The 225,581-nt window shown below is 36.9% G+C and overlaps 2 protein-coding genes, 1 long non-coding RNA gene and 1 pseudogene across 11 annotated transcripts; 3 read left to right on the top strand and 1 right to left on the bottom strand.

The window, feature by feature from the left end:
- The first annotated feature begins 15,245 nt into the window (after positions 1 to 15,245).
- On the top strand, positions 15,246 to 126,110 carry Prkacb (protein kinase cAMP-activated catalytic subunit beta). 4 transcript variants are annotated; one of them, XM_090334530.1, is made up of 10 exons: positions 15,246 to 15,585; positions 90,292 to 90,353; positions 92,991 to 93,119; positions 97,186 to 97,284; positions 99,315 to 99,397; positions 101,695 to 101,821; positions 102,096 to 102,191; positions 105,197 to 105,319; positions 118,036 to 118,200; positions 123,152 to 126,110. In XM_090334530.1, the coding sequence occupies exons 1-10, from the start codon at positions 15,540 to 15,542 to the stop codon at positions 123,275 to 123,277; spliced, it is 1,056 nt and encodes a 351-aa protein (XP_090190656.1). In that variant the 5' UTR covers positions 15,246 to 15,539; the 3' UTR covers positions 123,278 to 126,110. The 4 variants fall into 4 exon arrangements, with proteins under 4 accessions (XP_090190656.1, XP_090190654.1, XP_090190657.1 ...); XM_090334528.1 differs by lacking the exon at positions 15,246 to 15,585 and adding an exon at positions 53,744 to 53,983; XM_090334531.1 differs by lacking the exon at positions 15,246 to 15,585 and adding an exon at positions 71,460 to 71,578.
- On the top strand, positions 63,831 to 64,301 carry LOC150061587 (large ribosomal subunit protein uL23 pseudogene; annotated as a pseudogene).
- A 53,909-nt stretch (positions 126,111 to 180,019) lies between the features above and the next one.
- On the top strand, positions 180,020 to 219,076 carry Samd13 (sterile alpha motif domain containing 13). 6 transcript variants are annotated; one of them, XM_090334526.1, is made up of 6 exons: positions 182,995 to 183,165; positions 184,570 to 184,654; positions 185,339 to 185,504; positions 192,627 to 192,684; positions 202,294 to 202,405; positions 218,879 to 219,076. In XM_090334526.1, exons 5-6 carry the CDS (start codon positions 202,298 to 202,300, stop codon positions 219,020 to 219,022), a joined length of 252 nt encoding a protein of 83 aa, XP_090190652.1. In that variant the 5' UTR covers positions 182,995 to 183,165; positions 184,570 to 184,654; positions 185,339 to 185,504; positions 192,627 to 192,684; positions 202,294 to 202,297; the 3' UTR covers positions 219,023 to 219,076. The 6 variants fall into 6 exon arrangements, with proteins under 6 accessions (XP_090190649.1, XP_090190652.1, XP_090190651.1 ...); XM_090334525.1 differs by lacking the exon at positions 185,339 to 185,504; XM_090334524.1 differs by lacking the exons at positions 185,339 to 185,504; positions 192,627 to 192,684 and adding an exon at positions 185,568 to 185,665.
- On the bottom strand, positions 207,664 to 209,999 carry LOC150061585 (uncharacterized). The gene is made up of 3 exons (XR_016535836.1): positions 209,941 to 209,999; positions 208,363 to 208,443; positions 207,664 to 207,975 (listed from the first exon to the last, which is right to left on the bottom strand). It is a non-coding gene; the product is annotated as an uncharacterized LOC150061585 (long non-coding RNA).
- Positions 219,077 to 225,581: the final 6,505 nt, after the last annotated feature.

Below are 225,581 nucleotides of genomic sequence, written 5' to 3'. Positions count from 1 at the left end.
ACATCAGGGATATATCAACTCTCAGCCATATGAATAATTAAGTTTCCAGGAACCCTGACAGCCGCTCTCAACTACACGATTCCCCATTAGTATATGGATGACATTGTACTGTATGGATTGAGCAACAATGACAAAGCAAGTACTCTACCATTATAAGTAAGATAGTAATAAGTAAGATAGTAATATTTCAACAAACTTCTGTCTCAATGAAACTTCTAGTAGTCCAATGGTGAAAATTTTTTAGCTATCCCTTCTAAAATAATGGATTATGTTAATGTGTTTAGGCCCTACTGAAACAAAAATAGAAGCACAATGGGCTTCTGTAGACTTTAGAGACAATATATTCCTCATTTCCTAGTTGATCTAAAAATATTCAAGTTTTGAGTAGAACCAGAGCAGGAAATGTCTCTGCAATAAGTCTAGACTACTGTACAAGCTTTCCTGATTTCTGGTCACATGGTTCAGCAAACTCAATGGGTAAATGGCAGTGTAGGCTCTTAAGATTATGGAGAAAAAGCCTGCCACCCTGCATAGGTAACTACTCTCACTGAAGAAGCAGCTATTGGCCTGTTGCTTGGTCTTGGTGCAAACAGTTTTAACCATGAAAAATATGCTACCTTGTAGCCTATATTCCTTACCATGAACTGACTATGACCTTAGTCTTACAGCTATGGAGTTGCATTTGCAGTAGCACTTTATTATCACCCGGAAGTGATATACATGTGATGGGAACTGAGAAGACTCTTCCTCAAGCATAAGTAGTTCATATGAAGTAGCACTGTCATAATTTACATGGATTAATGTTCTCCTCTTCCTGCCAGCTTGTGTCTATGACTTAGAAGGAGTTCCCTGTGATGAGCTGAGAGCAGAGAAGGATTGGACCTAGTTTTGACATGATTCTGCATGATAGACAGGCATCACTGAAAAGTGGGCAGCTATAACACAACAGCTCCTGTCTGGATCATCCTTGAAGAGCAGTAGAAAGTCTTCCCAAATTGGCTGAACTTCAAGCAAGTTTTTGTTTTTGTTTTTTTTCCCCACTCTGCTTGGAAGAAGAAATCTCCAGATATGTGATTCTATATGGATCCATAGGCTTTAACCAATGACTTCATTGTATTATCCATGAATTTGAAAGAATGTGATTGAGAAATTGCTGACAAGGGATTTGGGTAAGAAACATGCATCAGCTTTCTGGATTCTGATTTATTAAATGATTGCTCAGCATAATGTCAGCAGAGGAGGATTTTAGTCGTAGATAAGATGAGCAGGGAACCATTCCTTTCATTGTCCAGTGGATAAAAGCCAGAAAGTGGTCATGGTGGCAGCAATGGGCTTAGGCATGTGAAGTTTTGGTCATCAAATCAGAACTTGCTATAGCTAGTTCTAAATGGTCTATCTGCCGGTCATTAACGAATTGAATTCCTCAAACGGCACCATTCCCAAGAGTGATTGGCCATTCACCAGTTGCAACATGTTAATTTCACTGGACCCCTGCACTTGAATACAGACTTGCTACAGTGTATGCAATACTTCTAAGAAACTATCCACAGAATTTAAGAATGATTTATTCCCTATTACAACATTTGATTCCAATCACTTCACTACCGAAGAATTGTAGCAGTGGGCACAGGATCATAGTAGTAACTTGCAAGGTTATTACCCCTTCCAGATCTGACAACAAGAGTGTCTAGAAGACTGTGCATCTATCCCTATCCCTATGGCCTCTGATTCCAATACCACTTTCAGATACCAAAACCTTTAGATGTTCAAATCTCTCACATAAAATGGAATGGTATTTGCATATAACATATACCTATCATCTCCTATAATTTAAATCATCTCTAGAATGCTTTTAATAAACAAGAAAATATAAATTCTATCTAAAGTTATTTTATTTATGAAATAATGAAACATCAAATATCCATACATATTCAATACCAAAGCAAAATCTATGCCAACACTTTCAGTCTGTAGTTGTTTTAATCCATGGATCTGAAACCCATAACTGTGGAGGAAGAAATGACTATATAATATTATTGTGTGCTCTGTATCAGTGTGCCACATGTGCTGCTATTGCTCCCATTGTGAGGATTCAAGGTCCAGGAGTCAAGGTATGAACGTGGCACTACTCATTGTTACCCTTAGTAATACACTTAGGAAAATGCCTAACTTTCTGCAAACTTATGCTCTGCTGGTGTAAGTAAAATATAAGTACATGTTAAAATGCAATGACTCCAGTGAACTGGAAGGTTAAGGCTTGCTGGAGGGTAGGACTGCCACCTGGCTGCTTTAGGCTCCTCAAGCCTCAAAGTCGACATGCAAAATAAAGGATTGACCTAATATGGAGAAGTGAGATTTAAAAGGCAATGGGATGGAAGTGGAGCTGTGGTTCAAGTAGCAGAGCAATAACCTTGAGCTGAAGAGCTCAGGGAAAGCTCCTAAGCCCAGAGTTCAAGCCCCATGACCCACCAAAAAACAAAAAAAGAAGAAAAAGAAAGTAAAAAGGCAACTGGATGTGACAAATTACACTCACATATAGTGAGACCAATAGAGAATAATCGAATAATCTTAGGACAAACCCACCAAGTTGTCCTCTTCATTAATATATATATATATATATACATACATACATACATACATACATACATACTGAAATGAACTCCAAAGAACTTTGTCTTAATTTTTCTTTTCGTTTTCTTATATACAGTATATACAAGTGCACATCTGAAAGAAGGTGGAGGGAGGGCACCGAATCAGTGAAAAACAGGTGAAAAAGTGCAGCAAGGAAACTGGCTTCACTGGACATTGATGCAAGTGAGCCATGTAAATCATGAGTGGAGAGGGGATGGAGCAAATGGGAGAGAGCAAGGGAACAGATAATTCTACAAAAAAAGGAGGAAATGTACTTCTTACCTGACATATGTAAAGGTAAGCTCACTATATATTACCTCTAAAACAATTATCTTTTTTAAAAAAAGGAATTGAGTGATTAATTCTGAGTGATTAAGTTGAAATACTTCTCCATAGTGGAAGTAAGGAAGGATATCTGTAGAATATAGAAGATTCCCTTAGGGTATCTCTTAGTATAGGTTCTGTGATTAATGTCAAAATTACTATAATTCATTCCAGATCCTAACAGTCCAAATCTTTGGAAATGACGATTTAGATAATTTTTTCCAGATAAAGAACCATGACCAACTGAGGGGCATGCTAAAGCAAAGATATTAAAGAGTAGGTACTGAAGAAGGAAAGAAAATAGGTATATAAACATCAACTACAACCATAGCAAGTTTTGTCGTATATGTAAGTCTAATTGTCACCAGTATCTTTTCTTTATTTTCATTATTATGTATTTGTCTGTGTGTATCTTTAGTATCGGCGTGTGCATCTTTGTCTTCTTCTTTATCTTATTCATGTTTTTCATTAGTGTTTTTATAATAGTGATGTACAGAGAGGTTACAGTTGCATAAGTCAGGTAGTGAGTACATTTCTTTCTGGAAAATGCACCCCTTCCCTCTCTCTCTCCCAGATTTTCCCTCTTGTTCCTACTCACATTTTATTCATTTTTCAAGTAACACAATGAAATAATATCTTAGTTTTATTAATTTTACATCGTAGGACTCAAGGGATGTCAAAGAAAAAACTAGTCATCACTCACCAGGCGTATATCATCTTCTATGGAAAGGATTAGGCTTTGTTTTTGTTGTTGTTTTCTTTTAATATGTATGGAGAAGAGTTTTATTATGTTAGGTGGAATCCTGGCTTTGTTGTCCTCTTTATTTAGAAATTGCGGGTTAAAGAGATGTACTCAGGCGCCAAATTGCTACATTGTAAATTCAAATATTAATTTTACAGTCAGATCTACTTGGTCCTCAGCTGTTTGTTTAAATATTATTCTGGGAATTAATATAAGAGTATTTGGGGGAAGATTGTTTTTTCTTTTTTGTCAATCATGGGGCTTGAATTTAGGGCCAGAGTGCTGTTCTGGAGCTCCTTTCATCAAGGCTAGTACTTTACCACTTTGAGCCACAACTCTACTTCTAGTTTTCTTGATATTAATTGGAGATAGGAATTTCACTGACTTTCCTGTCCAGGCTGGACAGGAGATCCTCAGATCTCACCCTTCTGAGTAGCTAAGATTACAGGTGTGAGCCACTGGCACCTGATCCTGTATTTTTTTTTTTTTGCCAGTCCTGGGCTTGAGCTCAGGGCCTGAGCACTGTCCTTGGACTTTCTCAAGGGTTAGAACTCTACCACTTGAGCCTCAGCACCATTTCTGGCTTTTTTCTACGTATGTGGTACTGAGGAATTGAACCTGGATCTTTATGCATGCTAGGCAAGCATTCTACCACTAGGCCAAACTCCCGGTCCCTGATCCCGTATTTTTTAATAAGTACATTTGGTGCAGAAGATTACCTTCTCCAATATATGTGAATATCATCTAATCAACAGCTAAAGCAATAGGAGAAAGTGGGAAATTTTGCTCTTTCTATCTGACTGCTTCAGGGGGAGTATCAGACACCATCTGCCTTCACATACACTACTATCCCTCCTGGGCTTTGGACCTTGAGACATAGACAGCTTGTGAACAGCAGATCATGTGAACACTCAGCCATGATCACATGAGCCCATTTCTTTCTTTGTGTATATGTATATACATGTAGGAATAATTTAATCCATAAGTATTGGTATTTAAAAGAAACCCAGTGCTAGGAGGCAGTGGTTCACATCTGTAATCCTAGCTTCTCAGGAGGCTGAGATCTGAGGACTGTGGTTCAATGACAACTGGGGCAGGAATGTCCATGACACTCTTATCTCCAGTTAACCACCAGAAAATTGGAAATGACTGTGTGGCTCAAAGTGATAGAGAGATAGCCTTGAGTATAAAAGAAGTTCAGGGACAGGACCTAAGGCTCCATGACTGACAAAAAAATACACACACACACACACACACACACACACACACACACACACACGCCAAACTGGAGAGAGACAATGAGAGAAAAGGAGATAGATCTCTATGTTTTGTTTCTCTGAACAACATTTTGAATTGATTCTAACCCATTCACAATGTACAGAATCATTTTCATGTTTAAATCCCTGTTGGACTCTTCATTTCCCTCAGGAACTTACTTTTCATTTTTTTTACTTCGATATCAATATAGAGGGAATAAAATCCTGAATCTACCAAATTCCCTTTCAACTGCATATCTACCAAATTCCACGTTAAATTTTCTATACCTCATTATCTCACCTTTAATATCAAGATAATAAAGTAAATTCATAGACTGATAGGATAATATGATAATACTTAGACTAAGTATTAGCATACTATATGCTATCACTAATGTCAGGTGCTAAGAAATACACAAACAAAAACTCAGAGACTACCATAAAAGTGAAAATTTTGGGTTGGACATTTTAAGCTATTTCTTTTTGTTTCTTTTTTTTTAACATTTTTAGTGTTGGGGTAATGTATAGAGGGGTTACAATAACATTCATCAGGTAGTAGGTGCATTACTTCTCACACACTGATACCCCTTCTCATGTTTTGTCCCCACTTCCCTATCCCACCCCTCCCAATCATCTTGTTTCCCCCTTCCCTTCCCCATTTCAAATAAATAAATATATATACAAAGTCAGATACAATAACAATATGAGATTAACCAATGGGTACCAAAAGAGAAGAGAAAAAACATAGTACATAGTACATTAAGAACAACAACCACACAAGATAAAGCTCTTGCTTCCATATCGTAGAGTTCCCTTCACTTAGTCTCATCCTATATGACCTTATGTTCCTAGATTTTGAGCTATTGTAATCCTCTGCATCCAAAGTAAAGGACAAGTTGTCGTATCATGTGTTCTACTGGCTTCTGGTTCTTTTGATGATCTCTGGTTCACCTCTGCTTTTCCAGTTATTGAGCAGCTATTTCTTTCAAAGCTTATTGGGAACCTTGTTTGGTGTCCGTGAGTGAGTGGGGCAGAATGATTACCGCAGTCATCATTCCACTTGTTCGGGCTTTCTGATTGAGATTTAGTTGACCTCTCTATCTGGTCCCTTGTTTTGATGTCCTTGCCCATAGCTTTAAATACAGACTTGCCTTGCTTCCTCTTATGGGGAATTTTTATACACAGATGCACCGACTTTACAATTATTAAATATTTTCTGTGCTTCTCTGAGGAGATAACTTTATATTCAATCCTGCTAAACATTTATTTTTTATACTATCTATGCTCTAGCCCTGCAATCTCTGTTTAATGATAGCCAATACCTTTTAGAAATCAGAACAAAGCAGTTTTCCTCTCAAGGCTCAGACCTGGCAAATCAAAACCTCTTTGAGTTCAGACCTTAATGCCTGCTGAGCGCTTTAAAATTTCCACTTAACATTTGCATAAAACTATTTTTCATAGACTTTAAATGCCTGGGTCATAATAGGCTAGTGAGTGGAGTATTTGGGAGCAAATAAAATGATTTCAAAATAAAATATTTCAAATAATAAATATCTAGAAATTATAACTGATCAATCCAGTAACTAAGCTATACCATGCACCTGCTTTAAATACAGAGAAACACTGAATAACTTACAAAAATATTATCTTAATTTATTCAGGAGCTCAAAAGAAAAGAAAATTCAAGGCACAGAAATCCAAAGATAGGATGGTGAACAATCTTTTAATATTTTAAGACAGAATGTAGAACTCTAAAGCAAAGAGCTAAAATTTTAATGTTTGCATAAGTAGACAAATTCTTGTAATAGATACCATGTGTATATAAATGTGGAGTTTAGTTACATGTGGCTGAAGAGAGCAACACATTACCTTCTCCATGGCTAAAAGAACAGAAACAACGAAAGCATCAAATACTGCTTTCTACCTAAGGCCTTGTGTGTTGTTAGTTTTTTTCCTTGGTGTGCAAAGGCCTAAAGAAAACAATTTAAACGGATAAATAGAAATAAATAGAAAAATCTCAATTGTCCTGTCTAAATAAGAGAAAGGTCTAAATTCTAGGAGGAAGTAAGGAAGAGGGACAGAAGAATTAGCAAGATACCAGAATGTCGAAAGACTTAATTCTCTAGGCAATGGTATTTATTTGGTTTATAATTGGAGAGAATTCAGTCCATGGTCGGCTGGCTCCATGCCTTTTAGGTCTGTGGCAAGATATAAAATCACAGGAGAAAAGTAAGAACAAAGTTAACCTCATGTGGGCAAGAATGAGTCATAGAGGTTGGGACAAGATATAGCCCCTCAAAGACATGACTGTAGTAACATGCTTCTCTAACTAAAACCCATCTCTGAAAGCTTTCATCATCTCCCAATAATGACATCAAATCACAAGTCTATCATCGAATTGATGTAATGATCCAATTACTTCTTTTTTAAAATTTAATTTTATTGTAAAGGTGTTTTCAGAGAGATTACAGTTATGTAAGCAAAGTAATGAGTACATTTCTTGTTGAATATTGTTACCCCCAGTTTTTCTTCCATTTCTCTCCCCGCAAGTCCCCCATTGTAAAGTTCATTTCCAATGTAGTGTTTGGTGAGTATTGCTGTTATATTTGTTCATCCTTTGTCCTTGTCTCATCATTTTGTTACACCGATTCCTTTCCCCAAATCAGATAAATGTATATATGAAACTCAGGACACCAAAATCAAATAAAATGACAATAGGGGATAAACAAAAAGGAAAAGAAAAAAGAAATAAGAAATAACTTTACAGAGTGCTTTAACAACAAGAACAACAACAAAATTTTGTTTCCATATCTTGTAGTTCATTACAATTAGCATCATTTTATACATGGTCATATGAACATAGCTATTGAGCTACTGTGATCCTCTGCTAGGACTATCCTAGACATATATTAATTTTACAAATGATGAAAACCATGAAGCCTATATTTCTATGGTCTGGCTTACTTAAATGATTTTTTCCAGGTCTTTCCACTTCTCTACGAATGGGGCAATGTCATTTTCTGATAGAACTAGGTCTATGTTAAGTGCAACATCAGAAACATCTCATCCATGTGACAGGAATCCCATGCACATTTACTATTTTCATTAAGTCTTATGACATTCTGGTCATATTTTGCTAATTCTTCTGCCCCTCTTCCTTACTTCCACCTTACTTTCTCTTATTTAGACAGGATAGTAAGTTTGCTTAATTATTGATTTTAAAACTCCTCTATTTTGCACCTCTGTTTATTCAAAGACAAACATTTTTATAATAACATATGATACATACTAAGTTATTTGGAAATGCATATTGAGGTATAGTTAGTTATCAAATGTAAAGTAAAAAATAAGAACAAATGGAATTATTTAAATTTCCAACAATGCCTCTGGCACATTTCATAAATTTTACTTAAGCAATCACTTCTACTTCCAGTTAAGACAAGCTAAGAAATTATATTTAACTTGTTGTCATTAACTAGACATTAAAGAGGCATTTATTTAGCAAAACAATTTAGGAATAAGTTGGAAGTTCATTTGTAGCTTTTTTTTTTGTTTTTCCAAATAATCATGAATTTTAGTGGTAAAAACTTCCAACATGGTATGTAAAGTTCATTGAATACTGGCTTGGGACCTGTGCCTTGGGTAATTTATAGATTCATTTAATTTAACTTCCTATTTACTCCATCTTTAAAATGGAATGAGCTAGGTGCATCTGTTCATTTGTTTATTTGTGCTACCGTAATAGGTTAATGTAAATGGAGTGGCTTTTATCACAGTTTGGAAGTTCTGAAATCTGATCCTAGTCTCATTGGAATAAAATCAAAGTGCCACCAAGGCCATATTTATTTCCGGAGGTGATAGAGAAGTCTTCTTCCTTTCCAGTTTGGGGATGCTGACCACATTTTATGATTTTTGATCTCTTCTTTCCATCTTCAAAATCAACAGCAGAGACCAATCCTAATATTACACTTTCTGACTTCTTCTGCCTCTTTAAAAAAAAACCTTGTAATTATATTGAGCCTTAGCGGATAATCTCCTATTTTATTATCAGCTAATAAAAATCATGTATTTTCTTTGTCATAGAAGGTAAGATATCCATCAAATCTAAAAAATAAGACATGGATCATTTTGGAAAAGGCATTCTTCCTGGTACATCAAGTACCAAAATACCACTTGCAGTTTTTATAACTAAAAATGTCTGTGAATTTATTATTATGTCTACCCAGGAGTTGGAGGAGGAAAGAAATATTTTAAGATAACACTATGAACAAAAATACTTGTCTTTATTAAATGAATACTCTGTAGTGGAACTTTTTATTGTTCCACATTCCTTAGATAATGGGAAACTCTTGCTATCCCTCCAAGAGTCTCATGGGATAGCTAAATAGTTGCCTTGACTGAATAAGGGACAGAACTGAAGTCAATATAGGCCAGTGGGATTTTTCTCCTTACAAAATGAATTATGGATTGAGGAATAAGATAAAGGTTCAGTTAGGTTTGTTTTGTTTCATTCCACAGGTTGTATCAAACTGTTTCATCACTTTGAAACTCCCTAGTTTTTCAGTTTCTTTTCCCTGCCCTACAAGTTCTGGTGAACTTCTGTTTCTCTTAGAGTCCATTTTTTGCATGTGTTCATTTACTTAAAATTCTTTCTTTACTTCTATGACTGCATTTTCTGGCTCTCTAAATACGTTTGGTCACTAGAACACCAGCCTCCTTTTCTGATTCCTCTGTCTCTAATTTGTATCTATTCTAAGCTGTCTTTGTCTATTTTCCTTTTATTTTATTGAGAATCATAGATTTGACTCTTTTATCTTTATACTGAAGACAGTCAAACTCCTGAATTGATGGGACATTTATATTTGCCTGCTGTTCATAATCTCTAGTGCTTATGTCTCATTGTCAACTCAAATTTAGTATGGCACAAGTCACATATTGAGTGAAAGATTTCCAGCTTCTTCATTCTGATGTCACTTGAAATAATTTCTTTACTTCATTCTTATTTGTACTGCATTGCATTTTTATACTTCAGCAAAAAAATTAAAACATGCTTTATATATTTATTTGTCTATATTACTTCACGACTTCTTGAGTTAAGAAAACATTTTTATTTATATTTGTCCCTCCCATCATGTTTGGCATTCAGTAGCAATCCACTGAATTTATTGTAATCAAATCTGTTAAATAGTAGTTGTTAAAACATAAATCAAAGAGAACAGCATGTTATTGAGGTGTAGGAGGAAGAGTTATAGTTCTTAACTATTATTTAACAAAAAATGTTAGTCTATTTAGTAAATATTCCATTTAAACCATAAAACATTACACTCTGGGAAATTAAAGTCAAGAAAAATTAAATAATTTATGTGGAGATCATAAATATTGGCAAAAAATTTTTCTGTATACAAAGATCCAAACCTTTCTACCTTACTACACAGCATTCTGATTTGTCTATTGACAACATGAACATGACTCTAATCTATTGAATTGCCAGACTATTATCTTTTACCTTTTATTAGACATAGGATTCAACTACAAAAATTGAGATTTCATGAAGGTTCCTGTATCAAGTTTGATGATTTGTAAGGCAGCAAATGATTTGAAATTTGGATACTATTTTTGTTCTCCCAATGCATGTAAAAATGCATACCACAACAGTGAAATAACAGATTTTATAATTATGATTTTTAAAAGATAGTAAAATCAGACTATCCAAAATATAAACTTTTTTTCTGTGTATTATTTATTAAGGGAAGTGAGTTGTTGGTTATATCCCTTCCCCCCACCATCATGCTTTCTCTTAACACTTAGCATTTGTATCGACAAAAACCATGTACAGGGCTGGGAGTTTGGCCTAGTGGTAGCGTGCTTGCCTAGCATGCATGAAGACCCGGGTTCAATACCTCAGTACCACATACATAGAAAAAAGCCGGTAATGATGCTGAGGTTCAAGTGGTAGAGCTCTAGCCTTGAGAAAGTCCAAGGACAGTGCCCAGGCCCTGAGCTCAAGCCCAGGACTGGCAAAAAAAAAAAAAGGAAAGAAAAAAAAAAGCCATGTTACAATTCTACTGTGGCACTAATTTTTAAGAAGAGCCATTGTATCCCTGGTAAATGGTTTACTAAGAAGATATCAGGCCTCTTATTACATACCTAGAACTGAAAATCATGTTAAAGAAAGTGAAAATTATGTGTAGAATCACTCTCTTCTCAATAAATCTGGTCTTTACAAAGGCTCATATTTGGGAGGGGACCACTAACTCCTGTCTGTCTACTTGGGAGGCAAAGATAGGAAGATGGAAATCCAAAGCTGGCTCCAAAGGAAACAATTAAGTTCCTATCTGAGAATTAACTAAAGTACAAAGAGATGGCTCAAAGGGTAGAGTTCAGTATTATCACAAAAAAAAAAAAATAAAGGAGGGACAGGAGGGAAACATAAAAAAAAAAAAAAAACACCACACCCCCATGAGGGTTGTATGAGCATTCTCAAATTCTAGAAGGCCACTTTCCAGGACAGAATATATTAAAATTTGATATATGTATGACTATTTTTCACTTGATGAACTTTTTATGTATGTAGGACACAATATCATATGTACAAAGATAATGTGTCACATGCAATAAGGATATGAGTCTGGTGCTGGTAGCTCAGGCTAACTAATCTCTAACTACTCAGGTGGCTGAGATTTGTGTGCAGCCAGCTCCAGTGTTTAGCCAGTCCAGGCACACAAATCCAAGAGACTTTTACCACCAGTTAACCAACAAAATGTGGGGAGTGGAGATGTCTCTCAAATGAACTGGAGATGTTTCCTGAGTGAAAAAGCTATGCAAAAGCAGGAGCTCTGAGTTAAAGCCCCAGTATCAGCACAACCACAACACAAGGTATTTTAAATTGATGCTTGCTAACACAAAACTTCACATCAGCTAATCTGAGTCCCTGATATTTTCATTTTGTTTTAGTTTATTGGAAATCCAGAAAACAATATACTGAATATCCTCAATAAATAAACTAATCATGCATTTATCTTTGCAAATCAACAGGATTTTGGAGTAATGTAACATACTATAATATCCAACACTCTGAGTAAAAATCTACACTTTGGACCACATATGCATAGGTTCTACGGGCATAGAGATATCTTCTATTTCCCCTCAGTTCTTATATGAGCTTTCTCACTGGATGTAGATACTATATTAATACAAGATGAAATGAACTACAAGTATAAAGGGCCTTCATGAACAAAGGAATTGCGAATGACAGAAGCATAGTACTTTATTACTTCTTAGACAAATAACAACGTATTTGTGAAGTAATGACTGGACAAATGATATTTGGATTAGGGCAGTAACTCTTCTAATGTCACTAAGAGATGTATGTGGGGAAACATAGAAGCTAGCAGTAAACAAGGAGTTAGTTTAATTCAGACACTAATTGTGGCCACAAATTCCAGTGTTGTGTGGTCAAGGCTGTTTTTGTTGTTATTGTTGCTGCTGTTATTGTTCGTTTTCCCCTCCATTGGCATATGGACATCTTTCCTAAATAATATAGCTTGGTGTATGTAGTGATACATGGGAAAAATGCTCTCTTCAAAAGTTACAGTGTTCCTATTTACCATAGCAAAGATATGGAACCAACCCAGATGCCCCTCAGTTGATGAATGGATCTACAAGATGTGGTATTTATACACAATGGAATTCTATGTTGCTGTCAGAAAGAATGACATCACCCCATTTGTAAGGAAATGCAAAGATATGGAAAAAAATCATATTAAGTGAAGTAAGCCAGACTCAAAGGAACATAGGTTCAATGGTTTCCCTCATTTGTCATAACCAGTAGAAACCTTGGGCTCTCCTAGCAGAGATTTACAATAGAGCAAAATCTAGATCCATAAGGCCATATACTATGACACTAAATGAAAGGACCTCCAGGACATAGAAACAAAAGACATATAATGAGTGATTGTTGTTCTTAATGTACTATATTATCTCTCATCTATTTTGCTGTCCCTTGGTTATATCATATTGATACAGCATTTTACCTTGATATCTGATACATTGTATATATGTGTATTTGGTTATTTGAAATAGGATAGGGAAGGGGGGAAAACAAGATGAGGGGTGGAGGTGGGGTTGGGAAATGGAGACCAAAACATGAGAAAGGGTATCAATGTTTCTGAGACAATGCACCTTCTATCTGGTGACCATAATGTAACCCTTCTATTAATTACAATAAAAAATATATGGAAAAAAGCACACCACATTCAGCTGGACATTGGTGGCTCACACCAGGTTGCCACCTATAATCCCAGCTCATTAGGAGGCTGAGATATAAGAATCTTAGTTCAAAGCCAGCCAGAGTCTATGTCCAATTACCCACCAGAAAATCAGAAGTGGGACGGTGTCTCAAAGTAATAGAGAGCTAGCCTTGAGTAGAGAAGCCCAGGGACAGTGTCCAGGCCTTGAGTTAATCCCAAGGACAAAAAAAAATCTGAACAAACAAAAAAGAATACTATATTCAGACAATGCTGTTCTAGATAGACATCAATCTCAAAAAATGCTAACTTCTTTTACAAAAAAATCTCAGAGAGTTGTATTGTATGCACATTTATTTATTTATTTGAATCAGGGAAGGGAAGGGGAAAAACAAGATGATGAGACAAAGAACAAAGGATGAACCAGTGTAACAGACTGGTTCACAAGACAAATATGTTGGAAATGAACTTTACAACTTGGGAGGGGCTGGGGAGGGGGAAGTTGGAAAAAAAAAGATGAGAAGGTATAACAATGTTCAAGAAGTAATGTACTCACTACTTTATACATGTAACTGTAACCCCTCTATACATCACCCTGATAATAAAGTTTAAGTTAAAAAAAAAGTTACAGTGCTCAAATAATTTCAGCTTGAAATGGGATACCAATATGGCATATTTTGAGATGGGAGCTTTTGTTTGTTTTTTTACCCCTGTACTAGTACTGAGCCTTGAGCCTCAGGTCTTGGTTGCTGTCACTAGCCTTTTTGCTCAAAACCAGCACTCTACCACATGAGCCATGACTCCACTTATGGTTTTTTGCTGGTTAATTGGAGGTAAGAGGCTCATAGACTTTCCTGCCTGAGTTGGGTTCAAACCATAGTTCTCAGATCTGTCTCCTGAGCAGCTAGGATTGCAGCTTTGAGCCACCACGCTGAGCTGAGAAGGCAAGTTTCAAGCTCCATTTCAAATCCTACTTCCACTACATCGTAGCTATGTACTCCCAACATCTGTGTCTGTTTGCTACCAAGTAAAAAGTAATACTACGTAATGGTAATACTGTGTAATGAATAAGATTCTTATGAGAACCAAATGGGTTACTATTTTGGTAGCATTTGTAATACAATATACATGCTATACTTAGTAAGTATAACGTACAATAAAAAGCAGCAGTATTTGCTGAATAACTGTCACCATTTTTGTAGTATTTTTAAAATTCTGAAAAAAAAATCTCCCAGTACTTGTATCTGCTGCGCTTAATGCTTTAAGAGTATAAAATAAACTTTTGAGTCTCAGTCCCTTCAAAAGTTAATCTAATTCTGAATCTTTCTCACAAGTGCTTACAGAGCGAAGGGACTCTTACAGCAGCAGCTCAAGGGACTAGGGAACAAAAGATACCAGACAGGCTACAGAAATTTCCTAACAAAACTCATTGCAAGTCCATGCGCTCAAATGCAGAGTGATACAAATGCAAGCATGGGAACCTATTTATTGTGAAATCTACACAGAAAGTGACTAAATGTGATGATGCCAAAACACTATTCCTATTCTCCTTGCTCTCACCCCTGGGAACCTCACAGGAGTACCTGTGGGAGCGATTCAGAGATCAGGGTGAGTGAAGACTTGCGAGTCGAGTTTGATGGCATCAGAGAACGCCCAGCCGGGATCCCCTCCTGCCTGGACACCAGGCATTTCCAGGGGCCCAGGCCCAAGGCTGGGCCTGAGGTCCACGGACCCGAGGACGTAGGCGGAAGGCGGCAGGGGGTCACCACGCCAGCAGCCACCAGCCCACTCCAGCACACGGGAACGCGGGGATCCTGCGTTCTTCTAAGCTAACGGTTTCCATGGCGCCGGCCTTGCCGGTGCAGGAGGGGCCTCGCAGCAGCGCCAGGCGGGCATGCACCGGAGGGGGACTGCCCAGACGCCTCCGCCCGGCCGGCACAGCCAGGACCCACCGCGCGCGTGCGCGCGCCGGCCTGCGGGGTCTCGCGCGACGTCACTTCCGGCGCGAGCGCGCGCCCGCCACCCTCCGCGGGCTAAGGCCGAGCTCGCGGAGTGCGGCTGCCGGGGACGCGCAGGGAGGACGGGCCGGGAGAAGGGGGAGTGTCCGCTCCTTGCCGCCGCCGCCGCCGCCGCCGCCAGAACCCGCTACCGGGGACTTCGCGGACCCCGATCCCCACACCCCGCCGATCTTCCCGCCCGGACCGCTGGCACCGGCGTGGGGGCGCACTCGCTGCCCTGACGGGAGCCCAAGCGGGAGTTGCCGCGGACTGTGGTGCGGCGGGGACAGCCCAGCCCCCCCTCCCCTTCCCCTCCCTGACCCCTCGGAGCAGCGCCCCAGCCATGGGCAACGCGGCGACCGCCAAGAAAGGCAGCGAGGTGGAGAGCGGTGAGTGCAAGGCTTGGGCCGGGGCCGCGGCCGGGGCTGGGCCCCCTCTTGGCGCGTGGGGCGCTGCGGGCCTGATCCCCAGCCTGGGTCGCCGGGAGGCCGCGGGCATGGTCCAGGCCTAGCCGCGGCCATCGGGAGCAGCTCCAGGCCCCCCCCCCCCCACCCCCGGGGACCAGCTGCCTCCCTCCTCCTCTTCCTTCTCCTCCTCCGCCCCCCGCCCCGGCCCCCGGCCCGGGCCTCCGGGTCAGGGCCGCGTGCCCAGGGCGGGCGGGATGGAGAGAGGCGCGGGGGGGCCGGGGGGGGGGGGGAGGCGCCGCGGTCCCTGAGATTCCCTTTCTCACTGGAGCTTGGAGGACCGCACACAATCTGGAACACATCCCCAAATATGGTCCGGGCAAAGAAGTCTCCGGTGTTTTTTCGCACCCCTGGTTCCCCACCAGCACCCCGATCCTGTGTTAGGAAGCTACAGGTAGTGCTTGTGGACCAGATCTGGTTGGCTCCTTTTCCCTGGGTCTCTCGAGCCCAACCCTGACTTAGCACTAGGTGAGGGGCAGCTAGTGTGGCGCTCCGCAGGTAAGGTGGATCCTGAGGGTCAGAGCTCCTTCACCTCTTCCGATTAGGAGTGGGAAACATAAACCCCAATGGCAACTTGATGCACCAGAGAGAAAAGTGAGGCCGGCTTGCCTTTCCTCTGGACTTCCAGCAATCTGCTACAATGTCTGTAGAAACTTGAAGATCTCTGGGAGTCTACGTACTTTCTGGAACACGGTTGAATCCTGAGAGGGAACACTTTGAGCCAAATAGCACAACAATAACAACATAAAGTCATTTAAAATGGACTGTTCTTTATATAGGAACATACACATGCAGACGTAGCAGAATGGGTTGTGTAAAGAAAATGGCTTTTTTTGTGTGTAAAGTTCTTATGATTCATAAGAGTAACATTGTTTACTATTTGTTCTCCCCAGTAGTAAAGACAGTCCAGTACTTGGCCTTGATCGTTTCAAAACTCCCCTTTCAGACTTCTGTTTGTAATAGAAGACTTAGACTAACTTTATACGTTATCTTGAGGAAAAGAGCCTTTTTTTCCTTTTATGAATGAATAGGTAGAATTGTCTTAAAAGGATTTTACTCATTTTATGCCCTATAAATAGTGAGATAAAATTATATGATTTCTGTTTCAACAATAACGTTTTGGTGTTAAATTTCAGGAGTTCCGGGAAAGCATGATGAACTGACATGCAAACTTTTTAATGAACATACAGTTCTATGTGCTATGTTGAGTTTAAAAAGAACTTACATTCTCTTTTTTAAATTGCCCATATGTAATAAGACACTGTACAGAAATAGAAGGAATACAGAAAGTATGAAAAATTATTTGTATCTTACCAATTGTTAGTTTCCTTGATTAAGTTCTATTAAAGACTTACTGCTAATTGTGTTACAAAGTGTTTGATAATTGAATCATATCAGTGGTTTTCATCAAGTGTTCCTGTATAATGTTTGTATTTTAATGATAGCATGACTTGGTTTATATATTTCTGTCTAGTTTTTCGCTAGACACTGTTATTCTTCAACTCATAGAAAAGAGTGGAAACTTTAAATGCCTGCATAAACATAGTTAAATAATTTCTAGGAAAATTCTTTCCAGATTTTTAAATGTGACAGTTTATTTCCTAAAGATGTTATCCAGCTTTTTATGTAAGTTAACTGATGAAAACTGAAAGGTCATTATAATAACCAGAATGTTGTAAAGTGACAAAGAGTTGAGCAGTTACTATTTCACAGGGGACATCATTTGAAATAGCATGTGTTGATTAGCACCTGTAGTTTCATTTGGAGCAATGTTATCAGTCTTGTGTCTATGTTCCGTTGTAGTGAACAAAGAATGGCTTTATGTTTGAAAGCTTAATAAAAGAGTCACTCTTATTAGAACATCAAGACGTGTGTATTTTTTAAAAAAAAACAATTAGCTCCTGAATTTTGTTTCTTATTTTAGTTTGAATGTATTTCCTTAAACTACAGTAGATATGTGGAATAAACTTTTAGAAATAACAAGTGATCTTAGAGATCAGCCTGTTCAGTCATTCCATTCCAAAACCTCCAAATAAGCCAGAGTTGAGATCATATCATTAATTATAACAGAGTAAGGAATGGATCTGATGACCTGGCTCTATTTGCATCGCTAATTACTAAGATATGTACTTTCAAAATATTAAAGTTTCAAAATATTAAAGTTAATATTGTGGTATTAACTGGGGACCATGTAAGTAAAAATGCTTTGAAGAAAGAAGTTAAGAGTAAAGGTTAAATGGAGTTTGATTATCAGATGCTTATATTGTACTCAGTTAAAATCTGACTATCTGCTCTTGCTCATGCCTGGTTATTGCTCTCTACCATTTGAGCTATGCTTCCAACTCTGCTTTTTGCTGGTTATTTTGGAGATTGTTTTGCCTACCTGACTTTGACTTAGGATCTTCTGGATCTCAGTTTCCTGAATAACTAGGATTATAGGCATGAGCCACAGTACCTGGCTAAACCTATCCCTTTAGTCATAGAATAAATACTTTCTCAGATAAGACCTTAAAGCCAGGGAGACTCCATTCTCATCTCCACAGTTTGTAGAGGCAGTATTAATTTGGATACTTCGTTTTTCTCTGTTGAACTAAGAAGTTATATGGCTATGTTTCAAAACTTAATGAAATAATAATCATCTGTATTGCATACCTACTGTATGTGTTTCTTTTCAAAATTCTGAAAATAAGTTTTTTCGAAATTTGAATGTAGTCATTCTATGAGTTTCTTTTCAAAATTGCTTCTGAAAATGAATGCCTTTCAAAATTTGAATATTTATTTAAAGGTCTACTAACATAGTGTCTAAACTTCAAAAAAATTAAAGTGAGGATACAATTTTCTGGGACATTTTAAACTTTTCTCATCTAAAATTGCCTTACTTTGAGTAAGTGCCTAACTTTTCTTCACTCAGAATCATCAACACTAAAGCACATGCCACATCTCTTAACCTGGCATATTCTTTCGTTTCCTTTTAGAAATATAGCTACAGGTTACCTTTGTCTCGTTTGTAATTTTTTTTTTTTTGCCAGCCCTGGGGCTTGAACTCAGCACTATCCTTGGACACTTTTGCTCAAGGCTAGTGCTCTGACACTTGAGGCACAGTGCCATTTCCAGCTTTTTCTGTGTATGTGGTACTGAGGAATCGAACCCAGAGCTTCATGCATGCTAGGCGAGCTCTCTACCACTAGACTTCGCTCCTGCCCTCATTTGTAATTTTATCTGTTTTGGAGAGGATAAGGGGAGCACAGAAAGAGTAGGACAAAAGGTGAACAAATGGAGCAGTGATACACACTAGACCCTATGTTGAAAATGAACCATACAGCGTGTGCGTAGGGATGAGAGGGAAAAACAGGGAGAGAGTGAGGGAGGGGTGACAATTCAAAAGGAAATGTACTCATTATCTGACTTAGGTAACTAGAGCCACTCTGTATATCACATAACTATAACTATAACTATATATGTATTACAGCAAAACAATGAGAAAAATATAGCTATAGGGTTCTTACAGAAATTTGTATTACACACTTATGGTAAAGATATTGAGGACTATGGTTAGAGGTGCTGCAGGAATTTGGATATGGAATCTTCCATGACTGTAAGAATAAAATTAACCTGTGGTCTAATGGTTATATAGTGGTTTTTGAATGTGAAGACCAGAGGAAACTGATCAGAGAAAGTCATTTATACATTAAATTCAGTAAGAAGATGCAAGTTCCTAAACAACTATCATTTAAATATATATGCATGTGTGTGTGTGTGTGTGTGTGTGCGGTCCTGGGGCTTGAACTCAATGTCAGAGCACTGTCCTTGAGCTTTCTAAAGACTTGTTAGAGCTCTATCACTTGAGCCGCAGCACCACTTCCAGCTTTTTCTATGTATGTGGTACCGAGAAATCAAACCTTGGGTCTTCATGCATGCTAGGCATGCACTCTACCACTAGACCAAACTCCTGGCCCTAAATTTTAAGTAATTGTACAAAGGGGTTACTATTCAACAAGTTCATAAGTACAGTGCATTTTGATCTATATTACTCCTTTCATCATTCTCTCCATCCCTCCCAACCCAACCCCTGCCCTCAGTTTTCTCAGTTTCATAAGTATTAAATATTAAGACTACATCTTCTCCCACTTTTCCTTCTTCATTTGTTTACCCCCCCTCTCATTTTACCTCCTCCCATCCTTTTAGGTAACAGTTTCCTTAGTTTTTCTAAGGAATTATAGTATTTGAATTCTCCCCTGCAAATACCATACTTTGGTTAATACATTTGTATATACTTATAGAAACTTGTGTATGTGTTTGTTTATACATTTATAAATTAGTTTCTACATATTAGAGAAAACATCCTTCCTTCGTCTCTCTGAGCCTGACTTCACTTAACATAATATTTTATTTATTTATTGTTATTTTTTTTGTGCTAGTCCTGGGGCTTGAACTCAGGGCCTGAGCACTGTCATTGGGCTTTTTCCTCAAAACTAGCACTCTGCCACTTGAGCCACAGCCGAGGAATCATACCCAGGTCTTTGTGGATACTAGGCAAGCGCTCTATGAGTAGGCCAAACTCCCAGCTCCAACGTAATATTTTAAAGTCTATTCATTTCTTTGAAAATGATGTAATAGCATTCTTCCTCCAATTGATGAGTAAGATTCTATTGGGTACATATACCACACTTTCTGGATACCTTTGTCCACTGGGGGACATCTAGGCTGTTTCCATACCATAGCTTTGTTGAGTACTGCCGCAAACAGCATGGCTGTGCAAGGGGCTTTACTTGTAATCTTTTTAATACCCAAGAGTGGTTTTGCTGAATTATTCGGTAGTTCCTTCTTAGTTTTTTTTTTTTTAACCACTGCTTTCCACAGTGGTTTAAGAAATTTACATAACTACCAGGAGTATATTAGGGTTCCTTTCCCCTACATCTTGCCATCATCAGTTGTTTATTTTCTTGATGGAGCCATTCTAACTAAGGTGAGGTGGAATCTCAGTGTTCTTTTGATTTGCATTTCTTTTTTTATGGTCAGAGGTGTTGAGTATTTCTTCATGTCTCTTGGCCATTTTTTACTTTTTTTTTCCCCTGAGAAGTCTTTACTTAGTTCATTTGTTCATTTGTCAGTTGGATTATTGATTCTTTGTTAGTTTCTGAACAATTGACTTTTTTTCTTCCTTGAGGATTATTACATGCCAAGTTTTCTCAAATGTTTTGCATGTATGCATTTACATAATCTTTTTCACTCTAGGAAGCAGTTCACTTATTACTCATTTTATGATGAGGAATTAGAGACTCAAACAACTTAAATGGTTTTTTAAAGTTGCTCAGTGAGTAAATCCAGGACCAGTATTTGAATTTAGGCAGATTCCAAAGCCTAGGATCCTAACAGTATGTTAGGTCTTTGTATCCAGTGTAAAAGAGATAGAGAATAACATAGACCTTGTTTCATTTCATTATTATTTTGGTGACACTTTTTCAATAATAATTATTTGGATGTATCTAATAAGAAAGAATAGTTTTCCCTGTACCATTCTTCAAGTGAATTGTTTCATTGTAAAATGAGGTTCAAACATTAAATTATCTTAGAAACCTTCACATTCAACATGGTACAATTTCAACTTAACCATATTAAATTAATTTACATACTTAAAATCTTCACTGTTATTTGTTTTTGATCTTTTCGAAATGTTTAGCATTCCTTCCTGTTAAATAGCTAGCCTTCAAATTATTAATCGAACTTGTACTACTATTTTATAAGTATTTAGAACTTCCCATTTTATTTTACCCTGGTTGAACATAGTGCTATCCATTCCAGCTTTCTGTGATGCTGAAAATGTTCCTTACTCTCTGTTGTGCATAGTTAGCCACATGCAGCACTTGATGACTTGGAATGTGACCATGCCCCTGAAGAACTGAATTTTTAACTTCCATTGTTGTTGGACAACCATAAGTTTAGAAAATAGCTGTCTTTGCATGTAATAAAAATGAGAGCTTTCCTGTATTTTTGTAATTTGTGGATCCTCACAAGTGTTTATAGACCCCCACAAAATTCTGAATTTACATTTTCTTATAATTCCTCAACATTTCTTTTTGATAACTAGACATAAACTTAGTGAACAAATTATTTTATTTTAATAATGTGTTTATACTCTATAATGTTAATGACAAAGGTAAATTTCTTTTGGGTTTGTGATAAAATTATAATTTTATAGTTTTTTATTGTTGGGATAATTTTGTAGAGGGGTTACAGTTACATTCGTCAGGTAGTGGGTGTATTACTTCTCACACATTCTCATGTTTTTGTGCCCATTTCCTTCCCCCACCCCTTCCCAATCAGCTTGTTTTCCCCCCTACCCTTTCCTATTTCAAATAAACAAAAAAAGTATATATATATCAGATAACAAAGTCAGGTACAGTTTTAATACTGAATGTCTGTGTTTAAACGTTCATTCAACTTTTCTATAAATTGAATGTTGCTGAGTAATGAATTCAGTGATCTCATCATATATATATATATATATATATATATATATAAAATTTTAAAAGCTTTCTTCCCCCTAGTAGTATGGGAATTTGAACTTGGGTTTTTTTTTTTAAACTTGTCAAGCACTTTGCCACTTGAACCATGCCTCCAAGTCCTACTTGTTTTGGTTATTTTTAAAATAGGATTTTGAGGTTATGCCCTATGCAACCTGGACTGCACCACATCAGCTTTTTATTGGTTGAGAAACGATGAGAGGGGAGCGTCTCAAACTTTTTTTTGCTTGGTCTGCCCTCAAAATAGTCTTGATTTCTGCCTCATGAATAACTTGATTACAGGTGTGAGCTTTAGTGTGTGGCTTGCCAGACTTGCTTTTAAAGGATAATCTGGTGCAGAGATTGGCAACAGTACTTGGGAATCATTTTCCTTGAGTTAAAAAAAAATTGAAACTGATGGATATGCTTTAATGCTATATACATACTACCTTACTTAAATTAAGTCCCATGATTTAATGATTCTTTGTGTGCAGTGTTACCTATTGTAGAAGATCATTTCATATTCAGAAGTCATCAGTCCTGTTCTGATCAGGCCCTCCACTTAGTATGTAGGCAGATTGTTATGCGTTGCTGGAAGCAGGATAATTAAGAGACATGAAAGCCAGCTTAAAAAAGTAAGCCATGGCTTACTAGTTAATCCAGGATAGCTGCTAAGATACTATTAGCCAGAAGGGTTAACCATAACCAATTTTGATATTTTGTTTAATTGATGAAATGAAACAGTATATCTTACAAGACTATTATCTATAGCACTACATTATTTTGAATACGTAGTCTTTCTTTTAAAAGTTATTCTTTTAGGAAGTTTTTTTAAATTTGATCTTGCTAATATGGAAGTTCATTATTATTATTATTATTGTTATTCTAAGTAATACTTTACCTTGATATCGAGGTAAAGATAAGTTGGTTTTCGTTGTATTTTTAGTGTATGGTATGGCATATAATGAGTTAATATTTGCATGTCGCTCATAGAGAAATAAAGGGTTTAGATAAGTTAAAACACAGTTATCAGAATCTTGCATGAAATAGAATGTTGGATGTTTTCTGTGATATTTTGTTTTCACTTTTCAGTTATAAAGTAGATTTAATAATTCTCCATAGATAACTTTATAAATTAAATCTTCATTTTTTTAAAAGACAAATGTGTTAACTAAATTGATGCAGTTGCCTAATTGAAATTAGTCTGTCTTAGAAAACACGGTGTAGAGGCCACATCTTCTATTTGATTTGCTGTAACAAGGTGTAAATTCAGATTTTATGGCCATGGTTTAATGTTATATTCACTATTACCTGCAATTCAGGTGTTGACGCTGGTGACTTCTGAAACTTTCATTTTCTTATAAGGCAACTGTTGAAGCCTTTAAATCTGTGACAAACTTAATTCTTCCATGTGGAGTTTATACTCAAAAAGTTGAAGAAAAATCTTGAAATGTAAGCAGTTTATGGGCCTACTTTATGCCAGGAGTATTCAGTTTCTGTACTACATGCTTCATAAGTAGATTACTGTAGAGCATGTGGAGGCTGTTGTAAGCCACAGATTGTAGATAACATGTCAATACAGCTTCAGTTATAAAGGCCGGCCATGTTGATAATTTAGCTCCTTTAATACCAGTTTTGTTTACTAGTTGAGTATGAGTGATAAAATGAGATAAAAGGTTAATTTTTGCAAAAAATGTTGTTTCACTTTAGGCTCTCATTCCTTTCCCTCTGTGTGGATGGGTGGGTGAGTGGGAGCTGCAAACACATGTTACTGGGAATTTAACTCAGGGTCTCACACTTGCACTTGAGCCATGCCCAGTACTTTTTACTGTAGTTTGTTTTTCGGATAATGTCTCTTCCTTTTTGTCAACTTTGGACTGTGATTCTTCTGCCTCTGCCTACCAAATGGTTAGGATTATAGGTGTGTTCTGCCATGCTTATGGGCTGTTTTTGTGGGCTATTTTTGAGATAGAATGTCACTTTTTGTCTTGGTTGCCTTGAACTGAAATCCTCCTATCTCTGCTTTCTGAGTAGCTGTAGTTACAGTCTTTCTGTTCTATGGACTGTAGTTGTGAGATCACTAAGCAACTCATCAGTACTTATGCATGTCTACTTTAAACCAGCACTGTGCTAGAGCACAGCTGCAAATTAAAATATGGCTTAATTTCTGTTCTTAAACTGAGAGACAGATGCTTAACTGCTATTTATGATAAAGCATATTATGATACATATGTATTATGTGACTCAGATCCACCCTAGAGTGAAAATGTAACATAGGAGTTTATATAAGAATAAACCTGAGATGGAAACTCCATTCCAGAAATGTTCACATCTGAAATTGTAGTTGTGCTGCATTGTTTTCCCAGCTGTATCATCCACTACATATTATGAACTGTAATGATTTGATGTGGTGTGTAAAGAATTTACTACAGTGCCCAGCTCAAGTCGTGGTGGACGCTAGTATCATGTATACGTTAGTGGATACAGAAATTGTGCCCTATTTATTTATTTTGTTCAGGTTCTAGGCTTGAAGTCAAGATCTGAGCATTGCCCCCGAGCTTTTTCTTTGCTCAAATCTGGTGCTCCAGCACTTGAATCACATCTCCACATCTTAACTATTTTTATTTTTTGTTTTGGTGTTAATTGGGGATAAGAGTATGATGGATTTTCTGGTTAGAAATGGCTTTGAACTGTGATCCATAGATGTCAGCCTCTAGAGTAGTTGTAGGTTTGAGCCACTGGTACCAGGGTAAACCCTATTTCAAAAGTATTAATCACATTCTGCTTACCTTGCTGGAAGAACTTTTTCTGAGATGCATTAACTTTGTGGAGAAAATAGCTGTTTTACCTGATTAGAAAATACTTATTTCCTTCTCTTTTTAGAACATAATTGTTCGATTTAACATATCAGAATTACAGCACTTAATAATTGGGAGGAAGAGACTGCGCTTAGGAAAGTAGGAAGACATTAGATTAGGAAAACCTATTATGCTGCTTACCTTTTGAGAAACCTGTCATTTGAGATTCCTGTCATTCAACTGAGTGACAGTGTTCTGCCTTATTCTTGTAGCTGACATTTGCCAATCTTCTGCTCCTTCTCATTCATCAGAAAATGTAATATTTGGCTCTCGGTGTTTTTCAATATTCAGGCTTCAAATTGTATATTGATCTTCCCTCTATGAGCTTTGCTCCTCAGTTCTGTGACCATATTCCTCCATTTACCTTCTCAGTACTTCATTTCAGATATCTAGTTCACTAAGAACCTTAGTTATCTGCTCAAGAATCACCAGGGTATGTGTTATTCTCACAGTGTCTTCTCTTTTTGCATTACTTTTTAAATGTTTCCATCATAATTATTCATCACAACTTCTTATCCAGACATCCATTACCCCCCCGACACACACACACACACACTCACACGCACACACGCATGCGTGCATGCATTATGATGGAAACTTTTAAAAAGTAATGCAAAAAGAGAAGACATTGTGAGGAGAATAACACATCCCTATCTTATCCAGACATCCATTACCCCCCAGACACACACGCTATGGTTTGAATTCAGGGCATTAAGCTCTTGCTTAGCTCTACCACTTGAGCCACAACTCCACTTGCAGCTTTTTAAAAAAAATATTTTTTATTGTGATTAATAGAAGGGTTACATTATATTCACCAGATAGAGGTGCATAACTTCACAAACATTGATAGCCTTTCTCATGACATGGTCCCCATTTCCCTCCAACCCTCCCCCCGCTTATTTTGATTTCCCCCTTCCTTATCCAATTTCAAATAGCCAATGAAGCACATATAAAATATATCAGATAACAAGGTGAAATATTGTAACAATATGAGATAAACAAGGGATGGCAGAAGAGATGAGAGATAACATAGTACATTAAGGACAACAATCACCATTATATGGCTTTTGTTTCCTTATCCTGGAGGTCCTTACATTTAGTGTCGTACTATTTGGCCTTATGTCTCCAGATTTTGTTCTATTGTGAATCTCTGCTAGGAGAGCCCAAGGTTTCTACTGATTATGACAAATGAGGGAGACTACTGAAAAAAATCATATTAAGTGAAGTAAGCCAGACTCAAAGGAACATAGGCCCAATAGTCTCCCTCATTTGTCAGTTGCAGCTTTTTACTGGTCAATTAGAAATAAGCAGTTAACCAGACTGGCTAACCATTTGTTCAAGACTTTACTGGGGCTAGTTTTGAACTGGAATCCTCAGATCTCTTCCTCCTAAGTAGCTAGGATCTCAGGCTTGAGCCATTGGTTCCTAGTTTTATTTCTTTCTCAACTAGTTAAGATTTTGGGGTTCCCCAAGTCCTTTGCATGTACTTATTTTATCATATATTGTATCATGCATCAGTTCGGTTCAATTCTGATAAATTCAGCTAGCCACATTCTCATTACTTTCAGTCAAGAGCTAATCAGTCAGTGCTGGAGAAAGCCTCACAGAAGTGCACTGTAAACTCATTATCATGTCAAATTGGCTGTCAACATGATTTGACAATTGGACCATACTCCTCTGATTGGCTCAGTCTTATGTTCTTTGTTCTTCCCTCTAACTTCTCTACTCTGTCATTCTAAATGATAAGGCCTCATACATCAAAAGGGAAATAAAAGCTATCCCTGTGGGAATCCCTTTAACTTCTATCAATCATTACACCTACTGTATTTTAACTTTCTCTTCTTTGTTTCCTGTAATAGAGAAGCTTCTACACCCACCCCTACATTTACTAGCTTACAACATTTATTTTGTTTATGAAAGTGCAATTTAGACAGAGCTCAGCAGAGAGCTTATTTCTGGTCTATTTGGCATCTGCTGTAGCTCAAAGGCTGGGAACTAGAATCACCTAAAGATTTGCTAATTTACCTGTCTCTTGTTGATACAAGTTGTAGATTGTAAGTTGTAATACTTGTGCATACTTCTGCATATGGCTTGGGCAACTTGGTTGGATGAATTCCAAGGAAGTAAGTGACATTGGGGAAGCTATCACCTTTTCTGACTGACCTTCTAGAGTCAATTACATCTTCTGCATCTTATTTATTAAAGCTGTGTTAACTAGAGTCCATATTCACTAGAAGATAAAAGAGATCGTTGGTCAAGTTTTTTAAATTACCACATCGCATGAAAAGCCATCCCTCCATTATTGCTTTGTTTCCTAGCCCTTCTTTCTTTCTTAGGAGTCCTCCTCCCTCTTCTCTCTTCTCCCCTACTGTCTCTTCTCACATCCTTTCCTTTTTCTCTTTTTGTTTCTCTTTTTATCCCTCTCTCCCTCTTTCCCTCCCTTTCTTCTTTCAATTTGATTTTAGGGCCTTGCTTTTTCTAAGCAAATTTTCCTTCCTCTGAGCCACACTTTCAGGCCTGATTTTTTGCCACCTGACTTTTGAAATAGGGTCTCGCTTTCTTGCCTAGACATATAACCCAGGTGTATACCTGGGTTTGATACACCTATGATAGGATTTCTGTAGCTAAGATAAGAGATAAACACCACTGTCCAGCTCTTTATTTGAAAAGGTGTCTTCAGAACTTTATTATTTTTTTTTGCCCAAGCTGGCTTTGAAATGCATTTCCAACAATCTGAGCCTCCTAAATAAAAATGATAAGTAGGAACAAACTGTGCATATTCTTTTTATCTCCCATTTTATTTTAAAACTATATACCTTTTCACCCTTAATTTTCAGTTTGCTATTTGACATACATACTCATTTTATCTTTCATGAACAAATGTGTACTGACTTTTATTTTATTTTTTTGCAGTATATGTGGCCTACTCAATTGACTGATCAGGAAGGATGTGTCTGGGTAAAAGCTAACACCACAGAAGAGAGGAGGAAATAAATCTTTTGTTTGTTTTCATCTCCATGCTCTAATGTACCTTCTAATAATCAAGCATGTAACAAATACTCATACCAACAAATTATTTTGCTGATATCTCCAAATGTTCCTTGCTTCCATTCATTACTAAATTTTAAAAGATACAATATTATCTGTTCCTTTGTGCCTGCTTTATTTCACTCAAATATTGTGACAACTGTGTTTTTTCGTTAGCAGTAGTTCATTAATTTTCATAGATATGTCATTATTTAAATACAGCAAAATGTTACGTGCATGTATGTATTTCTGCATGTGTATGGAAGTGTATGGGAAAGAAAAGAGGAAGAGAAGGAAGAGAGGGAAGGAAAGAGACAGAGGGTGGAAGAAAGGGAGTGGTATATTTAAGTTGAAATCAAATTGATTACTAGATTTCTGGATTATATAGTATATGGCTTTGAGAAATGCTGCCTAGTAGATTTTCAGAGCAGGTGAATCTGTTCCAAACAGAAGTGCATCAGGGTTTTCATTGCCCTATAATCCTTCCCAAATTAGGTGTTTTTCGTATTTCTAATCGTACCTTTTCTGGCAAAAAAAATACTGATTTAAATTTGTATATCATAGATGATTGAGAGTGATGAGGTTTTCATACCTGTATTGACCATTGAATGTCTCTTTTTTTCTCTTAAAAATTGTGATTGAATCAGCATTCATAGTTTTTGGTGTGTGTGTGTGTGTGTGTGTGTGTGTGCGCGCGCGTGTGTGTGTACACTCTTGCCTGTACTGAGACTTTAATTCTGGGCCTCTTATTTGTTTCTTGACTTTTTCCCTGAAGGTTGGCATTGTACCACTTGAGCCATACCTGACCTATGATGTGAATGTATTTGGAATGATGTTCAATCCTTTAAAATGTGTTGAGACTTGTTCTGTGGCTCCCCATGTAGTTGTAAAGTTACAACGTGATCCCACATTCCATTGATTATGTGTATTCTGCTTTTGTGCCTGCAGTGTTCTCTCCCTCTCCCTGTCCCCAACATATTTTATATGTTATGGCAACTTTGGTTGTTTTGGGGATTAGTGTTATTTATTATTATTCCTTTTCCTATTTACTTTTTACCATTTTCATAGTTATAGCAAGTATTTAAAGTTTCTTACTATAATTTTGTGTTTTTTTCCTTTCAATCTTTAATTTTTTTTTTCTTTGTGGGTCATGTGGCTTGATACTCTGGGCCTGGCCGCTGTCCCTGAGCTCTTCAGCGCAAGGCTACTGCCCTACTCCTGGGCCTGGGCGTTGTCCCTGAGCTCTTCAGCCCTAGGCTTACCCGCCTTACCCTTTAGCCAGACCCCACTTCCCATTTTCTTGGGGTTAATTGAAGATAAGTCTCAGGTCCATTTGTGCCCAGGCTAGCTTTGAATCTTGATCCTCAGACCTCAGCCTCTGGAGCCACCGCACCTGGCTCAAGTTTGTTTTTTCAGTGTGTTGTTTTTTTCTTTGAGGGCTGGTACTTAGCTTAAATTCAGGCCTTATACTACAAGGCAGATTCTCTTACCACTCAGCTATCTCCACTCTTTTTGTATACTGTCTGTTTTTGAGATCAGACCTCAAATTCTGCCTGAGTAGACACGAGCCTCTATTTACTTACATTACACTTCCTGTTACAGCTCAGGTAATAGACAGGATACTACCACATCAACCTCTTAGAGTTTCATTTACTTTTATGCTTGCTGACCTTGAACCACAATTCTGTCAGTCTCTACCTCCCAACTAGTTTTATAGGTTTCAGCCACTGTCATTTGCATTGTTTTTAGATGCATATATATGATTATTTTCTTTTATTATTATTCATTATCCCTTATTCTTATAAAACAAATCAGATATTAATATAGTTAGATTTGCATTTACTTTGTTAGCATCTGGATGCCATAGTTTTGAATATTTACTTACATTCGGTTTTGTCTGCTTTTATTATTTGTAGTGTTTGATTTACTTATTCTATCTTGTTTGTAATTAATCAGATAATCAGTTTTTAGTATTGCACACCTTCTCTTCATTTGCTTGATAGTTACACATACACACACATAAACACACACACATACACACAGTGTTTTTATAGTTCCAGACCTTTTAGTGCTTTTCCTTGACTTAGTGTATGATAAAATTTAATTTTAGAGATTGCTAGATATGTCCAATCTCATTGGCCAAGTCCTTTCAGATTGTGTGTGTGTATATGTTTCATGTCTTTTAACTTTGCCTGTGTTTAAGACATCATCTTGTATTATTATGATTGTTCTTTGCCTAGAATTGAATCCAGAGCCTTTTCTGTGTTGAGCAAGTACTATGCCACTGATCTATATTTCTTTTAATGAAGATAACTTTCAGAATAATTATGTCTGTTTTGTAAAATGAGGAGTTATATATTCATTATCATCACTTTTTTGTTTGTTGGGAGAAAAGATCTCATGCTGTAGTCTAGGTTAGCCTTGAAGTCACTGTCTTCATGTCTCAGCTTTCCAAGTGTTAGAATTACAGGCATGTTCCCCTATGTTCAGCTTTTATCATGATTTTTCAGTGATATGTATTGTGGATAGAATTCTGTGTGAAAGTTATTTTCTTTAAACATGCTGAGGATGTTTTATCATATTTTATTTGCCATTCTACTGAGAAACCAGTTGTTACTCTCAATTTTGGTTCCTCCTCCTCCTCCTCTTCTCATGAATTAGTTGTACAAGGAATTTCATGTTAACCTATATATGAGTAGTCCTATATATAATGAATCTTGAGTGTCATCACCTTCCTCTTTCATCTCCTCCTCCTCTTCCCTCTTCCCAGGTAAGATGTCTTCTCCCTTTCATTGCTTTTTATGATTTCCTCTTTTTTTTTTTTAGCACTTTTACAATAAAATGCCTGCATGATTTTATTCCCTCTGATTACTATTTGCAGCTTTTCAGATTTGCAGCTTGATGCCTTTCATTTTTGTTCCAGATAGTTTTTCAGCCAATATGTCTTTTTCCCATTTCATTGTAATGGAATACCATTATATGTATATATCAAATTTCTTGATATAATTTCAGTTATTTTAATTTTAATCTCCAGATTTTCTAGTAATTTTGAAGATTTTTTAGTTTATGTTTGATACTTTAAAATTTTGAGGTATTGGAAGTTGAACCCAGGGCCTTATGCATTGTAGACAAGCACTCTACCACTAAGCATTTATATACTTCCATTCTGTACTTGAGCTTCAGGCCGGAAATATCTTTACTTTTTTTTTTTCTATTTTGGTAATAGTAGGGGTTTAATTGAGTACTTATGCTTGTTAGGCAGACTTTCTACCACTTGAGACAACCCCCATCCCCCAGACTTTTTGCTTTTAGTTGTTTCAGATAAGAGTTTTGCATTTGGACCCATTCAAGAACTTCAGTCTTCCTACCTCTGCCTTTGATGTAGTTAGAATTGTAGGCATAGATGTAGCTTGTTGCTTTGTGATAAAAAAAACTCACTAACTTTTTACCCCAGTTGGCTTCAATCCTCTTTTCTTTGCTTCCCAAGTAACTAGTATTACAATAGTACCACGCTTGGCTCAGCATTTTCTTGTGTCAAAAACAATGTCTTAACAATAAATGAATATTGTCAGTGGGATTTATGTGCTTGATTCAAAGTGAGGAGATTAAATGGCAATAGTGAAATGGAGAATATAGTGATTTAGTGATGGCTGTTCATTTGGTGACATTGTCATGAGTATTGGAAGATAATTATGAACTCATGGTATACAAAGTCTAAGAGGATTGCTTCTCAACTGTGTCTGTCTTGCCCCCGCTGGTAACTACCTTAACCAGATTTTCACTCTCCTCATCTATTTGATCATGTCACTCATCTAATACACTTATTTTCTTCTTAGGTGTTAGTTTTTGTTTTACCATTCACAACTATTCTAGTAGGCCCTAATTTTTATATTTTCACAGAAAAGTCAGCTAAAAATCTTATTAGTGTATTTTATTGAGTTCCCAGAAAACTATTGGAAAATACTCTTGTACAGTTAAACAGTTATACTCATGAATCAAGATACCTAATACTTACTGATAGTACAGAGAAATACTTTGACATGGAAGAACTCTGAAAGATAATGTTCATAATTCCCTAAGAATAAAGATTAGTAGGAAGTATTGTCAATCATGAAGTAGAATTAGTAAATATTTTCCAAGCTATAAAAAAGACAAAAATAAGACAGGAATGAAAAATACAGTAAAAACAAGTAGATAAATTACTGAAAATTGAGTTTAGTTGCTTGATATATGAAAATACAATTCATTGTAGTGTTACTAGAATGTGAGTTAAAATAAGGTGTTTTTATTTTTGCTGGATTAACAAACATTGGTCAAAGTGCACACTGTCCTGACAGGCATACACACTGTGTAGAAATTGAGGTATTGCACCTGAGAAAATATATCATTTGAAACTGGAAATGGGTATAAAATGGGACCAAAGAACCTCCTTGATAGGCATCTTTTGTCTTTATTTTTTGATAATAGAAAGTTTGTGTAATAATATAAAGAAATTGAAAATCTCACACATTGCTGGTGGAAATATGAAATGATTTAACATCTTTGGAAACTTCAGCTTCTCAAAATGTGAAACACCAAATTACCATGTCCATCAAGCACTTCTAAGAACATATGCAAGAGGCCTGGAGTTTGGCTTAGTGGTAGAGTGCTTGCCTAGCATGCATGAAGACTGGGGTTCAATTCCTCAGTACCACATATATAGAAAAAGCCAGAAGTGGTGCTGTGGCTCAATTGGTAGAACTCTATCCTTGAGAAAGCCCAGGGACAGTGCTCAGGCCCTGAGTTTCAAGCACCAGGACTGCCCTCCCACCAAAAAAGAGAACATATTCAAGAAAAATAAAATCATATATCCACAGAATTTATACATTAAGACCCATAGAAGCATATCCACGACACAGCTAGATAAACAGTGTAATTTATTAGTTAAATGGAATACAATGTCACAATAAAAAGAAATGTTATTAAGGTATGCTACAGTTTGGATTGACCTCAAAATTTTGCTAAATGGAATAAATGAGACACACAGTCCATAGATGAAAAAGAAAGACAAATCTGGAGGGACAAATAGATTGGGGGTTTCCAAGGGAGATGGAATAGAGAGTGACTACAGATAAGCTTGAGATTTCTTTGAGGGGTGATGAAGAAAAAAGTATTCTGAAATTAAATAGTGGTAACCTTTGCAGAACTCTGCAAGTTTAATTTTAAAATTACCTGTTTTCTTTTGGTCAGCCTGCTGTTCCTTGTCCATTCTTTTGTGGATCTGAAAAATAGTTACATTGAGAAAAGTCGGGCTCAGAGGCAAAGGACACTTGTTTTCTGTCATGTGTGAAAGTTAGACTCAAATTATAAACATATATAAAAACACACATACGGAATCATATATATATATAATCAAATTGACTAAAGTGTTATGTACAGGGTTGGGATGAATATCAGGAAGCTGAAGTTCATTTTGACTGAAGAATGTGATATCTAAGAGGAAGGGAGACATGAATACAAAAAGCACTACTGAATATAGTCATAAAGTTCTAAGTATATGTGAAAACTGGAACTGGGAAACTTGAGGGGATGGGCGAATGAGATAGATGAGATAATGGAAGGGGTCATACTGATCAGAATTCATTGTACATGTGAATTGACATGTTAAATAAGAGCCCCTCTGTACAGCTCTTGTAATAAATACAATAATTTAAAGTCATTGACATACTGCTAGGGCTGGCTTCGAATCTCAGTCCTCAGTTCTCAGCCTCCCAAATAGCGATTTGAGCCACTGATCCCCAGCTCATGAACTCAATATTTATTATTATGTCTTGACGTAATGTAGGAACTCAAACATGAGTGTCTAATGAACCATAATATGCATGCTGAAAAAAATCACTGACATACACATAATATGGGTGGATTTTATGCTGTGTAACTTATAGCTTAATAAAACTGTTGAAAATGACTTAATTGCTAAGAGCTCTATAGATATTACTGTAGCCTGTAATGGTAGACTGATACTTGTGTGAAGGAAAAGAAAGAAATCACAGTTTGAGGTCAGTAATGACATTAGAACAAATGAAGTTTCTACTTCATTTTAACTTCATATTAACACACACAGAGAATAAGAGGAACATGTGTACATTTTCAAATTACTTGTAATAATGGAAATGGGAAATAGGGTAGAAATCCATCAACAGAGAAATGGATGAGATATTCTGAATTTTAAAAACAACTCATGAAAGGCTATGTACTCATTTGTGTATGCATATGCATATACACACACACACACACACACACACAATAGTACATTAAAAAAAATTGCTAGTCCCAGGGCTTGAGCTCATGGCCTAAAAACTGTCCTTGGACTTTCTTAAGGCTAGAGCTCTAACCACTTGAGCCATAGCACCATTTCTGGCCTTTTCTATGTATGTGGTACCCAGAAATCGGATCTCACTCTTCATGCTTGCTAGGCAGGCACTAGGCAGGCACTCTACCAGTAGGCCAAACTCCTGGCCCCCAACAGCATATTTTTCTGTGTAATTGTGTATAAGCAACTGTAAAAAAAAACAAAATTGAAGGCTATAGGCAAAATTAGAATAATGATTACTTTTTGGGAGCAGAGAAGAAGAATGCAGGTAAGAGAGAGAGTAGCCAAGAGTGCCTTTAGTATTATTTGCAATAGTAGAATTCACAATTATTATTTTTCAAAAATTGTGTTATTTTTGGAAGTATAAGCATAAAAATGGAGTTGATGCAAATATTCTGAGGTATTAGTGATATTGCTGGTTAAGAAAAGAAAACTCATAATTCAAGAAACAAGTGCAAGGCTACCACCACTCTTTGATTACCTAATATAGAGGTGTAAAGTGAGAGAACACAAAGGAAAAAAAATGGCAGTGACACCTCTGAGTCCAAAGCAGAACTGAGGACAGCAGCAAGAATAGAACAGCAGCTGCCATGGAGGTCATTGACCTTTGGAGGATAATGCCAGTGACCAAGGCAGGAAAATCTAAGACTGTCCTCAGGCAAGCTCAGGGATCACTATGGTTTTTTGTTTTGTTTTTTTTTGTATTTATTCTTTTAGGGATCACTATGTTTTATTGGCATAGTATATGTTATTAGCAAACTTTCTAGAATATAATGATTTGAAAATTTTACTGCCATTTGTGACACTTTGCAGTGTTCCTGTTTCTTACTCATAATTAGTTACTAAATTTTCTTATAAATCTCTTATTACCTATCAGTTCATAAAAATAAGTTCAGATATTATAGGAAGTGGTTGATATATGTAAAGCATAGAATAATCTAGAATTTCTTTCTGGTATGTGAATTTAGTGAGTTTGTTTCTGTTCTAAGAGACAGAGGCCCAATTCAAGCTGATTAAAACAGAAAGGAGTCTGGGTATGGGAGGTAGTTCATGCTTATAATCCTGGCAATGGAGAGCTGAATCTTGAATACAAGGCCCGCCTGGACTCTCTCCAGAACCTGTCTCAAGACAATAATGAAGATAGTAACAGCAACATACATGCACACCCAAACATTAAAACAAATGGAAATACTTACCTGAAGTAATCTGAAAGCTCAGGGAGTGAGAATGGACTTAAGCATTGCAATATCCTGGACCTCAGATGGAGCCATTAGATTGATGTCTCTTTCTCCTTCTCTTTCTATGGCTCTGCCTCACTCCTTTCTTAGTCACTGTTGAAAAGCTAGAGCAGCACATCATTGAAATACTGCTTCCGGGAAACATTTTGTTCAGGATAAGCCTTTCGCCAGAAACTACATTCAAATATTATACAAGTGCATTGAATAAAAGAGGGACAAAGGTTACATGTTTCCTCTCAATTGTGGAAGCTAGAATTAGTTAATAAACACATATAAGTAAATATTTTGGGAGGCATGCAAATATATACAAATGTTTTAACAGAAATACAGTAGATTCAGGAGAGACAACAAAGAATGTAATTCCTTAGAAAGGCTAAATCAAAAATAAACAGGAAATGGATACTTATGAAGGTCAAGGTCAAGATCAGGGGAATAAAAAGGGGTTGTAGAACAAAAGGAGGAGTGCAGTAAAAATAATTAAAAATGAGAGAAGGGGTAGCTGAGAGGGATGGATGAGAATGTTGAAAGGGATGATATTAACCAATATGCATTATATTCATAAACTGCTTATTTGAATGGCAACTTTTTTGTACAGCTACTTAAAAATAATAAAATAGAACTTAGAACTTGATTTACAACTAAAACAAATAGAACAAAATATATTTGTAGCTTTCCATCCTTTTCTACTATTTACAGGGGAATGGAAAGATACTAAGTGAACTGGTGTGTACTCTACAACATGATTCCTTTAGTCACCACTCACCTGTTCACCTGTTCACACCATCCTACTCTTGGTTCCAATTAGTAATTACAATGTGCTCCACTTAAGTTAGGGTTACTATCTACTGTAGTTGAAACACCTTTAAGCAAGAGGAGAGTCCCATCAGTCTTTCTATCTCTGGGAGATATTCACTTATCATTTAGTCATAAGATCACTTGGATTATTTATAAAGTTTTTAAAAAAGAGAGAAACCATATATGTATATCTACCTGTACATACATACACATGTATGTATGTATGCCATATTTTTCATATAAAAACCCAATAATGAGCTTTAAGAATTTCTTAACCATTTTTTTCTTTTCTTTTCTGAAGTTACTGGGATTGAACTCAGGAATTTATGGTTGAACTATACTTTTACTCCTTTTTGCTTTTGTTATGGTCTCATGTGTTTTGCCCAGGCAGATCTCGACCCTCCTATAAAAGTTGGAGTACAGAATTTTGCCAGCATACTCCATTAGGTTATGGTAAGGATTTGACTAACTTTTGAACTGGAATGACCCCAAACTACAACCCTCCAAATCTCAGCCTCCAACAAGTATTTGGGATAATGACATGAGTCGCTGTACCTGGCCTGTTTTTTTCATCTTTGTATGTATAAGAGCCATGTGAAAAATAGTTCTTAAGTAAATCTAAAACATGTCCTCTTAATAAATGAAAATAAAAATTGTAGCATATTGGAGTATACTTGCCGGACCTTTTTGCTTCTTGCTGTATGTGTCGGGGGGTGTGGGTGTGGGTGTGGGTGTGTTTGAAGAGTTAGTATTATATGCTAGAACCTGGCAGGTTTCTTTCATACATGACGTAAGAAATTCAGGGATTTGTGGCAGCTGCCCGTGGCTTACCCTGTAATTCTATCAACTCAGGAAGCTAAGATCCAAGGATCTCAGTTTGAAGCCAGACCAGACAGAAAAGTCCTCCTGAGACTCTTATCTCCAAAACCCGAAAATAGAGCTGTGGCTGAAAGTGGTGGAGGGCTAGTCTTGAATAAAAGAACTCAGTCAGGGACAGTGCCCAAACCCTGAATTCAAGCTCCACGACCAAAATAAATAAATTAATTAATTAAAATCTAGGAATTTCAAGTTTTCTTGTCAGTATCTAATCTGAAGTAATGGGCACTGGTGGCTCACACCTATAATCCTAGCTACTTAGGAGGCTGAGATCCGAGGATTGTGGTTCAAAGTCAGCCTGGTTACGCAAGTCCAGTCTCTTAGACTCTTATCTCCAATTAACTGCTGGAAAACCGAAAGTGGTGCTGTGGCTCAAGTGGGAAAGTGCTAACCTTGAGCTGACGAGCTCAGGGACAGAACCCAGCTCCATAGTTCAAGCCTGAAGACCGACAACTAACTAAATAAATAATTTTTGAATTACCCTGATAATAAGATACAATAAAAATTTTTTGAGTTACCAATTATTTGTTGGTTATTTGTCTTTATTGTTTTACTGGCTATTCTAAGGTTTATGTATATTTGTCATGGTTTTTTTTTTTTTTTTTTTTTTTGCCTGTCCTTGGGCTTGAACTCAAGGCCTGGGCACTGTCCTTGGACAATTTTACAATTTTGCCCAAGGGTAGTGCTCTGCCACTTGAGCCATAATGCCACTTCCAGCTTTTTTTAGTATGTGGTACTGACAAATCAAATCTAGGGCTTTGCGCATGCCACTAAGCTATGCTGCCAGCCACTCATTGTTAGATTTTTACATCCTTAGCTAAAATGTTCATATTATCTTCATTAATTAGATTTGTGTAATAGTCAAAGAATCTACTACAGTTTGAAGTTTTTTGCCCCCTTTTTTTTCTTTTTTGGCCAATCTTAGGCATGAGCTCGGGATCTGAGCACTGTCCTTGGGCTTTCTCAAGGCTAGAGGTCTACTACTTGTGTCACAGTGCCACTTATATATAACCTTTTCTATGTATGTGGTACTGAGGAGTCAAACCCAGGCCTTCGTGCATGCTAGGCAAGCACTTTACCACTAGGCCAAACTCCCGACCCCCTTTTTTTGCCCATTTAAATGCTTTGTTTTGTTCTATACATTTTTTTAAATTTAGTTTTCTTCATTAAATATTTTGAATATTTTTAGTTTATTTTTTCTATTATCTTTAATAATCTGAAATTTCCATCATTTTTACCTAGAGTTTTACTCTGTAAGTCATCTTCCTCATCTATATTCAACTCAGAAGTCAGTAATTTTATTATATTTTCTTGAAAAATTCAGAACTTATTCTCAATTACAGTAAAAATAATTTTATCCCATCTGAGAATCCTTCTAACAAAAATCTCCAAAACACCACTAGCCACTCCATTAGTACCTGATGGAATGAAAGGAGGAGAATTTGGAAGGAAAAGTGTTTCATCCAAAGTGATTATTATATCCTGAACCACAGTGTGGTAGAAGATCACCCTGTACAGCCAGTGGGGTCTAAAATAGAAACTTTTTGCAATAATGTATAGAGGGGTTACAGTTGCATTCATCAGGTGGTAGGTGCATTACTTATCACAAATTAATACCCCCTCTCATGTTTTTGTCTTCATTTCCCCTCTATCCCCTCCCAATCATAGTTTCTCCCCCTTCCTTTTCCTATTTCAAATATACATATATACAATATACCAGGTGACAAAGTCAGATACAGTAACAATATGAGATTAACCATAAGGGCAAAAAAAGAGAAGAGAAATAACAGTACATTAAGAACAGCAATCACACGATATAAATTCTTGTTTCCATAACCTACAGTTCCTTTCATTTAGTCTCATCTATATGACCTTAGATACCTAGGTTTTGAGCTGTTGTAATCTTCTGCTAGGAGAGTCCTAGATATGTACTAATTACAAATGAGGGAAACTATTGAGCCTATGTTCCTTTGGGTCTGGCTTACTTCACTTAATGTGATTTTTCTGTCTTTCCATTTCTTTATAAATGTGACAGTGTCATTCTTTCTGTGGGCAGGATAGAATTCCATTCTGTATAAATACCACATCTTTGTGATCCAATCATCTACTGAGGGGCACCTGGGTTGGTTCCATATTTTAGCTATAGTAAATAATGCTGCAATGAACATCATTGTGCTAGTGGCTTTAGTATGTCCTTGTTTCTGGACATTTGGATAAATGCTAAGGAGTGGAATTGCTGGGTAGTAGGGGGGCTCTATGTTTAGTCTTTTTGAGGAATCACCATACTGCCTTCCGTAGTAGTTGAACGAGTTTATACTCCCACCAACATTGTTGTAGTGATCCCTCCTGGCCACACCCCCTCCAGCATCTGTTATTAGATTTCTTGATCATGGCCATTCTAACTGGAGTGAAGTGGAATCTCAAAATTGTTTTGATTTGCATTTCTTTTATGGCCAGAGGTGTTGAGCATTTTTTAATGTGTGTATAGGCCATTTTTATTTCCTCTTCAGGAAAGTGTCTCTTTTTCAACTGTAGATATATTTTAGATATGAGGCCTTTGTCTGTTGTGTGGTTAGTGAAGATCTCCTCCCACTCTGTGGTCTATTTAACTTGCTAGCTATATCCTTTGCCATACAGAAGCTCTGCAGTTTAATGCAGTCCCATTTGTCCAAACTTTGTTTCATTCATTGTGTTTCTGGTTCTTTATTAAGAATGTTTCAACCTGTGCATGGAGACTTCCTATTCTATTCCTTCTTGTAAAGTTGTCAGGGTAGCTGCTTTTATCTCAGTCTTTGATCCATTTGGAATTAATTCTGGTGCAGGGTGGCATAGAAGGATCCAATTTTAGAATTTCTGCAGGCGCTTAATCAGTTCTGTCAGCACCCCTAATTGAAGAGGCTGTCTTTCTTTCATCCTATGTTTTTGGCCCTGTTATCAAAGAATAGGTGGCCATATGTCTACAGGTTGATTTCTGGGTCTTTAGTTCTATTCCATTGGTCCTCAGGCCTGTTCTTGTGTGCAGTAACAAGCTGTTTTGGTTACTGTAGCTCTGTAATAAAGTCTAAAGTTTGGTATTTATATTCCTCCAGCACTGTTCATTCTGCTAAGGATTGTTTTTGCTATACAAGGTCTTTTATTATTCCATATGAATTTTTGAATTGCTTCCTCTATTTCCTTAAAGAATGTCACTGGGATATTGCTTGGTATTGCATTGAATTTGTAGATAGCCCTTGGCAGGATTGCCCTTTTCACGAAGTTAATTCTTCCAATCCAGGGTCATGGGAGGTTTTTCCACTTCCGCAGTTCTGCTTTAATTTTCTTTTTCAGGTTTTTAAAGTTTTCATTGAACGGATCCTTTACATTCTTAGTTAATTCCTAAGTACTTTATTTTCTTCGAGGCTATTGCAAAAGGCATTGCTTTCCCAATTTCTGCCTTACTCTTCTTGTTTTTGGCATACAGGAAAGCAGCTGATTTTTGAGGGTTAATTTTATACCCCACTACTTTGCCAGAGTTTTGAATCAGCTCAAGCAACTTGGGAGTGGAGTCTATAGGGTTCTTTAAATACCAAATCAAAGCATAAACTTCTTTAGCTTTCCTTAAATCTGTGGACCAGGGATTCCAGTTCCCTTTACAAGAGATATGTTTCTCCTTGGGCAACTCACACCCTCGTCTCTGCAGTTTATGGAACAGAAGTGTTTTTCCCCGGTTGTTCCAAGTGGACTCCTCTCCTGAAACAACCCTCCACTCCGCCCCTGGGCAGAGGTAGCTTTATCCTCCATTTAGTGCTTCTATATTTGATGAGACCCCCAAACAGCTCCTGAGCTCCTGTGGACTATAGAGGACAGATAAATTTCAAATTTGAATGCTCCCTGGAAGTTCTTTAGTATGAGGCAGGGTGAAACACCTACTCTCCGAAATAGTGTTTGAAACCTCACAGCTCCATCACCAAGTCCCTCCAGGACTCACCTTGTGCCTCTGCTGTCATTTGGCTACTGTTGACAGACCTGGTTTTACAATTGTTCACTTGGTTTCAGCAAGTAACCTAGTTCTTACTGGAGGGCAATTCAAACCTATTTGTGTTCAGTTTGAGATGGCTGGTAATCCAATGGAAAAATGAAAAGAACTATTTTGATACAAAGTGACGTATTGTCTATTTAATTGCTTTCATTCTTTTGTTTTCTCCTTGATATTTCAGGATTTATATGTTGCAGGTCCCATGGTAGCTACCAGGAGTGTAGAGATAAATGGATTTGTTGTAAATAGTCAAATAAAATTCAACAAATATGTAGTCTGATGTATCAGACCATAGTGCCTAAGCCCTATTCACTATTAAAAATTCAGTATAAAAGTAAGGTTCCTTGATAGTTATATGAAATGTAATAGTAACTATTACTAACCTTACCAAAGTAAGTATATTATATAAGGCAACATTTGCAATTAGTTCTCCATTAAATTGTTAAAATTCAAGAACGATATTGGATCAATGGGAAGGATTTTGGAGGACTTCATTTTTTTCATGTTGTCGTGTATATAAATTTATAAGAAAGGGAGAATTTAATGGTTTTGTTTGTATGCCTAAAATACAGTTCTTTTGTATTTTAGTGCTATATATATATACTAAAATATATATTCTAATATATGTGTTTTTAGTACATTGACATATTTATGAGTGATTTTCATGTTTCTGGATTTGCATGTGAAGACTGGCTCTATTCTGCCACCTTCTGGCTAACCTCATATCGTGTACTGCTATGAATCAAGTGTTCTAAATGCCATGATCGGTACCAGATCACTTATTTGAGGGACCCAGGAGATGTCAATAAGGTCAGGTTAACATTTGTTTCTTAGTTTTGAAATATGTTAAGAATTTTTGTTAAACACGATATCACATTGTGGTATGTGAGGTTGTTTCCCTTCTAGTATGTAGTTATAACTTCCTTTTACTTTGCCATTATGGTAAAATTCCTGCATGTATCATTTGGCATTAAAACTACATCAGGTTTGTTAGCTATAATATACATCATGGTCAAAGTAAAAATTGCTTTGGAAGTGATTAAGATGAAAGTTACTGAAATTGTTCCAAAATTCTTATAGAAAAACTAAGGTTTGGTTACACTTAGTAAAACTTATGCATATTGATAAAACTTTGCTATTTCTAAATTAAATCTTTTTAAAATTGTATTTTTATGTTTAAGTAGTTGTAAAAAGGAGTCACCACTCAACAAAGTAATTTATTAGTTTAATTCATCTTGATGGATATTATCCCTTCATTATTCTCTTCTTCTCAGAAGTTTTGCTACTTTAAATCCTTGTTTTTGTGACACTAAAGAGTACATCTATATTTAAAGTAAGTTTTTTTAAGAATTTGAGTAAACCTTCAAAACTTGAACATAGAGGCAGAGTATTGCCATTTAATAACTTCTCAACAGCGTTATCTTCTTTGTTTGCCTTGAAGATGAAGTAAAATACCTAATCTAAAGGTAAATTTTAAATACATTTGTTTACATAACATACAAAATGTCAGATGTAATAAGCATTACCACCAACCAAAGCTAATATCTTAAGTGGATTCCAAAATAGTGAATATAATATGTTATTTTTTCTTTTGGTTATGCATCGAATAGTAATTAAAACAGAGTAATCAAAAATAATGAAAAGTGTTGCTCCTTAAAGTAGTATAGAAGTAGATATGGTATAGTGAGTCATAATAAAGATTTTTCTGTCTGTGTTTGATCAATGATTCGAGATCCTTCAAACTTGCACAAAAGATGATGTGAATTTAGTGTGTACAAGCAATCAATTTAGAAAAATCAAAAACATTGAATACTACATGATCACTATTGCATTAGATTCTAGAAGTTGAAAATGATACTCTCAATGTGGCTATTAGATCCAAACAGTATAAGAGCAAAGACTCAATATTTGCATACCCAATGGTATGGACATGGTATTGGAAATATAAACACTACTACATAGACATAAAAATCTATGACTCTATAGACATGTTTTATTACATAGATTAATATGTATCTATGACATACAAACCCTCAGCCTAATTTTAATTATGTTCTAAAATCTAAGTGTCAGTGATTGTATATAAAGATTCCCTTCTTGAATACTTGTTTGTTAAACACGTCATTTGAAATATGATGTAAAAATCAATATTAATAAATTCTTTAATTAAAAGAAGAAAAAGAAAACAATACTCTCAGAATTAGAAGTGTAAAGTATAAACATAATTATTGTGTAATGTAGTCACTGTAACAGTGTGGGTGTTAATGTATTTATTAGGATTTGGAATAGAGAAAATAACTTGGAATAAGTGTGAATTTGCCAGAAAAAAAGTTATCTTCTATAAATGGAACTGTGTGTGTGTCTGTGTACTCTCCAGTACTGGGGCTTGAACTCAAGGTACGGGCATTGTCTATGAGATTTTTTTTACTTAAAGCTAGTATGCTACTTGACATTTTTTTATTAGTGATTATTTTTTTATTAGTGATTAACTAAAAATAGCTTGGGCTTGTTTTGAACCATGATCCTTAGATCTCAGCCCCAATTGGCTCAGATTATTGGTGTTCAGCTTAAACACAACTTTTTTTCATATATTTTTATTATAATTAATAGAAGAGTTGACCAGATAGGAGGTACATTACTTCACAAACATTGATACCCTTTCTCATGTCTTGGTCTCCATTTCCCTCCCCCCATCCCCACCCCTCATCTTGTTAAACACAACTTTTTGCTTGATTTTTGATTACTGGTTTGTCTGTCTTCACTTTTCCACAGTCAGTATTGGAACTACCACAACCTTTTTTATCTAGAGTATTTTTTATCATCCATCACCCTGAGAGTAATGTTTATAAGTTGATGTTTTTGAGGGGAGAAGACCATGTTGTATCTTCTATGAGATTTGTAATGCGAGTGTAATGTGTTTTACGAGCAGGCATTTATAATGTTGCTTTATGAGTCTATAGATATATTTACCTCTGTGTTCTAGTCACACTAACTTCAGTGCCATCAAATCTAGCTTCCCCTTGTACTATGTGGGTTCTGTAGGCAAGAGGAGTGACTGTGATGCCCTGTTCAGTTAGTCTGTAGTAGTAAGGATTGAGAGGAGAAATAGCATCTTCATTCCTGTTTCAGGTAGAGAACCCCTTCATGGTGATTTAGATGGGCCACCTGGCCATATATTTTTCTAGCAAGTTTGTAGATCAACAGAGAGGTTCTCATTAACATGAAGGGCTTTAGAAAGATTAGAGGAAGATAGTCTTGTGTTCACTATGAATAGTTGGATATCTTCATCTTTCTTGTATTTTTAAGACTCTCCACCCCTCTTACATTACTACATTTAAGTCTTTGTTTGTTTTCTATTGTTGCCATAAGAGATTACCATAAGCTTAAGTGACTTAAAACAACATTCATTTTATCGTCTCATAGTTTTATAGGTCATCATTCTGGCAGGCACCAATTAGAAGTTTCTAGAAATGAATTTTCTTCCAAGAATATTCATATTGTCAAAGCACAACTCATATTTTCTTTTGGCCCGTAGGACAGGTTTTTATTTGAGGGTTTCCCTGAGCTGCTGAAGGTCTTTCTCTTGTGCTTGTTTAAGGATTCAACATCTCTGAGCCTGTAAATCTGCTTTGAATTATGTTAGCTTTGGAATCTGATGACATCTTGTCATATCTTTCCATCTGCTTCTGGCCATAGATAGTTTTCCACTTCTAAGAACTAATATAGTTATACAGGAGTCACCTAAGTTACCAGAATCTATTTTAAGGTCACTAATTAGTAACCTTTTTTATATCTGCAAAGTCCATTTCAGCCTATTCATAGGCTCCAGAGAACAGATGAACCTAGTGGGCAGAGGGCACCATTCTGCTTACCAGGTTTCTGGGAAGATGGTATGTGAAAAGGCATAGAGTTAAAAAAGGATATGATGGCTCAAGGAATGGCAGTTGTTAGTACTCCTGTTCTACTATAGAAATGGGTGAAATATCACAGATTATAGAAAGCGCATGATTATTGAAGGTTATAGAAGTTACTTGAGTTTGTTTTTGTTTAAAGTGATAAAACATTTAGCAAGATTACAAAGTTTTTAGACTGTTATGCTTTGATATGTACAATTATGTGTTATTTTAGGCATTAAGGATAGTGCATGGATGAAAAAGTATTAAAGGTGATTATAAAACTTTTTGGTGGCAAACATAGCAGTTTTCCAAGAATGAAACAGCCAGTATCATAGTAATATTGGCACTACCTTTGATATAAGTAACTATTGAAGTTTATATAATGTTCTGTGACAAAAGTACTATCCTTTGACTGGCTTTATTAAGAGATCTACTTGTTAATTTCACACTGAAATCACACTTTGTGTTAAACTGCTTTTTTTGAAACACTGATTTTTACATCATATTTGAAATGTCATGATTAACAAACAAGTAAGGGAATCTCTAGATGCAATCACTGGCATATAGATTTTAGAACATAATTAAAATTAAGCCCAAGAAATGTAACGCATGTTTCCATGCTCATGCAAGTGCATGTGTGTGCACGCACACACACACACACACACACACATACACACACACACACACGCAGTCACATCATAGTCAAGTTATTGGAAACCAAGATAATTCAAATATAATTCAAAGCAAGACTGGCGAGCAGTCTTACTTAAAAGGAAACGCTAAAAGTATTTCCATGCAGAAAAGGTAACAGATTTGGAATGTCTTTAAGGAAAGAAATTATGAATATCTGCATAGATGTAACATACTATTTGTTCTTGGTTCACTAAGATATTTGTTATGGTTTAAATAAAAAGTAATAATATTATCTGGTGGGTTCCCAGTGTATTTAAATATACACATTAATAATTAGAATATCAGGCCGGAGATTTGCCTAGCATGCACAAAGACCTGGGTTCAATTCCTCGGTACCACATACATAGAAAAAAGCTGGTAGTGATGCTGAGGCTCAAGTGGTAGAGCTCTAGCCTTGAGAAAGCCCAAGGACAGTGCACGGGCTCTGAGCTCAAGCCCAGGACTGGCAAAACAAAACAAACAAGCAAAAAAAAAAAAGTAGAATATCAGGAGGGGAAAAGCTTTAAGAGAACTAAATATTTAGCAGGATTTCACATTTCTTTGGAGTGGTAAAATTTTAATTCTAAGTAGACTTAAATGATATAGATATGTACATTATATATAATTTACTATACATAACATGCTATATATTATAATGGAGAGACAGAACACAAATCTTTAGAAAATAAAACAAATGGGAAAAAAATCAACTGTGCAATATACAGACATTCAAGTAACCCCAAAGAAGGAAGACATTCCAAACAGGAGAGAAGAGACCTAGAACTCAGCATTGTCATATAAAGAAACTAGAAGTTTTCTTACAAGAAGAAAAACTAAACAGAATCAGTGATTTTTCTTAGAATTATCGAAGAACTGAGATTTCCATCATCAGGATTGCAGAAAAACATACACGCACACTAGTTAAATGAAAGCTGCAATGGCTGACAACTATCACACATAGTTCAGAACAAAAACAGTTAGCAAGGATTAAGAAACATGATAATGATGAAAGATAGAATTAAGTCTAAATGTGTGTGTACCTAACATGGAGCTTCAAAATTAAATAAGCAAAACGATATATCAGAAGAAAAATATTCCCAAAAATAATATCCCAAGAATAATCCCCAAACTGAAGAATTATAATCTCTTAGTAATCTATAGAATAAAATAAGTAGAAACCCCAGAAAAAAATAAAATTAAAGACCTTCAGTCAAATTCTGCTTACAATTATACTTATATTTAAAAATAGAAAACAGTTTTTACATGTACAACTTAAAAATTGGAACAGGAAATTCCTTATGCCGAGTTACAAGACAAATTATAACAATTTAAAAAGAATTAAAAATCCTGCAAAATGTTTTCTGGCTATTATAGATTTGGTGTGGAACTCAATAAATGAAGTACACCGAGGAATTTATGCTCTAATAGCTCTAATAGCTTGGGGAAGCAGTTTGTAGTGTCCTTTATGTACAGCATTATGCATCTGCAGAAAGGGATAGTTTTTTCTTTTTCCTACCTTATTTAGAACAGCTTTGTTTTCCTCTTATTGCTCTTGCTAGGAGTTGCATTACTGTATCAAAGAGGAGTAGAGAGAGTAGACATCCTGTGTCATTCCTGATTCTAAAGGAAATTATTTTAGTTTTTCACCATTAGGTATAGTGTTGGTTGTCAGTTTGTCATGCACAGCCTTTGTTATATATGAGGGATGTTCCATGTATTCCTAGCTTCTTGGGAGCTTTTATCCTGAAGGGATATTGGATCTTGTCAAAGCCTTTCCTGCACCTATTGAGATGATCATGCGGCTTTTGTCCTTACTTCCATTTATGTGTTGTATTGCATTTATTGATTTACATAGGTTGAACCAGCTTTGTGTCCTGGGATAAATCCTTTTTGATAATAGCATATTATTTCTTTGATTAGTTGTTTAATTTAGTTGCCTATTATTTTGTTTAGAAGTTTTACATCTATGTTCATGAAAGAGATAGGTTTATACTTCTTTTCTTGATTGAGTCCTATCTAGTATTGGGATTATCATAATGTGCTTGGGCCCTGAGTTCAAGCCCCAGGACTGAAATAAAATTTGGATATGAATCTAACAAATATGTGCAAGTTCTCCTTGCTAAAAGTTATGTAACATTGATGAAATAAACCCAAGTAGAATGAAATGATAATTGTATATGTGCCACAAACTGATTTGGTCCTGAATTCACTTTCTACTGTATAAATTGTGTGTATATGTATATACAATGAAAGAAACCATAGTTTCCCAAACCATTTAGAATAATGGGGATAAGGGCAAGTTTTATAGTTTACCAATTAGATCTAAACTTAACCAGAAAGAACCGATATGTAGATAAATCAATGGAATACAGTACAAAATAGAACCATGCTTATATGATCACTTTATTATCCTGGCATTTGAACTAACGATCATTTTCAATGTAAGCACTCTACCACTACGTAAGTACTCTAACCACTGAGCCATGTATACAAACACTTTTGCTTTGGGTTATTTTAATTATTTTTTTTTATCAGCTTTGGGGTTTGAACTCTGGGCCTGGGAGCTGTCCCTAGTTGCTACCATTTTAAGCCACAGTGCCACTTCTGGTCTTCTGGTGGTTAATTGGAGATAAGTCTCATGGTGCCCGAGTTGTCTTTGAACCACAGTCCTCAGATCTTAGTCTCCTGAGTAGCAAGGCTTACAGATGTGATTGGCGCAACCTGCTTAATTTGTTATTCAGATAGTGTCTCCTGCTTTTTGGCCAGCTCTGTCTCCAATTTCAATCCTTGTACTTCTGCCTCCCATGCAGCAGGAAATTGTAGGCATGTACTACCTTACCCAGGTTTTGTTCTATTTTGTTTTATTGAGTAGATCTTGATAGCACTTTAGCCTAGACTGGCCTAGACTGGTGATACTCTCACCTCCATGAACTGACGTTCATTTTTGACAAATGCAAAACTGTGTGTGTGTGTGTGTGTGTGTGTGTGTGTGTGTGTGTGTGTGTGTGTGTGTAGATAAAATTATTATTAATCTATATAAAGGAATAATTTTTCAACAATAAATATATGTGGAGCATTGAAGTTTACAACATGGATGAATCTTGATTTACTATGCTATGGCAAATGTTGCACAATGAATGAAGCACTTTTTAACATTCTAGAAAAGGCAAAGCTATTGCCCTAAAACTTTTATTTGAGTACCCAGTTCATAGTGATGCTGTTTGTCTTCCATATGGAGATACTGTTTCGTTTATATATAAATAGATTATATGTTTTTTATCTGACCTTCAAACTAACAAAATACAAAGGGCTGAGTTCCCATGTGATTATAAGTGTAGAAATGAATGCTAAAAATTCTGTAGATGACTACAGAAGAGGAGATGTTCTCATGGCATATCCTCACACCTTCACATGGGCCTGGCAACTCTGAAAAATACTAGGCTTGAGAAAATATTTGTTCCTTGTAGAGAAAATCATGCTCATACATACATGCAGTCCTGATGGAGAATTAGAAGACTTACTCTGGGCAAGTTACAAAATGTTTTGTGAGTTTCCTCTCTAGCTTAAAATAGGATTCATACTGCTGCTACTTCATTTGTAGGGATTTCATAAACCTTACAATAATATTTGACATATTGGTAAAGTGCTGGAAAAATATACCACTACTATTTATTCTTAAATATAAGAAGTCAATATTTTGTGGTATCATGGCAAATAAAGCAAGTTTCACTCTGGAAGTTGCTATCATTTTTTAAAGCAATTCAGTTTTACTTAAAGCTGTAGTTGTTTCTTTCTAGCAGTAGATGCCAGTAGAGTTCTTTTTTAATAAAAACCGAATTGCCTGCGAATTTCCATAGCAACAGTGTGCTGGTCAAATTACCATATATAGAAACATTGCTTTAAGAAGTAAGCATTGTGTACCTTCTACAAGGACTTTGTAGTGTGGAAACCTTTTTACTGCAACAAAAAGATGGCAAATGACTACTCACCTCGTAATTTTTTTCTGTATTAACTTGGTTTTAGCGTTATGCATAGTTTTAAACAAATAAGTACTAGTGTTCCTGTTTGAGATCTAGAATTACTTTTGAATGTAAATAATTCTGGCTAGACATCGGTTAAAAATCAGTCTGGTGGGCTGGGAGTTTGGCCTAGTGGTAGAGTGCTCACCTAGCTTGCACAAAGACCTGGGTTTGATTCCTTGGTACCACATACATAGAAAAAAGCCAGAAGTGGTGCTGTGGCTCAAGTGGTAGAGCTCTAGCCTTGAGAAAACCAAGGACAGTACTCATGTCCTGAGCCCAAGGACTGGCAAAAAAAAAAAATCAGTCTGACCAGGCTTAGTGAGTGACTCATGCCTATAATCTGTATATTCAACAGTCTGAGATCAGAGGACTGTAGTTCAAAGCCAGGGCAGAAAAGTCTGTGAGACTTTTAACCACCAAGGTGCTGAAAGTAGAGTTCCAGTGGTAGCGTGCTAGCCTTGAACAAGCAAAGCTTAGGCCCTGAGTTCAAACCTCAGGACTGACACAAACATACACACGTACACACACACACACACACATAAAACATGCATATCAATGTTAGGATAGTTTGTGTCACTGGCAAGCAGATACTCTGAATATAATACTTAAGGGAAAGCTAGTCATAGATGAGTGATTAAAGGTGGTGACTAGATGCAGAAAAAACAGGTTAATTTTACTGAGAGAAAAAGGAACTCAAAGGATGAATAGAATTCAGCAACAATATAGAAAACATTCCAAAGATGCTTTCATTTTTTTCTATATAGGCAATTTTATGACTGTTGGATTTTATATAATTATGGTCCTATCATAAATAATATTAGGGAATGGGAGTTTGGCCTGGTGGTAGAATTCTTGCCTAACATGCACAAAGATCCAGGTTTGATTCTTCGTTACCACATACATAGAAAAAAAAACTCAGAAATGGTGCTATGGCTCAAGTGGTAGAGTGTTAGCCTTGAGAAAACCCAAGGACAGTGCTCAGGCCCTGAGCCTAAGCCCAGGACTGGCAATAAATAAATAAATAAATATATTTTCCAGTATTTTCATTCCACATATACATTGAAATTGTTAAAAAATGAATGAATACTTTATTCATATATTCACTGAGTTTATAATGGTGTGTACCATTTGTAAATTTAAGTAGCTCCTAGTTCCTGACATACAAATTCAGACAGCAGGATTTTCTTTCCAGACACCAAGCTTTAACACAAAATCGTAAGACCAGTGATAAGAAAAAATAGGTTTTTTTTCCATAGGAGCTATGTGGAGCCTACACTGAGGAGCCAGCATTTGGACAGGTGCTGGTTTGCTCACCTTCATTTTAGCTATTCTGGAAGTTGCAAGCAGAAGGATCAAGGTTCAAGGCCAGCAGCCTAACCTGTTGCTTTAGGATTAGTTTGTGTCTTTGGCAAGCATATAAAGTGAGTGTAAAGAGAAGTCTAATGATGTGAATCAAGTGGTAGAGCACCAGCAATGCAAGTGGGAAGTGTGAAACCCAGAGTTCAAAACCTTGTAACAATAACAAATAAGAAGTGAAATTTAGAGTAAACCTTAAGTATGATAGACTGTGTGTCAGGTGAACAAGTCAAAAAAAATCTGATTTTTTTTTTTTACCAGTCCTGGACCTTGAATTCAGAGCCTGAGCACTGTCCTTGGATTTTCTCAGGCTAGCGCGCTCTACCACTTGAGGCATAGTACCACTTCGGCTTTTTTCTTTTTCTTTTTTTTTTTTTACACTAAACAATATTCGTTTTTATTGTTGGGGATAACATATAGAGAGTTTACAGTTACATTCACAAGGTATTAGGTACATTTTTTTTTTTGTGGGTCATAGGACTTTTTTGTGGGACTTGAACTCTGGGCCAGGGCCTTGTCCCTGAGCTTTTCAGCTCAAGGCTACTGCCCTACTCCTTGAGCCACAGTGCTTCTTCCTGTTTTCTGGTGATTGATTGGAGATAAGAATCTCACGGGCTTTTTAGTACCTGAACTGGCTCTGAAACTCAATCCTCAGATCTCAGCCTTCTGAGTAATTAGGATTACAGGCTTGAGCCACTAAACCAGCTTTTTTCTATGTATGTGGTACCACTAGGCCAAACTCCCAGCCCTGAAATTCAGAAATTTTAAACACTTCTTACCATATTGAGTCAGTCTATACTCTGTGATTTTATAAATCTCTACAGATACTGTATTTGTGTGAAACACTGTCAGATATCAATTAGTATGCATCTAACATTTATACAGAAAGCTGTACATTTAACAAGCTTAGTCTTATATTGTAGCTTGCTTGTTTAGATGAATTTGCCTACAATATGTACAATATTCAAAACTTAATAGCAAAATTCCCTAGTCAGAGTTACCACAGTGGACTATGTCTGTGTCTTTGTGTCTGTGTACATCCTAATTTTATTATATCATTTCTCCTATTTGTTTTATGTATCATTACTGTTTCTGCTTTATTATTGTAACAGTTAAAGCAATTTGTCAAAAAATTGGCCAGAGGCCTGGTGTCGGTGGCTCATGTCTGTAATCGTAGCTACACAGGAGGCGGAGGTTGGAGAATCATGGTTCAAAGCCAGCCTGGGTAGGAAAGTCTGTGAGACTCAATCTCCAATTAATCACCAAAAAACCGGAAGTGGTGCTGTGGCTCAAGTGGTAGAATGCTGGCCTTTAACTGAAATGCTCAGGAACAGCTCCCAGGCCCAGAGTTCAAACCACAAGGCAGACAAAAAAGAAAACAGAAATCTAGATGAACACACACACACACACACACACACACACACACACGCACGCACACATACACACATATATACATTTTTAAGATTTTTAAAAGGCCTTTTCCTTTGGGCTCTCCATTTCCTTTCCTCTTCCCTCCATTCTCCTTCTTCCACTCTGCTACACTCCCTTACTCTCCCCTCTTCTGTTTTTCTGTCAAAGAGAAAAAAGAATTTCTTATTCATTAATTGGCATCAAAAGGCAAATACCATCTTTGTCAAATGCTATAGGTAACATTCTTTCCTGCAAATTGATCATGGCAAACCTTATTTAATTTGAGTTGGATATTTTCCTAGGTGAGATCAGCCAGTCATTGGATCAGGTAAACAGTAATGTTTTGTGTTAAGGTTTAAAATTAGCATGTCTCGTGCTAACTTTCAATCTCATGTTTTATACCCCTTCACATTTTGGAATTTTTAAAATACATTTGTGGTAGGTAGCTGTCAATGCATGAGTGTGGTACAGCACTGACAGGCTGAATTTCTGTCATCTCTGTTACATTTCACTTACCTCAGCTAGTAAGCAACATTCAGTTCTCTTTTGAAATGATCAGTTCATATTTTTCTTAGTTTCAGCATATGTTATCAGTTTGTTTTGTGACAATTTTCTTAAATACATTCCATACCAATTTTTGAGGGAGAGTGAAATACTTACGATAAAATCTGTATCTTAGTCATTTCCTGGAAAAAACCCACTTGTCTTTTTAAACTGTTTTGTCTGGAGGGTGTGTTGTCCTTTAGTCGTTTACATAGGGTTGTAATACATGTTTAACTAGTTTCCCTTCTAAGCAACTTTAACCATGTGTATAATTAGTGCCCTTATGAGGTTTTGTGCTAATATAAGAAACATTCAAACATAGAGTCCTTTAGGTAGATAGTGCGAGTTTTAAAAATTCCTCTTTCTAGTTGAGGTGAAAAAAGTTTTGTTTAAGAGAAGTTCGGTGATATGCTGTTTTATATTAACAGGAAACAGAACAGCAGTAGTGGTTTTGAATGCCATGCAAACAGGAAGTTTGGCACATGCAGAGCTCTTTAGCGTCTCTGTAAGAAGTTGTTAAGCTCCTTCTGGAAATATTTTCAGTTTCTCTCAACAAAGTGTAAATGTACATGAATGGCAACTTACAGAGAACTACCCTGTAACCAGTATACAGGTACCTCTTCTGCTCTTCAGAAGCTGGAAGGCTTTGCTAGCCGATTATTTCATAGACACTCTAAAGGTACTACCCATGACCAGAAAACAGCTCTGGAAAATGACAGTCTGCATTTCTCTGAACATACTACCTTATGGGACAGATCAAGTAAGTTCTTTTTCAAAAAATGATATATTAAACTAGGAGCCACAGTCTCAGTTGGAGTTTTAGAATCAAGTTTAAAGAATTCTGCCTTGTCTCTTTGTGATTAGTCCAAAGATATTTTGCGACATGAAATTGAAAGAATTTCACAAAAACTTGAATATCAGTTATGCTGAACCATGTATTCATTGTTTTGTTTCATGTATGACTACTTAGGTTGACTGTCAATGAGAACAGTTTTTGTGATATTCTTACATCATTTCTAGCATATTTCAATATTTCTGTTTTTTATTTTTTGCTTTTATAAAAATTAAAAAGAATTGATTTTTTTTTGTTTTTTACAATTTCTTCTGTTTACAACCTCTTAATGTTGAAAAGACAAGAAGACCTGGAGTTTGCTTTAAATTTCTCCTATGTTTGCCATCATATATTTTTAAATGCATACATGAATGCTATTTCAATTGTTATATGCAAGATTTTCTAAACTGAAAGCAGATTATTCTACTAAACTCATACTTTTATTAACATGGGTATGTAAATTTTTGTAATTATATTTTGTGATATTTATGAGTGTGACTATAAGTGGGAATGCTGTTAATGTTTTCATTGAGTTTATTTCAGACATATTAAATGCTGGAGGCTTACTGCTTCCTAAAACAGTGATATAAAGCCATTTTTGGTGACATAATTTTAAAAGAGAAATTTCACATATAAAAAATACTAGTTCTTCAATCTCACCTTGAACCCTCCCAAAAGTATTTTTGCCACTTTCATTAAAAGAACAGTAGAGTTACCTTTGGCACTCTTGCCCTGCTGGATCAAATAGCATTAGGGTTTGTCGTTTTGTTTATGTATTCAAGGGAGTTATGAAGGAAAACTCACTAAAAATAGTTTACAGATGTTTTCTTATATCTTAAATAGCATCTGGATAATTGTGTTAGTTTATTTGAATTATTGTTCTATTATGTTAGAATTTTTAAAGTCTTTCCAAGCTACTTTAATGAGTCAGTAATAAAGACTTATTTGTGTGAAAAAAATCCTCAAAATATTATTTATAATTATTACTGCATAGTAAGCTGACACCTGACGTATATCATGTTATTAAATTAATGAACTGGAAAAAGTTAAAATAATGTACAAGATGGAGATTTACATAGTAACAGAAGCTTTTCACTTAGTCTGCTTCCCCTCTTCTGTTAAATTATAGTCGCCAGTATCATTTTGGGAAAACTTTCTATTACACTTCAGCGATTTAAAAAAAAAATTATACTAGGAATGTGGACAGAAGGAATGTGGCTTAGTGGTAGAATGCTTACGTAGCAGACATGAGGCCCTGGGTTCAATTTCTCAGGACCACATCAACAACAAAAATTTGAAATTAATTTGTTTTATCTATGTTTCACAGTGAGACTTTAGTGAATGTTAATAAATACCTTGAACAAATTCCAAAAGACTCTAATAATTAAAAGTTATATTTGAACTAGACCTTTTTAAAAAAATGTTAATGTATGGGACCTAAGTTTTTTGAAATACATTTTAAAGTCAAGCAAAGGATATAGTATCATGAGCCATGATTCTTTTTAGAACAGCAGACTGATAAAGTTTTCTTTTTGTGAAGTTAAAAACGTAGGCAAATAGAGTCCTTCTGTATGACTAATACTCATATAAGAAATACTTAAAAGAACAGCTGGAGTTGGTTACTCATCAGCCTAGTCGCTCCATATGGAAAATGCTCATAGTGATGACCAAAAGCAGGTGAGGAAGCTGTTGGTGAGCATGCACTTTGTTTACTGTGGTGGAATACGTCCAAACAGAAGTCAAGTGAGACAGCAAACCTGGGGATCCTGCACTTTAGGAATTCCAGGAATTTTTGTGTCAAAAGTACAAATCTTTATTCATTTAGCAGTGAGTCAGGGAGGGAGTTTTGACTGTATGAAGCTTTCATACAAAACATTGTTCAAAGTTTATTTAAAGAAATTTCTTGTCTGACTTGTTTAACAAGAAAAAGGAATGCAGTATCTGCCAGTGATAAAATTATGTGAATATACTCATTCCAAAGTGCTATATTGAGAAGCAACTAAGTGCAGAAACCACATGTAATTTTTGTAAAAGTTGGGGTCCTGAGCTACTGAGTAAAGATGAATTATCAATTTATACATGTACAAAACTTAATAAACTGTTTCTTTCCCAGTTATATGAAATATAGGAAAATATATAGTGATTCCCAATTGTTTCATCTGTTACTATTAAGCCACGATTTTTTTCATATATTTTTTATTGTAATTAATAGAAGGGTTACATTATATTCACCAGATAGATAGAGGGTGCATTACTTCACATACATTGATATATTTTCTCATGTCTTAGTCCCACCCCCACTACCCCTGTCCCTCATCTTGTTTTCCACCCTTCCCTATCTGATTTCAAATAACCAAATACTTAAGTCACAATTTCTATTTGATAGCAGAAGTATATAAATGTTAATTCTAGAGTTTTGAAAAATAACTAAATTAATAGCATCAAATAATTTACCTTGTAGTCCTGTGAACTGACAGGCTATTTTTCTGGTAGATGAATTTTAGATTTAAGATTTAAATATTGTATTGAGCAAATGAATTTGAACAAGGATTTTTCTCAGATAGCTTTTTGGTAGCAAGTGATTATAATTATAATACACTTTTTCCAGTTTCACTTTTTGAAGTAAACCTTTCAAATAATTTAATTCCTTTGTTTATCCACTTTGTATCATTCTAGTTCTCAAATTATAAACTTTCCACATTACTTTTCTACTTTTTCATTTGTAATTTTTATTAGTTCCCCCCCCCTCCCGCCCCAAGTTATGAGGATTGAACTCAGAGCCTGGGCACTGTCCCTGAGCAATTTTGCTCAAGGCTACTTCTCTATCACTTTGGGCAATATTTCTGGGGGTTTTGTTGGTGGTTATTTGGAGATAAGAGTCTCACAGACTTAACGGCACAGGCTGGGTTTTTGAACCATGATCCTCAGTTCTCAGCCTCCTGAGTAGCAAGGATTACAGATCTGAACCACCAATGCCCACCTGTATTAGCTTATTGATAGCAAACAATTTTTGCCCTATTGGTTAACCTTTTAAGTATTTACTAACTCATAGTCAGTATGCAAGGTTCTGAGGAAGAAAATAAGATGTAGTTTGCATCCTTACAGACAAGAGTCAGAGAGAGCAGCCAGGTACAATGGCTTGTGCCTATAATTCAATGCTAAGGAGTTAAAACCAAGCCTTGACAAAAGTTAGTAAGATCCTCATATCAGTCAATAATTGGGTGTGATGATACTTGCCTGTGCAAGTATCCTATGCTGGAAGCTTTAGGTAGGAGGATTACAGACTGAAGCTAGCCTTGGGCAAAACTATAAGACCCTGCCTAAAAAAATAGCTAAAGCATAAAGACTGGCTCAAATTGTCAAACCCCAACATTGCCAGTAACTAACTAATTAACTAAATAAATAAAATATTAGATCAGAATCTAATAGTCAGGAGTCAGGGCATTTTTGTTTTGTTTTTAGTGGTGCTAGGGATCAAACAAGGGCATTGGACAAGCATTCTACCTCTGATCTATATCTCTAGCCACTTGAATGTAATTTTTTTTAAAGTAGAAAGTAATGCAATGCAACCTTATTTAAAAGCACCTAAAGAATTTTACCTAGCATAATAGAGAACAAGATAACTTATTTTACTACTGGGAAATGCATACAGCTATCATATGTGTTTTGTTTGTGCTGAGTGCTTTGTTAGAAACAAAGTTTTTGAGGCTACTGTGAATATGGCAAGGAATAGAGAATAGCCCTTTGTGTCACTTGTGGCACAAAGGGAGTCTGTCTGATACTCTGTCTGAATTTCCTTTTACTGCTGCTACCAATGGCAAGATTGGCTCATAACCTAAGACTCTTCCTAGATTTCAGTACTATCATCTCCTAAATATCAATTTTGCCATCTTCTGTTTATTTTTTTCCTATTTTTACAGTTCTGGGATTTGAACTCAGGACTTCACTCTTATTAGGCTGTCACACTTGTACTAGGCTGGGTCTCCAGCCTTTTTTGTGCTTTTTTTTTTTTTCTTTTTTTTGCCAGTCCTGGGGCTTGAACTCAGGGTCCTGTTATGGGGTCAGGGAAGGGGATTCCATGACTCACCAGAGTCCACCACACAGAGACAGTCTCATAAAAAAAAAAGGTGAATTTATTGGGGAAGTAGATGGTGAACTGACCAGCCAGGGACACAGTGCAGACTCGGGAGCTGACACTGTGATCCTGAGCAGTTTTCACACTGGGTTTTAAAGGGCAAAAACCATGTGGTCGAACCTGGCCGCACATAAATGGCTAATAGGATAGTTACATACACAGAGGAACCATAAAGTCAGCTCCCACCACACACAGGTAGCCAATAGGGTTACAGCCTAGTGTTTAAATTAACCCTCATGGCGGGGGCGGGGATAAGGTTGCCCCTCCCTAGAAGGGCAAAGGTGGCTGGGCTGCTTTAACATTCTTGGCCTTCCACAGTGGGGCGGGGAACTCAGCACATTCAAGATGATGCCAGTCTTTGCTCCCCTTAACAGTCTAAGCACTGTCCTTCAGCTTTCTCAAGGCTAGGGCTCTACCACTGGAACCACAGCACCACTTCTGGCTTTTTTTTTCTTTTTTTTTGTGGGTCATGAGGCTTGAATTTGGCCTGGGCACTGTCCCTGAGCTCTTCAGCTCAAGGCTACCATACTACCCTTGAGCCAAGCCCCACTTCCCATTTTCTAGGTCCTTTTGTTCCTGGGCTGGCTTTGCCCCTTAATCCACAGATCTCAGCCTCCTAAGTAGCTAGGATTACAAGCATGAGCACTTCTGGCTTTTTCTATGTGTGTGGTACCAAGGAATTGAACCCTGGTCTTCGTGCATGCTAGGCAAGCACTCTACTACTAGGCCAAATCCCAGCCCAATGCTGGTTATTTTTTATTTAGAGCATTATATGTTAGGACTGCCATCTACCCATTTTAGCCTTCTAGTCATTTCTGGGATGACAGGTTTGTGTTGTCATACCAGGCTTCTTCCACTATGACTTAGTCTTAGGGACTCTTCCATAAAGACTGGCCTGGAACTACAGTCCTCACAGTCTCGGCCTCACACATAGTTCAGGCTGCCTGGCATAGCTATCAGCTCTGAAGACATCTCAAGAATTGTTCTGTTCAGGAACCTCAATTCTCCAATTCTCAGCCTCTCAAGTATCTAGGATCTGTAGGCCTGAACTATTGGTACTTGGGTTATCTTTTACTCTTAATAAGACTTGTTTTATAGTATTAAAATTAGTTTACTATCCTTGTGTTGCACATGTCATCTATGATTTTGAACTCTATGAAGTATAGAACATGTCTGTTAAATTTGCTATTGCTAGCATAATTTTTTATAAATGTTGAGTTATTTGTTGTATTGTCATCTAGCACAAGCTTCCTCTAACTTTTTCCTATTGTGAAAGGTCTAAGAGCATTAGCTTAAAATAGCAAAATTTTGACCTGACCGTGGTGAACACTGTATTGCAAATTTTACCTAGGTATTTTTAGTGTTATCCATGTATTTTTATCATGATTTTTAAATAAGAATTGGATTATCCAACAAGCTTTATAGTGAAGCTGAAGTGTTTGGCATATTAAATGATTTGAAACTGGAAAATATTTCTATGGGCTATGTAACAATATGAAATACAACAATAGACTGCCTACTTTCATTTTGGTGGAAAAGGTGTGTGTGTCTGTCTGTTTGTCTGTGTGTCTGTATGCACACACGCGCATTAAGCCCAGCATCATTAGCATTACCCAAGAACTTGTTACAAAAGTATATCAAAAGTCATCAAAGAGTATCAAATATCATCTAGACCTCGGAGTCAGGATATTCATTTCAACAAGATTTCTCAGCTGATTCATATATACACTGAGTTTTGAGAATCACTTATTCTATAATAACATTTTAGTCTGAGTGCATATATTAGAATAAGGAAATTTGGAAACTATACAGAGCAACAGAGAAAAGAATTGAAAGTTGTGTAAGATCCTCTCAAGTGGTTGCCACTGTTAACTTATTTTTCTGTTTTTTTAAATTTATACTATTATATTAAAAATCTCATAAACACCCTTGTAGCAGTCTTTGTACATATTCAAGATTGTCATATTTTGGGAACAAAGTTAAAGAATCCATTCAGAGGACACTTAGATTAATTACAGATACTGATCTTTATGAATAATGCTCAACAAACCTGAGAGTTCAGGAATCTCTCCCATATACTGATTGAATTTCCTTTTACTATATAACTAGAAATACATGCAAAAGTGTTGCATCGTATGAAAAATTAGAGGATCCCCTTACTGTTCTCTATAACAGATGTATTAATTTCTTACCACAATCTCAAGTTGCCTTTACTCTGGCATAGTGACACATAGATAATGCTAACACTCAGGGACCAGCTGTGACTTCACAGACAATCTGGGTTGTGTAATAAGTTCAAAGCCAGCCTAGGATAGAGCTCCCCTTTTCCACATCCTCTCTAAAAGTTTATAGTTTATGCTTTTTTTATACAATAGCTAGACTATCGGGAAAAAAAGAACTGTTGATATGATATTGTGATTTTGATCGAAACTTAAGTGATCATTGGGTATAGTGAGCATTTTGTTATACATACCTGAAAATTCATTGCCCAGACATTTTTCTTGTGTTTTTCTTTCTACTAGATTTACACTTTCAGTCCATATGATTAAAGATTTAACCTAATTTGAATTCATTTTATAATGATGTAAAATATGGCCTAATTACTTTGAGTGTAAATATCCAATTTCCCCACACAATTTATTAATTATAGGTGCTTGAATTTATGTTTGGACTCTATTACAGTATTCCATTAGTTTGTATTTTTATTCCAATGCCGTGTTTGGATTACTACAGGTTTTTTAACATATTTTAAAATCCGTTAGTGTGCTGGTTCCAGCTTTGTTCTATGTGTTTAAGTTTGCTTGAGCTACTTGGGGGTATTTTGTGGTTCAAAACAATTTTTAGGATTGTTTTTTCTCTTTGTCTGAAAAATAACAAATTGTTAAGTATTATATAGAAGCAAATTTGATAACTTGGAGAAATTTATAAATTCCAAGAGAAACTATTGTAGGATAAAAAGGGAAAACACTGGAAGATGAAAGAAGAGGTAATTATTTTCTGAATATGACTAGTTGCCCAGAAAATAAAAATAAGAATTGATATCAATTGGGAAGTTTTTACACAGCTAAAGAAACTGATTCTGATTTACCAGAATTGAGGGACAGCACATAGAATGGGAGAAAATCTACACCAGTTGTTTAATTCATCAAAGATTAATGCCCAAAATAAAGTAGGAGCTCAAAATTAAACAACACAAGAACAGTCAGTAAAATGACAAACTCTCAGATATCTAATAGAAATATGAAGAAATGTTTACCATAAGGGAAATAACAAATCAACACTAAGGTTTCATCTCATTCCAGTCACAGTGTCAGTCATCAAACAAAACAAATACATTCTGGTGGGAATGCCAGCTGGAGGAAAGAGTAAAGAACTATCATACATTTTTAATAGGAAAATAAATGAGTACAACTGCTATGGAACTCACCATTGAATATCCTTCCCCAAATTAAAAATAGACCCCACCAGACTTGTTTTGGGTACACGTTTGAAGGGATGTAAATCAATATACGAGAGAGATATTGCATACCCATATTTATTGTCAATACTGTCAACTATGGAATCAGTGGAGATACTAAACAATCAATGGGTGGATGAAGAAAGTATATTACATGTACATCTTGGAGTATTACTCAACCTTGAGGAAAATGAACTTAGGTTATTTGCAAGAATATGAGTGGAACCGCTGGAGATCATCCTGTAGAGCAAGAAAAGCACATTCTACAAAGACAAATAGCATAGATTTTTTATTTTTTATACATGTGTGAGCCTAGACTTGAAAGATAGATATTATAACTATGGGACTTTTTGAGGGAAGGAATAGGGGAAGGAGAAGGAAAGAATGATGGGGGTGAGCAAATAATATTAAAATGTATTGTGTCTATGTATAAAGACCACATATAGTATCTCACCAAAAGTTATGAAACAATAGGAAGTGGGAGGATAAGGAGCAAGCAATAGAAGGGGTTATCCTGACTGAATTATATATGCATATATAACTTAATGCAATTAATATATACTTGAAAAGAAAATCAGAGCCATGCGCAGTGGCTCACGCCTATAATCCTAGCTACTCAGGAGAATGAGATCTGAGGATTACTGTTCACAGCCAGCCTGGGCACTAAAGTCTGTGAGACTCTTATTTCCAATTAATCACTGAAAAACTGGAAGTGGTGTTGTGGCTCAAGGGGTTGGGTGGTAGCCTTGAGCTGAAGAGCTCAGGGACAACACCCAGGCCCAGGGGTAGGCAGTAGACTTGAGCTGAAGAGCTCAGGGATAGCGCCCAGGCCCAGAATTCAAAACCCAAAACCGACCAAAAAAAAAAAGTCTAAACCGGATCTGTTGGTGGTACCCATAGGAGGTGAAGGCCACTGGATAGTGAGTGGGGATTGATTCAGTCGAAGTGCTTTGTGTACATGTTTGAAAATAGAACAATTTAATGTTTTGAAATTGTTTTAAGAAGAGGGAGGGGGGTTAAAAGAGTGGTGAAGTGGATGAGTTTTGATTACATTGTACATGTTTGGAAATATCACAGTAAAATTCTCTGTGCAATTAATATATATCTCAACAAAAAACCATTTTCATGAAAAGATCATACACCATGATCAAGTCTGATTTATCTGTGGGATCCAAGGAAGCTCAATATGAAAATCAAGTGAGATATTATATTGCAGCAAAACTAAGGATAGAAATCCTGTGATTCTCAGTGGATAGAAGTGGGCATTTGACAAAATTCAACATCCTTTCATGATAGAAACTATGAAAGTACTTTGAAAATAAGATAATAAATTGAATCTGAAAGAAAGTCATGTTTTCTGACAGGCTAAATATTCCTTGCAAGTCCTGAAATAATGTTTGCTTTTGGAAAGCTCTGCTGACTAGTTATTATCATTTAACAAATATGGCACATTTGTTATAAATAGGGTCTCATCTTTTAAATATTCAAAGCTGACATACCTGTTTGCTCTAACTAGCTGAATAAAAGTAAAATTAAAGTCTACTCTGATGATCTAATCTTTAATTTTCTCAAAACATCAGAAAAACTGTTTTCAGACCATGTTCCCACAGAAGAAAAATATAGCAATACAAATACAAAAGAAAACCATCTTCTATAAACAGTATTGTACTGTCTAATGGTCTCCAGCCTTCACTTGGATTTGGCTTATAATCAACACATTCAAGCCTAAATCAGCAACCCAGATCTCCCTTTCCTTTGATAAGAGCCTCTTCACAGATTCATGACTAAAATTCACCAAAGAGGTTCTGGTAATTCTGAACTTCTGGAAATATGGATCTAGATTTTGATTCTTCCCTTTCTGAATTCTTGTTTTAGTTTCTAGGCAAATCTACTTATCTTCTTCCCCTTACTTAGCTCTGTTTACCAGTTTTGAGAAGGAATAGTCATTACTAAGCCCCAAAAGGTTTTATGAGAACATTTCCCTAAGGTAATGATGCATACTAGCATTACATTTACATAATTAAGTTACCCACTGAAGTGATTCTTTCCTCAGCAAAGACCTGCATCAAGCATATTGTCTCTACCTTTGTGGATAAGAGCTTGGCTTTAAAAAATGGAGTCAGTTAGATGCCATAGCATTCACTCACTATACGTATAAAATCCAGTGATACCTTTACACCAAGATGGTGCCGAAAGCAAAGAAGGGAGCTCCTGCCCCTCCTAAAGCCGAAGTCAAGGAAAAGGCTTTGAATGCCAAGAAGGCAGTGCTGAAAGACATCCACAGCCACAAAAAGAAGATATGCACTTCATCCACTTTCCAGCGGCCCAAGACCCTACGGCTCCAGAGATAGCTCAAATATCCTCGGAAGAGTGCTCCAAGGAGAAACAAGCTTGACCCCTATGCAATTATCAAGTTCCTCCTGATCACTGAGTCAGCCATGAGGAAGACAGAAGGCAACAACACACTTGTGTTCATCATGGATGCCAAGGCCAATAAGCATCAGATCAAACAGGCCGTGAAAATGCTCTAAAATGACATTGATGTGGCTAAGGTCAATGCTCTGGTCAGTCCTGGTGGACAGAAGAAGGCCTATGTTCGACTGGCTCCTGACTATGATGCTTTAGATGCTGCCAACAAAATTGGAATCATCTAAACTACATCTAGCTGGCTAATTATAAATATACATCTCTTTCCCACTTAAAAAAAGATCCAATGACAATTAGTTAAATTTCTGGATACACAACCATTCCCACAGTTCAGTTTTAAAATGTTTCCATCACTCCAGAGGATATCTTTATATCCAAGTGCAACCATTATCTACTCTTAACCCAATCTCACTAAACACTGATATACTTTCTGTCTGCATAAATTCTCTTTTCTAGATACTTTATATAACTGGGATTATACAACATGCATGTTTCTGGCTTCTGTTACTTAAAATAGTTCTTTTGTAGTTCAATTTGGATAATTTCCATGTGTACTTTAATAAAACATTCTTTTGGTGTTAGATGCTGTATTATATGAATGCCGAAGTTTCTTGGTGGTGTTATTCATGTTGTTTATTCTTGCTAATTTTTATCTTGTTTTCTCATGAATTATTAAAAGTATTGAAATCTCCACCTGTAATTATGTTTCAGTAGGTGCTTAACCACATTTATCACAGTAGTTTTTGTTTTTTTTTTTTGATTTTGCCAGTCCTGGGCTTGGGCTCTGGGCCTGAGCACTGTCTCTGGATTTTCTCAAGGTTAGGGCTCTACCACTTGAGCCACAGCACCACTTCTGGCTTTTTTCTATGTATGTGGTACCGAGGAATTGAACCCAGGTCTTCGTGCATGCTAGGCAAGCACTCTACCACTAGGCCAAACTCCTGGCCCCTATCACAGTAGTTTTATTAGATTATAATGGAGTGAAATTCCTGTCATCTATCATTAAAAAAAGTTTCATAATTTCATAGTCGAATAAGCATTGTGAGGAGATTAGGTTAAGAAGCTCCAAGATGGGATTCATGTACAGAGAAGAGGGCAAAAAGATAATATATCCCTCTCTCATTTTTTACATATAGTAAAAACAATGTCTATATACAGGAACCTTGGTCTTAAAACTTTCCAGTCTTTAGAATAATGAAATAAATGCTTTTATGTGACTGAGGCCACATGATTGATAGTAATTTTTATTATAGTAGTCCAAGCTAGATAACTAATCCATATTTAAGCAGGCTCACTAATTTCTAGAAGACATGAAACATACAATCACAGAAAATGTAAGTGAGGTGTAGAGTTAGGTCTAGGGTCAGCTACTTTACTGGATATTTTAGGATCTTGAATTCTTACATTTACTAACCAATTTAAATTAATGGTTCCCACAAGTATCCAAAATTTCAGGCTCACAGATGGTGTACCCTGAACACTCACAGATATTAACTCTCTCTGCCACCATATTCAGTGACCAAATTTGTTCTCCTGTCCATCTTTCTTTGTTTAACCTCTGAATATCTGTATGAATATTTAAGGCCCTGTTTTCTCCATTCTGACCCAACATTGCACAATCTGGAATTTCATCCTGAAAATGCATTCGTATTTAAATCTAGGATCAAATATTTGTTGTGTGTGTACTTATAAATCTAGCCAGACTAGATAATATGATAGAAACCCAAAGAAACAAAGGATTGCTTCTTTTTCTTAATTATGTAAGAAGAAATCAGGTAAGTTCTCTTAAAAGTTAAATGTGGCATAGGATACTAAATAAGAGATCTAAGCTGAGAATACTGAAATGGAAAATTAACTGTATCCTGAGACAATCCTTCAAGGTAATATTCTTGCATAGCAAAATAAATTATTATCTCAACAATTTTTGAACCCATTTTTTGGATTGAGAATATGTTTAATTCTGACTCCAAGAAACTATTTCTAAAATGTTAGCCTCCTGTGATTCACATGCTTTTTACTGTAAAGTAAGTTAATTCAATGAAAACCTGTTGCAGGGATGGGCAGAGCTCAATGGTAAGAGTGCAAAGCCTTGAGTTCCATCACTAGTACCACTCTCTTATCCAAAAGACTATTGAAATCAGTAATTAAAGCAGTGTGCAGAGACAGACATAGGGATCCAAAGTCTCCCACTCTTAAAATTAAGGTTGTAAAAGAATATTACATGGTTACTCTGAATCTAAACAAAGTTTTAGACTCATGATAGGATTATCTTTGCCATAGGGAAGAAAGATGATTAGTGGTCCCCATCTTCATTAGCTCAGAGACCCAATCGTGTACCCAAATTAAATACTGTTGTCAAAATGACCTCCAAAAGAAATATTCTGCACCATACATTCTTATGTAAGCCATATACTTGTGAGTATGCATTGATTCATTGTTCCACAGCACTCACTTTTTTTTTCCTTCCTTGGGGAGGGAAGAAAAATCAGGACTTGTACTTATAGACAGGCACTGTACAATTGGAACCATAGATATTGAGTTAGGATCTTGCTTTGTCCACACCAAAATAATCAGAAGAAAACCATGTTCACAGATGAAAAAACTTGACGTTATTAAGATAGCAGTGTTGCCCAAATTGATCTACAAATTTAGTCTCAGTCAAAATACTTGTTCCTACTTCCTGTTTTTACATGTGTAAATGCAAGGGATATTTTATAGACAAAGTAGCCAAATTTAGAGGACTGCCTTAATATAAAACTATAATTTAAAAAATCATTGTGGTACTGGTGTGAAGACAAACACACAACACTGGAATACATTTCAGAAGCAGACACACTTATAGCCAATTAATTTATAAAACTGTGAGGACAAATCAAAGAGGAAAAGAATAGTATTCAATAAATAATGTTAGGAAAAGTAAATATTCATGTTCAAAAAATTGAACTGAGGACTGGGAGAGTAGCATTAATGGGAGAGTGCTCGCCTAGCATGCAGGAAGCCCTAAGTTTGATTCCTTCATACAATATACACAGGGAAAAAAAAAGCCAGAAGTGGTGCTGTGGCTCAAGTGACAGAGCGCTAACCTTGAACAAAAAGTATCCAAGGGCAGTGCCCAGGCCCTGAGTTCAAGCCCTAGGACTGACCAAAAAAAAAAAAAAACAAAAACAAAAAAAAGGAACTAAGCTACATACTGGTGGCTCACATCTGTAGTTCTAGCTATTGGGGAAGCTGAAACCTGAGAGTTCAAAGCTAGTCCAGGCAGGAAAGTCTGAGACATTTATCTTGAAAATGAAACTGTGGCTTAAATGATAAGAGCACTATAGCTTTGAGAAAAAAAAAGTGCAAGGACAACACCCAGGACCTGAATACAAGCCTCAGGATTTGGAAACACATATACATAAACATATACAAACACACAAACACACATGTGCGCGGTCACATACACACACAATTGTTATTCACATTTTTATAGTGACACTGGTATAAACTCATTATTTTTCCAGATGTATAAAAGTATGGTACATAAAAATTATATACATAATATTAGATGATCATTAACAACTATGTTCTTGCTTTATGTATTTTCTATACTATACTGGTATTCAGTGTTTTAGAATACGTTCTTTCTGAACATAAATACTATATATATGTGTATAAAATATATATGTATGTCAAGTTTTCTATAAAATAATGTGCCAGATTATACCAGCAGCACCCTTATATGTTTCCACTACATCTCGATTGCATCATTTTCTTTTGTGCTTGATTTTATCTCATTTTTTTGTTCCTTGAGGCCCTAATTATACAAAATCTACTGGTAATGTTGCCAGTTAGAGGACATTTCAAGTGACTGACTTAGAAATAAAAATAAAAGTGACTAAGGGTGACTTAAGTGAGAAATCAGTAATGGGTATTGCTTTTAGTTGGACATGACCCATGCCAGCACAGCCATGATCTTGAAGAACCAGAACAAAGAGACAGAAGTTATTAAAGGAATCTGTTTCATTGTAGACAAGAAAACTAACAGAAGTTCCCGAAAGACCTACAGAACTTTGGGAGAGACTTGAAGTGACTTGGATTGAAATCAAGCACAGAAGAATATCTCTTTTAGACCATGATAATCATACCCAAAGCCATATATATAGAGAGAGAAAGAGTGGGGGGAGGGAGGGAGGGAGAGGTATATATGTATATATATGTGTGTGTGTGTATGTGTGTGTGTGTGTGTGTGTGTGTGTGTATTTGTAATATTTGTAGTGGGAGATTGAATGAATTTACTAGGTGGTTTCAGTGAGGGAAGAATTATTCATTACACGCCATGATAGTGAGTGGCGAGTCTGAAAGTGCTGCTGTGATGACAGCTGAAGAAGTGGAAACCACATAAATAGTTTCCAGATTGAGGAGGACCACAATAGCTGGGATGACAATCAGGTACCCCCTGTCCAGGTTCTTGTACTGGGACAGAATCTTGCAAACTGTTAGAATCTCCGCCTCCCATGTAGCTAGAATGAGAGATGTGCATCAAAACGCCTCGCTATTGGTTAAGAAAGCAGTTTCATGAACTTTTTGCCCTAATTGGTCTTGACTTGCAATTCACCCAAACTCACCCTCCTGAGTAGTTAGGATTATAGGCATGAGTCATGTTGATTTTTTCTAATTGTTAAAAATATTTATTTTTCTTTATAGTTGCTTTACGACTTTTAACATGCATTTTATCAGTCTCAATTTACATGATTTACTTCAGAGAAGTACTGACTTAATTCTAATCAAATAAAACTACATTGAGCCAATTATTCCACAATTTTTCTCCAAATTGGTTTTATTTTTACATGTATTACATCATCTGTTTTATAGACCTATACCCAAATGTTCAATGCCCTGGTATTGATCCTCAGTATTGCTTTGTATGTATATGTACACATACATAATGATTATGTGTACACACATGATCTGATATTTTTGCCTATGATAGATGTCCTCAATTATAAATTCTCTAGGGGAATTTCTATTTCACCTTTGCTTTTGGAGGATACTTTGCCTTGGTGAAATTATTAGTAGAATATTTTATTTAACACTTTGAATATATCATTTCAGTGTTTTCTAGAGTCTCTTTTTTTTTGAGAGAACACATTATTAGTTATATTTTCCCCTGTATGTATTTGGTCACTTCTCTCACTGCTTTTAAGATGTTTTCCTTGTCTTTATCTTTCCACAACTTGCATGTGAGAACTCTAGGTATACATCTCATGGTATAGTTCATGAATTATGAGTTATTCTTTTCTTATAAAGTGGGAATTCTTTAAATATTCCATTGCCCTTTATCTCTCTTCTCCTAATTCTCATTATAAGTATGTTGATAACCTTTCAACTCTACAGGTTTCTATGGTTGTGCTAATTTTTTTATCTTTTTTTCTGCATTCTCCATGTTGGGTATTTAAAATTAATTTATGTTTAAGTACATTGTTTTGATCCTTGCCCTATCAGATCTACTGTTGGACTGAATGAGTTTGGTTTTTTTCTTATTGACTTTTCAAGTCTGTAGTGCGTGCATGCGTGCATGCGTGCGTGCGTGCGTGTGTATGTGTGTGTGATAGAACTTGAACTCTGGGCCTGGGCTCTGTTCCTGAGCTCTTTAGCCCATCCTACTCCTTAAGCCACAGCGTCACTTCCACTTATCTAGTGGTTAATTGGAGATAAGAGTCTCACAGACTTTAGTGCCCAGCTGGCTTCGTACCACGATCCTCATATCTCAGCTTCCTGAGTAGCTAGAATTACGGGTATGAGCTGCCACATCCAGCTGTTTTTACGTTTTGACTTTTAATAAGGTTCTCTTTTTATGTTGAGATTTGTTTTGCATTTGAAATGTCATTACTATCATTTTACTTTAATTTTTATATGTACAGTATCCTTTGGATTCTCATCATGCTTATCATACCAGTTTTGAGGTCCTTCTCTGAGAAATCCTATATCTAAACCCATCAGGGACATTTTCTATTGATCATTTTGATAAAGTACACAGATTTCTGTCACAAAGGAACTCCCTAATGTATATCTAGCAGCTCTGGATTTTATTATTTTTCTTTTTTGAGGATTGGTTTTGTCTATTTTATTTTAGTAGCTTTCTTGATTATAACACATAGAATCTAGATCCTCCATGATATATGACTACTGATATCTCAATTCTGATTTTTTTCGTTCTTCTAGATTTTAATATTTTTAATCTACCTACTTGAAGATTGCTTTTTACTGCCATGGCTTAGTTGTACAAGTAGATGCTTTTGCTATAGAGGAGCACACTGTGCAGGCATTTTTCACGACGGTACTAAATAGCTTCTCTACCTCTCCATGGAGTCCTCTGTGGCCTCCTCCATGAGGGTCTTAGCCTCCTACTCAGCCAGAGTGTGGAGAGTTTATCCAGTCCTTCTCTGTCTCAGTTCCATTTTTCCTATTGAATTTCTTGCTAAGTCACCAGTCTGCTGCCCTCCCTACCAGGGTCACAACCTTAGACTGATAGAGCTGGCACTTCTTCCACTATTGTCTTCCACTTTTTTTTTTTTTAAGAAAATAGTAATACAGAGCTTAAGTTTTTTCAGTACAAATGGAGTCAGCTATCTAGCAGTGAACTGTCTACTAGTTTTCATAACAAGCTTCACTGGGTAGGGAACTGAACTGACTATGCTGTGAAGGAAGGGGGAGTAGCCGGGGCAGGAACGTCACAAACTCCCAGTGTTCCCATGCAAAGCTCAGCAGTTTTTCATGAAATGCTTCTCAAATTGTTGTTTATGATTGCTGATTCTCAGAACACTGAGTCATTGTTTCTGACAATTTTGCCCAGCTTCCTAGTTGTTTCTTAGGAAGAATTTCTGATTTACTACTCTTGTCACCAGAAGTCCTGCCACACCAGACAACTTTTAAAGCAGAAAATTTACTTGCAGAAGTTCTACCTGAGAAAGCATAATTCTCTAGATCCTGTGTATGTGTCATCAGGATTCAGATTTCGAGTCTTAGGGATTGGGATGTGCTCCACCCTCTAGTCTGCCCACCTTTGTTATACAACCTGTCATAATCTTGTTTGATCGGGGAATTTTGCACCTCTGTAATAATTGCCAGTAACTGTGGTGCATTGTGTACTTTTCATACCACATGGATGGCATTTGATACTGCTTGTGATGCTGAATCCAGTGGAAGTTTATAAATAAGTTCATCCATTATTTTCCTTCATAGATATACTCTCTATATAGTGTTATGTTTCGTTCTTCCATCCTACAAAATGTTTAAATGGTTAACATTTGTGCTGCAGTAAATGTAGCTTTTTGGCTCATGAAAAATGAAAGCTATCAGCGATCTGGGCAATAAGATTCATCGCCAATAGTCACTAGCAACAGCACACAGCATTTTAATATCAGTGAGGTCCACAGCTAGCAGTAAGAGCTGGTGTAATTGAAAGACGTTTAGGTGCAATCATTGTGCTGTTTGTTCCTTGCCAGATTCAACATGGGATTGTGTGAGTATTTGAAGAAAACAGCATTATTTTTTATATCTTTGAAAGAGATGAAAAGGGTAGATTGGTGCTTAATTTAAAGAATATGGTTATTTTAAAACCCTGTGGCTTTAGATTAAAAGGTATTTTATTTGTTTTGGTTGATTAAAGCTTTAGAAAAGCTACTGCTTGTTACAAGTGAACCGATAATTCTGGTCTAATGTTGCCGTGGTAACAACTCATGCTGATATAATGAGAACATCTTATACATCCTGGCTCGAAATTTTCTCCCTGCCATTTTGAGTTGTTGTAGAGGTATATGAAGGAGGCGAGAATAGCTAGCTTGAAAGAAATTCAGTTGTTATATGCATCTCTAGCATGAACTGAATGTTTACTACTGATATCTCATGCTGGGCAGTTATGCTTCGTTTGTAGAAGCTTTTCTTTTAAAACAAAAGAAAGCTCTTTTCATTTTCCGTGTGCTGCATGTTCCAGTGTATGTGTTTACACCATTGCTTCGCTTCTTCTACCTCTAGAGATTAGCATAACTCCCTTTGCTGCTGGATTGTTGTTTTGAGCAATATGTTTTGGAAAGGTTGGTTTTCATCATGAGTGGTAAGTATGCTCTCTGAGACTCTTCAGCTAGATATTTTTTAAAAAATATTTATCTATAAGCAGAAAAACATGTTTAAAGAGATGCTTAGAAAAGCCACGACCAGAGTGAATTACATTTTATGTTGATGCTTTCACAATTAAGCATTAGAGTAAATTGGTTTTAAAAACCACTAAGAACTGTAAATAATTAATGTCATTACTAATAGTAGCAATGACCAGTTTTTATGGTTTGATTTATTACATTCATTAGCCACTGCTCTTAATTGTTGTAAATTAGTAAGTAGAAGACCTTAATAGTTAATTTTATTTTAATATCTAATCCTTAACAATAAGCTTAACTTTCCTTTGGTTAGTTTTGTCATCCATGGGTTATATATTTTTTTTAGTCTACTGGTCTTGGTAATATGATGTGGTCGAAATTTTGTTGATATTTTTGGTTGCTTTTAACTATGATTTATTGAGAAATAGGTATCAAATGATGAAATAAACATAAGCATTTTGGCTGTGGAAGCTTTGTTAAAAATTTTTATGAAATAGTTTCTTTGAAGAAATAATTTATTAGACTAAATATGTTTGTGATAAATATGTTGGTGTTATTGTGATTTACTTTATTAAACCAGTCAAGAAGTGTTTTTTGAAAGACTATACTACAGTAGATACTGCAGCTTATCACAAGGCAAAAGCTGTTCACTTCAAGCCAAACCTGCAGCTAAAAATAGATATCCTGTTGTTAGAGTGAGAAATGTTTGCTTAGAGCATAATTCATTAGCATTTTTTTTACTAAAAAAAGAGGCTGTTTACAAATTAACCTTTGATTCAGATATAATTTTTGGCAAAAGTGTTATATCGTTTCTCTTGTAACATAATAGTCCTATTTATACTTAAAAGATTTAGAATTGGAATTCCAAACCCGAGAGAGTTCAATTTGTGGTATATCATAATAAAATTCAAAGTCAATGAATCTTTTCTAGAGATCCCTTTATTATCACTAATAGGTATTTTTATCCAGCTATAGAGTACATAAATGTTATAGAGTGCTATTGGATATTAATGGAACATTTTCACATGTGAAATATTAAAAATGACTAGAGTTGTGTTTTCCCATTATCAAGGTATATATTTCTGATCTAGTGTTGTTGATTTTATAGTATTAGTTCAAATTAACATGTTAACATTCCTTAGGATTTCTATAGATATAAAAACTGAAGATAACTGATATCATTATCTGGTTAATTTACTTGAATATATGTTATCTCATTGAAAGTTTAGCATAATTCCTTATAATTTTTAGACAGCTAGTATGTTTTCTGGAGATCTTACAATGTGGTATGATGGTTTTAGCTGAAGAAAATGTTATTGCTCCACTATTGCTTGATTTTTCTCTCAGCAGAAAGCAATAGATGAGAGATAGTTTTTACTTTCTGTGACAGATGTTTAGCTTTTTTTTACATTTCTTTTCTAGTCCTAGAAATTCTAAAAACAATTACAGCAAATAATAAATAAATATTAACTTTGCAAAATTGTTCAGTTTCAACTACTTTTATGGTATGAGAAATTAAATGCCTTGGCCATTTAAAGGATGGAAATTACAAATGAAGTGTAGCTTTATTTGTACAAAGTAGGCAAATGCTGGGCCTTGTTATCTTAGTTGTATTTATATGCATGTATATATGCAAATAACTATACATCTAATCTTTTTTCATTTCTATTCCTAATTAAACGTTCCTTTCTCTGGGAATCTCTTTGGCCTTCTTTTCATATGTATTTTCTGCACGATCTTATCCATACCTACATCTTCAATCACTGCTTGAATACCCAATTCAACACTAAATTTTCTCTTTCCTTCCCCAAATCTATTCCTTTCTTATTGCTTCTGACTTCTGTTGATGATCTCACAGCTAATGGAGGGTGTTAAAACAGAAATTTTAGAGTCATTCTTAAATTGTTTACAACCCGCAGAAATATACTTAGTCATCCATTTCTGTCAATTTGACATAAGAAATGTCTCAAAAATCACTATTTTCTCCAATCTCATCATCGACAGTAGGAATTCTTTCAGATCATGTATTCTGTGTATCTTCTTTTTTTCAGCCTGTTTCTCCAGTTAATCAGTTTCATATTCTCCATATTTTCTTTTCACACTGAAACTGGTAAATTGCAAATATTCCCATTCTTAACTCAATATGATCACATCAAATTCCCTATTGACACTAGAATGAAAATCAAAGAACTTAGTTGATCGTATAGTCAGTGACCTGCATTTCTTGCTTTTTTTTTAATCTCCTTCATGAATTTTGATCTAGCTAAATAAAGGTGGCCTTGTAATCTTTCTGTATTTATATTGTCATACCATTTCTGAGCCCCACTATGCTGTTAATTGCTTGTACTCTCTTGTCTCTGTACTATCAAAGCAATCTTATAAACAATAACTTTATTATCTAGAATTACATATTTGCATATCTGTTTCAATCTCTAAATTTCAACTCCATTAGTCAAAGACAGTGGCTTGTTCATCTTTGCTTTTCCAGTGGTAACTTTACTATTCCAAACATGAATATCCCTAAGTGAATGAGTAAATATTATTCATTTCAAAAATAAATATTAACATTTTTGTTACATCATCAGTGAAATATATCAGTTGTGTGCTTTGGTTTAGAAAATGCAAAAAACCATGCCCACATCAAATTTATAGACTGACAGTTCTAAAAATTAAGAATCTGAATTACAGCCATCTAAACTTCTGTCTTTCTTGAATTTAAAAAGTTGGTTGTTGAAGATGTAAAAAGAATCTTAGGGGCAGGTGTTTGGCATAGTGGTAGAGTGCTTGCCTAGCATGCATGAAGACCTGGGTTTGATTCGTTAGTGCTACATACATAGACAAAACTGGAAATGGCCCTGTGGCTCACGTGGTATAGCTGTTGCCTTGAGAAAGCCCAAGGACAGTGCTCAGGCCTTGAGTTCAAGCCCAGGATTGACCAAAAAAAAAAAAATCTTTATCCTCCTGTTCTAAATTTTTGGTTTTCGACTGTTCTGTAAAGTTTTTGACCTTGTTAAGTAAGCAAACTTGGTAAAAGAATACTAAAGGAACTCTTCAAAAAGTCAGAAAAAGTCTCTTAAGTCCTTTTCATTTAGAAAAATAATAGCAAATACTCAAACTGGTTTAGGCCAACTAAAGCCCAGGTATTTTCATAATACATTTATGGAACTCAAAAGCCAAAATGTAGAAATTGAGCCTTAACAACACCAGTGATGGGATTTGGGAAGCATCCTGCTCAGATTTTCTCACTGCAATCACGTGACATGTTTATGTTCTTTTCATATCTCTGTATTATCCTTACTGTGTATGAAATAGGTTTCTCCTTCTGCAAGATGGTTTTTAATCCTCTGTAGTACGTATTTGTAGGCTGTGTACTTACCAAATTGACTGGTATAATAATACCAAAATCCTAGCTGTAGAGTGGACTGGAGGAGATGGAGAAAGGGTAGTCAACAAGTGTTGAGTTACAGTTGTATAACGGAAGTAACTGCTAGTGTTCCATTGTTCCATTGAGTGATTCTAGATGATGATACTGTGTTGCATATTTATTTAGGTGACTTTTAATGTTCTTGCTGCAAAGAAATAATGTTTTAGGACATTGATACTTATGCTGATTTGAAAGTTATGCAGTATATCCAATGATGAGGACATCATATGGGACCTCACTAATATGTACAGTTCTTTATGTATCAATTTAAAACCTCCCAAACAAGAATTCTCATTGGACTAGCTGCAATTGAGGGCAAACCTCTGAAGAAGGCATTGGATCTCAAGAATATCTCAGACTTGAACACAAGCACTGAATTAATTTCCTTTTCTAGAACATGACTGAAAATATGAGAACAGATTTGTGAAAACAGTACAGTAGTCCTAGAGTTAAGGATATTTACCCAGAAATAGAACTGACAGATTTATTTTGAGTAGCTTGCCTTTGGGAAAGAAAGAAATATTTCACCCTCACTTAGCAAGATGAGGCTCATAAGACTGTAGGGTAAATGAGTGGAGGGTCACAATACTAATTACTGTTGTTCTTAAATAGCTACATTGTGACTACTAAGAATATTTTAGGCTACTTCAGGTTGGAAAAAAGTAGGTCTCTCCCCACCCCAACAAGCTCTATTAAAACTGGCTACATTGTAGTTTCTGAAGATCTTTGAATTATTTAATAATGTGACTATGGATAAGACGAAAGACTCTTGTTGACTCTATTTGCATAGGAAATGAGAGTGTCCAAAAAAAAGCATCACCTGATTTGGGGAATATTTCTAATAATCTTAAAGTTTATCAGTAAGCTGGGCGCTGGTGGCTCTTGCTTATAATCCTAGCTACTCAGGAGGCTGAGATCTGAGCATTGTGGTTCAAAGCTAGCTGAGGCACTAAAGCCCAGGAAACTTATCGCCAGTTAGCCACCAGAAAACTGGAAGTGGTACTGTGGCTCAAGGGGTACATTGGTAGTATTGAGCCGAAGAGCTTAGGGACAGTGCCTAGGCCCAGAGTTCAATCCCCATGACCAGAAAAAAAAAAGGTTATCATTAGTCTGGGATTTTAAAAAAATCAACAGCAACGTGGAGCTTACAGGAGAAGTAATGTGGCTGGTATAGAGGCTCACACTTGTCCTTTTACCTACCCAGGAGGAAGAGATGGGGAGAAACATGATTTGAGGCTACCTGGGCAAAAAAGTTAGTAAGATTATGTTGCAACAAATAACACGAGAATGATGACATGGGCCTGTGATCTCAGCTATGCATAAAACAACGTGGAAGGTGGTTCTTAAAGGCCAGTCTGGGCAAAAAGGCAAGGTCAACCTGAAGAACAAAGCTAAAAAGAGGTTACAGTATAACTAAAATGGTAGAGTGCCTACCTGACAATGAGAGACCATAAACACCCCAATACCGCCAAAGGAGGAAAAAGAGGGAGATTTTGCAGTATTAAAAAAATTAAAACACCTTTAAAAGGAAGAGAATGAATTTATATTTAGAAAATATTTTTGTAGAAAGGTTATAAACATAAAAATTATGGGTAACAACTCAATTCTTTAGAATGTCAAGGAAAGATGAGCTGACTCAGGAGAATAGGGTGAATACAGCTGGCTGAAAGGTAGGTAGGATTACAGAAAAAGTGTAATGTCGTGACAAAGAAAGATGATAACATAATTGATGTTTGCTGAATAGAATGCGGTATGAAAGACAGTAGAAAGCAAAATAATCCACATAGGAAAGTGAAATAATGATATGAAGAACTGGCCTGAAATATTCTGCCAAAATATAGAGAAAAATGAACCAGAAAAGAATTATGAGATGGAAACTCACTGTATTTTGACAAAAATTATAAAAAAAGAACCAACACTTTAGATAAAAGTATAGGTATTGTAGGGATTATATGATTAGTATCTCCAGAGAGCAAATCTGATTAACAAAACAAAAAATCAAAAATAAAATGAAGACTTTGTTTTTTTTGGTGCTGGAGATTGAACCCACACTTTCAGACCTAGGGAAGTCTCTTAAACAAAAGCCTAAATATGTCAAAAAGAATTTCAGTGTGGTTTGACAAAATTAACAGTGCTACCAATCAATACCTGAGTCTACTGGTAAAAACAATTTGAATTTTAAGGATTGATATATGAACTGAACAAACATCTGTGTTTGACACCTACCTACGGGGGGGGTGGGGAGGTCCAAAATTAGAGACCAGGTAACTTAAGATTCTTCTAGGGGAAAAAATAGTAAAGGTAAAACCACACCATGAAATGCTGAAAAGACTATAGCAAAGATGCCTCCTAGTGAATTCTGAGTTTACAAAAAGTAAAAGAAATCCCTATGATGCAGAAAATGTAATGGCCAGTGAACATCAGAGCGGTAGGAGAGCATACATACTTGAACTGGTCTAAGATTTTTCCTTTCAAATTCCCCCCCAAAAAATAGAAGACAAGTTTCATGGATGTAAATAGTTTTTGATTTTGTAGGTTTTTAGATAAATCTCAGTCCTAGAACTGTAACCCTAATGAAAACACAGATTAGAAGATAAAATCATTGCTGAACCTGCCAAATAAAAGGAAGCTTGTATTTCTTGGCTTGGGTTCCTGGGGGCGGGGGACAGTTGTGGGTGTTTGAATGTGCGATACCTCCTGAGAATTGATAATCAACTGCTTTTCCTTAATCTGAATTAATTGTGTGGTCTGGAAACCACCAATAAAATGCATTATTTTGTCAGTTCCTGGCTGGAAACCTATACTATATGTCAAGCAAAATCCTATTCTGGAGCCAGGCACTGGTGGCTCATGCCTATAATCCTAGCTACTCAGGAGGCTGAGATCTGAGGATAGGTTCAAAGCCAGCCAGGGCAGCAAAGTCCATGAGACTATTTACCTCCATTTAACCATGAGAAAACAGGAAGTATCGTACTGTGGCTCAAGAGGTAGAGTGGTGGCCTTGAGCTGAAAAGCTCATGGACAACACCCAGGCCGAGTTCAAGTCCCATGACAAAAAAAAAAAAAATCCTATGATGGGATAAGCCTTTAGGATTCTCACACTCTAAAGTTCATAATCCAAGAATAAAATGCACACATACACACACACACACACACACACACACACACACACACACACAAAGCATGTACCCACAGTTACTACATTTGATATTCAGAGCAATATTCAGACTCTCATAAGAATATCAAATAATAGAATTTTCACATGCTGTCAAAAATGAATTCCTCTAAGTATGTAAAGCAAAATCGACCTGTTTTTAAAAAATTATAAAATATAATACTTAAAAATACAGAGGAGTAATTATTGCTGATGTAATCAGAGCAGGCACAGAAAAATATACATGCTTCCAAAATTGGTTATTACACATATTCAACAAATTGCAAAGAATTTATATACAGTTATAATTTCTTACTACAAGTCAGTTAAATTCAATCTATAATAAAAGGCTAATTAAACCAATAGCCAGGTATTTTAGGGTAGTCATATACTTTTAGCTACACAGGAAGTAGAGATTGAGAGCATTATGGTTTGAGGCTAACCTAGGTTTAGAAATTCCATCTCAACTAACAGTCTGTATGAGGTGCTTCATGTCTAATCCCAGTTAACACAAGTCACAGATAATAGGATCATACTAAAAGGCCAGCTCTAGGCAAAAATAAATAAAAATGCTAGATCTTAACTAACAAAAAGAACTACAGTAGAAAATATTGAAGCCTTGACTCAAGTAGTAACACCACTATCAATAGTAAGATTCTCAGTTCTAACTGTAGTACTACCAAAACAAAATCAAAACCATCCAGCTCAATGTAATCACTAAAGATTTTTAAAAATTCTAAATAGTTTATGGATCAAGAAGTTGAAAATTCAACTCTCTAAGCAAAACTTAGGGCATGTAGCCAAACTGGATTTAAAGACAAATTTAAATGGTTGAATTCAGAAAAAGAGATGTTTGCAATTTAAGTGTTCAAGTAAAGAAGTTGTGGATGTGTGACTTGTAAATCAAGACAATTAAAAAAAAATGAAGACACCAACGATGAGTGGAACAGAATGTAAAGATGCATAAGAGGCACAAGTTCTTGGAAAGAATTTTTAAAGAACTGATTGCAACTAAACTTATTTAATGATTCTGATCAATTAAAGTTTGACTCCAAACTTAATAAATTAATACTGTCCAGTTTCTTAGTGAAAGAACCAAACATTTCTAACTTGTATGAAATCTTCCAGAGACAGACATACTCCAGAATATATTTATTGCATCTAGTATAGTTTTACAAGGGACATAGAGGAAGCAGAACACTTTCTCTGAAATTGTTTCTCTGTACCATTACACTGTGGGCAAAACCAGCATAGTAAGACCAAAAAGGAAAAGTAGGATCAAATTGTTATTATTTATAGATGATTTGTGATTGTCTAAAAATTGATGAGAATCTTGCTATATACTTATGTGTCAACTAGGTTTTGTGTATTGGCAATAAACATACAATACAATTTTTTTCATATATTTTTATTGTAATTAATAGAAGGGTTACATGATATTTGCCAGATAGGAGGTGTATTAATTCACATACATTGATACCCTTTTTCATGTCTTGATCCCCATTTCCCTCCCCCCCACCCCCACCACTCATCTTGTTTTCCCCCTTTCCTATCCAATTTCAAATAACCAAATACAAATATATCCCATATATCAGGTAACAAAGTGGGATACTGTAACAATATGAGATAACCAAGGGACAGCAAAAGAGATGAGAGATAACATAGTACATTAAGGACAACAATCATTCATTATATGGCTTTTGTTTCTATATCCTAGAGGTCCTTTCATTTAGCGTCCTACTATATGGCCTTTTGTATCAAGGTTTTGCTCTATTGCAAATCTCTGCTAGGAGAGCCCAAGGTTTCTACTGATTATGACAAATGAGGGAAATCATTGAGCCTAAGTTCCTTTGAGTCTGGCTTACTTCACTTAATATGATTTTTTCTAAGTCTTTCCTTTTCCTAACAAATGGGGCATTGTGGTTCTTTCTGACAACAGCATGGAATTCCATTGTGTACAAATACCAAATCTTGTCCATCCATTCATCAACTGAGGGACATCTAGGTTGGTTCCAAATCTTTGCTATGGTAAATAGTGCTGCAATGAACATTGTTGTGCTAGTGGATTTAGTATATCCTTAAAGTCTTTACAACCAGAGCTCTAAGGAACCTAAGAATATTTCTAACTACTTCAAGGGTAAAATTATGAAATTTTACAGATAACTACCCAATCTTTACCAATGATGTATTTTCATAATCATTAGTAAAAATTGGAAAATATATCATTTACACATTTGTTACTATGAAATATAAAAATGTGGTAGGAATATGAATTGATAACTTTCATTGGATCTCTTGTTATTAAGTTGATAATGTATATTTTATGTCCTCTAGTGATGTAGTTATACTTCTGGACTGTCAAGCAACAAGAGTATTTGTATTCAGAACTGTCTGTAAATCCTTTGCTATATAATTTTGGTAGATACATTGTTCCTACAAGAAGTTTCAGTGAACATTTAAACAACAAAGGTGTATTTCAAAGAGCATTTCACAATCTATTGGGGCTAGTAGTTTTATGTCAAAAAATTTTAAAAATGTAACTTAAATGTTTCATTACAAAACTCCTGTTGGAATGGTCTTATTCAGATATGGGTTGGATGACCTCAAAAATCTACAGCAGAGCTGTGAGTGTGGCCTAGCAGTAGAGTGCCTGCTTAGCATGCACAAAGCCCTGGGTTCAATTTCTCAGTACCAAAACACAGAAAAAGCAAGAAATGGTACCATGTCCCTAAGTGGTAGAGTGGTTTAAGCCCCAGGTCTGGCAAAATAAATTAACTGATAAAAAATATCCACAGCATCCCCAGATAGGGAGCAACTTGGGAAAGAAAGTACATACATGGTACATTATAATGAATATACTATGTGGATTTGCAGTGTATCCATCTGCTTCCATAAATACTAGTGAATGAAGTTACTATATGTTTAGATTTTCATTATGTAGATAGGTGTTTCATAGTTTACATAAGGGTTTTTTTCACAGTTCCGTGGGTCCATCAGTTATACTGTTCACTTGTAACAAACCCAGTAATTAAACATGTAGTGAAAAAAGAAGAATAAAACAAACATTAAAGTGGGAAATGATCTTTTATACTTACTAAACTACAAAACTTTCCTGTGTCACTCACTCTTTATAAGAATACCTAGTATCTAAGAAGTCTACTCCTGTAGATATGATGTCATCCAGTAAACCGAACAAATATAATTTCAGCATTGAAGTTTCTGTGGATCTTTCATTTTACATGTCATATAATCTCTCTTTTTCTTTCTTTCTTCCTTCCTTTTTTTTTTCATTTCTGAAGCTTGAACTCAGGGGCTGGGCACTGTCTGTGGGCTTTCTCAAGGCTAGTGCTCTACTACCTGAGCCACGGCACCATTTCCAGCTTGAAATGTGTACCATTCAACAAATCAAGTTTTAAGTGCAGTGCATCTTGGTCAGTGTGAATCCTTTCATCATTTTCTCTCATCCTTCCCAAGACAATCCTTCCCCTCAATTTTCTTAATGTCATAGGCTGTGTATACATTGAGTATTATGACTGCATTCCCCCTTTTCTTCCTTTCTTCTTTCCTCTACCCCTCTTCATGGACCCTCTCCCATAGCTTACAAGTACCAGTTTCCTGACATTCATTTTATTAGACTTAAATGAGTTAACTTTTCCAGGGAATTACACCATTTGAATTATTCTTTGAAAAGAGTATACTTTGGTTAATATTATTTGTATACATTTGCCTACAACTTGGTATGTACTTACTTGTACATCGATAAATGAGTTATAGCTTCTCCATGTCTCTCTGGGCCTGACTTCATACTTTCTGATTGACCCCTTAGGTCATCTGATGGTTCTGATGGTAAACCACTTTTTTTTTTTTTTGCCAATCCTGGTCTTGAGCGCAGGGCCTGAGCACTGTCCTTGGACTTTCTGAAGGCTAGAGCTGTACCACTTGAGTCTCAGCACCATTCCTGGCTTTTTTTCTATGTATGTGGTACGAAGGAATCGAATCCAGGTCTTTGTGCATGCTAGGCAAACACTCTACCACTAGGCCAAACTCCCAGCCCCGATAAACCACTTTTTTAACAGAATAATCTTATACTGATTAAGGTGAATTTTATGATGAGATTTTGTGGCAACAAATGTATTTTATATTTACAGCTTTATAAATCAGTTTTATTTATTATGAGCAATTGTTGTACATTGTGTGTTTGAGGAGAGGGCACACAAATTCTTCAAAATAACCACAGCTACTAAAATGCACACACAAAATGATAAGTTTGTATAATTGACAATTGCTTCTTCCCTAAAACGAAATTTTACAAGAATAGCTTATTCCCTCATTGGTTACATTAGCACCATTGTGGTTCACTTCCACCACCACCCCCTCCACCCACCCCGCAACCCTCCAACCCTTCCCAAGTTGTAGAGTACAAGTCCAACATATGTCATGTGAATATCACTGTTACACTGGCTCACCCTTTGTCCTTGTTTCATCATCTTGTTTTTCCCCTTCCCTTCCCTGACTCAAATAAATGAATAAAAGTATATACAATACACTAGGTACCAAAGTAAAATACAGCATAAACAGAAGATAAGCCCTAATGGAAAGAAAAAATAAAATAAAAGAGCAAAGATACAACTTCACATTGTACCTTATAAACAATAACCACAAAGATAATCATATATTTTAATTGTGTTTGTCCTTTGAAGTTTTTGTTGTATTGGGTTCTACTCTTTTTCTTTTTGTTTTTCTAACATATATTGAATGAAAGCTACAATTGTGCTTTTATTGTAAAAGTGATGTAAATAAAGGAGGTAAAATGTATCTCATTACAAGTTGTCATTTCTATAGGAATGGATTTATAAATTTTTCATGCAAAGTATGAATGAGAACCTTGGAAGGGTTGGACCATACAGTATAACTTTACACTATATACTCTTTTGATAAGCAGTAATCTAGTTTATCACACATGGTACCCCCAAAGCACCAAATGAAGTTCCTAAATGCTATTAGTGGAAGTCTTACTCACTGTACAATTTTCATAATTATGTGTTATATATAAACATATCATGCTTTAGTTTTGTAGTCAAATTTTGAACTGTTTATAATGAATTTTATAATCCATTTTGTGTATATAAAAATACTGAAAAGGTGAGTTAAATTGTGTTTTATTACTTATGGAAATGGATACAATTGCTCTCATTTCTTCTTTCTTTATATCATACATATGGGTGAATGTTCCTGAAAACAAACCTGGGTGCACATATACGTTCTTTTGGTATGCTTACTTCTTTCTAAATGCAGTGTGACCATCTTTTTAAACGATGCAAACTGAAGAGAAAATTAATTTGGAAAATAAATTAATTTTCAGTAGATATTGGTAACTGAAATAAATACTTAGTTCTTGATATATCCTCATGTTTGTAGTTCCTAGTTTTCCCTGTCAGGGACCAATATGGAACAAAACATACTGGCAAAGTGTTTTTTTTTAAAGAGATAGTAATATTAGATATTTGTGAATAGGTACTTATTACAACAACACTGCTAAGAAATATTAGATGCCATATTCTAATTCCCAAAGCTTCCCAAACTGGCTCTTTCAAGCTATCACAATTATTTATGGCTATATATATGTGTGTGTGTGTGTGTGTGTGTGTGTGTGTGTGTGTGTGTGTATATGCATATATATATATATAAATACCTTGTATATTAGAATACAAGACAACTCACTCAAAAAATTAAGAAACTCAAAGCATTTGATCATTTGTGGTTTAATATTTGAATATGACTCCCATCTGCTGTTATTATTAACTGTTAATCTGTTGTGTCAGTGGATAGCAATATAAAAATAGCCAGAGAAAACACTTGGAAGTTAAATTCATTAGTGGTCTAAAAATAACAAAATTCAGAACAAATATATGTGGTTCTGGATCATCTATTATTTTATGATTATTCATAAGCATATTATAAACTATTATTTTTGGTAATCATGTTATATTGATAAGATATGCATTTTGTTGATTTATATCTTTACAAATAGTTTATTATGTTTGCCTTTGTAGTGCATTTATCCCAGAGATTTAATATTTGTATATATTTTATATGACAAAAACAAGTTTCAAGAACATTTTCTTCATAAATTACTTAAACACATAATTTAATGATCCTCCTTACTCTCAAAACCTGTGTATGTAAAAATAATGCACAAATTTAATAATTTAATGAATACAACTATTTAATAAATTTCCTGTAGGATCTTTGTGAAATCTGTTGATTACTTTCTTCAGTAAGCTTCACAACATGGATGAATACAGAGAATATTTCAGAGAGTTTTCTCAAAATAAAATGAGTGAATAAAATAATTCGCAGCATCCTTTTTTAGTAACTCATCAACAGGGGAGTACTGTGTTTTTCAACTCAACCAATTTTGGCAAAAATTGCCCCTCTACTCTTTGATCAGCTTTTTATTTTTAAATTTAGCTCTAGATCCATTTAGCATAAAATGGCAATAAAAGTTGAAAGATATATTTTTTTCATATATTTTATTGTAATTAATAGAAGAATTACATGATATTTGCCAGATAGATGGTGCATTAATTCCCATACATTGATACCCTTTCACATGTCTTGGTCCCCATTTCCCTCCCCCCCCCATCCCTCATCTTGTTTTCCCCCTGTTCCCTATCCAATTTCAAATAACCAAATACAAATATCTCCGATATATCAGGTAACAAAGTGAGATACTATAACAATATGAGATAACCAAGGGACAGCAAAAGAGATGAGAGATAACAGTACATTAAGGACAACAATCAGGGGCTGGGAGTTTGGCCTAGTGGTAGAGTGCTTGCCTAGCGTGCATGAAGATCCATGTTCGATTCCTCGGTACCATGTACATAGAAAAAAAGCTGGAAGTGGTGCTGAGGCTCAAGTGGTAGAGTGCTAAGCCTTGAGAAAGTCCAAGGACAGTGCTCAGGCCCTGAACCCAAGCCCAGGACTGGCAAAAAAAAAAAAAAAGAACAACAATCATTCATTATATGGCTTATGTTTCTATATCCTAGAGATCCTTTCATTTAACGTCCTACTATATGGCCTTTTGTATCAAGGTTTTGCTCTATTGCAAATCTCTGCTAGGAGAGCCCAAGGTTTCTACTGATTATGACAAATGAGGGAAACCATTGAGCCTAAGTTCCTTTGAGTCTAGCTTGCTTCACTTAATATGATTTTTTTCTAAGTCTTTCCATTTCCTAACAAATGGGCCGATGTCGTTCTTTCTGACAGCAGCATAGAATTCCATTGTGTACAAATACCACATCTTGTTGATCCACTCATCAACTGAGGGACATCTAGGTTGGTTCCATATCTTTGCTATGGTAAATAGTGCTGCAATGAACATTGTTGTGCTGGTGGATTTAGTATGTCCTTGTTTCTGGATGATTGGGTAAATGCCAAGTAGTGGAATTGCTGGGTTATAGGGGGCTCTATGTTTAGTCTTTTGAGGAACTGCCATACTGCTTTCCATAGTGGTTGAACGAGTTTGCACTCCCACCAACAGTGTAGTAGTGATGCCTCCTGGCCACATCCCCTCCAGCATCTATTGTTATTAGTTTTCCTGATCCTGGCCATTCTAACTGGAGTAAGGTGGAATCTTAGAGTTGTTTTGATTTGCATTTCTTTTATGACCAGAGATGTTGAGCATTTCTTCATGTGTCTATAGGCCATTTTTATTTCTTCTTCAGAGAAGACTCTCTTTAAGTCTTTGGCCCATCTTTTAATGGGATGGTTGTTACTTTGGAGGTTAGTTTTGGAGTGATTCAATTTTTTGAGCTGTTGATATATTTTAGATATGAGGCCTTTGTCCGTTGTTTGGTTGGTGAAGATCTTCTCCCACTCTGTAGGCTTCCTAATTAGTTTACTAGCTATGTCCTTTGCCATACAAAAGCTCTGCAGTTTAATGCAGTCCCACTTATCCAGCCTTTCTGTGATTTGTTGTGATTCTTGGTCCTTATGAAGGAAGTTTCAACCTGTGCCAAGGAGGCCTAGTGTATCTCCTATTCTTTCTTGTAAAGTTTTCAGTGTTGGCTTTTACCTCCAGGTCTTTGATCCATTTGGAGTTAATTCTAGTACAGGGTGACAAAGAAGGAGCCAACTTTAGTTTTCTGCATGTGCTTAACCAGTTCTGCCAGCACCACTTGTTGAAGAGGCTGTCTTTCTTCCATTCTATTTTTTTTTTTGGCTCCCTTGTCAAAGATTAGGTGGCCAGAGGTCTGTGGTTTAATATCTGGGTCTTCAGTTCTATTCCATTGGTCTTCAGGCCTGTTCTTGTGCCAGTACCAGGCTGTTTTGATCATGATAGCTCTGTAATAGAGTCTAAAGTTTGGTATTGAAATTTCTCCTGCGCTGTTCTTTCTGCTAAGAAGTGTTTTTGCTATACGGGGTCTTTTATTATTCCATATGAAATTTTGGATTGCCCCTTCTATTTCTTTAAAGAATGACATTGGGATATTGATGGGTATTGCATTGAATTTGTAGATAGCCCTTGGCAAGATTGTCATTTTCACGATGTTTATTCTTCCAATCCAGGAGCATGGGAGGTTTTTCCATTTCCTCAGTTCTGCTTTAATTTCCTTTTTCAGGGTTTTAAAGTTTTCATCAAAAAGGTCCTTTACATTCTTAGTTAAGGTAATTCCTAGGTACTTTATTTTCTTTGAGGCTATTGCAAAAGGAGTTGCTTTCCTGATAGTTGCCTCATTCTTCTCACTGTTGGCGTAGAGGAAGGCAGTTGATTTTTGAGGTTAATTTTATACCCTGCTACCCTTCCAAAGTTTTGAATCAGCTCAAAGAGCTTGGGAGTAGAGTCTATAGGATTCTTTAAATACAGGATCATGTCATCTGCAAAGAGGGAAGGTTTTACTTCCTTTTTCCCTATTTGGATCCCCTTTATGCTTACTTCTTGCCTTATTGCACTGGGCAGGAATTCTAATACTATGTTAAAGAGTAGTGGAGAGAGTGGGCATCCTTGTCTCATTCCTGATTTTAGAGGGAATGGCTTTAGCTTTTCGCCATTAAGTATCATACTAGCTGTGGGTTTGTCATACACAGCCTTTATTATATTGAGGAATGTTCCATGGATTCCTAGTTTCTCCAGAGCTTTTAACATAAAGGGGTGTTGGATATTGTGAAATGCCTTTTCTGCATCTATTGAGACAATCATGTGATTTTTGTCCTTGCTCCTGTTGATATGTTGAATTATATTAATTGATTTGCGTATGTTGAACCATCTTTGCCTCCCTGTGATGAAACCTGTTTGATCATAGTGTATAATTTTTTTGATGAGTTGTTGTAGACGGTTGGCCAGTATTTTGTTGAAAGAGTATATTACTGAATTTTTTAAGTCTGGAATTCCCCTTCACAGAATTATAACTTGATGTGAAAGTCCTGCATATAACAATTAACTAAAAATGTTTTTCAAAAAAATTAAAGATATATTTTAAGAACCACAAGTTGCCATAGTTATAGTTTGCCATAAATTCTTTTTTTTACATTTTATTTTTTTTATTGTGATTAATAGAAGGGTTACATTATATTCACCAGATAAAAGGTACATAACTTCACAAACATTGATACTCTTTTTCATGACATGGTCCCCATTTCCCTCCCACTCTCCCCCCCACTTATCTTGATTTCCCCCTTCCCTATCCAATTTCAAATAACCAATTAAGCACATATAAAATATATCAGATAACAAGGTGAAATATTGTAACAATATGAGATAACCAAGGGATGTCAAAAGAGATGAGAGATAACATAGTACATTAAGAACAACAGTCATTCATTATATAGTTTGCCATGAATTCTTATTTTACTTCATAGCTATCATTTCCAGGTCAAGGCTGTGTACAGATATTTTCATTCTGTGCCAGAATAAATTATTAAAATCTTATTCATCAAGCCACTCTCAGTTATAACTAGTGTATGAGCTTTGTAAAATGACTTAGCTCACCCTAAACTCTTAAGAAAATGTAAGAATTTTCTAAACCCTAGAAAGAATTAGGTCTCATTTAGATAATTAGGTATGACTAGTTGATTCATTGTTCTGGTGCATAAAGATCCTAATCTTCTCAAATTTTCTAAATTGGTACTTACAGAAAATAGTGTCTTTAGAAATGCATGTTTTAGTGTTACCTGAAAACTAATTTCTACTGTTGATATTATAGGCACTTTGAATGTGCAACAAACTTAGGGTTCCAATACCCTTTTTGTTTAGTTGTAAAGGAATTGCACTAACAATAAGGAGAGAAATATCCATGTGTATCCTAAAATGCCTTGCTTTAAACTACTACGTAATTTGGGATTTTAAAGAGTGAGCCCACACTTTCACTACAGTTCTGTCTATTCATCATTATTCCTTAAATAATTTTCTATGTGCCATTCTACTTTAGCTTGGTATTTTCCAACTGATTGCTATTTTAACAGTATGTAAATTCTAGTGGGTTTTTTTGTTTTTGTTTTCAGTCTGTGTGTCTCTGTGCCCTTGCACACACCATTTCTTTATAGAGTCAGATAGGAAAGTGTCCTTAACTTTCTTAACCAAAAAAATATTAAAGTAGTTGATTATTATGTAATCCGTTATTATTCTGATTCCTAACATTAAGAGTAAAACTACTTCTTGTTGGTGTTATTTTATCTTTTGTGATTTTTTTTCTGTACTTGTTTTTAAAACACCCAGAGTTCTTTTGAAACAAACCATTGCTAGTAAATATGTGGGAAGATAGTGTAAAGCAATAATGTTTTTAAATAGTTCATTTAATTAGCAATTTTAAAACTTAAAGCCACAGCTTTTATTAGTATGGCTATTATTACTATGCATACATTTCGTTTTTAGTTACTTTTGTGTAAGCTTGAAAGCGTTGAATATTTAGTTTTTATTCCAAGCTTAGAATAAGATTTTAAAGGTGCTTATATTTTTGGTTGATGTTTTGTTCCATTTTATTTTTAAGCCTTTGAGTACATCCATTATGCGTCTATTAGTCTGTCCTGTCTTATTCTTTCTCTTATAGAGAAAACAAATATAGTAACATATTATATACCTGAAAACAGCCCTTCATCAAAGCCAATTATTTTTGTAACTCCACAAATGAGAACATCATGTTCTCCAAATGTCTTGTGTTCCTGTGTTGAAAGCCTCTGTTAATATCACTGCTGGTTTTATATTTAAAATCACTATTTTATTGTGGATGAATTTCTGCTATATTACTTTAAAAGTTTTCAGGAGCAGTACTGTTCTTAGATTTCAAATTCACAAGTGATCCCAATATATAACATTTGACATTTTTAGCAATATGAGAAAGTACTTCTTGTTTAGAGACTCTAAATAGCTAAGTAAAGTACTTCTCGTGACAATAGTTGATATGTCTTTTATAAGGTTTATGTGTAATATAAATATTTGTATATATGATAAAAGTACTCTCATATATAAATATGAAAGTATTTGTTTTTATATCTCTTTTTAGTGAAAGAATTTCTAGCCAAAGCAAAAGAAGATTTTCTGAAAAAGTGGGAGAATCCTCCTCCGGTAAGGAATATTTACTTTTCATACAATTTAAAATTTCCATGTTAAATATAATTATAATGCTTTCCAAAGTAGTTTGCTACTACAGAAAATTTTATTTTCAAGTGATACTATAATCTTATTTAATTTTTTGATTAATAGTTGAATGTGTACCTAAATCGGAGAAGGAACTGACTTCTTATATACTACCTAAATAAAATTTTTATAATAATTGTAAGTTGCTATACTTGCTAGATACTTTATAATATATTAATTTGAAATTGTATCTTTGATTATGTACACTAAGATATTTTAAGTAAAAAACATTAGACATGTAGCCGGGCATGGTGGCTTATGCCTGTAATCCTCGCTACTCAGGAGGCTGAGATCTGAGGATCATAGTTCAAAACCAGTCTGGGTACTAGTGAGGCCCTTATCTCCAGTTAATCACTAGAAAAGGGGAAGTGGGGCTGTGGCCCCAGGGTAGCCAGTAGCCTTGTGCTGAAGAGCTCAGGGACAACTCCCAGACCCAAGGGTAGGGTCATAGCTTTGAGCTGAAGAGCTCAGGAACAGTGTCCAGGCCTAGAGCTGAAGTCCTATGATCCACAAAAAAAAAAAAGTTAGGCATGTGTAACATGAAATATTGAGAGGATGAGGCAGATGGCATACTTCTACACAAATGAAAATCATTAACATAAAGAGTTATCTATTATAAGCTGGACACGGTCACCCATGCCTATAAGCCTAGCTACTCAGGAGGCTGAGATCTGAGGATCAAGGTTCTAAGCCAACCCAGGCATAACAAAAGGACCTTATCTCGAATTAACCTCTAGAAAATGGGAAATGGGGCTTGGCTCCAGGGTAGGCTGGTAGCCTTGAGCTAAAGAGCACCCAGGGACAGCACCCAGGCCCAATGGTAGGGCAGTAGCCTTGAGCTGAAGAGCCCAGGGACAACATCCAGGCTGAGTTCAAGCCCCATGACACCCCCCCACACACACACACAAAAAAATTATTTATTGTATACTAATGAGATTATTTCTGTTACTTGGTTGGATAGTATTAAACATTTCAATTCATTTATTTAGGTAAAACTAATTCAGATATTGATCCATAAAATGAATTCTATTACAATTTTAAGGGCCTTTTTTATTGACAAACAATATCAATAAATGTGGAATGACATGATGCAACAAATGTTACATTAAAAGTAGCATTGTTTTATTTTTCCAGTGATTCAAAAAGAAACTGATATCTTTAAAAGTAAGATTTGATTTATATAAGAAATTAAATTCAATAAACAGATTTTTCAGAATTTCAAGAACCCTATTGTAGTACATCTTTTTAAAGCCAAACACTACAGACTAAGCTTTGGAAATATTTTTTTTCTGAAATCTTCATGATGTCTTTGTCGTGAAACCTATTTAGCAAATGGGTCAGCAATTACTACTTGTTGCTGTTTAGCACATAATTTGTTCCCAGTAATTTTCATTTTGTTGTTGCAGCAACAAATTCAATAGATTGATGCCTATGATTCTTTGTTTCTGTGCTGTAGTCAAAGCCAAACAAAGCTGTTTGCTTGTCTGTAACAAAACATCTATTCAAGGAGAAAAAAAAAGAGTTTGATTATTGTTCTGAGACTCTAGCTTTTGCTTCTTTGTGAGAAGAGGAACACTTTCCTTATTGTTATGTTTTTAGGTAATACTGGGTTATTAAACCACAAGAGAGAAAGCCACTGAAAGCTACTAGGCTTTCTCTCATGTTATTATTATATGGTCTGTAATCTAGTATAAGCACAGAAATGAAGTAAATGTGCTTTTTTTCAGAGGTAACTCCAATAAAACTGATCTCTCAGTTTTTCATTTTTATGGTTCTTTACAAGTGTACAGAGAGCGTTTTGGCTTTTTTGTTTTTTTGCCAGTCTTAGGGCTTGAACTCAGGGCATGGGCACTGTCGTGGAGCTTGCTCAAGGCCAGAGCCCTACTTACTACTTGAGCCACTGCACTACTTCTGGCCTTGTCTATATGTGGTGCCAAGGAATCAAACCCGGGGCTTTATGCATTTTAGGCAAGTACTCTACCACTAGGCCAAACTCACAACTCAAGCTTTGCATGACTCCTTTCATCAATATATTACTGGTCAATTTGCAAATTATTAAAAAGCAGAATTTATTATGAGTCAAGTACTAGAATTTTATATTAGAAAATGACCTGTAATATTTCAGTTGACTTTGATGCTGTATTTTGTAATATTTCTCTTTTCTGCTATCATATCCTTTTTTATTCAAGGGAAAAGATAGAATTAATAACCTGGAATCTAAATCATCATTTTCTGTTTTCTTCTAAGTGGATAGTTGTAAGTTAATTTATCCATGGTTGCTATATATTACTAAAGTGATTGTAGCCTTCTTTTGTTTTTGTCGGTTCTATTGGACACAGGGCCTGAGCACTGTCCTTTGGCTTTCTCAAGGCTAGAGCTTTACCACTTGAGCCATAGCACCACTTCCAGCTTTTTCTATGTATGTGGTACCAAGGAATTGAACCCAAGTCTTTGTGCATGTTAAGCAAGTACTCTTACCACTAGGCCAAACTCCCAGCCCGATTATAGCCTTCTTAAAGGAATTTCTAATTTAAATTTTTAATTTATGTTTCCATGCATTTGTAGAATAATGCGGGACTTGAGGATTTTGAAAGGAAAAAAACCCTTGGAACAGGTTCATTTGGAAGAGTCATGTTGGTGAAACATAAAGCCACTGAGCAGTATTATGCTATGAAGATCTTAGACAAGCAGAAGGTTAGTGCTGCTTCTCATTGTTTACATATGAGTAGTCTTAAGGTTTGCCTCGTATACTTAAATAGATGAATTAGGCCTACCATGGACACCTTTAAATAATTTTATTGTCATATTTAGTATATGGAAATTTGATATTTCAGAAGTTATTTGCAAATAACCCATATATACACACATATTTTTACTAACAAATGATTGCATTCAACATGTAAAAAACAAACATTCATACTGCATTTTGGAAAAATGTAGAAAGCAGTTAAACCTTAAATTGGTGTAAAACTTTATTTTATGACATATTTAATGTAATTGAGCTGTGCACATTTAAATTTTTAGCAAACCAGGGGCAATGTGTAAGAACTATTATACTATTTATGAAAGTTATTTATCACATATTGATATACAAACAAATTGGGAAAACTAAGTATTTTAGGCTCTAAACATTAGTCTTATTTTCCAAGTAATCATCTAACAATTAAGAGAATGAGATAGAATTGTAGTAAATTTTGTATTATCTTAGAGTTATTTTGTTCCTATATGTGACTTTTTGACTTACTGAGATGTAGGTAGGAAAGTATGGAGGAAGTACTGCTCGCTAATAGCCAGTTATCAATATGTCCAGACTGATGCTGTCCAACAGAATATGAACCATGCTTGTAGTTTTTAGTTTTCTAACACATTTTCAAAAGTAAAAATATTTGGAATTATCATAATTGTTTTAATAGCCTAGTGTTTAACTTGTAATGAGTACAAACTTGTTAGAATAATTTACATTTTTATACTGTGTTTAGAATCTAATATTTTGGGTTTTTTTTGCTTGAATTGTGTTTTATTGTTGGGGTAATGTAAAGAAGGGTTATAGTTACATTTGTCAGGCAGTGGGTATGTTATTTCTTAAACATTGATGCTTTTATACAATTATATATGAACAGTGTCTATAGTATTAGATTTCAGAAGAACCTGTACTCTAGTAGGAAAGAGAAGTGGCTAAGTCTCTAAATTGAATATTAAAGACACATTTATTTGCACATCTTTGTCTGCTGCCATCATTCATATATCTTCCAACCATGCTTCTTGACAGTTTAGTCACCCTGTCAACACACTTCCTGTTCATTCTTCAACCCACAGCACTTCAGCCACCTCTTCATGCCCTGCCGAAATGGCTCTGCCTGCTGTCACCATGCTCAGTGGACTCATTGCTCTTCTGATTTGACCTTTGAAGAGTCAGAGACTTTGATGACCACTCCCTTGACAATGTCTGCTCCCAACATTTGGAACCTCTTGTTCCTATCTGTCTGAGTTCTTTCTTTTTTACTCTTTTCCTGTTTTATTTTGTCCCCCCACCTCCATTCATCCGTTCTCTAAAGATCTCTAGGCTGTGGATGATCTCCAGACTTCACTCATTCTACATCCCTTATTCTGTATCCCTCATTCTTACCCCACATCCTCAAGTCCTTCTTCAGATCTCCACTTCTAATTTAAACATTTTTTTCTTGTTGTTGTTGTTGTTAAAAGTTCTTATTAAACCCACTTATTGGATACTTGCTTTGTCTGTATTGCTCCTAATATTTTACGTTATTTTTTAAAGGAATTTAAAATAACTGCTTTACTTTGCAGTGTTAGATGCAAAGTATGTCATCTTATTCTTTAAACTACTTATGGAAGATACAAGAAATCTTTCAATTAAACTTGACTGTCTCATCTTGGTGGGATGGCGGGCCTCAAGGGAAAATGTCAGTGCAGGAAGGAATTAAGGTCAACACAGGTCTTACTTGTGCTGTGGGTCAAGTATTGCTGTCTTTCATGTTGTACCAGTGTATATTCACAACTTTCCATGGCTTTGATCTTCCTTTAAAAGTAGTAACTTCCAAGCCGGGTGCAGTGGCTCACGCCTATAATCCTAGCTACCCAGGAGGCTGAGATCTGAGGATCAAAGTTGAAAGCCAGCCTGGGCACAAAATGACCTGAGACTGTTATCTCCAATTAACCTCTAGAAAACGGCAAGTGGGGCTTGGCTCAAGGGTAGGTTGGTAGCCTTGAGCTGAAGAACTCAGGGACAGCGCCCAGGCCAAGCTCAAGCCCCGTGACCCACCAAAAAAAAAAAAAAAGTTGTAACTTCATTATTTCAGTTCAGTATTCTTTCCATTGTCAAAGATCTATAAGAGTTTGAAATAAGAAGCTGATTTAGGTTTATGTAATTATTTTATGCCTTTCCTCCATATTAATTTTTGCTTTAAAAATATATTGCTTTTTTTTGCCACAAGCCTCACACCTATAATCCGAGCTACTCAGGAGGCTAAGATCTGAGGATCATGGTTTAAAGCCAGCCTGGACAGGAAAGTCTATGAAATTCTTGTCTCTAATTAACCACCAAAATGCCAGAAGTGGAGCTATGGCTCAAGAGGTAGGATGCTTGAGCCACAGTACCACTTTCAGCTTTTTCTGTGTATATGGTACCAAGGAATCAAACCCAGGACTTTGTGCATGCTACGCAAGCATTCTACCACTAGGCCACACTCCCAGCCGAGTATTTCTGTTTTTATTTTATTTTTTATTTATTTATTTTAATTTTTTATTGTAATTAATAAAAGGGTTACATGATATTTGCCAGATAGAAGGTGGATTAATTCACATACATTGATGCCCTTTCACATGTCTTGGTACCCATTACCCACCCCCCCACCGTCTTGGTTTTCCCCCCTTCCCTATCAAATTTCAAATAACCAAATACAAATAAATTCAATATATCAGATAACAAAGTGAGATACTGTAACCACTAACTAGTTTGATCCTCAATTGATTTCAGCTAGCCTTTTCACCTTTACTAATTCACCTACTTTACTGCCAATAAAGTTCTTTCTTTCATTTTCCTTAACCATCAAAAAAAAAAAACCTTTGATTTATTTACTTATTTATTTACTTACATACTTATTCTTTCTAGCTTTAATTGTATTATATCCCACACATACATAGTTGATATAGGACTACAATACAGAAAGCCTCACTTATGTATGTATTCATGAATTCACAAGCTGACACATTTATGCCTAAAAACTAGTACAAAATAATGTGAAAAGGAAATGTAAGTCAATAATTCCCAGACAATGTTATATAATTTATTGTAATAATTCTGTACTAACTGATATTAAAACTATTTAAAATGTGGATAGTAGGGCCAGGGGTTTGGCCTAGTGGTAGAGTGCTTGCCTAGCATGCACCAAGACCCGGGTTCAATTCCTTGGTACCACATATATAGAAAAAAGCCAGAAGTGGTGCTGAGGCTCAAGCGGTAGAGCTCTAGCCTTGAGAAAGTCCAAGGACCGTGCTCACGCCCTTAGCTCAAGCCCAGGACTGGCAAAAAAAAAAAAATGTGGATAATAGCAGCTAAACTACTTAATGTTATAGATTTCAGAAACTGAGGCTCAAAGAGTTGAAACAAAACTTCTCACTTACAAAGCTGGTTGAATAAAAAGGCCTAGAATAGATAGATTTTCTTAGTGCCAATCAATTCAGTATTGTTTACCTCTAATTTTTTGCAGTATATCAATAACTGGCTGGTATTTTTAATTATTTTCCTTATTCATGTTCAACGGGTTGACTTCAGCTTTTAAAGTAACTTTTATTTATTTTTTATTTCATTTGGCCAGTCCTGAGCCTTGAACTCAGGGCCTGGGCACTGTTTTTGGACTTTCTCAAAGGTAGAGCTCTACCACTTGAGCAACAGCACCATTTCTGGCTTTTTTTTCCCCAATGTATGTGGTACCGAGGAATCTAACCCAGGTCTTTGTGCATACTAGGCAAGTACTCTACCACTAGACTAAACTCCTGGCCATTAAAGTAACTTTTAAAGTAATACTTATTTATCTATTTCTTATCTCTATTTAGTTCTTCCTTTTTACCTTAATTCATAGTTGATATTCTTAAGACCAAGATTGAAAATCTTATAAGCTTACTTGTAATTATATTTCTTTCTCAAGCCTAAAATTTTACTTTTTCATGTTTATTATTATATGGAAATATTTCTTTCTTTTAAAATGTAAGTTTTTAAATATATCTTATCTCTTGGTGACAGGTTGTTAAACTGAAGCAAATAGAGCATACTTTGAATGAAAAAAGAATATTACAGGCAGTGAATTTTCCTTTTCTTGTCCGACTGGAGTACTCTTTTAAGGTAAATTTTAGTAATATCTAGGTAACATTTTCTACCATACTTTGACAAAATCCTTTATGATAAAAAGCTCTAGAGGAGCTAGGAATAGAAGGATTGTTCTTTAATATAAAGACTATATGTGACAAACCTACAGACAGTATCATACTGTATAATGAAATAGGAAAACTTCCTCTACCATGAGAGTGTGTGTTCTCTCCATTCCTATTCCACATAGCAGTGGAATTCCTACCCAGAGCAGTAAGGGAGGAACAAAGTATAAAAGGGATCCAAATAGAGAAGGAAGAAGTCAAATTATCTCTATTTGTAGATGTGATCTTTTATCTAAAGGACCCTAAATGTCCTACCATCATTTCACAGAACTGAGGTGTACCCTCAGCAAAGGAGCAGGACATGAAAGCAGTCCACAAAAATCAATAGCCATTCTGTGTATGAGCACATAGAGAAGGAAATCAAGGAAACAACTCCATTTGCAATAGTCTCAAATAAACAATCAAGCAAGCAAATGTCCTTGGAACAAACCTAAAAATTGGTGCCAGCTAGACACATTGGACGGAAAGGGAAGAAGGTAGATGAACAGAGGGAAGAATGGTGGGAGAATAATCTCGTAATACTAACTCATCATACTCTGTACAAATGGAACTAGCAAACTTGAGGGGATAAGTGGGGTTAGAATGAGGTTGAAGAATGATGGAAGGAGTGATTCTAGTCAGGATACATTGAATACAGATTGATATGTTGAGCTGAAACCTTATTGTACAATTATTTTAGGATAATAAAAATAATTTTAAAAGAAGTCTACAGGGCCAGGAGTTTGGCCTAGTGGTAGAGTGCTTGCCTAGCATGCACCAAGACCCAGGTTCAATTCCTCGGTACCACATTCATAGAAAAAAGCTGCAAGTGGTGCTGTGGCTCAAGTGGTAGAGCTCTAGCCTTGAGAAAACCCAAGGACAGGGCTCAGGCCCTGAGTTCAAGGCCCAGGACTGACCAAAAAAAAAAGAAAGAAAAGTTTACATTAGATAAAACTAGGGCAGCAAAGAAATATCTTTCAATTTTTTAGTAGTTAAATGCTATTATGCATTATAACACTGGAAAGTTTTAGTTCTCCCTGGAGCAGTTGTTCAAGGGGATGTATAGTTTTTCATGAGAAAATAATACAAAATCAAATACTTTAGTGATACAGAAACATGGTAATACCTTATTTAGCAATTCTTCTCTTCATGCAAATGAATACACTAAACATACCTTGTAATTCCCTTGAACCTTTCTGTAAAATTCTCATATCATTTTACATAATACTCTTTCAGTATACATACAGAGGAATCTTTGCTCCACTTTTATGTATCTGATAATGTAGGAAATATTTATTTTTCTAAATTGCAGGCTTTTCAATTCTTTGGAATGAAATCAACTTGTCATCTTTTCACTGTTGAATCATATGAAACATTTTGACTTTGTTTTACCGCTTTGTTCTTTAAATCAAATAAATATCTATGTATTTAAGATACTAAAACCATTGTTCCCAGGCACACACCTATGAGTCACACCTATAAATCCTAGCTACTTTTGAAACTGACATATGAGGTTCAAAGTTCAAAGCTAGTCTGGGCAAGAAAGTCCATCAGATTCCTGTATGATTAACTACCAGGAAAAGCTACAGTGGAACTGTGACTCAAATGGTAGAATGCTAACCTTGAACAAAAATGCTCAGAGACAGTGCCCAAACCCTGAATTAAAGCCCAAGGAGACAGAAATAAAAATGAAAACACTATTCTTCTGGACATAAAATGTAATTATTCTTACTAGCTTTTTTTCTGGCTTTGCAATTGATTTGTATGTGCCATAGCTTTGTGTATTTTCATTGTTCGGGAATTAGGTGTTCTTGGAAAAACGGGAATCACACAAGTCCTAAATGAATATTATGTAGAGAAGAGGTTGGGAAAAGTGCCACATTCTCACTGGGCCCGATGTAAGTTTGAGATACTTTGCTTAGATTTCATAAATTTGACTTGTTTTCTTTTGATTTTTCATAGGATAATTCTAATTTATACATGGTTATGGAGTATGTTCCTGGAGGGGAAATGTTTTCACATCTAAGAAGAATTGGAAGGTTCAGGTACCCAGTACTTTTCCCTACCTTGAGTTTTAGTATTGGTTTTAAACTCAAATTGTTATTAAATTCCAATGAGAAAAAAATTTAATTAACCATGATTTGGCTATTGAAGCATGAGGTAGAAACATTTATAAGAGGCTATAGAATGTATGTGTTTTAAAATTCAAATGTTTTAAAATTCAAATTCTCATATTGTTACAGTATCTCACTTTGTTATCTGATATATTGAATTTATTTGTATTTGGTTATCTGAAACTTGATAGGGAAGGGGGGAAAACCAATACGGGGAGTGGGTGGTGGGTGGGGGAAGGGTAATGGGTACCAAGACATGTGAAAGGGTATCAATGTATGTGAATTAATGCACCTTCTATCTGGCAAATATCATGTAACCCTTTTATTAATTACAATAAAAATAAAAAAAAGAAAGCACTATAAAAATCAATCTAAAATTCTGCCACTGCTAGTTGGGAGATCATTTTTAAAGTTTATAGAAAATTCAGAAGTTGGGCCGGGAGTTTGGCCTAGTGGTTAAAGTGCTTGCCTAGCATGCATGAAGACCCGGGTTCGATTCCTCGGTACCACATATAGAAAAAAGCCAGAAGTGGTGCTGAGGCTCAAGTGGTAGAGCTCTAGCCTTGAGAAAGTCCAAGGACAGTGCTCAGGTCCTGAGCTCACGCCCAGGACTGGCAAAAAAAAAAGAAAATTCAGAAGTTAACTAAAGCATTAATTAAAGTCTTTATTGAATAAATAATAGTATATACATTGTATATACTTTGTTTTGTAACAGATTTGTAAAAGGGCAAGGATGAAAAAAATATTTTGAAATAATACTCGTGTAATATTGACTTTGTACTATAAGGAAAACAAGTTGACTGAAATAATTCGTTCTAACATTGTCTTTTCTAAACTTTTACACATATGTACTCTCAATACTGTTTATTACCACTGTAGAAACTGTGAGGCAATAAGAAGCTGAAAAGTTGTTTAGCTTGGATTTAATCAGAATCAATAGAATCATTTCAAGTATCTACTTAGAAGATGTCTGAACTTCAAACCACACTGCATCAATCTTTCTGCATTCTCTTCAGTGAAGTAGAAATACCCAATACAGAAACTGAATTCAGAATATTTTACTCTTTCAACAATTAAAAGTCTGTATTCCATATTTCTTTAATCAAACATCAGTGGATAGCCAATTAGTATAGGATGGTGAGTAATCTGACTTACTGATACCCACAGAAATTAGAAAGGAACTTTCCTATGTCAATTCTTTCAAGTTTAAAGGGTTATGTTGTAATAACTGGAGATGTGTTTTCCAGTCTTGATTTACAGTTTTTCTTTTTGTAACTTGACAAAGGATATAGTTTCTTTATTTTTTTGTTTGTTTTTTATGGGTCATAAGGCTTGAACTCTAGGCCTGGTGTTGTCCCCGAGCTCTTCAGCTCAAGGCTACCATTCTACCCCTTGAGCCACAGCACCACTTCAGTTTTCTGGTGATTAATTGGAGATACTGCCCAGGCTGACTTTGAACCATGTATTCTTAAATGCAAAGGATAATTCAATTAGAAAATTGGTTCCTGCTTTTGAAATAATGCAAATTGTCTCATAAAAATGGGTCAGGTGCTATTAATCTTCAGATTCATGCAATTAAAGGGTAGCTATATAATGAAATTCCTTAAGCAAAAATCATGTGTTAGTAAAGGAGAGTCTCCTAATTGTAGCAGTGGGTCTGGTAGATATTCCAGCTGACACAGTTAAAAACAATTATTTTCTTTTTTTTAATATATATTTTTATTGTAATTAATAAAAGGATTACATGATATTTGCCAGATAGAAGGTGCATTAATTCACATACATTGATACCCTTTCACATGTCTTGGTACCCATTACCCTCCCCCCACCCACCACCTACTCCCCGTATTGGTTTTCCCCCCTTCCCTATCAAGTTTTAGATAATATTTTCATAATCAGTTAACTATGTAGATAATGCTGTATACTATGAGAACTAGTGATTTACAGCAAGATGATTTTAAGATTAGGTTTTTATTCAACATAATTAAACATAAAGACGCTGAGATATATAGAAAAAATACATGCTCAGAATGTATTAAAGTATTATTTGAGGGCAATTTAGAAATTCACTAAATATTTGGAAACTAGTAAGTTCTGTACATAACATTTAAAAACAAAACTTCTTTTCTTTCCCAGCATACCTCCACCCCATGTTACCTTTTATGTTTAGTCTACCTAGTAATTGTTGCCCATTTTACAAAAGAAGTAAATATTTTGTTTCTTTCCAGTGAACCCCATGCACGGTTCTATGCAGCTCAGATAGTGCTAACATTTGAGTACCTCCATTCATTAGACCTCATCTACAGAGATCTGAAGCCTGAAAATCTCTTAATTGACCATCAAGGTTATATCCAGGTATGACCTGATCACATTATATTACACTGTATTTGAGAAAGTACCTAGCAATACATTTACATATTTAACTCCAGCTACAAATACTGAATTCCTTCTCTAAAGGAAAATTGACCGTACAATTCTGTTTCAAAAATCACATCAAGGGTGTAGTTGTAACTAATTTTTCCCACTCTTTCATGGCTTTAACTTTAATCCTGAATTATTATTTTTCAGTTTAGGTACAGTAGTTATATTTATTGTAAAGTAATAAGTTTTCACATTGTTTTTTTAATAGGTTACAGACTTTGGGTTTGCCAAAAGAGTTAAAGGTAGAACTTGGACATTATGTGGCACTCCAGAATATTTGGCTCCAGAAATAATCCTCAGCAAGGTATACTCATAATATTTGTATATGAGAAGTAGCAATATGAGACTTTGGTTTTAGGAAAAAAAACCTTTATTTTCCTAGTAGTATGTATTTATTTGATTTATATTGTAAATTTAAACATTCATTATTACAAAATAATTATCTAGATTCTACCACTAGTCCCATAACTTCTATCAGTGTTAACTCTGGATCTTAGAGAATTAAAGTGAATAAACTTAACTCTAATTCCATGCCTTGAAAGCAAAAACAAGTTGCTATGGATCAGTTGTCAGTTCTTCGTGTTTCACATTTATCAATTAAATGAATGGAAAATAGGAAAATAATTTTAATTGTATGTTAAATATTACATGAATGGATAGTTTCAGTTTTATTGAAAGGATTCTATTTTTCTGAATGCAGAATGCAGGAGAAATTGTTAGTATATTTAAGTGCATGTTTAACTTTTCCTTTCCTTTCCTTATCATCCCTTATCATCTTAAAGGCTAAGAAACTCAAGCTAGAAAGAGAAAGTTAGGGCCAGGAGTTTGGCCTAGTGGTTAAAGTGCTTGCCTAGCATGCATGAAGACCCGGGTTCGATTCCTTGGTACCACGTATATAGAAAAAAAAGCCGGAAGTGGTGCTGAGGCTCAAGTGGTAGAGCTCTAGCCTTGAGAAAGTCCAAGGACAGTGCTCAGGCCCTGAGCTCAAACCCAGGACTGGAAAAAAAAAAAAAAAAGAGAAAGTTAGCAGAAATTGATCATAAACAGAAACAAAGAAATAAAAAGATATAAGAAACATCTGATGAGTCATAGACAAATTCCAATTTGGCAAACCTACTAAAATGAGAGACTGATAAAAATAAAACATTCCTCATAGCTTTCCTCCTATTTCCTCCTATTATTTCTCATAATTTAAATCATACAAACCTTTTAAATCTTTAATAATCTAAGTATTATTTATGTTAATACATTTTTTCTTTAAATGCATTTAACAAATAATGTCGCCACAAAATAAGCACCAAAACTTAAACAAATGTTATATATTGTATAAGTAATAATGCTCATTGTATAAAATTTTGAAAAGTCAGAAACATACAAAGACAGAAAAAGCTGTAATTGTACTACCCTAAGCAGCTCTTTCAAAGGAAAACATTTTGGTATATTTTTCTATGCATATTATCCTAGTTGAGACCCTGTTGAATGTATAGTTTTGTGTCTGGCTTTTTTTTTTCGTGTGCATATTATCAAGCATGAATCCTTTTGAGTTTTGTGGTGCTATTGCTTGTGTGCAAACATTCCATTCAATAGCTATTCTGCTATTGATTGTCTTAGATTTTGGGGGGGGGGTTGTTGCCTTACAGTTTGGGATTTGATTAATTTTTTGTTTCTTTTTATGTTAGGAATCACTGCAATAGAACATCTCTGTGCTTAACTTTTTTTTCTGTTATTTTGCATTATTACCTTATGATAGATTTCCTCTAATAAAATTACTAGCTCAAGGACCTAAGCATTTTTAAGGCTCTACAAGTTGCTCTCCAAAAAGATAGTACCATTTTACATCCTTGCCAGTAGGGTAGTGTCTGTTTTACTACCTGCCTTCCAGCACAGGTCATTCTCCTTTTTAAAAATCCTTACTAGGAGTTGGACACATGACTCTGTGGGTAGAGCACTAGCCAGTGAGTGAAGCATCAGGTACTGAATCTGAGTCCCAGTCTCTGACCTAAGAAAAAAAGAAAAATATTTACTAATTTAATAGGCAATAATTTGTCAGTTTCTGCATTGATATTATTATATATTTTAAATGCTTAGTAGTCATTTAGTATTTCTTTGTATGTGTATAAATTGTCCATGTTCTTTGTATATTGTTTATGACTTAGTATTTTTCTATACCTATGATATTTACTTGTATCTGACATATTTAGTATAAACATTAGCAAGGAATTAATAGCAGAAATGGAAGAGTTAAGCAAACCCAATGCCCAGTTCTATTAGTAAAATAAAATGGTCTTTCTATAATCCTTCTTTCTGTATCCTGCATTAATAAAAAAACAGAATTAAGAAAAACTGGAAATTTCTACTATTATATTTTGGTTAATAATCTGGAATACTAAGTCATTTGTAAAGCTAATATTCTAACAAACAGGTAGAATGTTAGGAGTAATGATGTTAATCAGAGAGTATACTCATGGACAAAACAGCAGATCTAGGAAGAACTAAGCTTATTTCTTTCCATGATCAGATCATTGCTAGTTTTTTCTTGCCCTAATTTTTTGGCTAATTGGCACAGATCATACCTGATAGCAAACTTTGTCAAAATATACTAATATGTTATTTATTAACTTGTAAATACTTTTGCATGTGAATTCTTGGTAAGTTTGATGTTAAAAAAATCACCTATATTCTTTTGATTATGTATTTGGTTTGCAAACCAGTTTGTATACATGTTCTTTAGTTCCGTTTGTTATACAGCCCTAAGTTCATTCTCTTCCATGTATATATTTTAGAGTTCAGCAGAACAGTACAGAGAAAAAGTATATTTTATATTAAACGTTTAGCCTTCTCTAGATACTGTGATGTAGATGTGATTATCCCTGAAATATTCACAGTCCAAGAATGTAGACTATTTTAAAGTTAATTATGTTATTACTATTCCGGTACCACTATTTTGTTTCAAAACTTTAGACCTTTCTCGATTTGCTGATCTTAAGATGACCTAGAATGAGCTGTCAAAGACAAATTGGTTTACATCCCTTTCTATTGTTGAGCAACAATTGCCACAGTAAAGTAGAAGAAAGGGTCAATAATATTCTTCTTGATTTTAGGAAGAAGAATTAGTAATTCTTTCCAATATGCAATATTTAGAAGTTCTCCCTCTTGTATAGTATAAATCTGAAGGATCCATTTTCTGCATTTTAAAATCCAGTTCTGCATTGCTTCCTAGAAGTTTCCAGATGGTCTTGAAATCGCAGTTCGCTTCTCTTTTCTATGGTACCTGAGGTACTAACTGACTTTGTGGTGGGTTTGTCTCAGGGCTACAATAAGGCGGTGGACTGGTGGGCATTAGGAGTACTGATCTATGAAATGGCGGCTGGCTACCCCCCATTCTTTGCAGACCAACCGATTCAGATTTATGAAAAGATTGTTTCTGGGAAGGTAAGTAATATGGTTCATCACTCATTTACTTACATATCTTTTCCTGTTGTTATTTCTGCATATGAATTTTAGGGCTCTTGGATTGAAACCAGATAGTATTATCTGACTGTTATCCTAAATTGGGGAGAGAGATTCAATGTTAAAAAAAAATAGTTGTACCAACAAGCTAGAAAAGTATAGGTGAGCTTCTTGTTTAGTACTCACATTCTTTTACAAAGCAAGGTGTCATTGTCACAAATCCAATGGTCCACTAAGTAAATAAATATTGGCGGTGTTATAGATATTTACTTGAAAAGTTTCAGAGGCTATTTCTGTGCCCTTTCTCTTTCAGTAAAAACTTCTGGTTTACATTATGTCACACATGACAAAATTGGAGTAAATATAAAATGGATGCCTTTTTACTATAAGAATTCATAGAACTGATTTTTATAGAATTGGTGGAGCTAATTGTGATTATAGTAGCTATTGACTTTTAGAAAATATAAAAATAGCCTTAATTGTTCATTTTTAGTTTTTAAGATTCTTTATTAGATTACATTGTAATATTTCCATACACACATACACTATCACATCAAACTCAACTCGTCCAACATTCTCCTTGCTAAAACAATTGGAACAGATTTCATTGCTCTTAAAATAAACTACTTCAATCATATTCATCTTTATTTACTCTCTCTATTTTCCCTTCCTGTTCCTGCTATCTGCCTACCTCAAACAGAGCCTGTTTTACTTACCTATAATTCTGGATTTTTATTTTCAAGTGTATATTAATATGTGTACTTCAGAAATACATATATTTTAGTCAAAGTACTTTTTTGTTTTCCCTTTCTCCACCCATAACCCTCATTAATCACCAGCTTTCACTGAGATGCCCGAAGTCATGTAATATATATTTTGACACTTACTCTTGACCATGAGTAGATTTACTAGGTCACAGTGTTTTGCATTTTATAAGTTTCTGCATAAACTCCCTTTCTTATTTATTTATAATTTCTAATTTTGTTTGTAGTCAGTCACTCTTAACTTCATGTGCACTTGAGATCTTTTTGGAAAGTACCATAGTTGATTTCAAGAGGTGAGGCTGATTCTTCCTACCATATAGACTTCTGTGCATTCTCAGGAGGCTTTTTAAGCATTGATATAAAGTATATAGGAAAGGACATTTTCTCTTCTTGCATAAGGTACTCCTTTTAACCTTGTCACTTTTTTATTCTTTAAACATTTTTGTTAGCATTCATTAGCTGTCCAAGGGATTCCATTGTGACATTTCCATATATGCTTATATTGTATCTTGATTATACTCACCCCTTTATCACTCTCATCCCTGCTTCTTATAACAGTTTTATCCTGTTTCACTATCTGTGAGTCTTTCTGTATTTTTTTTAGATTACATAGCCTCATTTAGAATATGACTGTGAAATAGGACATCGATATAGATATCACAATCACCTGAGATGTGATATACACTTTTTGTGTTTTATGACCTTTTGAGTCAGTAATAACCCTAATCAACTCTCCACGTTTTATCTCAGCCAGATTCAAGTTCTGCATTGAATGTAGAGTCGACCTCAGTACCCATGAATTTAAAATGTTAATTGTTAAATATTTACAAGTTGCACTGTGTGTGTGTTATATAAAAATTGGATAGGGAAGGGGGGAAAACAAGATGAGGGAAATGGGGACCAAGACATGAGAAAGGGTATCAATGTATGTGAAGTAATGCACCTTCTATCTGGTGAATATAATGTAACCCTTCTATTAATTACAATAAAAATATATGAAAAAAATTATCATTTTGCCAGTATGCCAAGTTAAATCACAGATGTACAGCTAAGAAAGAGGAAATAGATATTTACTAGTACAATGTTGTTTATGCAATGATTTAGTAGCCATGGCTCAACATAGCTCCATAGCATATGTAGTCTGTAAGGGTCATGGTCTTTTTCTTGTATTACACATCATGTTCTGATATTCAGTCAGTGTTCACAAATTGGCTCACTAATTAAAGACCTTATATGACCTCAATTATGTCAGGTTAAAAGTAAATGCCTCTTACAGATAAACTACAATAGGTATTGAAAGGTTTGAATTGATAAAGGCAACACAGAAAGACAATGCATTATTTATGTTAAGTGCTTAAGTATCCTTGTTACATTTGTAGATTTCTGGACTTCAAATTTCTCATCTTTGTCATTGTTTTTGTGAACAGAATATGGAATATTTGTAACATGCACAAAATAAGACATTGAGAAAAGTGAATAGACAAAGCAGTGATTTATTTTCTAAGCATTTCTAAAAGTGAATAGTTACATTTCAAGTGAGACTAAGAGCTAACGGTCAAATAAAGAATTATGAGAAAACTAAAAATCAGGTTTTCTAACAACGATGCTATGACTACATTTACATTTGCTTAGGAAAAAAATAAGTTAGATAGAATGAACATCTTTATCAGTATTATAAATACCCTCAGTTTGACAGTGATTTTAACGGAACAAAATTTATCTGTTTATGGAAAAGGGAAAATAAGACAAATTTTAATCAAACTGCTGAAGGTGCCTTTGATTATGGTTCAATGGTCATATGTTTCTCCAAACTGTTAATCTAGAGAATATATAAATGTTGTTATTCAGAGAGTGGGGGAAAGACTGTCCCAATCAATATTATAAAGTATAGCCAGCAAAAAGAGTATGTACCTGGAGAAGGAAGTTAAAGAAAAAAGAGATTCAGAGGAGAGCAGCTTCAGACTGTGGAGCCAAGCAGGGAGATTTTGAGATAAATAATAATTAAGACTTACAAAGAAGGAAAAAGGGAAGGACAAAGAAGATACAGGTCTCCTTTCCACTACTCAATTACTCATATTCCATGGTCTCTTTGAGTGTGTATGTTCCAAGAATTGTAACTTTCTATAATTGTCTTCATGTTGTTAAATCAGCTTTCCATATAATAAGAAGAAATTAAAGTCTAGATTCAGGAAGTACCTTAGATGCTACTTAGGAAACTGATTAAACCCATTACTGAACATAACTGGAGTAGCATGATATATAGAATCATTTTGAGAAAATTCATCCCAATTAAAAAAATACCCTAGTAGGGCCGGGAGTTTGGCCTAGTGGCAGAGTGCTTGCCTAGCATGCACGAAGACCCAGGTTCAATTCCTCGGTACCACATACATAGAAAAAAGCTGGAAGTGGTGCTGAAGCTCAAGTGATAGAGCTCTATCCTTGAGAAAGTCCAAGGACAGTGCTCAGGCCCCAAGCTCAAGCCCAGGACTGGCAAAAAAAAATTGATTCAAATTTATGGGGCCGGGAGTTTGCCCTAGCGGTTAAAGTGCTTGCCTAGCATGCATGAAGACCCGGGTTCGATTCCTCGGTACCACATATATAGAAAAAAGCCAGAAGTGGTGCTGAGGCTCAAGTGGTAGAGCTGTAGCCTTGAGAAAGTCCAAGGACAGTGCTCAGGCCCTGAGCTTAAGCCCAGGACTGGCAAATAAATAAATAAATAAATAATACCCTAGTGGTATTTATACACAATGGAATTCTATGCTGCCATCAGAAAGAACGACATCACCACATTTGCAAGGAAATGTAAAGACTTAGAAAAAAATCATACTAAGTGAAGTAAGCCAGACTCAAAGGAACATAGGCTCAATGATTTCCTTCATTTGTCATAATCAGTAGAAACCTTGGGCTCTCCTAGCAGATGTTTACAATAGAACAAAACCTAGATACAAAAGGCCATATAGTATGAAGCTAAATGAAAGGACCTCCAGGATATAGAAACAAAAGTCATATAATGTACTATTTTATCTCTCATGTCTTTTGCTCTCCCTTGGTTATCTCACATTGTTACAATATCTTACCTTGTTATCTGGTATATTGTATATATGTTTATTTGAAATAGGTTAGGGAAGGGGGAAAACAAGATGAGAGGAGGAGTGGGGAGGGAAATGGGGACAAAAACTTGAGAAGGGGGTATCAGTGTTTGCGAAGTAATGCACCTTCTATCTGTCAAATATAATGTAACCCTTCTATTAGTTACAATAAAAAAGAATATAAAAAATACCCTAAAACAACTTTAAGACAATGCAATGCAAGAAATTTTATCTGTTTATGAATGTTTTCATTAGTATCAAATTTTAATATTTTGTGCTCAATAATTTATATATATCCTAAAATCATAACAGCTTGATCTTGGGAAAATAACAATGTAGTATTCTATCATATCATGGAATGAGTACTTTGTCTTGATTTATTTAAAAATAAGACAGATTAGTTGAAATACTCTTGTTTCAATCAGTGCCAGATTTTTTTTCTCTGTGTTGGGTTCCAGCAGTTTCCAGCCCTGAAACTTTTGTTCATTAAAACAGGACTCTTGGAGAAAAAAAAAAAACAGAAGACAAAACAGGACTCTTGGGACTGGGACACTGCCATAACTGTGCTATGTGAGATATTGGCTATATTCACATTCCCAAGAAAACTGCCTGCCTTAGCACTCATATCCACCCTGAAATGTTTCCCTTTCCACATCACAAAGCTATTATCAAACCCCAAATTGAAACTAACAAGTTTTTAATTTCATTTAACTATTCATTAAAATCTGGTTTTGATCATATGTTTCTGGATCATATGTTTGAAACTTCAGTGGTTCTAATGATAGGTCCTGTATGAATGTATGCTCCAATTAGAATTATTTTTTGTGACTTTTAAAAGCAGTAATACTTAATGCCAATTGTATTTTTCATTCTGAAACCATGATATAAAAATTAATGGTACCCACTAAACATTATTAAGTCCATTCATTGACTCACTAAAATATATGCGTTTTAACATTATATTGCTAAGTATTTTCTTTGTTACAGTATTTTAACTCAAACTATATTTTTAAATGCACAGAAAGATGATCAATCAGCTTGTTAGATTCTCTCCTCCACATATTTTGTCTTTAAAAAACAGAGGAGGTGGTATTTAAATGTCAAATTATTCATGCAGTATTAAGGCTTTGATTTAAAAATGCATAGTTGACAGGAAAAATTTATACTTCTACACTCACTTTTCTCCTCCTTGCAATACATATTCTGAATTTCTGTAAATATTATATGTCTTATGCCTTGATACCATATATTCTATGACAATAATTAGCTATGGTTTCCACAGCATCTCTATCTAGGCTGTATTACCCATGGAAATATACAAGTTAATATTGTATTCAGAGATGATACTTCCCAGTAAAGTAATCAAAGAACAGCTGTTGTAGAAACCATAAGTTTCAGAATATTTGACTTACACAATTTACAAAATTCTTAGTTTCACTGTATCTAATGTAAATATTATTAACAATTTACAAGAAGACACTGCAGAAAGCATAGGTACATAAATGTTAAGTGTATACTAAATGTTCAAAGAGTTAGCTGTTTTTCTTTTTTCTTTTTTGAGGGGTGGTGGTCATGGGGTTTGAACTCTGTCCTGAGCACTGTCCCTGAGCTATTCATCTCAAGGCTACTGCCCTACCCCTGGGACTGGGTGCTGTCCCTGAGCTCTTCAGCTAAAGGCTACCACCCTACCTCTTGAGCCACAGTGCCACTTCAGGTTTTCTAATAGTTAATTGGAGATAAGAGTCTCATGGTCTTTAGTGCCCAGGCTGGCTTTGAACTGCAGTCCTCAGATCTCAGCCTTCTGAATAGTTAGGATTACAGGCATGAGCCATCGCGCCCAGCTGTTAGCTGTTTTTGTTTGCAGGGAAATCAGTATTTACATGAAGGATAAATAGATTACCAGTAAAATGGCCATTCCCTTCTAAAGGAGTCCCAAGTCCATCTTCAGGCTTGGAGCTTCATGGGCAGGACCCACAGGAAAAGCATACACCAGTAGTCACAGCTAAGATTTATTACAGCCAAGGGATGCAAACCAAATTAGCACAGGGAGAAAGCAAATAGAGAAGGCAGACTGCAAACTTTCAGTACCCCTCCCCAAGTGAGTTTCCAATGATGTTCTTGAATTCTTCTAGCAACCAATTATAAAACACTTGTGAAATGTTACATACCAGTGAAAGTCATTAGAGACACACCACACAACATTTTTATTGGCAGCTCATCCCATACACCATGTATCCAACACACACTAAAATTCCAGACTCCCAGAATGAACAGAGATTTAGCATAAATCATAGTTTGTCGTAACAACCCATGGCACAGTGAATCATACACTCTTTTTTATTATATTTTATTGTCAGAGTGATGTAATAGAAGGGTTATGGTTACATTCGTCAAGTAGTAGGTACATTACTTCTTGAAGACTGATACCCCTTCCCATGTTTTTCTCCCCCTTTCATCATGCTCTCTTTAAAGGAGGCTTCATGCAGTATAAAAAATTAAACCATTCAGTTTCCCAAGTACCTACATACTTAAAGCAGTTCTTTTTATGAACTAGGCTTTCAGTCCTCATATTTTAACATTTCTTTACATACTGTTTCCTAAAAACATATGTGTGTCTATATAGACTATGATAGTTTTTCTTACATAGTTGTTAATGCATTTTTTAGAAAATTTAAGAAGTCATTTTCATGAAAAATGTGTATTTATGTGAATGTGTACGTGCGTGTGTGTCTGTACCGCATGCACAAACACAATTCTACTACTTTAATAAAATCTAGAGCCTTTTTGAAGCACTTTGCTATGGTCACTTAAAATTTTTATTAACATATATTATAACTACTACTGTTGGTGTAGAGTAAGAGATTGAAGATATTTATGATACTGATATTTGTAAATAGTTTACTGTCCCAGCTCTTTATTTCTGTTTATGCAATACAAGCTGATGGAAGTTGCTCTGAGTTGGTAAGGCAGAGTTAGAGCTTGTTACTATGACTATAGAAAGTCTAGTGTGTGAAAAACAGTGTTGCTTTAAAATTGACTAATAGGCCGGGTGCCAATTCCTTCCACCTGTAATCCTCACTGCTCTGAGGCTGAGATCTAAGGCTCACAGTTTGAAGCCAGCCTAGACAAAAAAAAAAAGGAAAAAGAAAACCATTGGAGAGACTCATATCTCCAGTTAACCAACAAAAGCCAGAAGTGGAGTTGTGGCACGTGATCAAGCACTAGCTTTGAGCAAAAGAGCTCAGGGACAACACAGCACCCAAGCCCTGAGTTCAAGTCTCAATGCCAGCACAATTTTCTTTTTTTTTTACTAATTAACTGTATAGGTCATTTGCTATTATTACAGAGCTTTCAGAATTTATTGTCTCTAATTTAGGGAAGTAATTTCTTAAAATTTACTTCAACATGCTTAGAGCTAGAAATGAGTAGATTATTGCCAGGCACCAGTAGCACATACCAATAATCCTAACTATTCAGGCTGAGATTCTCAGGTTTAGATATGCAAATCATGGTTCAAAACCAACTCAGGCAGACAAACCCAAGAGACATTTATTTCCAGTTAACCAGCCAAAAGCCAGAAATGGAACTGTGACTCAAGTGATAGATCAAGATCTCAAGACCCATAGTTTAAGTCCCAGTAACAAAACAAAGTATAAATAAAAATAACATTGATATATTATTGCTTGTTGGCTGCGTGTAAATGCTTGATTAAACCTACTAAAATTTATCCTTATGCATAAAAGATAATGATACTAGTTACACAATCTTTTCTTCTGTCAGTAATTATAAAATAGCAGTTAAGATTTTTCTCTTCCATCAGCCAAAGATTGACTTTATAATTTCTGCAATTGAACCCAATATAAAGAAAAATTTATTTGGTCTTACTGCATTTCTAAAAGTAAATAGTCAATAAAACCAGTTAATGAGTTTAAGTCATAGATACCATACCAGCATGAATTGGTTTGATTTTTGGGGTGATGTAACTTTCTGTTATATTTATAACTAATAAAATGTCATAAAACTGAAATGTGCAAGACTTTATAATTGATTCAAAAAGAAGAAATATTCTGCTTAGTTTGCTCATTTCTGAATAAATTGCATGTTACCTAACACAGTCTGACAAAGGATTTTAGACAACAGTTGTATTCACAGTACTGTCCTTATAAAAAATCATTATAGTTATCCATTTTCTTCATTTGCCTGTCAAAGTGAAGACCTTAAGAAAAAAATTAAACTTGTTCAGTAATTTAACAGGTGGGAAATGATCCAACAAAAATGTGAAGCTTTCTATGTATTCCAGGTGGGCACTTCTGATACAGACTGAGTATTTTGGAAATTATAAATATAGAGTACAAACTTGCTATCATCCAGGTCTCTTCCTTGATTCAAAAATTCTATTTCAGATCATTAAAACAGTCTCACTGAAAGGTTGAAAAAATGAAAAATAATTTGAATTAGTGCCTGTACGAGACAATAGGCATAAAATACAAGCCAGTTTCACAGACGTTACCTAATTTGCTTCCTGCCAGACAGAACATACTAATATCATTTTAGAGTTGGCTCAGAAAGGTATACAGGCATTTCTTAGATCGCAGATCATGGTCGTAATTAAAGTTGAAACTGAAAGCCAGGAATTCTTCTAAATGATCCTGGCTACTTCAGAAGCTAAAGTAGAAGTATCTTTTAAGCCCAAGAGTTTGAGGATATCTTGAACCACATAGGCAAGGCTCTGTCTTCTGAGATAGAAAACAGAGGAGAAAGACACATGAGGGAGGGGTTGGGAGAAAAGCCATAAAAGAAATAGCTTGATAATCACTTTTGAGATGCAAAAATATTCAAATTTATTTCATTTAACCCCCTCATTTTATGTATAGGTAAACCAAGACTGTGGATTACGCCCAAAACAAAAGGTGGTTTGCTGCAAATCAAGAAATAGAATCTAGTACTGTAGTTTCTTCATTATCCTTTCACTTGGCTTCAGTTTACAGTCCTGGTTTAATTCCTAAATTACTGCCCTTTTCTTGTCAATCTCATTGGCTGATCTGCTTTTTTCTATTAGTAGTTTCATCCAGCCTCAAGTCTTTAAATGACTGCTCACAATTTTCAAATTCATTTTTTGCAATTCTTACCTGACTTGTTTTCAATTTACTACTTATTACCTCTACTAAAATGACTAATAAGTATGTTAAATACAGACTTTCTAAAACTGACATACTTATTTGCCCTCAAAAATTATTATTTGCATAATTTTGTCAACCTCAAGCGATAGCAATTCCATCCTTTAATTGGGCAAGTCAGACTACATTGAAGGTCATCTCTCCACATCTAATTCACAAAAAAAAAATTGCCTCAACTTTTAGAATGTATATAGAATTCCGCCAATTTTTATAACCACTACTGCTACCACAATCATCTGAGTCCCTAGAATGATTCTTTTAAAATGTTATCATATCCTGTTATTCCTTTTAAAGCTCCATAATTTGAGGGTTGGAATGTAGCTGAGTGGTTTAGCACATGCTTAACACACTTGTGGCCCTGGATTCAATCCCTAGCACCAAAAACAAAACCTTAGACTGAATCCCCATTTTCTGACTTTCTCAGTAGAATGAAAACACTAAGAAACCTGGAATCTTTGTATTATTTTATTTATGAATATATCTCAAGGACATCAGTGCCTGGGTCAGAGTAGGTGTTTAAACTATTTGTATTCATGTATTCATTAAATATTTGTTAAACTCAGTGTATGTGCAAAACCATGTACATGCTGGAGATTCCTTCTTCTGTGTCCCTCATCAATACTGATTTAACTAGGGCTTGTGTGGATCTTAAACATCACAGAATTTTGTCATATATCCTTTTTTGAGAGCTTATTCTATAGACATATTGAGATTTAGTCTCAATATATCATTGAGAAATTCAGAAGCATGACTTCTGAAGGTTGAAAAAAACTCTAAACAGGAAATACAATTAGGGAAAACAGACCAGGAGAAGCACTCTGGGAAATGTATGCTGTCCTACATAAACACAACTTTTTTTTTCATTTTGCCAGTCCTGGGGCTTGACCTCAGGGCCTGGGCACTGACCTTGGGCTTTTTCAAAGCTAGAGCTCTACCACTTGAGCCACAGCACCACTTCCAGCTTTTTCTGTGTATTTGGTACCAAGAAATTGAACCTGGGTCTTTGTACATGCTAGCAAGCACTGTTACCACTAGGCCAAATTCCCAATCCTAAGCACAACTTTTGTGTCATACAATCACATTTTTCATGTTAAGTGATTCCAGTTTCTGATAACATTAGCTCTCAAATTAATGGTATAATGGAATGAAACTGTCTTTTTCCTTCCTATATCTGTCCCTTTGTAGCTAACTACTTGGACATTTTTCTTTCTAGCACAGTGTCACAGACATTCATAAATATAGAGGTCAGGAAGACTGATTTATTTTACAATTCCTCAGAGTTGGTAGTCTCACTAGAGTTCAGGTTCCTTGTGTTTATATGAAGGTTTAGTCATCGTATGCTTCTGAGTTCATATTCTATAAGAGGTAAAACTGATAATAATGATAAAAAATACCTTTATTGATAGTTTTGAAGGAAAAGTTATTCATTCTTCATACCATAGAAACTGTTAGTATCTCCAAGTTCATAGGATTAGATAATTTTGTTTATATTTCCTGTTTTTTATTTCAATTTAGTGAGTCAACATGGCTGTTTAGAGACTCTTTATGACAGTTCATATTACATTTTTAAACAATCATAAAAATATTCTCACAATGACTCACTATTTCTCTTCCAATATAAGGTATGAGAAATTCTCACCATTAACATGGATCATTATGGGAATGTGTGCTCCCTCTCAGGAGAGGGTGGGATGTAACACTATGGAAAAATCACTGTTCTGAAGATTAAAAAGACATCTCTATTCACACATGTATATTCATCATTTAACTAACTTGAGGTCATCATTTTATTTGTACTTCAAAATAAAGAATTACATATTGTGTATATTATATGTAAGGAGTATATATCATAGAAGAATTATATATGTATATACCTATACATATGTATACACACACACACACACACACACACACACACACACACACACACACACAGTTCTTTGGGCTGGAACTCAGAGCACTGCCTCTGAGCTTTTTTTGCGCTAGCCTATCACTTCCACTTAAGCACAGCTCTTCTTTCCACTTTTTGATAATTTTTTGGAATAAGAATCTCATAGAATTTCCTGTCCAGGCTCGTTTTGAACTGTTATTCCCAAATCTCAGCCTCCTGAGTCATAAGGAATACAGCCATGAGCCACCAGGACCTGGCTAGGTAATTATACTTTTCATGCATTCCATTCATTATGTATTACTTGAATTCAGAAGATCACTTAGGTATTGTCCATTACTGTCTACAGTGTATATTATGGCTTTCAATTTTTCCTTGAGTGTATTACTTTAAGGAAATAAAATGGAAAAATATGGTTTTGGTTGTTTTTTGTTATCTCACTGTATAGTACAAGTTGAATTTGAACTCACAATCCTCTCAACTCAACTTCCTGAATGCTGGTATTATAGGCACAGACCACAAAATGTGAGAAAAATATTTCAAATTGAAATTTTCATTCTTTATAATAATAACAATACTTTCAGGTTTTTCACTCACATGAGCAGCAAAAATAATTACAAGTATATGTGCTAGAGTCAGTATATGCAAGTATATGTGCTAGAGTCAGTGTTTGGAATTGTAGCTATTCTACTTAGTAACTCTGTAACCTTATACAAATTATTTAATCATTGTAGTTCTCAAATGCTTCACATATACATGTACGCTGGACACAAAAATCATACTTAAGCCCCAGAAGTCTATATTTTGTTATCTTACCTTCTAGTTTATTTCAATCATCTTATACTGTTTCATAAAATCTCAATTATACTTGAAATGTCATCACTAACAAATTAAAAAATGGTTTCCTATGATGTGAAAAACAGTATGGGATTTTATAATCATTTTTAGACTTCCTTTTTTGGTAGATCACTTTTCAGAATGTGCTTACTGGTTCCTTTCATTTGTTCCTTGCTCTGTTCCTAAATTTAATTTGTACATATTTGAGGTGAAGTTTATAATGAGATCCCCAAGGATCTCTTATTTAAAATTGTTATTATAAAAGTGGCGTGATGTACAGAGGAGTTTACTGTTTCATAAGTTATTTATTTATTGCCTATCCTGGGGCTTGAACTCTGGGCCAGAGCAGTGTCCTGAGCTTTTTTTTTGCTTAAAGGGAGCATTCTCCGACTTGAGCCACAGCACCATTTCCACCTCTTCTGAGTAGTTTATTGGAGGTAAGAGTCTCATGGAGTTTCTGGCCTAGACTTACTTCGAAGCATGATTCTCAGCTCTCAGCCTCCTGAGTGGCTAGGATTACAGGCATGAGCCACCAGCACCTGGCAATGAATGTATTTGTTTTTGACCAATGTCACCCTTCCTTTGCTTTCTCCCAGTTTTTCTCACCCATCCTCACCTACAAGTCATATAGTTCAAGTTGTATACTGACCCAGAGGATCTCTCTTGCAGCTGGGTACATCTGGCACTGTTGGGAAAGCTCTTTACATATGCACGTTCAGTTTAGAGATGAGTCTGTTCTTACAGGGAGTTCATGACTAAATCAAGACCGAGATCAGCTTGAGCTTAATCATTCAAATAACCCTCATTCTTTAAGACAACTGTAGGCACTTTAATGCATAATGAAGACCAGCACTAAGTATTTTGGCCTTATTCATGATCTTTTCATCTTAGCAAAAACTATAGAGTTCTTACTATGTGCTTCACCAATGCTATGTTTTTGTAGGTCCGATTCCCATCCCACTTCAGTTCTGATCTCAAGGACCTTCTCAGGAACCTGCTCCAGGTGGATTTGACCAAGCGATTTGGGAATCTAAAGAACGGTGTGAGTGATATAAAAACTCACAAGTGGTTTGCCACAACAGATTGGATTGCTATTTACCAGAGAAAGGTAAGACATAAAAACTTTTTAAAAGTTGCAGTTGCAATTGTATGTACTAAAGATATACAACATATGGTTTAAATTATTTTTACCTTTTTTCTTTTTTAAAATATATTTGTATTGTAAAGTTGATGTATAGAAGGGTTATAGTTGCATAACATAGATCAGAAAAGGAGCATATTTTCTTTTGCATAGTGTCACCGCTTTCCTTGTTTCCTCCCAATTTTTCCCTCCAGAACATCCTTCCACCCTCCAAGTTGTACCATTCATTTCAACATAGAGCCGACTGAATATCACTCCTGAATTACATCACCCTTAGTTCCACCATTTCTGTGCTCCCCCCACCCTTCCCCAAACAAATAAACTTACATACAGGAAAAGAAGTACACAACTGAAGAATAGCGACACAAGGGGAAAACCAAAACAAAACAAAATCACAAAAAGTAAAATTTAAAAAAAGCTCTCATTTCCATTACCAGTATCCATTTGAATGGAAGTCAGATGTATTTTTCTTTTTTAAATCAAATGGGAAAAAAAATGTAAGTGTATGTTAGCCTCTAACTCTCTTTGTGTATGTACTATTATTGGGCTTTGAGCTCAGGGCCTGGGTTCTGTCCCTTAGATTTTTTTACCTCAGGATGGTGCACTCAATTTGGGCCACAGCTCTGTTTCATCAGCTTTTTGGTGGTTAATTGGAGATAAGTGTTTCATGGACTTTCCTGCCCAGACTGGCTTCAAATTGTGATCCTCAGGTTTCAGCCTCCTGAATAGCAAGAATTACAGGCCGGAGTCACTGGCCTCCAGCTAGTACATTATTCTAATGTAGCTTGTATCAGGAAGCTAAATGTATTTTACCTTTTCAACTAATTCTCTCCAGGATTTAAAATACCTTACAACCCACAACAACAACAAAACAATTAGTTTTCTCTCAGATAAAGGAGAAAGACTATGTTTTTGACTATTAATCTGAGAAGTTTCCCCTATTAAATTTTTCTTAACCATGTCTCCTGTCACTTACAGTATCAGAAGGATTTGCATTGTAAAATTGATGGACAGCTGTATAAAAAAAGAAAATACATGAATGAATACAGTCTTCTACCCAAAATTGGCACATTCTAGTTAAATCCAAATATAATATTTAATTGCTTTAATTTAATTTTACTTCTGGAGGCATTTTTCAGCCTTTATATTGACCTCCCTGTGGGCATTTATCAGGATTCCAATTGGTTTTCTTTTTAGAACCTTTGCCTACTTACTTTTTATTATTAACTTTAGCTATACAGTGAAATTGCTATTTAACAAAGCAGTTTGTGAATGCAGTATACCTTGATCAGTATCCAATTTTTTTAATCTTGTATATCCGGAATACTACTTTTTTCCTTTGCTTTCAGTAAATATGTGCACGCACTTTATTAATCCTTTCAGAATTAACTTAAATACCATCTCTATTGGAATATTTTCATGGAAGCATATTCTTCATATTCTAGATATTTTCATGTTAAAGGTATGAGAACAGGAAATGATTTTTCTTATTGTCTCTATGTAGTTGTTGTACAAAAGGAGTTTATGAACACACTACATCAGAGCAATGTTTCATTGGAACATTTTTATATTTCTATCATCTTGGCAAAGACCAATATGTTCACTAAATTAGTCTTTGTTCAGATACAACTTTCCCTTCTTCCATTTGTAAGTCAATTTGAACATAAATAATAGAAATGAGAGATTTAATGCTTTTGTGGGAAGTCAAACCTAATTATCTGAAACAATTGCATTTTATCTTTTGTAAATCATTTGCCTTGTATTTCTGCAAAAAAGCTGGTAGATGCTTGTTTCTTTGGTAAGGTAGTCTGCATGGTGCCGAGAATGCCATGATGAGCAAAAGCTGCCTCTTGCCTTCCCACATGAAACTGCTAATTTCAGAGATGGGGAAATTAATCAGATGGTCCTCTAAAATTCCTGTAAAAGGAATACAGAAGATATAACTTTGCAGCTAAGAGTTTTAGATTTTATTTGTCTGCTTTCTTGATACAAGTATTTGTACATGTTAGAAATTCAAACAACCTAAACGTAGTTCATCTCTAGCATTAGTATACCATTATAATGAAACAAGGAGAACACCCAAGCCTAAATAGTTGCAAATTTAAGAGTGACTACCTTAGCCCAGCGCAGTGGCTTACACCTGTAATCCTAGCTACTCAGGAGAATCAAGGTTCAAATTCCAGTTAACCTCTAGAAAATGGGAAGTGGGGCTTGGCTCAAGGGGATAGCGGTAGCTTTGAGCTCAGGGACAGCATCCAGGCTGAGTTAAAGCCCCATGACCAATAAAAGAAAAAAAAAAAAGAAGAATGACTTCCTTCTTTCTTATTGGCCAAGCCAGCAATGTAAAAGCTGTGGTAAGTAGTAAGCTAAGTATAGTTATCATCTCAACTTTTTAATAAATTCTGAAATAAGAAAATATTTTGCTGTGTAGAATTACCTTTATCTCACCTTTTTCTTTGTAAATGCAGAGATAAAAGTAACTTGTATGGAATGTTTTCCTATTAACCCTATTTATTTTCCATTGTTTTGGAAGATGCTCAATTTTTATTTATGAAATAGATAAATAAATTAGTATAGCTAAGTATATTTTACTTTAAAAGTATTCACCCTAATATGTTCATAATTCAATAACAATATACCATACTCCTATACATTCTCTAACAATAAAATAGCATCCTGTGACAGTCATCTTACTTAAATAAAAGCATGATTTAATGAAATTGTATTTTATGAGCTTTAGCCAAATCAGACATTTGAACTATCTTAAAATGATCTTTAAATAAAATAGCTCTTTTTTATTGTCAGGGTAATATATAGAGGGGTTACAGTTACATTCATCAGGTAGTGGGTACTTTACTTCTTTAACATTGATACCCCTTCTCATCTTTTTGCCCCCGTTTCCCTCTCTCCACCCCCTCCCAATCATTTTGTTTTCCCCTCTTCCTCTCCCTATTTCAAATAAACAAATAAACATATATACAATATACCAGGTAACAAAGTCAGATACAGTAACCACAAAAGATTAACCATTAGGGGAAAAAAAAGAGAAAAGAAATAACATGGTATATTAAGAACAACAGTCACAAAGATAACCCATTTTTTAAATTAAACTTCCAATGTTTTAGAGATTTATGATACTTTATAATGCTGTATAGCCACATAGATAAATTTACCTTCAAAGTAAACATATCAATCTTACTACTCTTATTAAAAACAATCTTATCAATTTAAATTTTTAAATTTTCAAAAGCCTATAAAAGCAAAGCAAAAGAAAAGTTAAAGTGTAAAATATAGGAAGTGTAAAAAAGGAAGAAAGGGTCCAGAATCTAATAAGTCCATGAAACAACCATTATCATATTATCTCAACTGGTCTGTTATGGATTGAAGAAGTTCTATAATCATTTAAAAAGACATTAGAGTTCATAAAAACCCATTCTATGTGTTTATATATTTTCTAACTTTAGTGACCTCAATGTAACAAAGTACTTCTGTAACTTCTCATGCTAGACATTTACACCTCCCCATGAACTAGGTGTTACCATTTTCTCCATTGTACTGATAAGGAAATCAGCTCAGATTTGACGTAGTGAGACAGCTGCCATATAACACTTGACCTAGGGTCAAACAACCCCAAGATCATATTATCTTTCAAAGTCCTCAATATTATTATTAAAATGGAGCTGCAAGCCACTGAACAACTCATTATTTCCTACATTCTCTTTATCATCTATTAAAATTTGATGCTTTGAGTATTTATGAAGGAGGAAGCCTGTCAAAAGGCAGCAAAGACAGTAAATGAACTCAGATTTTGCAGATGTGGTCCGAGTCTCAGATCAACCAAACTAAGCTTTATAAAGTCAGTTCTATCTTTAAAAGTTTAGAACAAAATAAAGAATGACAAAGGAAGAAAACTTTGTTGAAAAGGATTAAATAAATTGATTCAGGCTCCAGTTTTCCTTTCCATTTATGTTTCAAATACTTTTTTGGGGTAATGTATATGCTATATGGATCTGAAGTGGGAAGGAAAGGAGTGGGGAGGAGAGTAACAAGGTTTGAAGTGGTCAGTATAGTGATAGAAAGCGGAGGATAAAAAATTATTGTATCTAACTTTGGCACCTGGTATATTGTATATACGTTTATTTGTTTATTTGAAAAAGAGAAGGTAAGGGAAAAACGATGGGTGAGAGAGGATGGGGGGAGGAAAAGTGGTAGAAAAACATGGGAAAGGGGTAACTGTTCAAGAAGTAATATACCCACCCACCACTACCTGGTAAATGTAACTGTAACCTCTCTCTATGTCACCCCAACAGTAAAACTTTTTAAAAATGGAAAGCTATATACCTAAATGCCTAATGCAGTAGAGATCCTACCTGGATGGTGGAATAATAATAACTCAAAAGTTAATGTACTTAATAAATTACCCCAGTGTAAGTTTATGAAACATAAACATTAGTTAATTATCTTAGAGATTTCTAAAATGTTTGTTGATTTGCTTCAGTTCCTGATAAAACTATTACATTATTGGCAAATCTACTGTACATTTCTTCTTCTAGTAGTATCATATATAAGGATTTAATGGGACTTTAAAATGCCACCATAGCTGGATGTGGTAGCTCATGCCTGTAATCCTAGCTATTCAGGAAGCAGAGATCTGAGGATCTAAATTCAAAGCCAGCCTTGGCCAAGAGAATCTGCGACTCTTTTTTTTTTTTTTCCCCTGAGACTCTTATCTCCAATTAATCTCCAGAAAATGGGAAGTGGGGCTTGGCTCAAGGATAGGATGGTAGCCTTGAGTTGAAGAGCTCAGCAACAGCCCCCAGTCCAAGTTCAAGCCCCATGACCCACCAAAAAAAAAAAAATGTCACTACATAGTAACAGTGGGCATTTCTCTTCCCTCGTATTTCTGTGTCGATTATAGGTTGAAGCTCCATTCATACCAAAGTTCAGAGGCTCTGGAGATACCAGCAACTTTGATGACTATGAAGAAGAAGATATTCGTGTCTCTATTACAGAAAAATGTGCGAAAGAATTTTGTGAATTTTAGAGGAACATGATGCCATCAGAGCTCACAGTCAGCCTTTGCAACTCTGTTGAGGTATCAGGTGGAGCTGAGAGCGTCCTTGTTGAAGCAGTTACCTAGTTCCTTCATTCCAGCAACTGAGTGAGGTCTTTATGCCATCATCCGTGTGTGCACTCTGCATCCACCTGTGTCACCAGGCACCCCTCCGTGAGCATTGTCGGTGCCACCACACAGGCCAGCCCACTTTCCTACTCTTTCAGTTGTCTTTCTCCCCACTCCTCCATCATTTCTTTCTCCTCATTTCTTTCTCTGAACAGTGCTGCATTTTATTTTGTTGGTGTTTTAGATGAGCAGTGTTATGGCTCTGTGATCTTTGAAAGGAAGGATAAATGCTTTCAGTAGTTTGGAGGAATATTTGTGTTAGCCAATGGCTTGAAGAGAAGCCTAATTATTATTTTTACTGAGTAGCTCAGACTCAGTTTTGCCAAAAGTCTTTAAATAATTTTCAAAGAGAGAAGGTCTTATTACCAAGGAAATTTACTCAAATTAAGACAATAACTTGCTTAGAATTTCCTAATATGGCAAATTTAAAATTGCTCGTCCCAGCAATGTAGAATTTTCTAGGCCCAAAGGTTTGGCTTCTTCTTATCTCTTCATCCCCTTGAGTAATTGCAGGACCAGATAGTGAAGTCTCACTGGTTGGGAACAATGAATGATGCATATCCCCCTAGCCTGTCTCCCTTGCTAGCAGCATGTTTGTGGGTAGGAGAGAGGTGCAGTGAAGGTTTCTGAACCTTGGCTTTCTCTTGGGGCTTTAGCCAGTATTTTCATAGAACATGATGGATAAGAGTGATAGATTTTAAAGTTTCTCAAATAGTACTCACTGTAAATTTTTTAAAGGAAAAGAAACAAAGTAAAAGAGACTCGGTTTGGATAAATACTTTGCTAAGTCAAACAAATGACTTGTTCTTGCAATCAATATAGAGGTACTCTTATTTAAGTGAGGTTTGTTTCGTTTGTGTTGTTTTGTAACAATTATGAACAAAGGAAGTTGCTATCTGCTTGTTATTCTGGTGTATTATATTTATAAGCCTAAATTAGGAGCACTGTTGCAACTTCTGCTTTTATGCCCCTGCCTCTCAACAGTGAGGACAGGGGAGAAGGTTTATAAAACTGCCACATTTGTATTTTAATTTTGAGGTGTGATATTTTTAGGTATGTCCTAATTTCTAATCACTTTTTTCTGGGTAAACAGAATGTATGATCATGCAGATACAATTTTAGTATTTGAGTTTACTTTTTTATACATTTTTGCCAACTTGATTTAACAATGTTGCTGTCATGCGGAAATTTCAAGCACTTTTGCACATTTAGTTCAGTGTTTGTTGGGATTCCATGCTTAACTATTTTTTTTTACTATTTTTTCTTGGCTTTTAATTATACCAGCTGACTTAATCTCCATGTCTCAGTGACCTATCTTACAGCAACACACCAAAATAATTTTAAATAGCGTGCATTCATTCTTATGATCATTTTACGTACATTCAAGATGAATTGTTTTTGGTCAGATCGACCCTACTGTATATAATCATTTTATTTGCTTCCTTACTGGTGCAGGTAGGTCACAAGCACTGTCTGTTCATCTCTTCCACCCTTTCTAATACCTTGAAGGCCTTGTCTATGCTTTCCTCCAGTCTGTGTGTCTTTTGGTTGTCACATGTTTCTGCATGGTAATGTCATATAAAGGCTAATAGTGATTTCAGTTGGTCCTCCTATATTTAAAATGTGCAAGAAAAATTTGAAATACTCTGCTGTAGCAAGTTTTATGTAACAAAAACATGTCATCATGTTAATAAATTTAAAGCATTGTTTGTATAAAGAAACTTAATTCAGTTTTTCTATTTCATTTCAACCCAAGAATGTGCTCATCATTGTATTCTCTATGTATGCTACAAATTCTATGGTAGCCTTATTGTACATTACTGTAAAATTATTTCAATCATGGGGATGACAGTTTGACTATTGTAATTCAGTTTTCAGGAATTGAAAAGATTTCTATGAATTCTAAAATTATTTTTTTCTATGAAATTACTAATGCCCAGCTGTCAGATCTACCCAGTTAGATAACCCATAGGCATGCATTGGTTTTTGAGGGCTATTCAGCCTTTCTATTTTACTCTCTATTTTAAGAACATGAGCAAGATGTCATATATGTCAGAAGAATCTATTTCTGACTAATCAAGTACACTAAATTAGATTTCAGAAGTATATCACAGTCTCATTTGCAGCCACAATGTAGCTAAGAACATGATTTAAAAAAAAAAAACTTGCATAAGAAATTAGTGGCAAAAAAAACACAACAGTATTTAGCCTCAAATGAAAGGAAACAGAATAAAACTAGTTTGAGCCCAGCAAATATTTAAGATTTAACATTGTATGGGAAAGAGCCCTAGACTGACGGTTGAAACTCTGTGCAGTAGCAGAGTTGAATTAGACATTGGCAGGGTCCTTTCTAGATTCCACATGCTATGACAAGATTCTGTTTCTATTTCCTATTTGGAAGGACTGTCGTGCTTTGAAGAAAGCTCCTCAGCAAGGTAGTAAATTGGGGGGAATCATATCTCTCTGACAGTGTTCTAACAACTCCTTGATTACCATGAGAACCCTGTGTCTGTCTTGACTCCTTACTCACTTGCTGTTTCTAAATACACAGTTGATATTAAACTTAAACTGTCAACCTACCAAAAATGATACTGTGGCTTTTGGGTGTAACCATCTTCCTGATATATTCTTGTGTTGGCAGCCCATTGGCCTGAAAATACTTGTTTTAAACCTGAAAATAAATCATTTCTCTTTCCCACTGATTTATTTTTTTCTGCTTGTTGTAAGAATCAAATGATGTATGTGAAAGCACCTTGTAAACTGTAAGCTGTTAATGTAAAATTATAAAGGTGTGTGCTATTTCATTAATTACTTTGTTTAGAATGAGTTTCCTATGCACTATTATAGCTAGGAAATGCTGAAAACAACTGTGTTTTTTAATTAATCAATAACTGCAAAATTAAAGCATCTTCAAAGGATAAAGGAATGGAGTCTTGAATTCTGTTTGATGATCTTATGTCCAGATTTAAACAATGGATGTTTATAAATTTTATATACCTGGGTTGGTGCTTTGGTCAGAGAAGCAGTGTAGCAGAAGGAATATTGACCAGTCTACTCAAACTAGATCTTTACTGAGGAACTGCTAGATGCATTCACTGGCTTCTAAAAAGTGTCCTCACCCTTCTCTTGTAATGACTGTAAATAAATCTTTGTTGTTTGCCTTCAGGAGCACTTCTGAACTGCACATTACCTCTTCTCGTCAGGTCACTTAGTGTGTACTTCTGTACTTCTTTACCTCAAGAAGTAACCATTTTCACATAATTATTGTAGTAGTTTACCAATTTTGTCTGACAGTTACAGTAAACATGAATATTGGTGCGGTTTTGTACAATGGTGCTTACTATTTGTATACCAGTGCTTGCTTTATCCTAGGTTTATCGGAGCTGAATATAAATTCCAATGTTCTCATTGCCTTATAAAACTAATAACAAAAATATGAGCATGCATTTACTCCAGATTTATAATCCTTTAAAATTTATTTAACAGTGAGTTTTCCCTTGTGTACAAGTATTGGATATGAGATTAGGAACATTTTCATTATAGCCTTTCTAATTTTATTTTCCTATACTTTTTATTAGCCTTTGTGCCCACTGTTAGAGGCAAAGTTGATTTTGTAATGAATAAAATTCATATGTTGCAGGCCAGACATGGACCATGCTTGTAATCTCAACTAGATGGGAGGTGGAGATCAGGAAGATTGTTCTTCAAGGCCAGCCTGGGGCAAAAGTAAATAAAAGTGAAACCTCATCTTAACAACAGTAAACAAAGCTACGCCTGGTGTTCATACCTGTCTTCTCAGCTATAGGGGAGGTACATATAGGAGAATCACAGCCCAGGTTAGCTGGACAAAACATAAGACACTCCCTGAATAATATTAAAACTAAATGTGCCAAGAGCATGGCTCAAGTGTCAGAGGCCCTGACTTCAAACCCTAGTACAGCAAATTTTTAAATATCATATTGAAACCCTAATCCCCAGTGCTTCTGAATTTAATTATAATTGGAGGAAAGGCTTTCGGGAAGTAAGGTAAAAATGTGGTCATGTGTTGGGGCTGGGAGTTTGGCCTAGTGGTAAAGTGCTTGCCTAGCATGCACGAAGACCTGGGTTCAATTCCTCGGTACCACATACCTAAAAAAAAGCCAGAAATGGTGCTGAGGCTCAAGTGGTAGAGCTCTAGCCTTGAGAAAGTCCAGTGACAGTGCTCAGGTCCTGAGCTCAAGCCCAGGAATGGCAAAAAAAAAAAAATGTCATGTGGATGGCAAAGAATTCCAGTATGATCAGTGTTTTATTATGCTGACATCATGGGGAGATGGTCCTCAGTCAGGCAAGAAGAGAGCTATCAGAAGAAGCCAACTATGCCAAGATCCTGATCCTGGGCTGTCCAGCTGCAGAACTGTGGGGAAAAAAGAAAGAGATATACTTGTTGTGTGGTGTGTTGTGCTTTGTGTTTAAGCTATTGTTAAGCCATGTGGTTGTTGTGTTCTTAGTGAACTAATACCCATAGGACCATGCCTTCCCACAGTGAGAGGCTTACCCTGATCTGCTTTAACATGCTTTTCCTCTGGCCAAAACTGAAAAAAACAGGGCTGGGAGTTTAGCCTAGTGGTAGAGTGCTTACCTAGCATGCCCTAAAACCTGGGTTCAATTCCTTGGTACCATATACATAGAAAAAAAGCTGGAAGTGGTGTTGATGCTCAAGTGGTAGAGCTCTAGCCTAGAGGAAATCCAAGGACAGTGCTCAGGTCCTGAGCTCAAGCCCAGGACTGGCAAAAAAAAAAAACTGAAAAGAAAAAAAGAGAAAGTGGTCAAAAGAAATTTTTTTCACAAATGTATTTGCTATCTTGTTTCCATGCTTTCATGCAATATTAGTAGGAAGGAGGAAGTTGTCGCTTCTCACAATGGCAGTTGGAGAAATCATGGGTTACTCAAATTACCACTGACTCCTGCAAAAACTTGTCTTTGGCATCAAGTGTCCATTCAAATTAATACACAATCAAAACCCAAACACAGCATGGATTTCTGTGCACCTGTTGTTAGTGATGCCAGCAGTGACTTGTCCAAAAGGAATGGGAATAAAAAGTTGACAGTTGTCTTCTGGTTTTTCAGGGTTTAGTAATGCTCACAGTAAATGACTAAGGTATTTTTATTACTGCCCTAACTAATCTTCACAAGCTAAGTGGCTTAAACTAAGGACAACTCATTAATCACTATCTTACAACTCTGGAGGTCTCCCACCCAAAATGCATCTCATTGGGTTAAAAGAGATTCTAGAGAATTCATTTGTCTTCTCCATCTTTGAGAAGTCACCCACTCTTCTTCATCTGTAACCCTGTATCACCATTTTGAAAGCCAGCAACATTGGGCTAAGTTCTCATGCTTTATCAATTGTACCTCCAGTTATGTTTAAGGACCCTTGTGATTAAATTAGACCACCTTGATGAAGACTATTAAGATCAGTTGATGACCCACTGTAGCTCCATCTGACACCTTCTTTACATTTAACCTAACATACCTGCAGCTTCTGAAGAACCACCTGCACATCTTAGAAGAGGGAGGGAGATACTGTTTTATTTCCCACATTAAAGTCACGGTAGGGAGAAAACACAATACTTTGAAAGATGGAAGTAGAAACAGTCTCACAATTCAAAGAATATGGAGGTTTAAACAGATTTCCATGTCAAAAGTACATTCTTTCAGAATCTAAAGAGTAAGCAGTGTCAGACCTGAAAGCCTAGAAAGATCCTCCTTGTCACTGGTCATCTAGGTGTCTTTGTACTGACCCATTTCTCTCTTTCACCCTTTCCTGCATGAAACTCACAGAATACATATAGAATGTGCTTGATATGTGGCAGAATTGTCTATAAACAAAACCCAGACTATGGTTCTGTCCTTGCTCTATTCATCCATAATCTTAAAAACCCATTTCTTGCATTAAAAAATTTCTGTTCAAATAATGGAAGTGGTCCCTGTTTTCTTGACTAAGACCCTGGCTGATATTCTTTTTTTTTTTTTTTTGCCAGTCCTGGGCTTGAGCTCAGGGCCTGAGCACTGTCCTTGGACTTTCTCAAGGCTAGAGCTCTACCACTTGAGCCTCAGCACCACTTCCGGCTTTTTTCTATGTATGTGGTACCGAGGAATCGAACTTTTGGATGCTAGGCAAGCACTTTAACCACTAGGCCAAACTCCCGGCCCATGGCTGATATTCTTATTACTACCACTTCTATTGTACATGAATGGTAAAAATAAATAAAAGCCATTTTCTGCAAACATATCCTCATTAAGGAACCTTAAAAACTATATTTCAGAGAAAAGAAAATGCCATTCCAGGGGGGAAAAGGCTGTAGGAAATACAAGTGAAAGATAGAAGCTAAAGTCCCAGTATTTACTTACGTGATCATTAGAAATAAGAAATGAAATACACACAAAACTTAAAACAAATTTTTTACAACCTAGAAGAGAACTCCAGACAGGCCGAGTCTTTAAAAAGCATACACATCTTCCTTTCTTCTTCTCTCTCTCTCCCATGTCACATAACAATGATAAAGCATATTTTAAAATATCTATGAGGATATTTGTTGCAGTGAAAATAAGATAAACATCCCCAGAGCAGACACAGCATGGAAACACACAGTGATAATAAAGATGTTAAAGGCAGAAACTAAAGCTGATAACAGAGAAGAGACTTACCACAGTGGGAACATTCAGTGTGTGTTGATGGACTGACAAACAGAGAAATTCAGACATGGTAATGGATAAGCTCCTCAATTGAGAAACTAATGAGCTGGATAGAAAAAGTGTTCAAATATGTTAGAAACGTTTCCCTAGGATGAAACATAAACTGAATTTACATGTTTAAAGAGCACTCTTGCTTTTCAGGGGAAAAGCAAAAGACATGGGGCTTTTCATATTATGCTATATCCAATTGAAGAATTTCAGTTTCAACCATTGAAAGTTTGTACATGAGGAGGGAGGAAGAAATAATGACTATGTTTCCATAATCATATTCAGTGTTTTAGAAAAGTCCTCAAGGTTGAGAAGACTAGAAAAACTATAAGCCCTTCACATACAATGCATATGATAAAAAGAAAAGAATCTTTACAATGGCAAAGCAGTAATATAAAGCCTGTGGTGACCACTAAGTCCGTCTAAATAAAGTACTGATAATAAGCAGCTGTGGTAATTGTAAGACCAATTGTATATGTTCTCAATCTTCCCCATGTCCAGATAATATAACAAACAAAATTAGAACATGGGGAAAGAAGGAAGTGACTCAACTGAAAATTTTCTCATTTCTTATTGTGGCTCAAAGTCAATTAAGAGAGTCTAAACTTGGTACATGCGGTTTAAGATAACTCCAGCTTCTTGACTTTTTGTTGTTAATTTTGTAATCTTTCAGGAAGAAACTTTCTCATCCATTTTCGTTTTCACTTCTACTTCTTACATGAAATTCAGTTATATTTCTTCATTGTACCTTTTTCTAATAAACTAGACTATAGTATTTGTAAAAAAAAACATACTTTTTTCTAAAAAAGTAAGATGCAAGTTTTTGTTATATGAATGCCATGTTGTTATACACCCAACTTTTTGCCTCCTCTACCCCAGTCTCTGTATTCACAGAGAACTCTGCAACAATGTCATGAGATTATTTCAGTTTCTCCTTCAGGCTTTCCCGAATCTTTTACATTTTGTGGAGTATTTTTTTGTAGTTTTTTTTTTGGTTGTTTGGTTTTGTTTGCTATTTACAAGTTTTTGCAGTAATGCACAAGATGTTGAATCTTGCTTTTGTACTTTTGGAACTGATAGTGGTCAACATCCTGTGGCTGTAGCAAGAAAAAAAGGCGAGAGGGAGGAGGAGTCACATCACCAAGAAGCCCAAGGAGAGGCTTCTGTCCAAACAAGCTCTTAAAGAACAAATCCAAATTCTACCATCAGACTTCTGCACCTCCCCCCTCTCTCTCGCCCTCTCTCCCTCTCCTGAGCTTTTTTGTTCCCCTCAGAACTGACAACATCAATAGACAATTCTGAAGCCACCACCCACTCCCCAACACTATCCAATGCCCCCAGCAGAACTTACAATAGACCAGCTTGGTCTGGAACCTATTTCTCTGGCTGAAGTGAGGAAAGTGACTTGATTTATAGCCTTACAGAATGTTGTAAGCTGGCCAAGGGCTAGTTCGTCACCCCCCCCTTAAAAAATGGTCTGGGAAAACAGGAAAATAGTTGATATTTATTAACATCTCATATTTTACAAACAAAACATCATAATTCTGTTTGGAAAATACTGCTTTCTAGTGTTTTCTAGGATGATTGTGCAATCCTCTTGAATATTTTTTTCAAAGATCTGTACATTTTTCTTCCTCCAACTTTGATTTGTCTTATATTGGGAAAATCAAAGTCAAGGTTTAGGTTTCCCCAAATATAAATCCACAATATTTTAGTAGAATTAGTTTCACTATGTAGAACTTAACATTTATGATGCGATAAAGTAAATTTTTGTCATTTCATCACTCCTTTCCTCTTTCAGGAAAAATTTTGGAGACATTTTAGCCATCAAATGTGAAATTTAATAAAAGTATGTGATTCATGTAAAATATTGTTCAAAACGTACTATATTCTCTGTTAGCTGAATGTTTCTGAAGGGAAAATGCATAAATATCTCGGTGGGGCACCATGGTTGCTTTAGCCTTCTCTGCAATTCTTTGACATTCCTCTCACTGAGAAGTGGAATCTGTGTCTCCTCCTTTTGAAAACTAGCTTACTTTAGTTATTTGTTTCTGACCAACAGACTGAAGGAAAAGTGACAGTGATCTAGCAATGGTAGATCATAAAAACACAGAATGCCATGTCATGTGTCTGTTTATGTCCTATCTCCTGACTCTCCTCCAGTAAACATGGCATCCCACTTCAGCTCTCCATTGGAGCTGGTTTGTTGGTTATTATTTTTCTTCTATTTCTGTTTTTTGAGGTGCATATTCTCTACAAGGGCCATTGTTTATAAACATTTACAAAATAAATTGTAGCTGCTGTGATAGGATGATTCTTCTAGGCCTTAGCTGAGATTCAAGTACATCTCATCCATCAAGAGGAGACAGGAAGGAAGAGGAGCAGAGGATGGCAGGGGCGGGGGGGGGGGGGGGTGACTCAGGAATCTGAATCTCCTCTGGCCTACAATACTTCTAGTGAACACACAGGCTTTTTTTCTCCATTCACATGCTAAGGGAAAGCTCTGACATAAGGTGTTCCAGTCCACAGGTCAGAGATAAGTTCTCTGATGGAAAATTAAAAGCTTTTCTTGTCTTCTTTCTACCTAATATTTGGGTTAGATGCCTCCATGTGAGTCTCAGGTCCCTTATAGATCAGGATAGAACCAAGAAAGATAGGGTCAGATGGAGATGTTTCCCTGGTTAGCCTTGTTTCAGGCCCTGGAAACATTAAGGCTTCTGCCAAGTACCAGTAACTATACTTACAATGCTAGCACCACAAGAGGTTGTGATATGTAGATCACAGTTTAGAGCCAGCTGGGGAAGGGAAGTCTGTCAGACTCCTATCTCCAAGTAACCACCAAAAAGCTAGAAAAACTTTAGAGAGGGACAGTACCCAGACCTTGAATTCAAGCTCCAGGACCTATTAAACAAGCAAGCAAACAAAAATCCCCACAAAGTACACAAAGCCTTCCTGACTGCACTCTTAATGGCTGGCCATACCAGGATTGGAGGAATTGTTTCTTCTTTCCACCCCATGGTGCTGGTGTGGTAGCATAGCACTATAGGGATTGAAGGCTGCAATGCTGGTGGTGAGAGGCAGGCTGTGAACAAGAGGATGGATTATTCACTCACCGCTATGGGACCTCTTGTTAACCGTGATTAGCACCAGTAGCCCCAGGCATGGCTGGGTTAGACACAGGAAAACAGGACAACATCCATGTCTTTCTACTATTTTTTTACTCTCCACTGAATCACCATTTCCAAGCCTGAGCCACAGCATACGAAGTTCAGCTAATATGAAGTGCCTTGTATGGGGAAGTCCCCACCAGATCCACGGAGGCCACATGTCGACATTTGCATCTGTGTCTTCATCTAAGGTCCTCATTGATAGCAACAAGGGGCAGATGTGTGAAGAGGCCCTCAACCCATCCTGCTCTGTTCACTCACTTCCAGGTGAAACCTCACACATTTGGGGGCAGAGATTAAAAAAAACACTTCACCTCTTGCCTGTCTGAATTTCTTTGTCATGAAATTTCTGAAATTAATCAGATTGTTTTAACAAACTAAATTATGGGGGTAAATTGTTATGCAGCAATAGATACATGAAACAGGCATGCTCAACTGCTAGAAATGCAATAAGGAAAATCACAATAAGATTTAGGGTTCAGCTGGGCAAAAACTGAACAGCCAAATGACACAAGGTAAAGATATGGAGAAGTTGAAACTCTCATGTACTCTCACTGGACATGGAAACTGGTCAGCCATTTTGGAAGACAAGTTTGGAAAATTTCTAGTAAAATGTCCTGTGACCATCAGTTTTACTCATATGAACAACCCCCAGAAAACTCATCTAAAATACACTAGGATGCAATAAAGTCTCCATGCATTCACACCCAGTGAGACCAAAGCAGCACACTCTGAGAAGAGGAACACAAAGGCACAATGCCTATGCATCTATCTTATACAAAATAATATTTACCAAAATGAAATGGAAACGTAAACTTTTTTTCTTTTTTGCTGCTTTTCTTTTTGTCTTGTTTGTCTATGTCTTAGGAGTGTTAAGGGGAGGCACAGAGATGGAGAGATCAAGGTTAAACAAATGCAGCAGTGGTACTCACTGGACTTTATGTTGAAAATGAACTTTACAATTTGTAGGTGGGGATAGGAGGGAAAAAGTGGGAGAGAGTGAGGGAGGGGTGCATTGTCCAAAAGGAAATGTATTCTTTGCCTGACTTGTATAGCTGTAACCCCTCTGCTTTTAGCATTCTCAAATAATAATAATAATAATAGTAATATCTCATTTTTCAGAGTTAGGTATGGTGGTATACAACTATAGTCGCCAAAGGGAGAGATAGGTAGGAGAATCACCAGCTGAGGCTAGTCCTAGGCAAAAATGCAAAACTGTATCTAAAAATAATGAAAAGCCTTTCTTTGGGTAACCAGGTTCTTTTCATTTCTGTCATGTAATGATGCAGCCAGGGATTCTTATTAAGATGCTGTACTATTTTTACCTACAGCCACTAGACTCATGATCCATTATCTATACTATATAAGCTATACAACCTCAGGTATTTTGTAAGAGTAACACAAAACTGACTAAAATACCCAAAAAAATGAAGATGGTTAAGTAGAAATACATTCATACGATTAAATTCTATGCAGGAGAGAAGATATATGAATTAGAGCTATAAACATTAATATAAATGAGCCTCAGAAACAGTGCCTGCTAGGAAAAAGTAACTGCAGAAAAATTAATAAACATAATTTATATAGGTTAATATTATATAAAATAAGGTATTTTTAATAGTATCTAAGAATATATGTTATGAAGATAGACCAATTGGGTTCATAATACACACACACACACACACACACACACATATCTGTCTCTTTAGGAAAGATTGCATAAGTCCTGTAGACTTTTATTTCCTTGTCTGTGAAAGGAAGTTAATGATAATATTACTTATCTGAGAGAAGATTTTATGAAGCTTTAGCACTGTGAGTGTGTGTGTGTGTGTGTGTGTGTGTGTGTGTGTGTGTGTGTGTGTGTGTACTGTACCTTCAGTTCAGGGCCTTGGGCTCTTGCTTGGTTTTTTCACTCAAGGCTGATGCTTTACTACTTGAACCATAGCTCCACTTCTAGCTTTTGCTGGGTAATTAGAGATAAGCATCTCATGGATTTTTCTGCCTGGGCTGGCTTTGAACTGCAATCCTAACATCTCAGCCTACTGAATAGCTAACATTACAGGTGTGAACCACCAGTGCCTGGCTCCCCTTGTGACATTTTACTGGTTAATTACAGATTTGTCTGCCTGGGCTAACTTCAAACTTTGACTGTCAAATCTCAGCCTAATGAGTAGCTAGGATTCCAGGGGGGACCACTGTTGTTCAGCTAAACTTGAAAACTTTTAAAGCCCTTCAAAAAGTGGCTGGACCGTTCCTGGAGTTTGCCCAAGTAGTAGAGTGCCTGCCTAGCATGCATGAAGACCAGGGTTTGACTCCTTGGTACCACATACATAGAAAAAAAGAAAAAGCCGGAAATGGTGCTATGTCTCAAGTGGTAGAGCTCTAGCCTTCAGAAAACCCAAGGACAGTGCTCAGGCCCTGAGTTCAAGCCCCAGGACTGGCAAAAAAAAAAAGTGGCTGGACCATTGTGAGCACTCACATAGTGAATAAACCCTACTACTAATAATTAGAAGTTCATGGAAATATTAAGCATCAAATTGAAGATAAGGGTTACCACCAAGGTGGAAAAGATAAAAAAGGGATGGATCTGAAAATCAAGAGAAGGATTCAGAAAACTTCTACTTCATTTTCAACAATTCCTTTCTTATAAGGTAGATCATTATAGGTTTGTACATTTTATGTCCTACATATTCCATATTATTGAAAATAAGTATAAGATTTCTGAGAAAAAATTCTTAACCAAACATACATATTAAGTCTGTAAAATGGTCCCTCTCTATAGCTAATTTGGTGATGCCTCTCTCAATAAACACAGAAATGTTGAACAGAATAGAAGAATGGCTCAAAGTTTCAGATGATTTCTAAGAAGATAAAGGTGTATCCCTACTGCTGTGCTGAAAAGGGCATTCAAATCCTAGTGAAATTTTAAGCCAATAGTCTCATAGGTCTTGGGAGTAACAAGCCACCTGGAAGCCCTGTGGAATTTTTGTAGCCAACCAAAGTTAGGAGCAGTGGCTTAAGCACATATCAAGAGAACAAGATAGTTTCACATTAAACTTAATACCTATGGCAATTGTATAAACTCCAATCACCATGCCTAACCAAGGGAAAGAAAGAAGCTTGCCATTTAGGACATTTTGGGGAAAAGAAAAGACAGTTTAGGAACTAACATCTCCTAGGACTCACACATAGATGGGATCCAATGTGGAGTTTTAGTCCTCAACAGGACAATTGAGTAGAATCAGGTTGGAGATGAATTAAACCCATGTTAGATATAAATACAAAAACAAAACAAAATGATGATGACAGACCCATATTGACACAACTCAGTGCCCCTCTGAGAAAGAAATCTAAAAATGATCTTTAAAAATTACAATCAAGGGGCCGGGAGTTTGGCCTAGTGGTAGAGTGCTTGCCTAGCATGCACAAAGACCCGGGTTCGATTCCTTGGTACCACATACATAGCAAAAAGCCAGAAGTGGTGCTGTGGCTCAAGTGGTAGAGCCCTAGCCTTGAGAAAATCCAGGGACAGTGCTCAGGCCCTGAGCCCAAGCCCAGGACTGGCAAAAAAAAAAACAAAAAAAAAACGCAATCAAGTACATCAATGGCTAACAGAAAGAGTCAGAAAATCAAAGAACATAGGAAGTCAGCTCTCAGAGAAAAATAATAAAGTGATCTATCCTCAAAAAAATAAATTTGAAAGTATGAAAAGATGGGGAGAAAAAACAAATGGAAATGTCAATAACAAAATATAAACATACAGAAGTTTCTTGAGGAGCTATGAGACAAGGAGTACAGGTGGCTTTTAGCAGCTAAAACAAAAGGCGAGGAAACAAATTCCCCCCTAGAGAATTTCTCTTGAAGGAAACAAATCTGCTAACTCCTTGATTTTGTCCTAACAAACTCCATCTTAGAATTATGACTTCCCAAAGTAGACTTTGAAATCTGAGAATGCTGCCTCCATAATGATATGTTACAGCAGCAACTTGATCTAGAACACTCAAAGATGCAGAGGAGTTGTGAAGAGCCTTGGTTCTGTCATGTGGAGTCAAAGGGTATGTATTATAAAACAAGATAAGTGATAACTATTCAAACTATACAGAAGATAAATGATAATTATCCAAATGATATCATTTAGAAAACAGAAGGCATAGCAGATGGGGAGAATGTCCTTATCTTACAAAGTCAGAGCTCACATTGGTGAGAGCTTATGGAACAAGAGAGATTTAAGGAGATACAATTTAAAGTTACCAGCAAAAGAACTGCAGATAATATCACTAGCTTTCAACAGTTAGGATAAAGAGGGAGAGGCATAATGATATAACATCTAAAGTTAAAAAAAGCAAATAGCAATGTAAATGTAATTGAGTACCAATATTTATCTCATATTCCACCCAGAGAAAATGTAGCTCTCTTTTATCACTATGTTTCCTCCCTCAGGAAAAAACAAAACCCAATCACCTGGTCAAGGAAGAAAATAATTATATACTATACATTTTAAGTGTAATAATTTGATAAATCAAGAAACGGAGTTTCACTTTTCCATTAGGAAGAACAATATTACATCATTTGCAGAAAAATAAATGGACCTAGAATAAATTATGTTCAGTGAAACAAGTCAGGGATACGCAAAGGACACAAATTTTCTCTCTATGTGGAAGCTAGATCTAATTTGTAAACATATATAGGATCATGGATACATATGTATAGATGTATTGGTCGAAGTCTGATGTTTGCAGGGGAGAATTCAAATGGTGTAATTCCTTAGAAAAACATTCCATCCAACCATTTAGAAGGTGAGGGAGGAAAGTGAAAGGGAGGGAAGAGAGCAGATGAATGAAGAGAGAAATGCAATCATAATATTCTATGGACATCCTGTGACAATCAGGACAGCTGAAGGGAGAGGATGGTTAGACATAGATGGGAGAAAATGCTAGAAGGGATGGATGGTATCAATTAAGATACATTATATTCATAAGCAAATTTAATGGGGACCCCTTTGTAAACTATTGAAAATGAATACAAGTGTAATTTTTAAAACTTGTCACTCAGAAAACACCTCCTCCAAATGACTCTAAGATACTACACCCTCGGGATTATACCTGTGTCCTTACTCATTAAGTACAGAAGGATTGGGACTTTGTCACTAACCAGGGTTTGGCACTCTTTGGCAGGAAGCCCACGTGTACCTTCTATGTTGTTCAGGTCAGCTCCCTTGTGTGACTCCTCAACATATCAGTCACTTATGGTAGGCACTGGTGTAACTCCTCAGTCTTTTGTGTAACATCCCAGTCTGCTCCAGCCTCTAGTCCCCTCCTGCTGGTGACAGCTTTTGTCATGACAATAGACATTTGGCAGTCTCAAGCAGCCACAGAAACTCTGAACACATGGAAGTAGTATCATCTGTTGTAAGATAGCAGCTGGTATTCAGTTCTTAATAATGAAAATACCAAGGATTTCCATTGATTTATTTTAACTTTAGAGCAGATTTGAGCAATGCCTTTAACAACAGGCTTCTTATCACTTGCAACCTAACACATTGTCTTGAGTGGGCAAAAAGAGAGTGATGACTCTGCCCCACAAACACCCACCCAAGATCCTATCTTCAGGCTGGGCACTGGTGACCCATGCCCTGTGATCCTAGCAAGGCTGAGAACACAGTTCGAGGATCCCAGTTTGAAGCCAACCCAGGCAGAAATTCCATGACACTCTTATCTCCAAATAGCCACCAGAAAACCAGAAGTGGCACAGTGGTTCAAAGTATTAGAGCACTAGCCTTGGGCAAAAGAACTGAGGAACAGTGCCTACCTAGTCCCTGAGCTCAAGTCCCACAATTGACAAGAAAAAAAAAATCTTAGCTTCAAGTGTGTTGTGAATGCTAGACATGTGCAGAATTGCTCACATGCCTACTCAATGAAATTCCTGTATAATCATATTGACTACATCTTATAGATAGAATGGACTCATGGTAGGCAGATCTGGGCTAGACCTCGGCATGAAGCCCCTTCACATAAGGTGTGTTGACTCACTCACCAAATTTAGACCTGAGAAGAGCCTGCCCATATTAGCTCAGTAAGGTCATAGACTAACATTCAGGTCCTGGTTTTGATATACAAGTACACAAATTGTAGTTTACAGCTAATTTCTACCTTAGAAACAGCATAAATAGAATGAACAATAATTCTAAAGTAAGTCATAATCCTATCAACTACTGGTTAGAATTAATAAAGAAGACTTTGGCTTGTTTAGCTCCAGTCCTTGTCAGATGCAAATAAGCTGAGTTCTAGGGGCTGAGATCAGAAGGACTGTGATTTGAGGCCAACCCCATTAAAAAAAATAAAGAATAGTTTGAAAAATCCCATCTCAACCAACAGATGGGCGCAATGGTGTGGTATGTACCTGGCATCCTAGTTTTGAGGGAGGCTGAGAATGGGAGGATCAGAGTTTCAGGACAGCCCAGACTCCACCTGCATGGCAAGATGTAGGTATAGTAGCATATAGCCTGTAGTCCCAGCTATGCCAGAATCAAAAAGTAGGAAGATTTTTGTCCAGTGTGCATCCAGGCAGAATGTAAGACTCTATCTCAAAAATAACAGTGCAGAAAAATTCCGGAAGTATGGCTCTATAATAGAATGCTTCTCTGAGTTCAAACTCAAATGCTGCATAAAGAAACAAATGAATTTCAAGCAAGTATTTTTAAAAACATCCAATTCATGTCATGAAGACATTCAGTGAATATTGTTTTTCCTCCCCTTCTTCTCTTTCCTATCAGGGACATGGATAGGTACTATGCCCAAGCACACAAAGAAAATCTAACACCCAAAAGGTAACATCTGGAGCCAGATGCCTGTGGCTCACACTTCTAATCTTAGCTACTCAAGAGGCTGAGATCAGAGGATGGAGGTTTGAAGCCAGCCTGGGCCAGAAAGTCTACAAGACTCCAATTCTAATTAATCTCCAGTTAATCATAGAAAAAACACAAAAATAGACGTGGTACTGTGGCTCAAGAGATAGAGTGCTAGCCTTGAGCAAAAGAAGCTCAGCAACAGTGGCCTGGCCCACTGTTCCTGACATCAGGAACAGAAAAAAAAGGAAGTGACATCTGGTAATAGCGTTGGAACAGCTTTTGCACCTGTTCACTACCTTACGTCTAGGCTGATGTGAGTGACCCTGGGACTGTCTGGAGGCTGATTTTCAGCCCAACATTTCTACTTGCCCTATAGGTTTTTGCTGGCTGGGCTCCCTGTGAAGACAAGTGCTCCTTTGTGCCCCGCTTTTTTCCCATTTTTAGAAAGATGACTAATCCACTCTCAGTCTGAGAAAGCAATCTTTTGCAAACTGTGGTCCTTGTGCAGATCTATGATTATATTGCAAAAGGCTGCAGGGTTCACAGGGGGCTGGCACTTCCGGAGATGATGTCACAGTAGAACTAAAAGCCTGACCTAGAGTAGTTTTCTTTCTCTATGCTACCAAGATGGGGGAGGAGGGGCAGGGAGGAGAAAATCTAGACAAGAACATCTGGGAAACAGCAAGAAAACAAGCAAAGCCAAATTCTATTTTTGTTAACCCTTCTTTGCTCCTAAAAAAACATGATCTCCATTTTTTGAAACATTAGCTAAGGATTGTTGTTTGGTCTGGGTCATGGAGGAAAATCATGTTATTTCAGAAAGGAAATGAAGTGGCATTTCTTGGCAGCCAATTTTGAATTCTACATCTGAAATCATTCAAAGAGCTTCTGCAGCTGCCGGAAGACAGCAACTTATTTGAAGACAGGAGTGAGAAACTCATCAAACAATTACAACTCCTTGGGGGTAATTTTGATCAGAACTAGGACAGATGCCATCTGTCTACCGTGACTTTTCCATTCACTCATTTGTTCATTCAGAAATATTACTACAAGTGTAGGGGTTCTGGACAAAGTAGCTGTGATACAGAAATGCAATGAAACAAAGATAGGAGATATGCCTGCAGACAAGTGAAGCCAGAGAGATGGATGCAGTTTAAAAAGAAATGCATGAGCAAAGCTCAGGGATGGCTATGAGAAGTACGAGGGGAAGGAGTTGGAGAATAGCTTACTCTAAGTTAGACCTGGGCATCGATTTAAGGATAAGTAACTCTCCAGGCTTACCAATGGGAAAAAGTACTCCAGTTCAAAAAAAAGCACTAAACACCATTAGATGTAGGGGTGTCTAATAACTACAGTTAATGTCCTAGAATACTATAGATACTGGAGAGCAGTGAAAACAGTAAGAAATGACATTAGAGGGAAATGTGGGGTCATAGCATGAGAGACACTGAATGATCTATTAAGGACTTTGTGCTTCATTGAAAGGGATAGGTTTCTGGAAACCATGGAAGGTTAAGTAGAAACATACAAATATGATATATATATCATATATATATATATATATCTCATGTGATCTAGAGATTTGGTTGTTATAAACTGCATGTTTGTGATTATCTGAAGTTGATTGGTTGTAATCTATACTCAAATGTGATTGATACTGAGATGAGTATAGAAGTATTAGGGCAGTAATTAGATTCTCAGTGGGGAGTTCTCATTAATGAGATCAGGGCTCTTTAAGAAGGGGCCAGGAAGCTATCTGGGTTTCTTACCATGTGAGGATGTGGTAGCTAGTCATGCTAGCAAAGATGCAACTCAGAAGAGGAACTTTGCCAGAACTTGACATGAGACATGCTAATCTCAAACAAAGAGAAATAAAGTACAGATGTTTGTAAGCCACCCACATGTGACAGCACCTTGTGATAGCAGCATGAACTGAGGCAGTCTGGAATAGTAAACAAGAAGGAATGCTAAAAGATGATTTGAGCGCTATAGCAATAATCCAGAAAAGAGGCCAATAAGGCTCAAAGCAAAGTGTCGAGGAGGAGCACATTGCATGGATCAGCATGTGAAGGACACCCAGGTTTTCAGCTTGCGAAGCAGCTCTGTGATGAGACATGCTGCGCGGCGATGGCACTGGCTGGCATGCTGTTCCCAGTGCCTTCTCAGCTTGTCAGAGTGGTTTGAATGCACAAATAGGTTTGCAAGTCAACTTTGCATGGTATAGACAATAGTCAAATTGCTATACATCATGAAGTTGTTTCCAGGAGAGAAACAAAGAACAGAAGTTATATGTGGACTTCCCAATAGAGCTGCAAATACATTCGGTGCAGTTTGTGTAATGCTTTCAAATATTCAAATTTACTACCAACATTTAAAAGGTGATGGAAATAACAAAGCAAAAGTGAAGACAGAAAAATAAAATCCTAAGTCCTGGATTGTCTGGGGGGAAAAAAAATCAGATATGGAAACAGTGGGACCCACGTCCCTGAAGAACAATTGTATAAGCCATTGTTTCTTCAAAGGGACTTCATTCAATTCTGTCTTTCCAATGTCATTCCCTTAGACTGCTTGTTCAGCCCATCATGGCCCAGATTGGCAAAGAGAGGGCTAATGAACCCTAAAGGATCCTGCTATAACAGGACAGCCCTCAAAGATGTCTACCTCCAAATCCCTGGAACGTAGGAACAGCCAATAACAAACAAATGGCAAAGGGAAATTAAGGTAGCAGATGGCATGATGTCTGCTCATAAGATATCTTTAAAATAGAGAGAGTGTCCTGGATTTCCCAGCAGAGCCCGACACAGCCACACATCTTTGAATGTGGAGGGAGGTGAGAATGATACACTGTGAGAAGGGCCTGGTCTAAATGCTGCTGGCTCTGAAGTGGGAGACAGGAAATGTGTCTGACAGAGATGTGACTATAGATCCATGGTCCAAGCAACACCAGGTGTAAAAGAGTCAAGCAGCCATTGCTGGTTATAAGGACGGAAGGGCATCATGCACACTGTGTCTGGAAAAGCAAAAAAAAATTTCTCCAGAGCTTCTAGCAAGGGATGAACCCTGACAACAACTGGCTTTTATCCAGTGAGCTCCTTTTAATCTACAGCATTGTAAGATCATACAGTTGTCGTCATTGCAAGCCACTAAGTGTTAGATTATAGCACACATAGAAAATAACAAATGAGCCAGTGTGGCAACACACCCCTGTAATACCAACACATGGGGGGTTCAGGCAAGAAGAGCATCAGTGTGGGGCCAATCTGGATTAGACAGGAAGTTCTTGTGTAAAAGTAAGGAAAGCATTGGGCACCAGTGGCTCATAACTAATCATTGCTAGTCAGGAGGCTGAGCTCTGAGGATTGGAGTTTAAAGCCAGTCCAGAAGGAAAGTCCATGAGACTCTTATCTCTAACTAACCACCAGAAAACTGAAAGTGGCACTATGGCTCAAGTGGTAGAATGCAAGCTGAGGAGCTCTGGGACAACACCCAAGCAAGTTCAAGCCTCATGACCAACAACAACAAAGTAAATGAAAAAAAAAAGAGAAAATAAAGGGAAGGGAAGGGAAAGGAACTAGTACATGGTAGGGAGAAGTAGACTAAGAACCAGAAAGGGGGTACAGCTGAAGAACCAGGACCCATTTTAACGAAGGATATGCCATTAAGTGACAGTGACTTGTCAAACCCATGTCTGAAAATGAACTAGGACCTCATCAGGATCACCCAAGAACATCATCAGAAAGACCAGTTCACCCCAGCCTTCATTCCCCCCAGAGGCTACTGTGAACTCTACTATGCAGCCAGCTTTAACCATCAGCAATGGAAACTCCCTGGTGTTTAGCTAAATGCATGTTCTTCCTTGATTCCTTAACTCCTACTCCATGAAGCTATTTAATAGGGAAAAAAACACTTGGAATTTAATGATACATTATAATATTAAAGCTATTTACATGTAAGTTTTTGGTTTCAATGCTGATAACTCCTTGTAGGCCCTCGGTGCTTGCTAAATGTTTGCTGACTAGAACACTGAAAGGCAGCTTGTCACTTGACTTGATTGAAGCTGGCAGAATAAGCAGAGATCATTTATCTCATAACCCTCTGTAACTTAAATAGTTAAAGTTATTTATGCCCTTTTGTTACATGGGTGGGCTCTAATGTTCAATTTACGTGCCTGGAATTGCCTACTGCTTGTCAAGTCACAAGAATTAGTCAGAGCTAATCCAAGAGAGACAGTTGGGTTAGGTGACAAAGAACTGTCTCTCACAGTCACACTCGTGAAACTGCCATTTATAATAGCGCACCAGCTCAGGCAAAACAAAATGCATCTTTTTCCAAATCTTGGGTATTGTAGAAGACAGTATCCCGCTGAGCGAACCTCAGAGCCTGGCCTCTGAGGCCTGCTGGGTTAAGCACCAGACTTAGCAAAGGCCTGAGCCACAGCAGCCATCTTCCAGTTATCAGCATTCCTGATGACAGAGGCCTGGCCTGCTTTTCCACAGGCGACAAATTCCGGAGGCCAGGGAGAGAGAGAGCATGCTGAGCTGCCAAGGGTCCAATGCAAGCAAAGCATTCCAAGTATAAGTAAAAGAAGGCTAGAATTCGAAGCTTAACCCTTAGGTAGATCCAAGAGTTATGAACTGAGTTCCAGGAACAGAATCTGGAAACAGAAACCGCTTCCTAGGAGAAAAAAAAAAGGCTCAGTGGCATGGGGAGAAGGGAAGAGAGGCTGACAGAGTGAGAGATGTGCTTTCATGCCAGTGATGACAGACCCTGTAACAACACTGAAAGAGTTGGGACAGAAGCCAGGTTACTGTGGATGAAGACTAAGTTCTGATGGTTTGGAAAAGTCGGTTGAGGTGCTAGAAACAAAAATGCCATAGAAGGATGATTTTACTTTCCTGTCATTTGTTTATTTCAATTTTAGGGATGAAAGGGACTTAAGCAAATATATTATCTGAGAACATGGAGACTGAAAAGCTCTGAACAACGATAAAGCTCCGAACAAAGACAGTTGAGTAAGATGAGATGAAGAGATGAGAACTGCTGTAGGTACTGATGAGGTTAGTTAATAAGTTTCAGCTATTGATTAATACTTACTGAGCCGTGGTGCCATGGTCAACACTGTCTTAAGCACTGGCAATCCACGACTGAGACACCATCCTCTCCCAGTGACAGCCACGGTCCAGAGACAGTGTGCTCAGTCCATTTTTACTTATGAATAGCAGAAAAACCAAAAGCCGAAGACAAAGAGAATTGACCATCTCTCTCTCTTCTTGGGAGACATAGATGCCTTCAAAGACTTAACAAAGTGTGAGGACTTTCTCCCTCTCTGTCTCTCTGTCTCTCTCTGTCTCTCTCTGTGTCTCTGTCTCTGTCTCTGTCTCTGTCTCTGTCTCTCTCTCTCTCTCTCTCTCTCTCTCTCTCTTTTTCTCTCTCTCTCCCCTCTCTCCCTGTCCTTTCCTCTTTTTCTTTTCCCTCTCCCTTCCTCTGGTTTTCAGCCTCACATTCCTCTTCTTTGGCTTTATTCTCAGAGTTGGGGTGTCCCGTGTGGTGGCAAAAATGGAACTTACTAGTTTCTCCATTGTCCTTCGGCTGTGGATGCCCACAGTCTCAAGAAAATACATTACCCACCTTTTATTGGCTCAAGTAACAGTTTGGGTTGACTCTGATCAGTCCAAATTTCAGGTGTATGATTCAGTTATCCTGACCTAAAAACTGTAGGTAGGGGAAATGGCTGTACTTTGACTGGCCAAATTGGTCACATGTCCACCTTTGGGGAAGAAATGGTGGGTGGTCAATGCCAACTCAACAACATAGACTGGGAATAGAAGAAGATAGTTCCAAAGAAATGTATTTAGATTTGTTAGGTAGAAGGGATTCCAGGGAGGCAAGAGAAGCCAAGATCGTGGTAGAGTAGTTGCCCCTGAATAAAAATTAGTGCCTCTTATCTCTGCAGGCCAAAGCGGGGAGGAATAATGCCAAAGTGGGCCTTGAAGACATAGGCAAGATGGCTACACTAGCTGACTGACTGGGATTTCCCAGAATGCTAGAGGCCCAGGCATGTGCAGAGAGGATGGGAAGAGAAGAAAGTGAGGAAGCCTGAAGAAAAGGGTGAAGGTTTTTAAGGACCACTGAGCCTGCTGCAGCAGTGCCTTTGCCAGGGATGGCTTTCTTTGTTTTAAAAATCTGATTTGCTCTCTCTAGGGATGTGTTATGCAGCCTATTTCAGAGGGAAGAAACTCAGATCAGAGCAGTAAATTCACACAGCAGTATGCCTCTAAGGGGGCAGAAAACAGCAGTAGGACCTTCTCAGGATGCTTCCATTGAGCTCACTTAAGGCCCATTTTCTAGCATCACTGAAAATCAGTTTGGGGCCAGTCACTGTCTCCTTGAATTATCTGGCTAATATACTTACATAGCCCTGTGCTATTTTCTCCTGGAGTGAGTCAACAGACGTCATATAGAAGAATATTCCTTGATGAAAACTTGGTAGCATGGGGAAGGGCTTAACATCTCACATTCAGCTGATGAGAAATTTCCTCTTAATTCTGCCAGCAGATCAGGCCTTCACTTAAGTAAAGGCAGGGAATCATTTGCTTCACTTGATTGACTATCTATTGGTTTTCATAATAGAGAGAAGTGGGACTTGGGAAAGGAGTACATGTGTTAAAGAGTGAGGACCACAGTGTAACATCCATGTCTTTTCATTCTCATTATACTTGGGACAATGCCTCTTAAAGTCTGTCTGAGACACAGATGGGGAACTGGCAGCCTTGGGCTGCTATGGTCTTTTTTTTTAATGTGTAATTAATAATCAATATTTAACACTCAGGAAGAACTGGTATTTTTTTTAAATCAGATTTCTGAACTAACTCAACAACAAAGAAAACGCCAATTCAAACTCAGCAAAAGGACTTGCATAAATCTCTTCATGATAGCCAATATGTATGATGACGCTAGACATCGCTAATCAGTTTCGTTATAATAACCACAAAGAGCAGAGACAAGGTGGGTGAGAGGGAGAGAGGAAGGAAGGAAGGGGAAGTCAGGCAGGCAGGCAAGCGGGCGGGAAGGGAGGGAGGGAGGGAAGGGAAGGGAAGGGAAGGGAAAGGAATGAAAGGGAAGGGAAGGCAGGCAGGGAGGGAGGGAAGGAGGGAGGGAGCAAGGGAGGGAAAGACCCCCCAAAATAGCAAATGGTGAATACATGGAAAACTGGAACCCTGTGCTTCAGATGGAATGTAAAATAATAAAGCTACTATGAAAAAATAGTACAACAGTTGTTCCAAAAAGTTAACCATGAGATTAAAGGAATGATAGGTTCAGTGCTAGCCTGTACTCCATATTGAGTTCCAGGCCATCCTGGGCTGTATAGTAAAGCTATCTTTCAAGGAAAAGGGAAGTAGACTAGATTGGTGGTTGCTACAGACCTGGGGAGGAGGGAAGATGTTCAGTGTGTAAGGGGTGCACATTTGGGAAGATGACAAAGTTCTGGAGGTAGGCAGTGGGGATGATTGCACAGCACCAATGCATGCTAATGGTTAAGAATTTTATAAACTTGGACAAGTTTACACATAGAAAATTTTTATCATGGTCTTGTGGAAAATACTTCCGGAAGATGCAAGAGGCACTCAGAGAGTTGGAGAACTCAAGTTAGAGAACTCTGAACCAGCAGGCTCAGAGTTCCTCCTCTGAAGTCTGAGCCCCTTTTATACTTGAGTTCTGAGTTTTTAGTTTGGGGTATTTGGAGTTTTTGTGTATCTCAATGGCTAGTTTCTTTTTGTAGCTTCATAATTTAGTTAGTAAATCCAGAATGTTTGGACAACATGAAAATGACAGTGTGGTGGAATAATGTTCTACATTGTCGCGGTCTAATGAAAAAAGAACAGAGGCAGATTTAATAAGTAAATGGAGATTTTGTACCAAATGACATCGTAGAACATAGTGAAATCTTGTAAAAGTTTTCTAGTTCAGGTAAAGTACTATAGCTAGATAATTAAATTCTCACAAAGAAGAAGGCACAATAATCCAGGTAAACTGAGCTCACAGAAGCTATGGCACAGCAGTTACAGAGGCAGAAAACAGCAAGGTAAGAATGATGTATGTCACTGTATCTGATTTTTATACCTGGTATATTGCATATGTGTATATTTGAATTTGGGAAGGGGAACAACAAAAAGGTGAGGCAAAGGACAAGGGGTTAACCAAAGTAACAACGATACACATAAGACAATATGTTGGAAATGACCTCTACAACTTGGGTTGGGGGGAGTGGGGGAAAAACATGGGAGGGGGTAAAAATGTCCTACAAGAAATATACTCAATACTTTATGTATGTAACTATAACCCCTCTGTATATCACCCTGACGATAAAATTAAACAACAAAAAATAAAACATAAAAGAATGATGTATGACCACACACAAACACTGATTGCATAGTTAGTGCATGTGGGGATGGCATCAGGTTCTGAAACAGTCTGGTGAAAGTAAAGAAAGCTAGTGAGGGAGATGAAGCCACAGAAATGGAGCTGCCTACACACAAGGGTCAAGGATGGAAGCCACAGTTCCCTTGTGTTCAGAGGTGTCTGGTGTATACAAGGGCTGACCTCCATAGACTCATCACTCATTTCCCTACTTCTCTAGTTTCAGCTGGCCATGTTGCTTAGAAACTCACATAAAATGTGAAGTGGGAGCATTGCAGACCAATCTATCATAACCCTCTAGGTTCTGCTTTTATTGTCTTTATGGCCTTTCAAGGTGAAAGTCTACATTTAGCTTCATCTTTTGCTTCCTTGGGAAATTCCAGACAACTGCACAGGGACTCTGACACTCCAGCACACCCTGTGCACTCATACTCTGACCTACAGAATGTGGGAGTCCAGATGTTGAGTATCGTCTGGGACAATGAATAAGCTAAGAGCCACTGATGACCACACATGATTACTATTCTTTTGACCTCTTAATCTGTGTATAAGAACTTGTTGAAAAAATGAGGTTTCACGGAGCCAGGAGTATGGCCTAGTGACAGAGTGCTTACCTAGCATGCAGGAATCTCTGGGTTTGACACAGAAAAAGCCAGAAGTGGTGCTGTGACTCAAGTGGTAGAAAACTAGCCTTGGAAAGCCCAAGGACAGTGCCCAGGCCCTGAGTTAAAGCCCCAGGACTGGAACAAAAAAAAGAGAAAAAAGAAAAAAAATCATTAAATTTCACATAAAGAAATGACTAGAAACTCCTTCCACCCTAATATACATGCTATTGTGAGGAAATAGGATCACCAATCTTCCTTCTTCCTTCTCCTTCTCCTTTCTAATAAAAAATAATAGTAATAAAATACTTTGAACAATCCTAAACCTAAAATTCCATCTGGCTAAAGTGGGATGCTTTCTTCTAATGGGAAAGTGAACAGTTTGATCTTATTTTTTAAATATAAAAGCAGTTCCTCACCTTTTCTTTTTTGCAGAAACAGCAAAAGCAGGAAGAGGATTTTAGAAAAGAAGTTGCAAATATGGTCAATATGTGGGCATCTCTACATGTTTAGCAAGAAGAAGGCACTTGACCCTTTCTTCGTGGCAATGAAAATGAGGTTAGTACCCCTGTCTCTGTTTCATTTATTTACCATGTCTCATATGTCCACTTAGAAATCATCACATCTCTCCAACCCTTCTAAAGTGTCTTTAATTCTATAAAAGACACTGCAGGATATAGCATAAGAATATCTAAATCTGGGAGTGGTGTTCATTTATTCACTGTATAACCTTGAATAATGTTCTTTTTTATTTTAATTTTAGTCTTTGTTGTAAAGGTACAGTTACATAAGGTACTGAGTGCAATCTCTTTTTGAGCCCTATCACCCCTGCCCTCATTTTCCATCAGGCCCCCACCCGGCCCAACTTGTACAGTTCATCGTCAACATAGCATCTAGTGAGTGTCACTCCTGAATTCGTTCACCCTTTGTCCCACCATTTCTGTGCTTCCCTTTCACAGCCCCTAATCAGGTAAACTTACATATAAGACAGAAGGTACAGAAAATTAAAAAAAACACACACACCAAAAAAGGGAAGAAAACAGAAAAAGAACCACAAAAAGTAAAGTTAAAAAATAGCAAACCTTTGAGAAGTAATGCATTCATTACCTGACAAATGTAACTGTAATCCCTCTATACATTATCTCGACAATAATATGCAATAAAAAAGATGTGCCCACTACCTGATGAATGTAACTGTTACCCCTGTATATGTTACCCCCACAATAAAATAAAATAAAAAATAGCAAACCTTGATTCCACTTCTTCAGGTTCATTTTGATAAGAATCATTTTCTATGATCAGATGCACATAGTTATTGAGCCCTTGTGATCCTCTCTTATGAATATCCACCTTTGGTCTCACTGTGTGAATGTTTAGAGTCCTGTTTAATTTATCGTGGCCAAGTGTATTTTTTGTCTTTTACTAGCCATTGGGTTTTCTTATAAATTTATAAGCACATTCTAAATATTACAAATAAGGCAAACCATGCCTTTCTTTGGGTCTGGCTTACTTCACTTAATACAACTTTTTCCAAGTCTTTCTAGTTCCTTATGAATAGAGCAATTTCATTCTTTTGCTGATTTCCACCATGTATAGATACCACATTTTCTTGATCCATTCTTCCTCTAAGAGGCATCTGGGTGGATTTCAAATCTTAGCTATTGTAAACAATGCAGCAACAAACAGTTATGCTGGTGAGTATAGTGCAGCCTGGTTTGCAGTTATTTGGGTAAATATGAGCAATGTTCTTGAAACTGTCTAAACCTATTATTTATCTGTATAATGGGTATATGTGATACATAATATATATATATAATGAGTATAAAATGCATCTGTACCTTTTTTAGTTTCCTAGGTAATGCAAGGCACAACGCTACATACATTACTGAATCAGTGTAATAATGAGCTAAAATAAATGCATGCAAGGTGTGAAGCACAGTGTTCCCTAAAGCAGGCAAATAGTTACCAAGATGACAATTATATGAAGATGGTATATGGAGAATATTACTCTGCTTAGGCTGAGACATAATACCAGCAGAAAGTAAGAATGATTCTCCTCTGCCAGATACACATTATCTCTGGACAAATATAAACTCACTCTAACAGGGATGAAAAAAATTTTCCATTGAGGAAAATGTTCCACCTGGCTATTGATAACATTATTTGCAGATCATACAAAATTATCAGTACAAGTAAGGCATTCATGGCTCACATACCTCTCTATCTTGGAATTACAGGGGTGAACCTACCACTCAGAAGCTGAAATCTGAGGGTCTTGGTCCAAAGCAAGCTTGAGTAAACAAACCCAAAAGATAGTAATCTCCAATTAGCTAGCAAAAATTTAGAACTAGAGGGATAGCTCAAGTGGTAGATTACCAGCTGTAAGTGAAAAAGCCAAGTGAGAGCTCCGGGCCCTGAATTCAAGACCTAGAGCTGCCACAAAAATAGAAAAGAAAAAAAAGTACAAGCAGATGGTGATGGGCAGCCAAAGAGAAACACACAAGAAGCATACACATCTGTCCTATTGTGTACCAAATTCTTTCCAGGGCCTCCAATCTAGACATTACTCACTCCTGAAACTAAGTTAATACAACACTGCTCATTAGTTATATCTATGTTTGAAAGTTCTTTAAGCACAATACCAAACTAAGATGTCGTATTGCTGTAAGCAGTTATGCCTTTCTTTCTGTATTCATTTAATGTAACCTCTCCCTCTTGACAATCATATCCTCACCTATCTTCTGACTCCCCAACCATTTCACCTACTCAGTTCTAACCTTGATTTTTAACCACTTCTTGACTATAATTGCCTTATACCAAGATTTACCTCTGCCTCCCGAACTATACTATGTCCTCTCAGTCATTCCCTTTCCCTAGGTTCATGGCTGTCTGCTCCACCCTCATATGCTCTTGCTACAATGACTTTTAAAAACAATGTAGGGATCTTGCTCCTATGACTAAATCTGTATAACCCTCCATATCCATAAAGGGATTATCTCTTAACTCCTCAGCCAAGTGTGCAAATTGCATGTTCCCTAGCCTTTCCTTTACATGCCAACTTTATCCTTTCCACACTTCCCTGGCTTTCCTTGTAATCTCAAGAATATTGTGGTAGCTGGACTCTAAGATGGTCCTCAGTGGCCCTCTCTCCTGGTGCTCACCTCATTATATCTGCATTATATAGTTTGTGTGACCAATAGAATAGCAGAGTTGAGACTACACAACTTCTACAGTCTAGGTTAGAAATGACCATGGCTTCTCTAGTGGGCTCTGTTTTGGGTTATTCATCCTCAGTCACCTGTCATGCCATATGGGTGAGGACACCCTCTGTACAGAGGATAAGGAGGCAAGTCCAGCCCTTCTCCACACTCCCTGAAGATGACTATTCCAGACAACAACTTCACAAGAGACTTATAAGGGATTTGTAGTTCTCAGAAATTGTGTGAGAAATTAAACATAGAGTATTTTTAACTGCTAAATTGAGGATAAGTTATGATGCTGCAATAGGTAACTAAGACAAATATCATCTTTATTGATATCCTCATTGTTTTTACCAAGGCTGGTATGTTCCTACCATATGATACCATATGATACCATATGAGCCTGAGCTAGAAACTATGAACACTGAGTAAAGCTCAATTGTATATAACTCCACTTTATAAAGTTTATAACTCCATTGTAAAATCCTTCCACTTCCCATGCACTTGCCAGGGGGGATTTCATTCACAAGAGCACTTTACCCACAAACCTCTTACCACTTACCTACAAAGCTCTTGTCACTTTGTCCTTTGTGTTAGGCTAAATAAAGGTCCTGTCAGCCATTCACACACCAATCTTCAAACCTGTGACTATTATCAAACATGGCACAAAAAGGATTTTGTTGTGTGATTAAATAAAATATCCTGAGGTAGGGAGATTGCACTGGATTACCTTGGTGGGTCCAGCTTCACCAGGACAACCCAGGAGTCACAGTGAGAGAAGACTACATTGTTGTGCCTGGATATGAGGCATATACCTCAAAGACTCCTGGGTTGTGGACTCATGCGTTGTCTCTGGCTGGTGGTTTGGAAGGTTTGGAAAACTTCAGGAGGTGCAGAAAATAGATCACTGGAAGTGTGTTCTCAGAGATTGTATCTTTCTTGGGCTCCTTTTTACATGTTTTCTCCTCTTTCACATGTTTTCCAAGAAGCAAAGAACTGCTCCCTCTATGTGCTGCCATTGTCTTGATGTTCTGCAAAAGCCCATGAAGCCAAGCCACCATAGACTAAATACTCCAAAACCTGAAATGTTTAAGTCGTTTCTGCCAGGCCAGGACTATACAAAAATAACTAATACATATGAGATAACAGAAGCAGAGACTGGAAGATAGAGGAAAGGGCTACAAGTCAACAACAAAGGTGGCATCTATAAGTTTGTTTCTTTATTTTTAAAATAGCAAGAAAACTACTCCTAGAACTATCAAAAGGGACATTTTGGGTTTCTGACTTCTAAAACCGTAAACCACCACCAAACTTGAGCAAATTTGTTACAGTAGGAAACAAATCTATCTTTTCATTTTTGTTGACCTTTCAAAAATACACACCCTAGATGTGAAAATGTCATATTTATTTTTTCATATATTTTTATTGTAATTAATAGAAGTTACATTATATTCACCAGATAGAAGGTGCATTACTCCATAAATATTGATACCCTTTCTCATGTCTTGGCCCCCATTTCCCTCCTCTCACCCCCGCCCCTCATCTTATTTTCCCCCCTTCCCTATCTGATTGATGTCTAATTTCTTTACCTCCAGTACCTAAAGCAATAACTGTCATATATCAGTACCCAATAAAAACACTCTCAGTTATTCAGATAAATTAAATACTTTAAATCCTCCAGTCATGTATCATTTAACAACCGGGATATGCATGTTATAATACATTGTTAGGTGGGAACATCCAAAAGAGTTCTTAAAAAAAAAAAAGACTAAGATTGCTGGGTGCCAGAGGCTCACACTGTAATCCTATCAGGAGACAAGCCCCAGGGCTTGCAGAGAGAGGGGGGTGGGGGGAGCCTTTTGAACTATGTATATGTGGTCCATCATTAATATAAATACCTTTATATAGTACATGGATGCATTTTACTATATATTCAATTATAATGCTTTCCTTCAAGGCATTTGTAGACTACTGAAATATCTTTAGCTTTATTAGACCTAGGCAATCCAGAATTACAGGAGTAATCATCATAAAAGGTGTTTTTGAGGTTATAAATCATACCCCTAGGCATGATGAATAGATTACTTTCTTTCCTTGGGTGCAAAGCATGAGAGAAGTATGCAGGTGTGGGGTGCATTCAGTGAAGATACACAAATAGAGATACAGAGGATCTAGTGAATGGCAGCTGAGGATCACATCTGGCTGCACGGGTTAAGATTAACTCAGTATTCATTCAGTATTACAACAGTATGCCATTCACAAATATTTACCATTCTATTTTATAGGTGAAATTTCAGACATCAGGGACACACCTTTAAATACAACTCCCCATCCTGTGGACTCCAAAGTGGAAGTTATATTAACTTTGTATAAACTGTGTTTTGTTGGATGCACTTTTTTTCTTTTTTTCTTCTTTTTTATTTTTTATCATTGGGGTAATGTATAGAGGGGTTACAGTTATATCTGCCAGGTAGTAGGTTCAGTATTTCTCACACATCGATACCCCTTCTCATGTTTTTGTTCCCATTTTCCTCCCCCCACTCTCTCCCAATCATCTTGTTTCTCCCCCTTCCCTTTCCTTTGTCAAATAAACAAATAAACTTATATACAATATACCAAGTAACAAAGTCAGACACAGTAACAACATGAGATTAACCAAAGGGCAAAAAAATAGAGAAGAGAAATAACATAGTACATTAAGAACAACAATCACATAATATAAAACTCTTGTTTCCATATCCTAGAGATCCTTTCATTTAGCCTCATCCTGTATGGCCTTATGTATCTGGAGTTTGAACTATTGTAATCCTCTGCTAGGAGAGTCCAAGATTCGTACTAATTATTATAAATGAGGGAAAACATTGAGCCTGTGTTCCTTTGGGTCCGGCTTACTTCATTTAACACGACTTTTTCCAAGTCTTCCCATTTCCTTACAAATGGAGCAATGTCATTCTTTCTGATGGCAACATAGAATTCCATAAATACCACATCTCTTGATCCAATCACCTATTTGAGGGGCATCTGGGTTGGCTCCATATCTTTGCTATGGTAAATAGTGCTGGAATGAACATGGTTGTGCTAGTGGATTTAGTATGTCCTTGTTTCTAGATGTTTGGGTAAATGCCAAGGAGTGGAATTGCTGGGTCATAGGGGAGCTCTATGTTTAGTCATTTGAGGAACTGCCATACTGCTTTCCATAGTGGTTGAATGAGTTTAAAGAGGAAATAAGAATGGCCTGTAGACACAGGAAGAAATGCTCAACATCTCTGGCCATAAAAGAAATGCAAATCAAAACAACTTTGAGATTCCACTTCACTCCAGTTAGAATGGCCATGATCAAGGAATAACAAATGCTGGCGGAGATGTGGCCAGCATGGATATTCTTTTGGGCAGCATAACTGTAGAGTTTTCTAGACCTTCATAACACATTTGGCTTTTATTTTGGAGGAAAGGCAGAGCTGGAGGACGGTTTTGAGCTGAGGAATGACATGGCACCAGAAAAAGAACCTTTTGGGCTTCTGTGTTGGGAAACAGCACAATGGAAAGAGGAGAAGCAGGGAGAACATGTGGAGGGTTGAGGCAGTAATGCAGACAGGAGTTGGAGGTCATCTTCATGCACACAGCATCTTTGGAGATGGGAGAAGTGGTGGCCCATGGTGCAGGGTTCAAAGGTGGGATCAATACTGCCTCATGAATGTTTGGATAGGTTGTGAGGAAAGAGAGAAATCAAGAATGAAGCCAGTGGAACAAAATGAGGCAGATGGTTTCTCAAATATTGATCCACTGGTCACAGCACAGAGCATTTCTGAACCAAAGTTGTTGGCCTTTAATCTTTTTTATTGTGATTAATAGAAGGGTTACATTATATTCACCAGATAGAAGGTGCATAACTTCACAAACATTGACACCTTTTCTCACGACATGGTCCCCATTTCCCTCCCATCCTCCCCTGCTTATCTTGATTTCCCCCCTTCCCTATCCAATTTCAAATAATCAATTAAGCACATATAAAATGTATCAGATAACAAGGTGAAATATTGTAACAATATGAGATAACCAAGGGATGGCAAAAGAGATGAGAGATAACACAGTACATTAAGAACAACAGTCATTCATTATATGGCTTTTGTTTCCTTATCCTGGAGGTCCTTACATTTAGTGTCATACTATTTGGCCTAATGTCTTTAGATTTTCTGGATTGGAAGAATCAACATCGTGAAAATGACAATCTTGCCAAGGGCTATCTACAAAGTCAACACAATAGCCATCAATATCCCAATGTCATTCTTTAAAGAAATAGAAGAGGCAATCCAACATTTCATATGGAATAATAAAAGACCCCGTATAGCAAAAACACTTCTCAGCAGAAAGAATAGCACAGGAGGAATTTCAATACCAAACTTTAGACTATTACAGAGCTATAATTATCAAAACAGCTTGGTACTGGCACAAGAACAGACCTGAAGACAAATGGAATAGAACTGAGGACCCAAATATTAAACCACAGACCTATGGCCACCTAATCTTTGACAAGGGAGCCAAAAAAATAGAATTGAGGAAAGATAGCCTCTTCAACAAGTGGTGCTGGCAGAACTGGTTAAGCACCTGCAGAAAACTAAAGTTGGATCCTTCTTTGTCACCCTGTACTAGAATTAACTCCAAATGGATCAAAGACCTCGAGGTAAAACCCAACACACTGAAAACTTTACAAGATGGCCTTTAATTTTTTAAATGGAAACACCACCACTTAAGATAGAGGAACCTCATGTATGAGGTCCTAAGGTAAAATATACCAAGTCTACTTGGGAAAGAATGATGAGGTCAGTGTAGTGGAAGAGGAGCAAGTAAGGAAGAAATGATAGATATGGTCAGGAAGAATGACTGCAAGGAAGACAGAACACTACTGCTCTTCTTACCATCTCAGGGGATACAGATAGAAGGTTCCATTCTGCAAAAGATCATGTACCACTGAGCTATGATGAAGAGAGCTGTTCCAGACTCTTCTAGGTCATGCCAAAGACAAACAATGCCAGATATTGATTAAAAGACTGAAACAGATTTAATTTAATAATTGATGGTGGTGTGGAAAGATTTGCAAAGGGAATAGGCATTTAAAAGGGAGACTGAGAGAACAAGGACAGGCTATGTCTGATCTGTGGAGTCAGGGAAGTGAAAAATGACCATGCTGGTCAGTATAAATATGATTAAGTGCACTGAGCCTGTTATCTGGAAATCACTGAAGTTAGAAGTCTATCCTCCAGTGGAGAATGGGAGACTGAGGCTCTGCTCTTCTGGTTAATTCTATTCGGAACCAATAGCTTCCAATTCCTTAATTTTAGGAGCTACTTGAGGGAACACAGGAAGAACTTGCAATTGCTCTATGAGTGCAGGGATGTGAATGACACATTCATTCTGAACGTATGTATAGTTTTCACCCCAAATGGTCTATTCCTGTGGGTGGGGCTGGAGGAAGGATTTTTACAGTTGATTTTATTTAATATTTGTTGAAGGTGTGGACAAGTAACAGAGTTCTGATTTGCTTCCAAATGAGGAAAGCATACAGAGGTGAAGAGAATGATCTGGGAGGGGATGCTGACAACACAAGTATGTGGGCAGGAAATTCATAGGAAATCTATTTTCTGTTCAATTTTACTATAAACTTAAACATGCTGTAAAATAGTAAAGGCTATTTAATGAAATCAACATACCTGAGTTTATGAGCAGCCAGGTAAGGGAAGGGTAAACCTATAAATCTTCTGGCATAATCCTTCATGTTTTTACAGAGCAGCAGCTAGGTAGGTGTTGCTGTTTTTCCGGCAACATAAATGACTGGCCCTGGCTAGGTATGCATAACTCACAGGTGTGCCAAGCCTCTCCACCCAGGGGAACTTCCAGGTCTTACGGATCCGGAAGCTTTTATGAGTTGGGGACTTCTCCAAAGAAAAGAAATGTCAATTATGAATACAAAATTAGGTACAGAAGTCCTTGCAAGAGAGCTTCGCAAACAAGAGATCCTAAAGCCTAAACTTCCTAATGGCATTTTTAACCAATCCTGGGAGGGTTCATGCTGATTTAGACTATTTCCCAATATATGGAGACACCATTATGGTATTATAGTTCCACTGCCCTAAACATCTGCATTCCATCTATTTATCTCTCTAACCTTTGGCAACCACTAATCTTTTTATGTTCTCCATACTTCGGCTTTTTTCCAAAATAGTTGGCTGAACATAGAAGGAATATTCAGTAGGTAGCCCTATTAGATTGAATGATATTCAGCCCTTTTAACACTGAATGATATTCTATTGTCTGTATGTACTAGTTTATCTATTCACCTGATGGACATCTTAGTTATTTCCAAGTTTGAGAATATTTGAATAAAGCTACTAGAAACATCCATATGCACATTTTCGTGTTGGCATAAGTATTCAATTCCATTGGGTAACTACTAAGGAAGTGTGACTGCAGGAGTGTCTGATGAGTATATTTCCCAGATTGTCTTCCATAGTGTCAGTACTATTTTATAACCCCAATCAGAGTTCCTGTTTCTCTATATCATTGTAATCATTTTAAGGCACCATTTAGTGTTCTGGTGTTTAGCCATTCTAATAGGTGCACTGAGGTATTTTCATTGCTGTTTTAGTTTCCATTTCCTTGATGACATGTTATTTGAAGACTCTCTTCATATGTTTATCTGTATATCGTAAGTGAAGTGTCTGTTGGGATCTTCACACCACATATTGATTGGCTTGTTTCTTGTTGTTGAATTTTTTTTAATTTTATTTTATTGCTGGCATGATATATAGAGGGGTTGCAGTTAAATTCATCAGGTGGTGGGTACATTACTTCTTGAACATTGTTACCCCTTCACATGTTTTTCTCCCCTCACCCCTCCTACTCATCTTGTTTTTCCTTTACCTTCCCCCTTTTCAAATAAACAAATAAATGCATATACAATGTACCAGGTACCAAAGTCAGATACAGTAACAACATGAGATAAACCTTAAGGAGAAAAGGAGAGAGAAGAAATAGCTTTACATAGTATGTTAAGAACAACAATCACAAAGATAAATCACAAAGAACAAAAATCACAAAGATAAACCTCTTGTTGAATTATAATTGGTTGTTTCTATATTTTAGATGGTCATCCATTAGCAGTTGAATCTTTTGCAAATGCTTTATTTCAGTCTGTGGCTTATTTTCTCATCTTCCTGAAATTACCATTTATACAACAAAATTTCAATTTTAATGAGATCCAGTTTATCAGTTGTTTTTTCACAGATTGTACTCTTCATATTGAATCTTAAAAGCAATTTCCATATGCACAATAAGGTCCATTTTCTCCTATCATATCTTCCCAGAGTTTTGTAATCTTATATTTTACATTTTACACTTATGTCAGTGATTATTTTTAATTTTTCATATGAATGTCCAGTTTTTCCAGGACATCGACGGTCATTTGTTGAAGACTATCTTCACCTCACTGTAATGTTTTGATCCTTTGTCAAACATCAGCTGGCCACATTCATGTAGATCTATTTAGGGTTCTATTTTATTTAACGTATTAGCCTATTATTTTAAAATCCAAACCACATTGTTGAGATGGCTACAGATTTAAAGTAAATCTTGAGGTTACTGTCATGCTGGTCATATAGAGTACATTAGGAAGTTTACATTCTCCTTCTAACTTCTAAAGAATTCTTTAGATAATTGATATCTTTTCTTCCATAACTATTTGATTCAATACACAGTAAACTTATTTTCACTCTAGTGTGTCCTATTTTGGGAGATCATTAACTATTCAACTTACTTTTTATGAATGTGTGCTAATACTGGAGCTTAAACTAGAGACCTGGATGCTTTCCTTGAGCTCTCTTACTCAAGGCTCTGCCACTCGAGTCACAACTCCATCTCTAGCTTTATTTTTTTATTGTCTGGGAAATGTATAGAGAGGTTATAGTTACTTTCGCCAGATAGTAGGTGCATTACTTCTCACACATTGAAACCTCTTCTCCTGGGTTTTGTTCCCATTTCTCTCCCCAACCCCTGCAATCATCTTATTTTACCCCCTTCCCTTTCCTATTTCAAATAAACAAATAAAATTATATACAATATACCAGGTAATAAAGTCAGATGCAGTAACAATATGAGATTAACCCAAGGGCAACAAAAGAGAAAAGAAATAACATAGTACATTAAGAACAACAATCACACAATATAAAGCTCATGTTTCCATATCCTAGAGATCCTTTCATTTAGACCAGTCCTATATGACCTTATGTATCTAGGTTTTAAACTATTGTAATCCTCTGCAAGGAGAGTCCTAGAGGTGTACTAATTATTACAAATGTCCATCTCTAGCTTTTTGTGATTAATTGGAGATAAGAGTATCATGGACTTTTCTAGCCCAGGCTGGCTTTGAACCACAATTCTCAGATCTCAGCCTCCTGAGATCTTAAACAGATGCAAAGTTATTCAGAGTTGTGTGTTTTGACAGCTTGTATCTTTCAAATAATAGATCTGATTCATTTGAGTAGTGAAATTTGTGGGCAAAGATTTTAAAATATTAGCTTTTAATAATGAGAGACTTTGTATTTATGTCTGTCCTTTCTCTTCTGAGATCAGCAGTTTGTTACTTGTCTTATTTTTTGCTAAAAGGTAACTAAACTTGGTCAGAGGCTTATGGGCTTTGTTGATCTAAAAAAACAAAACAAGGTAGTTTTCAGTTTGGTTGAATTCCAATGTTGATTTCTACTTTAATTTTGTGGCCTTTTGCTCTAATTTTTACTATTTCTTTTGTTCAATTTATTTTGGATTTAGTGAATTTTTTTCTTCTTTTCAACACAAAAGCTTAGATGACTGATTTCAAATTTTTTTCTTTTCATTAAAAACTTAATATTATAAATTTCCTTCTAAATATTGCTGCTTTTATTATATCTCAAAAATACTGTGTTTTATACTCATTTGGTTCAAAATATAGCATGTTTAAGTTTTCTTTCAGATTACTTCACTGATTTTTCATCTTTTTTATTACTAAGTTCTAGTTTCATTTTACTGTAGTTTAACAACGGAGAATCTCATTTCCATTCTTAAATGTGTCAAGGCATGTCATAGGGCCTGGAGTCTTAGTGTTTCACAAGAGCTTAGGAAGTGTGAATTTTGTTATTACATTAAGTAATCTATAAATATCTATTTATCCAGTTGATGTATGATAGTATTGAGTTCAACTATATCCTTACTGATTTTTGTCTTCTGGTTCTAACCATTTATAGAGGAACTGAAGTCTCCAACTGTAATGCTGTTTGTCTATTTCTCTTTGCAGTAATGTTTTTGCTTAATGTACTCCGATATTCTGTTGCTACTGCATATATATTGTTTTGTGTTTATTATATACTACCTTTATCTCTGATATTTTACTGATATATTTCCTTCTGAAATCTTCCCAATCTAATGAATATGCAATTATTATAGCTCCTTCTACTTTTTTGGGGGGTTAGTATTAGCATGGTATATCTTTCTCTATTAGATGAGTACATTGAATTTGTACTACTCTGGTGTCTTAATATTTACAGTGATTTCTTGTAGACAGCAGAGTTAAATTCTATTTTTATCTACATTGACAATCTCTATAGTTTAATTGGTACATTTAGGTTATTGATGTTCAAAATAATTACAGATTGGGGCCGGGAGTTTGGCCTAGTAGTAGAGTGTCTGCCTAGAATGCACGAAGGGTTTGATTCCTCAGTACCACATACACAGAAAAAAGCCGAAAGTGGTGCTGAGGCTCAAGTGGTAGAGCTCTAGCCTTGAGAAATCCCAAGGACAATGCTCAGGCCCTGAGTTCAAGCCCAGGATTGGCAAAAGAATAATAATAATTACAGATCTAGCTGAACTTATAGTTACATTATTACTGTTTTCTATTTGTTGTTTTTATTTATTCCTATTTTTGTCTTCTACTCTTTTTTGCTCAGCTTTGAGCACTATCCCAACTGACCATGGTAATGCTTCAAGTGACAGTTTATATGATGTTTCTTTTCCATGGACAACTGATCCTGATTTTCTTGACCATCTAGAATCCTGTTTAGTCTATTGATTCTGCTAATATCTATCCCCTATATTCCTTTTCTTTGCCTTTTGTGATTTTAACTGAGAATTTTATATTGTTCTGTTTGTTCAGAATATCTATTGTGTTATCTTTTTAACCACAACCCATTATTTTGAGTGGTCACTCTAGAGTTTGCATATATATTTAAAATTAAGTCCACTTTCAAAAAACACTATACCATTTCATCAGTAGTTTGAGGATACAGAATTGTAATTAGATTTTTTCAAATATTTCATTCCACTGTTTTCTTACTTGTGTAAATTTTATAAAGAAAATAGAGTTCTACACAGATAGTGTTTAGTTCTCTCAGCTTCTTTTGGAATATTTTCCCCTTTATCTTTGATTATTTTGAATGTAAAAGTCTAGGTATTTTGTATATATCTAAGTGTCTAGTTTTTGGATATCTATTTACTTACTGTCCTGAGATCTCTAAAGCCAGGTATAGATGAGAAGAGATTGAGTCTGTCTGTCTGTCTGTCTGTCTGTGTGTTTCTTTCTCTCCTATTGGAGTTTGAACTCATGACCTCCTCAGGTGTTCTACAACTGAGCTAAGTCTCCAACCCCAAACCCTGCTCTTGAGGCAGCCTTCAAGGTGAGAGCATGCCTCTTGACTGCAGCACTGTTTATTGCATCTCATGAGACCCACGGTGAAATATTGGGCAACCCTGCTGGACTGCCACTTTCCTCACCTGAATTATTCTGGCCAACCACTGGAAAAAGCTGAGGAAAGTGAGACTAAAAATATCTCCTAACATAACAGAATTGCAGTTTAGAAAGTTGAAGTAATCAGTTTAGGATCACCCTAAATCTGGTAAATCTGGAATGAGAGTAAAGAATGTACCCAAAAGAGCGATTCTTCATATCTCTAATACATGGTATAAATTTGCTTTGCTGTACAGCAAAACAAGAGGCCAAAATACTGGTGCTGAGAAATGGAAAGACAGGAAATCCTATGACACCATGTGTCCCTTGATCCATTCCTTTGCAAGGTCAGATGCACTACTATTCTCTCCACTGTTAGGCCCAATCAGTTCCCCTTCCCCCCATTTTTTTTTTACTTGAAGTGGTTTGAAATAGGTTGTTATTAGTTGTATCTGACAGTGTTCTAGCTAAAAAAAGTTCTGTGAATATTAAAACCTGATCAACTAATAAATATACAGACATAAAAAATATCAGGGGGTCAGTGACTCATGCCTATAATCTTAGCTGCTTTGGAAGTTGAGACCTGGAAGGTGGAGGGTTGAAGTTAGCCCAGGGAAAACATATGCATGATTCTATCTCCATCTAATTAGCAAGAATCTAGGCTGAAAGCATAACTCAAATACTAGACTGTCGGCTATGAATAAAAAAGCCAAGCAAAAGGAGGAAACCTTGAATTTAAGTACACGCACACAGAGCAAGAGAGTGAAAGAAAGAGAAGAGAGCCAAAATGCCCATTAAAATAAAGAAAAGATCAGCTGAGCTATTTATAACTGAAAAGAACAATACCTTTGATACCATCCTATGATAGCATTTTATAAAATTTATTTCATTTCACTGTGTTTTATTTTTAGTACATATCTAAACAAGGACTGAAATAATACTAATCACTCCACTAGTATGCATACTGGACTGGGAAATTCTAACAGTTCTGAGCCATTTGCTGAGGTGGAATATGTACTATTTTCATAAACATAATATTAAATATAAAAACAAGCAAAGAACATTAGTCATTACATGTACCAGACACCTTCCTGTCCCACCCTCTGGGATTTCTTGTCAGAGAGTAATGAGATTTAGAGACAGAAAACAGCCTAGGCTTTATTATTTTCCAACTGAAACTATATTGACTATGATAAGTCATTGAGAAGTAGACGATTTAGTTCTGTACAAAGTAGAGAGATGACATCATTGTGAACTTTCCTTCATGTGATAAAATGCCTGACATGAGCAACTTTAAGGGAGGAGAGATTTATTTCAGAGGTTTCTATTCATTGGTTCTGTTGATGGCCCACCATCAGGCAGAATATCATGATGACAGGAGCATGTGAAAGAAGTTACTCACCTCAAGGTGAACAGGAAGTGGAGAGCCCGAGGAAGGGGCTAGGCCCAAGACATCCTCAAGTGCCCAACTCTCCTTCCTCTAGCTATTGGAGGTTCCTGAAGTTTCCAGCACCTCTCAAAATAATGGCAACTGCTGAGATCAAGCCTTCAGTACATGAGTTTTGTTTTTTTTTTTGCGGGGTGGGGTGGGGTACTGGGGCCTGTGTTTGAATTTATATCCCAACTCTTAACAGAGAACTAAATACTCAGAATGTAACCAGTTGACAAGTGTATAAAACAGAAGGAAAAAATCCAGATAGCAGTCATCAGTGTGGGAGTTGTCAGTATGGGAATGGCTAGATTATAGGGACAGAATTGTACACAATGTTTCAATGGATCTGCATACAATGGATCTGTAGAATCAACCACCTAAAGTGCAGACAAAGCTTCACAGGTGCTCAGGACTTACCTGGGCTCAGCATAATCTCTGCTGGCTACTTAGGGTACAAAGAAGGTCTACTAGCCAGTCACTTAAAAGAAAGCTAGTCAAGAAGGACTCCTGGAGAGAGAGCAAAGAAGGTCTCAGCTAGTCGTGGCTAGTTAAAAATTAACACAGAAGCAAACTTCACCTGCAAATTGAGATGGAATAGACTCCAAGGCAGGTAGGTAGGTAGGTAGGTAGGTAGGTAGGTAGGTAGGTAGGTAGGTAGGTAGGTAGACAGACAGACAGACAGACAGATCCATATATCTCTATATATGATAAATATAACAATTATAGATCTTTTTAGAACAAATGTACCAGGCAGAACATGAGGTGAAAGTGGACTGAATCAGAGGCAGTCTGAAGTTCTATTTTCAGAAACCAGGAGCCTTAGACACAGTGTGCAGGCCAAACCCCACATTAATCTCAGTGGTCACAGCTGCACACAGATAACAAATCACTCTCTTCCCATCTGAGGAACTAAGATAAATATTGCATGACAACAGAATTCTTCTGCAAAAAAAACTTCCACCAGCAGGCACCTGGCCTCTGAGTTACGACTCTCTTCCAGCCTCTCTATTGACCTGCAGTCTCTCCTGCCTGTCTCCCCCTGCCTTAGGAAGTGCACTTGCCGTACCAATCACCTTGGAACATGCTTAACTATTTAGGAACTCAAGCTTAAGTCTGCCTGATAGGATTTCTAAATGTGGCTTTCTTTTCCTTCTAAGCTCCAATTCATTTCAAGCCAGCTTATCAGTTGACTCATATATACATAACTAGGTAAATGTCTGGTACTGTACCAGATGTTAGGCAAACAGAGCCAATAAGATACCACAAAATCAGATGTTAGTCTGATGTTAGCTTTATGATAAGATTGCCATGGGCTCATTATCTTACTCCCTACCCTCAACTTTAAAATATTTCTAAAGATGGATACTTTGGGGCGTTGTGTGAGGAATTAGAAATAATGGATATACATTACACAAAATCAGTGAACACTAACTGCTGTCATTAAAGAGCACTAGAAGAAAAGGCACTTGAGAACAATGAAGTGCCACTAGTGCCATGATATATGAAAGCATGGGTGGCTGGAAGTTTGTCCTAGTGGTAGAGTGCTTTCCTAGTATGCACGAAGATCCAGGTTTAATTCCTGGATACCACATACATAGAAAAATGCCAGAAGTGGTGCTGTGGCTCAAGTGGCAGAGTGCTAGTCTTGAGGAAAAAGCCCAAGGACAGTGTTCAGGCCCTGAGTTCAAGCCCCAGGACTGGGGGAAAAAAAGAAAGCATGGGGTGCTACTGGAGAAGCTTATAAATCAATGTAGGGAAAAGGTGTAAAATGAAGTTCAAGAATTTTGAAGACTGGGTAGAAGGTACTTGAGTGAAGAAGATAAGCAGAGGCAATGCTACCTAAGAGAAGGTGACATGAGGGCCGGGAGTTTGGCCTAGTGGTAGCATGCTTGCCTAGCATGCACGAAGACCCGGGTTCAATTCCTCGGTACCACGTACATAGAAAAAAAGCCGAAAATAGTGCTGAGGCTCAAATGGTAGAGCTCTCGACTTGAGAAAGTCCAAGGACAGTGCTCAGGCCCTGAGCTTAAGCCCAGGACTGGGAAAAAAAAAGAGAAGGTGACATAAACTCAGCATGGAGGTGGGAACGGCCAACACTCATGACCTTCAAAGGCTGTCTGCATTGCTAGAAGTAAAAAAATGAGTTTACAGATCTGGATGGATTTAAGACTGTATCATGAAGAATCTGTCTTCACTTAAGAAGGTAAACTTGAGGCATTTAATATGTAGAAGACTATGAAGAATTTGAAGTCCATGAGAAACATTGTAAGCTTTGTGTGTGGCAGTGGAGAGGAGGAACTACACATTGAATGCTTCATATAAATATTCCTTTTATTCTCCGCCAGTCCAAGGACTTAAACTCAGGGCCTAGGTACTATCCTTGGGCTTTCTCAAGGCTAGTGCTTTACCACTTGAGCCACAATACCACTTCTGGCTTTTTTGTGTGTATGTGATACTGAGGAATTGAACTCAGGACTTTGGGCACTCTGCCACTAGACCATGCTCCTGGCCCATATAAACGATATTATAAGATGTTCTTTCTACTTGCTTTTTCATTCATGTCTCTGTATATACTATTCCATCATATCGCTACTCCACTTTACCCTATCCCTAACCATGAAAATTGGGGCAATTTTCCAATTGTATATTGTCCTGCATCTGTCTCCTGTTGGCTTTAGGAAAGTTTAAAATTTAGTTGTTTAGTGATTTAAAGTAAGGCAAATTTAATTGTTTCTTTTACATATAGATGAGAAGTCAAAAGGTTAAGTTAGATTTTGTTGGGCTAAACTCAAAGTGTAAGGCAAGGATTCTTTCTACGGACTCGTTTTCAACTATGATAGACCTTTTTCTATTTATTTAACAGTAGTAGAGTTTGAATTTTCTAGGCAGACAACTCTTCCATTTAGACATTTTCCCAGGCAGGTAATCTTAGGAGTCTGAGATCTGAGGATCAAAGTTCAAAGCTATCTTGGGCAGGAATGTCTGTGAACTCATCCCCCATTAACCACTAGAAAACCCAGATGTGGAGCTGTGGCTCAAAGTGGCAAATGAGTTCACAGACAGTGCAAGTTACACCTCATCAATGGAAAAAAAAAAAAAAGAAGACATTTCCTCAGCCCTTTTTGCTTCAATAATTTTTTCCCATAATAGCTTGCATTTTTGTCTAGGCAGATCTGGACTGCAATCTTAAGTGCTCTCTCTGTATAGCTGAGGTAAAAGGAACACACCACTATGTCTATGAGTGGAGATAGAGATGGGGGAGTGGTCTTTCTTTTTGCCTGAGCTGGCCTCCTGAGTAGCTGCACTTACAGACATATTTCACTTGTTTTGCCTGCCTCTTGGTCTATTATTCCTTAATTTGTTTTTCATTAATACATAAACATAAAATTATACATATTATGGGGGGTGTGGGGGGGGGAGGGAAACGGGTACCAAGACATGTGAAAGGGTATCAATGTATGTGAATTAATGCACCTTCTATCTGGCAAATATCATGTAACCCTTTTACTAATTACAATAAAAAAAATTATACATATTAGCAGTAAGAATTCCATGTGCATAAACATATGTATATATTGCATAACACTTCAATCAATTGATTGTCTCTATTTCCTCAAACAAGTATCACTTCTCTATGGTGTAAAAGAAATGTAAGTCGAGAGATCAGCGGAAGATGGCGGCAGTTCAGTGAGAGACGTATTGACCTCCTGTCAAGATTCATGTACTGGCAGGGCAGGAGACAGTCCTCTAACAGAAACTGATCCTAAGTAAGCTTTAGGACCACAGAGACTCAGAGAGGAAAAAAAGGCAGAATACCAGTGCGAGAAGAGAGCATGGAGCCGCGGATCAGCCAGAGAGACAAAGGCTCTTCTGAATCAGAGCAGAGACAGCGCTGTCTCGACAGCGCAGACCCACCAGCTGCAGACAGAGCCACACAGAGCCTGCGTGAGCCCAGAGCCAACACCCGGCCGTGCACGGACCTGCCAGCTTCATGGACAATCCAGCAATTTGTGAGTACCTCCGAGGAGAAGTTTCCACTTCTGCTTGCGGAATGGCATTGGGAGGGAGCTCCTCCCCCTCCAGCTGAGAGCAGTGCCATCTTGACTGCTGGCCAAAGCAATTGGAGCCTGAGAGGTGTTGCTGACAGTGCCATCTTTCTAACTGGCAAAGGATTTCCCAGAAATCCCTTAGCCAGAAATCCGGCCCCAGCGCTGCTGAAGTCTATCCCCTGCGCCACCTGCAGACCTGTAAACAAAGCTGCCTGCAGATCTTTCAGCTTTGTTTTACCAATCAAGCAATCTGATCTGAAAAACCACAAACCCAAATCACAAGAGAAAAAGACTTTGTGAAGTGTTCATATCCCGAATTTAGTAGAGACACAGTTTCATATCCTACCCCCCCCACAAAAAAAACCCTGAAGAATACCCGTTTTTTTCCTTCTACCCCATTTCATTTGCATTTTTAGATGTTCTTATTTTTCTCTTTGCCATTTAACCTACACCTTTTTTTCTAATGTTATGATTCATTCCTTTTTTTTTCTTTTTTTCTCCTCTCTTTACCTGCAATCCTGCTGTCACTGTGGTCATTCCTAGAAACACAGTGACAGCTCTAGGTACAGTATGAATAAAAATGATATCCATATTGATACAGTCACCTGCTTTTAAACTCCTGGTTCTCAACCCTAATATCTCTTGGGGAAAAACTCAGAACAGTGAGGAATCTTCCCCCACCTTTTCTTTGTGTGTGTGTGTGTGTGTGTGTGTGTGTGTTTTATTTTGTTGCTGTTTTGTTTTTTCTTTTTAAAATTTGTGTGTGTGTTTTCTTTTATTTTGTTGCTGTTTTGTTTCTTTTTTATTTTTTCTCTTTTTAAAATTTGTATCATTGAAATCTCCTATATCTACCTCCTCTTTTCTCTATATATTCTTCTTATTACTCTTCTTATCTTTATAAGCTTTATCTAAGTTCATCTAAACTTTCTACACAAATACTCTACGTGTCTATACCTGAGGTCAGTTATCCTTACACGATACCTTTTCTTCATTACTATAATAATCTTACATTCCTGCATTATTCTTTTCCTACCTACCTTGTCGTCTTTCATATTATTTTTCTATCTCTGGTCCTCTGTTCATCCTTCAACTCTTATAATGCATGGATCTACATTTGATGGTTGTTGAGCAATGCTGTGTATCTACGTGTTCAATTATACTCTAGGTCCAGAGGGACGTAAATACAATAGAGATTGGATTGAGAGGCTTATTGTTTTGGTCATCTGTGATTGTATTAGATTTGAATGTAAGTGCACAAAAAGAAAGAGAGAGTGATATTACCAATCTAAAAGAGCGAACATCTATTGTCAGCCAACTAAAAAGGTCTAGGTTGGTTATATCTGAAAAATTATAATCTTGTTTAGTATTAATCTTGCCCCCATTTTCAAATGGGCAGAACTAGAAACTCAAGAAAAATGTCAAATCAAGGAATAGCATCTCCCACCCAACATAAACAGGCAATGGAACAGTCAGTGGCAAATCTAGAGGAGAGCCTTCCAAATGCTATACAAATACTGATAAACATCATTAATGAAAAATGTGAAAACATAAAGAAAGCGATAATGGAGGAAGCCACAGCTAAACAAGAGGAAACCATAAACAAGGCGATATGTGAAAAAGGGGAAGCCATAAAGGAGGCCATAATAAAGGTTTTTCAAAGAAAAATGGATGAATTCATAGAATCCACAAACAAAAATGTGACTGAACTCCAACAAATGTCCAAAGAAAATAAAGCTGCTGAGCTAACTACTCAAATGGAAATCAAGGAGCTAAAGAAATCCATACATGATCTAAAACAAGAGATGCAAGGCATCAAAAATGAGCAATTAGAAGCAAGGGAGATGAAGAATAAAGTAGATAGCTTTGATAGACAATGCAGAAGAGAGAATTTCCGGGGTTGAAGATAATTTAGTTGTTATAGAGAAAGAAGAGAAAATGAGTCAATTCAAATCTAGAAAATATGAGAAAATGCTACAGGAGGTCCAAGATACAATTAGGAAGCCTAATTTAAGGCTAATTGGTCTTGAGGAGGGTCTGGAGAAAGAGGTCAATGGTATTGGAAATATACTTCAGGCAATCATCTCAGAGAATTTCCCAAATATCCAGAAGGGCAGGCCCATCCAGATACAAGAAGCTTTTAGAACCCAAACAGACCTGACCAGAAAAGGACATCCCACTGCCACATTATAATCCAAGCTGGATCAATAGAGACCAAAGATAGGATCCTAAAAGCAGCCAGGGAGAAGAGAACAATCACCTATAAAGGCAAACCAATCAGAATAACCCCAGATTTCTCAGCAGAGACCATGCAAGCAAGAAGAGATTGGAAGGATATATGTCATGCCCTGAAGTCAAATAACTACCAACGAAGAATACTGTACCCAGCTAAGCTCTCATTCATAACAGAGGGAACAATAAAAACATTCCATTCCAGGGAAAAGTGCCAACATTATGTAGCAACAAAACCAACATTACAGAAAATTCTCAAAGATGTTCTACAAATAGAAAACCAACACAAATGTAATACAGAGAAAGACATGGCACCTAAAACTCATAACATCCAAGTACCACAAAAACTATCAAGACACAGGCCCTAATGAAAGCTTGTAAAAATGGCAGGAACTAATAAATATTTCTCAATCCTGACTCTCAATATCAATGGACTTAACTCTCCAATTAAATGACATAGATTATCTAGTTGGATCAAAAAGCAAGATCCATCATTCTGCTGTCTTCTTACCCCCAAAAACAAACATTTTTTGAAAGTGAGAGGTTGGAATAAACTCTATCAAGCTAAAGGCCCCCATAAACAGGCTGGAATTGCCATCCTCATATCAGATAAAATAGACATCAAACTAAAATTAGTGAGAAAAGACAAAGAAGGTTACTACATACTACTAAAGGGATCTTTCCTCCAGGAGGACATAACCATCCTAAATATCTACACACCTAATCCCAGAGCTCCGAATTTTATCAAGCAAACTTTACTTTCACTGAAACCATACATAGATCGAAACACAGTGATTGTTGGTGACTTTAACACACTGCTCTCACCTTTGGACAGATCAACAAGGCAAAAACTCGACAGAGAAACCTTAGAACTGAACAACTATATAGACCAACTAGATCTAACAGACATCTGCAGATTGTTCCACCCAGTAACAACACAGTATACGTTTTTTTTCAACAGCACATAGAACATTTTCCAAAATAGACCACATTTTAGGCCATAAAACAAACCTGGACAGATTCAGAAGCACTGAAATTATTCCCTGCACTCTTTCAGACCAAAAGGGCATCAAATTGGAACTGAACACCCATCTCCACCAATGAAAACCCTGTAACTCATGGAGACTGAACAACACATTGTTGAATGTCATCGAAGACATCAGAACAGAAATCCAATACTTTATGAAATTTAACAATAAGGAGCACACAAAATACCAGCTCCTTTGGGACACAGCAAAGGCAGTACTCAGAGGAAAATTTATAACTCTGAGTGCCTACAATAACAAATTGGAAAAATCGCAAACCAACAATTTAATGTGTCACCTTAAGCTCCTGGAAAAAGAGCAACAAACCAACCCTAATTATTAAAATCAGAGCAAAATTAAATGATTTGGAATCCAAAAAAACTATAGAAAGAATCAACAAAACAAGGAGTTGGTTCTTTGAAAGAATTAACAAAATTGACAAACCCTTAGCAAATCTTACCAAAAAAAGAAGGGAGCATACCGAAATAAACAAAATCACAGACAAAAATGGTAATATCACGACAGAAATGACCAAGATCCAGGGTATCATGAATAATTGTCAAACCTTTATGCCAACAAATTTGAGAATCTACAAGACATGGATAAATTTTTAGCCAATATTAACATACCCACACTGAACCAAGAAGAACTAACCCAACTAAACAGGCCTATTTCAAGCACTGAAATACAAATGACAATAAGAGACCTTCCACCTGAGAAAATCCCAGGGCCAGATGGATTCAATGCTGAATTCTATAAGGTTTTCAAAGCAGAGCTCACACCAATACTCCTCAAGCTCTTCAACAAAATTGAAAACGAAGACTCTTTGCCAAACTCATTCTACGAAGCCAATATAACTCTCATCCCCAAACCAGACAGAGATTCATCAAAGAAAGAGAACTATAGACCTATTTCTTTGATGAACATTGATGCAAAATTCTCAACAAAATACTGGCCAACCGTCTACAATAACTCATCAAAAAAAATATACACTATGATCAAACAGGTTTCATCACAGGGAGGCAAAGCTGGTTCAACATATGCAAATCAATTAATATAATTCAACACATCAACAGGAGCAGGGACAAAAATCACATGATTGTCTCAGTAGATGCAGAACGGCATTTGACAAGATCCAACACCCCTTTATGTTAAAAACTCTGGAGAAACTAGGAATCCATAGAACATTCCTCAATATAATAAAGGCTGTGTATGACAAACCCACAGCTAGTATTATACTTAATGGCAAAAAGTTAAAGCCATTCCCTCTAAAATCAGGAACGAGACAAGGATGCCCACTCTCTCCACTCCTCTTTAACATAGTATTAGAATTCCTAGCCAGTGCAATAAGGCAAGAAGCAAGCGTAAAGGGGATCCAAATAGGGAAAGAGGAAGTAAAACTTTCCCTCTTTGCAGATGACATGATCCTGTATTTAAAGAATCCTATAGACTCCACTCCCAAGCTCCTGGAGCTGACTGAAAACTTTGGAAAGGTAGCAGAGTATAAAATTAACCCTCAAAAATCAACTGCCTTCCTCTACGCCAACAATGAGAGGAATGAGGCAATAATCAGGAAAGCAACTCCTTTTGCAATAGCCTCAAAGAAAATAAAGTAGCTAGGAATTACCTTAACTAAGAATGTAAAGGACCTTTTTGATGAAAACTTTAAAACCCTGAAAAAGGAAATTAAAGCAGAATTGAGGAAATGGAAAAACCTCCCATGCTCCTGGATTGGAAGAATCAATATCATGAAAATGACAATCTTGCCAAGGGCTATCTACAAATTCAATGCAATACCCATCAATATCCCAATGTCATTCTTTAAAGAAATAGAAGAGGCTATCCAAAATTTCATATGGAATAATGACCCCATATAGCAAAACCACTTCTTAGCAGAAAGAATAGCATAGGAGGAATTTCAATACCAAATTTTAGACTCTATTACAGAGCTATAATTATCAAAACAGCTTGGTACTGGCACAAGAACAGGCCTGAAGACCAATGGAATAGAACTGAAGACCCAGATTTTAAACCACAGACCTATGGCCACCTAATCTTTGACAAGGGAGACAAAAAAAAAACAGAATGGAAGAAAGCCTCTTCAACAAGTTGTGCTGACAGAACTGGGTAAGTACCTTCAGAAAACTAAAGTTGGATCCTTCTTTTCACCCTGCAATAGAATTAACTCCAAATGGCTCAAAGACCTGGAGGTAAAAGCTGACACACTTGAAACTTTACAAGAAGGAATAGGAGATACACTAGGGACTCCATTAAACTGCAGAGCTTTTGTATGGTAAAGGACATAGCTAATAAATTAATTAGGAAGCCTACAGAGTGGGAGAAGATCTTCACCAACCATACAACAGGCAAAGGCCTCATATCTAAAATATATCAACAGCACAAAAAATTGAATCACTCCAAAACTAATCTCCAAAGTAACAACCATCCCATTAAAAGATGGGCCAAAGACTTAAAGAGAGTCTTCTCTGAAGAAGAAACAAAAATGGCCTATAGACACATGAAGAAATGCTCAACATCTCTGGTCATAAAAGAAATGCAAATCAAAACAACTCTAAGATTCCACCTCACTCCAGTTAGAATGGCCAGGATCAGGAAAACGAATAATAACAGATGCTGGAGGGGATGTGGCCAGGAGGGATCACTACTACACTGTTGGTGGGAGTGCAAACTCGTTCAACCACTATGGAAAGCAGTATGGCAGTTCCTCAAAAGACTAAACATAGAGTTCGTCTATGACCCAGCAATTCCACTACTTGGGATTTACCCAATCATCCAGAAACAAGGACATACTAAATCCACCAGCACAACAATGTTCATTGCAGCACTATTTACCATAGCAAAGATATGGAACCAACCTAGATGTCCCTCAGTTGATGAATGGATCAACAAGTTGTGGTATTTGTACACAATGGAATTCTATGCTGCTGTCAGAAAGAACGACATCGCCCCATTTGTTAGGAAATGGAAAGACTTAGAAAAAATCATATTAAGTGAAGTAAGCCAGACTCAAAGGAACTTAGGCTCAATGGTTTCCCTCATTTGTCATAATCAGTAGAAACCTTAGGCTCTCCTAGCAGAGATTTGCAATGGAGCAAAACCTTGATACATAAGGCCATACAGTATGATGCTAAATGAAAGGATCTCTAGGATATAGAAACATAAGCCATATAATGAATGATTGTTGTCCTTAAGGTACTATGTTATCTCTCATCTCTTTTGCTATCCCTTAGTTATCTCATATTATTAAAGTATCTCACTTTGTTACCTGATATATCGGATATATTTGTATTTGGTTATTTGAAATTGGATAGGGAAGAGGTAAAACAAGATGACGGGTGGGGTTGGGGGGGAGGGAAAGAGGACCAAGACATTTGAAAGGGTATCAATGTATGTGAATTAATGCACCTTCTATCTTGCAAATATCATGTAACCCTTCTATTAATTACAATAAAAATAAGTGAAAAAAAGAACAACAACAACAACAAAAAGAAATGTAAGTCATTTTGGGGGGCTCTTTGAAGTATTCAGAGTATTACTGTTATTTCTAGTCACCCTACCATGCAAGAGCAGACCCAAACTTCCTGCTTCTCTCTAACTTGTCCTCCCATTTATTGCCTTGTACCTATCCCTTCACACACGTCCCAGCTTCTGGTAACCTGCATTCCACATTCTCAAACTCTATGATATCAACTTGGGTTGATTCTGTCTATGGGTGGTGTCATACAGTACTTATTTTTTTATGTCTGGTTTATTTCACTTAATGAAATTAAGATGGAAATATGTTAGTATTTTCCTTCCTCAATTTTTTATTTCTATTTATCATTTATTTTAGCATATTAATCATATACATTTTAGTTTTAGACCTAGCTTGCATGTGAAAAATATTTTTATTACATTACTGTAGAAGTCTCTACATACGTTTAATTTGTAATTTTACTAGTTCAAGCTGCTTATACCTTAGTTTATAAAATACTTGCCCCTGGGATCTTCCCTGTCCCAGGGTGTTTGATCCTGGTGCTATAGAATACCCAGAAGTGAACCAGTATCACTGTGAAGCTGCCAATTAGTGTGTCTTTCTCCTGTCACTGAGCTGTCTCCAGTTATGGACAGGCAAGTTATGAGTTCTGGGAAAGTTATGAGATTTTTTTTCTAATTCTCAGAGATCTGACCCCCACCACCTTTTTTTTTTAGCCAGTCCTGGGCTTGAGCTCTGGGCCTGAGCACTGTCTTAGACTTTCTCAATGCTAGAGCTCTACCACTTGAGACTCAGAACCACTTCCAGCTTTTTTTTTTCCTATGTATGTGGTACCAAAGAATCAAACTTGGGTCTTCATGCATACTAGGCAAGCACTCTACCACTAGGCCAAACTCTCAGCCTGATCTGCCCCTCTTTTCATATCACTAGATTGCTGCTGTGTTCTGGAGAATGTCCAAAATTTTGACCTTTGCATTGGGGATGAGACTTCACAAACTTTTGCTTCTTAATACCATCTGCCTGGGAATAATAATCTTCAGATGGGAAGAAATAAAGAAGTAAGAAAGACAATTTTTGGAAATTTTGTATTCAAATGCTCCTACTATCAAAAATATAACGGGTGTGTGGGGGACGCATCCTACATTACATACTACACTGATGAGATCTCCATGACTGAAAATAGTTTTGTCAGAGAATTGTCTGTTATCCTTTCAATGTATAAATTCTGGCTTACCATTTACATTTCTCACTGATTTATGGCTAACAATTATATACCATTCTTTTTTTTTTTTTTTGCCAGTCTTGGGCTTGAGCTCAGGGCTTGACCACTGTCCTTGGATTTTCTCAAAGCTAGCGCTCTACCACTTGAGCCTCAACACCACTTCCGGCTTTCTTTCTTTCTTTCTTTCTTTCTTTCTTTCTTTCTTTCTTTCTTTCTTTCTTTCTTTCTTTCTTTCTCTCTTTGTTTTGCTAGTACTGAGGTGTGAATGCAAGGCCTCACACTTGATAGACATTTGCTCCACTGCTAAGCCATGCCTCCAGTCTCTTTCTATAATGGTTATTTTTGACATAGGGTCTCAATTCCTTTCAAGGTATGTGTCTAGATTGTAGTCCACTAAATTAGCCATGCAGCCTTACCTGAGATGACAGGTGCACATCACCACAGAGACAGAGTTACACTAACTTGGCCTGAATCTATAGTCCTCTCAACCTCAACCTTCCAAATAGCTGAGATTACAGGTGTAAGTAGCTAACCAACCCATATAGCATAAGCATCACTTCTTTTGTAAAATGTCTAGACTAAATCATTTCAGCAATGTTCATATTCTTCTGTGATAACATAGATCCTACACAGTTAGACAATAACACTAGAATTAGTCCTGAGATAACAGATATCAACCATGCCATTTTATAATGGTAAAAGTTACAATTCACAACAATGTTATAACTAATATGAATATTCATGAACAAAATAATGTGACACTGATCAAGGTGCCTTGTGCTTATAAATTGACAAGTTCAACGAAATTTCTTTAACAGCTACTTAAAAATAATTTAAAAAGCTGGGAGTTTGGCCTAGTGGTAGAGTGCTTACCTAGCATGCACAAAGACCCGGGTTCGATTCCTCAGTATCACATACATAGAAAAAAAAAACCAGAAATGGTGCTGTGGCTCAAGTGGTAGAGCTCTACCCTTGAGAAGACCCATGGACAGTCTCCAGGCCCCGAGTTCAAGTTCCAGGAGTGGCAAAAAAATTTAAGAAGATAAAAAGATAATTTTAAAAGACTTAAAAAGTAAAAGTTATTCTTAAATAAAATTCATAAAGCAAACCTGAAACAAAAAAACAAAAAAAATAAGAGAAATGTTATAAGACTGATCATTTTCTTGTGACCTTACAAAGTCAAGAACAGAGCTGGAGGCATGGATTAAATGGTATTGCTCTAGCCAACAGAGTTAAACTCTGAGTTTAAATCCCGGATATCCTATCTGGCGAATATAACTGTAACCCCTTTATACATTACAGTTTTAAATTTTTTAAAAAAAATTCCTGATACTTCCAAATAAATGAATAATAAAAAAAGAAAAGGTAAAAAATTAGATGTGGGTGGTATGAATAACACAATTAAAATATTGTTAATATAAGTAGTGCATTTTGTTTATTGAACTCAAGCTTAGAAAGAAAAATATTAATAATAATTTATGTGCAAAAGAAATCCTCCCCTGTGTAGATACAATAAGCCAAAGAAGAAAAAATACATTATCATATCATTTGTCAGTTCAAAACTCTCCAGCAGCTCTCCATTTCATTGAGTGAAAGTCAAAAGTCCTTGCAATACCTACAAACGCTGCATTACCTGCCCTCAGTCCAGGAGTTACTCTTAGTCTTTCTACCCCAACCCCAATTATCTATTCCAGCCACACTTGCAACCATGCTGTTTCCTCACTCAGAAACTTCAAGAACACTGTTGTACTAGAGTCTGGAGAGGGCAGAAGATAAAGACAGGCAAACACTAATTAGTGGATGCTGTGTAACTATTAGGGTAGGAATAATAAATACTAGTGGTATACGCAGCTATGTGGGGCCAACAGTAGACTCAACATGGAAAGGACAGCTAACAAATGAGCTGTGCTGATGATTCGAATTCTACAAATGGTATTGTTATTCACTTTACTGCATCCGAAGAGAATTCAATCTGTTTCAACCGGTTTGAAAAACACTTTATATTTAAATGCAATGTAAGTTTTAGATAATTAGCTATAGGTTTCCACTGACATGAATAGAAAAGAAAAACGGTATGTGTGCTATGCAAGATTGTCTCAGGCAATGGAAGGAGTCTAGTTTTGTGTTTTGCTTTTTTGTGGGTCATGGGGCTTGAACTCTGGGCCTGGGTGGTGTCCCTGAGTTCTTCAGCTCCAGGCTACCACCCTACCTCTTGAGCCACAGCCCCACTTCCCATTTTCTAGTGTTTGATGGTCTTTAGTGCCCGGGCTGGCTTTGAACTGTGATCCTCAGATCTCAGCCTCCTGAGTAGTTAGGATTACAGGCATGAGCCACTGTGTCCCTCGAGTGTAGCATTTTTGCCCACCAGTAGCATCTTTCCCAATCACTAGGAAAAACAAAATTACTCTGGTAAATTTCCAAAACAGCTCATAAGCGCATTTCTGTATCTAGAGTCCTCTTTTCTGTTGTCCCTGGCTACCTCTCCACTGTGGCTGACTGTGTTGGCATGTTCCTCCTCCCCACTTCCCTCTTCCTTGGCTCTCCTGTCACTCAACCTTGCAGTATTTGCTTTCTGCCTTCTCCAAGATCTATCTGCAGATAATAATAGTAGCTAAAATGATTTGAGAGCTTATCATGTGCCAGACACTATTCTAAGCACTTCCTGTCTATTTTAATTTGCCCTGCCACATCATCACTATTATTACACAATTATTATAATTTTTAAAAAAGGCAAAGAGATTTGGGAAGATTAAATAACCTACCTAAGGTCACAGAGCTAACTCACAAGTGACAACACCAAGATCCCAGGTCACTAAAATCTGTGTTTGTTTTTGCTTACTTCTTGATAGAGCTTCCGTGTATTGTCTCTAGTCTTCTCGAAATCTGCTGAAATCTCCATCCCTACACCACTGCCTTTTGCTATCCCTGTACTCTTCCGATGCACAGGTGCTTCATCTTTTTCCTCATGTATGTAGAGTTGTCCACCCGCTATTTCAAGGAAATTCTGCACATCAGCCCCCTCTTTGGCTGTGTCCACCAAATCGGACCCCATCCCTCCTTTTCTTCGTTATCATTTCCCAGTTGCTAAGGAGAGGACAAGGGCCCAGGACGGGCTCTAACCTCCACGGGTGCCTCTGTAGCTTTCTTCCCACCGAATTCCACCGGTGGCTTTAGGGTTCCAATGGAAGGGACCAATTAAGTAAAGAGTGCTTTGCCAAACGTGGGGTAGGTACAGGAAGGAAAAGGAAAAGGTCTTAACCTGACAGTCACCACTTGGAAAAAAAAATAATAATTTTCGGGATGGAGGGTTCTGGTCACCCTTCACCAGCAAGTTGGAAGTTTGGCAAACGTCTCCCCCCCCCATTCCCCACCCCCCCCCACACACAGCCCCGACCGCGGTGGACTACAACTCCCGGCATGCCGTGCGGACCCGTGGTGGGCGGGGGGCGGGGGGGGGGCTCCGCGCCAGGCGGGCGCCCCTCCCAGCGCCGCACGGGGCAAACCTCCCGGCGTGGCCATGCGGGAGGTAAGTGAAGGGCGCGGGCGGCGTGCGCGGGCTGAGGGCCGGAGCACGCGGGACCGGCCGGCCGGCCGGCGGAAGAGTACGCCACACCCCCACGCGCCCTCTTCCTCGCTCCGGCTTCTCCGGGTGTCCCGGAGCCAAAGACCCACCGCACTGTGTCTCCAAGGAAGTCTCAGCTTAGAACTTTTCCCTTCTCCGTGGCCGCTGCCCAGCCCCCTGAGGCGGGGGGGGGGGTGTCCAGGAGACTCTCCGCCCCCTCCACGGGGAGGGGGCGCCCCCCCTCGCTATTCCCGCGCCTCGGCCCTGCCCTGGGTGACCCGGGGCTGTGGGCGCCTGGGAGGCCCCACCTCAGAGGACTGAGGCCCGGGCAGGTGAGGGGCCTTCGGATCCCACCTGGGAGGAGTGTGGTAGTCAATAAAAGCAGCCAATCAAGGCACCACTTGCCTCTCCTCCCTCTCTTCCTGACTTGTGTCCTTTCTCCTCATCTGTGCACTTTCAAGTCACTCCCCCCCCCCCCCCCCCACACACACACAAAGGTTTTCTCCAAGGCAAGTTCCTCTAAGTTAAAGTAGCATCCCCATGCCATCATGTGCTGGGTTAGAAAACTCCTGGTTCTCCTCTCCCCACCCCCTTCTATCACACACCAGCATTCAACTACAGTTCTACATGACTTTGATGGCTCACCACATCCAGTTACCCCACAGCACTCCTCACCACATAGTGCACTCTGCATATACCTATCATTTTATCACCCAAAAGGGTAGACAGACGTCTCTGTGTTGGAGAGTGAGAGGGAGTGGGTGAGTACTGGTGTCTACTACATATTTATAGTCATAAATGTCAGTTTATTACTTCGGTTAGACACTAGCTGTAAGTGAAACCTCTTGTAATTTAGAATGCCTTCGTGGGCTCACCCTATAAGAAACAGGACCGATTTCCTGTAACACTTTCTGAAACCCCAGTTCTTGTCTAAGTGGCAGACTTTTGATCACAGCAGGGAAGGCAGGAGAGGATATCCTTTTTATATAATCTAGGAAGAAATGCCTGGAGAAACATGACAGAATTCCTCCTCCTGTGCTTGGGTCTGAAGAAGAAGGGTGTGATTTCATTGCTTTGCCTCTTTCCTTTGGAGAGTGGTCATCAGTGGAACATGCTTTTGTTCAGAGCAGTGCTGTCAAGGCACCCTCCTTCTGCTCCCTTGTCTGAAAAACTCAGGAATATTGCAGTCCAGTTCCCTTCCATTTGCCTCAATGCATTGTAGATGTGTTGATGGAAGATCTCTATATAAAAGTCTACCTCTGTGTGTGTGTGTGTGTGTGTGTGTGTGTGTGTACACACTAGTACTGGGTCTTGAACTCAGGGCATGGGCATTCTCCCTTAGCCTCTTTCCTCAAGGCTTCTTCTCTACCCTGAGTCACAGCTCCACTTCTGGCTTTTTGTGGGTCTATTGGAAATAGTCTCACAGCCTTTCCTGCTCATGCTTTATTTGAACCATGATCTCAGATCCCGACTCCTCAGTAGGTAGGATCATAAAGGCGTGAGCCCCAACATTTTTGATCAACAGTGGTTATGTATCCCTTGGTTCTCAACCATATTTGAACACTTGGACTTGGTGCTTAAATTATGATCACCATGGCACAGTTTTGAGATGACATGAGAAGTTTCTCAGCCATGGCTTTTTTGGAAGTTGAAGATTTTTGTTCCTCAGAATAAGGGGGAAAATTTGACTTGGGGATTTTGACTTTGGAATTCAAGTTCCAAATTGAGATCAGACTTATTGGTCACTTAGTATCCTCAAGGATTATTAAGGGAAAGGGAGGGTGGCTATCTTTCTCTTCCCTTCTTCCTAGTCCATACATTGTCACAGAACTTTTTCTAGGAACCTTGTAGTCTACTACCTACTTTGAGTGCTGTTGTGACTCTCTTGACTTAAAAGTGTCAAAATACGGTGTTTATTTAAATGAGACAAACGTGTTTTGTGGGTGTTTATACGACAAACGTGTTTATGAGACAAACGTGTTTGTGGGTGTTTAAAAGAAGTGAATGTCCTTTAGAATTGGTTCCCAGCAAAGCCAGGGAACTGTGACATTGGCCAAGGTAATTTAAATAAAAGGTATCACTTAGACTCCGTATTTCATTTTGTAATTTTCAGAACTGGGGCTTAGGATAATATCGGGAAACACTGGGTTTTGAGATTTGCAAGTACTTTCTTATGTAAACGTGACTCATCCAGGGCCAGGTATTCTGTGGGTTATAAATGTTGGTCTTATTCATTGGATTATGCTTTTTATGCAACTGGAATAAACAAAATTAAACATCCCAGAACTGTTCTCCTTTTGTAGAATAAGATTTTGTTTCAGCTTAACTTTTGGTTAGTTTCATTGGATAGAATGAAATTAAAAGTGTAGATGTTTTTTTTAGGAGACTTGGTTATCTATTTTGCAGTCTCTTTTAAAGATGTTATTTCCTACATAATGAAGTAGAGAAATGTATTGGTGGGCACTGTTTTCTTTATTCTTACAAAGAGATTGCTTAAAAGCCAGCTCTGGGAACTTTTTCCATATAGCTTCTAAGTGTTCACTCAGTTTAACTCAGAAACAATCCTGAGTTTGCTCTTATTCTTCCCACAGTGGAGAAAAAGAAATAGTTTGAAACATGACAGTCATGCTCAGAGCAACAGTAAAGATGCCAGCAACAATGAAGAGGAGGAAGGAAATAAACTAATAAGACAGCTGGTTTTCCTTTGTAGTCGACAGGTGCAGGGAGAATTCTGTGTGGTTTGGACTTGGGGTTCATTCACATCCTCTAATTGTGCTGGTGGTAGTTAGCCCAAGTGAACAGGCACACTGTAGCTTTAAAAAGTCAGCCATGAACCAGAAGGCAGTTGGTGCAGCTTGTGTGTGATTCCTAACGTCATGTTGGCTGAGAGCCAGCCTGGTTTTATTTCACTGTGTCAAATTGTACCTCCTATTGAATTCCTTTGCCAGCCTACTTTGTGAAAGAAAACATTGGGGTTTCTTTGGCTGTTCTTGATAAACGTATAAAAATGATATATTTTAGTTGCTTATAGGTAGGTTTTCTTTTTACTTTTCCACAGAAAAAAGAAATATAATAATAATAAGACAATGTAGTGTGATTTTGCAGAGTATCATTGTGAGTGTTTTGGTTTGGTTTCTGAGATGCTTAGAAAATGGTGAATATGTAAACTGTTTCCAACTGAAGTACAGTCATTCTTTTAGCACTATCTTCCTGTCTACTCTGGAAGGAACGGGCTGTGAATGTATGCTAATATCTCTATGTATATTAAGTGTTGGGTTTCTTTAAAAATGATCTAAGTGGCTTAGTGACTGGAAGTTTGTGTGTGTGTGTGTGTGTGTGTGTGTGTATTTCAGGAGTGAGATTATCCCACACTTGCAGTATTATTTGTTAATTACTTCTCTAACAGTGATAAAAAAATCTTTGACTATACTAAACGATGCACTTGCCATGTCAGAGTAGTTCTCCCTAGAGAAGGAGTGCCGAACTAGAAAGTGATTCCAGAGGAACTGTATTTAATTTATGGCTTCTGCTGGATAGGAGCAGGCATGTTTTGGAACTTGTTTTCTCTTTTCTTTTTTCCCTTTTTTTTTCCCCTTGGGAAGGCAGGGTTTTTTTGGTAGCTGTTTTATCTTGTTAACTAAATGTTAATTGTGAAGTGTTTTTATTTTTTCTCAGTCCTCATCCCTACGAACAAAAAGAGTGATAGGTGCTACTATATCTTCTTCAATATTTTGGCGATTTTATGTAAATTGAAGAGCTGCCTAAACACACACACACACACACACACACACACACACACACACGATATCACCTATGTGTGCTGATGGCTACCCAGTATTTTTGTGAGCTTCCTACTTTACCACAGTCTGATTGTTTCCCTGATCGTTTTTTTGAGGCTTTCGTTGAGAATTTGTGAGGTAGAGGAGCACTTGCAACAAAAGCTTTAAGTGCTCTTCAGCATTGCAGTGAAAGCTCAAAGCAGGAGGAGTGGACACACACACACACACACACACACACACACACACACAGATCAATCAATGAAAGAAAAGAAAACCACAGCCCATGATGGAAGGGAAAGGGGATTGTTTTTCTACTTTGACTCATTTACGAGTTGCAATGTCTTTAAGTAAGAGCTTGGCACCCAGAGGCAGCTGTGCCAGGTCACACAGCACTTGTTTTGGAAGACAGATTTTGTTTCGTTTACAAATGCTTATTGTGGAAGCTAGGAGTGTCAGGGGGAGGAAAGTACCCCAACCCGTCCTACAGCTAGGTTTAATCACATCTCTCCAATTGCTGAAGAAACTGGAGATTTAAGCAAACATTCGTGGACTAGTGTGAAGCTGTAGAAAGGGATCGTTATGTTTCCGATTCAGAATATATATTCTCCTCTCACTTCCTAAGAATTAAACACAAGCTTTTCTCCCTTATTGATTAGTTGCTGAAGTAAAGGAACCCTGCAGCCTTCCCATGCTATCTGTTGACATGGAAAACAAGGAAAATGGCTCTGTCGGTGTAAAAAAGTAAGTGAAGCTGTGGAACAAAAGGGACTTGGTTTCTGTTTTCATCCTTCTTCCTTACCTGCCACAACACACAGGTCCGGTTGTCTTGGTGTTTCTCCACCAACTTTCTTCTCCCTACCAACTCCAGTTTCCACCTTCTGCATTCTCTTCCTAAGATAGTGCTCACTCAGACATCAAAATGTGCCTCAAAGGTTAGCATCACAGGCAGGGGATCAAAGAGGGCTGTGGATTCCAGCTGTGAATTTTCTGAATTGAGACAAAAACTGAGCTCACATATACTCTGCCTTCCAAGTCCATAAGCTACTAGCCAGGGAAAGCTTGGGAAATACAGTTAAAGGGGTTTATTTTGTGTTTTGTATTTCAGCATCACCTCTGTCTTTCAGAACTGAGACCTATTGTTAGGGTGGTAAGGGAAGGAAAAAAGTTTACATCAATACTAAGTTTTACTAACTCCTCTGATTCTTTTAAAAAGTAACTGTTTCTTGAATGTATGGCATTTCTGATTATATTTGTTGCATAAGGATTGTATACTTGATTCTTTTATAGGGGGAAGTTCAGTCAAATTATGTAACATAATATTCTAAAACAGAACAAAAGACTAACTTGCAAGTTATCTGTGAGAATATGGAAATGTAGATGCTCATTTAGGAATTCTATTAATATTGTACCCATTTTGATTACAAGGAAAAGTGAGTTCCAAGGATGTTACCTATTTCACTTTTTTCTGTGTCAACTTGTCAACTTGCACTTTGGGAGGAAAGAAATAAAATCCCTAGATGCTGTGATTATAAAATCCCTAGATGCAAATGAAGAGGGAACGTCTATCTTCATGTGTGTTTCTAAACAGAAAGTAAGTGTATTCTGCTTCACAGAAAAGTCACATTGAAAGTTAATGAAATCTATTTTTTTAAAGCCTCGGTAATTTTTATGTCAATGTCATCCATCGATGCTTATTCCCATTCTGGAGCTTCAGGCTAAGTAGATGAAAGAAAATGATTGCTTCCTCATGAGGTGAGCAAGTACCATTTGTAGTCCTTGTAGCCATACGGAAAACTGGGTACTCATGCTGTACAGAACAGCAGTCACTAGCTCCATGTGGTTAAAGTATTTGAAATGTGGTTAGCATAACTGATGAACTGAGCTTTTCATTGGACCTAATTTAATTGACTTAAAAACTGGCTTAGTTGAAGTATAATGTATGTAAAACAAATCGTTTATATGTATGTAAGAGGTAAGTTAGTATGTTTTGCCAGGAACTGGAGACTGATGCCTAGCTGTTGGAGAGTTGGCAATCTCTGGAGAATTATGGTTCCTAGAATTATGGTTCCCAGTGTGGGGAAATATTTTGATACATTATCATCTCAGCTAGTATAGTTACATGTGCCTATTATCCTAGTTACAAGGAAGGCTGAAAACGGGACCACAATTCCAGGCCAGTTGTGACTAAAAAAATTTTGTAAGACTCCATTTCAACAGAAAATAAAAAAGTCCAGTATGATATCATATGACTATTATCTAGCTCTGATGATAAGCATAAATAAAAGAATTGTAGTCCAGGCTAGCCTGAACCAAAAAAAAGCAAGACCTTATTTCAAAATAACTAGAGCAAAAGGGCTAGTGACATGGCTTAAGTAGTACAACATCTGCTCTGCCCATGAGTCACAGCTTCACTTTTAGCTTTTGTGTGTGTGTGGTACATTGGAGATAAGAGTTTCATAGATTCTTCCTGTCTGGGCTGCCGTTGAACCACAATCCTCAGATCTTAGCCTCTAGAGTAAGTGGAATTACAGGTATGAACCACTGGCACCTCTCTTATATATATGACAATTTTTATTGAATTCTAGGTAGCATAAAATTTACCTTTTTTGGCACTGGTTATTTGTTTAAACTCCTAGAAATATGCCTCATTTTTGTCCTGGTATACCATTAAATTACTTGGAAACAGTTTTATCTTCTAATTTTGCTTTTAAGTTTTGTTAAACCATACCAGAGCTATAACTACTGAGGCAAGACCCTGCTTTGTACCTAACCCGTGGTGGTAAATTATGAGATATTCCTCTCTGGCATAAATGCCAAGGAGGTGTTCTATCTTCTTTGCATGATCTCCAATAATTGCACCTTCTAATCCTTTTCCCCCTGTTCTTTCTCCAGCTAAGTTCCTCAGAGGTAGATACTAATCAGGACTCTGCTAGAGAATGAAGGGTAAATCCTCTGCAGATCTTCAGAGTGCTTTTCTGTATCTTAACCTCTCTAGGACTGCCCTGTGCACACCTGGAAACCTTTCCAGGTAGTAAGCAGAAAGATCTCCCTTTCCTATCTCTCATCTCTCTGGGATCAATAGCCTTTCATGTCTACAATCAATGTTTTTTAATGCTGTTTAAGAGCAACAAATGCCGCCTGCCTTTTGCAGTTTTCTAAGGCAAAAGGCTTATAGCCCTAGGACTCCATGTTCACTGAAAATAGAAGTTTCTTTTACTGTGTGGTCACAAGTAGTGACTCAAGTGTTGGACAGGGCAAATGGACATAAGGATACATAAATGCTTGTAGCAAAAAATTCACACTCTTAATGCAGAATTGGAGGTGACAAGAAGTAAACATATTATTGCAATAGGTAGGGCACTTGTGTTTGAGTCAAGTCAGGTTCATAACACTTGACAGATCTCTAAACGCATAAAACGTAAAGGCTTACGGCTATTCTGTTACGGAGTTGTGCTATGCATTGCAAGTTGTTTAGCAAGATCCTTAGTCCCTACTGACTAAATGCCATGGTATTGCTCTCCAACCATGACTACCAAAACTGTCTCCAGCTTTGTCAAGTGTTCTTCAGGGATAAAATCATCTCCAGTTGAGAACCATGACTCTAGCTAACCTTCACACTAAGAATGGACAACAGGGTAGCTCCTAGGAAATTTTGCTTAAATATCTTTTAAAAGGATCCATTTAAAAATATTTCAATTGAGATTTCTGTTTTTTAATATTTCAGAGAATATTAATAAAATACATGTGATAAGATAGCAACAATTGGGGAATCTGAACAAAGGACATAGAAAAGTTTTGCACTGTTTTAAAACCCTATAAGAATAAAGTCAACTAATTATCCACTCACTGGAAGGTCATGCCTGCAGTCCTAGCTACTCAAGAGACTGAGATTTGAGGATCATGGTTCAAAGCCAACCTGGGCAGGAAAGTCTGAGAGACTCTTACTTCCAGTTAAACACCCAAAACCCAAAACTGGAGCTGTGGCTCAAGTGATAGAGCACTGGCCTTGAACAAAAAACTCAAGGTCAGCACCTAGGCACCAAGTTCAAGTCCCAGAACCAGCACAAACAGACAGCTAATAGTTCAAAGAGAAAATGCATTTTTCTTTAGGAAGAAAGCAATAACCCTACACCAGGAGGAAGGCATCTTGACATTGTAATGGTTAGCCTTTCAACTTTGAGCCAAGTTCAGAAGAGTTAGATTTAATATTACTTTGGTTTCTTAGCTGAAGAATAGTGAATAACCACTTAATTTATGTAGGTTGCTTCTCTTAACTGTAAAATAGAAATGGAAAATTATGAGGATCAAAAGAAAACATTTGTAAATCATATAATAAACAGTAGTGAAAGGGGGTGGAAGGAGGGAAATGGAGACAAAAACATGAGAAGAGGTGTCAGTGTATGAAAGAAATGCACCCGCTATCTGGCAAATATAACTGTAACCCCTCTATACATTATAATAAAAAATAAAATAGAAAAGAATTACAAAAGGAAAAAAAAAACGAACAGTAGTGATAGTCTTTCTTTCCCAATTCTGAAAACATCAGAGTTCCTACTGTGTACCGTACTTTGTAGTCATTATCTTTACAAGTACTTTTTAATAATTGCAATATACTTTGTACCTTTTTAAAAAATGTAATTAACCAGAGCTCAGCTATTTGGAAATTACTTAGGAAAATGACAAATTCCCCAGCTTTTCTGACTCCACAATACCTCTTTTTTCCCCCCTCAGTACAATTTCTGTTATAACTATTCTCCACTCCATCTCATGCACAGAAATGGGTTTGCTTTTAGACAATCTTGGGATACACTTATTTGTGTGCTAGATCTTGGACTCTTGTGTCATTGCTGCAAAAAGAAGGAAAAGGAATGATTACAGTTGCTAGTATCAGGCTCTGATTTGGCAAACTTGTAGACCTAAATGTGTGAGCATTACTTTGGAAAATTTAAACTAACATAATATAGGACTTTTCCTTTCTTTCATCTGTTTATTCCTGCTCAAGTCTTCAAGCTTGACCCAAATTGTCCTTAGATTTACAGAATGAATCCTTGCTAAGATCTCTTATTAATTCCATAGGAATCAAAATAGTGTTGGCATGACAGTCACCAAGGCTTAGACCACTGAAAGACAAGGTTAAGCGAATTCTATATTTTCTTTATGCTTGGGATCTTGAACAGCAAGTGAATATGAAAAGTGAAAACAAAAACAAAAATGACTAAAATATAAGAAAATATTCAAAAGAAAGAATATATGTGACCAATTAATATATAAAGAAATGTTGATTATTGTTAATAACCAAAGAAATGAAAAACAAGATCCTAATGAAAACCCCACTCAGAATATTTTTTTAAATATGAATTAAAATACCAATCATTAGACATAATATAGAGATAATAGTCTCATGGACTTTGCTGTCCAAGCTGGCTTTGAACCACAGTCCTTAATCCTTATCCAATCTGAGTAGCTACATTACAGTATATAGTGGGAATGTAAATTGGTAAGGTATCTTTGGAAAACATTTTGTGTTGTTTTCTAATCTCAATGAAATATTGTAACTCAGAAATTCTATTTTTGGATATATAGCAATGAAACCTAAGTCACCCATGTAGTTTAATTTGTGTAATATAATATTAATTTAAATCAAATAAAACATTGTTATATAAATTAAATAAAAATGTATAAATCATGTATATAATTAATACATTAACATAACCAATATATTAATGTAATCATATTTAATTGTATGATATTTATATATTATTGCAATAAATTAGAATTAAATTTAGCAACATTTTATTTAACTTAGTCAAAAAGTCTTTTAACATGTGATCATCATAATACTATGAAATACTTTGTACTTGTGTATTAAACTTTCTAAAGTCCTTTTGTATACTTATAATATATCTCAAGTTAAATACAACCCTTTTATTAAAAACAATACTTCTGCATTTAGAAATCATAAAATTTGAAGTCAAAATAATCAAATATTTCTCTAATTCTAACCATTCTAATTTTAACTCTAACTTATAGTTTCCTAGTAACTAAAGTATCAAAATTATTTTGTAATAGTTTCACACCTTGGCATAAATAGTTTATCTTGATTTGACTTTGGAGTAAAAGCTTCAAACCTGTAGTTTTGGCTTCAAAACTGTATGTGTTCAGTAAATTTACTAATGCACATATCAATGCAACATTCTTAACACTGAATTCAAAGAGGTTTATACAAATTGATAAGCAACTATGAGCTTATAAGTATCAACAACTCAAACTTCTCTTAGATATCCATGTTAGAAAAATTTGTGAAATTATTTATTGTATGTGTGTGGAAAGGTTGCCCTTTCAATATAAAACCCTATATAGTTAGGTCACAAGTCTGCTTTCCTTTGTCCTGGAGCTTGAATAAGTAAACATAAATTACCCTTGCAATGTTTGTCTCTAATTCTTGAACATCTGGCAGGTGTTACTGTAATTTAATAAAATCTTGAGTTATAAAAGTACTGTAAATATATTTGCATTTACTTTTTTGTGTGCCAGTCCTGGGACTTGAACTCAGATTATCCTGGGAGTTACCTCTAAATTTTTTTAATTAATATGATTAAAACACCATTGGCTGGCATAGAATTGTTTTTATATCCAGCTGAAGTTCTTTGATAAAGGCAATTGATTTAAAAATATCTAGAACATGAATTTAGTTTCTCAGGTTATACATTTCCATTTCTTTATAAGATTGGAAGGATTTTGAGTAAAGCATACCTGAATTATTAATTGGCAGCATCTTTTATGTTGCACTTTCATCTAAAGCTAAAGAAAAGTATATGTGATTTTTTTCAGGTTTTAATCAGCTTACTTTAGGTTCTGTTGGAACCTTCTGTTCTTCAGGCAGTGATCTGATAAATCAATTAGAAAATCTCTCACTTTTTGTGAGGTACTTTTTCTTATAGTTTTATAGAACTTTTATGCCTGAAATAATATGTCCATTGAAAAATTATTTCCTTTTGTGTGCAGGAATCCAAATTATATATGCCTGAATGAAGTGATCAGCTGAGATTCTGTTTTAAATCTCTTTAGAAATGTTTTCTTGGATGTTTAATTTTTACTTCATCAATTTCTTTTTTATTTTAATACCACCCAATAATATATACTTTATTATCTTACCATTTTGTACACATAAAACAGCAGTTTATAGTTTCTTCCTCTTCCCCATTTTTCTTTATTGTTCTCATATTAATTTCTTCACAACTCAGTTCTGCCTGTTTCTATTTTCTTTCAATTTGTGTGCTTATTTTGCTTACTGACAGTACTGGGATTTGAACTTAGGACCTCAAACTTGCTAGATAGGCACTCTGTTACTTCAATCACAGCTGCCACTGTGTGTGTGTGTGTGTGTGTGTGTGTGTGTGTGTGTGTGTGTGTGTGTGTGTGCTTTAGATATTTTTGAAATAAGGGCTATCTTTTGCTTAAGACTGACATTATCTTCTTACCTATTCTTTGCTGTAACAAATCACAGGCATGAACCACCACATCTAGCCTATTGGTTAAGATGGTGCCTCACAAACACACACATATATATATATGTATGTATTTATTATTAGTTTATGTATATATATTTATCCACATGTATATATACGTTTGGTCCACTTTGAACCTCAAACTATGATCATTCCATTCTCCACCTCCTAAGTAAATGGAACTACATCCAGAGTAGCTTGGCTTATAGGAGTAAACCATTGCACTTCACCTGCTTGTCTATGTATGTATAACTAAAAATATGTATGCAATATTAAGGCCATAAAACAGATACCAGTTTAATTTCAATAAAGATGTAGAAATGAATCTTCATATTGTTTAAATGTACTCAACACACATGTTATCTAGATGCACATGAATATGTCATTTGTACTGAGTGAGTACATGCACGTAAACTAGAGAGGCAATGTGTGTATCTGTCATAGTAGGGAGGACATATGAATCTGATGTGTGAACTTCAGCTCAATAATGCCCTAACGACCAAATAGTACAATATAGTCATGGGTAAACAGTGGGATTGTATTTCATAGAAAGACATTTTGCACCACTTCAGGTTTTTAGGTTGGTAAGAGAACTAAATCTCATTAAAATTAGGGTCCTTCAATCAAATGTCAAATGCTCATTAGCCACATATGGACTGCCATATTGGAAAGAGCAAGTTACCCAAGGATAACTCTTGTACAATGTACCAGGAGGAAAGTTAAAAGGAAATGAAAATGAGAATGAGTATCCAACGTAGAGAGCTCTTGGGTGCCAGGCTGAGCCTCAGACACATCCACTTGTCAGAATTACAGTGTTTATTTTGCCTGGTGGGTTCATGGTTACTTACTGTGTTAGTGAAAACAAATCCATAGTTGCAGTATTAGAAAAAGATTACAAAGTAAATAAAAGGAAGCATCTTAGTCTAGAATACACTCTTCTAGTTTTTATTTTCTCCATATCCATGTATTTAGGTGCTCACAAAGAATTTACATATACATTTATATTCAAGAATATATGGAGATGGAAACATATAGAATGTATGCAGACATTCAAAGCATACTCACCTGTATAGCTTTGTGGTAGAGACAGTATTAGGTGTTGAACTCAGGGCTTTGTGTTTGCCTAGAAAGTGCTTCAATTTGAGTCATCTCCAGTCCTTTTTGCTTTCTTGGTTTTTCAGAAAAGGTCTATGCTTTTTTCCCAGGCAAGCTTCGGACTGTAATCCTCCCACCTCTGCCTCCCAGAATCCGGGTTAACATCAGGTACCATCACATTAACTTATTTTGAGAGATAGGGTCTCACTAACTTTTGCCTAGGCTAGTATTTAACTGTGATATTTCAATCTTTGCTTACTGAATAGTTGGGGTTACAATCTTTAATTACCACACACAACTTTTTTCTGAGATAAGGTCTTATTAAATTTTCCAAGGCTGGCCTCAAACTGTGATCCTCTTATCCTAGCTTCTTGACTAACTGAAATTATAAATATTCACTACTATGCCTTTTCTTGTAAGTTTTCATTGAACAAATGTAATCATACTATTCTCTCTCTATGAATTTCATATAGAGACTTTAGGCAGGTATTCCACCACTTGAGCTTCACCTTCAACCTGATATACAGACTTCAGATTAATCATAAACCTTAGAACATGACCTGCTCTTATTATTGACAGATTATTAGCCCTTTTAGATTGATTTAGACTTTTTACTAAATTCTAAAACAAATGCTGGGTATTTTACATACATGAGATTACCTGTCTAAATCACAAATATTCAATGTCATCATTTTCTACATTTGCTGCATCGTTTCCCCTATTTTTTAACCAGTTGGTCTTTCTCCACCTCTTGTGTTTTATCCTAGGACAAGAAGAAGAACCAGTATTCTCAAAACACATATATCAGATGTCCTTCTAATAGGAGGTGATTTATTATCACCCTCTACCCCCATCATGATTTTCTGTATCTCTGTGGAGAAACTTTGAGGCAATAGAAGATCCTTGTCAGCAAAGTTTATCAAGGTCTTTTTAGCAAGCTTTTCTGCATTAGTGCTATGTCCTCTCTTATGCACATATATCTCACCATACTCCCATTTTGCAGGTGACTGTAAATTATTATGAAGCAAAGGCAGTACTTAACATTTGGGAATAAATATTTCCATCCTAATTAGTAATATGGTATCTTTTCTTGGCAATGAAGATTATAAAGTTTTACTCACTAACTTAATATTTCTATTGTCTTTAAGTAGTTGTACAAAGTAGTTCCCATTCACCAAAGCAGCATATAATACAGTGCAACTTGATCAATATTACCTATTTCAACATTCTTACCCACCTCTTTCAACCCATCCCTTCCATCATTTTTCATATTTTTAAGCTATTTACTTTTTGCCATTAACAATGCAATTTATGTACCCAGTGCATCTTGATCTGTGTCATCACTTCAGCATCTTCACCCCATTTCTCCAAATCCTTTCTCTTACATTTCTTAATTCTTTGGTATCTACAATAAATTATTGCCTGCATTCAACTCCTTTGCCTCCTTCATTATTCTATCTTTCTCATCTTGTCCTTATTTTCCACTCTTGTAAGTTAGGCTTTGACTTGGTCTTTTAAAGGAATTGCATTATTTGCGCTCTCCATAGAGACTATTACACTTCAGTTAATTCATTTGTAATCACTTACTTTTTTACTGGTATGTTTACTTATAGATTTATTGGCACAGTCTAGCTACTACACATGAAGAAAACCATACAATCTATGTTTCTCTGGATCTGACTTACTTCACTTAATAAAAGTTGTTCCAAGTCTTTCCATTTCCCTATGAATAGTGCAATATCATTCTTTTTGATGGATAAGTAGAATTCCATTGTGTATCTATACCACACATTCTTTTTTTTTTTTTTTTTTTTTTTTTTTGCCAGTCCTGGGCTTGAGCTCAGGGCCTGAGCCTTGTCCTTGGACTTTCTCAAGGCTAGAGCTCTACCACTTGAGCCTCAGAACCACTTCCGGCTTTTTTCTATGTATGTGGTACCGAGGAATCGAACCTGGGTCTTCATGCATGCTACGCAAGCACTTTAACCACTAGGCCAAACTCCCGGCCCTATACCACACATTCTTGATCCCTGCATTCACTAAGGAGCATCTGAGCTGATTCCATCTTGGCTATGGTAAATAATGCTGCTGTGAACATGGTTGTGCTGATAGTTTTTTGTGGCTTTGTTTATGCTCTGTTGGATAAATACCTAGGAGTGGAATTGCTAGGACATAGTTCTCTGTTTAGTTTTTTGAGAACCCTTCATGGACAAGAATAGGCCTGAGGGGGCCAGGAGTTTGGCCTAGTGGAGGAATGCTTGCCTTGCATTCATGAAACCCTGGGTTCCATTCCTTAGTTACCACATACAAAGAAAAAGGCAGGAGGTGGTTTACTTCCAGGTGTTGTGGCTCAAGTGGTAGAGTACTGGCCTTGAGAAAGCGTAAGAACAATGCCCAGGCCCTGAGTTCAAGCCCCAGGACTAGAAAAAATGACAGAATAGGCCTGAGGCCCAATGGAACAGAAGACCCAGAAATGAACTCACAGACCTATATCCATATCCATCAAATATTTGACAAAGAAGCAAAAAACATAGAATGTAAGAATGTAAGAAAGACAGCCTTTTCAACAAATAGTGCTGGCAAATTGGCTAAATGCAGAAAACTTAAAATAGATCTTATGTGTCACCTTATACTAGGATCAATTCAAAAGGGGATTAAAGACCTCAATGTAAGACTAGAAACCATGAAAATATACCAGAAAGGGTTAGAAGAAAAACTAGGATTCCTACACAGGTCAACATTTTCTAAGATCCAGAATCACAACAAAGACTGAATAAATGGGATTGTATCAAACTTAAAAATTTTGCACACCAAAGGACATAGCTAACAAAATAAATAGGAAGCCCACAGAATGGGAGATTTCTTTTACCCACTATATATCAGACAAGGACTAATATCCAGAATATACATAGAGCTAAAAATTTAACCCTCAAATATAATACTCTCAAAGAAAATACTCAACTTATAAATGGACTAATGGCTTGAGACTTCTCAGAAGTAGTAAAACTGGCCAATAGACATATAAGGAAATGTTCAGCATCCCTGGCCATAACAGAAATGCAAATCCAGACAATACTGAGATTTTACCTTGCCCCAGTTAAAATGGAAATTATCAAGAAAACAAACAATAACAGATGCTGGCGTGGATGTGGCCAAAAGGAAATTGTATAACACTAACTTTTGAAATAGCCACTATTCACAGCTAACTCTACCTAGTAAGTTAAGAATTAAGTAAAATAATTTATTAATTTTCCCCTTATCAATTGCAAGGATAGGAGGCAAATGGCAGAAATAAAACATTAGGGTATATTTTGAAATTATTGCTACTGCTAGAATTTTAGAACTCCAGTTTCATTATGTAGTCATCAGTTCACACAGTAACAATGTAATAGTTTCTGTTACCTCATTAAAGCAGTTTGTGTTTCCACGACAGACTCACAGCCAATCAACCATCTTTAAGGAAAGCCATCACATCAAAGGTTGAATAAATTACCTCACAGAAAATTTGGTTCTTTGCCTATATGTCTGCTCTGAAGCCTCAGGGAAAGAGGAATGAGAAATTGATAGAAGTAACGTAATCACTATCTTCAGCTTTCACTTGCTTACTCGTAAACCTGTTTCTCCTCCAGCATCACATAAATAATCATCAGTTCTTAGTTGCCCTGTTCTTTGAAAGCAGTGAAAGGCTTTTATCCAGCATGATAAATGGTGGAAGAGTTTGAAAAGGATTAGTTGGTATTAACTCTTCCTTAAAAGATTGGTAAAATTCTCCAGTGAAACCATCTTGGCCCCTGGAATTTTCCTTGTTTGATTTTGTTGTGTTTTGTCAGCACTAGAGTTTGAAATCAGGGCCTCACTTTATCTTAGCTAGGGCTCTCCCTATTGAGCTATATACCTCTAGACCAGCATTCTGCTAGATGGATTTTTATGGGCTTTTCTGTCTCTCCTGGCTTTGTACCACAGATCTCAGCCTTTTGAGAAGCAGGCTTTTAGGTGTGAGCCATTGGCACCTGGTTTTTGGGGGTTGGAGATCATAACTGACTCAAATTTTCTTGCTAGTGATAGATCTATTCATATTTTATACTCATGAATCAATCTTGGTAAAAAGGTCTATGATTCTAGTAATTTGTCTGTTTCTTCTACATTACCAAGTTTGTTGGCCTAAAATTGTTTACAGAAATTTATAATTTTATTTGTAGTATAAACTGCAATATCTTTTTCAATTCTGGTTTTATTGAATCTTCTTTCTTATTTTCTTAGTGTAGCCAAAAGTTTGTCCATTGTATCTTCTTGAAATCTAGCTTAGCTTTATTTACCATTTTGTATTATTTTCTCTATTATGCATCTCATTTATGTATGTTGGACTATCTTATTTTTCTTCCCATTTATTAACTTTGGATTGTTTGTGTTCTTTGTTTGGTTCCTTGATGTATAAGGTTATGCTGTTTTGAGATCTTCCTTCCTTTGAAATATAGACATTTATGATTATGAAATTCCATCTTTTTGTTGTATCTCCTAAATTTTGGTGCTTCCATTTGTATTTTCACTGTGTCTCACTTGCCTTTTAATTTCTTCTCTGATCATTTAGGTTTTCACAATATATATTTAATTTCTACATACCTGTGAATTTTCCAGTGTTCTTCCTACTGTTGATTGCTAACTATTTTCTGCTATTAATTTCTTTTTTTCTAGTGTAAGAAAACAATTGCTTGGTTATTATTTCAGTTTCTTAGATTTGCTATGACTTTTTTTCATGACCTGATATATGAACTGTCCTGGAAAATGTTCCATGTTTGCTTCAGTAAAATGTTTGCTTTGATGTTATAGAAGAGGCTGAATAAAATAAACAATTGTGACCCTATAAAAGTAGTATTCTTATTTACAATAGTTCAGAGAGTTTAAATTCTATTAGAAGTCAAAAAAGATAAGAAAAAGGGCTGCTTATATGATCCTGTCTTTTCCAAAAGTAAGGATGGGGTATTGGGGGAAAGTATCCAAGAAAAGAGTGCACTGTGTGACCCCAATTAACTCTATCAGCCTGAGGGAACACAGAGGACAGAAATGATGAAGGAATATGTTACCATTATCTCTGGATCTTTCATTTACTCTTGCTGTTTATTCAGGTCTCCAAAGCTTCTCATCTATACATCCAAAACTTTCTATCTCACATGGCTGTGTTTACATACTGTCCCTCCTCCATCTTCCTATACACCCTTTTCCCTAATGGATTTTTGAGTAAAGCAGAGAACATATATGACTCTCTTTATCTCAAAACAAATTTGATATTCTGTATTACGCCAAGCATTTCCAATGCTTATTAAGAATTTGGTTCATAGTAGACTGGTTGAAATTTGTTAATGATTGGCATAAAAATTAATTGGAAGCCAGCTGCTGATAGCTTATGGTTGTATTCCTAGCTACTGAGGAAGCTAAGATCTGTGGATCAAGATTCCGAGTCAGTTATGACAAAAAAAATGAGTTTATAGCTCTAATTAGCCAGCAAAAAAAAAAAAAACTAGGCTGGAGGTGGAGGTGAAAGAGTGCCCCTGTGAATAAGAAAATGAGTTCAAATCCCAGTACTGACACCACACACACACACACACACACACACACACACACACACACACACACACACACACAAATTAGAGATACTTGAAAGGGAACATTTAGGGAATACCTTTTTTAAAAATTAAGAGAACTTGGCTGGGAGTTTGGCCTAGTGGTAGAGTGCTTGCCTAGCATGCATGAAGACCCGGGTTCAATTCCTTGGTACCACATACATCGAAAAAAGCCAGAAGTGGTGCTGAGGCTTAAGTGGTAGAGCCTTGAAAAAGCTCATGGACAGTGCTCAGGCCCTGAGCTCAAGCCCAGGACTGGCAAAAAAAAAAAAATTAAGAGTACTCTAATCCTGGAAGTTGAACAGAGGTTTGAGTGATATAAACAAAGCTGTAGAGATGGCAAAATCCATGAGGATTTTCAGTTGAGTTTCAGTGCAAGCATATCTTTAGCAAGTTATATTCAAATCAAGTATTCTAAATGCTTAGCTAAAGAATGTGAGATATGCAGAAGGCTTGATGAATTATTTGTTTCTAATGCTTTTATTGCTTGAGCATGCTGAAGCTAAGAGTCAGCTCTTATCTGAATATTTTAAAATGAAAAAAGTCCTGTCAAGAACCCTTAAATCACCCTTTCTGGGCCTGCCTTTTAACCAGATCCATACATGAAGGGCAAAGGAGAGGCAACTGGAGAAAAGCATATTTAGATGTTTCATTCTTTGGTCTATCATAGCCAAAGAGATCAATACCACCTTATTAGAATCTAAATTAAATTACTTTTAACCAAAGATTGTTTTAAAACATGGACAAGGAGGATTATAATTTAATTTTACAGTAATTTATAAATATTAAATCTGAATTCAAAACTAAAAGTAAGTCTATTCATATTCAATTTATACAGGATTCTTAAACATTTATATTAACTCATATATGTTATTTCAATGCATTTGGAAAGAAATGCACCATAGTATGTACCTTAATGCTTTAATTAGCCCTGTTAACACTTTAAGTACATATATATAAACTAATACATTTATATTTCATATATTTAGATGCATTTACACATATGTATTTTTTTCTGACCCTTATACTGAAAACCTTTTTTAAAAATATTAAACAACAGAAAAAAGTACAAAAATAGAGTACATTTCTAAGTATAAAAGTAACATTTCAGAATCAGCTTTATAAAAAGAGTAATATGACAACTCTATTACCATGAAATGTTAATCTTAAGGTATCTTTTTCTTTCAACTTTGAAGTAAAAAGCTAATCAATGAAAATAATGAAGCTGTGCAATCACATATAGATTTATCTGTTAAGTTCCCTTATTCTAGTCAGCCTTTCAGCACCAATACCTAAGAAGAACAATTTAAAGTAGGGTTTATTTTGCCTCGGGTTTTCAGACCTCTTGGTCCCATAGTGAGCTGGCTCCATGACTATGATCCTGTGTGAGGCAGTATATCATGGTGGCAGGAACATGCAGTGGAGCTCAGCAAATCATGGTGGCTAGGAAGCAGAGACAGGAAAGAGCCAGGACCATGTTACTTTCTAGAACATACCTCCAGGGGCCTACTTCCTCCACTAGACCTCCTCATTTCTACCACTTTCCCAGTAATGCTATTAAGCTATCTGTTTGTCAGTGGATTAATGAAGTCAAAGCCCTCATGATCCAGTCACCTTTTGACTTTGCTACCAGTTTCATTGGGAAGGGGAAGGTTCTTTATCAAGCTTAAAATTAGCTCAATCATTACATGTATAATGAATCGCTTCTAATTTATTTGAGATGGCTTTCCCACTCGATGCATGTGAGGGCATCCAGTTTTACTTTGCCATTCTTCATGATACCCTGCCAACAGTTTCATAGGTTTTATTCTCTGCTGGCATGGAATTAAAAACTCAATAATACTTCAGAATTATAAAAGTGATGGTGTAATAATCTCAACAGAATAAGAATTTGGAAAGTCCCATCCTAATATCACAATGCAGCATACTTTATTACTATAATTGAGTCACTATTCTTTAAGAGGAGAGGTGGCTAATTGACATCAGCCATCAACCATAAGGAAAGTCAATTCAGATACTTTCTAGGCACTTAAGTCTCTATCCGTTGGGACTTTTCTCACTGCTAGAAGCAAGCCAATTAGAAAACCTAATAGATTTGTTACAGTGTTGCATTTCTGGACAAACATTCTCCAAGCCCACTTTGAACAGAAAAGAGGAGAGAAAATGATGCTTTGAAGAAGACTCCTAGTGTCAGCTTGTGATTATGTTTAACAGAATAATGAAAAATTCCTGCATATGAATGAATTTTTGTTTTAAAAATAACAAATAATTTTTGACAATGATAGAATGAAAAGTGGGGGTATTCCTGTAACATACACTCCTAGTTAAATGTTAGGTAGTCTGGGTGTGTGTGTGTCTGTGTGTCTGTGTGTGTGTATCTGTGTGTGTGTCTGTCTGTGTGTGTCTGTGTGTGTCTGGGTGTACATGGACAGTCTATAAAAATGTGCAGTCTCTAAAGTATTATTGCAAAATAAGCAATCACATGTGCCATTAATCAACAGCATTTTTTAACAAAACCAGAAGTAGGTGTGTTTTTTCTTAATCAAGTGTTTAACTTCCTGTTATGAGAAAGCTATTATGGTAGGTGTGAAACAGCCAGACCCTGGACTCTGAGATGCTTGAGGACCTTCAAGAAGGCCTGGGAATTCTTTTTTCTATTAAAAGTAACATTATTTTCTTCAACTTTGATGGTGTTAAATTCTAGGTCCAAGCTTAAATATGAGCCCAGGTTTTTTGCCTATCCTCGCAAGATGTCAAATGCTATCTACATGTCTCTGTCCCCAGATGTCTACCTCCAGCTTATTCCTGTGCTTTGAGCTCAAGACCCAGATTCCACACAGTTTTCACTTGGCTATAGCTGGAACCAGGAATAAAAAAATGAAAATATATCCCTAACCCATACTACCACTGTAGACTATCCAGTGGACAAGAGTTTAATGCAGTTTGGATGGTGCTACAACAGGCATTTGAATGAAATACTAGAACTTTTAAGAGATTCTAACAACAACAAAAAAAATGTTTCCATTATGCCTTTGAACTGGTGGCAGGATAGAAAGGATTTCATCAGGAAGATAGGTCAACATCCTAAGCAGCTAGGACAATGTGAAAAAACTCAGATCTGGAGGAATGGATTTAGCTCTGGATATGTAAGGTTGGGAGTGGGGGAAGGTGGCAAGAATTGGGGATAGGTAGGTGGGTTAGAATTGTACCATCAAGGGGCTGGGAGTTTGGCCTAGTGGTAGAGTGCTTGCCTAGCATGCACGAAGACCCAGGTTCAATTCCTTAGTACCACATATATGTTAAAAAAAAAAAAAAGCTGGAAGTGGTGCTGAGGCTCAAGTGGTAGAGCTCTAGCCTTGAGAAAAAGTCCAAGGACAGTGCTCAGGCCCTGAGCTCAAGCCCAGGACTGGCAAAACAAAACAAAACAAACAAAAAAAAGAATTGTACCATCAAATGAATATTCATGCAAGCTATTATCTGAACATCAAGCTATCAGTCACTCCCATTGTCCCTACTTTTAAAAAATAGTACTTGAGAAAATAATTTATATTATAGGCTATGTAGTTTATTATGAAAGCAATGACTCGACCACTGAGAGTAATGATTATAAGAAACTTGAAGGTAGATTCAAGGGTGAACTCAGTATAATTCCTTGGAAAGGCAAAGTCAAAGCCCAATAAAATAAGAATCCGGAAATAGGTACTTGCAAGGGCTTGGTGGGAGGGTGGAGGGGGCAAAGGGAGAAAGGCAAGGGAAGAGGGGTGAACCAATGAGAAGGGGGAGGCAAAAATGCAGTCAAGAATTTGTTGTTTATATTACAGAATTAAACGTGTGGGAAGGGGTGGGTGGAGAGGGGTGGGTGAGAATGTGGAAAAGGGTGACATTGATCAAGATTCAGTGTGTTCATAAACTGCTTTGTCAGGTGGCAATTCCTTTGTACAACTACTGAAATATAATTAAAATGTGATACAATTAAATAAGATATTTGGAAACAATAATGATTGTAGTTCTTCTAGAGGTATACTGAGAATGGCATCTCTGAAGGAAGAGCAGGCCAGACCAGGAAAGCTTGCCCAGACTGGCACTGGGAGACACAGTGATGTGTCCAGCAATACCTTGTCCACCCAATGCCATGACAACAGTCTGAATTTTTGTTTTGCAGTTCCATGGGAAACGGGAGACCTCCTGATCCTGCAGACTGGGCTGTGATGGATGTGGTCAACTATTTCCGAACAGCAGGATTTGAGGAGCAAGCTAGGGCTTTTCAGGAACAGGTACTCAGTCTACAGAAACATGTGATGAACACAGCTACCACCCTTTCCATGGTGGATAGAAGGGAATGGGGAGAAAGTGGACCAAAGAGCAGGGAGAGGACAATGAGGCTCTTGAGATGTTGCAGGAGAGGAGGATGAGAGTGCCACGCTCATGGTTCATTCCCTCAAAAAAACGAAGCTTGATGGAAATCACCCTTTTCATTATTCTCCACCAACCCAATCCCTCCCCTCAAATTTCCTAATTGCATAGGATATGCATGGGATATTATGACAGCATTCTCCCCTCCTCCCTTGACCTTCTTCGCACACCTTCCAGGTGCCTGTTTTCTGGTACTTATCTTGTTGGATCATAATAGATTTTTTTCTGAGTAATTACACCGTTTGAATTTTCTCCCTTAAACTTATTTGTTGAATGCTAACCCCATGGTAGAACCACTTAAAGATAATAAAAACAAAATTTTAAAAATAGGTAAAAATTGGTCCATACGCAGTAAATTTCTACATCCTGATTCAACTATTTTTGTAATCTATTTGTAATACAAATAAAATTTTACTCCAAGTATTTATAAAGAAAAAGAACTAAAACTAGGCCTACAGCTGCAGATGGGAGGACTAGAGCTCATTTCTACCTGCATCTTCTCAAGGGCTCAACATGCAGGGCTGCAGAAAATCAACTCTGCCTTTAGAACAAGCACATTAGAAAACATAAATCAGAAAAGAAAAAAAGACAAGAAAAAGACAAATCTGATTGAGCCTGAGAGGCAAGTGTTTTGACTCCTAGCCCCAGGGCCCACTGAAGTATTTAGGTACCTGCAATTTGCTCTCCACAACTTCACAGGAGACAGTGGAAAAGCACAAGATGTAGAGTCAACTTCTGGTTTCTCTGTATGTGCATAACCTCATACAAGTGACTATAGCCATTCAAGTCTGGGTTTCTTATCTATTACCTCACATCTATAACACAAGGTTATTGATACCTAAGTAAGGATGTTGCTATGACATTTTAATGGCAAGTTATGCATTTCCTTTCTTTTAGGCTCATGGTTGGTATTGCAAAGAGGGAGAGAGGACAGTTGTGTGGGGTGATTCATGCCTCTGTGAATGGCACTGTTTCTGCAGGTCTGGTTCTTCAGGAGGCTTAACCATGAGGAGGCAGACTGGAGAAAGGAATTGTTGTCCTGGATGGAAACAAGAGTTCCCCAGCTGCTTATCAATGGGGGCTGCAGTTGTCTAGGCATTAACATTGTTTCCCTTGTATTATAATAATTCAGAAAATTATAACCTGAAGAATGCATCTGGATATTTGTTCCACAGCCCTTGGGCTATTGCTTATTCTATTCAGCTTGTATCAACCAAGTGATTATGTGGCCTGAGGTTGGACAAAGAAACTTTCCTAATATCAACACAGTCCAGTGTCTTCAACCAATATATTTCCTTTAAACTTGATCCCTAGGTATTTTTTTTAATTTTTTGCTAGTTTGGAAGATTTGCCAGAATAAAAGCTTAAGTCACTTCACAACCACCAAGAAAACTAAAATTAGAAAGATTGATAGTGCCAAATGTTCGCAATGATGTATAGCAACCAGAACTTTCCTACTTTGCTGGTGGGAGTGTGAAATCAGCACTGATACATCTACTCCATGATCCAGCAGTTTCACTCCTGGGTGTTTACTCAAGGGGATGGAAAACATGTCTATAAAGAGACTTTACAAAATTGTTCCTTTAGTGTATATGTGTGCTGGACCTAGGGCTTGAAAGTAGGGCCTGGGTACTGTCCCTGAGCATTTTTTTTGCCACAGCTCCACTCCTGGCTTTTTGGTGGTTAATTGGAGATAAGGGTTTCACAAACTTTCCTGCCTAGGCTGGCTTCCAACCACAATTTTCAGATCTCAGCCTCCTGAGTAGGATTACAAATGTGAATCACCAGGGCCCAGCTCAAAACTGTTCTTAATGCCAAAGCCGTATGTGTGAAAATTGGAAGCCTAGGTATATAGAAATAGGACACATAAATGTGCAATGTGTCATATTACTCTTCTGGAACACTAGCCAATAATAAAAAAGAATGGAATATGATACAATATTTTGGATGGATCAATGGCATGCTAAGAGAGAGAAGCATTATATAACAGAATTTATTCTGAATATGTCCATTTGTTTATATTGGCTTCTTTTGATTAACACTGGCACTTGAACTCAGAGCTAATTCTTGCTAAACAGGCACCCTACCTCTTAAGCCATGTTCCTAGCATTTGCTTTAAATATTTTTTTGAATTGTTTACGTGAGGGTCAGTGTGGACAGTCATCCTGCTATTTTTGCTTTCCACCTAACTGAAGTGACAGACAGGTGTCACTCTACCACTCTTTAAAAAAATAAAAAGCCTGAAATGGGATTTCAGCTTTGAACTATGATCCTTCTAATCTCTGCCTCTTTAGTCAAGATTCAGTTGTGAGCCAATGCACTCAACTACATGTTAATTGTCTGTGTGTGTGTGTGTGTGTGTGTGTGTGTGTGTGTGTGTGTGTGTGTGTGTGTTTAGAGACATGGACTTACGATATAATCCAGGCTAGCTTTGAACTCTCCATTTAACATTATCTTCCTAGCTTGAATGATTCTATTTAGATTAAGTTTCAGAACAAATGAATGGTAGAAAAAAATCAGTTGTCTCTGGTTAGTGGGTGGAGAATGCTGAGAAAGGATATGAAGGAACTTTCCACTAATGGTGACATTTTGTATCATTGTAAGAATCAGGACCACGGATACCTGCATCAATCAGTGCATGTAAAGTTACATAGTCAAATGATTCATCTTCAGCTTATTTATAGTAATTATATGGCCTGTAAACTTTACCTCAAAGGGGGAAAAGCTATAAAAATATTAAACTATGCCATGAAAACAAGTATTTAGGGGGAAGTATACTGATGCATATAATACCCTGGAAATGCATCAAACAATGTAGATTGATAATAAAGTAAGTGTAGCAAAGATTAATTATAGAATCTAGGTAGTAGGACTATGTGTTCACAATAAAACTCTTGCCAATTTTTCTTTATGTCTAAAGACTTTTAATAACAAAATCCTGGTGGAAAAAAACATCCAGTTGGAAAGTGGAGGCTGATCATCTGGAACATATTTTAACTTTGCTTTTTAATGATATAATGTTCATTTGTGTCATTGCAACTGAGTAGCTCTCTTTGAAAATTAAATTTATGTAATATTGTAGAATATTATTTAATTAGCTTAGCTAAAAGGTCTCTTGGCCATGTTCCCAGATACCCTAAAGCCTTCTGGAGTTGTGCTTTTGCTATGAGGTAGACAAACAGACTGAGTGACAGTGCACTCTCTGGGCTTTATAGATTATGCACATGACCTTAGAAATGAGACTGTCCAGCTCTGAGGTTGGCCTAGCAGCAGGCCCTTTTTGCCAATGATGACCTCATTTTGGTACCAGGAACACGGGTGCAAGAGAGAACATTTCATTCAGAAATATTTTAAGTTATTGTGCTAGGTCTGCCAACAAGAGAGTTTGACAAATGAATTCCCAGAAGACCAAACTTTTGCAAGTAGGTCTAGAAGCTCAAGTTCCTTCTCTCTCATCAAAGGGTAATTGGGTATATGCAGAGTGTCCGCTGAATTCTCTACAGTCTATCCTTTCTTCCCTCCTGCTCTGACATTGTTATTGCTTTCCCTCTCTGCATTAAAGGAACTGGGGCAGAGGGCAAGGAGAGACCCATTGGCTAGGCTTCAGCTGGTAGGCAAACAACTATGGTGATTTTCTTCTGTACTGAAGATCATATTGTTAACTACATTAATCTGCATCAGGGTCTTACCTCCAGAGTCTTCTTGGCAGTGACCCTACAGCAGTCAGTACTCACAAATACAGCCTGATATGAAGACTGTGTGCCATCTCCAGTCTAAACTCATGACCTTCTAGACCATAGCAGTTGAGAAACCATAACAATTACATCTTAAAAATATCAGGGAAGACTCTCCACAGCCCTTTGACAGGAGCAGGAAGAGTAAAGGACAGAAAGTTTCATGTACTTTCTGCAACTCTTTTTGGATTGCTCGGTGCTCGGGCTCCCTCACCTTCATATGCTGTTAGAATATCACACAAGAGGGACTAGACAACTGTAAACAAGAAGAGTCATCCTCAAGACCTGATGAAGATTATAACAAACTTGCTACATAGCACAGTCTGATTTGTTACAGTGTCAAAATTCAGGTCAAGATAGTGACCAAATGTGTCCACCAACCTGTCTACTTTCAAGAGACAATCTGTATCTGTCTTCATAGTAGGACTTCAAAGTACATTACTAAATATTGTGTTTCTATAGCAACAAGACTCTGGTGTGGCTTTTGTAGTAGTGTACCTCTTTGTAAGACATTACACCATGGAGTCGGGTTTGTCTGAAGGACATTAGTGATGTCTGCCATTCCAGTGTGTGAGGAGGTGCCTGCTGATTTTTGCGTAACCCCTTCATCCTGTGCAGACATTCTGCTGCCACACAGCAATTATATCCATCCATGGTTCCCTCTGGTACAATTATCTCTATCAAGTTTTCTGGCAAGCCTTGTTAGAGCCTTCTGTGGGGACCAGTCATAAGCCAAAAGAACTATAAAAAGAGAAGACCTAAATCCTTGTCCACTGCCCACTGTTGACCCAGTGTCTGTAGGTTGGTTATATTATTGTTTTAGTTTTTTTCTGATCAGTAATATCATACTTCTCAAGTTATCATGGGTGATCAGGTCCTAACTGTTAACCTTGTGGAGCTGGCCCACTTGTTTCTAACATGGTACCCTAGAGGGCCTCATAGTTGATGACAGCAAAAGGCAGTAGTGTCCTTCCTAGAAAAGGCAAGGATTCTAGCATTACTAGCCCCCTTTTCCACTATCACGATGGTGAAGTGGCTGTTCCCCCACGAAATTCCTTGCAGACAGATTGTTTAGGCTATACTGAAGGGCATGAGTACCAGTGAGAACTGTTAGTTTGTTTTCTTCTACTTTCCCTGTAGTCACTGAATGATCTTGGAGACTTTTGCCTTTCTACAGCTCAGATTTCTACAAAGAGAAGGTTGAGTTAAATAAAGTGTTGCTCAAATTCCTCATCTGAGAAAAAGTCATTTTACAACTAGTCCTCATAAAGCATACTTCCCAGACACAGCAAAAGGCACAAAAGCCACTTGAGACAGCAAGATTTTTTTGAATAGATGATTAAAAACAACTGACTGTTGAACATGGATATGACTTCCCTGGTTTGTTGTTTTAAGAGTCAAAGGCATCTGAAGAATTCTTTCCTAAGAGCTTTTTTTTAAAAAAGACCATTTTGGCAAATATAACTTCCAAATACCTCCACCTTCTTCAGAAAGAACATTAACGATAATATTTACCTTGTCAAATTCTTAAGTCTAACCAAGCAACCTTTTAGCTGTCACTTGAGAAATTGTGTGGCATTCTAGTGCAGTAACTTGGCCACTTAACTTGGACTCTTAATTTCAAGTCACAAAACATCTTCTTTGGAGCAGTCACTTTGTCTGTCTTCCTCTTTCTGATTCACATGCTTAGAATATATCTGGAGAAGATGGCAGATAGCTGTTATTCAGTTACCATCAGATGGTTCAGATTTCTTATGAGTGAGTGATATCAGTCACTTTATTTTAGGAACAATATAGATCTCGGATATTTTTCCCTCAGAGTATCATGACAAAGTAATATGCAACTCAAGGTAACAGTTTAATTTTACTCTTGTTACCTCCTTACTTTTTCCAAGCCATATGAATTAGAATCTATTTTCACTCTACATATTCAACAAGTTAAGATGGTATTTGAAACACAAAGATTAGACTTTATTTTCAGCTGGCACCTTGTGGATAACTTTGGATACCCTTCTGAGGTCACCGGCTTAATAATGATAAACAAAATTTCATTTTGCTGCAGATTGCCAGGTAACACTAATTACCTTGAAGTGGAGCAGCAGTCAACGTCATGAGCACACTGTCCTGGGGCAACCCCCCAACTGCAGTCTTCTAGATGCATGTTTCTAAATTGACCAAAAAACAAACTCAGGTTATTTGTCAATTCTAAGAGCATGCCTTTAAAAAGTATATTAGAAAAAAAAAGTAAATTAGAAAACCATGAATAGAAATGTTAAACTGGACATTAAGTCATAAATTCAACTCTGAACTTGACTAATTATAACCTGGCATATTAAAAGTAATTTTACATGCTAAAATATTTAAGGTGCTTTGGTATCTGGTATTTCTTAACAACTGATGGCTACTGAAATACTTAAAATATTCTATAGTGTAATGGATAGGGGATATGACACACTGGCCAGCCAACGTGCCAGCAGCCTTTATATCATTAGTTCATAAAATGATAGGAAAAATGCAATAAATAAAACATGGGTAATGCTAATGTAATGTAGCCAAGGAAATTGGAAAGAAAACTGATAAGGAAAGACACTTTTCAATTTTTTTATTAAAATAGAAAAGATTATTGGCAAACTAAAGGAGCCGCACAGTTGTCTAAGTCATTCATTTGCAATTAAGACAGCTATAAAACAAAGACAGTGGGGTATGTGGTACCTACTCACTCAATTAAGTGTAAGAGTCTAGGTGCAAGTCATCCTAGTGAATCTGTCTAGCAGATGACTAAGGGAAGAGTGAGGCCTAGAATCAGATATGAGAGTTATCAGCCACAGGAGGGAGTAAATGAATAAATGAGAAAGACATCTGAAAAAGGAAGAGTAAGAGGCCAAGGCCTGAGGAATGCCAAGATTCTCATTGTTAGGGGAAAAAAGGTAACTTGCATATTCAATTAAGATAGAGCCCGCCCTCTGGGAAGTAGAGGGAATTATCAGTAATGAAAGGTTTTATAGGAATCTCTGAAGAGGACAGAATGAAATAATTGACAAGTTCAAAATAACTAAAAAGGTTACATCCAGTGAGGCCTAGGAGTGACGGTGAAGTTTGCCAGTGGAATTTCAATGGAGTTGATGGGAGAAGAGGCCTGTTGGGAGGGGAAGGACCTTTCTTTTCCAGTTAGGAAGTAAGGGGAATGCAAACAGTTGTTGGAGACGCAGATACTACAGGGTTATTTAAGTGTGAGGACCTCTTTCTATGAGATGAAACTTCTACATTTATTTACATGCATGAGAGTGGCAAAAATTACAGGAAATTGAGGATAGTTAAGCAAGTTCCAGAGTATGGAGGAGCAAGAATTTTGATACTGGGAAGCTTTTTATATTGCTGATATATATATATATAGAAATATATAAGGTGATGCTGACATTGTGGAAAACAGCATGGTGGTTCTTCAAAAAAAACATAATATTAAATATAGAAAACTGTATGACTCAGCATTTCTCTTCTCCCTCAAAAAAAATTGAAAAGCAGAGTAAAAGATACTTGTACTTGTGAAATTGGACATTATAACATCATTCTCAATAGCCAAAGTTGGAAACAACCCAAGTATCCATGAACAAATAAATAAAGAACTTTGAAATGAGCCATACATATTTTACAATCCCACTTACATGAAATGTGTAAAGCAGACAAATTCAGAAACACAGGGTAGATTAGAGTTTACCGGGAGCTGGAAAAAGGGAAGAATTATTCATAAAATGGTATAAACTTCTGATGGGGTAGTCAAAAGTATTTGAAAATAGTGGTAGTGATTATATTATTTGATAAACATGTAAAGCTACTGTATAATTAGAAATTAAAATGGCATATTTCATGCCAATAACAAAAAATTAATACTAACATACATGATAGTTCCACTTAGTCAAGAAAATGTTCAAATGTTTAGTTTTATAAAAGAATATAAAGGAAATAGCCCTAAGAGAAATAACTTTCTCTGAATAAGAGACATAGGAAAGGATATATTATTCTTATGTGATGGACTATTTTTAATGTGTCAACTTGACTAGAGTGAGGAATGCTCAGATTGCTGGTAACACTTTATATTTCTGGATGTTTTGGAATTTATAAGATTAGTATTTGAATCAGTAGACTGAGTAAAGAAGACTGTTCTCACCAATGTGAGTAGACACATCCAACCTGATCATGCTTCTAGCAGAAAAAAAGAAAAAAAGGAGAAAGCATCTGTTTGACCTGTCCATCCGTCCTCTCCTGCAATCAGACATTGCTTTTTCTGATCTTCAGATTCAGTCTGATATTTGTAACATCAGCCACCATTCTCTGGCCTTGAGATTGATTAAATTACATGCCAGCTTTTCTATTTTCCCAGTTCTCAGCTTGGTTTATGTCTAACCAACCAATATTTTCTTGATTCTGTGACTCAGGGGAACCCCAACTAATACATCTTAGTCTCAAAGATATGGGAGTTCCTGGCAGCCTTCCTATTTTTTTTCCTAAATAAAAAGCTCCTCTTAGAGGATTACAAAGATACAATAGCTAGGTGCATCTGATCCTATTAAATATTTATTGAATTGAACTCTAAGAAATGGAAACAAGACTTTTTTTTTTCCTGTGTCACTGTTTCTGTTTTTCTTCCTTTTGTTTCCATTTGTTCATTTCTTTGTGTCTTTGGGAGGCCAAGGGGGTTGCACAGATGGTGGGACAAACATGAACAAATGCAGTGCAGCAGTGACACTTACCAGACTTTACAGGGAGAATGAGCAATAAAGACTGGGAGAGAGTAGGGGAAGGGGTGATGTTGTTCAAAAGGAAATGTACTCTTCATCTGACTTATGTAATGGAACCTCCTCTTTAGATCACCTGTACTCTATCAATAAAGATTGTGAGAGAGGCTCCTTTTTGATTGGAGAGAGTGGGTAAAAGTTTAGAAAGGAATTAGAAGAGTATAATGAAGATTAGGAACAGCCACCAGAAGGAAGAGGACAGGAATGACTTAGGATAAATAAAAGAACTGCTGAGATCTTGCACTAAGGTAGCTGAGTGTACTTGTAAATGTAAGAGATTTCATCTTCATGCTTACTTGCATTTTGTTTTTATTTGCTTGGTTTTTGCTTGCATTTTGTTTTCTGCCATGCCAGGTTGAGAGAAACTGGATTACTGGAACCTTCCTGAGCAGGAGGGTTTGTGACAGTCACATTGGAGAGCTGACAGCTTCAGAGGACTACATGGGAGGTCTACTGGAAAAAGTGCTCCCATGGTCACCCATGGGTCACACAGAGTGTGAAGGGGACCCTAACCCTGGAAAAGCTGGAGTTTAAATGAGAAAGTGGGTTTAATGAGAGGAAGGAGAGAAGGACAAGATTTTGGACTTGCAGTCTTAAAGAGGCAGACTCATCTGGTGGATGGCACTGCCGGAATGGGCTCTAAAAATGAAAGGGAATTGTTGATATGGTTGGTTATTACAGCAGCTGATGCTATTATAGATGTATCTATAAATACAGATATCTAGATAACTATATCTATAGAGATGGGCAGATATATATCTGTAGATATAGATATATAGATATGTTTGATATCTAGATATCTCTATCAATATAGCTTAATTATAGTAGCAGTTTATTTTTTGTTGTTGTTCTTTTAACAATCCATGGCAATTGCTGGGGATGTCCTGTATCACTGTATTTCAAATCCCAGTGAGAATGGAGGCTCCATCATCTTCCTTTGGCAGCTTTCAAAATCTAGGGTCTGATGTTGGTGTCAGGGAAAAGAGGAACTCATGTTCGTGATGTTGTTGTCCAGGTCTGAGACAGGTACACCTTCCTCCTTTTACTTTTCCTTGACTAGAACTTAGTCAGTGCAAAGGAAGCTAGCAATACAAAGTTGTATGTGCTACACAAAGGGCAGCAGGCCAAGCTGCAATTGCTACCATTCTCTTTTTAAAGAAGAATTTGTTAGCCAGGCTTCAGGGGCTCATGTTTGTAATCCTAGCCTATCATCAGGCTAAGATCTGAGAATCCTGGTTCAAAGCCAGCAAGAAAGCTCATGAGAATCATCTCCAATCAACCATCAACAAATAAAAATAAAGCAGAACATGACTCTATGTCTCAAGTGATGGAGCACTAAACTTGAGCACAGAAGTTCAGGGACAGCCCATAGGTTCTGAGTTCAAAGCCCAGGAGCAGCAAAAATAAATAAATAGCATTTGTTGTTGCTGCTGCTTAGTTTAATTTTTAAGACTAGAGCTAAATTTTAAAAAGGCTAACATCAGCAATCAACAGAAGACTTATCTGATAATACATGGAAAGTCTCCATATCGGATCCTATTTCTTCCCTCTGTCCTTTAAAATAAAAATTATCTAGGTTAGTCTGTGTGACTCCATGCCTTCATTGGATGAGATGAGTTTCTTTTCCCCATCAGAAATGTGTAGAATATTTCACAAGAATAATACAGCCCTTCATCACCCACCATAACACATAGCCACTAAGTCACTAAGAATATGGGCTCTGACAGCAGTCCAAATGGATGCCAGGTCTGATGTAAAAACAAGCCTCCACACAAATGGTTTCTCCCTACTAACAAGCCCTGCAGGCACTTGCTTATTTTATGAGAGCTTCATTTACCCAATAAAGCTTCCCCAATACAGGGAAGCTTCTCCCCTCTTTTTCCCTCCAATAGGAGAGCAAAGCAGACACAGCATTAGCTGAGAGTCACAGTTTGGAATGTGAGGTCATAGTGACTGAGCACAGTAGGCTGAGAGGGAAGGGAGTCTGGGCAGGGCCTGTGAATGACTCCTGCAAAGAACTCCTCCTAACAGAGATTTCACCCCAAGAACCATGCGATAAGATTTAGAGGTGTAGAGTTAACTCATTCACCATCTTCCTTTTCAAAGGCAATAAATGCCTTGTCTTGGTAAGGAAAGACCATTTCCAGAATGGTAGTGAATTACTACAAAGTGCTAGGGGTGCCTCAAAATGCTTCCTCTTCTGAAATCAAGAAAGCTTATCACCACTTGGCCCTACAAATCCACCCAGACAAGAACCCAGAGGACAAAGAGACAGCAGAGAAGAAATTCAAGCAAGTAGCTGAAGCTTATCAGGTCTTGTCAGATGCCAGCAGACGTGAGGACTATGACATGTCCCAAGAGAGCTATACCAGGAGCGAAAGCAGGGAAGATGACAGGGGCAAAAGCCACTGGGAGGAGGAAGTATGGTTCAAGCAGCCACCCAGGGTTTCTCAGTATGACTTGGAAGATGAAGACCTCTTCTTTAGAGACCATTTTTCCACTGGCCACATGACTTGGCCCAGGACATTTCACTCCTCCTTCTTCAATGCACTCTCCATGTTAGATGCAGGATTTTCTACCTTTGTATCCTCAAGTTCCAGAGCAAATCCTCTTACCTGGGAGACATCGTGCCATTTATAAGCAGAGGGATGTGAAACTTCCCACTGATTACCACTTACTGCCAGCTAGTAAATGACAAAAATGTTGTTACAAAACAAATTCTAGAAAATGCAAGAGGAAAACCTAAAGTGGGAAAATACAGACAATTTCATCAGATCCCTCCACCTTGATGGTAAGAAGTTGCTTCTACATCTTTAACCAAGACTTTAAAAGGAGACTGTGTCTTCCCCGCCCCCTCCACTACCATCTCCCCACCCTGGTATCAGAGTTTGAACTCAGGGGTCTTGCACTTATGCACTGATGTGACTTGCTTGTTTGGCTTGTGCTCTACCACCTAAGCCTCTGGACCAACTTTTTGCTTCTTATTTTGGAGATGGAGCCTCTTCTGGTTTGAACCTTTGTCCTTGATTCTCGCCTCCTGAGTAGCTGGGCCTAACCAGCATAAGGCACCACCATCCAGCTGAGGCTGTTGCGTCCTGATGCTGATCCTATAATTTGATTCTGAGAGTGTTGATGCGGGCTAGACAGAGGACAGCTCAGTCTAAACATCTCACTTTCACTGGGTCAGTGGTGGGGAGAGTAGTAATGGGCCAAGTGTGGACACATAGTCCAGGTCGTAAGTTGGTACTTCTGTTTCCTGCATAGTCTTGAGATAGTTATGAGTATCAGCACTTGCTAGGGCCTTAGGATCCAATGCCAGCCTTCTATCACAAACCACATTACTTCATTTTTTTTTCTACTCTATCTTGCGATTGCTCACTGGTTTCTTCCTTAATGGTTATTCTTTTCTGTCCTTATGTCTCTTTCTGCTCCTCTTACTGTCTCATCTTTATTCCCATGTGTTTCTTGTGGCCCAAATCATAATCAGATTCTATTCAAATAGCTATTTAGACATAGATTAATGCTGACAGAGGGAGAGTAAAAAAAAATGCATTACATTTTTACATGCTTTTGACAGCATTTGTTGTGTTCCAGTGATGCCTGGAATCCTGCTTGTAACCTGTGTTATCTATAAAGCCTTTTCAGCAATGAAATCCAGTAGCTGTTTTGCCCATCTAGATAAGGAAATGTGGCTTAGTGAGATTACATAACATGCCACAGGCCCCACTTAATAAGCAGTAAAATAGTGTCGTACTCTAAAGCGTGTTCTTAGCCACTGAACTCTAACATCTAAAGATCCTACTCATTTATTTTTATATCTCTAGGGTCTTGCACTCATTGGAAATTTAGATCTATCATCTCTAAAGCTTAATTCAATGCTTGAGTACTTGCTGGAACTTAGTCTTTCACGCAGTTTTAATTTTATGGCTCATGAGAACTTGAAGGTTACTCTTACATGAAGCTAACAAATGTAATTTATTAGCACTGAAATTCCAAGATAGGAATTATCTTTTGGGTTTGGCTCCAACTTTGATATAATTGCGATTTTAGACATTGGTTTGTTTGGCTGAGCTGGAGTCGGTCACATGTTATCCCTTGGATTTATATTAGCAAACAAACCATCAGCTGAATGAGTAGTTTCTGATGGAAAGTTACTAGTGAATTCTGACCTAGAAGTTCTGTCTTCCTGTTTCAATCCAAACTCATTCAGTTTTACCACACTAACAAAATTTGGATTTATTTGCAATTATAATTTTTTGTGGAAGTTACAGTGACAAATTATTAGCTTTCTTTACGAAAGAGGTTTCCTCGGTGTGCAATTTGAAAGGCAAAATTTTTCTGTAGTTTTTGAACATCTTAATCTTGGTAAATTTTCTGAATCTGATCCGGAATATGCCCAGATCCCTCAGGCAAAGGATCTACACTAGCAGAAATGAAACAGAAGGTGGATTTAGATTCAGAACGCATCCCATTTCCTTTAAAGCCCATCAGTTTTCACTTAGTAATCACTGGTAGCCTTCTGAGTGTCAGACTCTATGCTTAATGCTTTCCATCCATCATTTCTAATCTACAGAGACCTTTGAGGATTTGTTTATATTGTACAATTAAGTAAACTCAGGTTTGGGGAACTCAAGTCCCTTACTAGGGCCACACAGCAAATTGTGGAGACAGGATTCAGACTGCAGTTTGCCTGCCTGAAGCTTAACATTTCCATTGTGTTGTATCTCACCCTCCCTTATCTGAGCCATGGTCATGGTTTAAGGAGAAAGTCAGTATTGCACTGAATTAAGCATATTCATCTCAATATTTCTATAATGAAGACCTTCATCTACCCACTCCACTCTGAGGTAAAATACAGTCTGTCTTATTTAACAAAGGGAAAATCAAACTGGAACACAAAACATATTTTCTATTTTGTCTTAATTTCACATGTAAGCATTTTTTGCAGACATTCTAGGCTTTTGACAGAAATGCTGAGTTGAAGGAGGTTTTGTCAGCAAAATATAGTTGTTGTTTTGCTAAGTTCGCTTTCAGTTAGTAAAAGTCAAGAGTTTCCTCATAGAGCAATGAAAGGGTGTCTTTTCTTCCTGACATCTGTTTCTGAACTGCAGAGGGCTATTGTGTCAGCCAATAGCAACTGCAGCTCAGTGCACAGGGTCCAACATCAGTTCCATGGCTTCCCGATGTCCTCAGCTTTGCTCTCATGGTTTCCTTTGCCATAAACTCCTCTCAGTCAGGTTCAGTCTCAGATTTACAGGCTTCACTAATGGGCAAATTCCTGTCTCTTTCCATAAATTTTTACTCTTGCCCTATCAGCCAATTGCCTTTTATGTGCTCTAGTTTTGAATAGTTGTTCTCAAATTCTCGTGAAACACTTGTGTTCTAGTAGCTGACAAAAAAAGTTTCTAAACCTCAAAAGCACAATAGACCAGTTAAAAATAACCCTGTTCTACTCTGATTCCTATGAGGTAGCTGACAAGTGAGATGAGGACTGACCACTGTTAGGTGGAGAAAGGTGGAAGGGATCATGTGATTATAGGTTCAGGGAGTGTGGAGGAGAATGGTTTCTCATGGAATCATTTGAAATACCCCAAGTTCCCAGATTACCAAGGGAGGCTATGAAGTGGGCTTTCTTTATCCCTCTAACCTAGTGCTTTTTCTCCCACACTCTCAGACATCCGTGACACAGTACATGACAGAAGTGGAGGATGGCCTCTCTCGGGAGTTTAAAAGGGGTTATATATTTAGGTGATTGGCCCCTCCCTCCTTAGTCTGTCAGCCCAGTTATGTGGGTAACACAATAAACAAAACTGTCTAGCACTGTTGGCCCATCTCTTAATCCACGTGTCCTAAGAACCAGCTCAGATTCTTAAGAAATTCTAAAATATGCTGGGTCCTTGTGCCAGTAACCCTAGCTATTCAGTAGGGTAAAATCTGAAGGATCATGAATTAATGCCAGATGGACAGAAAAGGCCGTGAGACCCACCTCCAAAATGACTAAGAAAATGTTGCCTTGAATGCATGGAATGAATGACAGAGCATTAGCTAAGCTGAACAACCCAGTGTTCAAACCCCAGTACTCTAAGAATAGAATAGAATAGAATGAGATGGGAGTCCGTATTTTCCACATTTTCTTTACAGAACTAAAATGCTTTATGGATTCGAGGAATCTCTTTTGTAAAAAGCTCCTTTTAATTCATCTCTAAGCTTTGTAAGTAAAACTGGCCATGCTGCAGATCTGAAGAAAGAAATGAGCTGAGCTGGAAAGAGCTTTGATGCTCCCAAGGCCTTACTACCTACCTATTTGATACTTGTGGGTCCAATGAGAGGGAGAGTAATAGAGACCTCAGCATGAAGGTGCTAGTTCTACTCTTAGAGAAGAGTCTTCCAGAGGGTGAGTCATTTTTACTTATGCCCATTGTTACAATTAAGAAGATGTCTAGAAATCAAACTCTCAAGATCCAAGCAGACCACCTAGACAACTTATATATAATTCTCATGTGAAGAGGAGCAGAGAGTATAAAAAGGATAAGCCAGGGTTTGGAGGTGTGTATGTACTGGCAACCCAACTATACTCAAGGCTCCTACTATATTTTCACCTAAGTAAGGTATCACAGACTGAGTCTGGCCCCAGGCAAAAAATGAGACACTATATGAACGATAAAGTGAAAAGAAATCTCCAAGGACATGATTCAAGTAGTAGAGCACATGCCTAGAAAGTGCAGGCCCTTAAGTTGAAACTCTGGTACTGTCATAAAAAAGGAAAAAGGACATTAGTTTTAGCTATAGAAAGATGAGTTCACTCTGGCCACTCTTGCCTAACATTCTGAATTCAGGTAGGGTAGCTTCTTGCTTGACTGTTGGAGTGATAAACATAATTATGGAATTGTTCTCAAAATTAAATGCATAGAAAGTTATAATTTTCATATGCATTTGAAAGCCCCATTTTTGATTCTTAAGGTTACATGTACTAAACTTGTCCATGAGGTTTTTTTTTAGATGTGTGTGTGATATGATCTTGAAAAAAAGATCATCTGTGGATTGTCTTTAACCTGAAATACAAATGAAAGATGGAAGATAAAAAGGGACAAATCCAGCCAGGTGCCCTGACTCAAGTCTGTAATCATAGCTACTTAGGAGGTAGAGATGGGGGGAAATCATGGTTAAAGGCCAGCCTAGATAAAGAGAAGACTTCCAGGCTGAGAGTTTGGCCTGGTGGTAGAGTGCTTGCCTAGCATGCGCAAAGCCCTAGGTTTGATTCTTCGGTACCACATACACAGAAAAAGCCAGAAGTGGTGCTGTGGCTCAAATAGTAGAGGACCTAGCCTTAAGAAGCCCCAAGGACAGTGCCCAGGCCCTGAGTTCAAGCCTTAGGACTGGTGAGGAAAGAGTGAAGTTTTCCTTGTAGACCACTTCTATCAATGACTGGGTGTGGGAGTGTGTGAATGTCATTGCCAGCTCTCTGGGTAAGCAGAAGTGGGAGGATTGCTGCCCAGGCCAGCCATGGCATATAGACCCTGTATCAAAAATAGCGAGTCTTAAGAGGGATGGAAGGGTGAATCAAGTTGTAGAGCCTCTGCCTAGCTAGTCCTCTGAGTTCAATCCCCAGTACTGAAAGAGAAAGAGCGAAAGGAAGGAGGGAAGGAAGAGAAGGAGGGAGGAAATCCATTCTGAAACACCTAATAAAATAGTACTTTTAGCATGCCTATAACTTGTATGATTATTTTTCCCTTTGAACTTCTATTTTCTTTATTATCCTTGAGCTTTTGGACTAACATGCTGGCTTTACCCTCTCTTTCCATTCCAGGAAATTGATGGAAAATCCCTGCTATTGATGACAAGGAATGATGTGTTAACAGGACTTCAGTTAAAATTGGGACCTGCACTGAAAATCTATGAGTATCATGTAAAACCTCTGCAGACAAAGCATTTAAAGAACAACTCTTCATAGTACAGTCAAATTGTGGTCTCAGACCTTGGGGGGAAAAATACATCAATGACATAATTTAGTTTCATGTGATGAAACTTTGTAAACAGAATACATACATGTGTATATGTAAAGAATTTCAATCAAACAAAATGTTATCCTATTGGATAGACTAGGCAAATCCATCGGCTGACCTGAATTCAGCCAAGAGGAACAAAGACAAAACACACGAGATAGTTTTCCTTGTGGACTTTGTCTCATAGAATCATCTTCGATGCTGTTGACACCCCTCCCCACAAAGGCTTTGAAATCATGAGAATTTCCTTTCTTTCTTCATTGATTGCTTTCCCAAAACTCCAGAGATAGAAAATGAGAATTCAGTGGAATGAGTATCTTTGGATTAGAAACTTAGAGTAAAACCAAGCCACTTGGGGAGGGAGAAAGAAGAGAAAGGGATTGTTGCCTTCCTTGAATTCCTCTGCTCCTTAGAGTTTGTGTTCCTTGATGGAATTGCTGACACCCTTGTTTATAGAGGGTTCTCCACTTGACCTTATTAAGGTTTCACTGAGATATGCTGCAATGTGGGAAACAGACCTGCCTTGTGGCCCTTCCAGAAGCAGAACTATAGCTCTGGAAAGAGAAACTTCATTGTGTGCTAGGAATATCCATTCTTTATTCAGCTTACTGTCACAGGGGTAATATTTTCTGAATAGATTTGCTCACATTGTTTCTTTGTTTCTGAAGAAAGCATTTTTTACTTTATGATTTGTATTTATAATAATTTGTTTCAGGAGAAATTTAGTTATAGTTCAATAAGTCTTGTTATGACTACAGAATATTTTTATATATATATTCCTCCATAATGCTGTAATATTTTTTAATCATCCTATACTTTGTTTGATTCCTGATTTGAGTGCTTGTTTTTAAGAACTTGGAAAAGTGAGCTTGCTACATCTCTGTTCAAAGAGACATTTGTTCAATCTCTGTGAGTCAACGCCTTGTTGAATTGGTGCTTTGTGGTCGCAATAAAGCATTGCTTCAGTTTATTCCCAGTAAATGTTTGATTTCTTCTGTTTGGTTGCTCTTTCAAGGGTTAAAAATTAAAGTCTCTTTGAAATCACAGAGAAAATTCAGCCTTTGACAAAAACCTACAGGCATGGGGCACTGGTGGTGCCTCTCTGTAATACTTGTCACTCAAGAGGCTGAGAAATTAGGCTGCATACTAGCCCAAGTAGACAAATCTGAGAGACTTATCTCCAATTAACCAGAAAAACACACCTTTTAGAGATTGAGATATTGCTCAAGTGGTAGAATACCAGCTGTTAGCTGAAAAAGGAAGCCCAAGCCCAATAAAAAGAAACTTTGCCAGGCACTGGTAACTAACTTATGCCTATAATCCTAGCTACTCAGAAGGCTGAGATCTTAAAGATCAGGGTTTGAAGCCAGCCCAGGTAAACAAATCTATGGGACTCTTATTGCCAGTTAACCAACAGTGTTAGAAGTAGATTTATAATTCAAATGATAGACTTCCATCCTTGAACAAAAAGCCAAATAAGAGTTTGAGTTCAAGCCATAGCACATACTATTTACCATAAACACCCCCACACCCCCACACTCATACACATGTTGCAAAAATTGCATAGATCTGTCTGTGAAGTAGCCTTTATATATTGATTCACCCTAAGTAGATCTCATTCCTTTGGTTACCCCACCTGGAAACCAACTTTAGGTATTATTTAGCTGAAGATATGTTTTAGGTTATCAAGATCATAATTTATACTTATTATTATTTTAATCTCTGATGAAAGCAATAGGCCTTCCCTCCAGGAAAAAGATTATATTCCCACATATAAAACTTTGCAAAGGTTGGGCACAGTACTACACACCTGTAATCCCTACACTTGGGAGGCAGAGATGGGAGGATCATGAGTTCCATGCCAGCCTGGATAACATAGTGAGACCATGTCACAAACAAAAAAAAATCAGGAAACCCAGCACTGGGGCTCATGCCTATAATCCCAGCTACTCAGGAGGCTGAGATCTGAAGAGCCCAGTTCAAAGCCATCCCAGGCAAGAAGGTCTGTGAGACTCTTATCTCCAATTAACCAGGAGAAAACTGCAAGTGGTACTGTGGCTCCAAATGGTAGAGCACTAGTCTTGAGCCAAAAGGCTCAGAGACAGTTCAAACCTCATGGCCAACAACAATAACCAAAAAATTAGGAGCTACAGATGTGTCTAGTGATGGAACACTGCCTAGCAACATGTATAATTCCCTAAGTTTAAATCTCAGCATGACAAAAGCATAAAAGTAAGGTAAAATAAAAACAACAGACCCCCTGAGTTTCCCTTGTCCTCTTCAAGTCCTTGTTTTAGAGAATGTTCAATTTATGAGCCAAAGAGATCATTTCTATTCTAAAGATGCAAGTTAGAAGACATTGGAAATTGTAAACAAAGAAGGCTCAAAAATGCATTCCGCATGACTTCAATCAGAATGGATGTGTATGGAACTTAAGCCATTCTTTGTTTTCCAGCTGTTCTGTCCTCCTATCCCCACAGTCTTCCTGGGGTTAGAATAAATAATTCAACTTCTCTGAAAGGAGTTTTGCTACCATAAAATGATGGCAATACTTGTCATCTATGTCAAATAGATAACAGGAATGCCCCAGTCCCGCTTCTGTGCCTCCACCAGATGCCTTGTACCTTAGTTTGTAATTTGTCTAGAGATGATACAAACTGTGTCTCTCACCACCATCCCCAGGTAACATAAACAAGATATACCTACTACTCTGTCATATGAATGTCTAGACAGGAGGATAATGGCAGAGCCTTCCATGATGTTAGAAACACAGGCTCCTCCTAAATCCTAAACTACTTCATTCATGACATCTATTCCCAAGACCATTTCACAACCCCAAATGGCAGCCTCAGGAATTGCCATTACCATGTGAGTTCCAACCAACAGAACAACACAGAAAGGGAGCAAACTTTAAGGAAATTTCCAAGGTACTGTGCATACTACCTTTTCTCCTATACTTTGCCGGCCAGAATTCAAAGCTCATTGTCAGATACAGGCTTCCATGGAAGTTTGAAATATTTCTCCTCTCATTTGGAAATCATGAACCTACCTAAAATTCTATGTCTTATTCTGTTGTAAAACAGAAACAGATTTGGCCTAAATCAGCCTCGGCATGTGAGTGTTAAGATATATCTCCATGGGGTCACTATACAGGCTGAACTACAGCCTACCTTGTTGTACAAGCAAGATGTAACCTAACCCAAAAGTATACCCCTGTAACTAAGCAACGGAGCCTCAGCCAATCTCAGCAGCTGACCCCTCTGCTAATCCCAAAATGAAGGTTGCCAAATGATGCCCAAATAAGGCAAATAGCACACTGGAACAATTGGGTGATCTTTGTATGTTGTTTCCTGTCTTTCTGCTTGTAAAAATAGCTCACCACATTGTAAGAGGCAATTCATGATCATCTTTGATCTGCAATGTTGCTGAGTTCCAGAATGCTTTTCTCGCTCAAGTAAACTTTGTGAAATTTAACTGGTCTCGGTGTTTCCTTTTAACACCATAGAAAAGGGAAGAAGGATTCAGGGACATCTTGTAGTTACCATTATCATAAGTCCCTACATACTCTCAGCAAACGGCAGTACTTACAGTTTTTACCTGCATTTTTCTCCATGTTGAACTTGGGCTATACTAACTCAAGTAACTTTCAGAGCTAGATATCTTCCTTATTTTTTCAGGAAGGAAAAAATGTGGAAAACTGAAAATACACAGTAAAACCAAAAAAAATCATTTCTTCTCAAGCCACAGCTTCCAGGCAAAATTAGCAAATTAAGGCTTTTCTTACACACAGAATGAAAGGTAGAGCTGGCAGCCTTCATCACCCTAGAGCACCCTGGAAATGACTGAAGGTACTTCCAAACACCACCACAGAGAAGCTTGACATTTGGCTAGTAGGTAGCCTTTAGCTTCAGATGGCTGTTGAGACTGGCGATGTTTGATTCCTTCTCTGATAACACTGGATTTCTGTCCATGTGCTCTTGGTCTGAAGCATGTAGCAAATACATGTACAATGTATGGAAGCATTTCATGGATATGAATGGGAAAGAGCATGCCCAGATTGATGTCAATATATTTTATGGTAAAAGCTGATGTGAGGACTGATTCGTGTTAAGACTTAATTATATTCAACACAGAAGACAAACAGGATATCAGATGACTGGAGAAAGTACCTCCATTTCATCACTTCCCTTCCCACACTCTAACCTCAGAATCAGATCTACAAGTGAGATTTCATGAGTTGTCTAACAGACCAGATTACAAATGGGTACTTTTCATTGGAATCTAAATCAATATGTTTCTATTTGGCCAATATGTGTGTTTTAAAACTACACTGGCATATTTCCAGTAAGGTTAAAAGCACCAATTTGCTATTACCATCCATGCCTTGATGCTTACACTCAGTCCTTCACACTTTCTCAATGCTTGCCAGGACTACCAAGCATTTGAGTTTTAGATGTCCCACCTCAAAGACTCTGGAAATCCAAGTGAAAAATCTCACAGGGCCATTCAGGACCTGGAGATCGCAAATAGATCCATTGAAAAGAAGTTGGAGTATTGCAGTAGAACGTGCAGCAGGATGCATTTTCAACCTTGATTAGATACTAGTATGGAGAAAGGAAAGCAATTTCCGGCAGGGTCTTCATTTTGTCCCCCACATATATTCTACATGGATATAGATTTTTTTGTCTAAGATTAGCATATGCTGTCAGTGGTACATTATCTGTTGATCATATTGGTGAAATATATCCTTGGGAGAATTTAATTTGCAAAAATCTAGTGACCTACAGTTGCCCAACCACTCCCACATTTGAAAGCCAAGTACAAAAATATACTGGTGGTGATTCATCTTGCTTTTGATGATCCCTGCAAATGGAATCTGCAGGGGTCAGGTCTGGGCCCAGAGCCATTAAGTGTTTTCTGTAATGATTTGGAGGATGAAGTTAAATGTTCAAAGAGCTGAGTGCTGTAGGACAGATATGTCCCTTAGGAGAAAACTTGTTAATTTGCTTCTAAACCAGGAACACAAGCCGTAGGAAGGTGAAGGGAACACATCGGGTGCATTAACAAACAGCTTGTTAGGCTCCCGTTGTAACTCCATAGTCAATTAAGTAGTCTCTCTACCATTTCTAGCCACTTGCAGTGGTGTTATGCAGAAAGATTAAACTGACGGCATCTAAGTTCATTTGGTAATTGTGTCTTTTGTGCATCTTCGAATCATTTCAAGAGCTGTGCATAGCTTAGCACTAATGGCCAGAAATGTCTTTGGCTACCCCCAACCAGGTAAGTCAGAGTATCCCTGTCTACACTTTTCCTTAAGGAGTAATCAGGAAATCCAGGGGTCTAGCTCATCTCCAAAGAAAAAATAGTTCCACCTTACATAGAATAAGAACACAGGCTTATTTACCACCTTTATGAAAGCAAAGGTGAGGGTAAGGTCATTGAGTAAAGATGTGAAAAATACTGAACTCATAAATGGTGCAAGATGTTTTGCCTAGGTAGCTAGAATTATAAGTAACCAGAAATGTGCAGAAAGATGTTTTTTCTTATCAGCTAAGCACCTCCCACTGAGAGGGCATTCCTGGTTATGGGGATTTGAGACCTTAAAGTCTCAAAAAAGCAAAGGAAAGCCAATAAGACAAGAATTGCCCCAGGTCCTCCACTTCTGACATCTTTTGGATATAGATATTGCAAAGTGTCCTGCTAAACATCTGCTTTCTGGATCAAAGCTGGCAGAGTCATTCATTGGGTTTCATTTTTTTTTCAATGGATCATACTTTATATTCTGGGGCATCACTGATTTGAAAAATACTATAGAACTTATCAGATCATCATAATTTTTAAGAGAAACTCCCTATAGCCCACTTTCTGCCTTTAAGAATTAGTGGTGATATGTATGGTGGTATTTGGTCAGGCAAATGTCTCTAGGTGAGATACTCAAGACCATACATACTGGGGCTATGCTAGATAGACGTGACCTTGAATTCATTTACTTGCCATGGAACCTGGGTAACTTGTATGGCTCCTCTATCCTTCAGGTCCTGCTTTGATTTTCTAAGCAAGGAAGCACTAACCTAATACTGTTTAAAAAAAGAGTAGGATGGAAAGCCACTTACAATAATTTCAAATTTTCTAGTAGTAATATAAAAAATTGGAAAGAAGACTGGGAGAAATCCTTTTAAGATGATTTCATGAACATCTACCCAAAATATCATTTTAAATCTATAACCAGTATAAAAATTGTTGGTGGTTATGGTTTGAATATGAACTATCCCCTCTAAACTTGTGCTGAATACTTGGTCCTCACAAAGTACTATTTGGGGAGATTCTGAAACTCTTAGAGAGGTAGAGCCTAGACGGAGGAAGTAGGTGACAGAGAATGCTTTGAAAGGTGATACCTGGGTCCCACATTCTTTCTCTTTCTGCTTCCTGTCTGCCATGAGGGAAACAGTATCCTCCTCTACATGTTCCAACCAGCATTACGCCTCACTTCACCTTATGCCCAAGATA

Source organism: Megascapheus bottae, chromosome 6 (genome assembly GCF_031878675.1).
Source record: "Megascapheus bottae isolate mThoBot1 chromosome 6, mThoBot2.hap1, whole genome shotgun sequence".
Classification (NCBI taxonomy): Eukaryota; Metazoa; Chordata; class Mammalia; order Rodentia; family Geomyidae; genus Megascapheus; species Megascapheus bottae.
Note: the sequence above shows the minus strand (reverse complement) of the source record. Positions and strands in the feature narration are given on the sequence as shown.

Bases quoted from the DNA above. Each gene is read 5' to 3' on its own strand.
- Prkacb (XM_090334528.1), top strand. From the start codon at position 53,797: ATGGCAACTTACAGAGAACTACCCTGTAACCAGTATACAGGTACCTCT. The intron at 101,822-102,095 runs GTATGACCTGAT...TTTTTTTAATAG, and splicing joins ACCATCAAGGTTATATCCAG to GTTACAGACTTTGGGTTTGC. The intron at 118,201-123,151 runs GTAAGACATAAA...TGTCGATTATAG, and splicing joins TTGCTATTTACCAGAGAAAG to GTTGAAGCTCCATTCATACC.
- Samd13 (XM_090334523.1), top strand. From the start codon at position 184,602: ATGCTATCTGTTGACATGGAAAACAAGGAAAATGGCTCTGTCGGTGTA. The intron at 184,655-202,293 runs GTAAGTGAAGCT...TTTGTTTTGCAG, and splicing joins GGCTCTGTCGGTGTAAAAAA to TTCCATGGGAAACGGGAGAC. The intron at 202,406-218,878 runs GTACTCAGTCTA...TTTCCATTCCAG, and splicing joins CTAGGGCTTTTCAGGAACAG to GAAATTGATGGAAAATCCCT.